Here is a 243793-nt window from a genome sequence, read left to right as displayed (position 1 = left end):
TTCTCCACATTCAGCTCTGAAAATTCCAAACGTTTTTTTGTTATACAGAGAATTATATATATGGCCCATCTTTGGACCAAAGTCTAGAACATTCCTACTGTAAATAAGTTCTTAATAAGTATATATTCAATAAAATGACGTGAGGTTTAAAAAAAGGGGCACAAATTGAATATCCATATTTTTGTTTTTCTCCACATAACACAAATGGTTTTATGCAATTCTGATGTGGTGATTTTACAAATCAGTAAACACATAGTGCAACACCTTTAAATTTTAATGAAAAAGTAGATAATCTACTTTAATTACAATTTCAAGAAAAAAGATGCATCTACACACTGACTTTACATATGTACAGAAAAACTGGACTTTGAAGCCCTAATGTTTCAAAAGTATTCATTTCCCTCCATACAAACGTAGTGTATTCTGCAACAGTACTACTGATTTTAAAAAAAAGAAAGTGAATACACTTTTCAGATGCAATGCTTTGTCTTTCATTTGTACAACTCACCAAGGTGGTTTTCGCTCTCAGCACCTTGGGTTCACCGGGATGTGATCCAAAGCAAACCAGCCTAGAAGTTTAAGGAGAAACCCCTTCTAGCAACCTAGTTACCTATTCTTTCCTCTCCTATGAAGAAGCTGTCCCCACCCGCATGATTCGGAACAGCGTGTTGATGTTGTTGCTTCGAATCGCATCCCGACAAGCAGTGATCACCTGGTTCTTTGGTTTTCCAACTGTAAGAGAAGAAACATCAAATCCATATGAGCCAAAAGATTATTAAAAGTGAAATTATGAATCAGAGGCTATCTATAAAAACAACATAAAACTAGGGTAGAAAAGAGTTATAGGTAAGTACAAATTTAACCAATTTATCTTACCATTCCCTAAAAAAGATACATACCCTTGTAAGGGACTTTATCACAAACACAAACCAAGCTTAGAAACTATCTCACACCTAGAAACCAAGAGTCAGTTTTAGAAATAATCTTTGCTAAGTGGATATGAGCTTTGATCCTTTTCTATAAAAGGAGGTCAAAGCACTGACCCAAAACAGCAGATTCCAAGTATAAATCTCTGGCTGATATTTCTGCTTCCTTTGGTTTATTCTGTTGTTCTTTTTGTAAATTTTAAGTTGGACACTTAACTCATTAATTTTCAGTCTTTTTTATTTTTTTCTAATAGGAGTATTTAAGGCTTTCCTCTTGAGTATATGTCACTAGGTTTTTCTTTAGAGGATGCAGCAAGATCTAAGAAAAGATGCTCAAAGTGTTCTTTCCCTCTGAAGTCTGCAGACTAAAGCCAAACAATAGGCTGACTGCAACTCAAGTGAACGGTGCTAACTTCAGTATGAAAGGCATCTTTATAGATACAAGCCCTGATACGAATTCTTGAAGCTACCACCATCTTCAATGGTTCTCACCCCAAAATTACAGACGAAATACAGTGCTACAAACAGAGACTTACCACGTAGACGACCTGCTCTTTGAATCGCTTGATTTACTGCTTTGAGGCTTCCCAACAGCTCTGTGTGATTGTTAGAGCGAATTTTATATCCATTGAGCAAGTCTTTATTAAGGTCATATAGTTCCATATAGCGATTCTTCATTGTTCTCCTGTGTACATCAAGAGAAATTTAACACCACTGTACCTCAGTATGGCAGGCTTAAATGAAAAGACCTGCAAACTTCTTAGACATTAAAAAAAGGAACAAACCAGATTTTTAGCTGTATTGTCATTAAAACAGGGTAACTGCTAAAGTCTGCTTTGAAAACATTGAGAATTTTCTATGAAATACTCTGCTTCTTCCAAATAAATGGAAGACAAGTGGCCTTCCTTGGTTATTGATCCATGGTTTGTTTGAACTTAGGAACCAAGAATTTTCATGCCCATGATATAAGGGGTGGGGAAAAGTGAGTAAGGTGATAGGCTATCTTCCAAGCTTCAGATTAATACTGACAGTTTCTTGTAAAGTTAAACATATACTTACTATACAACACAGCAATCACATTATGCCACATTTCACCCAAAAGAAATGAAAATATGTCTGCAAAAAACCTGTATGCAAACGTTTATAGCAGCTTTATTCTCAGTCACCAAAGTCTGGAAACAACCCAAATGTCAATTAATTGGTGAATGGATACACAAAGTATGGATATCCATACAATAGAATACTATTCAGCAATAATAAGGAATGAACTACTGATAACTTGCGACGATATGGATGAATCTCAAAGGCATTATGGTAAGTGAAAGAAGCCAGACCCAAAAGGCTATATATTTGTATGATTCCATTTATATGACATTTAGGAAAAGGTAAAACTATAGGAAGAGAAATTAGATCAGTGGCTGCCAGGGCCTGGAGGTTAGGAGAGGTACTTGATTCTGGTAGTATAAATTTCCCCAATTTTATTGAACTGTAAACCTAAAAAGGGTGAATTATCTACATGTATATTATAAATTATATATCACCTAACCTGGCTTTAAAAAATACAATGTATATTTGATAGTCTCTAAATGAAATATAAATAAATCAAGAAAAAAGGAATTTAGAGGTTGCTGGTCACCTCTCTCCAGTTTAGCACAGTCAAATGCCTAAAGCCAGCAACATCTCTTTCACTTAAAAAAAAAAAAAGCCAGAGAGAGAAAAAAAGGAGCTCTATAGATAAAGTTGGCAAAAAAAGCAAAAATCTTATATACCTCAGAGAAAACAACTGGAAGAAAATGAACTGGAAAGAGGTAAAACTATCTCAATTTACAAATAATACAGTGTATCTCTGGAAAAACTAAACTATAAGATAATTCAGTAAAGTAGTAGACTACAAAATCAACATAGAAAAATCAAGTGTTCATATAGACAAACAAAAAACCAGTTAGAAGATACAATGTGGAAGAGCGAGCCTATTTACAATTGCAAAAAGAAAATACCTACACCTAAACTTGACAAGTAATGTCTGATACCTACAAAACCATAAAACTCCTGAAACACATAAACATGCCTTGAACAAAATATAAAGACATACCACATTCTTAGTAAGACCGAACATCACTGTAACAATGTCAATTCTTCCTAAGTTAATAAATTTAATGTGATCCCAGTAAAACTACCTACTTTTTTCTGGAGCTAAAATAACTGATAAAGTTCACAGAACAAACAAGCATGAGTAGCCCGGAAAACCATGAAAAAGAAGAGCAAAAGGGTTGGGAGAGGGGCACCTAGCCATACCAGACATTAAAACACACAAAGCATTTTTAAGAAAAGAATCGCACTGTCAAATGAAGAGACAAGTCGGACGGATAGAGCAATATAGAAAATCCAGAAATAGACCCACTGCATATGGAAATACATTATATTATTATAAAGGCAGCATCTCAAATCAGTGGGAAAACAGGCTTTTAAAGTAGTATTACTGAAACAATGTGACAGTCACATAGAAAAAGATAAAACTGAATTTATAACTTACACTGAACACCAGGATAAACTCCAACTGTAACAGACTTAAATGTAAATATACAAAATACTAAAAGAGAATTTCTCTACAAATGGGAAGTAAGGAAACTTCTGTAACTAGAACTCAAAATGTAGAAGTACCAAGGAAAAGATGGATCAATCTGACTACATAAAAAATTTTAAAAGCTTTCATAAGCAAAACCAAAAATCTAAATAGGCTAAAGAAATAAACAATTTACAAGGAATTCCCTGGCGGTCCAGTGGTTAGGACTCCAAGCTTCCACTGCAGGGGGCACGGGTTGATCCTTGGTTGGGGAACTAAGATCCCTCATGCTGCCTGCTATGGCCAAAAAAAAAAGAAAGAATTTACACACCAAAAGAAACGCAAATAAGCCCTTAAAATAATGAAAAGATGCTCAATACTGCTCATAATAAATGAAAATTAAAACAACGAGACCATTTCTCACCCACTGAATTGGTAAGTATCCAAGAGTTTGCCAACATACTCCATTGACAAGACTAAGGGAAACAGGCACTCTCAGAGGAGAATGCAAAATGATTTGACAGCTATGGAGGGGAATTTGGCAAAATCTTGCAAAACTGTATACACATTTTATCATTTTCCCCAGCAATCCCATTTTAGAACTTTTCCCCAAAGATACCTGAGTAAAAATATGAAAAGATTTATGTAACGAAATTATTCACTGCAATATAATAGCAGAAGAGCAACCCAAATGTGGAGAACTAGCTGAATAAACATCCAGAGAATAGAGTACTGTGCAGCTGTAAAAACAAATGAGAAGTCTCTCTGTGTACTACTGTGGAATGAACTCCAAGATATATTTTTAAGTGTAAAAATTAAGGTGGAGGGCTTCCCTGGTGGCGCAGTGGTTGAGAGTCCGCCTGCCAATGCAGGGGACACGGGTTCGTGCCCCGGTCCGGGAAGATCCCACATGTCGCGGAGCGGCTGGGCCCGTGAGCCATGGCCGCTGAGCCTGCGCGTCTGGAGCCTGTGCACCACAACGGGAGAGGCCACAACAGTGAGAGGCCTGCGTACCAAAAAAAAAAAAAAAAAAAAACCAAGGTGGAGAAGAGTAATTTGCTATGATTTACTTACCATGTGAGGAGATGTGTGTATGTATATTTAAATTTTTGATTGGTTATTTATAGTGAAAGGGAGGAAACAGGATGGAGGTGACAGGAAAGAGAAGTTAGACTTTTCTGCACATGTTTTTTAGGGCCGACTTTGGACCCATATAAGGTTTTGTTTGTTTTGTGTGTTTTTTTTTGCGGTACGTGGGCCTCTCACTATTGTGGCCTCTCCCGTTGCGGAGCACAGGCTCCGGATGCGCAGGCTCAGCGGCCATGGCTTACAGGCCCAGCTGCTCCGCAGCATGTGGGATCTTCCTGGACTGGGGCACGAACCCGTGTCCCCTGCATCGGCAGGCGGGCTCTCAATCACGGCACCACCAGGGAAGCCCCCATATAAGGTTTTAATAAATATGTAATAAAATCAAACCAAAAAGGAAAAAATGTCAGTCCCCTAAGATTGACAGCAAAATGAACCAAATGAATCTAACTGTATATCACACTTGTAGTATGACCAAAAAAAGAGGAATTATTTCAAATGACTTTAAAATATAGTCATTTGACTAAAACTCCCTACTAGAACACACTCTAAAGACACAAAGAACTAGAAAAAAGTCTTACACCATTTTCGGCAGTCATATTGTTGACAGTAATGTTGGTACTATCCTTAAATGTTGTGTGTGTACCATAAGATAAAGCCAATAGTTATGTTGACAGTGGTTAGAGACATGATTTCCACTGTGAGAGAGAAGAGATACACCGTTAACATCAAAATTAAGAGCCTGTATTCATAAATTTGAATTGGAAATAGTATGAATTCATGATATATTTGCTCACTGAAAAAAATATATACATTACCTAGCTTTATCTGTGGAAAAGGTCTCAAATCAATATCCAACCCAGTAGCAATGAGCATCTCTAATGCTCAGACTGTGATCTCCATTTCCCACTATAAAGGACCAGGATTGAAGAAATAGCTGATTCCAGATTCAGAAGAGGATATATACCAGATAAGCCTAAAAAATCTTGTACAAGAAAACAAACTAATGAAACTAATAGGTCTGTCCAAAGGTATTGATAACTGCAGCCAACCTGAAAAGGCTTCTACTGGCCAAAGACAGGACAACTGAGCCACCATAAAGAATAACTGAAATGGCCTGAAGCACATTAAAAATGTTAATAGGATTTTAAAAATCTCATTGGTCAACTTAGAGATGCTAGGGAACCAACTCATTATTTTAAAGCTGAGAGTGTGTCATTCCAGTACAAACTGTACCTCAGGGAACCAAATAATTAATCCATGAGGGAATGTTACTCTTTATAGAAGTACTTCAGCCAATTTACAAAGAAAAAATAACAATTAAAATATCACTATTTTGCAAACCCCAGAAGAAATATTTCAGCAGTGATCATCAACAGCTGATAACATAATAAAAAGAGACAGCCAGACGTTACATGCATCCTCACAGAAGTACACAGCACCACTTATGAAGCATTCTTGCTAAAAAACTGAACCTGAATCTGATCAATCCTCTATATCTAACTACCATTTTCACAGAAATATAGGGGACAGAAGAATAATACTAAACATTACCACAGGATACAATCAACAAAATCCAAGGTGGGAAACTACAGAAGAAGGAGAGAGGAGAAAAAGTGAGCAAGCAAACGTATGGATTAAAAGAGATTTATCAACCAAATTCAATGCATGGTCTTTGGTCTTTGAATCTTGATTTGAACAAAACAAAACACCAAACACACACATACATTTGAGACAACTGCGGTAATTTTAAACACCGATTAGATATTTTGTGATATTAAGAAATTATTTTACATTTTTCTAAGTGTGATAATGGTATTGTGGTTATTGTTTTTTAAAGGTTCATTGAAATATCTGTGGCTAAAATTATATGATGTCTGGAATTTGCTTCAAAATAATACAGTACCTAGAAGAGGAAGAAGGTGAATGTGGAGATGAAACAAGATGAGCCCTTAGTTGATGACTACTGAAGCTAAGTAGCTGCTATAGAGGAAATCATTATATAATTCAATCTACTTTTGTGTTTGAAATCTTCAACAATATAACTTTCAGAAATCACTTACTTCTGAGCAAGACCATTTTAACTATCTGCTAATGATTCAGGCCTTTCAGAAAAAACAAGCAGCGCCTTAGGCGAACTCTTGCCTCTAAAATGCACACATAAACTTCACCTGTCATTGGTGAACTATTTTACTGAATCCACCTCAGTACATTTTATTGCCGAGATAAATTTTGCATCTTAGCAAGAAGCCAGACGTGCACAAATTTTTTAACTTTTTTTTTTTTTTTTTTTTTTGTGGTACGCAGGCCTCTCACTGTTGTGGCCTCTCCCATTGTGGAACACAGGCTCCGGACGCGCAGGCTCAGCGGCCATGGCTCACGGTCCCAGCCGCTCCGTGGCATGTGGGATCCTCCCGGACCGGGGCACGAACCCGTGTCCCCTGCATCGGCAGGCGGACTCTCAACCACTGCGCCACCAGGGAAGCCCCTGTTTTTAACTTTTTATTCTAAAATATAATACATATTCAGGGACTTCCCCAGTGATCCAGTGGTAAAGAATCTGCCTTCCAATGTAGGGGACATGGGTTTGATCCCTGGTCAGGTAACTAAGATGCCACATGCCACAGGGCAACTAAGCCCGCACACCACAACTACTGAACCCGTGCGTCTCAACTAGAGAGTCCGCATGCTGCAAACTACAGAGCCCACGTGCTCTGGAGCCCGCGCACCACAACTAGAGAGAAGCCCGAGCGCCACAATGAAAGATCCCGCATGCTTCAACGAAGATCCTGCGTGCCGCAACTAAGACCTGATGCAGCCAAAGTTTAAAAAAATTTAAAAATATATAAATAAATATATTTTAATACATTCAGAAAAACTCACAAAACAAATGCTTGTTAACTAGGTCAAGAAATAGGACATTGCCAACATTCAAGAAGCTTCCCAATGTGTTCTCTCTGAATAGAGTCCCCTCCTCCCCAAGGAGAATATACTATCTTAAATGATAATCTCTTCCCTGTATTTCTTTATATTTTTATCATCTATGTATGCTTCCCAAATGATATAGCTTAGTTATGTCTGTTTCCAAACTAAATAAATGAAAGCATTTTGTACATATTCTTTTGAGTCTTACTTGTTTCAATCTCCATTATGTTTGTAAGATTTGTCCATGTTGTTACATGTCATCCAGATATGTGCATTCTCATTGCATGTAGTATTCCACTGTACAGATATATAATTTATCAGTTATATTAGTATGGATTGTTTCCACTTTGGGGTTCGTATGAACGACGCCTTTATGAACATTCTTGAACTAATATCCTGGTTTATATGCACAAGTTTCTCGAGGTTATAAACCAGGAGAATTGCTGGGTCATAGGGTGTGCACAAGTTCAACTTTACTGATGATGCCAAGTTACCTTCCAAAGTCTCTGTACCTATTTACACTCCTACTAGTAGCATCTGAGAGATGTTACTCCATATCGCTGATGCTTTCAACCATGTACCTGTCCTAGCCATGGTAAATACTCACATGTCCCTCATCAGACGAGCATCCTCAGCTCGAACCAGCAAACTTCGGATCAGATTAGAATTATCAGCCATGTCAGCACTGAGCTTCTGATGCACTGAGTGATATTCATCCACCTGGAGACCATGAACAGCCAGGAATTAGAAAGACCTCACAGGGACTTCCCTGGCAGTCCAGTGACTAAGACTCTGAGCTTCCACTGCAGGAGCCATAGGTTTGAGCCCTGATCAGGGAACTAAGATCCCGCATGCCGCATGGTGGCCAAAAAAAAAAAAAACCAAAAAACCTCACAGGGCTTCCCTGGTGGTGCAGTGGTTGAGAGTTCACCTGCCGATGCAGGGGACACGGGTTCGTGCCCCGGTCTGGGAAGATCCCACATGCCGTGGAGCGGCCGGGCCCGTGAGCCATGGCCGCTGAGCTTGCGTGTCCGGAGGCTGTGCTCCGCAATGGGAGAGGCCACAACAGTGAGAGGCCCACGTATGGCCAAAAAAAAAAAAGCCTCACAAGCGTCTTGAAAGCTAGATAAATTGAAAAGACGCTATGTATTATATACCAAAGCCCTTTTATTTCTTTTTTATTTAATTAATTAATTAATTTTATTTTTGGCTGTGTTGGGTCTTCATTGCTGCACGCAGGCTTTCTCTAGTTGCGGCGAGCGGAGGCCACTCCTCGCTGCGGTGCATGGGCTTCTCATTGTGGTGGCTTCTCTTGCTGTGGAGCACGGGCTCTAAGCGGGCAGGCTTCAGTAGTTGTGGCACATGGGCTCAGTAGTTGTGGCTCGTGGCTCTAGAGCGCAGGCTCAGCAGTTGTGGCGCACGGGCTTAGTTGCTCCGCGGCATGTGGGATCTTCCCGGACCAGGGCTCGAACCCATGTCCCCTGCACTGGAAGGCGAATTCTTAACCACTGCGCCACCAGGGGAGCCCCGCCCTTTTCTTTCTGCCGTTCACTTGCCCCATCTTAACTATCTCCCGGGTTTCATCTCCTCCTGTGCTGCCCCCAACACTCAAAATGACATTCGATGTGAATCTTACCCACGTCTTAGCAGCGTGAGCCCAAGCAACACAAATATTAACATTTTAGAGATCTGGGGTAGGGATGTTGTTATAAGTGGGGACAAATCACAATCCTTTTCTTTTTTGATTTTGGGTTCTTGGAAAGCACTAAACCAAAAAGCAAAGTAGATACAACAGATAAGATGAAAGGCTAGCAAAGGAAAATGTTCATTTATTGTTTTTAAAGTGTCCCTCCAAACCAAACAGAAAGCAGCGTGCAAGAGCTAACCACTCACTTTTATAAAAGGTATCTTTTTAACTCATGAACTCTCCAATACTAGCTAAATTTTTATTTTAAGAATTTTCAAAAGTTCTTTAAAACATGACTATCATGTAACATATGTACATTTGTAGTAACACTAATTTAAAAGAAATATTTCAAACATTATTAGACCACAGTGTTCTCTCAAATGCACCCACCAGGTGCCCTCACCTTAACTAGCACCTTTCGTAATTCCTCGAAATAGACAGGGAAATCGGCTTCTACCTGAAGGTCCTCAATAGCAAAAAATGATGCCATCGACTGGATGATATCACCAGCCAAATCAATGTCATCAGTATTTATAGTGATCTATCCAGAGAAAAAAAGACAAGTTAGCATCCTTGGACATTAAAGACAAACTTGGCTGGAACTACCTGAAATTCCCCATATCTAGCACATTTATTGAACATAAATGTATATGTGGTGATAAATAAAGATAAGGTCTAGCCCTCAAGGAAATTACAAACCACATTAATTATTTCTAGCAGCAGGCAAAAAAAAAATCAATCCTCTTCCCTTATAAACTGAACAACAAGGTCATTCAGACAGGGAAAATGTTTTGTCCTCCTCTGTATTCCTAACCGTCCCAAATAAGGCAAGGAATGGGTGAAGGGAAGGGGGGAGAGAGGCAGAAAACCACTGTTCTAGATTATACGCCCGTGATAAGGCAAGGAATGGGTGAAGGGAAGGGGGGAGAGAGGCAGAAAACCACTGTTCTAGATTATACGCCCGTGTCAGAGATGATAACACTAACAGACTAGGCTGAAACACGTGGTTTTATGACCTTCAGATTGGTTTCACCTGCCTCACTTTACACTGAACGTTAAATGTTATGTGAGAAATCTGTGCCCGTGACAGTAAAAATTACCTCTCCACTAAGTTTTATTTTTATACACAGCTGGCCACCATTCCGTAAGGATGTGAAACACACTTGAAATGGAACATTCTGAATGTTAGTGTCCTCTGGTAACAGAAAGTTCTGGTTGAGCCACATAAAAACCTTAAAGATGAACAGGATGAAATGAATTTCCATTTTGAAAGTACAGTCATTATTAAGAGTTATCCTGCTTTCTAGTTTTACTCCTTGGAAAAACAAAACAAAACAAACAAACAAAAAACAAAGAATTGTACTTCACCCCCACCAAGAAAACACTATTCACACTCCTTTTCCCCACCCCATGCATGTTCTTAAGTAACGTTCATAATTATGTCTGGTCCCACAGCATGCGTAATTTTATAGCATGTTCTACTTAGACATAATCTTATATGCAATGTGGAAATGATTCAGGTATGAGGGTAATTCTGTTTACATGATAGCTCTTCTGTGGCTATATCCTGCTTAAAATCATTCCATTCCACTCTTTAAAAAATTTAAATGAAGTTTGCACACATACAGCACAAACACAGAGATACATCCACACTATAAGTAAATAATTAATTTTAATATAAATAATAATACTTTACAGTGGTTTGCAACACAGGTTCCACATAAGATCCACCTGTGAGGCCTTTTGGAAGGGGCCACCTGTAGAGTTTCCTGTTTCACAGGCCAGGAAGGGGCCTGAGAATCTATATGACTAAAAGCCTCACTGAGAATTCCAAAGTCCAGCCAATGTTAAAATCCACAGGTATTAGCCCTTTAAACTTTACAAAATGCTATTATTACCAATTATGTAATCCTCAGAGGCTCCCTTGTGAGGTAAGACTATCCTCACCTACAGATAAGAAAACTTGGGCTCAGACTGTTGAGGGGAATTCCATAAGATCGCTAAGAATTTACTAGTTAAGGTAGCACTTGAACCCCAAAAACGTTCCCGTTTCCAAGTCCCCACTCTCTTTCCATTCTGATGCACGCTCCTCTTGGAACACTAGATCCAACCACACTAAGACTATAAGAAAGAGAGGAATTGAAAACTGGGGAGAATTCACCTGTGACTAAGGATTGCTTAGGTAATAAATTATTAATAATTATTAATTATTACTAATAAATTATTCGAAATAAATATTTCTGAATTGATTATCAAAAATAAATATTTTTGAATAATTTTTCAAAATGGGAGAAGATATTTTAGCAACATTTTTGGTACAGGTTATAAACAATCCAACTCCAGGCTACATAACCCTTTCATGTCATATTTACTGCTACCAAATAACACATTCATGTAATTTCCCCCTTTCTACAAAAGAACATCCAAAGGATTCTAAAGTGCAAAAGTGTTGAAAGAGAAAAGCCAGATACTCACCCTCTGTGCCCGTTCTGCGATGATAAAGTTGACATAACTGAGCGGCTCACTGGCAGAGTCCGGGCTGGTCAGCGCATACATGGAGAAACGGGGGAGTTGTCTTGTCAACTCAAACACATGAAACTGGGTGCTGTGGCCAACCAATGGAACACAAGAGAACTGTTTATGTAGAATTTATTTCAAAGGGCAAGGCCCAGAAAATAAATGTAACGTCACTACCAGGTCATCAAGCTGACATTTAAGGGTTTCAATAAAGAAACTCCCCCTGCCCAAAAAAGACTTGAGGGTTAAAGTCCCATATGTAATGGTGTTTGGGGTTTAGTGACATCGTGAGTCTGTGGCCAAAAAGTTCATTCATAAGATGTTACGGAAAACCCCGAACGAACTTTTTGGCCAACACAATACACGCCTGCACCAAGGGTTTAAAACACTCTAAAAGGAACGTGACAAGGTTTTTATCTTCCAAAAATCTAGTGGTTTTCTTTCACTAGCTGAGGTTACATATGACTCTCATGTAAAGGTGCAACCTAACCTTGTAGTCTTAGTGGCCAAAACTAACTCATCCTTTAAATGTATTTTTGGAACTTTTGTGAATATGAGATCACCTGACTAAAACCAGAAATAACCATCTTAAACTTATATACTCGTTATTTTTTTTTTGAAAGATTTCAAATTAGAGAAATAAGAGGTCACAGGAAACCCTGCCTGGGTGGGAAGAACCATTAAACGGCTTCTCCGGCCCCACAGAATCCATGACATAATGGGAAATCTACACATTTTGCTCTCGAACTGCTCTCTGGAAATGAACTGTGACTTGCAAAGGGTCACCTGCTCCTGTAGCCCACGAAGGTTTTCAAGTGCAGATCCACAGGGACATCTTTGGGAGGTGTAATTGGGATGCGGATGGAGCTGGAAAGGTTGTGAATGCTGGGATGCACCACGTGGCTTTCGCCTAGAAAAATTCCCTCTGCAAAAATCAATACTGCTCGGATGATGGTGTCTGCAGGGAAGAGAGAAGACAGCAGTCCAAGAACCACTCCAAGATGGCACAGGTGCCAACACACCAGCTCCAAGTAACGACTTACCATTAGAAGTGGAAATGCACAACTCTGCATGGGCAGCCTGCGCCTCGCTCCCCAGATTGACGGAGAGGGCAGTGTGGAGCTTGGTGTTGGCCGGGATGATGCCCCGATGCCCATCAGCCTCATTCAGTGGACTGCTCAGTTCGGCCTGCAAAACGCCCCACCCACTTCCAGCTCAGTCACCGGAACAGTGAACTCATGTTAATTTTAAATAACATGGCTATTTAGCTTCAGAAGACAGATCCCCCATCATCTTATTCACCTGATTCTTTAGACTTCAGAGGACTCACCTCATTAGTGCTCTCACCCTAACCTGGCTTTTTCTCTGAAGGAAAATACTCTCATCCCTTCCTGTGGTTAGGGTCCAGTGTCCCCCAGCATGTCTTTTACATTTGTCTGCATTTCTTTTAGTAACTAAAGAAATTCACTTAGTATAGCAAATACAAATACAGTTATGCATCATGGGACGAATTAAAATCCTACTCCCCAGCTCATCCTCCAGCCAGTTTGGTACATACATGTACATATACACACATGCGCGCGCACGCGTGCACACACGCACGCGTGCACACACACGCACGCACACACAGAGCTTCTGCAGTTGTCAATTTTTATGTTATTTGTTGTTGAAAAAGATAAGTTACTCTATACATATTGTTCTCGCTTCCTTTCATTCAGTAATACCACAGATACCCTTCCATATCAGTCCCCATATATATACTTCATTCTTTTGGGCTGCTTAATATTCCCCAGCCCACAGTCCCTACTACTGATCAAAAGTTAAGTTGCTTCCAACTGTTCCCTGCTACAAATAGTGCTGCAGTAAATGTCTCTGAACACTCATGCAAATATTTCCATAGTTTAGCTGCCCAGCAGTGGAATTTCTAGGTTAAAGGATACACACCCTCTTCATTCTGACACTAGCAAAAAGGCAAACCATCTGGGCTTCCACCAGCGGGGAGGGGGAGCCCACACCGTGGCAGACGCTGAAACTCTTCTTTCACAGCTGCCAATCCTCCTGGTCATTCTCAACTTCTCAGACTCCCATGGGCCCTCCACATTAGGACCTACCTTGGCATTGTCCTCATAGTTACGGAGCTCCAGCAACAGGTTCTGCTTTTTCTGACTCAGCTCTCGGATCAGGTCCTGCTCTACGCTGGTGTCCATGAGGTTCCCTCTCATCTCCGCCGTGTCTGGCAGGTAGCCCCTGACTGACAAGAGGAAACAACACTCACCAGACTGAGGGATAAGCCCAGGTACAGCCAGGTCTACTTTTAAGTCATCAATTACCTGTTCTTAAAAGCTAAGTTTTCATTTCCCCAACTTAGGTGAACTTATTAGGATGAAAGGATATCAACACAAACACTTTATAGTGGAATTTCCCGGTATTCGGACCCAAATCAAAATCTGACTTTTCAAGGATTTTTCCTGTCCCGATTTACTTTCCCCATCCACCGAGCAGCAGATTAACTGTATGTGGCCATCCATCCGGTAATCTCCCTCCACCACACCAGCAACTGCAGAAGAAAAGTTGTCCTTAAAGATGACCTCCCCAGTTCGGTCACTTCGAGCATCGACCTAAAAATAAAACAAGAACTTGAAAAATAGCTTATGCTACAGTTTTTTTAAAATAACACAAAATTTTAAAGTTGAATCAGCTTTAAAGTCAGCTATGGTCTAGAAGTTTTCCAGAGTATTCCATGGGGCCCTGTGGCTTCTCAGGACGTACCTACGACCATCAGGGCCAAGGGGCCGCAATCAGCTGTTTTCTTTTTCTTATTAAGTAAAAGCTGTTTTACATACTGGCCTGCACGTAGTACTTCCTTTGAAGAAGTGGGTTGCCTGAGAGGCAGTACATTCAGAATATACAGGACAGTGCAAAAGTCCAAACTGCGTGGGTCTGAATTCCAGCTTTGCCACTGGGGGCTTTTTTTGCCTGTGGGATCTTGGACAAGTCTCTTAACCATTCTGTGCTTGGCCTCCTCATCTGGAGGTCAATAACTGATTGATCTGGAGATCAATAATAAGAACATGAGGAAAATAACTGTATCCACACCTCAGAGGTGTAATGAGGCCTAAAGGAATTAACACGTGGGAAGCACTCAGAACAGGGCCTGGCACATAGAGGCATACAAGACATGTTAGCTCTATATACAAATTTTATCTTTACTATATGTAAATGTATACAATATAGTTATAGCTAAAGTTTGAAAAATGCCAACCTAGCCCAATCTTCCACCATATAACCTTTTGTAATAGCCCTGTTTAAGAGTCCCTCTTCCGGGACTTGTCTGGTGGTCTCAATGCAGGGGGCCCGGGTTCGATCCCTGGTCAGGGAACTAAGATCCCACATGCCGCAACTAAGAGCCCGCATGCTGCAACTAAGATCTGGTGCAGCCAAATAAATAAATAAATATTTTTTAAAAAAAGAGTCCCTCTCCCACATACACTACTGAGACACCTCAGAGAGCCCTACTATCCTCTGAGTCTCCTCTTCCCAAGGGAGGCAAATAACCAACCCATCAGAAACAAAAGCATCTCAGAACGACAATGAAGGATAACCACTTAAAATGATGACTTTGTTCTAAGCAAGAACATATGCATTATATTAATAAAAGCCTAGCTACAGAAAATCTAATAGGGCAAGCATCTCAGTGACCACTATTTCTGTCTTTTCATAAACATCCTTCTGGGCAAAACTTTGCAATGAAAAACACTAATTTTAGGTCATAGCTTACTACTAGTTCCTACCCCATGTCTGAAGAATACCATGCTCTTAATAACAACATCAGTTAAGGCTGAAAATTATGGATGCTAAAGCCTGTAAGGTAATGAATGGCCCGTATTAACCAAAGCTCTTCGCACGGTAACAGAACGCTCGAACTCAGATTGAACTGAACTTGCTTCTTTCTCACTACTCCATGGCCTTCAGCATTGCATTTCCACAATATTTAGCAAACAAGAGGGTTCATTTGCTAACTAAGAAACAGGACTACGAATTTATATTTCTGTGGATTTTCTATTCTTTTGCTTTATCCAACATGAAGGTTTTGCCTTGGAAGAGAAGATGAGCCTCCAACTCAACAAATGACCTACTAAAGAAAAAGTCAGTTGACTAGTCGCAGTTAATTTAGTAATTTTGTACCTATATTCACCTGTTGGATCTGTATATTTTCCTTTCAATGCTATTTCTGTTAAGTGCAGATATCAACTTTTCTACTTATATAGTGAAGTGTATAGTTTTCTTATCTTTTTTATGCCCTACAACAGATTATATAATAGAAATTTCTTAAAATTTTGAAAGCATTTAACAAGAAAAACATCTAGGTCCAGAGTCAGATCTGAAGGTTACTTTTGATAACTTCTCAAGTCAAGTAGTTTCTAATTCTCGAATCAACCATAATAATTTATATGCCTCCAGAACAGGGTCCCCTTTATGGATTTTCCAGTTTCTTAATAAGCAACTACATGGTTTTCTTTTATCATTTTTAACATCCACTACCAAAGACAAAACCAAGTGGAGAAGTAGCAACCAACGTAACAGTTTTTTAGAATCTGTTTTTCACACAACACCAAAGGAAGGTTACAAGGCACTGGCCAAAAGTAAAGAAAAATCAAAGAAGATAGAATTAGCTGATCTCCTCCAGGCAATGGGCACTGACAGATGAAAGAGCTAGGGCAAATGGTATCCATGGAGATCTGACAGCTACTGAAGCAGTTGCTAACAAGATAATCCTGACTTGCCAAAAGACTGTAGAAAATTCTGATTTGAAGTTAAAAAAGGAGAGAAGCAAAAAAATTCTATTTTGAAGTTCTAGCTCAGAAAACAATATGCTAACATAATTCTTCCCATTAATTCTGTTTTTAGTCAGACTTGAAGATTTACTAGAAAAGAGCTATACACAGTTCACTATTAGCTTATTAAAAATCCTTTTTTTTTTTTTTTAACGTGCTTATGCTTAGGATCAACCTGATTAAATTGATTCTTATTCCTTCAAGGAAGAGATTTAGAAAGAACCTTCCTAGAGATTTTCCCCCAAATAGCGCTTATGAGACGGAAAGGACACTCACTCACTCTGCAGTGTTGATAACTAGAGCAAGAATAAAAATACATGGGAAGATTATAAAGTTACATTTGAAAGCACAGCCAAGGAACTCAAGTTTATATTCTCGTGTTACTGCTGAGTCATACAGCCAATGTATCTCAGACAATTATTACTTTAAATCATACTTGAACTCTGTTTAAACTTACCTTCCCATTGGACCAACCGGTTATCAGTTCACACACTCCATCAGAATTAAGGTCAAAAGCATGAATGCTCATGGCATGGTTTTTGGACTGAAAAGGAATTTCAACAATTAGTACATAAGTCTCTCAATAAGTATAAAATCCCTGAATCTCAGAGGCTTAATCATACTAACTTTAATTCTCCAGTATCGGGCTGTTTTGTCATAAACTCCAACTGTGCCATTGGAAAGGGCATAACCAAATCGACTGCCATACATGGGACAAAGAGAGGTGATTATCTGCAAAAAATAATGATAAACACACAGTTCATTAAGGCTCAATTTAGTGCAAAGTGTGGCTTTATAAAACTGCATGCCTTGGGGGCTTCCCTGGTGGCGCAGTGGTTGAGAGTCCGCCTGCCGATGCTGGGGACACGGGTTCGTGCCCCGGTCCGGGAAGATCCCACATGCCGCGGAGCGGCTGGGCCCGTGAGCCATGGCCGCTGAGCCTGTGTGTCCCGAGCCTGTGCTCCGCAACGGGAGAGGCCACAACAGTGAGAGGCCCCGCATACCGAAAACAAAAACAAAAACAAAAACTGTATGCCTTGCTATAAGTATGTTAAAATTAGATTTAAATGCACTTCCAAACCATTAGAGGGGAATGCATTCCCCTTCTCTATGAGCCGTGTCATCTATTTCAGAGTTGGATAATCAGAATTAAATAAACTCACAAAATTTACTGTTTTAGACTGAGCATATGTAGCAAGTTTCAACAAATTAGTATTTTTTAAATAATAAAATTAAGGAATTAAGGAGGGAATAAGCCACGTACACAAGATCTGGAATATGTACAATAGACGTTATACACACTAACTCAAAATGTTTTAATTATTCCAGTTTCCTTAACTTATGATACCCTACAGTCTAAATTTTAAAAGGACTTGTAAAATCCACAATTAAACATCTTTTAAGTGTATACTTTTCTATGACATAATTTATTGTTTGCTAGAGATGAAAGACATTTTTTAGAAGAAAACATAATCCTTTGAAAAGCAAAAACCCAGCACGTGGATTTCGGTACGTATCTAACAATATATATAATGTATATGTTATACTGAAATATTTATAGAATTATTAGAGGATTTAACATACTTAAGAGGATAAAATTTTAGATACTGAAAAAAATTATCCTTAAAAGTTAAAACCAAAGTTTAATGACATCTATGATCCTGCAGATCTACTTCCTAATTCTGACACTAATACAAGAGATATAAAGAAATAAATTGTGTAAAGCAGAGAATAGTTATGTAATTTCTTCTACACCTACAGCTTTTCTACAAAACCACCCACTTCACTTAACTGAATACAAAGTGCTGGGTAGGACTCCAGAATTATTTAGCTCAAGGCATTCTTTTGGCAGTGCTGTTTAACTGCCAAATAAATTATAATTTTGCTGATGTGTGAAAAGACATTTGAACTAGGAGCAAAATCAAACCAAGAGGACAGGAAAACAGCCCTGAAATGCACAATCTTATGAAGTCCACATTTTCGTAAATTTAGCCCCAGTTTCCCTCGGTCCCTTAGTCCTTCATTAGCTCACTAGTTTCTTCTTTTGCGGACTAGAGGATCAAGAGGCACCTCAAATCCCTTGCTCTATTTCATATTCTTCTGTCCTTTTCCAGGATTTAGGAAAGAGGTGTTTCAAAGAATGCACTCCCCTCACATCTAGTATTGACAATAAACAGATATCCAACAACACCTCAATGATTCCCTAAAAGAGAAAAGATTTACTACAAAAATTTTTTTAAACAAAAAAATTTTTTTTAATTTATTCATTTATTTTTGCCCGCGTTGGGTACTCATTGCTGCTCGCAGGTTTCTCTAGTTGCGGCGAGCGGGGGCTACTCTTCGTTGCGGTGCACAGGCTTCTCGTTGCGGTGGCTTCTCTTGTTGCGGAGCACGGACTCTAGGCACACGGGCTTCAGTAGTTTTGGCACGTGGGCTCAGTAGTTGTGGCTTGTGGCTCTAGAGCGCAGGCTCAGCAGTTGTGGCGCACGGGCTTAGTTGCTCCGCGGCATGTAGGATCTTCCCGGACCAGGGCTCGAACCCGTGTCCCCTGCATTGGCAGGCGGATTCTTATCCACTGCGCCACCAGGGAAGTCCCAATTTACTACAAATTTGAATGAAAGGGAAATGGTAATGCAGGACACAGCACCTACAGGCCAGTGATTCTCAAGTTGTTTTTTTAACAGGGTGGTGGCAACCCCCTTCAAGAATCTAATGAAAGCTAAGGATCTTCTCTCTAGAAAAGCACACATTAAACACATACACATAAACAAAACCGCCCCCATATGGACACACATCTTCAGACTGTTGCTTTTGGCACTCACTTCTCCCCTTCATTTTCCTCCACCCAAAGCAACTAGTTTACAACCATGATAACTAAGACTGCATAAAAAGTATAGTAAGTCGAAGTAAAAATCTATAATAAAGGTAAACCAGTTAAAACTGATTGATAACACTTTTATATATCAATATGCAGGTTTTGCTTTGTGGTCTCCCTTCTGTAGTCAGGGAAATAGAAGCCTGACGTCCCTAGACAGCTTTGTAAGTGGCGAGAAGCGAGGATGAGTAACCAAGGTGAGTTCTGAGGTGCCCTCAGAACTTGGTGCCCTCAAGCTTTTCTGATACAGATTCCCAAGCACCACCTGATTCAATTTTGCACAGTCCCATCATTTTGATCTCCAAGACTTCCTTCTGTTTTTTTTTTTCTGTCCATTTACAATGGTCACAGCCATTGCTCCTTTATCCCTTTCTCCTTCCTTAATTCAGAATATCCTAATTCTTTTTTCTGTTTCCATCTTGCCCAATCCTAGAAAACCAGCAGCAAATAAATATCCTAAGAATACCAAAACTACAAAGGATGAGAGTAATCTTCACTGTTTTAAAAAAAAAAAAAACTCTTTAAGAAACATCTCAGGTTCAATTACATGAGTAATTCTAATCACAAAGAAACTAGTCAAGTTCTCTAACATCTGATTTCTAAGTTTACCTATAGAAATGTGCCTAAGAAGTACTTAATTTGAATTAAGAGAAAAAGTATAAAAATCTCATTTACACACTTTATTCAATATTCAACCCCATTTAAGACACATGAGGAGGAGGAGGCACAAAGCTTCAAATCCTGACCATATGCCACTTAACAGCCATGAGCTTGTGAGAGAAACTTAACAGGGAAACTTAACATGTTCCCTCATCTGTAAAATGAGAACTAATAATACCTTCATAACAGGGTTGTTGTAGGATGAGTAAGTTCAGTGCCTGGCATATTTCAGGTGCACAATAAATGGTTGCTATTATTATCAGTAGCATGTATTAGCTCATTAAAAGAAATACCTTTATGTGCTCAATAATTTTTCTCTATTTAATCAGTCTTTTCAAGATATATCTTGATAAATGATATTTAAAATGCTTCTTTCTCTGTATTGCACAACTCTGTTTAATCCCCAGAGTTTTTACCCTAAAACTGTCTGGGCTGTGAGAAGATGTCCCAGCACTCTCCTTTAATGTTACATTTGACTATGCTAATCTGTCAAGGTTATCATAATTCTGATACCTTCTTACACTTCTTACCTCTGTTTCTGTCATTTCTGCCACAATCTCATCTTCTTTAAAAACTCGGATATCAAAATCCTCAGATCCAACAAGAAGCTAAAAGGAAAAAAATCATACATATTTAGCTCAGCGAGTGAACACAGCAAAATTTCCAAAACTAAAACAAAAAAATCGCATGATACTTCGTATGTTCCTACAGCCACCCAGGAGTTCCAACTTCCCAGCAATGTGATGCTCAGAAAGGCTCCTTCCATTGAGAAGGTTAAGATTCAGTCAGTGAAGAAAAAGTGGTTACTATAGATCCTCCCATGTGGGCTGCACCTCCTACCCAGAACAAGTTCTTTCACCAGGCACCTGAAAATGTGCTTGGTTTGGTGTCTGTCTGCCTGCAGGTGGAAGCCTTGTTTAAAAGCCAGAGCCCAGTATCCGTGGACAAGTGGAGGGTAAGTCAATGCCCAACACAGTACTTCACGGGCTGCTCAAGAAGTTAATTTCTAGAGAAACCATTAGAATAGTTTAAAAAGGCTAAGAGCCAATCTCTAAAACTTTCAGATTCCTGAAAAAGTTGGCTAAAACTGAGAACTAGGTACAATTTAAAAGCATTGGAATCAAGTTATAAGACTGTGAATGTGACTGCGATCCCATCAAATGTTCTGCCTTCTCTCCCTGTCAGGTGTCTTTGAAACATCGTGGTCTTGATCTCTGTATTAGACAAACACAAGTAAATTATTGTTGAAAAGAGAGGAGAAAGATGAATGAGGCCAGTTAGCTCATCATTTAGGCAACAGAGCACCAAAATCCCCTGTGAGAAGCTAACAGCTCTCTCAACACTAATGTCACCGTCATGGGAAAATGTCTGTACTCAGCTGAGAAGTATACACAAGTGAAGTATCTCCTCCCGCACATACCTCTTTCTTCCCATCACCATCAAAGTCACACAAGGCCAAGGAATGAACATTATCTCCAGTAACCTGAAAATAGAACCAAAATCATTACTATACCATCTTTTTTCACTTAATCCCAAACACAGGAGCTACATGAAAGAGAGGATGATACAAACCACTAATTTAAAACTCTAATTACTCATGTCCTTTTTTTTTTTTTTTTTTGTGGTATGCGGGTCTCTCACTGTTGTGGCCTCTCCCGCTGCGGAGCACAGGCTCCGGACGCGCAGGCTCAGCGGCCATGGCTCACGGGCCCAGCTACTCCACGGCATAGGGGATCTTCCCGGACCGGGGCACGAACCCATGTCCCCTGCATCGGCAGGCGGACTCTCAACCACTGCGCCACCAGGGAAGCCCTCATATCCTTTTTTAAAATGTACAGAATTATAAACATTGTTCTATTTTGTTTCTATTATTCATTACAGTTAGTGGTAAAAAACAAACAAGACATAAAGAATATTAAAAGTAAAAATGTTTAAGAGTACTAAAGAGAGTATTTCGTTCTTCATACCGTCCAAAAGAGATCATTTCCTTCATGATCGAAACCCTGCAGAGCACAATTTCCACCAATAATTGCAAGAGGAGAGGAAATGTCTCCCAATGTCCCCAGCACAATTGCATTGGCCCCATCTGCTACCTAAGAAGGGAAAAAAGACAGAAACTCTCAAACACAATGCTGCACGGGCACACTGGAGATAACATATGTCCCTTTTATTTAGATACTCAGAGTCGTCTGTCATCATTTCTGAGAAGCCACATGGTCTCCTGAGAGGCAGGCCAGGGCTGTCCACTGAGGACCGCGTCTGTGGCTTATGCGTGCTCATGCAAGGATGAGCACAGACCCAGGATAAACTCAGGCCCTTGGTCTCTCACACTAACCTGCTACGATAACCTACTACAAAATCCCAGGCTCTCTTGGACCACCAGGTTCTAAAGGCCAAATTCCCCAGAGAATCAAGACTTATGCCTTTAAACACCCAAACTTTTGTAACCTATTTTAACTATTTTAGATGGAAATCTTTTTAATACTTATTAATCAGTTCTCTTACTACTGCTCTTTTTAATTGTAAAGTAAATTGTAAAGTACTAAAAACTACAAACACCTATAGACCCACCATCCAGAAATAATAAGTGTCTTGACTTCTTGAATAAAGTACATAAGCACAATTTAATTTATTTTTGGAAGATTCGAGGACATCTTTGTAAACACTGTTTATTGTATAGGAAAATAGTCCTTACTTACATAATCTTTAAGTAGGAAAACTATAAAGAATAGATTGGCTATAAAAGAAAGGAAAGAATTCATAAGCCAAAACTACTAACTGGTCAATCAATCAAGTTAAAAGGTAAAAAAAATAAACTGGGAAAAATAACTGCAATACATAGGACAAAGAGTTAATATTTCTTGTTAGTAAGAGAGTTAATACAAAGTAAATAAATAAGAAATGGGTAAACACACCCCAAGCAAAACTAAATAAATAAAATAAACAGGAAATTCACAAGAGAAGAAATACAAATAGCCAACAAGTATGAAAAAATGTTCATTCTACAATACATCATTTTCCACTTTCCAGATTAGCAAAGATGAGACCTATTGTTCGTTAGGGTGTGATAAAACAAGCACTCTCATATTCTGAGGGGGAGGTGGGGAAACAGTAGTCTTTCCAGAGAGCAGTTTAGCAATATCTAACAAAAATTTCACTTAGAAAAGGTTTTTAACTCAGCAATTGTAAAGCTGAATTCTTGTGATCATTAATTTTATGTGTCAACTTGGCCAGGCCATGGTACCCAGATATTTGGTCAAACATTATTCTAGACATTTTTTAGATGAGATTAACATTTAAATCAGTAGACTCTGAGTAAAGCAGATTACCCTGTAGAATGTGGGTGAGCCTCATCCAATCAGTTGAAGGCCTAAATAGAAAAAAGATTGACCTGCCTTGAGGAAGGAAGGATCCTGCCACCAGACTGCCTTTGGACTTGAGCTTCAGCATCAGCTCTTTCCTCTGTCTCTATCCTGCTGGCATACCCTGCAAATTTTGGACTTGCCAGCCTCCACAAGTGCATGAGCCAATTCCTTAAAATAAATCCATCTCCACTCCCTCTCTCTCTATATATACACATCCTATTGGTTCTGTTTCTCTGAAGAATCCTAATACAGTCCTAAACTCAATTTCAGTCTTATACAAAAATACAACAGTATCTTTGTCACACTGAAATAGGCAAAGATTTCTTAGGACAGAAAGAGCACTAACCATTAAAGAAAAAATTGATCAGCAAGACTTCATCAAAATTGAAAACTTTTGCTCATCAGAAGATACCTACCTATTGGAATGAGCCACGTATTGAGAGAAAATATTTATTTTACATGAATCTGACAGAGAACTTGTACCCAGTATATCCAAAGACCATCTACGAATCAATAATACACCCAAACTACCAATAAAAATAGGCAAAAGACAGATGATTCACAAAAGAAGACATACCAATAAAAAAAAGCACAAGAAAAAGTGTTCTACATCACTGGTCACAAGGAAAATGCAAAATGAAACCACAGTAAGATACTGCTTCACACCTACTAAAATGACTCAAATTACAAAGACTGGCAACACCAAATGCTGACAAGAAATGTGGAGCAAATGGAACTCTCACACATTGCTGATGGAAGTGTAAAACGGTACAACTACTCCTAGGTATTCACCCAAGATGAACTAAAACATATGTCCACAAAAAGACTAGGACAAAAATGTTTACAGCAATTTTATCCATAATTGCCCCAACCTGGAAACAACCCGGATGTCCATGCCACATGTCCATCAACAGAACAATAAACAAATTGTGGCATATTCACACAATGGAATTACTATTCGGCAACAAGAAAGAACTGGTAGGGACTTCCCTGGTTGTCCAGTGGGTAAGATGCCATGCTCCCAATGCAGTGGGCCCGGGTTCGATCCCTGCTTGGGGAACTATAGCACACACGCATGTAGCAACTAAGAGTCAGCATGCCGCAACTAAGAGCCCACATGCTGCAACTAAGAGCCCGCATGCTACAACTAAGACCCGGCGCAGCCACAATAAATATTAAAAAAAAAAAAAGAACTACTGCTAAATGCAACAACAAGTATGATTCTCACAGACGTTAAGTGAAAGAAGCCAGACACCAAAGAGTACATTCTGTATGATTCCATTTGTATGAAGTTCAAGAACAGGGAAAACTAGTCTAAGGTGACAGAAATCAAAACAGTGAATATCTATAGGGAATAGGAATTGACTGGAATGGGGCACAGCAAAATTTTCTGAAGTGATGAAAATGTTCTACTGGGTTGGCCAAAAAGTTGTTCGTTCCGGTTTTTCCATAAGATGCTTCCATAACACCCCCGATATATTTTTATTGGGGGGTGTTGATTACAGGGATCAAAACTCATTGAACTGAACACTTAAGGTTTGTGTATCTCACTGTATGTACATTTTACCTCAATTAAAAAATACCAAAGGAAAAAAACTTCATTTCTAAGAACTTACCCTTAGGAAATAATCAGAGAAGTTGGCAAAGATATATGCTTATGAAATTATCAATTGTAATAGAGAAACTATGGAAATAACATAAATATGAAACAATATGGAAAGGGTTAAACAAATTCTGATATATTTTAACACAATGAAATACTATAGACCCAATAAGAATAAAGCATAGATATATAGTAACTTCAATATAAAGTTCGATACAGTACACATATTTCTGAATAAAAAGGCCACATATAATATCCAGGGAGTAGAAGCAACCCAAATGTCTATTAAATGATGAATGGATAAATAAAATGTTGTTTATACATACAATGGAAAATAACTCAGCCATAAAAAGAATGAAGTATGATACATGTAACAAAATGTCCAGAATAGGGCTTCCCTGGTGGTGCAGTGGTTAAGAATCCTCCTGCCAATGCAGGGGACACGGGTTTGAGCCCCGGTCCAGGAAGATCCCACATGCCGTGGAGCAACTAAACCCATGCGTCACAATTACTGAGCCTGCGCACCACAACTACTGAAGCCCACGCGCCTAGAGCCCATGCTCCGCAACAAGAGAAGCCACTGCAATGAGAAGCCCATGCACTGCAACGAAGAGTATCCCCCCTTCCCCGCAACTAGAGAAAAGCCTGCGCGCAGCAACGAAGACCCAACACAGCCAAAAATAAATAAATAAAATAAATAAATTTATAAAAGAAAATGTCCAGAATAGGCAAATCTATGGAGACAGAAAGTAGACTGGTGGTTGCTTAAGGATGAGAGGTTGGGGGAAAATGGGGAGGGACTCCTAATGGGTATGGGTTTTTTCTGGAATAATGAAAATGTTCTATAATTGATTGTGGTGTAGTTACACAACTCTCTGAATAAACCACTGAATTGTATACTTTAAATAGGTGAATTGTATGGTATATGAATTATATCTTAATAAAGCTATTACAGAAAAAAAGTAAAAGGCTACATATATATAGTGTGATCCCATTTTGTAAAAAAAAAAAAAAATCACTCACAAATACTTAGTAAAAAGTCGGGATAACTCAATTCAAGAGTTAAGTGCTATTTCCAAATGAAGAAACCATGCATAATTATTTTTATTTTGCTTCTATATCTTTTCTATAATAAATTTGGATTATCTGAGTATTAAAGTTGCAGTAGCCTGTAGATGGCAGGCTACAGTAAGTGCTCCTCCTAGAAACTACTATACTAAACTTTAATGCAAAGCCACCAGGAGTCCTGTTTGCTGGCTCCCTGGCTGTTGGCAGAACTCTCAATGGCAAATCTTGACAGATGGTAGTAGCACAGATATACCTCCTGAGAGATAAACTGGAGTGTCAAAAAGTGGTTACCAACCATGACCAAATAAATGTCAAGTACACAAAGGAGATGTAAATGGCAAAATCCGCATGTTTTTTTAACTACAACAACCACATAAAAATCCAAAATAAATGTCTGATCTCTTTTAATCATAAAAAAGAAAAAGTGGACACTAATGGGTAACGGAAGTTTTATGGTTATAAAGGGGTATACTTGCCTCTCTGTAGAACAAATCTGAATTATTGTAGACATCATAAGCCAGAAGATTAGTCTGTGTCCCCACTAAAAGAGCATCATAGCCAAGTTCAGGGTTCAATACTCCTGCAGTCAGGCAGCTGACTGCCTGGTTAATGTTGAGAAGTGAAACATCAGACTCCAGGGGGCTCTGGAAGACCCTGGATGCACTGAAATGCTGGCTCCGGGTATGAGGGTTGTGAATAAAAACCTAAAACAAAAACAGTTAATTACATCCCCTTAAAATACCAAAAATGTAAAATTAACATACATCTTTTTAAAAAAGACTCAGGTTATTAACAGATATCAACATTAACAAGAAGTGACTTTAATCATCTACAAAACTTAAAACGCCCATACACAGTTCTGTGCATGGCTGGCTTTCAGTCACTGCAAACTGTGGAAACCCAGTGGTTCTTAGCCTTATAAAGAACAAGGTAATAGCCAAGATCTAGTTGTTGCTTCCCAGGGCAGCTTATATACTACCCACCAGTAGAGTGTTAAAGCACTCTTACAAACCATCCTTTTCCTGGTCAACCTGTAGGAAGCTGCTACCAGCTACCATGTGATTGCTACACACGAAGATCAGAGAAAATAGAATAATAAACACTTCCTTTAGTATCTTCCATCCAAGCACCTAACTAGTTCACTTCCTAACCCTTAAAACTCGTAGGTAGTAGATTTTTCTTACAAACCTAAACTGAGTCACACAAAGCAAGCTTCTTGAAGGCTTTCATAGTCTATACTAGTAAGACAGAATTAAATAATTAGCTCAAAGGTAATGAATTTAGCAGTTTCAGCTGTCATAAACAATCATCTGAGTATCCCTACAAATCTTTAAATTTCCTTGGGCTTCTGTAAAAGGAGGTTTAGACTAACACATGCATTCTCAGATATTGCTCTCAAGACGCGTGGCTGGGTTTGGGGTGGGGGGGATCTTATACATTAGAATGGCTTGTAGCCTCCAAAGGGTCTCTATAAAAACTGATACACTGCACATCTGTGGTATTAAAATTTCATTAGGGAAATTTTAATTTTCTGAAAAAAGCTCCATGGGAGGCAATATGGAAAAAAAGAAAAGGATGAGAAACCGCACTAGAGATGCCTTAAGCCCCTTCTAGTTCTAAAATTTGCTAATGTTAAATGAGCATTTCACCCCTTGGTATAAACCTGTAACCAGGCGAGGCCAGTCTGGTTGCTCCACTCAAACGGCCAATACTCGAGAGACAAGCGTTGGTGGAAAAGGAAACTTTGCTTTACTCAAGAGGCCAGCAACCTGGGAAGATGGTGCACTAATGTCCTAAGACCACCTCCAAGTTGCCAGTTAGGAGACAAAGGTTTTAAAGGTAGTGTGAGGGAGGGATCCGCAGGGTGCATGAGCAGCTCGTGCACAATTCCTGGATTGGTTGGCCACAAGCTGAAGTTTCAAGCATCACCTATCTTCTGGCTTCAACCGGTCTGGGGTCTATGTGCTTGTGATCAGCAGTTTTCATCTGGTAGGAGTCTGCTCCCTGTAAAAACAGCTTAAGAATGTGTGTCAGACTTTTATAGCTTTCAGGGAACTGGGAGCTGGGAGCTCCCCGTGACGCTTTATGGCTGGTTTAGAGTCTAAATTGTTGCCAGTTTCCCAGCTCAACAGCTTGTTTCTCCATCTTCCCATTCCTAATAATTAACTCTTGAGCCAGCCTTCTGAGACTCAGGGCAGGCCTGGGAGACTAAAGCTTTTCTACAAACAAGAGGCAGGTAGAGGACGGGGAGGGGAGGGGTCTGTCCCAGGAAGGCCCCATAGGGTCCAGCTTGGTTACAATGCCTGCTTTTCTTTGATAATCCTCAATCCTGAGGAGGAACAGGTGTGGAACAAGAAAGGCAACAAAGTTTGGGATAGAGAAGTTAATTAGAAACTCAGCAGAGGAACTCAGTTTTAGGAGACTCGGTTTTAAATCCAAGCAGGATTAGTTTTAAATTATTATCTAAACAAGGTAACCTATTCGACAAAAAATAATTTTTAAAAGATTGGTTAGAAACATAGAGATAGTGTGTGTAGCTACTGAATACTGTGTTCATGTTCTCATTTGTGTAATACTTTACAACATGCTTTTATCAACATTACTGCATTTGGTCCTCACAACAACATTTGGTCCTCCTGATATACAGAGGAGGTCAGAAGGGTTAAGGCCCTTTCCCAAGGTCTCACCACTGATAAGTGACAGGGCTAAGATGCAAGCCTGGTGTCTGGCTCCAGTAATCTCTAGCCACATCTTCCTTCCTTTTATAACAGTTCTGAACAAAAGAATTCTTACAAAGTCTTCTAGTAATTAGACAGGCTGAGAAAGAACTGGAGGAAAAATAACCTGTGGACTTCATGTTCACTGTTATTGGGATGAAAAGAGTTTGGAGGTTGCTGTCATGAGCAAGAGTCCCAGGAGTCTGGTTTCTCCCTAGTTCCCCTCCTGCTGTTTGTTCTCTGCATACAGCAATCAGTGCCCTGGAGACTCACCTGTCCCTCAGGCTCAGTCACACAACAAACAGATCACTCCCAGTGCCTTCAGCCAAAGGACTGGCTGAAGTTCACATATCTGTTCTGGCTGAGGGGGTGTTGCTGACAATATAAATTCCAACTAGGCCCTCCAATTCCATGGTGAGAGGAAACCTGTCCCCCGATGAACTAATGTTCATCCTGCAAGAAACCCCTTTTTAAAACATCCTTGCTCAGGTTCAGAGACCAGATCCCAGTAAGTCAGCCCCCCATTCACAACAGAGTCCCACTGAAAATGACAAAATCCTGTTTTTAGAGACACGGAGCCCGACAGTCAAGGAGGGCTTTAGCCTTACCTGCAATGTTTGTTTTTAAAGGAAAATATATTTGTGTATTATTTGGATCATAAAATAGTACCAATTTTTTCTTTAAGTCTAAAGATAAAAGATCAGGTCAGAACTTCAGATTTGTTTTTGAAGTTCTGAATGTAAAGTGTCCAATTACACAGGACACAGGAACTTCTCTCTCTCTCCCTTTTTTTCCCCCCATCTTCAGAAAGAGACTTAGAGTCAAGCGTCCCTGCCTCCCACTCCAGGTCACATTCTAATGAAAGTGCTTCCATAGAAGCCTCTGCCTGATCTTCCCGCTTCCACTCCTATACTCCCCTCCCTGCAGCTCTGTTGCAGCACCAGCCAGTAATCCTTTATCTAAAACATAAACCGAATCCCATCACGTACTTTATTAAAACCAAGGTCTTTACGGTGGCCTACAAGGCCCTATATGATCCAGCTGCTGGCTACCCCACTGCTTCCCTCAATCCATTCCAGCCCCAGCAACTTTCTTGTGTTTCTGGAACACACCAAGTATATCTCTACCTCAGAGCCTTTGTACTTGCTGATACACTTACTCCCCCTATCTGCAGGGCTGGTTTCCTCATTTGCTTCAAACCTCTGATCCACAGTTATCAGGGGCCTATCTGATCACCCTGTCTAAAATAGCAATCTCCCATCACCCCCAACCCCTTACTCTGTTTTTCTCCCATGGAGACAGTGTGTGTGTTTCTGTTAACTATCTGGCTTCCCCTCTCAAAGTAACCTCCAAGGGGATGAGACTTGTCTGTCACCTTCACCCTTGTAACTGCACAGCTAAGAACAGTGCCCAGCACATAGCAAGCCCTCAATAAATCAGGGGCTGAGCTAATATCAATGGGATCTTTTCAACCCACTTATGTGGCTGCTGTGCACCTACAGCAGAACCAATATGAATTCTTGGTATTTGTCAGTGCCTACTAACATCATTACGTACGAGGCTCTATGCTAAGTGCTTTCCTCCGTCACACAACTTAATGAAACTGAATCACTACTTTTTCCTTATGTACCCCAAGGCATGGCATATGAGAAAACACACAACATAGGTGGCAGTGTCTCGAAAACTGTAAATCACTATATAAATGTTAGCTTATTAAATCCACACTGGGTCAGAGAACATGCACTCTAATCTCATTTCTACCGCTTTCCAGTTGAACAGCCTCAAACATTGCTTTGAACCTCTCTGAACCATTATTTCTAATCAGTAAAGTGGGAGTAATAAGAAGAAAATAACAGCTAACAGTTAGTGACCACTGCCTATATGCCAAGCGCAGGACATGTATCAGTAGTAACTTACTTAATCCTCTTAGCAACCCTATGCGGTAGATACTAAGTACCTTGCTCAAGGTCATGAACTTAGTAGGTACCGGAGCCACAATCTACGACACCTGTGCTATATGGCAGCGGTTGGCAATTTAGCAAGGATACTGAGATGATTAACGTAATAAGGCTTTGCACCTGTTAGAAGTTATTACGCGTGGCGTCATAGTATTCCACGGTTTGGGGGCATGCCTCCGTCAACACACAGTTTCTTGATTTGCCTTGTCTGCTGTCCTTCTGGACTATAAGCTTTCTGAAAGTCAGGACTCCAACTTTATCTCTGAATCCCCAAGATCTAGCACGAAGGAGGTGTCCAGTAAGTCTGGTGAATGCTGAATGACCATATCTTTTTCATCTCTGTGATTCCCACACCTTGCCCAGCACCCGGCACATAGTAAGCCCCCAAAAGGTACTTAGTAAATAAATTATAGGGAGAGACGTGACTGTACGTGGATAAAGACCGAAAGTGCAATTTTAATCACTTAAATTAAGCGTCTTTGTGATTCCCCCCCCCCGCCCCCCGTAAAGTTGTTGGCTCTGAGAGGCAGTCTGAGATAGCAGGAGTTCCAGAGCGAAGGGCAGACGCCCTGGGCTCTAATCTGGGGTCTGCCATTACTGCTAACCCTAAGCCATTCCCCCTCTGGGGTCTTCTCTTCCGTAAGCTCCCTGTCTGTAGAGAGACACCAACATTGTCCGAGTCTAAGTGCCTGAAGACAAGTTAACTGCTCAGAAAAGCCGTTCTGCGTGATTATTCATGTGTGCGCAGGATGGAGAGCTACGGAGGTTGCCGGGCAACCCTGGCTGGGGGAGGAGCCTGAGAATGAGGAGCTGGACTGCAGGGACCTAGCGGGCAGAGGTCGTGGGGACTCCAGGGGCCCGGGCCCCGTGCGGGTGGGAACTTGGGGGAGCGGTTACCTTGCCTGCTTGGGTAGCGGCCGCCAGGCACGGGTGAGTCCCGTCGTAGCGCCCTACGGCCACCATGCGGGGGCTGATTTTGTGGCGCAGTTTCAGGGTGAACACAGGCAGCAGCATGATGGCGACAGCTCAGGAGAAGAGGGCTAGTGGTCCGATACCGGTGCAGCGAAGCCGGCCTCACCCGCGGCGGCGAAGAAAGCGGGGACCAGGCCGGGCGGGAAACTGAGCGAGACTGAGCTGGACCCCCGGCCACCGGCTTTTTCTGCGGTTGCGCAGGCCCGCCCACCTAGTTCTGCGGCTGCGCGGTCGGGCCTCAGGCGCGGCTGAGGCTGAAGCTGGGTCTCGGTGGTGGAGTCGTGTCTTTTCGCAGCTGTAACTTATCCGCGTTGGATTCGACTCAACTAACAGGTCTGCAGTGGTGGTATCTGAGCCAGCGCACACCTGGGGCTTCTTCTAGCACTACAACCAAGCTGCTGCACCGTTGCAGACTACGCGCACGTCAACCACACTCCAAAGGGTCATTAATTAAAGAAACATGCCTTGAATGACTACTCTTCCCCTTAGTTTAGCTGTTATGTTGATGCCCACAGTAGTTACTAAATATATAGACTCTTTAAAAAAAAGTTTTAAACTCTCACCTTTAAATGGTCCATGCTCCTTTGTAAGATGCTCTATAAATTTTAAATGCGAACACGAAAAATTGAAAAGTCATTAAACTTCTCGACATTCATTCAGATAATTTACGAGGGTTCACTATGTGTCAGGCACTGTTCTAGACAACAGAGGTATGGTAGTTAACATGAGACAAACCTCTGCCCTCCTGGAGCTGACCTCCATTTCGGGGGAGACAAACACTAACTGAGAAATACATGTGGGAGGTCTTTTGGTAGCAAGTGGTAAGGAGGGAAGAGGGATAGAAGTTTGGAGGTAGTGCAGTTTTAAATAAGGTGGTGGGTAAGAGACCTCACTGAGAAAGTCACGTCCAGGCAAGAACTTGAAAGAAGTAAGGGAGTCAGTTTTGAGGAAGAGGGTTCCAGCAGAGGAAATTCAGGTGCAAAGGTACCGAGGGCTCGCTCTGGCTGCCTTCTGGAAATAAACGGTTAGGGATGAGGGACGAGATGAATGGGAAGCAACAGAGGAGACTGAGAAGGAAGCCAAGTGAAGACAGTGTTGCCAGGAGTGTCAGATGCTGTAGGTGGGTTTTGAAAGATGGGTTCTAGAATATTCTTGATATTTGCATTTTGTAATTACAGCCGTACAAATGAGCATCTTTTTTCAAGCGTACTGGGGGTGGTCTGTGACTAGTTGTATTCTCTTCTGGAGATAATGTCAAAAGACTAAATTTGGGCTTCCCTGGTGGCGCAGTGGTTAAGAATCCGCCTGCCAATGCAGGAGACACAGGTTCGAGCCCTGGTCCGGGAAGATCCCACATGCCACGGAGCAACTAAGCCCGTGCACCACAACTATTGAGCCTGTGCTCTAGAGCCTGCAAGCCACAACTACTGAAGCCCACGTGCCACAACTACTGAAGCCCGCGTGCCACAACTACTGAAGCCCGCATGCCTGGAGCCTGTGCTCCACAACAAGAGAGGCCACCGCACTGAGAGGCCCGCGCGCCACAGCAAGGAGTGGCCCCCACCCACTGCAACTGGAGAGAGCCCGCACACAGCAATGAAGACCCAATGCAGCCAAAAATAAAATAAATAAATTCAATAAGTAAATTTATAAAAGACTAAATTTGAGGGCCTCGATGGAATGTAAGGCCTGAGCCAATAGCCCGATAAACCCCGTCTGATAGGCCCTGCCTCTGACTTCTCCCAGCTCCTTTCTGCCCCAGTGTCTCTGCTTCACTGCCTAGACCCCACAGTCCTGTAGCACTTACCCAACCAGCCCTGTAATGGAAATTGCCCTGGGTCTGTCCTCCTGCCTTTTACCATTAGAACTTTGTGAGGTACCCCTCCCCTCAGCCCCTAGACTCTGCCTCCAGGGAGGCATCAGCTCACTGAATCCACTCCATTTTGCTAATAGCTGATCACAAGGCTGACAGGCCACCCCTCCCAGGAACAGCTTATAAGGAATAAATCTCTAATAAAGGTCATCTCACAGTCTTCATTTTTCTGACAAACATGTATTGAAGGTCTCTGTGTGCTAGTCAGTGTTCAAGTAGTTAGGGACACCATGGTATACAAGGAAGACGTAATCTGTGCCCTCATGGAATTTACGTCTAAGAGTGCATTCATTTGCTAATACACCACCATAACAAAATACCACAAACTGGGTAGCTTAAACACAGAAATTTATGCAATCACAGTTGTAGAGGCTGGAAGTCCAAGATCAAGATGCCGAAACAATTGATTTCTCCTGAAACCTCTCTCCTTGGCTTGCTGCCTCGTCCCATGGTTGTCCCTCTGTGCATGCACCCTTCTCTGTGTGTCCAAATTTCCTCTTCTGGTAAGGACACCAGTCTGATTGGATCAGGGCCTGCCCTAAGGGCCTCATTTTAGCGTAATCACCTCTTTAAAGGTCCTAACTCCAGATAGGCGCGTTCTGAGTACTGGGTGTTAGGACTTCAACAAATGAATTTGGATGGAGGGGTACACAATTCAGCCTGTATCGAGGGGACAGGGAGAAACAGACACTGAACAGGAAAGCAAATAAGATCACTTTCTCTGATAAGGCTGATGTGCTGAGGCTCAGAAAAGGCTTTTCAGAGGAAGTGACATTTGAACCAAGAGCTTTATGACAAGAAAGTGTCAGCCATTAGAAGATATGAGGGAAGGGCATTCCAGACAGAGGGAACAGCAAGAGCAAAGGCCCAGGCTGGGCATGTTTGAAGATCAGGAAGAAGACAAGGTGGCGGGAGCCTAGCGAGTGAGAAAGAGAGGCCAGGAGGGGCCACAACACACAGGACTATAAGCCACACCAAGGAGCTTGGGTTTTAGTCTCTAGCAGGCAGACAAGTCCATGGCCTGCTGGATATCCACGTAAGGCTGGTCTTGGCCTCCATCCACCCGGTGAAGCCTCGCTCACTCAGTGTACTGCCTTGGGGGCCTGCAACTTTGCTTTTGCTCTTCCCAACAGGACAGTACCAGCAGCAGTGGCAGCCATCACTGACATTTAATGAGCATTTTCTAGGTGCCATTCTGAGTACTTTATACGGATCATCTCTCTTAATCCTCCCTATGAGGCAGATACCACTGTTATCCCGTTCGACAGATGACAAAACCTTCCCAGAGTCACCTCCTCCCTTCATAACTCTTCACTGGTTCCCCATTTGCGGCCAAAGTAAGTTGAAGCCCTTTGACAGATTACACAAAGATCTCCAAGTTCTGACCACTGCTGGCCACTGCAGCCTCTGCATTTGCTGCCTCCTGCCTCAAGCCCAGTCCCTTCTCAGCTGCTTTCTTAGCCTCTCTGCCTTTGCTCACACTAGCCCTCTGCCTGGAATGTCCTCACCCTCACCTCATAGGTTGGACAGCACCACTCCAGGGAGTCATGTCTGACGGTCTCTCTTACAGCAGCTACCACACTTGGGAGGTAGCCTCCCTTCCTCTCTGTGCTTTCATGGGTCCCCCAGCAGTCATATCATTCGCCATATTGGGGGTATTTGAGTCTTTGCATCACAACCCTAATTAGGAACAGCAATGGATTCCCCAGAAGGGTAGAGAATCCCTATCCTCCCTGCCAAGCGCTGATCAGGGCAGGGACTTGGAGGCCTTCCAACCATGGCCAGGAGAGGCTGGCCTAACAGTCTTCTCTACCTCTCACCACCCACTAGGAATCACTGGCTTTTCAGAGGGGACACATCTTCACATCAGGGAGATCTGAGCCTCCTGAGAACCCAAGACTTGGAGGGGAGGAGCTTGTGGGCTCCAGGTTGGCAGCATTCCATAGCAGGTGAGCCCACAAGCCTTGAGAACCTGCAGACCTGGCTTTAAATTCCTCCTCGGTCAATCACTAGTTGAGACTGGGGCCCATCATTTAGTCCTCACGCCCACACGTATTGAGTGCCTTCTCTGTGCCGGGCACTGGACACACTAACTCACTGAATCCTCGCAGCCACCCTGTGAGGGAGATTCTGTCATCATCCCATTGTACAAGAGAGGAAACTGAGTCACGGGCCGTTTTATAACCTCAGTCCAAGGTCACACAGCTGGGAAGTGGCAGAACCAGGAGGGCTCGCCCAGGTGGTCTGGGCTCCAGAGCCTGAGCCGCTAACCACTGCACGTCCTGTCTCCTTCAGTCAACACCCCAAGCACCAGTGTCTCTTCTAGAAAAGAGAAAGATTAATAGCACTACTTCTGGGGAATGTTGCTGTGAGAATTAGACCAACGAATATAAATAAACGACTTGAGGCAACGCCTGGCACTTAATAAGGGACCCCATAAATGGTTATTATCGTCGTTATTATCAGGTTATTATTATTACCTATAGCTGAAAAGGCTGCTTTTGACTTGTTAGGGCTGCTATTGTAATAAAGTTGGTGTCTTTTTTCTTTTCTTTCTTCTTTTTTTTTTTTTTTAGCAGGTAGCTTTGTTCCAAATATCCTCTCAGCACTGGGGTTAGAAAAGCCAACCTCACTAGTCAAGGTCTGGTGGACCTAGTTGAGACCAAGAATTCAGATCCTGACTTACAGGGGCCATGCCTGCCACCTGCCTCTATCTCTGTGTCCTCACCTCGCCTATACAAAGCACCCACACTAGAGGGTGTGCAGGTGTAAAGAACGGAGGCTCTCACACATTAGGACTCAGGATTAAAGGCCTAGACAGAAGCGGGGTGAGAGGGCCCCCAGGACCTGTGGCCTCCACTAGTCTAGTCACAGGGTTGACGTCTGGGAAGTGGACTGGGGCAGGGGAGCAGCTGGAGAAGAATTTTTGCCTTTACCTTTACGCACTGTGGTGTTGGCTGTTTTTATAGTGAGTTTGGTTTACTTTTGTAATTAACACATAAGCACAACTTGAAAATAAAGGAGTGTGAGGGTGGGGACTGTCTGTGAACTTCAGAGATCCACAGCCTCTCCCCACCCATTGCCCCAGAACCTGCCGATAAGGGACCCCAGCTTTAAGTTTCCCCAAACTTAAAGCGAGTGACCATTAGGCCATGGAGGGGCAGGGGCTGGGGACCACTGGGCAGAGCAGACGGCACAGAGCCTGGCTCTGTGAGAACGGTTCACAAGTAGCCCTCCCGGACGCTCCATCCTTCAATCTTTCATCACATGACTCCCTGGTAACTCTGGGATGCGTCTGCTGGGGGCCGTGAAGGTGAAGCCGTTCATGTTGGTCTCTTCTGTCAGCCCATTTCACACATGTGAAATGAGGAGTAGAAGACTCATCACATGCAAAGCCACTTCACAGCATGTCACTTATACAAAACAGGAACAGCTAACCTCTGGTCAGCAGACAGGGAAAAGCTAAATAGTAATAATAGGAGCTAACATCTGCTGGACGCTTACTATGTGTCAGACTCTAAATTATTTACTTGTATTTTTATCTCACTTAATCCTCATAATAACTCTATGAGAGAGGTAATATTATTATCCCCATTTTACAGTTTGCACAGACTAATTTCAACTCCAATTTTCCTCTACTCCCCACCTTATTCCACCCCAACCTGCACATTTCACTGAACTGGTAGGAAATGCCATCCATCAGTGTTAGGTACCCCCCCATCACCCACTTTACCACACCCCAACCTCAGAGACCCATCAGAACTAGGGAGGCCTACTGATGCCAGAAAATGGGGGGAGGGGTCTCCGACCCCCAGTCTCCTGTGGTTGCTGCCGATATCCTTGTCCAAGGTCTCAGTGGTTTCTTGTTATGGGGGGTTCTCTGATACTTCCATAGGACTTGAAACGTCTTGGAGAGGCCAAAAATCCCAGCGCCCAGGGTCCCATATCCCTCGAAGCATCATTGCCTTCTTCTTGGGGCTCTTGCCACATCCCCAGGTGAGGCCGGGGTCCACAATGGTGCTCAGATGCTTGTAGCTTAAGTCTGTGAATAACCTCAGGAAGAGATGCTGAAAGTCAGACTAAGTGAGAAACACATATTAAAATGGAACATTTTCATCAAAATTCATCAGCTGTCCACTTAAAATAAGTAATTTTATGGTATGTGAATTATGCCTCTAGGAAGTAGATTTTTTTTTTTACGTTTTGAAATCAAAATATAAGATCATGTCACTCCCTTACATAAAATCCTCCAACGGCTTCCCATTAAAAGTTGAACAAAATCCAAACTTTTAACTTGGCCTACAGAACTCTGGCGTCTGTGAATCATCCCAACACACCTCATGGGCTTTTTTTTTTTTTTTTTTTTTTTTAGCGGTACGCGGGCCTCTCACTGTTGTGGCCTCTCCCGCTGCGGAGCACAGGCTCCGGACGCGCAGGCTCAGCGGCCATGGCTCACGGGCCCAGCCGCTCCGCGGCATGTGGGATCTTCCCGGACCGGGGCACGAACCCGTGTCCCCTGCATCGGCAGGCGGACTCTCAACCACTGTGCCACCAGGGAAGCCCCCTCATGGGCTTTTGCACTTACAGTTCCCTCTGCCTGGAACGCTCAGCCCCCAGAGCTTGTCAAGCCTGGCTCCTATGTGTCAATCAGATCTCAGCTCAAAGCTCCCCTCCTCAGAGAGACCTGCCCAGTGCCCCAGCCCTCGCTTGCTCCATCTCTCTCACTCTCACATCATTCTGCTTTATTTTCTTCAAAGTGTTTCTCTCTTTCTGAGATGATCTTCTTTATTTATTTCTTTACTTGTTTTTTTTGTCTCTCCACACTAGAATTCAAGTGTCTTGCCCACTTTTGGTAGGGGAGCCCAGTACCTCCCGACCCCCACCTCAAGAGAAAGAAAGAGAAATCAGGCAGATGGAGGTCAGTGTATTACTTTTTCCTTTGTGAGAAGTGATAATGGAGGGAATTCCCTGGTGGCACAGTGGTTAAGAATCCGCCTGCCAATGCGGGGGACACAGGTTCAATCCCTGGTCCGGGAGTATCCCACAGGCCGCGGAGCAACTAAGCCCGAGTGCCACAACTACTGAGCCTGAGCTCTAGAGCCCTCGAGCCACAACTACTGAGCCTGCGTGCCACAACTACTGAAGCCTGCGCACCTAGAGCCCATGCTCCACAACAAAGAGTAGCCCCCACTCGCCGCAATTAGAGAAAGCCCATGCGCAGCAATGAAGACCCAACACAGCCAAAAATAAATAAATAAATTTATTAAGAAAAAAAAAAGAAATGATAATGGAGAATGTGACTTCTATTTGCCAGAAAATAGGCTTCCTAATCCTGAACACCAGAATCAGGAGATTTGTTCATCACTGGAAAACTACAGGCCAAGTCCTGGGAGGCAAGCCTCTTTCACCACCCTTGGGGGAATAGGCAGGCCAGCTCCCGGGGGGCGGCTGAGCTGCACACCCCAGGAGACAGGGCAGAGCAGCAGGAACAAAAGACACCAGGACTGTCATGCAATGTTCTTGCTGCCTCCGCAAAGGATACTCCAGCCTAACGTCGTCCAAGTGTCTTCAACAGTTCCTGGCACATGATGGATAATATTTGGTGAATGAATGATGTCAATACAAATATGTCAACATTCACGTCTTAAATAACTCACTTGTCAGGACTTACTAAACCACCTTACAGTTCCTTCCACCCGGAATGCTCAGCCCCCAAAGCATTTCAAGCCTGACTCCCATGTGTCAATCAGATCTCAGCTCAATGCTTCCCTCCTCAGAGAGGCCTGCCCGGAGCCCCCATCTCTTTCTCTCATGACCCTGGTCCACTCTGTAGGACCGGCCGACATAACTTCAACCCACTGAAAATTTCAAAGCAGATTGTATGGTTTTGTATTACTGGGAATTGAGAAGTGACGCCTCTTCCTTTTTCTTATTTTGTGCCATGACACCCACAAGACCATGCTTGACATTCTGGGCATTATCTGAGCACGATTCATGATTCTGGGTGAGCCAGAGGCTCCTGAAGCGAAGAAGGGAAGCCATGAGGGAATGATTACCATTTGCACACATATGGGGACCAGAGTTATTATTTTGTAGAGAAACAACAATAAAGCAATGCTTTAATGCATCACATTCTCAGTTATTCAAAGACTTAGTAAGTTACATTTAAAGACCCTTTAAGAAAGTAAAGAAAAAAAAAAAAGAAAGTAAAGATTTTTGTCTAGCAGGATTCAAATATTATAACAGCCTTGTCAAACAATTCGCTCAAAGAAACAGATTTTGATTAATTTTTGTTGATGTTCTTCTAATACTCTCTGGCTTTAAGCATAAGCTCCTGATTTTGAAATCCTTATGTAACTTACATGAGTTGTGATTTTTTTTTTTAATCTGCTAATCTACTCTCCTTAATCTTTTTGTTGTTGTGATTGATGAAAAACTACTCCCACTCTCATCTCCACCTGCCAAGCCCATGGTGGTAAATGGTATTGATTGATGGGGAGGCGTGACCAGAGGTGAGCTGACAGTGACAAGTCAGCTCTGCCAGGGCAACGAAGACCCAAGAGTCTTCAAGTTACTTTGAAATTAGAGGAGGCCACACAGGATGCAGGAAGCCCAGAATCCAAGGAGCAGAGGAAGCGGCCCAGACCACCCCCAGGGTTCAGATCAAAGCTGATAGCTGGAGTCTGTCACAGTTTCCAAGGAGTGTGCTCTTCATAGCCTCCTGGAGCCATACATGGGTGTGGGCATGGGTGTGGGCACTGGACGCTGGCTAAGGCTTGTCTCAGCTTTCATAACCACCTATTTGGGCAGGAAGACAACCTCTGGGGCAACTGGTCTGGAAAGTTTGAGTTTTTCTACCTTCTTAGGAGCTCCTGTAGCTGAAAGCAGTGTGCAGCCTTGCAGATCTGAGCATTCTTTTTTTAAATATTTATTTATTTATTTGGCTGCGTCAGGTCTTAGCTGCGGCAGGTGGGATCTTTCCTTGTGGCGCGCAGCCTTCTCTCTAGTTGTGGTGCGCGGGCTCCAGAGTGTGCGCGGGCTAGTAGTTGCAGCACGCAGGCTTAGTTGCCCCACGGCAAGTGGGATCCTAGTTCCCCGACCAGGGATCAAACCCGCGTCCCCTGCGTTGGCAGGTGGATTCTGAACCACTGGACCACCAGGGAAGACCCCATATCTGAGCATTCTATCTTCAGGGAGCAGAGCAAGCTGAAGGGAACTCCAAGTTCCATTTTTACAATCATGGCATTTCCCAGTAGGAAGAGGCCAGAGAGATTGCCAGCCCGGGCTTCTAACTAAGGCAAGAATCACCATCCAGCTCCTATTTGAATACTTCCCGTGATTGAAGGGCTTATGACTCACATGGAAGCCATTACATTTGAACACGTTTCTCAGAAATCTCTTACTTATATTGGGTCATGTATCCGTCTCTCTATAGAAATAGACAGATTGACCTCATCACTATACCCATGTGGGACCCTCAGGTGTTTGAAGATTTATCATCTTCCCTCCATGGCTTCTTTATGCTGAACACCCCCAGGTGGATCCTTCAAGGGTCTGGGAGTTTGGGGGGGATGAAATTCCTAGTTCCTTTACCTACCTGGACACACTTAACCATTACTTCTTCCTTAAGGAGGCTGCTTTGACAGGAACTTTAAAGCAGATGTGACATATTGTGAACCCTCTCCTCCTACACACACAGACGTCCTTTCCCTCCACGTGCCTCAAGCTCCCAGGGACAAGGCCAAGGTGATGACAGCAGTACCACACAGAGAACAGGGGTGTCAGGCAGCCGTGAAATTCTCCAACAGCAACACCAGGAAATAAAGATCAGGGCTATTTTTTTGAAAAACAGACAAAAGCAAATGACCAGAGTGCTAAGGCTTGATGGGTCCCTGCAAGACACAGAAGACATGCTCAGCTGGGATGGTGAGAAACTGAATGACGGTGTGGGCAGGACTTGGGAAACCAACACGGGAAAAGGAGGCACCTGTTATGGGCTGAATTGTATCCTCCCTGCCCCACCAAAAAAGGTATGTTGGATTTCTAACCCCCAGTGCCTCAGAATGTGACCTTATTTGGAGCTGGGGTCTTTGCATAGATCATCAAATTAAAAGAGGTCATTAGGGGCTTCCCTGGTGTCGCAGTGGTTGAGAGTCCGCCTGCCGATGCAGGGGACGCGGGTTTGTGCCCCGGTCCGGGAAGATCCCACATGCTGCGGAGCGGCTGGGCCCGTGAGCCATGGCCGCTGAGCCTGCGCGTCCGGAGCCTGTTCTCCACAACGGTAGAGGCCACAACAGTGAGAGGCCCGCGTACCGCAAAAAAAAAAAAAAGAGGTCATTAGGATATCATAATACAGTATGACTAGTGTCCTAGGAAGAGGGGGAAATCTGGACACAGACACATCCAGAGAGACGCCATGTGAAGGTGAAGGCAGAGATCAGGATGATGCTTCTACAAACCAAGAGGCACCAAAACTGGGCAGCAAACCACCAGAAACTAGGAGAGAAGCAGGGAACAGATGCCTCTCTCAGACCTCAGAAGGAACCAACCCCGCCAACACCTCAGTCCCAGACTTCTAGCGTCCAGAACTATGAGACAATATGTTTCAGTTGTTTAAGCCCCCCAGTTTGTGGTACTTTGTTACGGCAGCCCTGGAAAATGAATACACCACCTCTAGGCCTAAAGACACAAGGGAAGGAAACTACGTCTCAGGAGCCCAGTTGAGGGTGCGCCTGGCAGGAGCTGTATTCATAGAGATGGCAATGCCATCAGGGAGCCAAGCAATAAAGAGCCCCACTGCTCTCGCCCCATCCACCAAGTCTCCTGCAGCGCCTAAGCCAGTGGAAGCCCTCGGGTAAGGGCGGTGGGAGATACACATGGAGAATCCACCTACCGGGGGGCGTTGTCCACACTTCTCTTGGGACCTATCTATGTGGGATCCTCAGCTCATAGAGCAGGAAGGGAACTCAGGGGTACCTAATCCAACGCTTTTATTTGACCCCCAAGGAAACCAAGTCCCAAAGAGGGGTGTAGCAATGCTGCCAATTAAATGCAAAGACTAAAATTCAACCCTCTGGATTCTGAGTCATGCAGTCCTTCTGAATATCAGGGCTGCTTTTGGTTTTATTGCTGTTGTCTTGTCCTTTGACTCGCATACCCTAACCTCTTTAGCACAATGTCTTTTTTAAAATGCTTATTTCTGATTTGAATATGTAATACTTTGATATCATAACAAATTAAAATCTATCAAAGCATATGCAGAAAGACGTGGACAAATTGGAATCCTTGCGCACTGCTGATGGAAATGTAAAGTGATGTAGCCACTATGGAAAACAGTTTGATGATTCCTCAAAAAATTAATCATAGAATTACCATATGATCCAGCAATTCCTCCCCTAGGTATATATCCAAAAGGTTTGAAAACAGGTACTTAAACATGAATGTTCATGTTTAATAGCAGCATTATTCACAATAGCCGAAAGTGGCAACAACCCAAGTGTCTACCAATAGATGAATGCATAACTAAGATGTGATAAGTATGGCTATATGCGATAATATACGTCTGAACATTATTCGGCCATAAAAAAGAATGAAGTACCGAAACGTGCTACAACATGGAGGAACCCTGAAGACATTATGCTAAGTGAAATAAGCCAGACCCAAAAAGACAAATATTATATGATTCCATTTACATAAGGTACTAGAAAAGACAGATTCATAAAGAAAGTATAATAGAATAAAGGTTACCAGGGGCTGGAGGGGAGGAAAGAATGAGGAGTTAGTGTTTATTTATTTATTTTTTAAATTAACACTTTTGCTCTTTATTTTTTTAATTTTATTTTCTTTATTATTTATTTATTTATTTTGGCTGCACCAGGTCTTAGTTGTGGCACATGGGATCTTTAGTTGCAGCATGCGGGCTTCTTAGTTGCTACACGCGGACTCTTAGTTGCAGCATGCATGTGTGATCTAGTTCCCCAACCAGGGATCGAACTCAGACCCCCTGCATTGGGAGCACAGAGTCTTAACTGCTGGACCACCAGGGAAGTCCCGGGGAGTTAAGAGTTTAATGGGTATAGTTTCTCTTTGGAATGATGAAAAAGCTCTTAAAAAGTGGTGAGAATTACATAGCACCGTGAATGTGCTTAATGCTACTGAATTGTATGCTAAAAATGATAACATTTATGTTATGTATATTTTACCATAATAAAAAATATATATATTTTTTAAAAATGTCATACAATAAAAGGAAGTCCCCCTCCCACCCCCCATCCTCGCCACCAAAATCCACTCCCTGGAGACCTCCCTGAGACCAATTTCCTGGGGCTCCTGAAGAGGGTCTGTGACTACATAGGTAAGTCCTCTCTTCCTATGTATACCCCTCTCCCTAGCTTTTGTTTTCTCCATAAATGGTAGCATACTAGACTCAGGGTTTTATATTTTGCTCTTTGCACTTAACAATATGCTTTGGAGAGCATCCTCATTTTCCTTTTAAGACCACAGAGGGTATTCCTGTGCAAGTCCTTTTACACAGAAAGTGTTCACATAACATTTGAAGAGGACAACATTTGCGTTTTAATAAGGCACAATGTCTTCACTCCAGAGAATGAATTAGGAATGAGAGAATTTGAGAAACCTGCTGAGCATATAATGAGAGGTGAGGATATAGTCTTTTCAGTTCAGCTTAACAAATATTTATGGGGAATTCCCTGATGGTCCAGTAGTTAGGACTCCACGCTTTCACTGCCAAGGGCCTGGGTTCAAACCCTGATCGGGGAACTAAGGTCCTGCATGCCACGCAGCGCAGCCAAAAAAACCTTCCCCCCGCAAAAAAACAAACAAACAAAAAACCCCACAAATATTTGTGGAGGCCACACCAGGAAAAAGGTCCTTTATGAGATGCTGGTATAATAATAGTCAACAGCTATGAAACTCCTAACACGTGGCAGCTTCTGTCCTACACACATTAACTTATCTAATCCTCAACCTTATGATGTAGGTGCTATTATCAATGATTTCCATCTTTCAGGTCAGTACTCCCAGGCATGAAGAGGTAAGTGACTTGCCTAAGATCACATAGCTAATGAAAGACAGAACTGGGACTGCACCCACAGAGTGGGCTCTAGGGCCCTTGTTCTTGTTCACTGCGGCCCGCTGCCCTGCTGCCTCTCAGGCACTCAAACATTTATGGAATTTCTCGCCAGGCCCTGGGCTTCCTCCCCAGAGAGATATAATGATGCCTTTGACGAAAGCCCCAAGCTCAGAGAGTTAATTGAAACAGGGGCACAGTTCACCCTAATGCAAAACAGAGAACTAATCGGTGTTAAAAGAGAAGAACCTATGGAATGTTCTGGAAGTTAGAGGGGGGATGATGAGGAACCTCGAAATGCCCCATGAAGGAAGTGGTGTCTGGCTATGAAAGGAAGCAATGTTTATGGAGCAGCTGTCCCACACCAGATGCTTGATACGCTGAGTGCTTCCAACAACCTTACTATCACCCGCATTTCATAGGTGAAAAAACCTGAGGCTCCCAGAGATGCTTTAAAGGGGTGAAGGGACTTCCCTGGCTGTCCAGTGGTTAAGACTCCGCGATTCCAATGCAGGGGGCACAGGTTCAATCCCTGGTGGGGGAACTAAGATCCCACATGCCGTGCAGTGCAGCCAAATAATTTAAATAAATAAATACTTAGAGGAGCTGACTGTTTGGGGATTTTCTTCCAAGGTGATAAATATTATTTTTGAAACAGTGGGGGTGAAGCCAGGATCCTCTCCCAGGCTGGTCTCTGGGGTGGGGTCTGGCCACCAGCCTGGCAGGGTGTTCCCGATGCCACTGACATCAGCCCTCCTCTGTAGGGCTATGTGGGATCTTGAGTCAGCTTGGTGTGAATCACAGCCAATTAACAAGCCAAAAGCAATTTGAAGATGACATTGCCCGAACGAAGGGCTGGTTCCCACAGTGCAGAGACGGTCTGGGGGGAGGCTGCGGTGATGACAATGCAGGAACAGGGTAGGGTTTCCTAGTCAGAGCAGCCTTGAGCCAGGAGGCTCAGCTTCCAGGCTGTTCCCCAAATTTTCTTCTATGGCCCCAGAGGTAGCCACAATCTAAGGCAGAGTCGTCCAAACTTCAGTCTTCCGTGAATACTCCCCCCAAATTTTGCCATAACTGCATTCTGCCTGTGCTATAATTTACTTAGTCTTTCCATTACATTGATTCAGTTAAAAATTACTCATCCTGGGACTTCCTTGGTGGCGCAGGAAGTCTTATCCAGGCTCCGCGCCCCCAGTGCAGGGGGCCCAGGTTCGATCCCTGGTCAGGGAACTAGATGCCACATGCATGCTGCAACTGAGAGTTCACATGTCACAACTAAGAAGACTGCGTGTCGCGACTAAGGAGCCGGTGAGCCGAAACTAAGAAGCCCACCTGCCACAACTAAGACCCGGTGCACAGTGGTAGCCAAGAGCTGCTTGTCCGCTCTGCATGGCTAGGTCTGGAACAAGGAGGCTCAGACTGCAGCTTCCTGGTCTCCTGTGCTTGAGCTCTGGTTCCAGGGCCAGTGCTGCCAACCTTTGCCTAGATCCTGAGGGGCACAGAACCGTCGCGGTCTGCCCGGCGTGGTGTGTCTTGGTGTTTTTTTTCAGCATTGTGCAGCCCAACTGGATCTGACCCTCCAGGTGACAATGACACACACATAGCCCTAGCAGTTCGCAAGTTGGGAGAGGGGTATAGGTTTAAATGCAGGTGGTTTGAAGGAGAGATGTTTAATAAAGGCTTTGATTTAATCTTGAAAATAAAAGACCCGGAGCAACCTAATTAATTAATTATTCATCCTAAGCACAAACCTTGTGCAATTACAAATTCCATGTGTTCGTTGCATTTCTTTCTAATACGCATTAATGTCAATTAAAACTACTAAAACAACGACGTTTTTCAGCACACCATCTTAAAGCCTCTCCCTTTCGGGAACCCCAGGCTAGAGCACCACTCTCCCTGGTGAGCAGAGGATTCACTAACCCCACTCCTCCTCTTGCTCCATGACCTTGAGCAAGTCCCTGTGATTTCTCTGGGCCTCTGTTTCCCCATCTCCAGGTTCCTAATAGCTCTTACATCATGAGGTGGTGAAATGCACGGATTCAAGCCCGGGTTAGAATTCCTGCCTTCCCTTTCTTGGCAGTGTGACTCCAGGCAAGTCACTAAACTCACCTCTGGCTCAGTTGCACCATCTGTGAAATGGGGACTACTGCACAGGGCTGTTGAGGGACCTTCTCTAAGGACCCTACTCTGACCACCTTATTGTATATGCCACGTGTCCCCTGCCCCCAGCAACTCCTGATCCCTCTTATTCTTCTCTACTTGTCCTTTTCTCCATAGCAGTTATTACCTCCGAACAAACTGTAGGATCGATTGATTGATTACGTTTATTCGCACGTGGGATCTTAGTTCCCCGACCGGGAATCCAACCCATGCCCCCTGCAGTGGAAGGGCAGGGTCTTAACCACCGGACTGCCAGGGAAGTCCCATGTTTATTTTCCTCCTGCTTTTCCCTGAGAATGTAAATTCCCTGAGAGATGGAATATTCATCAGTTTTGTTCACTGATATATCCCAAGCACCTAGACATGCACGTGCTTTTTAAATTTGGGGAGCTATTATGATTATCCTGCAGTTTGCATGTCACCATCCATGACAGAGCACACCTGTTTCCTCACTGCCCTCCCACACAGCATACTTCACATTTTGGGATCCCTGCCAATCAGATAGTTTTTTTTTTAAAAAAATGTTATCTGGTTGTAGTTTGAATTTGCATTTCTATTAGTATAAGTGTAGATGAGTATCTTAGCATTTGCTCCAAGAGTCATTTGTATTATTTTTTCTATATTTGTACGAATGGTCTAAGTTTTCTCACACAGATCCAGCCCTCCCCCAGGGAAACCCAGGCTGAGCCCTCTTTGGACCCCTCAGAGGACTGAAAAGAAGAGAACCCATATCTTCTGGTACGTCCAGATCACAGTCATGCTCAATGACTCAAGTCTCCTTTTGGGTTTTCTAGCTGTAAACCAAGGGTGATAATTTACCACGGGTACCAGGAAGGTGACTCAGCCCAGGCCGAGGGCAGCCCCCAGCTCTCCAACCAGCAGGCTGCAGGTGCCTGTCCCACTGGCAGGCCTGTCCTCGGACTCTGCAGCACTCCTGCCGCTTACCCCAAGAAACAGAACTTCTTAGTCCTTCTGGGTTTCTATTTTCTCCCCACGTCTTTAGAAAGCTGTGGTGGGAACAGAACACTGCATTCAAAGGAGGCCCTGAATTGCCCTTTTGTGCTGCATCAATTCCAGGAACCAGCTCAGTATTCTCTGAAAGAGAAAAGACTTGGACAGAAGCTGGCATCCTAAGAACCCTGGAGGCCAGGTCATCATTAATGAGCCACTGGCATCTTTGCCTCCTTAATATGCAAACAGAGCTTCTGCTCCTCGAGCTCCCACCCAACCCAGCTCTGTGCAGATGTTGATTTTAGAGGGGGATTGTTTTCCCTCCAGCATTTGCAAGGAGAGTTCCACAGACCAGGGCTTTTTCTACCTGGGGACGTGGCTGAGGGTGGTTATTTCCAGGTGTCAGTCATTATCTTGACCATGCACACATGGTGGACAAAGCCCGGGGTTCCGAACAGATAGACAGGGGTTCAAATCCTTGCTCTGCCCCTTCCTGGCTGGATGACCTTGGCGGATGACCTCTCTGAGCAAGTGTGTTTTCATCCCCATATGCATCTACAATATAGTACCTACTTAGCAGGTGAGATGCTGGTGTCTTGGTTCGAAGAAAAGATGCAGAAAGGGTGTTTGGAGATCACAGAAGAGGTATTCATTGGCCAGGCTTTCCTCGAAGGAGATGAGACCAAGGGAGTAACCACTGAGTTCTGGAACGATACAATCAAATCCTATTTTTTGGGGGGCTGAAACTCATCAACTTCTTATAACCCTATTATTCTCAAGGTAAAAAAAAAAAAAAAAAAATCCTTGCCCTGCCTCCTAAGACCCATGTAAGCTGGACCCTGTACCCTCCTAACCACCAATCCACCACTTGGCCTTGGGCTTTGAGGTCCCAGAAGTGTGGGCCTCAATTCAGGTCTAGGAAAATTTAGAGCACCCTCACCCCTCCTCCAGCCTCCTGATCCTGGAAGCTCCCTCGACCTGGAATATTGCCCCACTCTTGTCTCCACTCTGGCTAACCCTTGCTCAACACTCAGCTTTCAACTGAAGCATCACTCATTTGGGATCAGGGGTGGGGTTCCTGAAACCCAGAGTGGATTATTGGCTCCTTAGACCCCCTGCAATTTCCATCTTGTAACGTGCACTGCATACGTCATTTCTGACTCTCCGTTTTCCTTGCTGGGCTGCAAGTTCCGCGAGGCTGCATTCCTAGAGCCGACACTGTGACTCCCTGTGACTGGACCCACTGAGTCTCTGGGCAAGGAGAGAAAGGGAACGGAAGGGAGGGAAGGAAAGGACAGGCTGGTGGGGAAGACAGGGAGGTACTGGGGGTTCCCTGGAATCCCACAGCATTGCTATCTGGGGAAGGCCTGGAGATGGGGCGGGTGGATACACAACTTGGTGGCACGTTAAGGAACAGTCCCATTCTGAACTTTGGTGGGTATTTCACCCTTGGAAGCTTCAAAGTCATTTTCAAACCCTAATTACCCCACACATTAGAGCCCCAGGGAGCCACCAAACTTGGCCTCAATCCTCCCATTTGCAAATTAGAAAAACTGAGCCTCACAGTTCAAAGCTTGCCTGGAGCCAAAAAGGAAATCAGCCTAAAAGGTGGCTCATTCCTCAGGAAACCACTGGGTGGAGCAAGAACCGGAAGCAGAGACTACTAGGGGCCTCAGTTTGCTTCCCTGGGTGAGGAGACACCCCGCACTCTACAATTCCTTAATTCGCTACTGTGGCTTTACTTAGCTCAGGGGCCGCCGAGAGGCAGCACTCAGGCAGGTCACATTCGGCCCTCAAACGTGTTGTGAAGATCTCAGTGATTTTTATTTTTTTAAAAATAATTATTTATTTATTTATTTGGCTGCGTTGGGTCTTTGAGGGACGTGGGATCTTCATTGCCACGTGGGGGATCTTTTTTTTCTTTTATTTATCTTATTTATTTTTGGCTGTGTTGGGTCTTAGTTGCGGCAGGCGGCATCTTCACTGAGGCATGTGGGATCTTTCATTGTGGCGCGCGGGCATCTCTCTAGGCGTGTGGGTTTTCTCTTCTCTAGTTGTGGCGCGCAGGCTCCAGGGTGCATGGGCTCTGTGTTTTGCAGCACACAGGCTCTAGTTGAGGCGGGTGAGCTCAGTATTTGTGGTGCACGGGCTTAGTTGCCCCGGGGCATGTTAGTTCCCTGACCAGGAATCGAACCCGCGTCCCCTGCATTGCAAGGAGGATTCTTGGACCACCAGGGAAGTCCCGTGCGGGATCTTTAGTTGCAGCATGCAGGCTCTTCCTTGCAGCATGCATGCAGGATCTAATTCCCTGACCAGGGATCAAACCCAGGCCCCCTGCATTGGGAGCACAGAGTCTTAACCACTGGACCATCAGGGAAGTCCCCTCAATGTTTTTTAAAGATAAAAGATTTTTTAATAAAAATCTAGATCTGAGAGTTCTCTTGAAAAATCAAAAGGTCTTGCAATACTGGCCAGGATTCCATTTTCACATGTGCAAGGCTGGCTAGAGCTGAGCAGTGACTGCCTCCTTTACACAGGGGGGTGTGTTCACCAATTTGCCACAGTCCCCACTGCTCCGTCTTGTCTCCCATCTGGCTCACTTCTCTCAATCATGAAACCTGCTGAACCCTGTAGGCATTCGAATCACAGTTCTTGAAGTATCTCCTCCCCTTTAGTCACTACCTGCTAGCTACACTGGCCTTCTCTGGTTTTCTCAAAAAAGTCAAGCTCTTTTCAGTCACAGGGTCTTTGCATAACCTGTTCTCTCTGCCTGGAACACACTTCCCTCCACCAGTCTCAGCTGAAGGTTACCTCCTCTGTCTGAATTGGGTTCCCCTTAATGGAGCTGTGATTATCTCTCATATCACATATGACAACTTATAATTATTCATGTGTGTGCTTATTTATTTGTCTCTGTCGCCCCTACTAAAATAGAAACCCAAGGAGGGCAAGGATTGCTTGGTGTTATTGATTGCTGCATTTGCAGCATGCAGCCCAGAACCTGGCCCATCTTATGAATTTGGTAAATATTTGTGGTATGAATGCATGAACGAATGCTGGAATGCATGAGTGGGACTCTGCCAGCTCCATGAGCATCCGTTCAATGACAAGGGGCCAATCCTCCCTGTCTTCCGGCAGGGTTAGTAAGAGGATAGCATTTTTCCAGCCTCCCTGTGGGATTCACTCAAGCCCATGTTGGGCAGGCCCATGTGTTCCCTTTTTCCAGAAGCTCTGGGATGGAAGGTGAGTGAAAGCACTTAGGGGCATTTGCATTCAAACCCGGGTACATTTGTCAGGCAAGTACAGAGGACGAAAGTGATCAAAGGGATGACGAGATGACAGAGCTTCAAAACGAGGCTTCTTCCAGATAGAGAAAAGGAGACTTAAATTAAATCTATAAAATCCCAACTGGATGCAAAGGGAGGGATGATGGACACCCAACCTCAACTGTTAGAAGAAGGAGAGGTTCCACCTTGAAGTTTAAAAGAGTTTAAGGCAAAGAAAAGCCACACACACACCCCAACCTATTTTGCTCAGAAGGACCTTATGATGTTTCCTACCCCAAGGCAGAGGTAGGATGGGCCAAGAATAAAAACAGGTTTAAGAAGGCTTCAAATTGCTTCAAATCTGTCAATAGGTGACAGATCTGAGGCTAGGTTGGAGGCCCTCTTACAACCGTGTGGTCGATGTTTGGCCAATGTTGAATGAATGGGATGGCATGAATGTCACAGCATCATTCCTCTCCTGCAAGTGCCCACTAGACCCTGATCAAAGCAAGAGTACTGGGCGAAAGGGATTCAAGTGATCACATATTTGATGCTTCTAGTATCTCCAAGCTGTACCTGACTCATGTGGAAAAAGTTCATCTCCCAAGCTTGGGCGTCAGCCACTCCAAGAGAGAGAGCCACAGGGAAAGCTTCAGGGAGAGGATTGTGATGATGAAGTAGGTTTGACATTTCGTGCTGGATTCACGGAGAGGGGTCTCTAAAAAGGACAAAGGGATGAAGTGTCAGGAACAGGAATCACCAGGATCTGGTCAATAATCTGCTCCTGAAGTCTCAAATCCCAAGCGGAAGAGCTCCTCATCCTGGGCCACCCCTCAGCTTCTCCTGGCCTCCTGCGGCAGCTCTCCCCTCTAAACCCCAGTAAAACCAGAAAGATGAGCCAGAGGACGAATGTGGGACTTGCAGGTGAAAGCTAGGGGCGCTGGAGAAGGCTGCTTTGAGAAGAGACAGCCAGTTTCTGCTCACCACAAAAAGGACTTTACTGAAGACTAATGCTCCCCCCCAAAAGGGGATAGAACTTCTCCAAAGGTAATGAGCTCCCTGTCACTGGAGGAGTACAAGGGAGACCCCAGAGGCTATTTTCATGGCACTTGTAGATGGGATTCCAGCATCAAGTACTGACAAGGTTCTTTAACGGGTGGTCTTGGATGGCCTTCAGAGGGAAGGTATTCAGACTCCCTGACATTGTATGCAAAATTTTTTCTGGGTGAGCATCTTTTTTTCCCTAGGGAAAGTGTTGATAACTTTCTTCAGCTTCTCAAAAGTGTTTATGACTTAAAAAAATTTAAAAACACTAAGAACTGATGAGGTCACCATTTCCCAAACCTGGCTGCACACCAGAACATCTGAGGAGTTAAAAAAAAAAAATAGACCCTCCCCAGACCCCACTCCAAGCCCACTGAATCAGAATCCCTAAATATTTGTTTTTTTAAAAAAAGCTTTCTCTGGATAATTCTGATACCCTCAACCAGGGACTGGTCTGAAGTCTCTAGAAAATAGTAACCAAAAGTCTTAGTGAATTTTAAGGGACTCTGCACTCCTGAAGCTTTAGAATTCTGAGACAGAGGTCACAAAATAGGCCTATGGGCTGCTCTGGCCTATGGATGTGTTTGTACACAAATGATGAGGAGAGTATTTTAAAACAATAAACAAACAACTTTGATTCCTGTTTAAAAATTGCGATATTTCACAAGGTACACAAAATCCAGTTTTCCATTTCTCCTAAAAAATTAGAACAGATGGCAAAATTTGACCCTCATTCCCAAATCCCAATATTCAACTGGAGCTTAGACACTTAGCCACAGCCCCCAGAACTGTCTATTACTAGAATCAGTTGACTTTGCTCTCATGCATTAACTACCTAGCTCCCAAAGTCACTTCAGTTTGAGACCCCTATTTGAGGTTTCCCCAGAAAACCACCAGCTTGGGAGATCCTGCGGTGATTCCCCAATTGAGACAGGGGCCGTCTGCTCCAGGCTGAGCTGGGGCCTGAGGGGCCTCAGGTCCACACTTTCCCCAGCCCCCTGCCTTCCACCCTGCTGACATCTAGGAGTTGTCCTGTCACTCCAGCGCTGGGGCCAAGGACTTCAAAGCCAAACAAGATGCAAGTTGAATTGGCACTAATCCTCTTCAGTCTTGACCTCTTTTCTTCTGCCAAGCAGAACCTTCCTGCCTCTGCTGGCTTCCTATTAAAATTAACAAGCGTTGCAGGCAGGCATCAAAGGCAGGGTTGTGCCTTTAATATTCCAGGCAGGCCCAGGCTGTGATCCCAGCCCCTCCCCATCTTGCTCTCTTCCAACTGAACTGGGGAAAATGGTTCCGCTGGGAGTGCCAGAATCATCCTCGTCTGTTTGATATTTGCACCAAGGAAAATTCCAGGGCCAGCAGAACATCTTCACAGCAATTTTCTTCAAAGTGCCCGGCAAAGACTGGCCAATTATTCTTAAGAGGCACCCTTAGAAAAGTGTGTTATTATCCCCATTGTATTAGCAGGGAAACTGAGACCAAACGGCTTGTCCAAGGCCATACAGAGAAAGAGGGAGACGGAATTAGAGCAGTGGCAGCGTAAGTCTATGTCCATCTAAGGCTCACTCAGACCTGCATCTGGCCCAGGAATTCAAGCACACCTAGGCGCTCCTGCCCAGCTGGATTGTCACGGCCATGCCTCCCGGTTCTCACGCTGGGTTTCCCAGATCCAAACTTCACAAAGACAGCAGTAACCCCACAGGTGCTGAGGGGAGGTAACAAGCTCTGTCATCAACCCCTTACAGTGCAGGAAATGACTGCAGTGGATAACTGTTCTCCTCTATACAGCCCTCAAACTGTCGTCCTTGTTTTTTCTCCCTAACATTAATTGGGGATGAGCCGATTATTTTCAGAGAACTATGTATTTATCCTGGAGAAACCAACAAATTCAATAACTAGTGCACTACGGTTCTGAGTTGTTAGTGAAATCCCTGCCAGGTGTGTGGGGGGGGGCTCTGTGGGTTGAGCCTTGGTTCCTCTATCTAAGGGGCCTGTTCAAACAGAAGTCCCCAGACGCCAAGGATTTTGGAACTGGAGAAAACATTGATCTGGCGAGCCCAGAACACACTGCAGGGGCTGCAGGGCCTGGGCTGCTGAATTGGCTCCCACATCTTTGGAAGAAAAGCACAGCTAAAAGTGCCTGAGGACAATTAACAATCAGGAAAGTTTCTCCTAAATGTGGCTTTGATCCCAATGCTGTAGACATTTACAGACTGCTTTGGTGCTGGCTGAGGGGTTACTCCTTTAGAAATCTTAGAGACAGGCATCTTCTAAACAGCTGTCTCTTTACCTGCACCCGGAACAGACCACCAGCTCTGACACCTCGTCGCTGTTTCGGGGAAACTGTGGCCCAGGGCAGGGAAGTGAACTTGTGAGTGAGCAATCCCAGTGAGTGAGTTTACAGGACTCAGTTGCCCTGACTCCCGGGCTGGGCTTCTTGCCCCAGGAGAGAGAAAAGAAGAAACAAGAGAAAAAGTGAGATGTGCAAAGGTAAAGGGGGAATGAGAGAAAAGGAGGAAAGAGGAGGAGAAAGAAGAAAGGCAAGCAGAGGAGGCAGAGGGAGAGATGGGCACAGAGGCAGCCGCATTTATTTCACCATCTGAGCACACACGTCTATGATGCTCACCAATGGTTTCTCCTCCGGTGTCTCAGCTCCCCAATTACACAATTCTTCTTTGTACCCTTGGGTAAGGCAGGTGGCACCGTGTAAGGCCCTCGCCGGTTGCTTAACCCAAGCAGGTGGTTCTGCGAATGGCCTCACTCCACAGTCACCTAAGAGGTTTCGAAGGCCCTGGGAAGTTTCCTTCCTCAATTCATCACATGGCCCAGATGATTCGCACTGTGGATGGACTGGTGGCCGGGACACTTCCCCTCTGGGGCCTCAGGCTCCCAATCTGTAAATGGGGTTGGCACTGAGACAAGGTCTGCACCACATTATTGCCCTTACAGCTCTGGCACTCTAGAATTATGTTAATTCCAGGAATTCTTCTGTTTCCCTCCTTCTTTTTCAAGAATTCTCCAGAAACATTACAGAGCAAATCCAGAACGCCTTGCTAGGAATCAATTTCAACCTGAAGGAAGGGTTTCTAAACAAAGGGGATAAAGTGCAGCAGCCTGAAATGAGCTTTGCCGACTGGGCCCCAGTGGGCTTGCGGAGGACTTAAGGCTGAAGATGCAGCCCCCTCGACTCTCACCTCCTGCCCCCCGACACCTTGAGTGGTTTTCCTGGGTTTACACCGGATGTTCATCTTTATCAACCAAGGTCACTTTGAGCCTCCAACAGGGGAATTATTAAAAACCAGCAATGTGGGAAGACAGAGACTTGCCACATGTCTGAGAAAATAATATACAGACTGATGCCAAAGTGGGACTGCTTAGCGCTACGTCCTACCGAACGATGGAGGAATGCAGCATTTTAGGAAGAAGAGTGGACCACGTAGAGAAGACGTGAGGGACCAAAAGTCTTATGATAGTAGCTCAACCTTGGTAGTAATTAGGGAAATGCAAATCAACAGCCAAGGACATGCCACTTCACATCTGTCACACCGGCGAAAATGAAGGCTGGCGGTACCAAGTATTAACAAGGCCGTGGAGAACTGGGCACCTGAGTACATTGGTCATGGGAGTGTAAACCCCTGTGGTGAGCAATTTGGAAAGATCTAGTAAAGCAGAACAAGCATGTCCCCTTCAATCCAGCAAGTCTACTCCTAGGTATACCCCCTACAGAAACCCTGGCACATGTCACACACAGAAACACTATATGTGGATATTCACGGCAGCAGTGCTTATAACAATGAAAAAGTGGAAAGAAACACCTACATGCCCATCCACTGGATAAATTGCAAAGTAGTCACAATAATATAAAGCAGTTAAAATCATAAAACGCTGAGCCAAAAAAGCAAAAAAAAAAAAAACACATTGTAAGAGGCTACAAAGAGAATGATGCCATTTTATAAACGGTTTATAAACCTGTAAAACAAGGGTGTGTAATTTTTATAGATACATATGTAATAAAACTAGAAGAACATGCATGGGCATGATAAACACTTCATGAAATTGGTTCCCGGATTTGGTGATGGAGTAAGAATGGGGTTTGGAAAGCTAACACGGAGGGTTTCCACTCTGATTATTTTGTTCCTTTAACGATTGAAATGAACAGGACAATGTTAATATCTGATAACACTGGAAGGTTCTGTATTTAATTTTCTATTCTCATCTGTTTTTGAAATCATCCCGAGTTTAAAAAATAATTTTAAAAAGAGAAAACACCACTATGGAGAACAATATGGAGGTTCCTTAAAAACTAAAAATAGAACTACCGTATGATCCAGCAATCCCACTCCTGGGCATATACCCAGAGAAAACCATAATTCAAAAAGATAGGGCTTCCCTAGTGGTGCAGTGGTTGAGAGTCTGCCTGCCGATGCAGGGAACACGGGTTTGTGCCCCGGTCCAGGAAGATCCCACATGCCGCGGAGCGGCTGGGCCCGTGAGCCATGGCCGCTGAGCCTGCGCGCCCAGAGCCTGTGCTCCACAACAGGAGAGGCCACAACAGTGAGAGGCCCGCGTACCACAAAAAAAAAAAAAAAAAAGATATATGCACCCCTATGTTCATTGCAGCACTATTTACAATAGCCAACACATGGAAGCAACCTAAATGTCCATCAGCAGACAAATAAAGAAGATGAAGTATACATATATAATGGAATATTACTCAGTCATAAAAAAGAAATAATGCCATTTGCAGCTACATGGATGGGCCTAGAGATTATCATACTAAGTGAAGTAAGTCAGATAGAGAAAAATAAATATCATACGATATGACATATGCAGAATCTTAAAAAAATGTTGATACTAATGAACTTATTTACAAAACAGAAACAGACTCACAGACTTCAAAAACAAACTTATGCTTACCAAAGGGGAAACACTGGTGGGGAGGGATAAATTAGGAGTTTGGGATTAACATATACATACTACTATTTATAAAACAGATAATCAATAAGGACCTACTGTATAGCAAAGGGAACTCTACTCAGTATTCTGTAATAACCTATATGGGAAAAGAATCTGAAAAATAATGGATATATATATATAACTGAATCACTTTGCTGTACACCTGCAACTAACACAACACTGTAAATCAACTATAATATAAATTTTTTTAATGTTATTTAGATTCACATGTAATAGGTTTATTATTGTTATTTTAAAGAATTAATAAATAAATGTTTTGAGAAAGAAGAAAGCACACTGGGCCTGAGTTCCAATTGGGATTCCAGGGGCAGATCTGGAAGTTCCCACTGTTCCCGTGGGCAAGGCCCCTAACCTGGAAGGCATGGCTTGTGTTCAGTGGTTTTTCCAACTGGTCCTAGCAGCAGCAAACCATGCTCCCCCCAGCCCCCAGATAAAATCATTATAAGAGGGATTGAGGGGGTGGGTTTCATAAGACAAAACAGTTTTTAGAAAGAGGAGCTGCCCTATTTAAATAGGGGGAGGGGAGAGGGATGGGACCTAGCATCCCATCCACAGAAGCCCCTGCAACACACCTCTGTGAAGCCCTGGGGCTCTGAGCCTGCACAGTGCAAAAACCTCCAGTCCAGCCCCAATATTCCATGAGGAACCCAGAGGTTACCTAGACGGGGAGAAATGAAGGGCTGAGACTAGGGTGAGGCAAGGGAGGCACCTCAGGGCCAACGTTTAGGGAGATACTCACTCTCAGGGCCGTTCAAAGGCCGCCCTGCATTTGTGTGTCCTCACAGAAACCCTGCTTGCTTTCTCCTTTCTGATAGCTATGGACATGCTCACCACCCCTCCTGGAAAGCACGCTTGTGAGAACCAGGCCCTGTGTCTGGCTCTCTTACTCCATCCAGAGGGCTAACCCAAAGCCAGGCACACAGTAGGCCCCAAATATGTTTGCTGAGTAATTGATTAAGGAGGGGAGGGAGGGAGGGATGGAGGGAGGAAGGAAGGAAAGAAGAAAGGGGGAGGGGGAAGGGAGGAAAGGAGGGAGGGAAGGAGAAAGGAATGAGAGGATGAAATAAGGAAGGATGGACGACCCGAGCCTCCTGCCCCCTCTCCAAAGCCACACCACGCAGCTTGTAGGATCTTAGCTCCCCAACCCGGGATCGAACCCCGGGCCCTCAGCAGTAAAAGTGCAGAGTCCTAACCACTGGCCCACCAGGGTATTCCCCAGCAGCATTTTTTTTTTTTTCTTTTTTTTCGGTACGCGGACCTCTCACTGTTGTGGCCCCTCCCGTTGCGGAGCACAGGCTCCGGACGGGCAGGCCCAGCCGCTCCGCGGCATGTGGGATCCTCCCGGACCAGGGCACGAATCCACGTCCCCTGCGTCGGCAGGGGGACTCTCAACCGCTGCACCACCAGGGAAGTCCAAAGCAGCATTTTTATAATAAAGAAAATGCGGTATAAAGGGCCCAGGGAAAGAGCAGATGCAAGAAAGCCAGTTAGGAAATGAGTCCTGAATCTTCACGGGAGGTGACGGTGGCTCGAACTAGGTGACAGAGATGGAGGCAGACAAGACGTTAGTGTGCTTGGAGGCGATGCCCGGAGCAGAAGCTCATCTGGGGAGTCTGAGATGCTGTCTGACGTCTACGCGGAGATGTTGAGTATCAGTCAGAAACATGAGCCTGGAGTTCAAAAGAGAGGCCCAGGTTGGGGGTGTAAATGGGGAGCCTCCAGCACATAGGTGGTATTTAAAGCCATGACCCTGATAATTTTTTATGTCTTATAAATAAAAGAGCTGAAGCAAACGTGACCAAGTTGACATCTGTTAATTCCAGGTGGTAGATAACGTGGTGTTTGTAATACTGTTCTTTGTACTTTTTAGTATGTTTGAACTTTTGTAATAAAATTAATGAATAAACAGTAGAGAAAGCCACAAGGTTCCCAATGGCTGAACAGTCCTGCCTTAGAACTCAAGAGTGGGTGCGGGCAGTGAGTCAAGGAGCCGGGTTCAAATCACCCCACCACGAACCTAAGCTGGGTGACCAGGGCTTAACCCTGTCTCTCTGGGCCTCTGTGTCCCCATTTGGACAAGAAGTTGGCCCATGACTTCTCAGGGTTCTTCCAGCACTGACCATCTTGATTCAAGCTGGTGTCCCCTGGGACCCTGGCCTGCTTTGATTTTGTCCACCCATATCTTATGCCTAGTCCTACAGAGGAAGCCCAAAATACCCTATAAGTGGGCCTTGTAGGTGGAAGGTCAACTCTGACTCCAAACAGATGCAAACTGCAGCAAGGGACGTCAGAAAGGAAGGGCAGTGCTCCATGGTCCCCAGGCCCTGGGACCCGAAAGCAACTAGGCTGAGCTTAAAAGCTGGGAACCCAGAGACTAAAACTCTTGACGATATTTACTGCTGATGAACGCATCCCACTCAGGACCCTGGGACCAGTTGTAGAATAGTCTATGAGCCTGAAACATACAAATGGGTGAGTGGCTGAACCAATCTGTCAGCTGTATTAAGCACAGATAATAATAATATTAAGAGCGAAATAATATTATTTATGTGTCAGATTCTGAACTAAGTGCTGAATATGCATTCTCTCATTTAACCCTCACCATGACAGTGCCATGGGGTTATCATTTCATGAGCCACACTTTGCAGATGAGGAAACTGGGGCTCAGAAGGGTTAAGCAACTTGCCCCCAATCAGGCAGCAGAACCGGGATCAGGACCCAGGCAGCATGATTCCAGATCTCCAGCTCTAGACTGCTCTTGGTGAGCGACAAGATCCTCTAAATCTCTTCAACAAGAGCTGGAGAAGACAGCCTACACGGAACTCTATTGAGTCATTTATTCATCGTCAGCTCATCAATATTTATTGAGCACCCACTGTGTGGCAGCCCTCAGAGTGCCTGGCCACACGGCTGCTGAGATGAAGAAGCACAGCCTCTGTTTGTGAGAAGCCTGTGGTGTAGAGAGAGGCCAACTTATAAACCAGCGTTATAAAAACCAATGGTTCCAGGCTGCTCCTGGGGAGACACCTATGTCCAGAGGGGCCCTGTATGGGGAAGGGTGGTGACCCAAGCACAAAACGTGGACCAGGGTGTGGAGTGACAGCACAGGACCTTTCTCTGCCGTCATCGTGGCTGAACCTCCATTCCCAGGCCATGAGTCCCAGAACTTCTGGCAGAAACTGCTGGACGTAGGAACGGCAGGTGTCTAGCTTTGACCTTTGTGGGAGGGGGAGCAGATGACAACGCAATCATTTAGGTTAAGAGGTGGAGCGTTAGCTGCTCCTCTGGAACAGCCATTTCATTGTTCTGAGAAAAACCACCTGACTTTTCGTATGGAGAGGCCGTAAGTGGAGAAGGAGATATTTAGGGCTCAGTGGCTCAGAGGAGCTACAACTGCTGTGTGGCCACAGAAAAGCTGCTCAAGCAGGACTGCTGCTTTGCAGAGGAGCTCTTACCCCAGAGCCCCTGGGGAGAGTGGGAGGAGCCCCAGCAATGGGATTTCAGAGATCCACAAATCGCTTGAACTTGCGGCAGGAAAACGTCATGTATTTGTGCATTTGTTTCCTAGGTAGAGCTTTCATCAGATTTTCAACTGGACAGCCCGGGTGCAGTCAACATGGACTCTGCCACCTGATGCTACACATGGTTGCTTCAATCCACACAGCCCAGAAACGGAAAAAGCTCGGGGATTGGATTTTGATACTATCATTCAGTTGAGGCCTTAAGCAACACCGCAGTGTCAGCCATCCAAGGAAGAAGCAACTTCTGGCTCAGAGAGTGAGCAGGGAGGAGAGACGGCTTAGATAAGGGGGAAGGGAAATCCTTTCCTTTCTCTGGGCTCACTTAGTTGGGCCAGACCTTCCAAGGCATTCATATCTGCTACAGGGCACACTCAAGGGTGGAGGGCAAGGGGGAAGAAGCTGGACCTTCCAAGAGATGGGCTGGGACTGGGCTGTAAATGATAGCATGGGAAGGCAGATCCAGCCTTTGGGCTTTGAGAAGAGCCCTGCCAGGTCATGGGTTTCCTGGGCTGAGATATCCTCCAGCCCTTCTGTACCATTAGCTGTTTTATGTTTTTTTTGGTTTTTTTTAATAAATTTGTTTAATTTATTTATTTTTGGCTGCGTTGGGTCTTTGTTGCTGCATGCGGGCTTTCTCTAGTTGTGGCGAGCGGGGGCTACTCTTTGTTGTGGTGTGCGGGCTTCTCATTGCAGTGGCTTTTCTTGTTGGGGAGCACGGGCCCTAGACGCAAGGGCTTCAGTAGTGGTGGCATGAGGGCTCAGTAGTTGTGGCGCACAGGCTCTAGAGTGCAGGCTCAGTAGTTGTGGCGCACGAGCTTCATTGCTCTGCGGCACGTGGGATCTTCCCGGACCAGGGCTTGAAACCGTGTCCCCTGCATCGGCAGGCGGATTCTTAACCACTGTGCCACCAGGAAAGCCCCCCGGCTAAAATATTTTAAAGTTATAAATCAGATAAACAAATAAAATACTCTCTACCCTCCTACCTTAACATTGCAACCTAGAATGCAGAGGTGCCTGGCGATCTGCCCCATGGCCCCAGCCCCCAATCTGCGGCCCCCCTCCCTTCTCTCCCCACCCCTAGCTCCTTCCTTCACACACCCCTGTGGGCACCAGCCCACACATCCAAACTCTGTCTGTACCCCCAGCAAACAGCCACCCGCGGCCACCTCTCAGGCCTAGAGAGACGCACACTGGCTGCACACCTGTCCTTGGGAGCCTGGGAAAGAGGACTGAGCAAATCCTTAGAAGCAAGCAGGCTTGGGAAAACAGAAGATTCCAGCATCCAGGGTGCTCCACATGTGGTCTAGAAAGAGAGGTTACAGGCTCTGAGTGGGCACCTGCCCCTGACTTTTGGGGGTCTTCTAAAGCCAGGGCACAGAATAGGGGCCCCCGCCTGCACACGGTAAAGGGCTTTCATAGTGAACCAGGGGAGTCAGATGAGACCCCGGGCCAGGACAGGAGCAGCCCCTGTGAAGGAGGGAACAGAAATGGCAGATAACAGTATGTGTAGGAGTTGGAGAGGGGACACAGGTAGCTCCCAATCTGCACGATGCGACTGCAATTTGAGCCTAAGCCTGGCTCCCTGACACCTCAGCAGGTGGCAGGTACAGCCACCTGCACCCTTTGTGAAAAGCCACCTAAATGACTGTACTGCTTGTCCTCTCCTCTGCCCTCCTCTGCCGACACCCAGCCCATGGCTGGGCTGTGTGCACAGCGTCTAGCCCCAGGGAGAGGCGAGGCGAGCCCAGGTCTACACCCACACAGCCATAAAAAGGAGCCTCTGGTGACGGCTCACTCAGCCTCACTTCACCAGCTGTGATAGCACCACAGCCTCTCAGACAACTGGACCATGGACCCTGGGAAATGCACCTGCATGTCTGGTGAGTAAGGATGCCCACCCTGGGATGCTGTGACCTCTCGCCAGCTTCCCACAGGGAGCCTGCAGGACTGCGATTAATGCTTCTCTTCTTCCAATTAGAAGCACCAATGGGGTTTGTGTCAGACTGGCCACCTCTGCGGCGGCTCCCGCTCTCTGTTGGATACCAGCTTGATTTGCTAGAATTAATAACCTGGCTTAGGAATGACTGTGGTGGGACCTAGCGGCAAGCCTCTGGGAGCAGCCACCAGGGCGGGGGAAGAGCTCTGGCCCAGACCAACCTGCTTCTGGTCCATCGCTCCCATCCACTCCTGACACTTATTATTTCCAAGCCTGTTTCTTCATCTGAAAAATAGGGTTACTTATCCCCAGCTGCCCACCTCCTAGGGTTGCCGTGAAAGGGTTAAAATCATAAAGCATTTGCAGACGTCAGGGGAGTTATTAGAAGCATATGCGGACCTCCAAGTCTGAAACTGCTTAATTCCATGGAAGCATGTTGGCCAGGAGAAGTGAGTCAGGGTTCAGAGCCATCTTGGTTTTTATGACCTTGGGAAACGGCATCAAGAAGTCTCACAAGCCTCCCTGGTTCCTAACAGGACACGTCTGTCCCCAAAATTTGCCAAAAAGACAGACGCTTCCAGCATCTTGAAACTCAAAACAAGAAGTGGGTGATTTTCTTTTTTTAAATATAGATGGTCTTATGATATGGAGACAAGTGGTAGCTGTGACTCTCACTTCGGGCTTGTTTATATCCTTTGCCCTTCCTCCTCCACATTCAGGATCTCCATGTTGCCTGATACCTTAAAGTTTTCGACAGTCCCCAGGGGACCTTGGGCTTGGCCTAACTCAGTGGTTCTCAAACCTGATTGTACATCAGAATCATCTGGGTTGCTTTTTTTTTCTTCTATTTTTTGGCCACACTGAGCAGCACATAGGATCTTAGTTCCTTGACCAGGGATCCAATCCATGCCCCCTGAAGTGGAAGCGAGAAGTCTTAACCACTGGACCACCAGGGAAGTCCCTGGGTTGCTTTTTAAAGAATACTGATTCCCTTTCTCCACCCAGACCTATGAATTATAATATCTCAAAGGCTGGCCCTAGGAATCTGCATTTTAATAAGTACCCCCCCAGGGATTCTGATGTAGTCCCCCCCAGTTTCTGTCCATGGACTGTGACTGGGAACCAGCATCTTCAACCTCCTGTCCATCCACTGACCAAGGGCAGCCCAGACCCCCGGCCGCCTAGATGGCCTGTGGCGCGCCTGTGTGCCCGCTCCACCTCGATGCTCATGCTTGTGGCTCTGTCCTTTCTCCTAGGAGGAACCTGCAGCTGCGGAGACAACTGCAAATGCAAAACCTGCAGCTGTAAAACATGTCAAAAAAGTGAGTCTGGTGACCAGGGCCATGCACTGCTGGCGGGGAGCTGGGAGTCCGTTTCTGTCATCCTCAACCCTCCAGCCACGGTGGGATTGAGGGGGTCCTGGATGCCTTTACCCATTTGGGAGGGATCTGAAATGAAAGCTGAGTCCCGCGGGCTGCAGCTGACCTGGGGGTGAGGGCATCCTCAGTGTTTCAGGGGTTTGGATAAGAAGAGGGCCGAGGGGAGGTTCCAGCCTGCCCGGTAGTGAAGGGAATGGCCTGGCGTCAGGAGCCCTTGGCTCTGCCACTGTCCAACGGCGGTGGGCCAACCCCTTCCCCTCCCTGGCCTCTGATGGACTCTGGTGACCCCTGAGGTCCCTTCCAGCTCTAACATCCCACCACTTCCTGTCCCAGGGTTTTTGCTCATGTGGATCGGAACCTGTGTGTAGCATGCTCTTGTTTTTCTACTTCCTTCTAAGTGGTGAAGGGGGAAGTGGTCAGATAAGAGTGTTGACCCAAAGCTGATCTGTCCATCTCCTGCCCCTTCCAGGCTGCTGTCCTTGCTGCCCCCCGGGCTGCGCCAAGTGTGCCAAGGGCTGCATCTGCAAAGGGGCTTCGGACAAGTGCAGCTGCTGCCACTGAAATGCATCCATCGTGCTGGGGACAAGGCCTGGGAAGCATCTGTACAGTGCATTAGTCGAGGAGTTGGAATGACTGTACAATAGGTTGTGCTTTTTATATATTTGCCCAGGTCAGGTGGTGGTGACATTCATATAAAGTGCTTGGAGCAATAAAGTTTTCACTCGTGGTTGTCTGGTGGCTCAGAGCAATGTTTTACCCTAGCCCAGCAGGATCAAGAAGGGCTGGTCCCATGAAGATACAGGAGGCGCCAGCCTGTACCCATTCTGCAGATGGCTGCTAACCCCGAGGTCCTACCGCTCTGCCTGAGGGTTTTCTCGTGCAGCACGAGCTTGCCTGACGCATGCACAGGGCAGGCCGCCCCTGGGAACAGCCCTTAACAGATGACAAACAGGAGTTAGTGAATTCATAACATCAGCATCTTTACCCTTACAATGGGACAAATCTGAGTCATGTTCTACACCGTCCTCCAGGATCCTCAGCAGCAATGAACTCCGATAGCCCACAGACGTAAACATACTCCGTATTGGCTTCCTTCCTTCTCTGCCTCACTTCTCCATCCTCTTTCCAGGGCTTCCTGGGATCCCCACGCAAAGAAACTACTTGTACAGGGTCTGCTTTCGGGGTAACCTAATCTTTTTGTTTTTTAAGTAAGGTTTTATTTCTTTATTTTTAATTTATTTTTTGGCTGCATTGGGTCTTCATTGCTGCGCACGGGCTTTCTCTAGTTGCAGCGAGCGGGGGCTACTCTTCGTTGCGGTGCACAGCCTTCTCGTTGCGGTGGCTTCTCAGCATGGGCTCTAGGCACATGGGCTTCAGTCTACACGGCAGGCTCAGTAGTTGTGGTGCACGGGCTTAGTTGCTCTGCAGCACGTGGGATCTTCCCAGACCAGGGCTTGAACCTGTGTCCCCTGAATTGGTTGGGAGATTCTTTTATTTATTTATTTATTTTTGGCTGTGTTGGGTCTTCGTTGCTGCATGCGGGCTTTCTCAAGTTGAGGCGAGCGGGGACTACTCTTCATTGTGGTGCGCGGGCTTCTCACTGCGGTGGCTTCTCTTGTTGTGGAGCACAGGCTCTAGGCGCGTGGGCTTCAGTAGTTTTGGCACACAGGCTCAGTAGTTGTGGCTCGTGGGTTCTACAGTGCAGGCTCAGTAGTTGTAGTGCACAGGCTTAGTTGCTCCTCAGCATGTGGGATCTTCCCGGACCAGGGCGCGAACCCGTGTCCCCTGCGTTGGCAGGCGGATTCTTAAGTTAAGCGCTGTGCCACCAGGGAAGCCCCCCCCCAAAAAAACAAACCTATTTTTAAATAGGTCTCCATACACAATATACAAAACATAAAAGATACAAAGAGAGTAAGACTCCTTCCCACATTTGCGCCCCAGTCCCCCCCTCCCCAAGTCAACTGTCACCACTTACTGGTGTGCCCTCCCAGGGATATTCTCTGGTTGCACAAGCGCCGATGATACACAGCATCTGTCCCACCCCGAAACACACACTATTTACCTTGAAAACTTGGCAAGTGTTTTCTCTCATACAGTAAACTCTCTGCCAGGTCCTTTTTTCCATTTAAGAGAAAAGAATAGGTAGACGGAAAAAATTAAGAGCTTAAACAACCAAAAAATAAGGGGACAAAAGAAAAAATAGATGAAACAAAAGGGTTAAAGAAAATATGGGAGACAAAGAGAAAACTCCACACACAACTCTGCCATGGTGGCGCTGCCCAAGGCAGCTGAGGCTGTGACTACATCTTTTGGTCTTTTTCCGACCCGCCAAGCCTAGCACTGTGCCTGGGACCCCTCAGAGCAGGGCTCATAAACACCCCTAAAAATTCACTGACAGCTATAAACCTTCCTCTCCCTAAAAATACCCGTATGAACAACCTCAGTCAATCTTACATATGATCTCAGGGAATTCACAGGCTGTCCCAAAGCCATCTCTGGAACCCCCAGAAGACCCTGATTAAGAACCTAAGGTCCGTGTGATCTGTTACTTAAAAGAATAAAGTAGTCTAATAATAGATTAAAATACTGAGCACTTAAGACCTGCCAGGCACTGGGTCCAGCACTGCCTGCACATTACTTCATTTGATTGTCACAACACGACCTCACGAGGTCAGTACCGTTATCAACCCCATTTTACAGATGAGGAAACCAAGGCACGCAGAGGTTAAATGACTTGCCCAAGGCCACTCATCTAGTTTTGTAGCACTGAGATCTGAACCCAGGTCCAACAGACTCCAAAGCCATGCCCTGAGAGTGCAGAAACAACTTCCAGGATGGAAGGCGGTCAAGGCTGAAGTCCCTGAGGCTGGCCCTGGTGAGGAGGCGGAGACGCAGCCCACACTCACCCACACCACCACCCTCAGCAGAGAGGGAGGTAAACTCAAGCTCTGGGAGATTGTCCATTCATGCTGCCAAGGGCCTGACACCAGGACCCAGAAGAGGCCAGGAGCAGCCTTCTCCAGCCCCGGCCTAGGTCAAGGTGACCCAGAAGCAGGAGCGGGTGAGAATGGAGCCTTCTCCAAGGGTGCCCTGTGGGGCTGGGCTCAGTGGGCCAAACAAGGAGCAGGACTTACTGTGTGCTTCCTGGCACTGGGCACTTCCATAATCCACACTGTCACCTCTCTGTTTGGAAATCATCTGCGGCCTCCCTGGGAGGGTTTCCCCCTCCGTCCATGAATTGTGCTTTCGATGCAGCACCACAGCGCAATGGAAAGGGCTCGGCCTTGGGAGTCAGATGCTCTACCCTCCCTGGCTGCATGACTTTGACCAAATCACTTACCTCTTGAGGCTCAGTTTCCACATCTGCAAAGTGTCCCTCCCTCATGGGGAAAAACCATAGCATAGGGTCTATGCCCATAGCAGGTGCTCCGTAAACAGGGACTCATAGGGCTACAGCCTTTCTTAGGCTTCTGTTTATGAATCTCCGAGAAGGCCCCTGCCAAGGCCTTCTCTGTGACTGCAGAGCTCTGACGCCCCTTGGGAAGGACACAATGCTGGTAATGACACCTTCCGGGGGGCAGAGAGGTCCCCTGTGTCTCCAACAAGCAGGCTGGCCACTCTCTGTGCAACCTCAGCCCCGGTGCACACAGGACTGCCGTCTCATCTCACCCAAATGCTTCACCTGAAGAATCTCTTTTATTTCTACCACATCTTGAAGGGAGAATCAGCCCTCAGCGTCTCACTTTAATAATAATAATAATAATAATAATAATAATACCAACAACTAATATTTATTGAGTGCTGAACACTTCACAAGTGCCAAGCGCTGGGCTAAGCAGTTTCTGAACATCATCTCATGGACCCTGCACCATCAGGACCACTTTAGAGCTGGACAGTCAGGGCCCTGCTATGGACCCCCTGCCTTAGAGGGTCTGTCTCTGGTCCCCCTCCCCACAGGTGAGGAGTCTGAGGGTCCAAGGAGACACATCCACCTGGAACTCTCATACCTGTCCCTCCCCCACTGTCCCCATCCCCCCAACTAGACAAGGCTTTGGGTACCTGGGACCAATTCCAGAGTCTGTGTGGGCCTCCTCCCCAGGTTGGTCCTGCCTGAGGGTAGACCATGCCATCAGTCTGTGTACTCCTAGGGCTGAGGGATGGCCAAGGGGCAGCTGTATTCAAGGATGGGAGATGTGTGGATAGGGACCGAGCGCTTGCACTTTGATGTTTACAGTGTGGAACGGAGGCAGGGGTGGGAAGAGAAGAGATGAACTACAGGACAATCCTCCACCTTTGCTTTTGCCCCAAGCCCAGCAAGTGTTCGGGGGAGGCCTCCACTAACAACCCTGGAGAGGAATCCTGTTATGACCCCACTTTACAGATGACAAAGCCGAGGCTCAAGAGATTCATGGTTTGCTCAGAGTTATAAGGCTAATAAGGGGCAGACCCAGGACCTGAATTTAGGGCTGCATGACATAGAGGCTGTGCTCAGGCCTATACTAGATGGATGGGGCCGAGAGAAGGCTGCAGGTAATCCTGCCCCACACTCAGGCATAAGAGGTCCCTGTCCTGGGCCTTGTGCTTTAGAGAGCCTACATATCCAAACACTCAAAACACAAATTTATTAAAGAATACCTGGGGGCCTCTGTCACTCACGAGCTAGTACTTATTTGGCACAGTGTGATCAATGAACCCTAAACCCTGGTCTTTTCTTGTGTCTAACACTGTTCCCTAAGAAAATACTCCTCCAGCTCTTGTCCTATGTCCTCAAATCAACAAAAAGTGAGTCAAAGACCTTAACAGATGCCTCACTAAAGAAGATATACAGACGCCAAAGAAGCATATGAAAAGATGCTCCACATCATATGTCTTCAGGGAAATGCAAATTAAACCAACAAGGAGATACCACTACACACCCATTAGAATGGCCAAAATCCAGAAGACTGACAACACCAAATGCTGGCGAGGACGTGGAGCAACAGGAACTCTCATCTATTGCTGGTGGGATGCAAAATGGTCCAGCCACTCTGGAAGATAGTTTGGCAGTTTTTACAAAACTAAACATCCTCTTATATAATCCAGCAATTGTGCTCCTTTGTATTTACCCAAAGGAGTTGAAACCTTATGTCCACGCAAAAGCCAGTACATGAATGTTTTATAGCTGCTTTGTTCATAATTGTCAAAATCGAAAAGTAACCAAGATGTCCTCCAGTAGATGAATGGATAAACTGTGGGACACCCACAGTGTGAATGGAATATTATTCAACATTAAAAATAAATGAGCGATCAAGCCATGAAAAGACATGGAGGAGATAAATGCATATCACTAAGAGAAAGAAGCCAATACGAAAAGGCTACATACTGTATAATTCCAACTAGATGACATTCTAGAAAAGGCAAAACTATGGAGACATTAAAAAAATCAGTGGTTGCCAGGGGTTGGTGGAGGGAGGGATGAATAGGCAGAGCACAGAGGATTCTTAAGGCAGTGAAACTACTCTGTATGATACTCTGATGGTGACTGTATGTCACTAAACATTTATCCAAACCCATAGAATGTACAACACCAAGACTGAACCCTAATGTAAACTATCGCCTTCAGGTGATTATGATGTGTCGATGCAAATTCACCAGTTTTAGCAAATGCACACTCTGGTGAGGGATGTTGATAATCAGGGAGCCTATGCATGTGTGGGGGCAGAGAGCACATGGCAAATCTCTATACTTTTCTTTCAGTTTTGCTCTGAACCTAAAATTGCTCTAAAAAATAAAGCCTACTTTAAAAAAGTAACTGTATGCCAAGAGAGTTTATGGATGGTCCCAATGCCAATGTCAGAGACGGAAACTGCTTTCAAAGTGCAGGATGGGGACTTCCCTGGTGGTGCAGTGGTTAGGAATCCACCTGCCAATGCAGGGGACACAGCTTCAAGCCCTGGTCCGGAAAGATCCCACATGCCGCGGAGCAACTAAGCCCGTGTGCCACAACGACTGAGCCTGTGCTCTAGAGCCGGCGAGACACAACTACTGAGCCCACATACCACAACACCTGAAGCCCACATGCCTAGAGCCTGTGCTCTGAAACAAAGAGAAGCCTCTGCAATGAGAGGCCCGTGCACCGCAACAAAGAGTAGCCCTCGCTCACCGCAACTGGAGAAGGCCTGCGCACAGCAACGAGGACCCAACGCAGTCAAAAATAAAAATAAATTAATTAAAACAAACAACAAAAGAGTGCAGGGTGGGTCTGAGTGGAAGACATGAAAGGACAAATTAACTCATAAATCTTTCTCCTCAAAAAGCATGAATGCAGTAGATTCTCATGTCATAAAATATCATTTCCCATTAGTGTGACACATGAATTGCTCTTAGTTTTCCTTGTGTTCTAAATTGTGTTTCCAGAACATTCATGAGTTTATGCTATTTGTAGAAGTTTCACAAGGCAACTGACGAATACTGACGAATATTTCACAAGGCAACTGACGAACATTTCATACTACTCTTAAATTTATATATCTACACATATTTATAAATTGTCAGATACACATTGAACTCTAGAACTATGAACAATTTTATAAAAATTCTTATTAAAATTTCATTAACTCTTTATACAATTAAATAATATAGGACAGTGAAGCTAGATGGAAAAAACTAGATGTCCTTGGTAGCCTCCTTCAGCAAGTTGGACCATTTCTGGTCCTCTTGGAACAAGGGGAGAATAACCTCATTTGCCTAAGCAACTGTGCAGCTGAAAGCAATTTGATACATCATGTAAGGATGATTAAGCCCTTCATGCTCTGTCTGTAGATTGATTATGATACTTGAAATAAACAGTTCTTATGATGTTATGAATAAATAAATACTCTTTACTGGAGAACTAAGGGTGAATGGATCCACAGAGAACGATATGTAACTGGATGTCACTGAAATTGAGCTACTTGAAGGAGAAAGGAGGTAAGAAGGAAACTCTCTTCTGAGACATGCTCAGAATCAGGATACAGGCTACATTTAGTTTGCTTCATATTTGGACTACCATTTTCTTACAGGGCTTCTGTTTTTCCTAGCATTTCTAATTGCCAGGAAATTTCTCTCCTGCTATTTGGTAAATGATCTAATATCCATTACCTTCTTTCCTGATCGTCTGACTGTCATTCTCGGTTCCCTTTACATTGCTCTCCTGGGTTGGATTCACTGCTACTTGGATACCCTGTCATCCTCTATCTTGCACTTCTATTTGCTGGAGTACATCCTCAAGCAATCTTTTACCAAAAGGATGAATTAGGGGAAACTTTCAGAATCCCTAAATGTTGGAAAACACCTTAATTTTTCTCTCATGCCTGACTGATAATTTGGCTGGATGTTACATTTTAAGTTCAATATCATTTTCTCTTAGCCCTTTTGAAGGTATTGCTCCATTGTTTTCCAACATTCAGTGTTGCGGCTATGAACACTAACATGACCTTTATTTCTCACTGTTAAGTCTGTTTTTGAGAAATTTCTCAGTCTTTTTGCAATACTTTTATTGATCTTTAAAAATGTTGTCAATCATATTTTTAATATATAAGAACTCCTTCTCTGAATGTTCATCATAATACCCAGGTTTTATTTTTGCTGAATGGAGACATTTCCTGAATCTCCCTGGTGAGTTAAAGGTTTTTTGCTTTCATTATTAAGTTTTCTGATGGTTTCTTGAGCTATTTCTGCTTCTTAGAGCTGAAAGCAGGCTCTGTGCATGCGAGTTAGACTTGTTGACTGGCGGACTTGCTTCTAGCGTGCCCAGGTAGGCAGCTGACAGCAAGTTTCTGCCTGTGCAACTAAGCACGTGCGCCACAACTGAGCCTGAGCTCTAGAGCCCACGTGCCACAACTACTGAAGCCCACAGGCCTAGAGCCCGTGCTCCACAACAAGAGAAGCCACCACAATGAGAAGCCTACACACCACAACCGAGTCCCCACTCGCCACAACAAAAGAAAGGCTGGGTGCAGCAATGAAGACCGAAAGCAGCCAAAAATAAATAAATAAAATAAATTTTTTTAAAAATCCAAGACAATCAAAGGACATTTCAGGTGTGCAGGGAGCTTTGCTAAAGCACAGAATCAAGAAGAGAGGAAGGAATCGCCTCTTTCAGCCTCGGCCTTCTGGGACCTCAGAGTCCGCTAGGGAGACTGTCAGACTAACTTGTCTCCTCTCCTACAGGGTAGAAAGTATCTAGACAAACCCCCACAGAAGTTCCAAAGGGGGCAATTACATCTGGCTGTAGGCAAGACTGAAGACTTCCTGAAGGAGGTGGCCTCGAAGGATTTTAAACAGGTAGAAATTGTGGGCAGGAAATTCCAAAAAGAGGCAACAGCAGAAGCAGAAGCATGCAGGCAGGAGATCTTGGGGCATATTTCTGGGTTAGCATGGATTACATTTGGTTGCTAGGGGAGGTGGGGGCCAGACAATGAAGAGATTGGAAAAGTAGGCTAAGGGGAACCGTCATCCATCATTTGTAAGTTCCAGATCCTAGATTTCTGAACAGAGAAGTGTTCATTGAGCACTGTTTATTGAGCACATATTACGTGTTAGGCAATCAGCTTGACGAACCTCACTTAATGTGCTGGAGAGGGTGTGGAGAACAGGAAACCCTCTTACACCATTGGTGGAAATGTAAATTGGTGCAGCCACTATGGGAAACAGTATGGAGGTTCCTCAAAAAACTAGAAACAGAGTTGCCATATGATCCAGCAACCCCACTCCTGGGCATATACCCAGACAACACCATACTTCAAAAAGACACATGCACACCTCTGTTCATAGCAGCACTATTTACAGTAGCCAAGACATGGAAACATCCTAAACGTCCATCAACAGACAAATGGATAAAACAGATGTGGTGTGTGTATATACATATATATATATATATATATATGCATATATACACATACAGACAATGGAAACAATGGGATATTACTCAACCATTACAAAGAATGAAATAATGCCATTTGCAGCAACATGTATGGACCTAGAGATTATCATACTAAGCAAAGTCAGAAAGAGAAATACAAATACCATATCACTTATAATGTGGTATCTAAAATACAACACAAATGAACATATCTACGAAACAAAAACAGACTCACAAATATAGAGAACGGACTTGTGGTTGCCAAGGGGGAAGGAGGGTAAGGGAGAGAAGGATTGGGAGTTTGAGATTAGCAGAGGCAAACTATTACATACAGGATGGACAAAACACAAGGTCTTACTGTAGAGCACAGGGAACAATATTCAGTATCCTGTGACAAACCATAATGGAAAAGAATATATATATGTATAACTGAGTCTCTTTGCTGTACAGCAGAAATTTAAACAATATTGCAAATCAACTATACTTTAATGTTTTTAAAATCTCATTGAATGCTCACCATAACCCAAGAGGTAAGGAGTGTTATTATCCCCATTGAACAGCTGAGGGGAACTAGGGAGATTCACACTCAGGTCTGTCTGACACCAAAGCCAGTCGCTCTGAACAACTGCAGTCTTCACTCACTGCAGTTCGAAGATTCGGGAAGTGGTGTCAGGGTGCTCTGGGTTATGTGGGCAGTGCAGAAACCCCCTTGTGCTTCTCCTGCGGGAGCCCAGCAGACACCCAAGAGCGGCCCCTGCAGTTCAGGAGCCCCGGCTAAAGGGGACCCTTCCCCCATCGTAGCGCCCTCCCTCTGAGCCACACAGGAGCAGCCAGAGCCCCGAACAAGAACTTCCGCGATAGGGTGGCCCTTGAATCCCAACCCACCAAGCCTCAAGATCAGCTCAGCCTGAGCCTCTAACTCTCTCAGGGTTTAATAGCTACTCGCCCAGGCCCCCCACCGAGAGGGGATGGCAGGCCCCCTCTGTCCTTACTCTACTGAGGAGGTTCAGCCTCTAGGGAACACTCCGAGTTACAATCCGCAGAGCCAGGCGTACACACTGAGCACCAAGATATTGGCACATATGCTGGGGTCACCCCGGCCACCTTATGAAACCTGAAAGCGTGGAGACAGCCCTTCCTCACCTCCTTCCTCCAACACCCCCATCCCATCAACAACCAAAGAGAAGCGCAGACTTTCCTTGTGGCGTTTCGACCCCACACAAAGGTGCCATTGCTCAGCTAGGGAGGACGCAGGAGGGGAGAGGAGACAGAACCAGCAGCCGGGTTGGCTTTGAGCACTCGGGGTCAGCCTGGTGTAGGGCAGTATTTCCCCAACTGCAGTCCTTTGAGAACCACCTGCACTATTTTAGTCATCACATACCGCCTGGTCTATTATTACACTTAAAGTCATCTGAAAAGGAAATCTTGTATCGCTATTATAGACGAGAAATTGCATCGTGTGCCATAAACAGGGGTAACCATGGAGACAGAGAAGAAATGAAGCAAAGTTATGCCATTTCTAGCCAGGCTCTGTAGCAGGCTGAGGCTCCCTCCGCATCCCCTCCCTGACTCCTTACCCTCTCTCTCTGTTCAAAAGAGGAACAGGGCAAGTGTGGGACGAGCACTGAAGACATCCTAGCACTAAATTGCATCTCCTTGAGGTAATTAGGAAGACTGATGGAGAACTGAAAGGGGAATAACCTTGTGTTTATGTGTGTCCAGGTTGTTTTATAAATTCATCTCACTTGGGGAAGCTGGACCACTGGAATTAGACTTGGAGTCAAGAAATGGGGTTCAAGTTCTGGCTTCACTACATCCTTGCTGTGTGACTTTGGAAAAGACCCTTGCTGTCACTGGGTCTCCTCATCTGTTAAAACAGGGCAGATGGAAAAAAAAAATAAGAAGGCAGATGGTACCCATGGCATGGGTTATTGGGAGGAGTGTCAACCACTGCTCAAACCCTGAGGCGAGTGGGGCAAGGATAAGACAGGGACGGGAAGGGCACTTTGCCAAATCGAAGGTAAGACCCCAGGTGCATCAATAATCTGGTGGCAATTGGGAAGCTAATGTCACAAAAGGCTAGAATTGGGTCCTCAGAACCTAGTTATTGCAGCTCACGACAGCCCCAGGCTCAGAGATGTGGTCCCCTGGAGATGAGAACTGGGCCCCTGACACTGTAGGGGTGGGACCTGGTCCAGGCTAGGGTTGGCTTAGAGTGAAGGGTCCATCTCCACTGGGAGGTCTAAGTCAGGGCTTTGATGGCCTCCTGCCGCTCTCAGGTGTGGAAAACCACTTGTATCGTTGGACAGGTTGGGTTGGCTCAGGGCACTGCACATCATAGAGGGCCTATAAGGGGCATTTTCAGGGGCCTCAGACATGCCTTGTGGGTAAAGAGGCAGGATGACTTTCTTTGTTGCAGACCTGAAGATTCTGCAATTCCACAAAGTTTGCTTGGGATATCAAAACGTAGTTGGAAAAAGAAAAAAAAAAAAACCGTAGTTGGCTATTCACGAGCCTGGCACATAATAGGCGCTTAAAAACTGGAACTCATGGCAAATTGAATTACACATATCAGGGCAGGCTAAATAGCATTGTGCTTAGATTCAAGTCCTAGCTCTGCCTCCAGGGCAAATCACCTACGCTTATACCACTGCCTCTTCCCCTGCTTCGGCTACTCCTGTGAATAACACTGCTCATTCAACAATGATTCTACTAATAAGTCTCCAGATCTCTCCAAGAAATGACTTTATTTGCAGATAAGCAAGTTTGTAAACTCGTTTGGTACACTACCGTTTACCCAGGCTTCTAAACTATTGCCCAATTTTCAGTCCCAGGATAATAAATTGGGAAAGTCTTTGTAAGAGCAACGCCAACTGTCTTAATCCTGCACTGAACCAGTTTCAGCCAGGGGTGGGACTTGCTGGACTCCTTGCTTTCTTCTGAGATCACCTGGGGATTTTCCATCCATTAGTTGGTGTGACCCTGAATGATCTCCACCCCTCAACATACCTGATCCTGCCTCTTGGCCCCAATCTAATTAAAAAGATAAGCATCTCCATGAGCTCCCTTCTCCCAGGAAGCACTGCGATTGGCTGCAGGGCCCAGGGTGAGGATTGATGTTTGTGACCTAGCTGGTCCAACCACACCTGGAACCCATGTTAATCACAGGCAGCTGCAATTCAAGAAGCACAGAACTGAGGCCAACACTGAAGCTGGGTGTCAGGTAGGAGCTGTAGGGATCCCAGGCTCCTGCAGAGTCCTCCCCTGACCTCCTGAGTCTCAGACTTAGTTGCATGGTTGGTAAGAGCCAACATGGTTAGGACCCTGCTCTGAGAGCTTTCCAAGTGCCATCGATTTAAGCCCTTGACAAACCTCCCATTTTACCCTGGAGCACCCCAAGACACGAAATGCTAGCAACTTGCTAGTAACTTGTCACATTACTAGTAAGTGGCAGAGTCAGACTGTGAACGTGAGACAGGCTGGGACCTGGGACCCTTTGCTGCAGTGCTTGCAACTGAACAAACCTCTCCTCCAGCAACAAAATACAAAGAAACTATAGGGGACTAAAAATAACTGCGTGCATGCACAGTTGGGGCAAATTATGAACAAGATACAAAGAGACCAAAAACCCACACAGCACCAGCAAAGGGGTGGGCAGACCACCTAAGCCACCCCTTGGGCCAACCCCCGGACCCACCCCTACCCTCACCCTATATAAGGAACCAGCTCACCCCCCTTCAGGGAGCAAGCAAGGGAACCCCCCTCCTGCTGCAGCAGGAGCCCCAATAAAGCCTTGCCTGGGGACTTCCCTGGTGGTGCAGTGGTTAGGAATCTACCTGCCAATGCAGCAGGTTTTTTCCTGAATGGAGTCATTTCCTGAATCTCCCTGATGAGTTAAAGGTTTTTTACTTTTATTATTAAGTTTTCTGATAGTTTCTTGAGCTACTTCTGCTTCTTTGAGCTGAAAGCAGGCTCTGTGCATGCGAGTTAGACTTGTTGGTTGGCGGACTTGCTTCTAGCGTGCCCAGGTAGGCAGCTGACAGCAAGTTCTTGCCTGTGCCTCAGCGTCAAAACGAGAAGGGCCCTCTTCTGTCCCTCACGTGGGAGCTTGGCCCCTGTTAGACTGGTTACTTCATTTCTTTGGAGAATATCGCACGGTCTCAGCCTGGGGGGAAATGGTGGACCCAAACAAGTAGAAGTGAAGGAAGCCATGTACTACAGCCTCTTCTCCCATCAGTCACCACCCTGGTTCCTGCACCTTCTTCCTCTTCTTCTCTCCCACTTTGACTCCCCAGCTAAAACAGAACAAAACACCCTCCCCTACCCCGTAGGCTTCTCTACTTCTTGATCTCAGCTGTGGCTTCCTCTGATCCCATTTACCCATAAAAGTGATTCGACCCCTTCCGGTATTCCAGAAAAATGTTAAAATCTGATTCATTGATCCAAGGCACCCTCCCCCACACCAATTCTCTGCTGTTTGGCGTTTTTCTCTCTATCTGTCTTTCTTTAGTTTCTTTCCATGGATTTTCAGGAGGAAGGACAGGTCAACGCACATGCTCAGCCTTCTATCCTGATCCAAACATCTGGGCTCGGCTTTTTATTGGTATTATTTGAATGTCTGCAACAACCCTGCAGGATACGGATTATTATCTTCATTCTACAGGTGAAGAAACTAGACTCAGAGAAGTTAAGGACATTTCCCCTCACTCAGGCAGGACCAGCTGAGAGGGAAGCTTGAAGACCATAAGGGAAAATGAGCTGGGGAAAAGGCCGAAGTGAAAAGGGAGCAGACTGGTTACACGTGGCCCTCAATGGGTAACACTTGAGCAGTGCAAGGAAACCACCAAGGAAAGCGATTTTAGGTCAAGAAAAAGAAGAGCTTTCTCATGGCAGAGTCATGTGGAGTAGGAAAGCACTGTGTCAGCAGGCTGACACATCATGGATTGTGCTCCTGTGTTGCCTAAGGGACAATGGAGACCTCAGAGAGGCTGTGACAGACGGTGCACCTGCTCAGGCCACACTCCAACTTGGATGGGGACCAGAAGAGGCTTTGGTGGGAAAGGAATGGAGCCCAGGTCCCAGGGTGGGGAGGGAAGTTCCTCAGGTGGACTGCAGGGGGCGCTCCAGACCCAGAGGCAAGGGCGGCCTGGGTAATCCCTGAGACCCAGGGAATTGTACCTGGGGGTGGGAGCGGGGAGGCGGGTTTGAATATCTGTTCCCACCTCAGTCTGGCTGGGTTTGGAGCCCAAAAGATCCCAGGAAGGGACTAGAACTCTCAGACACCGCCGCCGGAGGATAAATCGGGACAAGTTCTCCAAGGGCCGATTAGGCCTTAGGTGGAAAAGGCCTTAACAAGGTGCAAACCACCCAGATTCACAGGGCATAAGGCTTTTAAAATAATTTGGCATGTACGTCAAACACTAAAATCGTTCCCATTTGTCCCAGTAGTTTCACTTCTGGAAATCTATTCTAAGGCGTTCACCACAAATTAAGAGGGGAAAAAAAAAAAAAGCCTCACTCACTCACAAAAAGGTTCATTTTCACTATTTACAATTGTGAACAACTGGAAATAACTTTAAGTCCATGAAGCTGCTCAACTAAGCCATGGTCTGTGCACACAACAGGTTATGATACAACCATGAAAAATGCAAAAACACAGTAAATGATTATGGTAAGAATCTTAAACAGATATTAGACTACAAATTCATTATGCAGGAATTTTTTTTGAAAAAAGAAGCCAGGGCTTCCCTGGTGGCGCAGTGGTTGAGAGTCCGCCTGCCGATGCAGGGGACGCGGGTTCGTGCCCCGGTCTGGGAAGATCCCACATGCCGCGGAGCGGCTGGGCCCGTGAGCCATGGCCGCTGAGCCTGCGCGTCCGGAGCCTGTGCTCCGTGACAGGAGAGGCCACAGCAGTGAGAGGCTCGCGTACCGCAAAAAAAAAAAAAGGAAGAATAGAAAAGAAAAAAGAAGCCATACAAAATATGGAAATGAAATATATTAAAATGTCAACAGTGGCTGTGGTCAGATGGTAGATAAAGATAATTCTTTACTTTTCCTTCTTTCTATTTTTCTGAATTTTCCAAATTTTACTGAAGTAGCATTTTTAAAAGTAAATAAATACTGTCTGAAAAGGAAAAAATGTGTGTACTTTGAGCCAGAAATTCTACTTCAAGGCATGTAGGGTCCTAATGAAATAATTATGAATGGACACAAACAAAAGATACCAAGATGTTTATCACAGCACGGAGTATAATAGTGAAGATTTGGAAACAACAAAAATGTTTCAAAGTTGGGGATTGGTTAAATAGATTGTGGAATGAATCTACTAAAATAAAATTGTTGACGTCAAACTACTTTCATGGACAGATGTTCATAACTACAGAGAAGCAAGGGAAAAGTCATTTGTAAAGCAGTGTTTACTTTAGGCTTCTATTTTTATATTTGAAAGGATTACATATGTATTTTTTTAATTTTTGAAAATTTTCTACAATAAACAAAAAAGGGAAAAGAAGGGAAAGGGAGCTAGATCCAGGTGTCTTTTAATCTGAGGCACAGATGGCTTGATTTGTACAATTTATTTTTGAAGACAGAGGAAGGGCAGAGTATTTGAAATTGAAGCTCTCTTAGAAAATTTGGGCCAAGTGTCTGCAATAGACATTAGCTAGATGGGGGCCTCCCACCCCCTCCAAGCCCAGCCTCATCATCCACCTTCCCTGGCAGGTGCTCTCAATTGCTTGCGCATATGTCAGTCCCCAAATATCTCCATCAAGGAGGCAGGGCTAGCCCTGACTATCCACATTTGATGGAGGATGAACCAGAGGTCCGATACAAGTTTGTGATAAGGCAGGGGTTGGAAAGCAGGCTTTCTGATTCCCCTGGCTCCCTTCCCTACATGTTTCAGCTGCTAACACTCATCTCACAGTTTTATAGGGTAAACGTAAAGCAGGGATTCTCAACCTCGGCACTATTGACATTTGGAGCCGGGCACTCCTTGGTTGTGGGAGGTTCTCCTATGCATTGTGGGATCTTTAGCAGCATGCCTGGCCTCTACCCATTAGATGCCAGTGGAATAGCTGCTTCTCCCCACCCGGATAGGTTGTGACCACCAAAAATGTTTCTGGACATTGCCAAATGTCCCCTGGGAGGCAAAATCGTCCACAGGTTAGAAACACTGAAGTAAGATGAGATGTGAAATAGAATGTCCCCAGGGTCATTCCTTGGATTAGGCGATGCCACTTGTCCCCAGACCGGGGCAGGACGGGGAGGGGGTCCAATAAGACAGGAAGAGAGGGGAGACTGGTTTGTGTAAAAAGGCATAGGTGCTACTACTCTACACAGTGCTCATCTTACTGTGTGTTGACTTTTTATTAAACGGCTCCTTACCCACACGGTGCGTTCTTGGAGAAGACGGACACTGTCCTACTCAGCTTTGTGTCTGCTGTTCCTAGAACAATGTCTGCATTAAGGCAGAGCTCAATAAATATTTGTGGTATGAAGTGAACGAATTCACCACCACATGACTCACTAGGCAAAGCAGGATGCTGGGGACCATAGGATAACTTCATTAATACATATTTAATTCCACCTGAGTCTTTTCCTGACCCAGCCTTCAACAGTGTCCCACAAAAACAGAGCCCAAAGTCGGGCTCTCTTGGTTCTCACATTGATTCATTCACTCAACAATCAAAGGACAGGGCTTCCCTGGTGGCACAGAGGTTAAGAATCGGCCTGCCAATGCAGGGCACACGGGTTCAAGCCCTCATCTGGGAAGATCCCACATGCCGTGGAGCAACTAAGCCCGTGCGCCACAACTGAGCCTGAGCTCTAGAGCCCACGTGCCACAACTACTGAAGCCCGCAGGCCCAGAGCCCATGCTCCACAACAAGAGAAGCCACCGCAGTGAGAAGCCTGCACACCACAACGGAGTCCCCGCTCGCCACAACTAGAGAAAGGCTGCACGCAGCAATGACGACCCAAAGCAGCCAAAAATAATTAAATAAAATAAATTAAAAAAATAATCCAAAGCAGTCAAAGGACATTTCAGGTGTGCAGGGAGCTTTGCTAAAGCACAGAATCAAGAAGAGAGGAAGGAATCGCCTCTTTCAGCCTCGGCCTTCTGGGACCTCAGAGTCCGCTAGGGAGACTGTCAGACTAACTTGTCTCCTCTCCTACAGGGTAGAAAGTATCTAGACAAACCCCCATAGAAGTTCCAAAGGGGGCAATTACATCTGGCTGTAGGCAAGACTGAAGACTTCCTGAAGGAGGTGGCCTCGAAGGATTTTAAACAGGTAGAAATTGTGGGCAGGAAATTCCAAAAAGAGGCAACAGCAGAAGCAGAAGCATGCAGGCAGGAGAGCTTGGGGCATATTTCTGGGTTAGCATGGATTACATTTGGTTGCTAGGGGAGGTGGGGGCCAGACAATGAAGAGATTGGAAAAGTAGGCTAAGGGGAACCAGCATCCATCATTTGCAAGTTCCAGATCCTAGAAGATTTCTGAACAGAGAAGTGTTCACTGAGCACTGTTTATTGAGCACATATTACGTGTTAGGCAATCAGCTTGACGAACCTCAGTTAATGTGCTGGAGAGGGTGTGGAGAACGGGAAACCCTCTTACACCGCAGGTGGAAATGTAAATTGGTGCAGCCACTATGGGAAACAGTATGGAGGTTCCTCAAAAAACTAGAAACAGAGTTGCCATATGATCCAGCAACCCCACTCCTGGGCATTTACCCAGACAACATCATACTTCAAAAAGACACATGCACACCTATGTTCACAGCAGCACTATTTACAGTAGCCAAGACGTGGAAACATCCTAAATGTCCATCAACAGATAAACTAATAAAACAGATGTGGTATATATATATATATATATACCGCAGGAGGGGAGAGGAGACAGAACCAGCAGGCGGGTTGGCTTTGAGCACTCGGGGTCAGCCTGGTGTAGGGCAGTATTTCCCCAACTGCAGTCCTTTGAGAACCACCTGCACTATTTTAGTCATCACATATCGCCTGGTCTATTATTACACTTAAAGTCATCTGAAAAGGAAACCTTGTATCGCTATTATAGACGAGAAATTGCATCGTGTGCCATAAACAGGGGTAACCATGGAGACAGAGAAGAAATGAAGCAAAGTTAAGCCATTTCTAGCCAGGCTCTGTAGCAGGCTGAGGCTCCCTCCGCATCCCCTCCCTGACTCCTTACCCTCTCTCTCACTTCAAATGAGGAACAGGGCAAGTGTGGGACGAGCACTGAAGACATCCTAGCACTAAATTGCATCTCCTTGAGGTAATTAGGAAGACTGATGGAGAACTGAAAGGGGAATAACCTTGTGTTTATATGTGTCCAGGTTGTTTTATAAATTCATCTCACTTTGGGAAGCTGGACCACTGGAATTAGACTTGGAGTCAAGAAACGGGGTTCAAGTTCTGGCTTCACTACATCCTTGCTGTGTGAGTTTGGAAAAGACCCTTGCTGTCACTGGGTCTCCTCATCTGTTAAAACAGGGCAGATGGAATAAAATAATAATAATAAGGCAGATGGTACCCATGGTATGGGTTATTGGGAGGAGTGTCAACCACTGCTCAAACCATGAGGCGAGTGGGGCAAGGATAAGACAGGGAGGGGAAGGGCACTTTGCCAAATCAAAGGTAAGACCCCAGGTGCATCAATAATCTGGTGGCAATTGGGAAGCTAATGTCACAAAAGGCTAGAATTGGGTCCCCAGAACCTAGTTATTGCAGCTCACGACTGCCCCAGGCTCAGAGATGTGGTCCCCTGGAGATGAGAACTGGGCCCCTGACATTGTAGGGGTGGGACCTGGTCCAGGCTAGGGTTGGCTTAGAGTGGAGAGTCCATCTCCACTGGGAGGTCTAAGTCAGGGCTTTGATGGCCTCCTGCTGCTCTCAGGTGTGGAAAACCACTTGTATTGTTGGACAGGCTGGGCTGACTCAGGGCACTGCACATCATAGAGGGCCCATATGGGGCATTTCAGGGGCCTCAGACCTGCCTTGTGGGTAAAGAGGCAGGATGACACTCTTTGTTGCAGACCTGAAGATTCTGCAATTCCACAAAGTTTGCTTGGGATATCAAAACATACTTGGCAGAAAAAAAAAGAAAAAAAAAAACCGTAGTTGGCTATTCACGAGCCTGGCACATAATAGGCGCTTAAAAAGTGGAACTCATGGCAAATTGAATTAAAGATACCGGGGCAGGCTGAAGAGCATTGTGCTTAGATTCAAGTCCTGGCTCTGCCTCCAGGGCAAATCACCTACTCTCCCCAGCCTCGGTTTCCTCATCTACAAAATGGGTTAACAATGCCTACCACAGGGTTATTGCAAAGAGTCAGTGATATAATATGTGGAGTGTTTAGCTCCACATGGTGCTCAATATGGTGCCTCAATATGCATAGTAATCACCCAGCAAGTGGTGGACGTTATCCATATTAGCCGCTAGTAGTCATCTGGTCAACCTATGTGAAAACTGAAGAGACACTTTCGTGGGTTCAGAAAGCTAGTTATTGGAAGAGCTGGAACTAGGAACCATGGGGCTCTTAGACCAGTGCCTCTTCCCCTGCTTCGGCTGCTCCTGTGAATAACATTGCTCATTCAACAATGATTCTACTAATAAGTCTCCAGATCTCTCCAAGAAATGACTTTATTTGCAGATAAGCAAGTTTGTAAACTCGTTTGGTACACTACCGTTTACCCAGGCTTCTAAACTATTGCCCAATTTTCAGTCCCAGGATAATAAATTGGGAAAGTCTTTGTAAGAGCAACACCAACAGTCTTAATCCTGCACTGAACCAGTTTCAGCCAGGGGTGGGACTTGCTGGACTCCTTGCTTTTTTCTGAGATCACCTGGGGATTTTCCATCCGTTAGTTGGTGTGACCCTGAATGATCTCCACCCTTCAACATACCTGATCCTGCCTCTTGGCCCCAATCTAATTAAAAAGATAAGCATCTCCATGAGCTCCCTTCTCCCAGGAAGCACTGCGATTGGCTGCAGGGCCCAGGGTGAGGATTGATGTTTGTGACCTAGCTGGTCCAAGCCGACACCTGGAACCCATGTTAATCACAGGCAGCTGCAATTCAAGAAGCACAGAACTGAGGCCAACACTGAAGCTGGGTGTCAGGTAGGAGCTGTAGGGATCCCAGGCTCCTGCAGAGTCCTCCCCTGACCTCCTGAGCCTCAGACTTAGTTGCATGGTTGGTAAGAGCCAACATGGTTAGGACCCTGCTCTGAGAGCTTTCCAAGTGCCATCGATTTAAGCCCTTGACAAACCTCCCATTTTACCCTGGAGCACCCCAAGACACGAAATGCTAGCAACTTGCTAGTAACTTGTCACATTACTAGTAAGTGGCAGAGTCAGACTGTGAACGTGAGACAGGCTGGGACCTGGGACCCTTTGCTGCAGTGCTTGCAACTGAACAAACCTCTCCTCCAGCAACAAAATACAAAGAAACTATAGGGGACTAAAAATAACTGCGTGCATGCACAGTTGGGGCAAATTATGAACAAGATACAAAGAGACCAAAAACCCACACAGCACCAGCAAAGGGGTGGGCAGACCACCTAAGCCACCCCTTGGGCCGACCCCCGGACCCACCCCTACCCTCACCCTATATAAGGAACCAGCTCACCCCCTTCAGGGAGCAAGCAAGGGAACCCCCCTCCTGCTGCAGCAGGAGCCCCAATAAAGCCTTGCCTGGAGACTTCCCTGGTGGTGCAGTGGTTAGGAATCCACCTGCCAATGCAGGGGACTCAGGTTCAAGCCCTGGTCCGGGAAGATCCCACATGCCGCGGAGCAACTAAGCCCGTGTGCCACGAATACTGAGCCTGTGCTCTCGAGCCCGCGAGGCACAACTACCACAACACTTGAAGCCCACGTGCCTAGAGCCTGTGCTCTGAAACAAAGAGAAGCCTCTGCAATGAGAGGCCCGCGCACCGCAACAAAGAGTAGCCCTCGCTCACCGCAACTGGTGAAGGCCTATGCGCAGCAACGAGGACCCAAAGCAGTCAAAAATAAAAATAAGTTAAAACAAACAAAAAAAAAGTGCAGGGTGGGTCTGAGTGGAAGAGATGAAAGGACAAATTAACTCATAAATCTTTCTCCTCAAAAAGCATGAATGCAGTAGATTCTCATGTCATAAAGTATCATTTCCCATTAGTGTGACACATGAATTGCTCTTAGTTTTCCTTGTGTTCTAAATTGTGTTTCCAGAACATTCATGAGTTTATGCTATTTGTAGACGTTTCACAAGGCAACTGAGGAATATTTTGTAATATTAAACATTTCATACTACTCTTAAATTTATATATCTACACATATTTATAAATTGTCAGTTAGATACACATTGAACTCTAGAACTATGAACAATTTTATAAAAATTCTTATTAAAATTTCATTAACTCTTCATAAAATTAAATAATATAGGACACTGAAGCTAGATGGAAAAAACTAGATGACCTTGGTAGCCTCCTTCAGCAAGTTGGACCATTTCTGGTCCTCTTGGAACAAGGGGAGAATAACCTCATTTGCCTAAGCAACTGTGCAGCTGAAAGCAATTTGATACATCATGTAAGGATGATTAAGCCCTTCATGCTCTGTCTGTAGACTGATTATGACACTTGAAATAAACAGTTCTTATGATATGAATAAATAAATACTCTTTACTGGAGAACTAAGGGTGAATGGATCCACAGAGAACGATATATAACTCGATGTCACTGAAATTGAGCTACTTCAAGGAGGAAGGAGATAAGAAGGATACTCTCTTCTGAGACATGCTCAGAATCAGGATACAGGCTACATTTAGTTTGCTTCATATTTGGACTATCATTTTCTTACAGGGCTTCTGTTATTCCTGGCATTTCTAATTGCCAGGAAATTTCTCACCTGCTATTTGGTAAATGATCTAATATCCATTACCTTCTTTCCTGATCGTCTGTCTGTCATTCTCGGTTCCCTTTACATTGCTCTCCTGGGTTGGATTCACTGCTTCTTGGATACCCTGTCATCCTCTATCTTGGACTTTTATTTGCTGGAGTACATCCTCAAGCAATCTTTTACCAAAAGGATGAATTAGGGGAAACTTTCAGAATCCCTAAATGTTGGAAAACACCTTAATTTTTCTCTCATGCCTGACTGATAATTTGGCTGGATGTTACATTTTAAGTTCAATATCATTTTCTCTTAGCCCTTTTGAAGGTATTGCTCCATTGTTTTCCAACATTCAGTGTTGCGGCTATGAACACTAACATGACCTTTATTTCTCACTGTAAGTCTGTTTTTGAGAAATTTCTCAGTCTTTTTGCAATACTTTTATTGATCTTTAAAAATGTTGTCAATCATATTTTTAATATATAAGAACTCCTTCTCTGAATGTTCATCATAATACCCAGGTTTTATTTTTGCTGAATGGAGACATTTCCTGAATCTCCCTGGTGAGTTAAAGGTTTTTTACTTTTATTATTAAGTTTTCTGATAGTTTCTTGAGCTATTTCTGCTTCTTTGAGCTGAAAGCAGGCTCTGTGCATGCGAGTTAGACTTGTTGGCTGGCGGACTTGCTTCTAGCATGCCCAGGTAGGCAGCTGACAGCAAGTTTCTGCCTGTGCAACTAAGCACGTGCGCCACAACTGAGCCTGAGCTCTAGAGCCCACGTGCCACAACTACTGAAGCCCACAGGCCCAGAGCCCGTGCTCCACAACAAGAGAAGCCACCGCAATGAGAAGCCTACACACCACAACGGAGTCCCCACTCGCCACAAGAGAAAGGCTGCGTGCAGCAATGAAGACCGAAAGCAGCCAAAAATAAATAAATAAAATTAATTTTTTTAAAAATCCAAGACAATCAAAGGACATTTCAGGTGTGCAGGGAGCTTTGCTAAAGCACAGAATCAAGAAGAGAGGAAGGAATCGCCTCTTTCAGCCTCGGCCTTCTGGGACCTCAGAGTCCGCTAGGGAGACTGTCAGACTAACTTGTCTCCTCTCCTGCAGGGTAGAAAGTATCTAGACAAACCCCCATAGAAGTTCCAAAGAGGGCAATTACATCTGGCTGTAGGCAAGACTGAAGACTTCCTGAAGGAGGTGGCCTCGAAGGATTTTAAACAGGTAGAAATTGTGGGCAGGAAATTCCAAAAAGAGGCAACAGCAGAAGCAGAAGCATGGAGACAGGAGAGCTTGGGGCATATTTCTGGGTTAGCATGGATTACATTTGGTTGCTAGGGGAGGTGGGGGCCAGACAATGAAGAGATTGGAAAAGTAGGCTAAGGGGAACCAGCATCCATCATTTGCAAGTTCCAGATCCTAGATTTCTGAACAGAGAAGTGGTCACTGAACACTGTTTATTGAGCACATATTACGTGTCAGCAATCAGCTTGACGAACCTCAGTTAATGTGCTGGAGAGGGTGTGGAGAACGGGAAACCCTCTTACACCGTTGGTGGAAATGTAAACTGGTGCAGCCACTACGGAAAACAGTATGGAGGTTCCTCAAAAAACTAGAAACAGAGCTGCCATATGATCCAGCAACCCCACTCCTGGGCATTTACCCAGACAACATCATACTTCAAAAAGACACATGCACACCTCTGTTCATAGCAGCACTATTTACAGTAGCCAAGACATGGAAACATCCTAAATGTCCATCAACAGACAAATGGATAAAACAGATGTGGTGTATATATATATATATATGTATATATATATATATAAATATACAAAGGGATATTACTCAGCCATAGTAAAGAATTAAATAATGCAATTTGCAGCAACATGTATGGACCTAGAGATTATCATACTAAGCAAAGTCAGAAAGAGAAATACAAATACCATATCACTTATATGTGGTATCTAAAATACAACACAAATGAACATATCTACGAAACAAAAACAGACTCACAAATATAGAGAACGGACTTGTGGTTGCCAAGGGGGAAGGAGGGTAAGGGAGAGAAGGATTGGGAGTTTGAGATTAGCAGAGGCAAACTATTACATACAGGATGGACAAAACACAAGGTCTTACTGTAGAGCACAGGGAACAATATTCAGTATCCTGTGACAAACCATAATGGAAAAGAATATATATATGTATAACTGAGTCACTTTGCTGTACAGCAGAAATTTAAACAATATTGCAAATCAACTATACTTTAATAAAATGTTTTTAAAAATCTCATTGAATGCTCACCATAACCCAAGAGGTAAGGAGTGTTATTATCCCCATTGAACAGCTGAGGGGAACTAGGGAGATTCACACTCAGGTCTGTCTGACAGCAAAGCCAGTCGCTCCTAACAACTGCAGTATTCACTCACTGCAGTTCGAAGATTCGGGAAGTAGTTTCACGGTGGTTTGGGTTATGTGGGCAGTGCAGAAACCCCCTTGTGCTTCTCCTGCGGGAGCCCAGCAGACACCCAAGAGCGGCCCCTGCAGTTCAGGAGCCCCGGCTAAAGGGGACCCTTCCCCCATCGTAGCGCCCTCCCTCTGAGCCACACAGGAGCAGCCAGAGCCCCGAACAAGAACTTCCGCGATAGGGTGGCCCTTGAATCCCAACCCACCAAGCCTCAAGATCAGCTCAGCCTGAGCCTCTAACTCTCAGGGTTTAATAGCTACTCGCCCAGGCCCCCCACCGAGAGGGGATGGCAGGCCCCCTCTGTCCTTACTCTACTGAGGAGGTTCAGCCTCTAGGGAACACTCCGAGTTACAATCCGCAGAGCCAGGCGTACACACTGAGCACCAAGATATTGGCACATATGCTGGGGTCACCCTGGCCACCTTATGAAACCTGAAAGCGTGGAGACAGCCCTTCCTCACCTCCTTCCTCCAACACCCCCATCCCATCAACAACCAAAGAGAAGCGCAGACTTTCCTTGTGGCGTTTCGACCCCACACAAAGGTGCCATTGCTCAGCTAGGGAGGACGCAGGAGGGGAGAGGAGACAGAACCAGCAGCCGGGTTGGCTTTGAGCACTTGGGGTCAGCCTGGTGTAGGGCAGTATTTCCCCAACTGCAGTCCTTTGAGAACCACCTGCACTATTTTAGTCATCACATACCGCCTGGTCTATTATTACACTTAAAGTCATCTGAAAAGGAAATCTTGTATCGCTATTATAGACGAGAAATTGCATCGTGTGCCATAAACAGGGGTAACCATGGAGACAGAGAAGAAATGAAGCAAAGTTATGCCATTTCTAGCCAGGCTCTGTAGCAGGCTGAGGCTCCCTCCGCATCCCCTCCCTGACTCCTTACCCTCTCTCTCTGTTCAAAAGAGGAACAGGGCAAGTGTGGGACGAGCACTGAAGACATCCTAGCACTAAATTGCATCTCCTTGAGGTAATTAGGAAGACTGATGGAGAACTGAAAGGGGAATAACCTTGTGTTTATGTGTGTCCAGGTTGTTTTATAAATTCATCTCACTTGGGGAAGCTGGACCACTGGAATTAGACTTGGAGTCAAGAAATGGGGTTCAAGTTCTGGCTTCACTACATCCTTGCTGTGTGACTTTGGAAAAGACCCTTGCTGTCACTGGGTCTCCTCATCTGTTAAAACAGGGCAGATGGAAAAAAAAAATAAGAAGGCAGATGGTACCCATGGCATGGGTTATTGGGAGGAGTGTCAACCACTGCTCAAACCCTGAGGCGAGTGGGGCAAGGATAAGACAGGGACGGGAAGGGCACTTTGCCAAATCGAAGGTAAGACCCCAGGTGCATCAATAATCTGGTGGCAATTGGGAAGCTAATGTCACAAAAGGCTAGAATTGGGTCCCCAGAACCTAGTTATTGCAGCTCACGACTGCCCCAGGCTCAGAGATGTGGTCCCCTGGAGATGAGAACTGGGCCCCTGACATTGTAGGGGTGGGACCTGGTCCAGGCTAGGGTTGGCTTAGAGTGAAGGGTCCATCTCCACTGGGAGGTCTAAGTCAGAGCTTTGATGGCCTCCTGCCGCTCTCAGGTGTGGAAAACCACTTGTATCGTTGGACAGGCTGGGCTGGCTCAGGGCACTGCACATCATAGAGGGCCCATATGGGGCATTTCAGGGGCCTCAGACCTGCCTTGTGGGTAAAGAGGCAGGATGACTTTCTTTGTTGCAGACCTGAAGATTCTGCAATTCCACAAAGTTTGCTTGGGATATCAAAACATACTTGGCAGAAAAAAAAAGAAAAAAAAACCATAGTTGGCTATTCACAAGTCTGGCACTTAATAGGCGCTTAAAAACTGGAACTCATGGCAAATTGAATTAAAGATATCAGGGCAGGCTGAAGAGCATTGTGCTTAGATTCAAGTCCTGGCTCTGCCTCCAGGGCAAATCACCTACTCTCCCCAGCCTCAGTTTCCTCATCTACAAAATGGGTTAACAATGCCTACCACAGGGTTATTGGAAAGAGTCAGTGATATAATATGTGGAGTGTTTAGCTCCACATGGTGCTCAATATGGTGCCTCAATATGCATAGTAATCACCCAGCAAGTGGTGGACGTTATCCATATTAGCCGCTAGTAGTCATCTGGTCAACCTATGTGAAAACTGAAGAGACACTTTCGTGGGTTCAGAAAGCTAGTTATTGGAAGAGCTGGAACTAGGAACCATGGGGCTCTTAGACCAGTGCCTCTTCCCCTGCTTCGGCTGCTCCTGTGAATAACATTGCTCATTCAACAATGATTCTACTAATAAGTCTCCATATCTCTCCAAGAAATGACTTTATTTGCAGATAAGCAAGTTTGTAAACTCGTTTGGTACACTACCGTTTACCCAGGCTTCTAAACTATTGCCCAATTTTCAGTCCCAGGATAATAAATTGGGAAAGTCTTTGTACGAGCAATGCCAACAGTCTTAATCCTGCACTGAACCAGTTTCAGCCAGGGGTGGGACTTGCTGGACTCCTTGCTTTTTTCTGAGATCACCTGGGGAGTTTCCATCCGTTAGTTGGTGTGACCCTGAATGATCTCCACCCTTCAACATACCTGATCCTGCCTCCTGGCCCCAATCTAATTAAAAAGATAAGCATCTCCATGAGCTCCCTTCTCCCAGGAAGCACTGCGATTGGCTGCAGGGCCCAGGGTGAGGATTGATGTTTGTGACCTAGCTGGTCCAAGCCGACACCTGGAACCCATGTTAATCACAGGCAGCTGCAATTCAAGAAGCACAGAACTGAGGCCAACACTGAAGCTGGGTGTCAGGTAGGAGCTGTAGGGATCCCAGGCTCCTGCAGAGTCCTCCCCTGACCTCCTGAGTCTCAGACTTAGTTGCATGGTTGGTAAGAGCCAACATGGTTAGGACCCTGCTCTGAGAGCTTTCCAAGTGCCATCGATTTAAGCCCTTGACAAACCTCCCATTTTACCCTGGAGCACCCCAAGACACGAAATGCTAGCAACTTGCTAGTAACTTGTCACATTACTAGTAAGTGGCAGAGTCAGACTGTGAACGTGAGACAGGCTGGGACCTGGGACCCTTTGCTGCAGTGCTTGCAACTGAACAATCCTCTCCTCCAGCAACAAAATACAAAGAAACTATAGGGGACTAAAAATAACTGCGTGCATGCACAGTTGGGGCAAATTATGAACAAGATACAAAGAGACCAAAAACCCACACAGCACCAGCAAAGGGGTGGGCAGACCACCTAAGCCACCCCTTGGGCCGACCCCCGGACCCACCCCTACCCTCACCCTATATAAGGAACCAGCTCATCCCCCTTCAGGGAGTGAGCAAGGGAACCCCCCTCCTGCTGCAGCAGGAGCCCCAGTAAAGCCTTGCCTGGGGACTTCCCTGGTGGTGCAGTGGTTAGGAATCCACCTGCCAATGCAGCAAGTTTTTTCCTGCATGGAGTCATTTCCTGAATCTCCCTGATGAGTTAAAGGTTTTTTACTTTTATTATTAAGTTTTCTGATAGTTTCTTGAGCTATTTCTGCTTCTTTGAGCTGAAAGCAGGCTCTGTGCATGCGAGTTAGACTTCTTGGCTGGCGGACTTGCTTCTAGCGTGCCCAGGTAGGCAGCTGACAGCAAGTTCTTGCCTGTGCCTCAGCGTCAAAACAAGAAGGGCCCTCTTCTGTCCCTCACGTGGGAGCTTGGCCCCTGTTAGACTGGTTACTTCATTTCTTTGGAGAATATCGCACGGTCTCAGCCTGGGGGGAAATGGTGGACCCAAACAAGTAGAAGTGAAGGAAGCCATGTGGCAGTACTACAGCCTCTTCTCCCATCAGTCACCACCCTGGTTCCTGCACCTCCTTCCTCTTCTTCTCTCCCACTTTGACTCCCCAGCTAAAACAGAACAAAACACCCACCCCTACCCCGTAGGCTTCTCTACTTCTTGATCTCAGCTGTGGCTTCCTCTGATCCCATTTACCCATAAAAGTGATTCGACCCCTTCCGGTATTCCAGAAAAATGTTAAAATCTGATTCATTGATCCAAGGCATCCTCCCCCACACCAATTCTCTGCTGTTCTCGTTTTTCTCTCTATCTGTCTTTCTTTAGTTTCTTTCCATGGATTTTCAGGAGGAAGGACAGGTCAACGCACATGCTCAGCCTTCTTTCCTGAACCAAACATCTGGGCTCGGCTTTTTATTGGTATTATTTGAATGTCTGCAACAACCCTGCAGGATACGGATTATTATCTTCATTCTACAGGTGAAGAAACTAGACTCAGAGACGTTAAGGACATTTCCCCTCACTCAGGCAGGACCAGCTGAGAGGGAAGCTTGAAGACCATAAGGGAAAATGAGCTGGGGAAAAGGCCGAAGTGAAAAGGGAGCAGACTGGTTACACGTGGCCCTCAATGGGTAACACTTGAGCAGTGCAAGGAAACCACCAAGGAAAGCGATTTTAGGTCAAGAGACAGAAGAGCTTTCACATGGCAGAGCCATGTGGAGTAGGAAAGCACTGTGTCAGCAGGCTGACACATCATGGATTGTGCTCCTGTGTTGCCTAAGGGACAATGGAGACCTCAGAGAGGCTGTGACAGACGGTGCACCTGCTCAGGCCACACTCCAACTTGGATGGGGACCAGAAGAGGCTTTGGTGGGAAAGGAATGGAGCCCAGGTCCCAGGGTGGGGAGGGAAGTTCCTCAGGTGGACTGCAGGGGGCGCTCCAGACCCAGAGGCAAGGGCGGCCTGGGTAATCCCTGAGACCCAGGGAATTGTACGTGGGGGTGGGAGCGGGGAGGAGTGTTTGAATATCTGTTCCCACCTCAGTTTGGCTGGGTTTGGAGCCCAAAAGATCCCAGGAAGGGACTAGAACTCTCAGACACCGCCGCCGGAGGATAAATCGGGACAAGTTCTCCAAGGGCCGATTAGGCCTTAGGTGGAAAAGGCCTTAACAAGGTGCAAACCACCCAGATTCACAGGGCATAAGGCTTTTAAAATAATTTGGCATGTACGTCAAACACTAAAATCGTTCCCATTTGTCCCAGTAGTTTCACTTCTGGAAATCTATTCTAAGGAGTTCACCACAAATTCAGAGGGAAAAAAAAAAAAAGCCTCACTCACTCACAAAAAGGTTCATTTTCACTATTTACAATTGTGAACAACTGGAAATAACTTTAAGTCCATGAAGCTGCTCAACTAAGCCATCGTCTGTGCACACAACAGGATATGATACGACCATGAAAAATGCAAAAACACAGGAAATGATTATGGTAACAATCTTAAATAAATATTAGACTACAAATTCATTACGCAGCAATTTTTTTTGAAAAAAGAAGCCAGGGCTTCCCTGGTGGCACAGTGGTTGAGAGTCCGCCTGCCGATGCAGGGGACATGGGTTCGTTCCCCGGTCTGGGCGGATGCCACATGCCGCGGAGCGGCTGGGCCCGTGAGCCATGGCCGCTGAGCCTGCGCGTCCGGAGCCTGTGCTCCGTGACAGGAGAGGCCACAGCAGTGAGAGGCCCGCGTACCGCAAAAAAAAAAAAAGGAAGAATAGAAAAGAAAAAAGAAGCCATACAAAATATGGAAATGAAATATATTAAAATGTCAACAGTGGTTGTGGTCAGATGGTAGATAAAGATAATTCTTTACTTTTCCTTCTTTCTATTTTTCTGAATTTTCCAAATTTTACTGAAGTAGCATTTTTAAAAGTAAATAAATACTGTCTGAAAAGGAAAAAATGTGTGTACTTTGAGCCAGAAATTCTACTTCAAGGCATGTAGTGTCCTAATGAAATAATTATGAATGGACACAAACAAAAGATACCAAGATGTTTATCACAGCACGGAGTATAATAGTGAAGATTTGGAAACAACAAAAATGTTTCAAAGTTGGGGATTGGTTAAATAGATTGTGGAATGAATCTACTAAAATAAAATTGTTGACGTCAAACTACTTTCATGGACAGATGTTCATAACTACAGAGAAGCAAGGGAAAAGTCATTTGTAAAGCAGTGTTTACTTTAGGCTTCTATTTTTATATTTGAAAGGATTACATATGTATTTTTTTAATTTTTGAAAATTTTCTACAATAAACAAAAAAGGGAAAAGAAGGGAAAGGGAGCTAGATCCAGGTGTCTTTTAATCTGAGGCACAGATGGCCTGATTTGTACAATTTATTTTTGAAGATGGGAAGGGCAGAGTATTTGAAATTGAAATTGTCTTAGAAAATTTGGGCCAAGTGTCTGCAATAGACATTAGCTAGATGGGGGCCTCCCACCCCCTCCAAGCCCAGCCTCATCATCCACCTTCCCTGGCAGGTGCTCTCAATTGCTTGCGCATATTTCAGCCCCCAAATATCTCCATCAAGGAGGCAGGGCTAGCCCTGACTATCCACATTTGATGGAGGATGAACCAGAGGTCCGATACAAGTTTGTGATAAGGCAGGGGTTGGAAAGCAGGCTTTCTGATTCCCCTGGCTCCCTTCCCTACATGTTTCAGCTGCTAACACTCATCTCACAGTTTTATAGGGTAAACGTAAAGCAGGGATTCTCAACCTCGGCACTATTGACATTTGGAGCCGGGCACTCCTTGGTTGTGGGAGGTTCTCCTATGCATTGTGGGATCTTTAGCAGCATGCCTGGCCTCTACCCATTAGATGCCAGTGGAATAGCTGCTTCTCCCCACCCGGATAGGTTGTGACCACCAAAAATGTTTCTGGACATTGCCAAATGTCCCCTGGGAGGCAAAATCGTCCACAGGTTAGAAACACTGAAGTAAGATGAGATGTGAAATAGAATGTCCCCAGGGTCATTCCTTGGATTAGGCGATGCCACTTGTCCCCAGACCGGGGCAGGACGGGGAGGGGGTCCAATAAGACAGGAAGAGAGGGGAGACTGGTTTGTGTAAAAAGGCATAGGTGCTACTACTCTACACAGTGCTCATCTTACTGTGTGTTGACTTTTTATTAAACGGCTCCTTACCCACACGGTGCGTTCTTGGAGAAGACGGACACTGTCCTACTCAGCTTTGTGTCTGCTGTTCCTAGCACAATGTCTGCATTAAGGCAGAGCTCAATAAACATTTGTGGTATGAAGTGAACGAATTCACCACCACATGACTCACTAGGCAAAGCAGGATGCTGGGGACCATAGGATAACTTCATTAATACATATTTAATTCCACCTGTGTCTTTTCCTGACCCAGCCTTCAACAGTGTCCCACAAAAACGGAGCCCAAAGTCGGGCTCTCTTGGTTCTCACATTGTTTCATTCACTCAACAATCAAAGGACAGGGCTTCCCTGGTGGCACAGAGGTTAAGAATCAGCCTGCCAATGCAGGGGACACGGGTTCGAGCCCTCATCTGGGAAGATCCCACATGCTGTGGAGCAACTAAGCCCGTGCGCCACAACTGAGCCTGAGCTCTAGAGCCCACGTGCCACAACTACTGAAGCCCACAGGCCTAGAGCCCGTGCTCCACAACAAGAGAAGCCACCGCAATGAGAAGCCTACACACCACAATGGAGTCCCCACTCGCCACAACAAGACAAAGGCTGTGTGCAGCAATGAAGACCCAAAGCAGCCAAAAATAAATAAATAAAATAAATTTTTAAAAAAATCCAAGACAATCAAAGGACATTTCAGGTGTGCAGGGAGCTTTGCTAAAGCACAGAATCAAGAAGAGAGGAAGGAATCGCCTCTTTCAGCCTCGGCCTTCTGGGACCTCAGAGTCCGCTAGGGAGACTGTCAGACTAACTTGTCTCCTCTCCTACAGGGTAGAAAGTATCTAGACAAACCCCCATAGAAGTTCCAAAGAGGGCCATTACATCTGGCTGTAGGCAAGACTGAAGACTTCCTGAAGGAGGTGGCCTCGAAGGATTTTAAACAGGTAGAAATTGTGGGCAGGAAATTCCAAAAAGAGGCAACAGCAGAAGCAGAAGCATGCAGGCAGGAGAGCTTGGGGCATATTTCTGGGTTAGCATGGATTACATTTGGTTGCTAGGGGAGGTGGGGGCCAGACAATGAAGAGATTGGAAAAGTAGGCTAAGGGGAACCGGCATCCATCATTTGCAAGTTCCAGATCCTAGATTTCTGAACAGAGAAGTGGTCACTGAGCACTGTTTATTGAGCACATATTACGTGTTAGGCAATCAGCTTGACGAACCTCAGTTAATGTGCTGGAGAGGGTGTGGAGAACGGGAAACCCTCTTACACCGTTGGTGGAAATGTAAATTGGTGCAGCCACTACGGAAAACAGTATGGAGGTTCCTCAAAAAACTAGAAACAGAGCTGCCATATGATCCAGCAACCCCACTCCTGGGCATTTACCCAGACAACACCATACTTCAAAAAGACACATGCACACCTATGTTCACAGCAGCACTATTTACAGTAGCCAAGACATGGAAACATCCTAAATGTCCATCAACAGACAAATGGATAAAACAGATGTGGTATATATATATACATATATATGCATATATACACATACAGACAATGGAAACAATGGGATATTACTCAACCATTACAAAGAATGAAATAATGCCATTTGCAGCAACATGTATGGACCTAGAGATTATCATACTAAACAAAGTCAGAAAGAGAAATACAAATACCATATCACTTATATGTGGTATCTAAAATACAACACAAATGAACATATCTACGAAACAAAAACAGACTCACAAATATAGAGAACGGACTTGTGGTTGCCAAGGGGGAAGGAGGGTAAGGGAGAGAAGGATTGGGAGTTTGAGATTAGCAGAGGCAAACTATTACATACAGGATGGACAAAACACAAGGTCTTACTGTAGAGCACAGGGAACAATATTCAGTATCCTGTGACAAACCATAATGGAAAAGAATATATATATGTATAACTGAGTCACTTTGCTGTACAGCAGAAATTTAAACAATATTGCAAATCAACTATACTTTAATAAAATGTTTTTAAAAATCTCATTGAATGCTCACCATAACCCAAGAGGTAAGGAGTGTTATTATCCCCATTGAACAGCTGAGGGGAACTAGGGAGATTCACACTCAGATCTGTCTGACAGCAAAGCCAGTCGCTCCTAACAACTGCAGTATTCACTCACTGCAGTTCGAAGATTCGGGAAGTAGTGTCAGGGTGGTCTGGGTTATGTGGGCAGTGCAGAAACACCTTGTGCTTCTGCTGCGGGAGCCCAGCAGACACCCAACAGCGGCCCCTGCAGTTCAGGAGCCCCGGCTAAAGGGGACCCTTCCCCCATCGTAGCGCCCTCCCTCTGAGCCACACAGGAGCAGCCAGAGCCCCGAACAAGAACTTCCGCGATAGGGTGGCCCTTGAATCCCAACCCACCAAGCCTCAAGATCAGCTCAGCCTGAGCCTCTAACTCTCTCAGGGTTTAATAGCTACTCGCCCAGGCCCCCCACCGAGAGGGGATGGCAGGCCCCCTCTGTCCTTACTCTACTGAGGAGGTTCAGCCTCTAGGGAACACTCCGAGTTACAATCCGCAGAGCCAGGCGTACACACTGAGCACCAAGATATTGGCACATATGCTGGGGTCACCCCGGCCACCTTATGAAACCTGAAAGCGTGGAGACAGCCCTTCCTCACCTCCTTCCTCCAACACCCCCATCCCATCAACAACCAAAGAGAAGCACAGACTTTCCTTGTGGCGTTTCGACCCCACACAAAGGTGCCATTGCTCAGCTAGGGAGGACGCAGGAGGGGAGAGGAGACAGAACCAGCAGCCGGGTTGGCTTTGAGCACTTGGGGTCAGCCTGGTGTAGGGCAGTATTTCCCCAACTGCAGTCCTTTGAGAACCACCTGCACTATTTTAGTCATCACATACCGCCTGGTCTATTATTACACTTAAAGTCATCTGAAAAGGAAATCTTGTATCGCTATTATAGACGAGAAATTGCATCGTGTGCCATAAACAGGGGTAACCATGGAGACAGAGAAGAAATGAAGCAAAGTTATGCCATTTCTAGCCAGGCTCTGTAGCAGGCTGAGGCTCCCTCCGCATCCCCTCCCTGACTCCTTACCCTCTCTCTCTGTTCAAAAGAGGAACAGGGCAAGTGTGGGACGAGCACTGAAGACATCCTAGCACTAAATTGCATCTCCTTGAGGTAATTAGGAAGACTGATGGAGAACTGAAAGGGGAATAACCTTGTGTTTATGTGTGTCCAGGTTGTTTTATAAATTCATCTCACTTGGGGAAGCTGGACCACTGGAATTAGACTTGGAGTCAAGAAATGGGGTTCAAGTTCTGGCTTCACTACATCCTTGCTGTGTGACTTTGGAAAAGACCCTTGCTGTCACTGGGTCTCCTCATCTGTTAAAACAGGGCAGATGGAAAAAAAAAATAAGAAGGCAGATGGTACCCATGGCATGGGTTATTGGGAGGAGTGTCAACCACTGCTCAAACCCTGAGGCGAGTGGGGCAAGGATAAGACAGGGACGGGAAGGGCACTTTGCCAAATCGAAGGTAAGACCGAGGTGCATCAATAATCTGGTGGCAATTGGGAAGCTAATGTCACAAAAGGCTAGAATTGGGTCCCCAGAACCTAGTTATTGCAGCTCACGACTGCCCCAGGCTCAGAGATGTGGTCCCCTGGAGATGAGAACTGGGCCCCTGACATTGTAGGGGTGGGACCTGGTCCAGGCTAGGGTTGGCTTAGAGTGGAGAGTCCATCTCCACTGGGAGGTCTAAGTCAGAGCTTTGATGGCCTCCTGCCGCTCTCAGGTGTGGAAAACCACTTGTATCGTTGGACAGGGTGGGTTGACTCAGGGAACTACACATCATGGAGGGCCTATAAGGGGCATTTTCAGGGGCCTCAGACATGCCTTGTGGGTAAAGAGGCAGGATGACTTTCTTTGTTGCAGACCTGAAGATTCTGCAATTCTACAAAGTTTGCTTGGGATATCAAAACGTAGTTGGCAAAAAGAAAAAAAAAAACCGTAGTTGGCTATTCACAAGCCTGGCACATAATAGGCGCTTAAAAAGTGGAACTCATGGCAAATTGAATTAAAGATATCAGGGCAGGCTGAAGAGCATTGTGCTTAGATTCAAGTCCTGGCTCTGCCTCCAGGGCAAATCACCTACTCTCCCCAGCCTCAGTTTCCTCATCTACAAAATGGGTTAACAATGCCTACCACAGGGTTATTGGAAAGAGTCAGTGATATAATATGTGGAGTGTTTAGCTCCACATGGTGCTCAATATGGTGCCTCAATATGCATAGTAATCACCCAGCAAGTGGTGGACGTTATCCATATTAGCCGCTAGTAGTCATCTGGTCAACCTATGTGAAAACTGAAGAGACACTTTCGTGGGTTCAGAAAGCTAGTTATTGGAAGAGCTGGAACTAGGAACCATGGGGTTCTTAGACCAGTGCCTCTTCCCCTGCTTCGGCTGTTCCTGTGAATAACATTGCTCATTCAACAATGATTCTACTAATAAGTCTCCATATCTCTCCAAGAAATGACTTTATTTGCAGATAAGCAAGTTTGTAAACTCGTTTGGTACACTACCGTTTACCCAGGCTTCTAAACTATTGCCCAATTTTCAGTCCCAGGATAATAAATTGGGAAAGTCTTTGTAAGAGCAACGCCAACAGTCTTAATCCTGCACTGAACCAGTTTCAGCCAGGAGTGGGACTTGCTGGACTCCTTGCTTTCTTCTGAGATCACCTGGGGATTTTCCATCCATTAGTTGGTGTGACCCTGAATGATCTCCACCCCTCAACATACCTGATCCTGCCTCCTGGCCCCAATCTAATTAAAAAGATAAGCATCTCCATGAGCTCCCTTCTCCCAGGAAGCACTGTGATTGGCTGCAGGGCCCAGGGTGAGGATTGATGTTTGTGACCCAGCTGGTCCAAGCCACACCTGGAACCCATGTTAATCACAGGCAGCTGCAATTCAAGAAGCACAGAACTGAGGCCAACACTGAAGCTGGGTGTCAGGTAGGAGCTGTAGGGATCCCAGGCTCCTGCAGAGTCCTCCCCTGACCTCCTGAGTCTCAGACTTAGTTGCATGGTTGGTAAGAGCCAACATGGTTAGGACCCTGCTCTGAGAGCTTTCCAAGTGCCATCGATTTAAGCCCTTGACAAACCTCCCATTTTACCCTGGAGCACCCCAAGACACGAAATGCTAGCAACTTGCTAGTAACTTGTCACATTACTAGTAAGTGGCAGAGTCAGACTGTGAACGTGAGACAGGCTGGGACCTGGGACCCTTTGCTGCAGTGCTTGCAACTGAACAAACCTCCTCCAGCAACAAAATACAAAGAAACTATAGGGGACTAAAAATAACTGCGTGCATGCACAGTTGGGGCAAATTATGAACAAGATACAAAGAGACCAAAAACCCACACAGCACCAGCAAAGGGGTGGGCAGACCACCTAAGCCACCCCTTGGGCCGACCCCCGGACCCACCCCTACCCTCACCTTATATAAGGAACCAGCTCACCCCCCTTCAGGGAGCGAGCAAGGGAACCCCCCTCCTGCTGCAGCAGGAGCCCCAATAAAGTCTTTCCTGGGGACTTCCCTGGTGGCGCAGTGGATGAGACTCCATGCTCCCAATGCAGGGGTCACAGGTTCGATCCCTGGTCAGGGAACTAGATCCCACATCAGGGAACTAGATCCCACATGCATGCCGCAACTAGGAGTTCTCATGCCACAACTAAGGAGAGCCCTCGAGCCACAACTAAGACCCGGTGCAACCAAATAAATAAATATTAAAAAATAAAAATAAAAGCCTTGCCTGAATTTCTTGTCTGGCCTCTTATCAATTTCTATTGATTAAGGAGGCCAGGAATCCTGGTCGGTAACAAAGGCAACAACTTGACTTCAGAGCCATTCACTCATTCATTCATTCACTAAATATCTCCTGAATGTCTCCCATGTACAGGACACTGTTCCAGACACTTCATATGTCAGTGAACAAAAGAAATGATTCCTTATCGTATCACGGTGCTTAAATTCTAGCAGGGGGCGACAGCTCATAAGGTTTCCAAATAAGTAATTTACTTCATTAGAAGGTGTTAAATGCTATGAAAAAAGAAAAGATAGAGCAAAGTATGAGGGATCAGGAGTCCTGTGGGTTTGAGGTATGTGTTGCAATTTTAAACAGGGTGATCATGGTGGGCTTCATGGAGACAGCAAGATTTGAGCAACAGTGTAGAATAAAGAAAGAAGGGAATGAGCCATGTGGATACCTGGGGAAGAAGCATCACTGGCGGAGGGAGCATAAAATCAGTTTACATTGTGAGAATTAACAAGGGGTCAGAGGGAAATAAAGGTGGGGATGATGGGGAACCCTCTGGAGTGACACATCTACATGAAATGCTTTTCAGAGGTCACAGAAGCTGAGAACTGAAGGATGAGGGGCCTGGCCATGTGAAGAATTGGGGGGAGGGTGTCTCCTAAGGATGTTGCGGTTTTCAGATCTCAATATCCTGGCCACCCTTAGGTGTGGGGTGATGTAGAGAAACAGAACAGTGGGAGATATACATATACACAGAGAGAGAGAGAGAGATGTTAGGAATCGACTTACATCATTACGGAGGCTGAGAAGTCCCACAATTAGTCACATGCAAGCTGGAGGCCCAGGAAAACCGGTGGTGTAATTCAACCTGAGTCTGGAAGCCTGGGAACAGAGGAGCCGATGGTGTAAATCCCAGTCCAAGTCCAAAGGCCGGAAAGCCAGGAGTCGGAGGGCAGGAGAAGATGGATCTCTGAGCTCAGGCAGAGCGCGAATTGACCCTTCCTCTGCCTTTTTGTTCTACTCGCACCCTCAGTAGATTGGATGACGTCCACCCACGATGGTAAGGGTGATCTTCTTTACTCAGTCTTCTGATTCAAATGCTTATCTCTTTTGGAAATATCCTCACAGACGTGCTCAGAAGTAATGTTTAATCAGCTATCTGGGCATCCCTGAGCCTGGTCAGGTTGACACAAAAAATTACCCATCACGGTGGGTGGGGGGCGGAGATTGTTCTCCCAGCTCGAGTCTAAATCCCGAGGAAATCTGAGAGCCCCGAAGGAAAATGGCCGGGAGGCAGCTTTAGCTGAGTGTGTTGGTATACACATCTCACCTGGTACTGAAAGCCTGCGATAGTGAGGCCTTGAGTGGGGTCAAGGCTAGGGCCTAGGCCAGGCAAGTCTGAGGCTGGAGTGCCCTCAGGCAAAACAAAAACAAACAAGCAAGAAATAAACAGTAGTGCTAGAGATGGTGAGCTCTGCGATCTGAAATTGCATGAAGCCACTGTTGAGAACCAACCCGGGCTTCACGTTAAATACCTTGGGATATAAGATTATATCGTCTCCTCTTTGGACTCTTCTTTCTTCCTTTTTTCCCTTCCTTCAACTTTACTGAAGCTTAAGACTTGTGGGGCAACACGTAGCAAGCTTGCAAAAGCCTGGAGAAAGCTAGCTCAATCCCTTATTGCAGGCCACTTGGAAGCTAATATTTTGGGGTGGGGAGTTTCCAACCAACATTCTAAACTGCTTTGTCCAGCTCAGATTTGGAAGAGGCTCAGCTTTGCATGTGGGAGGTTCGGAGCAAGGTCCACTCTCTCCTAGCGAGTTTCAGTCTCCCCCACTCAGCAGAACCAAAGCCTGGGGACTCACCAGACCCGCCTTCCTTGGGGAGCAGCCTCGGGACCACCTCCAAAGAGGGAGGGCTGCAAATCCTACACAGGTATTGACTCTTTAATCAAGAGAAATTGACAAGAGGCCAGATGAGAAATTCAGGCAAGCTTTTACTGGGGCTTGTGCTGTAGCACAAGGGAGTGAAAACGAGAAACAGCTGCCCCTGCTCCCTCTCCAAGGAGGGTGGGCTGGTTCCTTAAATGGGGTGAGGGTAGGGGCCGTTTGGTGGGTTGGGCCGGAGGGGTGGCTTAGGTGGTCCGCCCACTCCCAGGGTGGTGCTGTGTGCAGAGATCATGCGCAGTACCCTGATTTTACTCTCGGCACTTCAGAAATGGCGGTCGGTTTGTGGCCCTTTTAAAGCATCCTGCTGTTCACAATTGCCCCGACTGCGCATGCGAGGTTATTTTTCGTCTCTCAGTTTCTTTTTTTTTTTTTATTTTTTGGCCACGCAGTGCGGCATGTGGGATCTTAGTTCCCCGACCAGGGATCGATCCTGTGCCTCCTGCACTGGAAGTGCAGGGTCTTAACCACTGGACAGCCAGGGAAGTCCCTCTTATAGTTTCTTTGTAAATGAAGAGACGTTTGTCCAGGTTCAAGTGCAAGCACTCTGGTAGGGAGTCCCAGGTCCCAGACTATCTCAGTATCTCTTTTAAAAAAGTGGAAATTGGGTGTGAGAGGTGATAAGATCCCTTTGGGAGGGCTTGTGGAGGAACTTCCATTCTTGGCAAGGCAATAGGTGTTCCAACCAAATGCCACATGCTAACCTCTCCCACCTTCACCTTTCAAATATTTTATTGCAGGAGTCCTGGGATAATTTTTTTTTTCACTGTCTCTAGATGAGCCTTGCCCCTGTGAAGCCCAATACAACCATGAGAAAGGTACTTGCACTACAAGCAGGAAAAGTGAAGCTTCCCCATGGGGGTCGCCATGTGACTGCCCCGTCTGAAATGCCATTAGCAATCCTTTCTCCTGCTTCTTTAACCCTTGACCAATTGTCTAATGCTGTCCTTTGTTCCTCTGTTTCCTAGGGACTAAGTGTCTTGATTTGCTGAGTGAGGACACAGACTTATTAGCAAAGGACATGAACTGTTCTGTGTCCGGCTTCTGCGGCTGCCGGCCACATCACTTCAATCTCTGCCTCTGTGGTCACGTTGTCTCCTCCTCTTCTATTCTCTGTGGACTTCTAAGGATGCTCATCGCTGGATTTAGGGCCTATCTGGATAATCCAGGATGATCTCACCTTAAGATCCTTAATTTAATTACATCTGCCAAGTCCCCTTTTCCAAATAAGGTGATAGTCGCAGATCCCAGGATTTGACATGGATAGCTCTTGAGGGGCCGTTTTTCAGCCTACCACAAGTACAAGGGAGTCAGAAACCCAACAGAAGGAACAGATGAAAGGAGATCCGCTTCCCTTTGAATCTGAGATGCAGCCACCTGGCACCGCTACCCTTCCTCCGTCCCCAAACTCCCACTAGTCACCCCAGACCTGCCCTCTAGGCCTCCCAGAGCAGGCCTCTCCCGAAGCCAGTTTGCGAGGGCCCTTCCGGCGGTGTTCTCTCCCCATGAGACACACAGGGAACGGAGTGCTAAAGCAGCATGGTGGCTCAGCAGCCCACTTGGATGAGGAATCCTAGAATAAGGGATAAGGCGGGTGGAAGGGATAAGAGGCAGGGAAGGGCTGGGGAATAACAAAGCCTTTTTCTCTCCCTCCGCTTTCAGAGGCGGGAAGTGTGCACTGTCTGCGGGTAGGCATTTGCGGCGGTACACACTGGCAGGCAGGCGGGCGGGGCAGTGTCCCCCCCTGCACACGGTGGGAAGTGCGTGGCTGCGCGCACCCGGCTGTGCGCGAGGCAGCGGGGGTGGGGGGCAGCGCCCGAACGTGCACACGGCGGGGGAGGGGGGAACGGCTGCCGCAGTGCGCGCTTCCGCCCAAGCTGGTGCTCCCGGGCGAAGAGGAGGCGCGCGCGCCTGGAGCGCTGTGCCTACGCTCCCCCGCCTGGGGCTATAAAAGCCTAGCCACCTGCTGCCGCTAGTGCGTCCAATTGCCCGAGAAGCCAACTCAACCTCCTCCGGCGGCAGCTCCTCTTGACATGGATCCTGAGACCTGCCCCTGCCCTACTGGTGAGCCCCCGCCCCCATCCTGCGGCACAGCGCGCCCCTTTACTTGCAAAGAACCCCGTGCCCTACGCCTTTGCTCAAGGACATTTGGGGAAAGGGAGTCACTTCCCCCAAGGGGCCTGGCCCCACCCCAAGTTTTGCCACTTTAACCCTTCCTGTGGTACCTCCCTCTCTAGGCGGCTCCTGCACCTGCGCTGACTCCTGCAAGTGTGAGGGATGCAAATGCACCTCCTGCAAGAAGAGTGAGTGTGGGGACCCCTCTGCCCTTCCCCTCCCTGCTATGCTCCCCAGAGCACAAGGCCTGTCCACGCAATACAGAGCGACCCCTAGGCCCCCTGTTACATTGCTTTGACGTAACAGAACCACGCGGGAGGCCTTAAGACTCAGTTGCAGGGGCCCCTCCCTCAGTGATTGTTACCTTAGGCCCTACGGTGGCAAGATGTTTTTGTAAATTCCCGGAAGATTCTAATGGGCAGTTGGGATTGAGAACTGCTGTCCTGGTCCAATTCCTCCCCTCAAAACCTCCAGTGCCTGGGGAGCCATTAGTGAGGCTGGGGGTTAGCTCTGGAGTTGGGGTCCCCTGGGCTCTCTCAGGCCTTTGTGGATCCCCTCGATTTTACCTCCCCTGAATCTCCCCAAAGCAGTTGAACACGCAGGGGGAGAAGGAGGTGGGGGGAAGGCGCCCTTCTTCTTTGCGTGTTAGACTAGGTGTGGAGCACCCCCACCCCAACCCCTGGCCATGAATCTCCTGGACTCCCTACACCTGTACCATCTCTGCTCCTGCAGCTTTATCCTTCAAGGCCATTTACCCTGGATGTTTTCTCCTCCAGGCTTACAACTCCCCAGCGTGGGCCTAATACCCCCATCCCGGGGAGTCCTGTGCTCACAGAAGGGGCTGTGGGCTAGTTACTAGGTACCCCTCTCCCAGGGTAGCCCAGAGCATAGCTGACACAACAGAGATGCTGAGTCAACCCAGGTGTGAGACTAGGAAGGGGGCAGTGACCTCTGGCATCCCTCCTTTTCCCCCCTCCCTCTTGATGGGGACAGATGGGGGAGGCGAGGCCATCAGACTGGGTGCCCCTATTTTATCTGCAGGCTGCTGCTCCTGCTGCCCCGCAGAGTGTGAGAAATGCGCCAAGGATTGTGTGTGTAAAGGCGGAGAGGGCGCCGAAGCTGAGGAGAAATGCAGCTGCTGCCAGTGAGGACGTGCCCCGTGCGAAACGTGTGTAAATAGTGCTGGGTGGCCCAGCGCCACCTGTCCCCGTGGTGAGGCTCGGCAGCGTGGCCCCTTCCCCTGCTAGCCACTGGCAAGTGACAATAAATCCTATGAATGACATAAAGCAAGGACTGGTCTCTTCTTAAAGGGGCAGGACATGGAGGGTAGAAGGAGCCTCATCTGAGGGGACAGCTCAGTTGAAATATAAAATCCTGAGATTGGCCACTGGTCTTTCTGGGACTCGGATGGAACTTCGGGGGCTGAGGACATCCTCCCGCACCTTCATATGCCACTTGACCCTCTTGCCAAGTCAAGCTTAACTCTGGGGAAAGAGGGGAGACCAGACCCATATGGGTCTGTCTCTTTCTCCTGCCTCTCAGCCTCACTCTCTGCATCTGTACAATGGGGTTGGGGGAAGTTAAAACCAGCCCCCAGCCCCAAAGGCCTGCAGTTTCTGAAATTTTCTAGCTGCTCCTGCAAAGCTGCCTGTTTTCAGGGTCATTAGAGGAGAGGCCAGGAGGCCTGGGGCCTGTCTTGGGAAACCGTTCAGCTGCGTTTCCAAGGTCACCGCCCTGAGCAGCCTGTCTCCCCGAACAGATCGTTCAGCTCCTTTTCAAACCTTCTCATTTGGTAGTTTGTGTCCAGCTCCTTCCCTCTTCAAGGGGAAGTAGGGTAATGAGTGCTTCAATCCACAGTAGTTGTGGTACAGTCCTTGATAAAAGGGAACACGCAGATTCTACCTGGGTTGAATGGAAAAGAAAAATAGAATTCTGGCAGAGAAAAGTTTCCCAGTTAAGAGAACACAGTGCTGCAAACATGTCAGTTTTCCTCCAAGTTGCTTTATCAGGACAGTCCATTCAAAAGCCCACCAGGATTTTGTTTTTTAACCCAACAGGCTGAGTTTCAAAAAACAGTGCCAGAAAAGCCAAGCCAGTGTTGGAAAGGAACAACAAAAAAGGCTTGTTCTAACCGCATACCAGTTCTTGTTCTAAAGCTCTAGGAAGTGGTGTCGGCTCAGGAATAGATCAGTTGCACAGAGAGGACACTTCAAAAATAGACCCCAGTGCAGCTGCAAGTAAGAGACATGAAATCATCAGCGAAAGGATACACTAGTTAGTGAAAAGTGCTGAAACAATGGGCTACCCCTTTGCATATCAGATAAAAAATAATTTCCAATTGACTTAAACACCCAGGAGCAAAATCAAAGCTGTAAGAGAATTTGGAAGAGGAAAATAGGAGAATGCTTATTACTTTGGGGTAGAGATACCTCTTTTAACTAAGACACCAAAAAGATTGATAAATGTGAGATTATCTTGTACAAAGTTCTCTTAAGTACATTATCTTACGTGATCCTTACAACTCTAGAAGAATGGTATGATTAGTAAACCCATTTTACAGATGGGGCAATAGGGCTTAGGGTAATCTGCATGCAGTCTACTGAAAGATAAACTGAGGCATATTAAAATGTTTTAAGAGTTGATTTGAGCAAATATCTATTCAAATCGGGCAGCATCCACTGTAGCGGATAGAAAGGAACTCAGAGGAGCTGCACAGAATGAAAGACTTTTATAGCTAGAAGGGAACAAGGAAGTCATAACAGGCAAAAAAGCAGGTTGGTTATTGCAGTTACTTTCCTTCAAGGGATGGCAGGGGCCTCTCAGGCAGATTACCTAACTAGTGCTGATCAGGTGATTCCTGATTGGTTAAAGATTTCTGGGCAGGCCGAAGTCCCTGGTGACATGGGGCTTAGCATAAGCAACTCCATTTTGAGCCTGCTGTCTTGTGCTTAACAGGCAACAAAGCTAGAATGTGGTAGAGCCAGGATTTGAACCCAGGCTGTCTGACTAAAGTCTAGGCTCTTAAACCTAACCACGCTTGTCTTCTCTGTTTGTTTCTGGCTTGCCTTCTGTTACAAAAAGCATCAAAACAAAGCTAAATTACCTCACACCCATTAGGATAGTGTCTGTCCCTTTGGGCTGCTGTAACAAAATACCAGAGATTGGGCAGCTTATAAACAACAGAAATTTATTTCTCACAGTTTGAGAGACTAGACATCTGAGTTTAGGGTGCCAGCATGGTTGGGTGAAGCCCCTTTTCTGGGTCAGAGACTTCTCATTGCATCCTCACATGGTGGAAAGGACTAGGGGCTCTGTGGGGTTTCTTTTATAAAAGCACTAATCCCATTCATGAGAGCTCTACCCTCATGACCCAAGCACCTCTCAAAGGCCCCAAAGGACACAAATATTCAGACCGTAGCAGATGACCAGTATCAGGAAGACAAAAATAACAAAAAAAAAAGCGTTGGCAAGGATGTGGAGAAATTGGAACTTTTGTGCACTATTGGAGGAAATGTAAAATGGTGGTTCCTCCAAACATTAAAAGTAGAATTACCTTATGATCCAGCAATTCCACTCCTGGGTATATACCCAAAAGAATTGAAAGCAGGGTCTTGAAGAGAAACTTGGAGGGTATTTTAGCAGTAGTTACTCAAATTTAAAACATACATACCTTCAACCCAGGAAGTTCACTGTCCCATCGTTGGTATCAGCAGAAGCCTCAAAACAAGCTAAATATCCTTCAGGAGTGAAGTATAAAAATGGTCATAATGAACAGCTGATAAAAACACACCTGCAATGGAAAGACCACCGCATCTTACCATTCAGTGGGGGAAAAAACCCAAGGTATATATATAGTATAATGCTAATCACATTAAAAGGGAAATTTATATATGTGTGTATGTGTGTGTGTATGTGTGTGTGTGTGTGTGTGTGTGTGTATGGGCAAGGGTGTCTTTGATGAACGTGTGCATGATGGTGGTGACAGAGGTGCTCAGGGCGTCGTGATTTGGAAGGAGATCTTGCAGAGGTAGGCTAGTTCATCACCTCCACAATGTTGATGATCTTCTCACAATAAATATATCTATTCTTTCTATCCCACCATCTAATGCCAGAATCCACCAGCCTCTGTTCCTATTGCCATGGTGACAGGAAACTATCTCCCAAGGCAGTCCCTTCCAGTCGTCACCAGCTCTAATTGCAAGAAAGGCCTTTCCCACCCAGAGCAGAATCTTTGTTCCTGGTACTACCCTTGGGACCACAGAGCACAAGTCTATTCTCTTCTTTTCAGCATGGCATAAACATGTAGTCGTGGCATCAGAAAGTCCTGGGTTCAAATCCCCACACTGCCACTTACAGCTGTGTGACCCTGAACAGGCCATGTAGCTCTTCAGTGCCTCATCTGTAAAACTGAGATACTAACAGCATCTGCCTTGTAGGGCTGTGCCGAGGTCTAAGTGAAATAAACTCAGAACGTCCTGATGCCTAGTACGTGCTCAATATTACGCCCCATGACTACTACGGCAGATGAGAGATAATTGCAAACATGTTGACTCCTTCCATCAAGACCTGGGGTCTTCATCCTTTCCCCTCGAATCTGGGCAGGCTCTGTGGCTTCTTGACCAATCAAAAGTGGTGAAAGTGACCTGTGCTAGTTTCAGGGCCCAGGGCTTAAGAGACACAACTACCACTCCTGTCTCTTGGGACTCTCACCCTTGGCGCCCTGCGCCAAATGTAATTACCCTGAGGCCACCATGCCGAAGAGGCCACAGGAGGGAGCTCTGGTCTTTAGTTCCAGCTGAGCTCAGCCATCCAGCCACGCCTGCTAGGGTGCCAGACACGTGAGTGAAACTGTCTTAGATCCTCCAGACCAGCCCATCCACCAACTGAATGCCACCAAGTGACCTCAGACAGTGATACATGAAACAAAAGAATCACCCAAATGAGTGCTTCTCAAATTCCTGACCCACAAAACCAGGAGCGACAATAAACTGGTTGTTGTTTAAACTGCAGTTTTGGGTGATTTGTTGCACGGCTACAGGAGCAACCACTGTCCACATATCCGAAGGTAACTGTTTTCTTGCAGATTGAGCCTGCCCACCCCTCTCAGTTGTTGCTCACATGATGGGGTTTTGAGTCTTAGGACTATTGTGATCAACTGTCTTCTGGACTGTTGAAGCCCAATAATGAACACAGCCCTCAGGGTGGTCTGCCCAGCTGTGCCAGTTAAGAATCTATCCAGAATGATTTAAACAAAAAAGGAAATTTTGGACTCACAGTGGCTTCAGGCTTGGCTGGCTCCAGGTGCTCCAATGATATTGTCAGGCTCCATTTCCTTTACAATAAAGTTATTCTCAGGCTCTTTCTCATGGAGACAAAGGCTCTAGAAACTCAGCTTCACACGCTTTCAGGTTGAAGTCTAGATGGAAAGAGTATCTGTCATTCTCCTAGCATTTCCAGGAGGAGTTCCATTGATTCTCTCTGGTTCATGGCTAGGTGACCCACTCAGAGCCAATCACTATGTCCAGGAAGATGGAATTTCCTGGGAGCCCACGAATGGGGCCTACTCCATCCATCCACCTTAGTCCACGTGGATTAGGAGTAGGGAAGAGTGGTTCTACAAAGGAAACCTAAGGCTACTGTCACAGGGTAAGGATGAATGGATGACTCAGCAGCAGAACTAAAAATACCCCCATTAGCAGTTAAAAAGAGACGAAAAGTCACCTCCCTCATTCTGGATGGCATACTTCTATTAATGCAGACTAGGGCCACATCATTGCCTCATACTGATAGCTCACACCACACTGTAGAGGGGTGTTTTTCCTCATCTTATGCTGCTTGGCTTCATTTTCCTCACTTCCTACCACATGAGGACTGCAGGCGTTAGAAAGGCCTCACTCTCCACCTCTGTCCCGCAAGGCTTACATGGGTACAGAGATAAGCAAACCTGGGCCTGGGCTGCCCTTCACCTTTGCCGATTGGTCCTCCCTCTCCTCTCAGAGTCAAAATGACTTAAGGGAGACAGCTTAGACCTGAAAACAAATTTTACTGCCAACACAGATGGCCCAAACCCAGGGCTTGATTCAATACTTTACAGGGCAAAATTAAGCGTTATTGTCTCCTCAGTGAGTTGGACTGTTTCCCCTGAGTGGACAAGGGACCATCTGGTTTATAAGAAACCAGGAATTTTGCATACAGTGTGGGTGCGTATGTAACAACAGCAAAATCTGCCCACCATCCAAAGAGCAGCCCTCCCATGCTCTCAGTCCACGGGGCTGCCAGACACAGCGAGATTTCTGAGACCTTGGCTCTAACATCAGAGCGTGTTTGCATGTGACCCTCAAATTCTAGTACAATCTGATCATTTGACAAATGAGTAAACTGATGCTCAGGGGAGCCCTGGCCCATAACAGCCCCAAGGTCGCTCAGCAAGTGAGTGGCAGAGTGACCATTAGAATTTAGTCCTTCTGACAGTTCAACTCTCCTGCCCTGCTTGGAGTCTCTGAGTGACCACATGACCACACAGATCCCAGAGTGGTGAAAAACAAGTTTTTTACTTTCATTTTGTAATCGGCCCTAATGCCGGGAGGCAGGGCTGGGAAGGGAGGACACATCAGAGGATTTACCCCTATTAATTGATTCGACAAATATTTATTAAGCGCCAACTGTAAACTTGGCCCTGGGAGGAGGGCTGGAAGCACATTTCAGGGGCAGTGAGCGCTCTTGGTGTTTTCAGTGGCAGGTAGCTATGGAGGGACAAAGGTCGCAAAATCACACACTTTCCTATGTATTACAGACATGGGCAGTGCCAGGAAGGAAAGGACAAGCTGTTTACCAGCACATTCCACAGGCATCCTGACCTAGCACAGGGGTCAGGACGGGCTCCCAGGAGAAAGTGACGTCTGAGCTGAGCTGTGAAGGCATTTCCACAGGACTTTACAGTAAATGCTGTGAGGACGGCCTGTCCTCCGCCCACCCCCTCACTAAACTCCCTACTGCAGCAACCAGCATTCCCTAAACCTGCCACCAACCTTCCAGTAACCTGCTCATCTGATGACACACTCTGGACAATCCCAGGATAACGATCTAAGATCCATTTCACAGCAGCCAGACATGTGCCAGCAGGGAAGCAGGATGTACCTCCCCAGAAAGGAATTTGGACCGCACTTCTACTCTTCTCTGCATCCACTGGGGAAGAAAGTTCTTGTGAGGTTTTCCCTTCCAAATGTTCCATGGGAATGCCAACTTTCCACCCGGCTGCTTCTTCCACGGGCTGGAATGCAACTCCTTCCTCTTCCCCTGCCTGGCGAAGACTTTCTCACCCTCAGGCCCAAGGCAAGGGCCCACCTGACTGGCCCACCTCCTCTCAGGCTGGACTGGGTCTCCCCTCTGTTCCCCCTGCCTCCATCCTAGCCATGACCCTGGTATTACTTTTCCCCACGCACCCATGAGGCTGCCCCAATGACTATGAGTTTCCTGGGTACAAGGCTTATAGGCTTCTTGATCTTTATTCTCCCCTGTGGGTGATGTCTACCCTTAGAGTGACTTCAGCATCTGCTGGGCCCACTGATTCTAACCAGGCTCTGCCACTCACTAGCTCTGTGACCTCGGGCAAGTTACTTTACTTCTCTGGGCCTCCATACTCTAAAATGGGAATGATGACTAGTCCTTACCTCACAGGGTTGTTAGAGGATTAAATGAGAGCTCGCACATAACACGCTTACACTTTCCCTATCGCATGCTAAAGCACTCGATATACAGCATATGTCATCAATAACCAGCCCACGGGTTTAATATGATGCTACACAATTTTTAAGCCCTGACGGGTGCAAAGAGTTTTTTTTTTTAATCTGTCCTGACTTCCCACCGGTTTTCCCCCGGAGCAGGATCCGCAAGACCCACTCTCTTAACTACTCAGGTTCAAGCACAGGGTACCGGACGCGGTGGGGAGGGTTGGGGTGGGGCGTGCTGGGGTAGGGGGAAGGCGGTGGCGGGAACTGCGCACACAGCGAAGGGCAGGGGTCAGGGTGCTCCGCGCACAGCTCAGCACAGCCCTGCATGCGGGGTCCGCGCTCTGCACCCGGCCCTCCCTCGCCGAGGCGCACCTAGGGCGGCTACTGAGAACTGGTGCCGGGTGGTCCGTGTGCACAGCTCGGGGCGCCGCGCGGGCCGCCAGTGACTCAGCGCGGGGCGTGTGCAGGCGGCGCCCGCCCCGGAGGGCTTTTGCACTCGCCCCGGCTCCTTCCGGCTATAAAGGCAGCCCACAGCGCCCTCCGCTCCAGCACGCCCCCTCGACTTCCTTGCCATACTTCGTGACGCAGTCTCCGGACCCCAGCCTCCGCTTCGTCTCGCCATGGATCCCAACTGCTCCTGCACCGCGGGTAAGGATATCTGGTTCGGGATTGGGTGTCAATTGTAGAACTAGAGAAGCAATTTCTGACTCGTCACTCACTTTCCGGGCACAAATTGCCCCTTTCGAAAGCGTTTTGGTGGCCTCTGTTCTAAGTTAAACTAGGAGGTTCCGTTTGACGGATAAGGAGATCAGAGTTCGTGGCTTGCCCAGGTTCCCACGAGTTGGTTGTGGAACTGGGACTCAAACTCGGGCTCCTAGCACCCATGCCCGCGTTCGAGTCTCCGGGAACCGTTTTTATGTCGGCCGTTCTCTTTGCAGGCGGATCCTGCGCGTGTCCCGGCTCCTGCAAATGCAAAGACTGCAAATGCACCTCCTGCAAGAAGAGTAAGTGGAATTTTCTCTACATCTACCCCTAACGAGCCCACCCCTCCGCCAGGCCCGCCCCTCACGCCTCCAGCCCTCTACACCACGCAGGGAATTTAAATAGGGCAGTAGGTACCCCTTCCCTAGGGACGGTGGCGCCTCCACTGGAGAGGACGGGAAGCCTCATGAATCCTCTGTTCCAAGCGCTCATCTCTGCCGCCTCCTTCCCTTCCCCAGGCTGCTGCTCCTGCTGCCCTCCGGGCTGCGCCAAGTGTGCCCAGGGCTGCATCTGCAAAGGGACCTCAGACAAGTGCAGCTGCTGTGCCTGATGTCGCGGAGAGCCTGCCCCGGGTGTAAATAGAGCAACCAGGACAAACCTACATTCCTCTTTTTTTTTTTGTCCTATAAAATACAAGAATGATAATAAAAGTGGTTGGCTTTATTCTGGCTGTTTTCCTTAACTTGACCAGAGCTGGGGTGAGGGACTGGACTAGCAGTACACAGACTTGGTTTCTGGACCAAAATGTTAGCCCTTAACAAACCCAGTGCCTTGTTCAAGCCACATTACCCCACTGGGCTTCATCTTTTGTAAAATGGAAGAGCCTTAGGCCAGATGCTATAAGGACACTGGGCACATACAGGCTCCCCTCTGTTTTCAAGTCAAGGGTTGGTGGCACAGAAACTTCTCAATCCAGAATCCTCATTCTCCATGGTTTCCCTGTTCAACTGCAGTTCCTCGCTGGATTTTAGTCTTCAGTGACTAAAGGGGTGGAAAACTCCCTCACCTGCTTGAATCTAAATGGGGGGTCTAAAAAATCCCTGTGGTGAACAAACAGATTTCATTTCCCATCCGTTGCAGACCTAAACCTTGGTAAAAAACAGAAACAAAAAAATATATAAAAATGCCACAGAACAATACAAAGCCCATGTTTTCAGATTCCACACACGTAATTTCAGTCAATATATGAAAAACAAACAAAATCAGAGATTTAAAAACGTCGCACACGTGTTCATCGAAGGTGTCCATTGAGCACCGTTGCAATCTGTCCTTCCAAAATCCAGCCCTTGGCTACTTGAAAGCCGCAAAATAACTAGGGCTGTGGAGGGAATTACACAGTCATTTCCCATGAAGAGGGCATGTGCCTGAGAATTGGTTCCAGATGGACTATTTCGCGTCTGCCCATGCTGGGTGATGGCAGATTCTGCAGTCTGGAGGGTATGGTGGTGTTTATTAGGCAGGAGTGAGGTGCCCTGTGACTTGTAACTAATGCCAGCAGTTAGTCCCCCTGGCTGTTTGTGGAGGGAATGGCTATTTGATGTAAAATAAAAGAGAAAGACAAGTCAGGTGGCCCAAGAGTCAAGACCATGCTTGCCCACAGGTGCCCTGTGTGAAGAGGGGGTTTCAGAAACCAGCCTGTGCTGAGTGCATGGGCGTCTCAGTTCACAGCCTGTTTTGCCACAGGTGGTATGGCCTGGGCATGTTACTCAACATCTGAGTCTCTATTTTCCCAATTGTGAAAAAGAGATGATATCTCTATGTGGGGATTAAATGATAGTGTCCTGGCTTAATAAACAGTGGCCGTTATGATCATTATGTCCACACTGACATTCATGAAGAGAGAATCCTTTTAGCTCCCAACAAGCTCTTGGGGAAAAGCTCACTGGTTTAGAAGCATTATTCTGGGTTGGAGGTTAAGGATGGGATTGGAAATTTGCTGATCCGGTGCCAAAGGGAGTATGGATGACCTCCAAAGAGACCCCCAGGACAAGATGCTGCCACAGCATTTGGACAGACTCAGAAGTCATTCCCATGCTTCATGTCGTTTGATCTGCACAGGAACCAGTGAGAGAGTGAATGTGCAGGGGCTGGAGTGATTGTGCTGATTCCAGAGAGGTTAAGCAACCTGCCCAAGGTCACACAGCTCAGAGGGCAGAGGTCTGAACCCACACTACAGCTGACCTCACGCCCTGGCCACAGCTGGCAGATAATGATGTCACTGAATGCTAAATCCTGCCTCTCACTATTCAGAGTTAGAAGGACCTCTCGAAATGGACAGATTGTGCTCCTGGCTTGACACATGGAAAACTGAATTCCAGAGAGGTCACAGAACTATACAGACTGCCTGCTCAGTGCTCTTCCCATTGCTGCCCCTGTGCCAGCTTTCAACATCCTCATCTGTCATATGAAGTCCTGGTGTAAGATCGTGGGTGAGGGCATGATGCTGCAGTCCGCCTGCATGAGTGCCAATCTCACCTGCATCACTTACAGCCACAGGACATAATCTCTCTGTGGCTCAGTCTCCTCCACTTTTTGTTTTGTTTTGTTTTTGTTTGTTTGTTTTTTTGCGGTACGCGGGCCTCTCGCTGCTGCGGCCTCTCTCGCCGCGGAGCACAGGCTCCGGATGCGCAGGCTCAGCGGCCATGGCTCACGGGCCCAGCCGTTCCGCAGCATGTGGGATCCTCCCGGACCGGGGCACGAACCCGTGTCCCCTGCATCGGCAGGCAGACTCCCAACCACTGCGCCACCAGGGAAGCCCGGTCTCCCCCACTTTTAAAGGGGCAAAATAAAAGCATATGATTCAGAAGATTAAAGAACTAGTTCATGTAAAGAATTTAGTATGGTGCTTGGCACGTGGTGAGTGGCTACAATGTTAGCCATTTATTATTATTGTTAACATAGGGCGTATTTATTTACCTCTAGACACAGAAGCAGTGGTGGTGTGCCTGGCTGTGTGTCCTATGTTGTCCTCATCAACTGAACAGCACTGGGGATTTATAACCCTGAGCAAAACAGTCTGTGCCCTTTGCTACCACTTGCACCAGTATTTTACTTAACATTTTTCCTTTAATGACTTATATGTTTTAAAATATATTTGTATTAGCATTCTCCAGAGAAACAGAACCAGCAGGATGTAGGTAGGTAGGTAGATAGAGAGATAGATAAAGAGAGTGAGAGATTTATTTTAAGAAATTGGCTCATGCAACTGTGGAAGCTGGCACAACTGAAGTTTATAGGGCTAGCCAGCAGCCTGGAAATTCCAGTAGGAGTTGATGTTGGTTGCAATCTTGAGTCTAAAGGCCGTCTGGAGGCCCAATTCCCTCCTCTTCAAGAGACCTCAGTTTTTCTCTAAGGCCTTCACTGACTGGATGAGGCCTTCCACATTATGAAGGGTAATCTGCTTTTCTCAAAGTCTACTGATTTAAATGTTAATCACATCTGAAAAATATCTTCACAGCAACATCAGGCTAGCGTGTGACCAAGGATTGGGTATGACAGCTAAAACACGTGGGTACATAAAACTAACCGTCATAGACCACCACTTATCAAACTAGCACCCACACAACTTCGTAAACCGCGCTTAATCTCCCAACAAAGACAATAACAAGGTCATACTTCTGCCTAACGTGACACAACTATCCTACCTACAACTGAAAATGTATAACACCATCCCCAGAGGAGGATGCAAAGTCCTTGGGTGATGGTCACTTTTGTACTTGATATCACGTAACAAATACTGTGATGTTAACAACACGTAAACACTACAATGTAAAGTCAATACCTTCTATGTTATATGAGAAGGGGATAAAAGAGGGAAGAAAACAAAGATATTTGCCATATATATATAAACATATTCATAACAAAATAATGAAGAAGTACTCCTAACAATTACAGTTGTCATTTCTGTTTCTGGAACTGGTCATGTGGTTATAGCTGACATTTATAAACATCTTCTTACACTACCTATTCTGTATCCCCTTTGCTCCCTGCAAGCATCTCAGTTGGTCATGGTTCTTTACGATGCTGGGGTGACCCAAACCTTCATTTTTGAAGGGTCTGAGCCTTTATCAGTCCTGCCTTGATTGGGTTGTTATAGTAGTTTTTCACTGACTTTAATCACAGAGCAGGGTAGTACTAAGAGATGCCCTAAGGGATCTTCTCTATTCCATAGGCTTTTTTACAGCCATTGCAGAGTCTTAACCAATAAGCCTAGAGTAGTTGCTACTTCTTGCAACTAGCTCCGAGCAGCATAATATCATCAGTGTACTGGACCAGTATGATGTCTTGCAGAAGGAAAAGGCAATCTAGGTCCTTGAAAACAAAATCATGATATGGGCCTGGAGAGTTGATAAGCTTGAGGCTTCTCTCTGTTTAAAAGATTTCAAGCAGTACACTGATGTTGAAGATACATCAAAGGAAAACTTTGGGCCAAAGGAAAACTTTATCTTTGACCTTCTTCCCTTGGGAAGCTGACTGGATTCAGACCCGGTGGCACTACTTCCCAGCTCTGTGACCCTGCGCAAGTTATTTAACATCCTTGTGACTTACCTTTCCCACCAGCCAAATGGGCTCATAAATAACAGTATTCCTCTTTTTGAGTCTTTGTGAGGGTTGAAAGATAAACAATTAACCAGGTGGGACACACACACAATGCTGTCTAATGGTCAGTAATATTGAAAGGGAAACAATTATTTTTCTTGATATGCAGATGCCAGATCTGCCTATCACCTAAAATGACCCCTCCCCTGGGGGCATCCCACTTTCTGAACAACTTCCCTGGAGTGAGGTGGGCTGGCTAGGCTGTGGAGAGTCTCTGGAGAGTTTTGTGCAAAGGATCCAGACATATGTGCCCATACATCCTTTCAAACTTAGAGAGTGGAGGAAAGATGGAGCAGACAGAGGCCAGCGTCCGCCTTGAAACTGAGACAGAAAAATAGGGCCTAAGTCCCTCTGGGCACAGGGAAAGGAAAAGTACTGGGAGGCAAACGTCACATCCGCAGCTGGGACGCTGCACACAACTCCCTCGGCTCTTTCCACCGCCTGTGAGCTCATGCCGGGGGGAGCCGGGAGGGAGAGGGGGAGGAGGGCCGGGCGCGGCGCACACGGGTTCCGGAAAAGACGAACTTGAGCACCAAGGCAATGGGGCCTGGGGTGGCAAAGAGAGGGGGGACTGGGTTCCTGGAAGATCCCGGAACAAAGGTGACTGCCTACCTTGGGAAATTTGGGAAGGGGCGGGCAGGGAAGCTGGGAAACCGAGAACCGCCCAGCACACCGTCCCTCCGCGAGTTCTAGCGCCAAAGGGGCGGCCGCAGCGCTGCACACCGACCCAATCTTTGCTCACGGAACTCTGCGCTCGGCCCGCCAGGCTGCGCACAGCCGGAACGGGGGCTGCCGGCTGCACAGGCGCAGATCCGCGCGCCGCGTGCAAGGCGAGGCGGGGCCTCTGCGCCCGGGCCGCCTCCTCTGGGCATAAACTGAACCCGCCGGCTGCTAGGTTCCAACACGCTCCCAACCGGCCCAAGACCCTCTTCTTCGCCACTTGCTTTGGACCCCCGGCCTCACCTCGCCTCCAAATGGACCCCAACTGCTCCTGCCCCACTGGTGAGGAACCCCTGGCTCTGGAACTTAGGATGCCCCTTCCCCAATACCAAGAAGCATCCCTGGGTTTGGAGGAGGGAGGAACATTTTGAGCTTGAGCTGAAGTAGGCGTCTGTAGTTAACCCGGCAAGTGCTTTCTCCCTGGACAAGCGCCTTCATCCCCCATTAAAGTGTTTCCATCCAACTGGGGCTTCCATTTCAGAGGCGAGAGGCCTGAGGCTCAGGGCTGTTCTGCGCCACATCATGCAGGTGTCAGGGGGCTTCTGGGTCGGCCGCAGTGCTCTGTCCAGGCCTCTGCATTCCCTGTGCCGGGTGCGAGGGGACATTGCCTGTTATGGGCTCAGACAAAAGGTCCTGGCCACCAGACCCAGGCATCCTGAATGGGCTCTGGAGCCTGGGACCATACCTGTGGGGTAAATACAAGACAGTACACAGCCCTTTGCATAGAAGGGCAGAGAAGGAGGGGTGAGACTTCTGTCTGTTCTATGCTGGACAGGAGTCCCTAGCACTGGGCCCTGCACCCAGGAAGAGGTTGCAGGGAGGGATTACTGACCATCTGCTGTACCTCCTGCATCCCCCTCCCTGCTCACTGCTGGCTTTTCCCTTCCCGGCAGGCGGCTCCTGCGGCTGCGCTGGCTCCTGCACCTGCAAAGCCTGCAGATGCACCTCCTGCAAGAAGAGTGAGTGTAGGGCTTTCTCTGGGAACCTGGGGGCTGCAGCTACGGTGAGGGAGGGAACCCAGAGCGGGCTCTGAGTGTATGGCTCTGGCGGGGGGGTTGGTCTTCCTTTGCCCTTCGGCACCTGTCACTGCTGCTTCTGACTTTCTGCCTGTCCTGGGCTTAGTTGGGGCAGGGCAGCCACTTCATAGTGGAAGCCAAGCCCCAAGGTCCTCCCAACTGTCTTGGAACAGAGCATGTTTTTCTGTACTCGGGGTCCTTTGGATCTGAGGGCTTGTGGCAGGGCTGCTGGTGGGCAAGGAGGAGCCTGGGAAAGTCATCGCTGACATCTGCTTTCGCCCCTCTCTCCCCAGGCTGCTGCTCCTGCTGCCCTGTGGGCTGCGCCAAGTGTGCCCAGGGCTGCGTCTGCAAAGGGGCCTCGGACAAGTGCAGCTGCTGTGCCTGATGTCACGGAGAGCCTGCCCCGGGTGTAAATGGAGGAACACGGGCCGACCTGCGTTTTTATACTGCTCTGACTTGATTGCTACATTCCCTTTCCTATGAAATATGTAAGTGGTAATAAAAGTTGTTGACACTATTCCGACTCGCCTTTCTTTTCTGTGCATTGGGAATAAGGGCTTTTGTGCCATCCAGGGCTGGTGTAGGAGACTGGGTGAGAAGTGCAGAGACTTGGGTACTGGAACAAAATGTGAGTCCCTAGCAAACTGAGTGCCTAAGACAAGACACTCCCTCACTGGGTTCATCTGCGTAACACGGAACAGCATTAGACCAGATGCTCTAAGGGTGTCGAGCAGATACAAGGTCCCCTCCATTCTCATGTCAAGGGTTGGTGACATGGCAAGGGTTGGTGGCTTCTCAATGCCTCATTTCCCATCCTCTGATTTCCCTGGCTAACTTCACTTCCTCATAGATTTTAGGCTTGATAGACTCTAAAGAAGTTGGAATCACACCTCCAGTTACCTGGAAGTCTCAAACTCCCTGCACTGAAAGACGTGTGAATTTTCTAGCTGTGGTTTTTATTTTCCAACTTCACAAACCTAAACTGTGGTAAAATAAAATTAAGTGAACTACTAAGAAAAATTTAAAAGGATACAAAACCCAATTTTTGATTCAATAAATTTGAATAAATATATGAAGAACAGAGTAATACAGGAAAAATTTAAAAAGTAAAAACATGTTTGTTCACTTGAAACTAACACAATACTGTAAATCAGCTATACTTCAATTATTAAAAAAACCCACGTGTTCATCAAAGGAGTATGTTGAACGCTGAAAACACTTTCAAACACCCCACTATGTGGACACCCCACTATGTGGACCACCCACACCTGGAGTAGCTCTTCCCCCCCATCCCCACAGGGAACATGTGTCTTGGCTGGCCCAGTGCCAGTGACAGGACACCTGCTACCCCTGAGAGCTCCCTGCGGTGAGTTGGCTCTGAATCTTTGGAAGTTCCTTAAGGTCAGGCTGAACTCTACCTTCAAAATCCAGCCCTTGGTTACTTGAAACCAGCAAACTGACTAGGAATTTGCAGGTAATACCCAGCCATTTCCCAACAAGAGGCAGGTACCTGGAAACTGGTTCCAGATGGAGGACTTCACGTCTGCCTGTGCAGGGTAGCGTCAAATTCTGCATTTACAAAGTTGTGGTGGTATTTATTAGGAAGGAGTGAGGCGCTCAGTGACTTGTAAATAATGGCAATAGCTAGTCCTCCTGACAACTTTTGGATGGATTTCCTGTTTGATGTAAAGTCAAAGAGAACGAGGAGTCACGTGGCCCAAGTGTCAGGCCCACACTCACCCACAGGTGTCCTGTGTGCAGAGGGGATTTCAGGAGCCAGCCTGTGCTGGGTGCATGGGTGCTGGTGTCAGGCAGTCTTGGTTCACAGACCACAGTGGCACTTACCAGCCGCATATCCTAAATGAGTCGCTCAACCTCTCTAAGTCTCCATTTCCTATAAAAAGGAGATTATATCCCTATGTGGTATTGAGAGTGGCCTAGCTCCTCACTAGGGCTTAATAAACAGTGTCTATTATGATGCTTCTGTTCACAGTGACTTTACTGGGACAGAATCTTGTTTAATTCCAACAAGCTCTTGGGGAAAGGCTCATGGTTTTGCAAGCATTACTCCAGGCTGGAGGTTAAAGTTTGATTGCAAATTTACTGATCCACTGGCAGGGGGAGTGTGGATGCCCTGCAATAGCCCCCCTAGGATAAGATGCTGCCACACCATTTGGAGAAACACAAAATCAATGCCCACCCTTCATATCACTTGATCTACAATGAACCAGTAACAGAGTGAACCTGCAGGGGCTGGAATGATTGTGCCAGCTACCCAGTTTAAGCAACCTGCCTAAGGGCACACAGATCATATCCAGAGGTCTGAACCTATAGCAAGGCTGTCTCACCTCCTTGCCAAAGGTCGCTGATTATGAGGTCACTGAATGCTGAGTCCTGCCTATCATTATTCACAGCTGGAAGGGTCCTCTGAGACAGTCTAGCTGTGCTTCTGGCGGCAGAGATGGGAGACTGAAGTCCAGAGAGGTCACAGAGCTGTGCAGAGGGATCTGACTGCCTGCTCAGTGCTCTCCCCACTGCTGAACACTGAAAGGGAAATAACCACTTTTCATGCTTTGTTATTTAATGCCAGGTCTGCCCATCACTTACAATGATCCCTTCCATGGGGTGGGATCTCATGCTTTGGGAACCTCCATCCCGGAGCAGGGTGGACTGGCTAGGATCAGGAAAACCCCTGGCAAGTTCAGGCCAGGAGCATAGGGACAAATGTGCCCATCCATCCATTCAGTAGTGGAGAACAGAAGGAAGGATGGGAGGCAGAGGCCTGAGTTGGCCGTGGTGCTCTTTCGGAGAAACGTTAGAGAAACGCTGCCTAAGGACCATCGTGGGGACCAGGACAGGAAATGGTGGGGGAAGAGGGAGTCGGAGGATTGGTGGTGAAGGTCACATCCACCACCAGTCTCTGCACACAACTCCCAGGATCCTGCCACGCCTGGGATGTGAGCGCGAGACTAGGGTTGCACACGGGCTCCGGAAAGGGTGAACCTGAAGACAACAGCGCGGGGGCCGGGGGTGGGGAAGACAGCGAGACGCAGAGGCTGGGTTGCTGGAAAATCCGGGAACAAGGTGGCTGCCGCCCTCGGGAAAATCGGGAGGGGCGGACAGGGAGGCTAGGACACCGCGTACTTCCTGGCAAACAGTCCCTACACGCGAGCAGGCACCAAACTCGGCTCTGCCGTGCGCAGAGCGGACCCATGCGCACTGGGAGAATCCTGCGCTCGGCCCCGAGTGTTGCTCACAGCCCGGCCCCGGGCGCTGCGGGCGGGCGGCGCAGACACGGGGAGGGTGCAAGGAGTGGGTGGGACCTCTGCGCCCGGGCCGCCTCCTCTGGGAACAAACACTGCAAGCAGGCTCCTAGGCTCGACACGCCTTCCACCAGATCAGGTGCCTCTTGCCCGCTTGCTTTCGATCCCCGGCCTCACGTCGCCTCCAAATGGACCCCAGCTGTTCCTGCGCCACTGGTAACGAACCCCTGGCTCTGGGCCTTGGATGCCCGCTTCTCAGGCACAGGACAGAGTGGCCCTGGGGTTACATGAGGAAGAATTTTGAATTTGAGCACAAGTGGACGCCCACGGTTCACCCAGTGCTTTCTTCCTAGCCAGGGCAGCGACAGGATATTTTCAATCTATTTTTTTTTCTTTTTCTTCGCCGTACCACTCGGCTTATCGGAGCTTAGTTCCCTGACCAGGGATTCAACCCAGACACTAGGAAGTGAGAGCGCTGACTCCAAACCACTAGACCGACAAAGATTTCCAGCCTCTATTTTTGAGAGTAAAGAGGCTCAAGACGGTCTTTCTTTAGGTCACTAAGCAGGTCAGGTGATTCTTAGACCGTGACCCAGCGTTTGGAGGAGGCCTCGGAGCTGCCAGGAATTGATGGGAGGAGGGGACGCTGCCTCTTTAGGGTTCAGGCCATGGGCCCCGGCCCCCGGCCCCAGTCGGCCTGGGCTGCGTCTGGAGCCCGGGACCTTCCCTGTGGAGTCCCATCAGGAGGGGACCTACTCTCCTTGGACCAGAAGAGAGGAGCTGGGGCTTCTCTATCCGCCCGAGTGGACACGAGCTCCCAGGGCTGGGTCCTGACAGAGGAGGAGGGCTCAGGGAGGCATTGCTGACCGTCTGCTGTAGCTCCTGCATCCCTGGCCCTGCTCACTGCTGGCCTTTCCCTTCCCGGCAGGCGGCTCCTGCGGCTGCGCTGGCTCCTGAACCTGCAAAGCCTGCAGATGCGCCTCCTGCAAGAAGAGTGAGTGTGCGGGGCCTTCTCTGGGAATGCGGGGTCTGGGCTGAGTGCGAGGAGGGGGCCCAGAGCTCAGCAGGCAGGCAGGAGCAGGACAGTGACCAGACTTCCCGGCACCCCCCTCACCAGGAAGGGATTCACAGTCAGAGCTGGAATCACCTTCGGCATGACCGAGACCCAGGCGCGCACTAGAGAACAGGGAGACTGAGGCCCAGACGGGCCACCGACAAACAACCTCAGACCTGTCACTAGAACTAGTCCTCCTGCCTCCTGAGTCCCGCTTCCGAATCCTCTCAGGGACTGAAGCACTTTAGGGACAGGAACCAGTGGCCGTGCGTGGCTTCTCGGACCTGGTGCAGCCCCTCCCTGTCGAAGCAGCCCAGAGCTTCCCTATCCCGAGCGGGAGCTGCTCTGTGCGGGCTTTGCCTCCACTTTGATCCTGAGGACTTGGCTCACATCACTGGTGGTGCTGGGGGCTGGCTTTCTCCTGTCCCCAGAGGCCCTGCTCACTGTCTCTCCAAGGCGCTGTGCCCTGTCCTGGGCACAGATGGGCCGGGCAACCTGAACCTAGTGTCTGAGAGCAATTACCTCAGGACAGAGGACACCATCGTAAACTCAGGGTCTGGGCCCGAGGGCGGCTGGGGCCAGGCCTGCTGCTGGGAAGGGTGGTTCCGGACAACGCGTGGTCCGACCGCACGCTGCCCTTGCCTCCCCAGGCTGCTGCTCCTGCTGCCCCGTGGGCTGCGCCAAGTGTGCCCAGGGCTGCGTCTGCAAAGGGGCCTCGGACAAGTGCAGCTGCTGTGCCTGATGTCGCGGAGAGCCTGCCCCGGGTGTCCACAGAGCAACCAGGACAAACCTGCATTTTACCGTTTTTCATACGACCGGACCTGACGCTACATTCCTTTTTCTATGAAATCTGTGACTTGTAATAAAAGCTGTTGACTTTATTCTGGCTCTGTCTTCCTTGGTGTGTCTTGGACAAAGAGACTCCGTGCCCATCAGGGCTGGCGTGGGGAACTGGACTGGACGTGCAGAGACCTCGGCTCTGGACCAAAGAGTACCCCCCCACACACACCCCACACCCCCAAAACACACACACTGAGCGTCTTAGCCGCTTAGGTTAATTTGAGCTTCCGTTTCTCAGCTCCAAAGGATACCCTCGCCAGATGACATAGGGCATTGGACACACAGAGGACACACTCCCTCTATTCCCCTTAGGAGGACGGATTGCAGAGAAAGTTGCCCATTTCTCATTTTCCTTCTCTGGGGGCCCCTGCCAAACTCAGCGCTCGGTGATGAGAGCCTAGAAAAGTACCCAGAGGGGATGGAATCCCACACCCCTCTCGTGTGACTTCTGCACGGGGCTTGCGTCTAAAACACCCTGGAAAGACCTCTTTGTATTTTCTGCCACAGTTTTCACCCTGGTCAGGAAAACGGATCGCGAAGAAAACACGTCAAAGGACACGATATGTGACACCCAGTTTTCCCTTCAACACGTAAAACCACCTTCACACGTGGAGGAGCAATTCTGGAAACTGGACGCTCTCATATGCTGCACGTACGTTGAAAGTGTGCCCGAGTCCTGGGAACACTTCACAGATGCCCCACTGTGTGGACCACACACGCCTGGAGCAGCTCTGCCCCCTGCCTCCCCACAGGGAACCTCAGTCTTGGCTTGCCCAGGGCTACGGACAGGACACTCGCCACCCGTGACAGCTCCCTGCAGGGGCTTGGCTCTGAATCTTCGCAAGTACCTCCCTAGGTCAGGCTGACATCTTCCCTTCCCTCAAAAACCAGCCCGTGGCTCCCTGACACCCCGAAAGAAAGTGATTTGGATTTGGTGGGAATTTCCCGGCTGTTTCCCTGAGACCTGGTTTCAGAAGAAGGACTTCACGTGTTCCTCTGCAGAGTGATGGTGGTGCTGCAGTGCGTGGCGGGGGGGGGGGGGGGCCTGGTGGGGTTTATTAGCAACAAGTGTGTGCTGAGGGAACGGGTAGTCTATTTCAGGTGTTGGGCCCCCTGGCGGTCTGGGGAGGGAACTCCTATTTGATGGGCACTCCGAGAGAAAGAGGAGACACGTGGCTCAGAAGTCAGGACCAAGATGGGCCACAGGTGCCCCGAGTGCACAGGGCATTTCGGGAGCCGGCCCGTGCTGCGTGCGTGGGCGTCGGCGTCAGGCACTCAGGTTCACAGCCACCGTGCCACTTCCTGACCTGGCAAGTCACTGATAAACTCTCTGAGATTTCATCTCCTCCTTTCGATACAAAAGATTAATGTCAATGAGGGGGAATAAGCGAGATAGTGGCCTGGCTCCCAGCTCGGGCTTCCCCCACGGTGTCCCGTACGATCGCTCTCTCCACACTGACATCTGTGCACAGAGAATCCTTGAGCTCCCGACAAGCTCCTGGAGAAAGGCTCCCTGGTTTGCAAGCAAGCTCATGGTGAGGGCAGAGATGGATAGGAACCTTGCTTATCCAGTGCCAGAGGGCGTGGGGATGTCCTCCAGCAAGCCCCGTGGAACGAGTCACCGCCACAGCGTTCGGACAGACTCGGTGAACCTGCATGGTCTGGAGTGATGGTGCCAGTTCCAGAGAGGTTAAGCAACTTACCCAAGGGCACACAGCCTATACTCAGAGGACTAAACCTACACTGCAGCTGTCTCACCTCCCGGCCACACGGTGCCGGTTATGACATCACTGGAGGCTGAGTCCGGCCTCTCCTTTTTCAGGGCTGCAGGGTCTTCGGAGACAGTCCAGCTGTGCTCCTGGCTGCAGAGGTGGGAGGCCGAAGCCCAGAGAGGTCACAGAGCTGTGCGGAGGGTTCTGGCTGCCGGCTCAGGGCTCTCCCACTGCTGCCTCTGTGCCAGGTGTTCAGTGTTCTCACCCTTCGTGGGATGACATGGTGTCCGGTTGGGCGCGGGGCTGCAGTCAGCCTGCAGGAGGGCCAGTCCCATCTGTGCCACGTACAGCCATGGGACATAACCTCTCTGTGGCTCCGTCTGCTCTGCTCTAAAGGGAAAATAATAGTGTCTGGCTCTCGGGATTAAAGAACTGAATACATGCCAAGAAGGTCAGAATATACTGGGCACTCAGTGAGCAATCGATCACATCACCCATTCATTTATTTATCTATTGATTTATTTGTTATCATCAGCCTAGGAGACACTGTTCTCCTTCCAGACACGCAAGCGAGGACGGTGTGTTTCGCTCTGTGCTCTGGGCCGTCCCCATCGACCCTGTGAGCGTGGGACCAGTACCCCCGAGAGGGTTATCCTGCCTTCACGCAAAGAGCCGTCGACACTACAGATAGAAAGCCGTGAGGAGCACAGTCGGTGTCCTCCTCACAGACACAGAAGGGTCCTGCCACTTCTGCTGTCACCTGCATCAGGATTTCCTTACCAGTTTCTTTTCAGTGATTTTCTGAAATACGTTATACCAAAAGAAACCTCTCGAACGCTACTGAAGGAGAGAGTCAGAAGGTAGCCACAAAATCATAAATACATTCCTACTGTGTCACCTCGGTCGCCCCCAGGATTGAGCTGGACATGGTAGAGACGGGCCGAGGACACAGCTCTGGGCCAAAGGGGAGCTTGCTCACTGACTCCCTCTTTCAGCTGCGAAGCGACAAAAACACAGAAGCAGGGCACCACTCCCCAGCCCTGTGTGCCTGCCTCAGTAGCCTCCCTGTACTGTAGGGACTTTGGACTTTGGGAAGCGGGCTCCTGACTGCTGTCTCCCTTCCCGGTTGGTGTGACAACTCAAAGAGCAAAAGTGACTAACAAGGCTTGGCATGGACTCCATGGTGAGTAACTGTCAGGACTACTCAAAGGGAACTCTATCCACTTGTCTCGCTTTGTTATTTACCGCCAGGTCTGCCTATCACCTACAATGATGCCGCCCCTGGGGAAGCATCCCATGATGAGGGAACCTCCACCCTGGCGTGGGGGTGGACCGGCTACAGTGAGGAGCGCCCCTGGAAAGTTCAGGCAAAGAAGCCCCCGGACAAATGAGCCAGGATCCCTCCAGGAAAGGAAAACACAAGTGACGCCTCGCGGCTGAAGGCAATGTTCACCGCGCTGCGGTTACAGGAGGCGGTACCGGAAAAACGCTTCCGAAGGACCGTGGTGGGGACCGGGGCTGGCAACGCCCGGGGACACATGGGGTCGGCGAAACGGTGGTGAGGGTCACATCCGCCTGCGCTCTCTGACACCGCTCCCCGGCTCCAGCCAAGCCAGGGACACGAGCGGGAGGCGGGGGCTGTTCTCAGGCTGCAGGAAACGGCGACCCGGAGGCCGGCGGCGCGGGGCCTGGGGCCTGGGGCCTGGGGCGGGGAAGACCGGAGGACGCGGGAGCCGGATTCCTGCACAAGCCGCCAACACGGTGGCTGCTCCCGTCGGGCACATTGGGAAGGGGCGGCCAGGGGGCTGGGACACCGCTTACCGCACGGCACCCGGTTCCTCCGCTCCAGCCGGCACCGACGTGGAATCGTGCGCTCGGCCCCGCCTGTTGCTCACAGCCCGGCCCAGGGCGCTGCGGGCGGCACGGGCGGCGCGGGCGGCGCGGGCGCGGAGCCGCGGGGCGGGTGCAAGGCGGGGGCGGGGCCTCTGCGCCCGGGCCGCCTCCTCGGCCTATAACTGAGCCCCCGGGCTCCTCGCTCCCACACGGCCCCCACCGGACCCGTGAAGCGGCTTCGCCCCTTGCTTTGGACCTCGGGCCTCACTCCTCCTCCAGATGGACCCCAAGTGCTCCTGCCCCACTGGTAAGGGAGCCCTGCCTTTGAGCCTTAGGATGCCCCCTTCCCAGGCACAGGACGAGAAGGGAGGGCTTTGAGTTTGAGCTCAGGAGGACTCCTGTCACGGGTCCAGGGCTTTCTTGGTAGCCAGGCTCCTGAGGGCACGTCAGTCTCCCTTTGCCTCTCCGTTGACACTGAGGGCACGGAGGCTCCAGGCTGTCCTTCTTGAGGTCACCCGGCAGGTCAGGGGATTGCTAGACCGGGACCCAGCGTTTGGAGGCGGTCTCGGACCTGCCACGATTTGATGGGAGGAGGGGACGCTGCCTCTTTAGGGTTCAGGCCATGGGCCCCGGCCCCCGGCCCCCGGCCCCAGTCGGCCTGGGCTGCGTCTGGAGCCCGGGACCTTCCCTGTGGAGTCCCATCAGGAGGGGACTTACTCTCCTTGGACCAGAAGAGAGGAGCTGGGGCTTCTCTATCCGCCCGAGTGGACACGAGCTCCCAGGGCTGGGTCCTGACAGAGGAGGAGGGCTCAGGGAGGCATTGCTGACCGTCTGCTGTGGCTCCTGCATCCCCGTCCCTGCTCACTGCTGGCCTCCTTTCCCTTCCCGGCAGGCGGCTCCTGCGGCTGCGCTGGATCCTGCACCTGCACCTGCAAAGCCTGCAGATGCGCCTCCTGCAAGAAGAGTGAGTGTGCGGGGCCTTCTCTGGGAATGCGGGGTCTGGGCTGAGTGCGAGGAGGGGGCCCAGAGCTCAGCAGGCAGGCAGGAGCAGGACAGTGACCAGACTTCCCGGCACCCCCCTCACCAGGAAGGGATTCACAGTCAGAGCTGGAATCACCTTCGGCATGACCGAGACCCAGGCGCGCACTAGAGACCAGGGAGACTGAGGCCCAGACGGGCCACCGACAAACAACCTCAGACCTGTCACTAGAACTAGTCCTCCTGCCTCCTGAGTCCCGCTTCCGAATCCTCTCAGGGACTGAAGCACTTTAGGGACAGGAACCAGTGGCCGTGCGTGGCTTCTCGGACCTGGTGCAGCCCCTCCCTGTCGAAGCAGCCCAGAGCTTCCCTATCCCGAGCGGGAGCTGCTCTGTGCGGGCTTTGCCTCCACTTTGATCCTGAGGACTTGGCTCACATCACTGGTGGTGCTGGGGGCTGGCTTTCTCCTGTCCCCGGAGGCCCTGCTCACTGTCTCTCCAAGGCGCTGTGCCCTGTCCTGGGCACAGATGGGCCGGGCAACCTGAACCTAGTGTCTGAGAGCAATTACCTCAGGACAGAGGACACCATCGTAAACTCAGGGTCTGGGCCCGAGGGCGGCTGGGGCCAGGCCTGCTGCTGGGAAGGGTGGTTCCGGACAACGCGTGGTCCGACCGCACGCTGCCCTTGCCTCCCCAGGCTGCTGCTCCTGCTGCCCCGTGGGCTGCGCCAAGTGTGCCCAGGGCTGCGCCAAGTGTGCCCAGGGCTGCGTCTGCAAAGGGGCCTCGGACAAGTGCAGCTGCTGTGCCTGATGTCGCGGAGAGCCTGCCCCGGGTGTCCACAGAGCAACCAGGACAAACCTGCATTTTACCGTTTTTCATACGACCGGACCTGACGCTACATTCCTTTTTCTATGAAATCTGTGACTTGTAATAAAAGCTGTTGACTTTATTCTGGCTCTGTCTTCCTTGGTGTGTCTTGGACAAAGAGACTCCGTGCCCATCAGGGCTGGCGTGGGGAACTGGACTGGACGTGCAGAGACCTCGGCTCTGGACCAAAGAGTACCCCCCCACACACACCCCACACCCCCAAAACACACACACTGAGCGTCTTAGCCGCTTAGGTTAATTTGAGCTTCCGTTTCTCAGCTCCAAAGGATACCCTCGCCAGATGACATAGGGCATTGGACACACAGAGGACACACTCCCTCTATTCCCCTTAGGAGGACGGATTGCAGAGAAAGTTGCCCATTTCTCATTTTCCTTCTCTGGGGGCCCCTGCCAAACTCAGCGCTCGGTGATGAGAGCCTAGAAAAGTACCCAGAGGGGATGGAATCCCACACCCCTCTCGTGTGACTTCTGCACGGGGCTTGCGTCTAAAACACCCTGGAAAGACCTCTTTGTATTTTCTGCCACAGTTTTCACCCTGGTCAGGAAAACGGATCGCGAAGAAAACACGTCAAAGGACACGATATGTGACACCCAGTTTTCCCTTCAACACGTAAAACCACCTTCACACGTGGAGGAGCAATTCTGGAAACTGGACGCTCTCATATGCTGCACGTACGTTGAAAGTGTGCCCGAGTCCTGGGAACACTTCACAGATGCCCCACTGTGTGGACCACACACGCCTGGAGCAGCTCTGCCCCCTGCCTCCCCACAGGGAACCTCAGTCTTGGCTTGCCCAGGGCTACGGACAGGACACTCGCCACCCGTGACAGCTCCCTGCAGGGGCTTGGCTCTGAATCTTCGCAAGTACCTCCCTAGGTCAGGCTGACATCTTCCCTTCCCTCAAAAACCAGCCCGTGGCTCCCTGACACCCCGAAAGAAAGTGATTTGGATTTGGTGGGAATTTCCCGGCTGTTTCCCTGAGACCTGGTTTCAGAAGAAGGACTTCACGTGTTCCTCTGCAGAGTGATGGTGGTGGTGCAGTGCGTGGCGGGGGGGGGGGGGGGGGGGCCTGGTGGGGTTTATTAGCAACAAGTGTGTGCTGAGGGAACGGGTAGTCTATTTCAGGTGTTGGGCCCCCTGGCGGTCTGGGGAGGGAACTCCTATTTGATGGGCACTCCGAGAGAAAGAGGAGACACGTGGCTCAGAAGTCAGGACCAAGATGGGCCACAGGTGCCCCGAGTGCACAGGGCATTTCGGGAGCCGGCCCGTGCTGCGTGCGTGGGCGTCGGCGTCAGGCACTCAGGTTCACAGCCACCGTGCCACTTCCTGACCTGGCAAGTCACTGATAAACTCTCTGAGATTTCATCTCCTCCTTTCGATACAAAAGATTAATGTCAATGAGGGGGAATAAGCGAGATAGTGGCCTGGCTCCCAGCTCGGGCTTCCCCCACGGTGTCCCGTACGATCGCTCTCTCCACACTGACATCTGTGCACAGAGAATCCTTGAGCTCCCGACAAGCTCCTGGAGAAAGGCTCCCTGGTTTGCAAGCAAGCTCGTGGTGAGGGCAGAGATGGATAGGAACCTTGCTTATCCAGTGCCAGAGGGCGTGGGGATGTCCTCCAGCAAGCCCCGTGGAACGAGTCACCGCCACAGCGTTCGGACAGACTCGGTGAACCTGCATGGTCTGGAGTGATGGTGCCAGTTCCAGAGAGGTTAAGCAACTTACCCAAGGGCACACAGCCTATACTCAGAGGACTAAACCTACACTGCAGCTGTCTCACCTCCCGGCCACACGGTGCCGGTTATGACATCACTGGAGGCTGAGTCCGGCCTCTCCTTTTTCAGGGCTGCAGGGTCTTCGGAGACAGTCCAGCTGTGCTCCTGGCTGCAGAGGTGGGAGGCCGAAGCCCAGAGAGGTCACAGAGCTGTGCGGAGGGTTCTGGCTGCCGGCTCAGGGCTCTCCCACTGCTGCCTCTGTGCCAGGTGTTCAGTGTTCTCACCCTTCGTGGGATGACATGGTGTCCGGTTGGGCGCGGGGCTGCAGTCAGCCTGCAGGAGGGCCAGTCCCATCTGTGCCACGTACAGCCATGGGACATAACCTCTCTGTGGCTCCGTCTGCTCTGCTCTAAAGGGAAAATAATAGTGTCTGGCTCTCGGGATTAAAGAACTGAATACATGCCAAGAAGGTCAGAATATACTGGGCACTCAGTGAGCAATCGATCACATCACCCATTCATTTATTTATCTATTGATTTATTTGTTATCATCAGCCTAGGAGACACTGTTCTCCTTCCAGACACGCAAGCGAGGACGGTGTGTTTCGCTCTGTGCTCTGGGCCGTCCCCATCGACCCTGTGAGCGTGGGACCAGTACCCCCGAGAGGGTTATCCTGCCTTCACGCAAAGAGCCGTCGACACTACAGATAGAAAGCCGTGAGGAGCACAGTCGGTGTCCTCCTCACAGACACAGAAGGGTCCTGCCACTTCTGCTGTCACCTGCATCAGGATTTCCTTACCATTTTCTTTTCAGTGATTTTCTGAAATACGTTATACCAAAAGAAACCTCTCGAACGCTACTGAAGGAGAGAGTCAGAAGGTAGCCACAAAATCATAAATACATTCCTACTGTGTCACCTTGGTCGCCCCCAGGATTGAGCTGGACATGGTAGAGACGGGCCGAGGACACAGCTCTGGGCCAAAGGGGAGCTTGCTCACTGACTCCCTCTTTCAGCTGCGAAGCGACAAAAACACAGAAGCAGGGCACCACTCCCCAGCCCTGTGTGCCTGCCTCAGTAGCCTCCCTGTACTGTAGGGACTTTGGACTTTGGGAAGCGGGCTCCTGACTGCTGTCTCCCTTCCCGGTTGGTGTGACAACTCAAAGAGCAAAAGTGACTAACAAGGCTTGGCATGGACTCCATGGTGAGTAACTGTCAGGACTACTCCAAGGGAACTCTATCCACTTGTCTCGCTTTGTTATTTACCGCCAGGTCTGCCTATCACCTACAATGATGCCGCCCCTGGGGAAGCATCCCATGATGAGGGAACCTCCACCCTGGCGTGGGGGTGGACCGGCTACAGTGAGGAGCGCCCCTGGAAAGTTCAGGCAAAGAAGCCCCCGGACAAATGAGCCAGGATCCCTCCAGGAAAGGAAAACACAAGTGACGCCTCGCGGCTGAAGGCAATGTTCACCGCGCTGCGGTTACAGGAGGCGGTACCGGAAAAACGCTTCCGAAGGACCGTGGTGGGGACCGGGGCTGGCAACGCCCGGGGACACATGGGGTCGGCGAAACGGTGGTGAGGGTCACATCCGCCTGCGCTCTCTGACACCGCTCCCCGGCTCCAGCCAAGCCAGGGACACGAGCGGGAGGCGGGGGCTGTTCTCAGGCTGCAGGAAACGGCGACCCGGAGGCCGGAGGCCGGCGGCGCGGGGCCTGGGGCCTGGGGCCTGGGGCGGGGAAGACCGGAGGACGCGGGAGCCGGATTCCTGCACAAGCCGCCAACACGGTGGCTGCTCCCGTCGGGCACATTGGGAAGGGGCGGCCAGGGGGCTGGGACACCGCTTACCGCACGGCACCCGGTTCCTCCGCTCCAGCCGGCACCGACGTGGAATCGTGCGCTCGGCCCCGCCTGTTGCTCACAGCCCGGCCCAGGGCGCTGCGGGCGGCACGGGCGGCGCGGGCGGCGCGGGCGCGGAGCCGCGGGGCGGGTGCAAGGCGGGGGCGGGGCCTCTGCGCCCGGGCCGCCTCCTCGGCCTATAACTGAGCCCCCGGGCTCCTCGCTCCCACACGGCCCCCACCGGACCCGTGAAGCGGCTTCGCCCCTTGCTTTGGACCTCGGGCCTCACTCCTCCTCCAGATGGACCCCAAGTGCTCCTGCCCCACTGGTAAGGGAGCCCTGCCTTTGAGCCTTAGGATGCCCCCTTCCCAGGCACAGGACGAGAAGGGAGGGCTTTGAGTTTGAGCTCAGGAGGACTCCTGTCACGGGTCCAGGGCTTTCTTGGTAGCCAGGCTCCTGAGGGCACGTCAGTCTCCCTTTGCCTCTCCGTTGACACTGAGGGCACGGAGGCTCCAGGCTGTCCTTCTTGAGGTCACCCGGCAGGTCAGGGGATTGCTAGACCGGGACCCAGCGTTTGGAGGCGGTCTCGGACCTGCCACGATTTGATGGGAGGAGGGGACGCTGCCTCTTTAGGGTTCAGGCCATGGGCCCCGGCCCCCGGCCCCCGGCCCCAGTCGGCCTGGGCTGCGTCTGGAGCCCGGGACCTTCCCTGTGGAGTCCCATCCGGAGGGGACTTACTCTCCTTGGACCAGAAGAGAGGAGCTGGGGCTTCTCTATCCGCCCGAGTGGACACGAGCTCCCAGGGCTGGGTCCTGACAGAGGAGGAGGGCTCAGGGAGGCATTGCTGACCGTCTGCTGTGGCTCCTGCATCCCCGTCCCTGCTCACTGCTGGCCTCCTTTCCCTTCCCGGCAGGCGGCTCCTGCGGCTGCGCTGGATCCTGCACCTGCACCTGCAAAGCCTGCAGATGCGCCTCCTGCAAGAAGAGTGAGTGTGCGGGGCCTTCTCTGGGAATGCGGGGTCTGGGCTGAGTGCGAGGAGGGGGCCCAGAGCTCAGCAGGCAGGCAGGAGCAGGACAGTGACCAGACTTCCCGGCACCCCCCTCACCAGGAAGGGATTCACAGTCAGAGCTGGAATCACCTTCGGCATGACCGAGACCCAGGCGCGCACTAGAGAACAGGGAGACTGAGGCCCAGACGGGCCACCGACAAACAACCTCAGACCTGTCACTAGAACTAGTCCTCCTGCCTCCTGAGTCCCGCTTCCGAATCCTCTCAGGGACTGAAGCACTTTAGGGACAGGAACCAGTGGCCGTGCGTGGCTTCTCGGACCTGGTGCAGCCCCTCCCTGTCGAAGCAGCCCAGAGCTTCCCTATCCCGAGCGGGAGCTGCTCTGTGCGGGCTTTGCCTCCACTTTGATCCTGAGGACTTGGCTCACATCACTGGTGGTGCTGGGGGCTGGCTTTCTCCTGTCCCCAGAGGCCCTGCTCACTGTCTCTCCAAGGCGCTGTGCCCTGTCCTGGGCACAGATGGGCCGGGCAACCTGAACCTAGTGTCTGAGAGCAATTACCTCAGGACAGAGGACACCATCGTAAACTCAGGGTCTGGGCCCGAGGGCGGCTGGGGCCAGGCCTGCTGCTGGGAAGGGTGGTTCCGGACAACGCGTGGTCCGACCGCACGCTGCCCTTGCCTCCCCAGGCTGCTGCTCCTGCTGCCCCGTGGGCTGCGCCAAGTGTGCCCAGGGCTGCGCCAAGTGTGCCCAGGGCTGCGTCTGCAAAGGGGCCTCGGACAAGTGCAGCTGCTGTGCCTGATGTCGCGGAGAGCCTGCCCCGGGTGTCCACAGAGCAACCAGGACAAACCTGCATTTTACCGTTTTTCATACGACCGGACCTGACGCTACATTCCTTTTTCTATGAAATCTGTGACTTGTAATAAAAGCTCTTGACTTTATTCTGGCTCTGTCTTCCTTGGTGTGTCTTGGACAAAGAGACTCCGTGCCCATCAGGGCTGGCGTGGGGAACTGGACTGGACGTGCAGAGACCTCGGCTCTGGACCAAAGAGTACCCCCCCACACACACCCCACACCCCCAAAACACACACACTGAGCGTCTTAGCCGCTTAGGTTAATTTGAGCTTCCGTTTCTCAGCTCCAAAGGATACCCTCGCCAGATGACATAGGGCATTGGACACACAGAGGACACACTCCCTCTATTCCCCTTAGGAGGACGGATTGCAGAGAAAGTTGCCCATTTCTCATTTTCCTTCTCTGGGGGCCCCTGCCAAACTCAGCGCTCGGTGATGAGAGCCTAGAAAAGTACCCAGAGGGGATGGAATCCCACACCCCTCTCGTGTGACTTCTGCACGGGGCTTGCGTCTAAAACACCCTGGAAAGACCTCTTTGTATTTTCTGCCACAGTTTTCACCCTGGTCAGGAAAACGGATCGCGAAGAAAACACGTCAAAGGACACGATATGTGACACCCAGTTTTCCCTTCAACACGTAAAACCACCTTCACACGTGGAGGAGCAATTCTGGAAACTGGACGCTCTCATATGCTGCACGTACGTTGAAAGTGTGCCCGAGTCCTGGGAACACTTCACAGATGCCCCACTGTGTGGACCACACACGCCTGGAGCAGCTCTGCCCCCTGCCTCCCCACAGGGAACCTCAGTCTTGGCTTGCCCAGGGCTACGGACAGGACACTCGCCACCCGTGACAGCTCCCTGCAGGGGCTTGGCTCTGAATCTTCGCAAGTACCTCCCTAGGTCAGGCTGACATCTTCCCTTCCCTCAAAAACCAGCCCGTGGCTCCCTGACACCCCGAAAGAAAGTGATTTGGATTTGGTGGGAATTTCCCGGCTGTTTCCCTGAGACCTGGTTTCAGAAGAAGGACTTCACGTGTTCCTCTGCAGAGTGATGGTGGTGCTGCAGTGCGTGGCGGGGGGGGGGGGGGGGGGGGCCTGGTGGGGTTTATTAGCAACAAGTGTGTGCTGAGGGAACGGGTAGTCTATTTCAGGTGTTGGGCCCCCTGGCGGTCTGGGGAGGGAACTCCTATTTGATGGGCACTCCGAGAGAAAGAGGAGACACGTGGCTCAGAAGTCAGGACCAAGATGGGCCACAGGTGCCCCGAGTGCACAGGGCATTTCGGGAGCCGGCCCGTGCTGCGTGCGTGGGCGTCGGCGTCAGGCACTCAGGTTCACAGCCACCGTGCCACTTCCTGACCTGGCAAGTCACTGATAAACTCTCTGAGATTTCATTTCCTCCTTTCGATACAAAAGATTAATGTCAATGAGGGGGAATAAGCGAGATAGTGGCCTGGCTCCCAGCTCGGGCTTCCCCCACGGTGTCCCGTACGATCGCTCTCTCCACACTGACATCTGTGCACAGAGAATCCTTGAGCTCCCGACAAGCTCCTGGAGAAAGGCTCCCTGGTTTGCAAGCAAGCTCATGGTGAGGGCAGAGATGGATAGGAACCTTGCTTATCCAGTGCCAGAGGGCGTGGGGATGTCCTCCAACAAGCCCCGTGGAACGAGTCACCGCCACAGCGTTTGGACAGACTCGGTGAACCTGCACGGTCTGGAGTGATGGTGCCAGTTCCAGAGAGGTTAAGCAACCTACCCAAGGGCACACAGCCTATACTCAGAGGACTAAACCTACACTGCAGCTGTCTCACCTCCCGGCCACACGGTGCCGGTTATGACATCACTGGAGGCTGAGTCCGGCCTCTCCTTTTTCAGGGCTGCAGGGTCTTCGGAGACAGTCCAGCTGTGCTCCTGGCTGCAGAGGTGGGAGGCCGAAGCCCAGAGAGGTCACAGAGCTGTGCGGAGGGTTCTGGCTGCCGGCTCAGGGCTCTCCCACTGCTGCCTCTGTGCCAGGTGTTCAGTGTTCTCACCCTTCGTGGGATGACATGGTGTCCGGTTGGGCGCGGGGCTGCAGTCAGCCTGCAGGAGGGCCAGTCCCATCTGTGCCACGTACAGCCATGGGACATAACCTCTCTGTGGCTCCGTCTGCTCTGCTCTAAAGGGAAAATAATAGTGTCTGGCTCTCGGGATTAAAGAACTGAATACATGCCAAGAAGGTCAGAATATACTGGGCACTCAGTGAGCAATCGATCACATCACCCATTCATTTATTTATCTATTGATTTATTTGTTATCATCAGCCTAGGAGACACTGTTCTCCTTCCAGACACGCAAGCAAGGACGGTGTGTTTCGCTCTGTGCTCTGGGCCGTCCCCATCGACCCTGTGAGCGTGGGACCAGTACCCCCGAGAGGGTTATCCTGCCTTCACGCAAAGAGAGCCGTCGACACTACAGATAGAAAGCCGTGAGGAGCACAGTCGGTGTCCTCCTCACAGACACAGAAGGGTCCTGCCACTTCTGCTGTCACCTGCATCAGGATTTCCTTACCATTTTCTTTTCAGTGATTTTCTGAAATACGTTATACCAAAAGAAACCTCTCGAACGCTACTGAAGGAGAGAGTCAGAAGGTAGCCACAAAATCATAAATACATTCCTACTGTGTCACCTTGGTCGCCCCCAGGATTGAGCTGGACATGGTAGAGACGGGCCGAGGACACAGCTCTGGGCCAAAGGGGAGCTTGCTCACTGACTCCCTCTTTCAGCTGCGAAGCGACAAAAACACAGAAGCAGGGCACCACTCCCCAGCCCTGTGTGCCTGCCTCAGTAGCCTCCCTGTACTGTAGGGACTTTGGACTTTGGGAAGCGGGCTCCTGACTGCTGTCTCCCTTCCCGGTTGGTGTGACAACTCAAAGAGCAAAAGTGACTAACAAGGCTTGGCATGGACTCCATGGTGAGTAACTGTCAGGACTACTCCAAGGGAACTCTATCCACTTGTCTCGCTTTGTTATTTACCGCCAGGTCTGCCTATCACCTACAATGATGCCGCCCCTGGGGAAGCATCCCATGATGAGGGAACCTCCACCCTGGCGTGGGGGTGGACCGGCTACAGTGAGGAGCGCCCCTGGAAAGTTCAGGCAAAGAAGCCCCCGGACAAATGAGCCAGGATCCCTCCAGGAAAGGAAAACACAAGTGACGCCTCGCGGCTGAAGGCAATGTTCACCGCGCTGCGGTTACAGGAGGCGGTACCGGAAAAACGCTTCCGAAGGACCGTGGTGGGGACCGGGGCTGGCAACGCCCGGGGACACATGGGGTCGGCGAAACGGTGGTGAGGGTCACATCCGCCTGCGCTCTCTGACACCGCTCCCCGGCTCCAGCCAAGCCAGGGACACGAGCGGGAGGCGGGGGCTGTTCTCAGGCTGCAGGAAACGGCGACCCGGAGGCCGGAGGCCGGCGGCGCGGGGCCTGGGGCGGGGAAGACCGGAGGACGCGGGAGCCGGATTCCTGCACAAGCCGCCAACACGGTGGCTGCTCCCGTCGGGCACATTGGGAAGGGGCGGCCAGGGGGCTGGGACACCGCTTACCGCACGGCACCCGGTTCCTCCGCTCCAGCCGGCACCGACGTGGAATCGTGCGCTCGGCCCCGCCTGTTGCTCACAGCCCGGCCCAGGGCGCTGCGGGCGGCACGGGCGGCGCGGGCGGCGCGGGCGCGGAGCCGCGGGGCGGGTGCAAGGCGGGGGCGGGGCCTCTGCGCCCGGGCCGCCTCCTCGGCCTATAACTGAGCCCCCGGGCTCCTCGCTCCCACACGGCCCCCACCGGACCCGTGAAGCGGCTTCGCCCCTTGCTTTGGACCTCGGGCCTCACTCCTCCTCCAGATGGACCCCAAGTGCTCCTGCCCCACTGGTAAGGGAGCCCTGCCTTTGAGCCTTAGGATGCCCCCTTCCCAGGCACAGGACGAGAAGGGAGGGCTTTGAGTTTGAGCTCAGGAGGACTCCTGTCACGGGTCCAGGGCTTTCTTGGTAGCCAGGCTCCTGAGGGCACGTCAGTCTCCCTTTGCCTCTCCGTTGACACTGAGGGCACGGAGGCTCCAGGCTGTCCTTCTTGAGGTCACCCGGCAGGTCAGGGGATTGCTAGACCGGGACCCAGCGTTTGGAGGCGGTCTCGGACCTGCCACGATTTGATGGGAGGAGGGGACGCTGCCTCTTTAGGGTTCAGGCCATGGGCCCCGGCCCCCGGCCCCCGGCCCCAGTCGGCCTGGGCTGCGTCTGGAGCCCGGGACCTTCCCTGTGGAGTCCCATCCGGAGGGGACTTACTCTCCTTGGACCAGAAGAGAGGAGCTGGGGCTTCTCTATCCGCCCGAGTGGACACGAGCTCCCAGGGCTGGGTCCTGACAGAGGAGGAGGGCTCAGGGAGGCATTGCTGACCGTCTGCTGTGGCTCCTGCATCCCCGTCCCTGCTCACTGCTGGCCTCCTTTCCCTTCCCGGCAGGCGGCTCCTGCGGCTGCGCTGGATCCTGCACCTGCACCTGCAAAGCCTGCAGATGCGCCTCCTGCAAGAAGAGTGAGTGTGCGGGGCCTTCTCTGGGAATGCGGGGTCTGGGCTGAGTGCGAGGAGGGGGCCCAGAGCTCAGCAGGCAGGCAGGAGCAGGACAGTGACCAGACTTCCCGGCACCCCCCTCACCAGGAAGGGATTCACAGTCAGAGCTGGAATCACCTTCGGCATGACCGAGACCCAGGCGCGCACTAGAGAACAGGGAGACTGAGGCCCAGACGGGCCACCGACAAACAACCTCAGACCTGTCACTAGAACTAGTCCTCCTGCCTCCTGAGTCCCGCTTCCGAATCCTCTCAGGGACTGAAGCACTTTAGGGACAGGAACCAGTGGCCGTGCGTGGCTTCTCGGACCTGGTGCAGCCCCTCCCTGTCGAAGCAGCCCAGAGCTTCCCTATCCCGAGCGGGAGCTGCTCTGTGCGGGCTTTGCCTCCACTTTGATCCTGAGGACTTGGCTCACATCACTGGTGGTGCTGGGGGCTGGCTTTCTCCTGTCCCCAGAGGCCCTGCTCACTGTCTCTCCAAGGCGCTGTGCCCTGTCCTGGGCACAGATGGGCCGGGCAACCTGAACCTAGTGTCTGAGAGCAATTACCTCAGGACAGAGGACACCATCGTAAACTCAGGGTCTGGGCCCGAGGGCGGCTGGGGCCAGGCCTGCTGCTGGGAAGGGTGGTTCCGGACAACGCGTGGTCCGACCGCACGCTGCCCTTGCCTCCCCAGGCTGCTGCTCCTGCTGCCCCGTGGGCTGCGCCAAGTGTGCCCAGGGCTGCGCCAAGTGTGCCCAGGGCTGCGTCTGCAAAGGGGCCTCGGACAAGTGCAGCTGCTGTGCCTGATGTCGCGGAGAGCCTGCCCCGGGTGTCCACAGAGCAACCAGGACAAACCTGCATTTTACCGTTTTTCATACGACCGGACCTGACGCTACATTCCTTTTTCTATGAAATCTGTGACTTGTAATAAAAGCTCTTGACTTTATTCTGGCTCTGTCTTCCTTGGTGTGTCTTGGACAAAGAGACTCCGTGCCCATCAGGGCTGGCGTGGGGAACTGGACTGGACGTGCAGAGACCTCGGCTCTGGACCAAAGAGTACCCCCCCACACACACCCCACACCCCCAAAACACACACACTGAGCGTCTTAGCCGCTTAGGTTAATTTGAGCTTCCGTTTCTCAGCTCCAAAGGATACCCTCGCCAGATGACATAGGGCATTGGACACACAGAGGACACACTCCCTCTATTCCCCTTAGGAGGACGGATTGCAGAGAAAGTTGCCCATTTCTCATTTTCCTTCTCTGGGGGCCCCTGCCAAACTCAGCGCTCGGTGATGAGAGCCTAGAAAAGTACCCAGAGGGGATGGAATCCCACACCCCTCTCGTGTGACTTCTGCACGGGGCTTGCGTCTAAAACACCCTGGAAAGACCTCTTTGTATTTTCTGCCACAGTTTTCACCCTGGTCAGGAAAACGGATCGCGAAGAAAACACGTCAAAGGACACGATATGTGACACCCAGTTTTCCCTTCAACACGTAAAACCACCTTCACACGTGGAGGAGCAATTCTGGAAACTGGACGCTCTCATATGCTGCACGTACGTTGAAAGTGTGCCCGAGTCCTGGGAACACTTCACAGATGCCCCACTGTGTGGACCACACACGCCTGGAGCAGCTCTGCCCCCTGCCTCCCCACAGGGAACCTCAGTCTTGGCTTGCCCAGGGCTACGGACAGGACACTCGCCACCCGTGACAGCTCCCTGCAGGGGCTTGGCTCTGAATCTTCGCAAGTACCTCCCTAGGTCAGGCTGACATCTTCCCTTCCCTCAAAAACCAGCCCGTGGCTCCCTGACACCCCGAAAGAAAGTGATTTGGATTTGGTGGGAATTTCCCGGCTGTTTCCCTGAGACCTGGTTTCAGAAGAAGGACTTCACGTGTTCCTCTGCAGAGTGATGGTGGTGCTGCAGTGCGTGGCGGGGGGGGGGGGGGGGGGGCCTGGTGGGGTTTATTAGCAACAAGTGTGTGCTGAGGGAACGGGTAGTCTATTTCAGGTGTTGGGCCCCCTGGCGGTCTGGGGAGGGAACTCCTATTTGATGGGCACTCCGAGAGAAAGAGGAGACACGTGGCTCAGAAGTCAGGACCAAGATGGGCCACAGGTGCCCCGAGTGCACAGGGCATTTCGGGAGCCGGCCCGTGCTGCGTGCGTGGGCGTCGGCGTCAGGCACTCAGGTTCACAGCCACCGTGCCACTTCCTGACCTGGCAAGTCACTGATAAACTCTCTGAGATTTCATTTCCTCCTTTCGATACAAAAGATTAATGTCAATGAGGGGGAATAAGCGAGATAGTGGCCTGGCTCCCAGCTCGGGCTTCCCCCACGGTGTCCCGTACGATCGCTCTCTCCACACTGACATCTGTGCACAGAGAATCCTTGAGCTCCCGACAAGCTCCTGGAGAAAGGCTCCCTGGTTTGCAAGCAAGCTCATGGTGAGGGCAGAGATGGATAGGAACCTTGCTTATCCAGTGCCAGAGGGCGTGGGGATGTCCTCCAACAAGCCCCGTGGAACGAGTCACCGCCACAGCGTTTGGACAGACTCGGTGAACCTGCACGGTCTGGAGTGATGGTGCCAGTTCCAGAGAGGTTAAGCAACCTACCCAAGGGCACACAGCCTATACTCAGAGGACTAAACCTACACTGCAGCTGTCTCACCTCCCGGCCACACGGTGCCGGTTATGACATCACTGGAGGCTGAGTCCGGCCTCTCCTTTTTCAGGGCTGCAGGGTCTTCGGAGACAGTCCAGCTGTGCTCCTGGCTGCAGAGGTGGGAGGCCGAAGCCCAGAGAGGTCACAGAGCTGTGCGGAGGGTTCTGGCTGCCGGCTCAGGGCTCTCCCACTGCTGCCTCTGTGCCAGGTGTTCAGTGTTCTCACCCTTCGTGGGATGACATGGTGTCCGGTTGGGCGCGGGGCTGCAGTCAGCCTGCAGGAGGGCCAGTCCCATCTGTGCCACGTACAGCCATGGGACATAACCTCTCTGTGGCTCCGTCTGCTCTGCTCTAAAGGGAAAATAATAGTGTCTGGCTCTCGGGATTAAAGAACTGAATACATGCCAAGAAGGTCAGAATATACTGGGCACTCAGTGAGCAATCGATCACATCACCCATTCATTTATTTATCTATTGATTTATTTGTTATCATCAGCCTAGGAGACACTGTTCTCCTTCCAGACACGCAAGCAAGGACGGTGTGTTTCGCTCTGTGCTCTGGGCCGTCCCCATCGACCCTGTGAGCGTGGGACCAGTACCCCCGAGAGGGTTATCCTGCCTTCACGCAAAGAGAGCCGTCGACACTACAGATAGAAAGCCGTGAGGAGCACAGTCGGTGTCCTCCTCACAGACACAGAAGGGTCCTGCCACTTCTGCTGTCACCTGCATCAGGATTTCCTTACCATTTTCTTTTCAGTGATTTTCTGAAATACGTTATACCAAAAGAAACCTCTCGAACGCTACTGAAGGAGAGAGTCAGAAGGTAGCCACAAAATCATAAATACATTCCTACTGTGTCACCTTGGTCGCCCCCAGGATTGAGCTGGACATGGTAGAGACGGGCCGAGGACACAGCTCTGGGCCAAAGGGGAGCTTGCTCACTGACTCCCTCTTTCAGCTGCGAAGCGACAAAAACACAGAAGCAGGGCACCACTCCCCAGCCCTGTGTGCCTGCCTCAGTAGCCTCCCTGTACTGTAGGGACTTTGGACTTTGGGAAGCGGGCTCCTGACTGCTGTCTCCCTTCCCGGTTGGTGTGACAACTCAAAGAGCAAAAGTGACTAACAAGGCTTGGCATGGACTCCATGGTGAGTAACTGTCAGGACTACTCCAAGGGAACTCTATCCACTTGTCTCGCTTTGTTATTTACCGCCAGGTCTGCCTATCACCTACAATGATGCCGCCCCTGGGGAAGCATCCCATGATGAGGGAACCTCCACCCTGGCGTGGGGGTGGACCGGCTACAGTGAGGAGCGCCCCTGGAAAGTTCAGGCAAAGAAGCCCCCGGACAAATGAGCCAGGATCCCTCCAGGAAAGGAAAACACAAGTGACGCCTCGCGGCTGAAGGCAATGTTCACCGCGCTGCGGTTACAGGAGGCGGTACCGGAAAAACGCTTCCGAAGGACCGTGGTGGGGACCGGGGCTGGCAACGCCCGGGGACACATGGGGTCGGCGAAACGGTGGTGAGGGTCACATCCGCCTGCGCTCTCTGACACCGCTCCCCGGCTCCAGCCAAGCCAGGGACACGAGCGGGAGGCGGGGGCTGTTCTCAGGCTGCAGGAAACGGCGACCCGGAGGCCGGAGGCCGGCGGCGCGGGGCCTGGGGCGGGGAAGACCGGAGGACGCGGGAGCCGGATTCCTGCACAAGCCGCCAACACGGTGGCTGCTCCCGTCGGGCACATTGGGAAGGGGCGGCCAGGGGGCTGGGACACCGCTTACCGCACGGCACCCGGTTCCTCCGCTCCAGCCGGCACCGACGTGGAATCGTGCGCTCGGCCCCGCCTGTTGCTCACAGCCCGGCCCAGGGCGCTGCGGGCGGCACGGGCGGCGCGGGCGGCGCGGGCGCGGAGCCGCGGGGCGGGTGCAAGGCGGGGGCGGGGCCTCTGCGCCCGGGCCGCCTCCTCGGCCTATAACTGAGCCCCCGGGCTCCTCGCTCCCACACGGCCCCCACCGGACCCGTGAAGCGGCTTCGCCCCTTGCTTTGGACCTCGGGCCTCACTCCTCCTCCAGATGGACCCCAAGTGCTCCTGCCCCACTGGTAAGGGAGCCCTGCCTTTGAGCCTTAGGATGCCCCCTTCCCAGGCACAGGACGAGAAGGGAGGGCTTTGAGTTTGAGCTCAGGAGGACTCCTGTCACGGGTCCAGGGCTTTCTTGGTAGCCAGGCTCCTGAGGGCACGTCAGTCTCCCTTTGCCTCTCCGTTGACACTGAGGGCACGGAGGCTCCAGGCTGTCCTTCTTGAGGTCACCCGGCAGGTCAGGGGATTGCTAGACCGGGACCCAGCGTTTGGAGGCGGTCTCGGACCTGCCACGATTTGATGGGAGGAGGGGACGCTGCCTCTTTAGGGTTCAGGCCATGGGCCCCGGCCCCCGGCCCCCGGCCCCAGTCGGCCTGGGCTGCGTCTGGAGCCCGGGACCTTCCCTGTGGAGTCCCATCCGGAGGGGACTTACTCTCCTTGGACCAGAAGAGAGGAGCTGGGGCTTCTCTATCCGCCCGAGTGGACACGAGCTCCCAGGGCTGGGTCCTGACAGAGGAGGAGGGCTCAGGGAGGCATTGCTGACCGTCTGCTGTGGCTCCTGCATCCCCGTCCCTGCTCACTGCTGGCCTCCTTTCCCTTCCCGGCAGGCGGCTCCTGCGGCTGCGCTGGATCCTGCACCTGCACCTGCAAAGCCTGCAGATGCGCCTCCTGCAAGAAGAGTGAGTGTGCGGGGCCTTCTCTGGGAATGCGGGGTCTGGGCTGAGTGCGAGGAGGGGGCCCAGAGCTCAGCAGGCAGGCAGGAGCAGGACAGTGACCAGACTTCCCGGCACCCCCCTCACCAGGAAGGGATTCACAGTCAGAGCTGGAATCACCTTCGGCATGACCGAGACCCAGGCGCGCACTAGAGAACAGGGAGACTGAGGCCCAGACGGGCCACCGACAAACAACCTCAGACCTGTCACTAGAACTAGTCCTCCTGCCTCCTGAGTCCCGCTTCCGAATCCTCTCAGGGACTGAAGCACTTTAGGGACAGGAACCAGTGGCCGTGCGTGGCTTCTCGGACCTGGTGCAGCCCCTCCCTGTCGAAGCAGCCCAGAGCTTCCCTATCCCGAGCGGGAGCTGCTCTGTGCGGGCTTTGCCTCCACTTTGATCCTGAGGACTTGGCTCACATCACTGGTGGTGCTGGGGGCTGGCTTTCTCCTGTCCCCAGAGGCCCTGCTCACTGTCTCTCCAAGGCGCTGTGCCCTGTCCTGGGCACAGATGGGCCGGGCAACCTGAACCTAGTGTCTGAGAGCAATTACCTCAGGACAGAGGACACCATCGTAAACTCAGGGTCTGGGCCCGAGGGCGGCTGGGGCCAGGCCTGCTGCTGGGAAGGGTGGTTCCGGACAACGCGTGGTCCGACCGCACGCTGCCCTTGCCTCCCCAGGCTGCTGCTCCTGCTGCCCCGTGGGCTGCGCCAAGTGTGCCCAGGGCTGCGCCAAGTGTGCCCAGGGCTGCGTCTGCAAAGGGGCCTCGGACAAGTGCAGCTGCTGTGCCTGATGTCGCGGAGAGCCTGCCCCGGGTGTCCACAGAGCAACCAGGACAAACCTGCATTTTACCGTTTTTCATACGACCGGACCTGACGCTACATTCCTTTTTCTATGAAATCTGTGACTTGTAATAAAAGCTCTTGACTTTATTCTGGCTCTGTCTTCCTTGGTGTGTCTTGGACAAAGAGACTCCGTGCCCATCAGGGCTGGCGTGGGGAACTGGACTGGACGTGCAGAGACCTCGGCTCTGGACCAAAGAGTACCCCCCCACACACACCCCACACCCCCAAAACACACACACTGAGCGTCTTAGCCGCTTAGGTTAATTTGAGCTTCCGTTTCTCAGCTCCAAAGGATACCCTCGCCAGATGACATAGGGCATTGGACACACAGAGGACACACTCCCTCTATTCCCCTTAGGAGGACGGATTGCAGAGAAAGTTGCCCATTTCTCATTTTCCTTCTCTGGGGGCCCCTGCCAAACTCAGCGCTCGGTGATGAGAGCCTAGAAAAGTACCCAGAGGGGATGGAATCCCACACCCCTCTCGTGTGACTTCTGCACGGGGCTTGCGTCTAAAACACCCTGGAAAGACCTCTTTGTATTTTCTGCCACAGTTTTCACCCTGGTCAGGAAAACGGATCGCGAAGAAAACACGTCAAAGGACACGATATGTGACACCCAGTTTTCCCTTCAACACGTAAAACCACCTTCACACGTGGAGGAGCAATTCTGGAAACTGGACGCTCTCATATGCTGCACGTACGTTGAAAGTGTGCCCGAGTCCTGGGAACACTTCACAGATGCCCCACTGTGTGGACCACACACGCCTGGAGCAGCTCTGCCCCCTGCCTCCCCACAGGGAACCTCAGTCTTGGCTTGCCCAGGGCTACGGACAGGACACTCGCCACCCGTGACAGCTCCCTGCAGGGGCTTGGCTCTGAATCTTCGCAAGTACCTCCCTAGGTCAGGCTGACATCTTCCCTTCCCTCAAAAACCAGCCCGTGGCTCCCTGACACCCCGAAAGAAAGTGATTTGGATTTGGTGGGAATTTCCCGGCTGTTTCCCTGAGACCTGGTTTCAGAAGAAGGACTTCACGTGTTCCTCTGCAGAGTGATGGTGGTGCTGCAGTGCGTGGCGGGGGGGGGGGGGGGGGGGTGGCCTGGTGGGGTTTATTAGCAACAAGTGTGTGCTGAGGGAACGGGTAGTCTATTTCAGGTGTTGGGCCCCCTGGCGGTCTGGGGAGGGAACTCCTATTTGATGGGCACTCCGAGAGAAAGAGGAGACACGTGGCTCAGAAGTCAGGACCAAGATGGGCCACAGGTGCCCCGAGTGCACAGGGCATTTCGGGAGCCGGCCCGTGCTGCGTGCGTGGGCGTCGGCGTCAGGCACTCAGGTTCACAGCCACCGTGCCACTTCCTGACCTGGCAAGTCACTGATAAACTCTCTGAGATTTCATTTCCTCCTTTCGATACAAAAGATTAATGTCAATGAGGGGGAATAAGCGAGATAGTGGCCTGGCTCCCAGCTCGGGCTTCCCCCACGGTGTCCCGTACGATCGCTCTCTCCACACTGACATCTGTGCACAGAGAATCCTTGAGCTCCCGACAAGCTCCTGGAGAAAGGCTCCCTGGTTTGCAAGCAAGCTCATGGTGAGGGCAGAGATGGATAGGAACCTTGCTTATCCAGTGCCAGAGGGCGTGGGGATGTCCTCCAACAAGCCCCGTGGAACGAGTCACCGCCACAGCGTTTGGACAGACTCGGTGAACCTGCACGGTCTGGAGTGATGGTGCCAGTTCCAGAGAGGTTAAGCAACCTACCCAAGGGCACACAGCCTATACTCAGAGGACTAAACCTACACTGCAGCTGTCTCACCTCCCGGCCACACGGTGCCGGTTATGACATCACTGGAGGCTGAGTCCGGCCTCTCCTTTTTCAGGGCTGCAGGGTCTTCGGAGACAGTCCAGCTGTGCTCCTGGCTGCAGAGGTGGGAGGCCGAAGCCCAGAGAGGTCACAGAGCTGTGCGGAGGGTTCTGGCTGCCGGCTCAGGGCTCTCCCACTGCTGCCTCTGTGCCAGGTGTTCAGTGTTCTCACCCTTCGTGGGATGACATGGTGTCCGGTTGGGCGCGGGGCTGCAGTCAGCCTGCAGGAGGGCCAGTCCCATCTGTGCCACGTACAGCCATGGGACATAACCTCTCTGTGGCTCCGTCTGCTCTGCTCTAAAGGGAAAATAATAGTGTCTGGCTCTCGGGATTAAAGAACTGAATACATGCCAAGAAGGTCAGAATATACTGGGCACTCAGTGAGCAATCGATCACATCACCCATTCATTTATTTATCTATTGATTTATTTGTTATCATCAGCCTAGGAGACACTGTTCTCCTTCCAGACACGCAAGCAAGGACGGTGTGTTTCGCTCTGTGCTCTGGGCCGTCCCCATCGACCCTGTGAGCGTGGGACCAGTACCCCCGAGAGGGTTATCCTGCCTTCACGCAAAGAGAGCCGTCGACACTACAGATAGAAAGCCGTGAGGAGCACAGTCGGTGTCCTCCTCACAGACACAGAAGGGTCCTGCCACTTCTGCTGTCACCTGCATCAGGATTTCCTTACCAGTTTCTTTTCAGTGATTTTCTGAAATACGTTATACCAAAAGAAACCTCTCGAACGCTACTGAAGGAGAGAGTCAGAAGGTAGCCACAAAATCATAAATACATTCCTACTGTGTCACCTTGGTCGCCCCCAGGATTGAGCTGGACATGGTAGAGACGGGCCGAGGACACAGCTCTGGGCCAAAGGGGAGCTTGCTCACTGACTCCCTCTTTCAGCTGCGAAGCGACAAAAACACAGAAGCAGGGCACCACTCCCCAGCCCTGTGTGCCTGCCTCAGTAGCCTCCCTGTACTGTAGGGACTTTGGACTTTGGGAAGCGGGCTCCTGACTGCTGTCTCCCTTCCCGGTTGGTGTGACAACTCAAAGAGCAAAAGTGACTAACAAGGCTTGGCATGGACTCCATGGTGAGTAACTGTCAGGACTACTCCAAGGGAACTCTATCCACTTGTCTCGCTTTGTTATTTACCGCCAGGTCTGCCTATCACCTACAATGATGCCGCCCCTGGGGAAGCATCCCATGATGAGGGAACCTCCACCCTGGCGTGGGGGTGGACCGGCTACAGTGAGGAGCGCCCCTGGAAAGTTCAGGCAAAGAAGCCCCCGGACAAATGAGCCAGGATCCCTCCAGGAAAGGAAAACACAAGTGACGCCTCGCGGCTGAAGGCAATGTTCACCGCGCTGCGGTTACAGGAGGCGGTACCGGAAAAACGCTTCCGAAGGACCGTGGTGGGGACCGGGGCTGGCAACGCCCGGGGACACATGGGGTCGGCGAAACGGTGGTGAGGGTCACATCCGCCTGCGCTCTCTGACACCGCTCCCCGGCTCCAGCCAAGCCAGGGACACGAGCGGGAGGCGGGGGCTGTTCTCAGGCTGCAGGAAACGGCGACCCGGAGGCCGGAGGCCGGCGGCGCGGGGCCTGGGGCCTGGGGCCTGGGGCGGGGAAGACCGGAGGACGCGGGAGCCGGATTCCTGCACTAGCCGCCAACACGGTGGCTGCTCCCGTCGGGCACATTGGGAAGGGGCGGCCAGGGGGCTGGGACACCGCTTACCGCACGGCACCCGGTTCCTCCGCTCCAGCCGGCACCGACGTGGAATCGTGCGCTCGGCCCCGCCTGTTGCTCACAGCCCGGCCCAGGGCGCTGCGGGCGGCACGGGCGGCGCGGGCGGCGCGGGCGCGGAGCCGCGGGGCGGGTGCAAGGCGGGGGCGGGGCCTCTGCGCCCGGGCCGCCTCCTCGGCCTATAACTGAGCCCCCGGGCTCCTCGCTCCCACACGGCCCCCACCGGACCCGTGAAGCGGCTTCGCCCCTTGCTTTGGACCTCGGGCCTCACTCCTCCTCCAGATGGACCCCAAGTGCTCCTGCCCCACTGGTAAGGGAGCCCTGCCTTTGAGCCTTAGGATGCCCCCTTCCCAGGCACAGGACGAGAAGGGAGGGCTTTGAGTTTGAGCTCAGGAGGACTCCTGTCACGGGTCCAGGGCTTTCTTGGTAGCCAGGCTCCTGAGGGCACGTCAGTCTCCCTTTGCCTCTCCGTTGACACTGAGGGCACGGAGGCTCCAGGCTGTCCTTCTTGAGGTCACCCGGCAGGTCAGGGGATTGCTAGACCGGGACCCAGCGTTTGGAGGCGGTCTCGGACCTGCCACGATTTGATGGGAGGAGGGGACGCTGCCTCTTTAGGGTTCAGGCCATGGGCCCCGGCCCCCGGCCCCCGGCCCCAGTCGGCCTGGGCTGCGTCTGGAGCCCGGGACCTTCCCTGTGGAGTCCCATCCGGAGGGGACTTACTCTCCTTGGACCAGAAGAGAGGAGCTGGGGCTTCTCTATCCGCCCGAGTGGACACGAGCTCCCAGGGCTGGGTCCTGACAGAGGAGGAGGGCTCAGGGAGGCATTGCTGACCGTCTGCTGTGGCTCCTGCATCCCCGTCCCTGCTCACTGCTGGCCTCCTTTCCCTTCCCGGCAGGCGGCTCCTGCGGCTGCGCTGGATCCTGCACCTGCACCTGCAAAGCCTGCAGATGCGCCTCCTGCAAGAAGAGTGAGTGTGCGGGGCCTTCTCTGGGAATGCGGGGTCTGGGCTGAGTGCGAGGAGGGGGCCCAGAGCTCAGCAGGCAGGCAGGAGCAGGACAGTGACCAGACTTCCCGGCACCCCCCTCACCAGGAAGGGATTCACAGTCAGAGCTGGAATCACCTTCGGCATGACCGAGACCCAGGCGCGCACTAGAGAACAGGGAGACTGAGGCCCAGACGGGCCACCGACAAACAACCTCAGACCTGTCACTAGAACTAGTCCTCCTGCCTCCTGAGTCCCGCTTCCGAATCCTCTCAGGGACTGAAGCACTTTAGGGACAGGAACCAGTGGCCGTGCGTGGCTTCTCGGACCTGGTGCAGCCCCTCCCTGTCGAAGCAGCCCAGAGCTTCCCTATCCCGAGCGGGAGCTGCTCTGTGCGGGCTTTGCCTCCACTTTGATCCTGAGGACTTGGCTCACATCACTGGTGGTGCTGGGGGCTGGCTTTCTCCTGTCCCCAGAGGCCCTGCTCACTGTCTCTCCAAGGCGCTGTGCCCTGTCCTGGGCACAGATGGGCCGGGCAACCTGAACCTAGTGTCTGAGAGCAATTACCTCAGGACAGAGGACACCATCGTAAACTCAGGGTCTGGGCCCGAGGGCGGCTGGGGCCAGGCCTGCTGCTGGGAAGGGTGGTTCCGGACAACGCGTGGTCCGACCGCACGCTGCCCTTGCCTCCCCAGGCTGCTGCTCCTGCTGCCCCGTGGGCTGCGCCAAGTGTGCCCAGGGCTGCGCCAAGTGTGCCCAGGGCTGCGTCTGCAAAGGGGCCTCGGACAAGTGCAGCTGCTGTGCCTGATGTCGCGGAGAGCCTGCCCCGGGTGTCCACAGAGCAACCAGGACAAACCTGCATTTTACCGTTTTTCATACGACCGGACCTGACGCTACATTCCTTTTTCTATGAAATCTGTGACTTGTAATAAAAGCTCTTGACTTTATTCTGGCTCTGTCTTCCTTGGTGTGTCTTGGACAAAGAGACTCCGTGCCCATCAGGGCTGGCGTGGGGAACTGGACTGGACGTGCAGAGACCTCGGCTCTGGACCAAAGAGTACCCCCCCACACACACCCCACACCCCCAAAACACACACACTGAGCGTCTTAGCCGCTTAGGTTAATTTGAGCTTCCGTTTCTCAGCTCCAAAGGATACCCTCGCCAGATGACATAGGGCATTGGACACACAGAGGACACACTCCCTCTATTCCCCTTAGGAGGACGGATTGCAGAGAAAGTTGCCCATTTCTCATTTTCCTTCTCTGGGGGCCCCTGCCAAACTCAGCGCTCGGTGATGAGAGCCTAGAAAAGTACCCAGAGGGGATGGAATCCCACACCCCTCTCGTGTGACTTCTGCACGGGGCTTGCGTCTAAAACACCCTGGAAAGACCTCTTTGTATTTTCTGCCACAGTTTTCACCCTGGTCAGGAAAACGGATCGCGAAGAAAACACGTCAAAGGACACGATATGTGACACCCAGTTTTCCCTTCAACACGTAAAACCACCTTCACACGTGGAGGAGCAATTCTGGAAACTGGACGCTCTCATATGCTGCACGTACGTTGAAAGTGTGCCCGAGTCCTGGGAACACTTCACAGATGCCCCACTGTGTGGACCACACACGCCTGGAGCAGCTCTGCCCCCTGCCTCCCCACAGGGAACCTCAGTCTTGGCTTGCCCAGGGCTACGGACAGGACACTCGCCACCCGTGACAGCTCCCTGCAGGGGCTTGGCTCTGAATCTTCGCAAGTACCTCCCTAGGTCAGGCTGACATCTTCCCTTCCCTCAAAAACCAGCCCGTGGCTCCCTGACACCCCGAAAGAAAGTGATTTGGATTTGGTGGGAATTTCCCGGCTGTTTCCCTGAGACCTGGTTTCAGAAGAAGGACTTCACGTGTTCCTCTGCAGAGTGATGGTGGTGCTGCAGTGCGTGGCGGGGGGGGGGGGGGGGGGGGGGGGGGCCTGGTGGGGTTTATTAGCAACAAGTGTGTGCTGAGGGAACGGGTAGTCTATTTCAGGTGTTGGGCCCCCTGGCGGTCTGGGGAGGGAACTCCTATTTGATGGGCACTCCGAGAGAAAGAGGAGACACGTGGCTCAGAAGTCAGGACCAAGATGGGCCACAGGTGCCCCGAGTGCACAGGGCATTTCGGGAGCCGGCCCGTGCTGCGTGCGTGGGCGTCGGCGTCAGGCACTCAGGTTCACAGCCACCGTGCCACTTCCTGACCTGGCAAGTCACTGATAAACTCTCTGAGATTTCATTTCCTCCTTTCGATACAAAAGATTAATGTCAATGAGGGGGAATAAGCGAGATAGTGGCCTGGCTCCCAGCTCGGGCTTCCCCCACGGTGTCCCGTACGATCGCTCTCTCCACACTGACATCTGTGCACAGAGAATCCTTGAGCTCCCGACAAGCTCCTGGAGAAAGGCTCCCTGGTTTGCAAGCAAGCTCATGGTGAGGGCAGAGATGGATAGGAACCTTGCTTATCCAGTGCCAGAGGGCGTGGGGATGTCCTCCAACAAGCCCCGTGGAACGAGTCACCGCCACAGCGTTTGGACAGACTCGGTGAACCTGCACGGTCTGGAGTGATGGTGCCAGTTCCAGAGAGGTTAAGCAACCTACCCAAGGGCACACAGCCTATACTCAGAGGACTAAACCTACACTGCAGCTGTCTCACCTCCCGGCCACACGGTGCCGGTTATGACATCACTGGAGGCTGAGTCCGGCCTCTCCTTTTTCAGGGCTGCAGGGTCTTCGGAGACAGTCCAGCTGTGCTCCTGGCTGCAGAGGTGGGAGGCCGAAGCCCAGAGAGGTCACAGAGCTGTGCGGAGGGTTCTGGCTGCCGGCTCAGGGCTCTCCCACTGCTGCCTCTGTGCCAGGTGTTCAGTGTTCTCACCCTTCGTGGGATGACATGGTGTCCGGTTGGGCGCGGGGCTGCAGTCAGCCTGCAGGAGGGCCAGTCCCATCTGTGCCACGTACAGCCATGGGACATAACCTCTCTGTGGCTCCGTCTGCTCTGCTCTAAAGGGAAAATAATAGTGTCTGGCTCTCGGGATTAAAGAACTGAATACATGCCAAGAAGGTCAGAATATACTGGGCACTCAGTGAGCAATCGATCACATCACCCATTCATTTATTTATCTATTGATTTATTTGTTATCATCAGCCTAGGAGACACTGTTCTCCTTCCAGACACGCAAGCAAGGACGGTGTGTTTCGCTCTGTGCTCTGGGCCGTCCCCATCGACCCTGTGAGCGTGGGACCAGTACCCCCGAGAGGGTTATCCTGCCTTCACGCAAAGAGAGCCGTCGACACTACAGATAGAAAGCCGTGAGGAGCACAGTCGGTGTCCTCCTCACAGACACAGAAGGGTCCTGCCACTTCTGCTGTCACCTGCATCAGGATTTCCTTACCATTTTCTTTTCAGTGATTTTCTGAAATACGTTATACCAAAAGAAACCTCTCGAACGCTACTGAAGGAGAGAGTCAGAAGGTAGCCACAAAATCATAAATACATTCCTACTGTGTCACCTCGGTCGCCCCCAGGATTGAGCTGGACATGGTAGAGACGGGCCGAGGACACAGCTCTGGGCCAAAGGGGAGCTTGCTCACTGACTCCCTCTTTCAGCTGCGAAGTGACAAAAACACAGAAGCAGGGCACCACTCCCCAGCCCTGTGTGCCTGCCTCAGTAGCCTCCCTGTACTGTAGGGACTTTGGACTTTGGGAAGCGGGCTCCTGACTGCTGTCTCCCTTCCCGGTTGGTGTGACAACTCAAAGAGCAAAAGTGACTAACAAGGCTTGGCATGGACTCCATGGTGAGTAACTGTCAGGACTACTCCAAGGGAACTCTATCCACTTGTCTCGCTTTGTTATTTACCGCCAGGTCTGCCTATCACCTACAATGATGCCGCCCCTGGGGAAGCATCCCATGATGAGGGAACCTCCACCCTGGCGTGGGGGTGGACCGGCTACAGTGAGGAGCGCCCCTGGAAAGTTCAGGCAAAGAAGCCCCCGGACAAATGAGCCAGGATCCCTCCAGGAAAGGAAAACACAAGTGACGCCTCGCGGCTGAAGGCAATGTTCACCGCGCTGCGGTTACAGGAGGCGGTACCGGAAAAACGCTTCCGAAGGACCGTGGTGGGGACCGGGGCTGGCAACGCCCGGGGACACATGGGGTCGGCGAAACGGTGGTGAGGGTCACATCCGCCTGCGCTCTCTGACACCGCTCCCCGGCTCCAGCCAAGCCAGGGACACGAGCGGGAGGCGGGGGCTGTTCTCAGGCTGCAGGAAACGGCGACCCGGAGGCCGGAGGCCGGCGGCGCGGGGCCTGGGGCGGGGAAGACCGGAGGACGCGGGAGCCGGATTCCTGCACAAGCCGCCAACACGGTGGCTGCTCCCGTCGGGCACATTGGGAAGGGGCGGCCAGGGGGCTGGGACACCGCTTACCGCACGGCACCCGGTTCCTCCGCTCCAGCCGGCACCGACGTGGAATCGTGCGCTCGGCCCCGCCTGTTGCTCACAGCCCGGCCCAGGGCGCTGCGGGCGGCACGGGCGGCGCGGGCGGCGCGGGCGCGGAGCCGCGGGGCGGGTGCAAGGCGGGGGCGGGGCCTCTGCGCCCGGGCCGCCTCCTCGGCCTATAACTGAGCCCCCGGGCTCCTCGCTCCCACACGGCCCCCACCGGACCCGTGAAGCGGCTTCGCCCCTTGCTTTGGACCTCGGGCCTCACTCCTCCTCCAGATGGACCCCAAGTGCTCCTGCCCCACTGGTAAGGGAGCCCTGCCTTTGAGCCTTAGGATGCCCCCTTCCCAGGCACAGGACGAGAAGGGAGGGCTTTGAGTTTGAGCTCAGGAGGACTCCTGTCACGGGTCCAGGGCTTTCTTGGTAGCCAGGCTCCTGAGGGCACGTCAGTCTCCCTTTGCCTCTCCGTTGACACTGAGGGCACGGAGGCTCCAGGCTGTCCTTCTTGAGGTCACCCGGCAGGTCAGGGGATTGCTAGACCGGGACCCAGCGTTTGGAGGCGGTCTCGGACCTGCCACGATTTGATGGGAGGAGGGGACGCTGCCTCTTTAGGGTTCAGGCCATGGGCCCCGGCCCCCGGCCCCCGGCCCCAGTCGGCCTGGGCTGCGTCTGGAGCCCGGGACCTTCCCTGTGGAGTCCCATCCGGAGGGGACTTACTCTCCTTGGACCAGAAGAGAGGAGCTGGGGCTTCTCTATCCGCCCGAGTGGACACGAGCTCCCAGGGCTGGGTCCTGACAGAGGAGGAGGGCTCAGGGAGGCATTGCTGACCGTCTGCTGTGGCTCCTGCATCCCCGTCCCTGCTCACTGCTGGCCTCCTTTCCCTTCCCGGCAGGCGGCTCCTGCGGCTGCGCTGGATCCTGCACCTGCACCTGCAAAGCCTGCAGATGCGCCTCCTGCAAGAAGAGTGAGTGTGCGGGGCCTTCTCTGGGAATGCGGGGTCTGGGCTGAGTGCGAGGAGGGGGCCCAGAGCTCAGCAGGCAGGCAGGAGCAGGACAGTGACCAGACTTCCCGGCACCCCCCTCACCAGGAAGGGATTCACAGTCAGAGCTGGAATCACCTTCGGCATGACCGAGACCCAGGCGCGCACTAGAGAACAGGGAGACTGAGGCCCAGACGGGCCACCGACAAACAACCTCAGACCTGTCACTAGAACTAGTCCTCCTGCCTCCTGAGTCCCGCTTCCGAATCCTCTCAGGGACTGAAGCACTTTAGGGACAGGAACCAGTGGCCGTGCGTGGCTTCTCGGACCTGGTGCAGCCCCTCCCTGTCGAAGCAGCCCAGAGCTTCCCTATCCCGAGCGGGAGCTGCTCTGTGCGGGCTTTGCCTCCACTTTGATCCTGAGGACTTGGCTCACATCACTGGTGGTGCTGGGGGCTGGCTTTCTCCTGTCCCCAGAGGCCCTGCTCACTGTCTCTCCAAGGCGCTGTGCCCTGTCCTGGGCACAGATGGGCCGGGCAACCTGAACCTAGTGTCTGAGAGCAATTACCTCAGGACAGAGGACACCATCGTAAACTCAGGGTCTGGGCCCGAGGGCGGCTGGGGCCAGGCCTGCTGCTGGGAAGGGTGGTTCCGGACAACGCGTGGTCCGACCGCACGCTGCCCTTGCCTCCCCAGGCTGCTGCTCCTGCTGCCCCGTGGGCTGCGCCAAGTGTGCCCAGGGCTGCGCCAAGTGTGCCCAGGGCTGCGTCTGCAAAGGGGCCTCGGACAAGTGCAGCTGCTGTGCCTGATGTCGCGGAGAGCCTGCCCCGGGTGTCCACAGAGCAACCAGGACAAACCTGCATTTTACCGTTTTTCATACGACCGGACCTGACGCTACATTCCTTTTTCTATGAAATCTGTGACTTGTAATAAAAGCTCTTGACTTTATTCTGGCTCTGTCTTCCTTGGTGTGTCTTGGACAAAGAGACTCCGTGCCCATCAGGGCTGGCGTGGGGAACTGGACTGGACGTGCAGAGACCTCGGCTCTGGACCAAAGAGTACCCCCCCACACACACCCCACACCCCCAAAACACACACACTGAGCGTCTTAGCCGCTTAGGTTAATTTGAGCTTCCGTTTCTCAGCTCCAAAGGATACCCTCGCCAGATGACATAGGGCATTGGACACACAGAGGACACACTCCCTCTATTCCCCTTAGGAGGACGGATTGCAGAGAAAGTTGCCCATTTCTCATTTTCCTTCTCTGGGGGCCCCTGCCAAACTCAGCGCTCGGTGATGAGAGCCTAGAAAAGTACCCAGAGGGGATGGAATCCCACACCCCTCTCGTGTGACTTCTGCACGGGGCTTGCGTCTAAAACACCCTGGAAAGACCTCTTTGTATTTTCTGCCACAGTTTTCACCCTGGTCAGGAAAACGGATCGCGAAGAAAACACGTCAAAGGACACGATATGTGACACCCAGTTTTCCCTTCAACACGTAAAACCACCTTCACACGTGGAGGAGCAATTCTGGAAACTGGACGCTCTCATATGCTGCACGTACGTTGAAAGTGTGCCCGAGTCCTGGGAACACTTCACAGATGCCCCACTGTGTGGACCACACACGCCTGGAGCAGCTCTGCCCCCTGCCTCCCCACAGGGAACCTCAGTCTTGGCTTGCCCAGGGCTACGGACAGGACACTCGCCACCCGTGACAGCTCCCTGCAGGGGCTTGGCTCTGAATCTTCGCAAGTACCTCCCTAGGTCAGGCTGACATCTTCCCTTCCCTCAAAAACCAGCCCGTGGCTCCCTGACACCCCGAAAGAAAGTGATTTGGATTTGGTGGGAATTTCCCGGCTGTTTCCCTGAGACCTGGTTTCAGAAGAAGGACTTCACGTGTTCCTCTGCAGAGTGATGGTGGTGCTGCAGTGCGTGGCGGGGGGGGGGGGGGGGGGTGGCCTGGTGGGGTTTATTAGCAACAAGTGTGTGCTGAGGGAACGGGTAGTCTATTTCAGGTGTTGGGCCCCCTGGCGGTCTGGGGAGGGAACTCCTATTTGATGGGCACTCCGAGAGAAAGAGGAGACACGTGGCTCAGAAGTCAGGACCAAGATGGGCCACAGGTGCCCCGAGTGCACAGGGCATTTCGGGAGCCGGCCCGTGCTGCGTGCGTGGGCGTCGGCGTCAGGCACTCAGGTTCACAGCCACCGTGCCACTTCCTGACCTGGCAAGTCACTGATAAACTCTCTGAGATTTCATTTCCTCCTTTCGATACAAAAGATTAATGTCAATGAGGGGGAATAAGCGAGATAGTGGCCTGGCTCCCAGCTCGGGCTTCCCCCACGGTGTCCCGTACGATCGCTCTCTCCACACTGACATCTGTGCACAGAGAATCCTTGAGCTCCCGACAAGCTCCTGGAGAAAGGCTCCCTGGTTTGCAAGCAAGCTCATGGTGAGGGCAGAGATGGATAGGAACCTTGCTTATCCAGTGCCAGAGGGCGTGGGGATGTCCTCCAACAAGCCCCGTGGAACGAGTCACCGCCACAGCGTTTGGACAGACTCGGTGAACCTGCACGGTCTGGAGTGATGGTGCCAGTTCCAGAGAGGTTAAGCAACCTACCCAAGGGCACACAGCCTATACTCAGAGGACTAAACCTACACTGCAGCTGTCTCACCTCCCGGCCACACGGTGCCGGTTATGACATCACTGGAGGCTGAGTCCGGCCTCTCCTTTTTCAGGGCTGCAGGGTCTTCGGAGACAGTCCAGCTGTGCTCCTGGCTGCAGAGGTGGGAGGCCGAAGCCCAGAGAGGTCACAGAGCTGTGCGGAGGGTTCTGGCTGCCGGCTCAGGGCTCTCCCACTGCTGCCTCTGTGCCAGGTGTTCAGTGTTCTCACCCTTCGTGGGATGACATGGTGTCCGGTTGGGCGCGGGGCTGCAGTCAGCCTGCAGGAGGGCCAGTCCCATCTGTGCCACGTACAGCCATGGGACATAACCTCTCTGTGGCTCCGTCTGCTCTGCTCTAAAGGGAAAATAATAGTGTCTGGCTCTCGGGATTAAAGAACTGAATACATGCCAAGAAGGTCAGAATATACTGGGCACTCAGTGAGCAATCGATCACATCACCCATTCATTTATTTATCTATTGATTTATTTGTTATCATCAGCCTAGGAGACACTGTTCTCCTTCCAGACACGCAAGCAAGGACGGTGTGTTTCGCTCTGTGCTCTGGGCCGTCCCCATCGACCCTGTGAGCGTGGGACCAGTACCCCCGAGAGGGTTATCCTGCCTTCACGCAAAGAGAGCCGTCGACACTACAGATAGAAAGCCGTGAGGAGCACAGTCGGTGTCCTCCTCACAGACACAGAAGGGTCCTGCCACTTCTGCTGTCACCTGCATCAGGATTTCCTTACCATTTTCTTTTCAGTGATTTTCTGAAATACGTTATACCAAAAGAAACCTCTCGAACGCTACTGAAGGAGAGAGTCAGAAGGTAGCCACAAAATCATAAATACATTCCTACTGTGTCACCTTGGTCGCCCCCAGGATTGAGCTGGACATGGTAGAGACGGGCCGAGGACACAGCTCTGGGCCAAAGGGGAGCTTGCTCACTGACTCCCTCTTTCAGCTGCGAAGCGACAAAAACACAGAAGCAGGGCACCACTCCCCAGCCCTGTGTGCCTGCCTCAGTAGCCTCCCTGTACTGTAGGGACTTTGGACTTTGGGAAGCGGGCTCCTGACTGCTGTCTCCCTTCCCGGTTGGTGTGACAACTCAAAGAGCAAAAGTGACTAACAAGGCTTGGCATGGACTCCATGGTGAGTAACTGTCAGGACTACTCCAAGGGAACTCTATCCACTTGTCTCGCTTTGTTATTTACCGCCAGGTCTGCCTATCACCTACAATGATGCCGCCCCTGGGGAAGCATCCCATGATGAGGGAACCTCCACCCTGGCGTGGGGGTGGACCGGCTACAGTGAGGAGCGCCCCTGGAAAGTTCAGGCAAAGAAGCCCCCGGACAAATGAGCCAGGATCCCTCCAGGAAAGGAAAACACAAGTGACGCCTCGCGGCTGAAGGCAATGTTCACCGCGCTGCGGTTACAGGAGGCGGTACCGGAAAAACGCTTCCGAAGGACCGTGGTGGGGACCGGGGCTGGCAACGCCCGGGGACACATGGGGTCGGCGAAACGGTGGTGAGGGTCACATCCGCCTGCGCTCTCTGACACCGCTCCCCGGCTCCAGCCAAGCCAGGGACACGAGCGGGAGGCGGGGGCTGTTCTCAGGCTGCAGGAAACGGCGACCCGGAGGCCGGAGGCCGGCGGCGCGGGGCCTGGGGCCTGGGGCCTGGGGCGGGGAAGACCGGAGGACGCGGGAGCCGGATTCCTGCACAAGCCGCCAACACGGTGGCTGCTCCCGTCGGGCACATTGGGAAGGGGCGGCCAGGGGGCTGGGACACCGCTTACCGCACGGCACCCGGTTCCTCCGCTCCAGCCGGCACCGACGTGGAATCGTGCGCTCGGCCCCGCCTGTTGCTCACAGCCCGGCCCAGGGCGCTGCGGGCGGCACGGGCGGCGCGGGCGGCGCGGGCGCGGAGCCGCGGGGCGGGTGCAAGGCGGGGGCGGGGCCTCTGCGCCCGGGCCGCCTCCTCGGCCTATAACTGAGCCCCCGGGCTCCTCGCTCCCACACGGCCCCCACCGGACCCGTGAAGCGGCTTCGCCCCTTGCTTTGGACCTCGGGCCTCACTCCTCCTCCAGATGGACCCCAAGTGCTCCTGCCCCACTGGTAAGGGAGCCCTGCCTTTGAGCCTTAGGATGCCCCCTTCCCAGGCACAGGACGAGAAGGGAGGGCTTTGAGTTTGAGCTCAGGAGGACTCCTGTCACGGGTCCAGGGCTTTCTTGGTAGCCAGGCTCCTGAGGGCACGTCAGTCTCCCTTTGCCTCTCCGTTGACACTGAGGGCACGGAGGCTCCAGGCTGTCCTTCTTGAGGTCACCCGGCAGGTCAGGGGATTGCTAGACCGGGACCCAGCGTTTGGAGGCGGTCTCGGACCTGCCACGATTTGATGGGAGGAGGGGACGCTGCCTCTTTAGGGTTCAGGCCATGGGCCCCGGCCCCCGGCCCCCGGCCCCAGTCGGCCTGGGCTGCGTCTGGAGCCCGGGACCTTCCCTGTGGAGTCCCATCCGGAGGGGACTTACTCTCCTTGGACCAGAAGAGAGGAGCTGGGGCTTCTCTATCCGCCCGAGTGGACACGAGCTCCCAGGGCTGGGTCCTGACAGAGGAGGAGGGCTCAGGGAGGCATTGCTGACCGTCTGCTGTGGCTCCTGCATCCCCGTCCCTGCTCACTGCTGGCCTCCTTTCCCTTCCCGGCAGGCGGCTCCTGCGGCTGCGCTGGATCCTGCACCTGCACCTGCAAAGCCTGCAGATGCGCCTCCTGCAAGAAGAGTGAGTGTGCGGGGCCTTCTCTGGGAATGCGGGGTCTGGGCTGAGTGCGAGGAGGGGGCCCAGAGCTCAGCAGGCAGGCAGGAGCAGGACAGTGACCAGACTTCCCGGCACCCCCCTCACCAGGAAGGGATTCACAGTCAGAGCTGGAATCACCTTCGGCATGACCGAGACCCAGGCGCGCACTAGAGAACAGGGAGACTGAGGCCCAGACGGGCCACCGACAAACAACCTCAGACCTGTCACTAGAACTAGTCCTCCTGCCTCCTGAGTCCCGCTTCCGAATCCTCTCAGGGACTGAAGCACTTTAGGGACAGGAACCAGTGGCCGTGCGTGGCTTCTCGGACCTGGTGCAGCCCCTCCCTGTCGAAGCAGCCCAGAGCTTCCCTATCCCGAGCGGGAGCTGCTCTGTGCGGGCTTTGCCTCCACTTTGATCCTGAGGACTTGGCTCACATCACTGGTGGTGCTGGGGGCTGGCTTTCTCCTGTCCCCAGAGGCCCTGCTCACTGTCTCTCCAAGGCGCTGTGCCCTGTCCTGGGCACAGATGGGCCGGGCAACCTGAACCTAGTGTCTGAGAGCAATTACCTCAGGACAGAGGACACCATCGTAAACTCAGGGTCTGGGCCCGAGGGCGGCTGGGGCCAGGCCTGCTGCTGGGAAGGGTGGTTCCGGACAACGCGTGGTCCGACCGCACGCTGCCCTTGCCTCCCCAGGCTGCTGCTCCTGCTGCCCCGTGGGCTGCGCCAAGTGTGCCCAGGGCTGCGCCAAGTGTGCCCAGGGCTGCGTCTGCAAAGGGGCCTCGGACAAGTGCAGCTGCTGTGCCTGATGTCGCGGAGAGCCTGCCCCGGGTGTCCACAGAGCAACCAGGACAAACCTGCATTTTACCGTTTTTCATACGACCGGACCTGACGCTACATTCCTTTTTCTATGAAATCTGTGACTTGTAATAAAAGCTCTTGACTTTATTCTGGCTCTGTCTTCCTTGGTGTGTCTTGGACAAAGAGACTCCGTGCCCATCAGGGCTGGCGTGGGGAACTGGACTGGACGTGCAGAGACCTCGGCTCTGGACCAAAGAGTACCCCCCCACACACACCCCACACCCCCAAAACACACACACTGAGCGTCTTAGCCGCTTAGGTTAATTTGAGCTTCCGTTTCTCAGCTCCAAAGGATACCCTCGCCAGATGACATAGGGCATTGGACACACAGAGGACACACTCCCTCTATTCCCCTTAGGAGGACGGATTGCAGAGAAAGTTGCCCATTTCTCATTTTCCTTCTCTGGGGGCCCCTGCCAAACTCAGCGCTCGGTGATGAGAGCCTAGAAAAGTACCCAGAGGGGATGGAATCCCACACCCCTCTCGTGTGACTTCTGCACGGGGCTTGCGTCTAAAACACCCTGGAAAGACCTCTTTGTATTTTCTGCCACAGTTTTCACCCTGGTCAGGAAAACGGATCGCGAAGAAAACACGTCAAAGGACACGATATGTGACACCCAGTTTTCCCTTCAACACGTAAAACCACCTTCACACGTGGAGGAGCAATTCTGGAAACTGGACGCTCTCATATGCTGCACGTACGTTGAAAGTGTGCCCGAGTCCTGGGAACACTTCACAGATGCCCCACTGTGTGGACCACACACGCCTGGAGCAGCTCTGCCCCCTGCCTCCCCACAGGGAACCTCAGTCTTGGCTTGCCCAGGGCTACGGACAGGACACTCGCCACCCGTGACAGCTCCCTGCAGGGGCTTGGCTCTGAATCTTCGCAAGTACCTCCCTAGGTCAGGCTGACATCTTCCCTTCCCTCAAAAACCAGCCCGTGGCTCCCTGACACCCCGAAAGAAAGTGATTTGGATTTGGTGGGAATTTCCCGGCTGTTTCCCTGAGACCTGGTTTCAGAAGAAGGACTTCACGTGTTCCTCTGCAGAGTGATGGTGGTGCTGCAGTGCGTGGCGGGGGGGGGGGGGGGGGGGGTGGCCTGGTGGGGTTTATTAGCAACAAGTGTGTGCTGAGGGAACGGGTAGTCTATTTCAGGTGTTGGGCCCCCTGGCGGTCTGGGGAGGGAACTCCTATTTGATGGGCACTCCGAGAGAAAGAGGAGACACGTGGCTCAGAAGTCAGGACCAAGATGGGCCACAGGTGCCCCGAGTGCACAGGGCATTTCGGGAGCCGGCCCGTGCTGCGTGCGTGGGCGTCGGCGTCAGGCACTCAGGTTCACAGCCACCGTGCCACTTCCTGACCTGGCAAGTCACTGATAAACTCTCTGAGATTTCATTTCCTCCTTTCGATACAAAAGATTAATGTCAATGAGGGGGAATAAGCGAGATAGTGGCCTGGCTCCCAGCTCGGGCTTCCCCCACGGTGTCCCGTACGATCGCTCTCTCCACACTGACATCTGTGCACAGAGAATCCTTGAGCTCCCGACAAGCTCCTGGAGAAAGGCTCCCTGGTTTGCAAGCAAGCTCATGGTGAGGGCAGAGATGGATAGGAACCTTGCTTATCCAGTGCCAGAGGGCGTGGGGATGTCCTCCAACAAGCCCCGTGGAACGAGTCACCGCCACAGCGTTTGGACAGACTCGGTGAACCTGCACGGTCTGGAGTGATGGTGCCAGTTCCAGAGAGGTTAAGCAACCTACCCAAGGGCACACAGCCTATACTCAGAGGACTAAACCTACACTGCAGCTGTCTCACCTCCCGGCCACACGGTGCCGGTTATGACATCACTGGAGGCTGAGTCCGGCCTCTCCTTTTTCAGGGCTGCAGGGTCTTCGGAGACAGTCCAGCTGTGCTCCTGGCTGCAGAGGTGGGAGGCCGAAGCCCAGAGAGGTCACAGAGCTGTGCGGAGGGTTCTGGCTGCCGGCTCAGGGCTCTCCCACTGCTGCCTCTGTGCCAGGTGTTCAGTGTTCTCACCCTTCGTGGGATGACATGGTGTCCGGTTGGGCGCGGGGCTGCAGTCAGCCTGCAGGAGGGCCAGTCCCATCTGTGCCACGTACAGCCATGGGACATAACCTCTCTGTGGCTCCGTCTGCTCTGCTCTAAAGGGAAAATAATAGTGTCTGGCTCTCGGGATTAAAGAACTGAATACATGCCAAGAAGGTCAGAATATACTGGGCACTCAGTGAGCAATCGATCACATCACCCATTCATTTATTTATCTATTGATTTATTTGTTATCATCAGCCTAGGAGACACTGTTCTCCTTCCAGACACGCAAGCAAGGACGGTGTGTTTCGCTCTGTGCTCTGGGCCGTCCCCATCGACCCTGTGAGCGTGGGACCAGTACCCCCGAGAGGGTTATCCTGCCTTCACGCAAAGAGAGCCGTCGACACTACAGATAGAAAGCCGTGAGGAGCACAGTCGGTGTCCTCCTCACAGACACAGAAGGGTCCTGCCACTTCTGCTGTCACCTGCATCAGGATTTCCTTACCAGTTTCTTTTCAGTGATTTTCTGAAATACGTTATACCAAAAGAAACCTCTCGAACGCTACTGAAGGAGAGAGTCAGAAGGTAGCCACAAAATCATAAATACATTCCTACTGTGTCACCTTGGTCGCCCCCAGGATTGAGCTGGACATGGTAGAGACGGGCCGAGGACACAGCTCTGGGCCAAAGGGGAGCTTGCTCACTGACTCCCTCTTTCAGCTGCGAAGCGACAAAAACACAGAAGCAGGGCACCACTCCCCAGCCCTGTGTGCCTGCCTCAGTAGCCTCCCTGTACTGTAGGGACTTTGGACTTTGGGAAGCGGGCTCCTGACTGCTGTCTCCCTTCCCGGTTGGTGTGACAACTCAAAGAGCAAAAGTGACTAACAAGGCTTGGCATGGACTCCATGGTGAGTAACTGTCAGGACTACTCAAAGGGAACTCTATCCACTTGTCTCGCTTTGTTATTTACCGCCAGGTCTGCCTATCACCTACAATGATGCCGCCCCTGGGGAAGCATCCCATGATGAGGGAACCTCCACCCTGGCGTGGGGGTGGACCGGCTACAGTGAGGAGCGCCCCTGGAAAGTTCAGGCAAAGAAGCCCCCGGACAAATGAGCCAGGATCCCTCCAGGAAAGGAAAACACAAGTGACGCCTCGCGGCTGAAGGCAATGTTCACCGCGCTGCGGTTACAGGAGGCGGTACCGGAAAAACGCTTCCGAAGGACCGTGGTGGGGACCGGGGCTGGCAACGCCCGGGGACACATGGGGTCGGCGAAACGGTGGTGAGGGTCACATCCGCCTGCGCTCTCTGACACCGCTCCCCGGCTCCAGCCAAGCCAGGGACACGAGCGGGAGGCGGGGGCTGTTCTCAGGCTGCAGGAAACGGCGACCCGGAGGCCGGAGGCCGGCGGCGCGGGGCCTGGGGCCTGGGGCCTGGGGCGGGGAAGACCGGAGGACGCGGGAGCCGGATTCCTGCACAAGCCGCCAACACGGTGGCTGCTCCCGTCGGGCACATTGGGAAGGGGCGGCCAGGGGGCTGGGACACCGCTTACCGCACGGCACCCGGTTCCTCCGCTCCAGCCGGCACCGACGTGGAATCGTGCGCTCGGCCCCGCCTGTTGCTCACAGCCCGGCCCAGGGCGCTGCGGGCGGCACGGGCGGCGCGGGCGGCGCGGGCGCGGAGCCGCGGGGCGGGTGCAAGGCGGGGGCGGGGCCTCTGCGCCCGGGCCGCCTCCTCGGCCTATAACTGAGCCCCCGGGCTCCTCGCTCCCACACGGCCCCCACCGGACCCGTGAAGCGGCTTCGCCCCTTGCTTTGGACCTCGGGCCTCACTCCTCCTCCAGATGGACCCCAAGTGCTCCTGCCCCACTGGTAAGGGAGCCCTGCCTTTGAGCCTTAGGATGCCCCCTTCCCAGGCACAGGACGAGAAGGGAGGGCTTTGAGTTTGAGCTCAGGAGGACTCCTGTCACGGGTCCAGGGCTTTCTTGGTAGCCAGGCTCCTGAGGGCACGTCAGTCTCCCTTTGCCTCTCCGTTGACACTGAGGGCACGGAGGCTCCAGGCTGTCCTTCTTGAGGTCACCCGGCAGGTCAGGGGATTGCTAGACCGGGACCCAGCGTTTGGAGGCGGTCTCGGACCTGCCACGATTTGATGGGAGGAGGGGACGCTGCCTCTTTAGGGTTCAGGCCATGGGCCCCGGCCCCCGGCCCCCGGCCCCAGTCGGCCTGGGCTGCGTCTGGAGCCCGGGACCTTCCCTGTGGAGTCCCATCCGGAGGGGACTTACTCTCCTTGGACCAGAAGAGAGGAGCTGGGGCTTCTCTATCCGCCCGAGTGGACACGAGCTCCCAGGGCTGGGTCCTGACAGAGGAGGAGGGCTCAGGGAGGCATTGCTGACCGTCTGCTGTGGCTCCTGCATCCCCGTCCCTGCTCACTGCTGGCCTCCTTTCCCTTCCCGGCAGGCGGCTCCTGCGGCTGCGCTGGATCCTGCACCTGCACCTGCAAAGCCTGCAGATGCGCCTCCTGCAAGAAGAGTGAGTGTGCGGGGCCTTCTCTGGGAATGCGGGGTCTGGGCTGAGTGCGAGGAGGGGGCCCAGAGCTCAGCAGGCAGGCAGGAGCAGGACAGTGACCAGACTTCCCGGCACCCCCCTCACCAGGAAGGGATTCACAGTCAGAGCTGGAATCACCTTCGGCATGACCGAGACCCAGGCGCGCACTAGAGAACAGGGAGACTGAGGCCCAGACGGGCCACCGACAAACAACCTCAGACCTGTCACTAGAACTAGTCCTCCTGCCTCCTGAGTCCCGCTTCCGAATCCTCTCAGGGACTGAAGCACTTTAGGGACAGGAACCAGTGGCCGTGCGTGGCTTCTCGGACCTGGTGCAGCCCCTCCCTGTCGAAGCAGCCCAGAGCTTCCCTATCCCGAGCGGGAGCTGCTCTGTGCGGGCTTTGCCTCCACTTTGATCCTGAGGACTTGGCTCACATCACTGGTGGTGCTGGGGGCTGGCTTTCTCCTGTCCCCAGAGGCCCTGCTCACTGTCTCTCCAAGGCGCTGTGCCCTGTCCTGGGCACAGATGGGCCGGGCAACCTGAACCTAGTGTCTGAGAGCAATTACCTCAGGACAGAGGACACCATCGTAAACTCAGGGTCTGGGCCCGAGGGCGGCTGGGGCCAGGCCTGCTGCTGGGAAGGGTGGTTCCGGACAACGCGTGGTCCGACCGCACGCTGCCCTTGCCTCCCCAGGCTGCTGCTCCTGCTGCCCCGTGGGCTGCGCCAAGTGTGCCCAGGGCTGCGCCAAGTGTGCCCAGGGCTGCGTCTGCAAAGGGGCCTCGGACAAGTGCAGCTGCTGTGCCTGATGTCGCGGAGAGCCTGCCCCGGGTGTCCACAGAGCAACCAGGACAAACCTGCATTTTACCGTTTTTCATACGACCGGACCTGACGCTACATTCCTTTTTCTATGAAATCTGTGACTTGTAATAAAAGCTCTTGACTTTATTCTGGCTCTGTCTTCCTTGGTGTGTCTTGGACAAAGAGACTCCGTGCCCATCAGGGCTGGCGTGGGGAACTGGACTGGACGTGCAGAGACCTCGGCTCTGGACCAAAGAGTACCCCCCCACACACACCCCACACCCCCAAAACACACACACTGAGCGTCTTAGCCGCTTAGGTTAATTTGAGCTTCCGTTTCTCAGCTCCAAAGGATACCCTCGCCAGATGACATAGGGCATTGGACACACAGAGGACACACTCCCTCTATTCCCCTTAGGAGGACGGATTGCAGAGAAAGTTGCCCATTTCTCATTTTCCTTCTCTGGGGGCCCCTGCCAAACTCAGCGCTCGGTGATGAGAGCCTAGAAAAGTACCCAGAGGGGATGGAATCCCACACCCCTCTCGTGTGACTTCTGCACGGGGCTTGCGTCTAAAACACCCTGGAAAGACCTCTTTGTATTTTCTGCCACAGTTTTCACCCTGGTCAGGAAAACGGATCGCGAAGAAAACACGTCAAAGGACACGATATGTGACACCCAGTTTTCCCTTCAACACGTAAAACCACCTTCACACGTGGAGGAGCAATTCTGGAAACTGGACGCTCTCATATGCTGCACGTACGTTGAAAGTGTGCCCGAGTCCTGGGAACACTTCACAGATGCCCCACTGTGTGGACCACACACGCCTGGAGCAGCTCTGCCCCCTGCCTCCCCACAGGGAACCTCAGTCTTGGCTTGCCCAGGGCTACGGACAGGACACTCGCCACCCGTGACAGCTCCCTGCAGGGGCTTGGCTCTGAATCTTCGCAAGTACCTCCCTAGGTCAGGCTGACATCTTCCCTTCCCTCAAAAACCAGCCCGTGGCTCCCTGACACCCCGAAAGAAAGTGATTTGGATTTGGTGGGAATTTCCCGGCTGTTTCCCTGAGACCTGGTTTCAGAAGAAGGACTTCACGTGTTCCTCTGCAGAGTGATGGTGGTGCTGCAGTGCGTGGCGGGGGGGGGGGGGGGTGGCCTGGTGGGGTTTATTAGCAACAAGTGTGTGCTGAGGGAACGGGTAGTCTATTTCAGGTGTTGGGCCCCCTGGCGGTCTGGGGAGGGAACTCCTATTTGATGGGCACTCCGAGAGAAAGAGGAGACACGTGGCTCAGAAGTCAGGACCAAGATGGGCCACAGGTGCCCCGAGTGCACAGGGCATTTCGGGAGCCGGCCCGTGCTGCGTGCGTGGGCGTCGGCGTCAGGCACTCAGGTTCACAGCCACCGTGCCACTTCCTGACCTGGCAAGTCACTGATAAACTCTCTGAGATTTCATTTCCTCCTTTCGATACAAAAGATTAATGTCAATGAGGGGGAATAAGCGAGATAGTGGCCTGGCTCCCAGCTCGGGCTTCCCCCACGGTGTCCCGTACGATCGCTCTCTCCACACTGACATCTGTGCACAGAGAATCCTTGAGCTCCCGACAAGCTCCTGGAGAAAGGCTCCCTGGTTTGCAAGCAAGCTCATGGTGAGGGCAGAGATGGATAGGAACCTTGCTTATCCAGTGCCAGAGGGCGTGGGGATGTCCTCCAACAAGCCCCGTGGAACGAGTCACCGCCACAGCGTTTGGACAGACTCGGTGAACCTGCACGGTCTGGAGTGATGGTGCCAGTTCCAGAGAGGTTAAGCAACCTACCCAAGGGCACACAGCCTATACTCAGAGGACTAAACCTACACTGCAGCTGTCTCACCTCCCGGCCACACGGTGCCGGTTATGACATCACTGGAGGCTGAGTCCGGCCTCTCCTTTTTCAGGGCTGCAGGGTCTTCGGAGACAGTCCAGCTGTGCTCCTGGCTGCAGAGGTGGGAGGCCGAAGCCCAGAGAGGTCACAGAGCTGTGCGGAGGGTTCTGGCTGCCGGCTCAGGGCTCTCCCACTGCTGCCTCTGTGCCAGGTGTTCAGTGTTCTCACCCTTCGTGGGATGACATGGTGTCCGGTTGGGCGCGGGGCTGCAGTCAGCCTGCAGGAGGGCCAGTCCCATCTGTGCCACGTACAGCCATGGGACATAACCTCTCTGTGGCTCCGTCTGCTCTGCTCTAAAGGGAAAATAATAGTGTCTGGCTCTCGGGATTAAAGAACTGAATACATGCCAAGAAGGTCAGAATATACTGGGCACTCAGTGAGCAATCGATCACATCACCCATTCATTTATTTATCTATTGATTTATTTGTTATCATCAGCCTAGGAGACACTGTTCTCCTTCCAGACACGCAAGCAAGGACGGTGTGTTTCGCTCTGTGCTCTGGGCCGTCCCCATCGACCCTGTGAGCGTGGGACCAGTACCCCCGAGAGGGTTATCCTGCCTTCACGCAAAGAGAGCCGTCGACACTACAGATAGAAAGCCGTGAGGAGCACAGTCGGTGTCCTCCTCACAGACACAGAAGGGTCCTGCCACTTCTGCTGTCACCTGCATCAGGATTTCCTTACCATTTTCTTTTCAGTGATTTTCTGAAATACGTTATACCAAAAGAAACCTCTCGAACGCTACTGAAGGAGAGAGTCAGAAGGTAGCCACAAAATCATAAATACATTCCTACTGTGTCACCTTGGTCGCCCCCAGGATTGAGCTGGACATGGTAGAGACGGGCCGAGGACACAGCTCTGGGCCAAAGGGGAGCTTGCTCACTGACTCCCTCTTTCAGCTGCGAAGCGACAAAAACACAGAAGCAGGGCACCACTCCCCAGCCCTGTGTGCCTGCCTCAGTAGCCTCCCTGTACTGTAGGGACTTTGGACTTTGGGAAGCGGGCTCCTGACTGCTGTCTCCCTTCCCGGTTGGTGTGACAACTCAAAGAGCAAAAGTGACTAACAAGGCTTGGCATGGACTCCATGGTGAGTAACTGTCAGGACTACTCCAAGGGAACTCTATCCACTTGTCTCGCTTTGTTATTTACCGCCAGGTCTGCCTATCACCTACAACGATGCCGCCCCTGGGGAAGCATCCCATGATGAGGGAACCTCCACCCTGGCGTGGGGGTGGACCGGCTACAGTGAGGAGCGCCCCTGGAAAGTTCAGGCAAAGAAGCCCCCGGACAAATGAGCCAGGATCCCTCCAGGAAAGGAAAACACAAGTGACGCCTCGCGGCTGAAGGCAATGTTCACCGCGCTGCGGTTACAGGAGGCGGTACCGGAAAAACGCTTCCGAAGGACCGTGGTGGGGACCGGGGCTGGCAACGCCCGGGGACACATGGGGTCGGCGAAACGGTGGTGAGGGTCACATCCGCCTGCGCTCTCTGACACCGCTCCCCGGCTCCAGCCAAGCCAGGGACACGAGCGGGAGGCGGGGGCTGTTCTCAGGCTGCAGGAAACGGCGACCCGGAGGCCGGAGGCCGGCGGCGCGGGGCCTGGGGCCTGGGGCCTGGGGCGGGGAAGACCGGAGGACGCGGGAGCCGGATTCCTGCACTAGCCGCCAACACGGTGGCTGCTCCCGTCGGGCACATTGGGAAGGGGCGGCCAGGGGGCTGGGACACCGCTTACCGCACGGCACCCGGTTCCTCCGCTCCAGCCGGCACCGACGTGGAATCGTGCGCTCGGCCCCGCCTGTTGCTCACAGCCCGGCCCAGGGCGCTGCGGGCGGCACGGGCGGCGCGGGCGGCGCGGGCGCGGAGCCGCGGGGCGGGTGCAAGGCGGGGGCGGGGCCTCTGCGCCCGGGCCGCCTCCTCGGCCTATAACTGAGCCCCCGGGCTCCTCGCTCCCACACGGCCCCCACCGGACCCGTGAAGCGGCTTCGCCCCTTGCTTTGGACCTCGGGCCTCACTCCTCCTCCAGATGGACCCCAAGTGCTCCTGCCCCACTGGTAAGGGAGCCCTGCCTTTGAGCCTTAGGATGCCCCCTTCCCAGGCACAGGACGAGAAGGGAGGGCTTTGAGTTTGAGCTCAGGAGGACTCCTGTCACGGGTCCAGGGCTTTCTTGGTAGCCAGGCTCCTGAGGGCACGTCAGTCTCCCTTTGCCTCTCCGTTGACACTGAGGGCACGGAGGCTCCAGGCTGTCCTTCTTGAGGTCACCCGGCAGGTCAGGGGATTGCTAGACCGGGACCCAGCGTTTGGAGGCGGTCTCGGACCTGCCACGATTTGATGGGAGGAGGGGACGCTGCCTCTTTAGGGTTCAGGCCATGGGCCCCGGCCCCCGGCCCCCGGCCCCAGTCGGCCTGGGCTGCGTCTGGAGCCCGGGACCTTCCCTGTGGAGTCCCATCCGGAGGGGACTTACTCTCCTTGGACCAGAAGAGAGGAGCTGGGGCTTCTCTATCCGCCCGAGTGGACACGAGCTCCCAGGGCTGGGTCCTGACAGAGGAGGAGGGCTCAGGGAGGCATTGCTGACCGTCTGCTGTGGCTCCTGCATCCCCGTCCCTGCTCACTGCTGGCCTCCTTTCCCTTCCCGGCAGGCGGCTCCTGCGGCTGCGCTGGATCCTGCACCTGCACCTGCAAAGCCTGCAGATGCGCCTCCTGCAAGAAGAGTGAGTGTGCGGGGCCTTCTCTGGGAATGCGGGGTCTGGGCTGAGTGCGAGGAGGGGGCCCAGAGCTCAGCAGGCAGGCAGGAGCAGGACAGTGACCAGACTTCCCGGCACCCCCCTCACCAGGAAGGGATTCACAGTCAGAGCTGGAATCACCTTCGGCATGACCGAGACCCAGGCGCGCACTAGAGAACAGGGAGACTGAGGCCCAGACGGGCCACCGACAAACAACCTCAGACCTGTCACTAGAACTAGTCCTCCTGCCTCCTGAGTCCCGCTTCCGAATCCTCTCAGGGACTGAAGCACTTTAGGGACAGGAACCAGTGGCCGTGCGTGGCTTCTCGGACCTGGTGCAGCCCCTCCCTGTCGAAGCAGCCCAGAGCTTCCCTATCCCGAGCGGGAGCTGCTCTGTGCGGGCTTTGCCTCCACTTTGATCCTGAGGACTTGGCTCACATCACTGGTGGTGCTGGGGGCTGGCTTTCTCCTGTCCCCAGAGGCCCTGCTCACTGTCTCTCCAAGGCGCTGTGCCCTGTCCTGGGCACAGATGGGCCGGGCAACCTGAACCTAGTGTCTGAGAGCAATTACCTCAGGACAGAGGACACCATCGTAAACTCAGGGTCTGGGCCCGAGGGCGGCTGGGGCCAGGCCTGCTGCTGGGAAGGGTGGTTCCGGACAACGCGTGGTCCGACCGCACGCTGCCCTTGCCTCCCCAGGCTGCTGCTCCTGCTGCCCCGTGGGCTGCGCCAAGTGTGCCCAGGGCTGCGCCAAGTGTGCCCAGGGCTGCGTCTGCAAAGGGGCCTCGGACAAGTGCAGCTGCTGTGCCTGATGTCGCGGAGAGCCTGCCCCGGGTGTCCACAGAGCAACCAGGACAAACCTGCATTTTACCGTTTTTCATACGACCGGACCTGACGCTACATTCCTTTTTCTATGAAATCTGTGACTTGTAATAAAAGCTCTTGACTTTATTCTGGCTCTGTCTTCCTTGGTGTGTCTTGGACAAAGAGACTCCGTGCCCATCAGGGCTGGCGTGGGGAACTGGACTGGACGTGCAGAGACCTCGGCTCTGGACCAAAGAGTACCCCCCCACACACACCCCACACCCCCAAAACACACACACTGAGCGTCTTAGCCGCTTAGGTTAATTTGAGCTTCCGTTTCTCAGCTCCAAAGGATACCCTCGCCAGATGACATAGGGCATTGGACACACAGAGGACACACTCCCTCTATTCCCCTTAGGAGGACGGATTGCAGAGAAAGTTGCCCATTTCTCATTTTCCTTCTCTGGGGGCCCCTGCCAAACTCAGCGCTCGGTGATGAGAGCCTAGAAAAGTACCCAGAGGGGATGGAATCCCACACCCCTCTCGTGTGACTTCTGCACGGGGCTTGCGTCTAAAACACCCTGGAAAGACCTCTTTGTATTTTCTGCCACAGTTTTCACCCTGGTCAGGAAAACGGATCGCGAAGAAAACACGTCAAAGGACACGATATGTGACACCCAGTTTTCCCTTCAACACGTAAAACCACCTTCACACGTGGAGGAGCAATTCTGGAAACTGGACGCTCTCATATGCTGCACGTACGTTGAAAGTGTGCCCGAGTCCTGGGAACACTTCACAGATGCCCCACTGTGTGGACCACACACGCCTGGAGCAGCTCTGCCCCCTGCCTCCCCACAGGGAACCTCAGTCTTGGCTTGCCCAGGGCTACGGACAGGACACTCGCCACCCGTGACAGCTCCCTGCAGGGGCTTGGCTCTGAATCTTCGCAAGTACCTCCCTAGGTCAGGCTGACATCTTCCCTTCCCTCAAAAACCAGCCCGTGGCTCCCTGACACCCCGAAAGAAAGTGATTTGGATTTGGTGGGAATTTCCCGGCTGTTTCCCTGAGACCTGGTTTCAGAAGAAGGACTTCACGTGTTCCTCTGCAGAGTGATGGTGGTGCTGCAGTGCGTGGCGGGGGGGGGGGGGGGTGGTGGCCTGGTGGGGTTTATTAGCAACAAGTGTGTGCTGAGGGAACGGGTAGTCTATTTCAGGTGTTGGGCCCCCTGGCGGTCTGGGGAGGGAACTCCTATTTGATGGGCACTCCGAGAGAAAGAGGAGACACGTGGCTCAGAAGTCAGGACCAAGATGGGCCACAGGTGCCCCGAGTGCACAGGGCATTTCGGGAGCCGGCCCGTGCTGCGTGCGTGGGCGTCGGCGTCAGGCACTCAGGTTCACAGCCACCGTGCCACTTCCTGACCTGGCAAGTCACTGATAAACTCTCTGAGATTTCATTTCCTCCTTTCGATACAAAAGATTAATGTCAATGAGGGGGAATAAGCGAGATAGTGGCCTGGCTCCCAGCTCGGGCTTCCCCCACGGTGTCCCGTACGATCGCTCTCTCCACACTGACATCTGTGCACAGAGAATCCTTGAGCTCCCGACAAGCTCCTGGAGAAAGGCTCCCTGGTTTGCAAGCAAGCTCATGGTGAGGGCAGAGATGGATAGGAACCTTGCTTATCCAGTGCCAGAGGGCGTGGGGATGTCCTCCAACAAGCCCCGTGGAACGAGTCACCGCCACAGCGTTTGGACAGACTCGGTGAACCTGCACGGTCTGGAGTGATGGTGCCAGTTCCAGAGAGGTTAAGCAACCTACCCAAGGGCACACAGCCTATACTCAGAGGACTAAACCTACACTGCAGCTGTCTCACCTCCCGGCCACACGGTGCCGGTTATGACATCACTGGAGGCTGAGTCCGGCCTCTCCTTTTTCAGGGCTGCAGGGTCTTCGGAGACAGTCCAGCTGTGCTCCTGGCTGCAGAGGTGGGAGGCCGAAGCCCAGAGAGGTCACAGAGCTGTGCGGAGGGTTCTGGCTGCCGGCTCAGGGCTCTCCCACTGCTGCCTCTGTGCCAGGTGTTCAGTGTTCTCACCCTTCGTGGGATGACATGGTGTCCGGTTGGGCGCGGGGCTGCAGTCAGCCTGCAGGAGGGCCAGTCCCATCTGTGCCACGTACAGCCATGGGACATAACCTCTCTGTGGCTCCGTCTGCTCTGCTCTAAAGGGAAAATAATAGTGTCTGGCTCTCGGGATTAAAGAACTGAATACATGCCAAGAAGGTCAGAATATACTGGGCACTCAGTGAGCAATCGATCACATCACCCATTCATTTATTTATCTATTGATTTATTTGTTATCATCAGCCTAGGAGACACTGTTCTCCTTCCAGACACGCAAGCAAGGACGGTGTGTTTCGCTCTGTGCTCTGGGCCGTCCCCATCGACCCTGTGAGCGTGGGACCAGTACCCCCGAGAGGGTTATCCTGCCTTCACGCAAAGAGAGCCGTCGACACTACAGATAGAAAGCCGTGAGGAGCACAGTCGGTGTCCTCCTCACAGACACAGAAGGGTCCTGCCACTTCTGCTGTCACCTGCATCAGGATTTCCTTACCATTTTCTTTTCAGTGATTTTCTGAAATACGTTATACCAAAAGAAACCTCTCGAACGCTACTGAAGGAGAGAGTCAGAAGGTAGCCACAAAATCATAAATACATTCCTACTGTGTCACCTTGGTCGCCCCCAGGATTGAGCTGGACATGGTAGAGACGGGCCGAGGACACAGCTCTGGGCCAAAGGGGAGCTTGCTCACTGACTCCCTCTTTCAGCTGCGAAGCGACAAAAACACAGAAGCAGGGCACCACTCCCCAGCCCTGTGTGCCTGCCTCAGTAGCCTCCCTGTACTGTAGGGACTTTGGACTTTGGGAAGCGGGCTCCTGACTGCTGTCTCCCTTCCCGGTTGGTGTGACAACTCAAAGAGCAAAAGTGACTAACAAGGCTTGGCATGGACTCCATGGTGAGTAACTGTCAGGACTACTCCAAGGGAACTCTATCCACTTGTCTCGCTTTGTTATTTACCGCCAGGTCTGCCTATCACCTACAACGATGCCGCCCCTGGGGAAGCATCCCATGATGAGGGAACCTCCACCCTGGCGTGGGGGTGGACCGGCTACAGTGAGGAGCGCCCCTGGAAAGTTCAGGCAAAGAAGCCCCCGGACAAATGAGCCAGGATCCCTCCAGGAAAGGAAAACACAAGTGACGCCTCGCGGCTGAAGGCAATGTTCACCGCGCTGCGGTTACAGGAGGCGGTACCGGAAAAACGCTTCCGAAGGACCGTGGTGGGGACCGGGGCTGGCAACGCCCGGGGACACATGGGGTCGGCGAAACGGTGGTGAGGGTCACATCCGCCTGCGCTCTCTGACACCGCTCCCCGGCTCCAGCCAAGCCAGGGACACGAGCGGGAGGCGGGGGCTGTTCTCAGGCTGCAGGAAACGGCGACCCGGAGGCCGGAGGCCGGCGGCGCGGGGCCTGGGGCGGGGAAGACCGGAGGACGCGGGAGCCGGATTCCTGCACAAGCCGCCAACACGGTGGCTGCTCCCGTCGGGCACATTGGGAAGGGGCGGCCAGGGGGCTGGGACACCGCTTACCGCACGGCACCCGGTTCCTCCGCTCCAGCCGGCACCGACGTGGAATCGTGCGCTCGGCCCCGCCTGTTGCTCACAGCCCGGCCCAGGGCGCTGCGGGCGGCACGGGCGGCGCGGGCGGCGCGGGCGCGGAGCCGCGGGGCGGGTGCAAGGCGGGGGCGGGGCCTCTGCGCCCGGGCCGCCTCCTCGGCCTATAACTGAGCCCCCGGGCTCCTCGCTCCCACACGGCCCCCACCGGACCCGTGAAGCGGCTTCGCCCCTTGCTTTGGACCTCGGGCCTCACTCCTCCTCCAGATGGACCCCAAGTGCTCCTGCCCCACTGGTAAGGGAGCCCTGCCTTTGAGCCTTAGGATGCCCCCTTCCCAGGCACAGGACGAGAAGGGAGGGCTTTGAGTTTGAGCTCAGGAGGACTCCTGTCACGGGTCCAGGGCTTTCTTGGTAGCCAGGCTCCTGAGGGCACGTCAGTCTCCCTTTGCCTCTCCGTTGACACTGAGGGCACGGAGGCTCCAGGCTGTCCTTCTTGAGGTCACCCGGCAGGTCAGGGGATTGCTAGACCGGGACCCAGCGTTTGGAGGCGGTCTCGGACCTGCCACGATTTGATGGGAGGAGGGGACGCTGCCTCTTTAGGGTTCAGGCCATGGGCCCCGGCCCCCGGCCCCCGGCCCCAGTCGGCCTGGGCTGCGTCTGGAGCCCGGGACCTTCCCTGTGGAGTCCCATCCGGAGGGGACTTACTCTCCTTGGACCAGAAGAGAGGAGCTGGGGCTTCTCTATCCGCCCGAGTGGACACGAGCTCCCAGGGCTGGGTCCTGACAGAGGAGGAGGGCTCAGGGAGGCATTGCTGACCGTCTGCTGTGGCTCCTGCATCCCCGTCCCTGCTCACTGCTGGCCTCCTTTCCCTTCCCGGCAGGCGGCTCCTGCGGCTGCGCTGGATCCTGCACCTGCACCTGCAAAGCCTGCAGATGCGCCTCCTGCAAGAAGAGTGAGTGTGCGGGGCCTTCTCTGGGAATGCGGGGTCTGGGCTGAGTGCGAGGAGGGGGCCCAGAGCTCAGCAGGCAGGCAGGAGCAGGACAGTGACCAGACTTCCCGGCACCCCCCTCACCAGGAAGGGATTCACAGTCAGAGCTGGAATCACCTTCGGCATGACCGAGACCCAGGCGCGCACTAGAGAACAGGGAGACTGAGGCCCAGACGGGCCACCGACAAACAACCTCAGACCTGTCACTAGAACTAGTCCTCCTGCCTCCTGAGTCCCGCTTCCGAATCCTCTCAGGGACTGAAGCACTTTAGGGACAGGAACCAGTGGCCGTGCGTGGCTTCTCGGACCTGGTGCAGCCCCTCCCTGTCGAAGCAGCCCAGAGCTTCCCTATCCCGAGCGGGAGCTGCTCTGTGCGGGCTTTGCCTCCACTTTGATCCTGAGGACTTGGCTCACATCACTGGTGGTGCTGGGGGCTGGCTTTCTCCTGTCCCCAGAGGCCCTGCTCACTGTCTCTCCAAGGCGCTGTGCCCTGTCCTGGGCACAGATGGGCCGGGCAACCTGAACCTAGTGTCTGAGAGCAATTACCTCAGGACAGAGGACACCATCGTAAACTCAGGGTCTGGGCCCGAGGGCGGCTGGGGCCAGGCCTGCTGCTGGGAAGGGTGGTTCCGGACAACGCGTGGTCCGACCGCACGCTGCCCTTGCCTCCCCAGGCTGCTGCTCCTGCTGCCCCGTGGGCTGCGCCAAGTGTGCCCAGGGCTGCGCCAAGTGTGCCCAGGGCTGCGTCTGCAAAGGGGCCTCGGACAAGTGCAGCTGCTGTGCCTGATGTCGCGGAGAGCCTGCCCCGGGTGTCCACAGAGCAACCAGGACAAACCTGCATTTTACCGTTTTTCATACGACCGGACCTGACGCTACATTCCTTTTTCTATGAAATCTGTGACTTGTAATAAAAGCTCTTGACTTTATTCTGGCTCTGTCTTCCTTGGTGTGTCTTGGACAAAGAGACTCCGTGCCCATCAGGGCTGGCGTGGGGAACTGGACTGGACGTGCAGAGACCTCGGCTCTGGACCAAAGAGTACCCCCCCACACACACCCCACACCCCCAAAACACACACACTGAGCGTCTTAGCCGCTTAGGTTAATTTGAGCTTCCGTTTCTCAGCTCCAAAGGATACCCTCGCCAGATGACATAGGGCATTGGACACACAGAGGACACACTCCCTCTATTCCCCTTAGGAGGACGGATTGCAGAGAAAGTTGCCCATTTCTCATTTTCCTTCTCTGGGGGCCCCTGCCAAACTCAGCGCTCGGTGATGAGAGCCTAGAAAAGTACCCAGAGGGGATGGAATCCCACACCCCTCTCGTGTGACTTCTGCACGGGGCTTGCGTCTAAAACACCCTGGAAAGACCTCTTTGTATTTTCTGCCACAGTTTTCACCCTGGTCAGGAAAACGGATCGCGAAGAAAACACGTCAAAGGACACGATATGTGACACCCAGTTTTCCCTTCAACACGTAAAACCACCTTCACACGTGGAGGAGCAATTCTGGAAACTGGACGCTCTCATATGCTGCACGTACGTTGAAAGTGTGCCCGAGTCCTGGGAACACTTCACAGATGCCCCACTGTGTGGACCACACACGCCTGGAGCAGCTCTGCCCCCTGCCTCCCCACAGGGAACCTCAGTCTTGGCTTGCCCAGGGCTACGGACAGGACACTCGCCACCCGTGACAGCTCCCTGCAGGGGCTTGGCTCTGAATCTTCGCAAGTACCTCCCTAGGTCAGGCTGACATCTTCCCTTCCCTCAAAAACCAGCCCGTGGCTCCCTGACACCCCGAAAGAAAGTGATTTGGATTTGGTGGGAATTTCCCGGCTGTTTCCCTGAGACCTGGTTTCAGAAGAAGGACTTCACGTGTTCCTCTGCAGAGTGATGGTGGTGCTGCAGTGCGTGGCGGGGGGGGGGGGGGGGTGGTGGCCTGGTGGGGTTTATTAGCAACAAGTGTGTGCTGAGGGAACGGGTAGTCTATTTCAGGTGTTGGGCCCCCTGGCGGTCTGGGGAGGGAACTCCTATTTGATGGGCACTCCGAGAGAAAGAGGAGACACGTGGCTCAGAAGTCAGGACCAAGATGGGCCACAGGTGCCCCGAGTGCACAGGGCATTTCGGGAGCCGGCCCGTGCTGCGTGCGTGGGCGTCGGCGTCAGGCACTCAGGTTCACAGCCACCGTGCCACTTCCTGACCTGGCAAGTCACTGATAAACTCTCTGAGATTTCATTTCCTCCTTTCGATACAAAAGATTAATGTCAATGAGGGGGAATAAGCGAGATAGTGGCCTGGCTCCCAGCTCGGGCTTCCCCCACGGTGTCCCGTACGATCGCTCTCTCCACACTGACATCTGTGCACAGAGAATCCTTGAGCTCCCGACAAGCTCCTGGAGAAAGGCTCCCTGGTTTGCAAGCAAGCTCATGGTGAGGGCAGAGATGGATAGGAACCTTGCTTATCCAGTGCCAGAGGGCGTGGGGATGTCCTCCAACAAGCCCCGTGGAACGAGTCACCGCCACAGCGTTTGGACAGACTCGGTGAACCTGCACGGTCTGGAGTGATGGTGCCAGTTCCAGAGAGGTTAAGCAACCTACCCAAGGGCACACAGCCTATACTCAGAGGACTAAACCTACACTGCAGCTGTCTCACCTCCCGGCCACACGGTGCCGGTTATGACATCACTGGAGGCTGAGTCCGGCCTCTCCTTTTTCAGGGCTGCAGGGTCTTCGGAGACAGTCCAGCTGTGCTCCTGGCTGCAGAGGTGGGAGGCCGAAGCCCAGAGAGGTCACAGAGCTGTGCGGAGGGTTCTGGCTGCCGGCTCAGGGCTCTCCCACTGCTGCCTCTGTGCCAGGTGTTCAGTGTTCTCACCCTTCGTGGGATGACATGGTGTCCGGTTGGGCGCGGGGCTGCAGTCAGCCTGCAGGAGGGCCAGTCCCATCTGTGCCACGTACAGCCATGGGACATAACCTCTCTGTGGCTCCGTCTGCTCTGCTCTAAAGGGAAAATAATAGTGTCTGGCTCTCGGGATTAAAGAACTGAATACATGCCAAGAAGGTCAGAATATACTGGGCACTCAGTGAGCAATCGATCACATCACCCATTCATTTATTTATCTATTGATTTATTTGTTATCATCAGCCTAGGAGACACTGTTCTCCTTCCAGACACGCAAGCAAGGACGGTGTGTTTCGCTCTGTGCTCTGGGCCGTCCCCATCGACCCTGTGAGCGTGGGACCAGTACCCCCGAGAGGGTTATCCTGCCTTCACGCAAAGAGAGCCGTCGACACTACAGATAGAAAGCCGTGAGGAGCACAGTCGGTGTCCTCCTCACAGACACAGAAGGGTCCTGCCACTTCTGCTGTCACCTGCATCAGGATTTCCTTACCATTTTCTTTTCAGTGATTTTCTGAAATACGTTATACCAAAAGAAACCTCTCGAACGCTACTGAAGGAGAGAGTCAGAAGGTAGCCACAAAATCATAAATACATTCCTACTGTGTCACCTTGGTCGCCCCCAGGATTGAGCTGGACATGGTAGAGACGGGCCGAGGACACAGCTCTGGGCCAAAGGGGAGCTTGCTCACTGACTCCCTCTTTCAGCTGCGAAGCGACAAAAACACAGAAGCAGGGCACCACTCCCCAGCCCTGTGTGCCTGCCTCAGTAGCCTCCCTGTACTGTAGGGACTTTGGACTTTGGGAAGCGGGCTCCTGACTGCTGTCTCCCTTCCCGGTTGGTGTGACAACTCAAAGAGCAAAAGTGACTAACAAGGCTTGGCATGGACTCCATGGTGAGTAACTGTCAGGACTACTCAAAGGGAACTCTATCCACTTGTCTCGCTTTGTTATTTACCGCCAGGTCTGCCTATCACCTACAATGATGCCGCCCCTGGGGAAGCATCCCATGATGAGGGAACCTCCACCCTGGCGTGGGGGTGGACCGGCTACAGTGAGGAGCGCCCCTGGAAAGTTCAGGCAAAGAAGCCCCCGGACAAATGAGCCAGGATCCCTCCAGGAAAGGAAAACACAAGTGACGCCTCGCGGCTGAAGGCAATGTTCACCGCGCTGCGGTTACAGGAGGCGGTACCGGAAAAACGCTTCCGAAGGACCGTGGTGGGGACCGGGGCTGGCAACGCCCGGGGACACATGGGGTCGGCGAAACGGTGGTGAGGGTCACATCCGCCTGCGCTCTCTGACACCGCTCCCCGGCTCCAGCCAAGCCAGGGACACGAGCGGGAGGCGGGGGCTGTTCTCAGGCTGCAGGAAACGGCGACCCGGAGGCCGGAGGCCGGCGGCGCGGGGCCTGGGGCGGGGAAGACCGGAGGACGCGGGAGCCGGATTCCTGCACAAGCCGCCAACACGGTGGCTGCTCCCGTCGGGCACATTGGGAAGGGGCGGCCAGGGGGCTGGGACACCGCTTACCGCACGGCACCCGGTTCCTCCGCTCCAGCCGGCACCGACGTGGAATCGTGCGCTCGGCCCCGCCTGTTGCTCACAGCCCGGCCCAGGGCGCTGCGGGCGGCACGGGCGGCGCGGGCGGCGCGGGCGCGGAGCCGCGGGGCGGGTGCAAGGCGGGGGCGGGGCCTCTGCGCCCGGGCCGCCTCCTCGGCCTATAACTGAGCCCCCGGGCTCCTCGCTCCCACACGGCCCCCACCGGACCCGTGAAGCGGCTTCGCCCCTTGCTTTGGACCTCGGGCCTCACTCCTCCTCCAGATGGACCCCAAGTGCTCCTGCCCCACTGGTAAGGGAGCCCTGCCTTTGAGCCTTAGGATGCCCCCTTCCCAGGCACAGGACGAGAAGGGAGGGCTTTGAGTTTGAGCTCAGGAGGACTCCTGTCACGGGTCCAGGGCTTTCTTGGTAGCCAGGCTCCTGAGGGCACGTCAGTCTCCCTTTGCCTCTCCGTTGACACTGAGGGCACGGAGGCTCCAGGCTGTCCTTCTTGAGGTCACCCGGCAGGTCAGGGGATTGCTAGACCGGGACCCAGCGTTTGGAGGCGGTCTCGGACCTGCCACGATTTGATGGGAGGAGGGGACGCTGCCTCTTTAGGGTTCAGGCCATGGGCCCCGGCCCCCGGCCCCCGGCCCCAGTCGGCCTGGGCTGCGTCTGGAGCCCGGGACCTTCCCTGTGGAGTCCCATCCGGAGGGGACTTACTCTCCTTGGACCAGAAGAGAGGAGCTGGGGCTTCTCTATCCGCCCGAGTGGACACGAGCTCCCAGGGCTGGGTCCTGACAGAGGAGGAGGGCTCAGGGAGGCATTGCTGACCGTCTGCTGTGGCTCCTGCATCCCCGTCCCTGCTCACTGCTGGCCTCCTTTCCCTTCCCGGCAGGCGGCTCCTGCGGCTGCGCTGGATCCTGCACCTGCACCTGCAAAGCCTGCAGATGCGCCTCCTGCAAGAAGAGTGAGTGTGCGGGGCCTTCTCTGGGAATGCGGGGTCTGGGCTGAGTGCGAGGAGGGGGCCCAGAGCTCAGCAGGCAGGCAGGAGCAGGACAGTGACCAGACTTCCCGGCACCCCCCTCACCAGGAAGGGATTCACAGTCAGAGCTGGAATCACCTTCGGCATGACCGAGACCCAGGCGCGCACTAGAGAACAGGGAGACTGAGGCCCAGACGGGCCACCGACAAACAACCTCAGACCTGTCACTAGAACTAGTCCTCCTGCCTCCTGAGTCCCGCTTCCGAATCCTCTCAGGGACTGAAGCACTTTAGGGACAGGAACCAGTGGCCGTGCGTGGCTTCTCGGACCTGGTGCAGCCCCTCCCTGTCGAAGCAGCCCAGAGCTTCCCTATCCCGAGCGGGAGCTGCTCTGTGCGGGCTTTGCCTCCACTTTGATCCTGAGGACTTGGCTCACATCACTGGTGGTGCTGGGGGCTGGCTTTCTCCTGTCCCCAGAGGCCCTGCTCACTGTCTCTCCAAGGCGCTGTGCCCTGTCCTGGGCACAGATGGGCCGGGCAACCTGAACCTAGTGTCTGAGAGCAATTACCTCAGGACAGAGGACACCATCGTAAACTCAGGGTCTGGGCCCGAGGGCGGCTGGGGCCAGGCCTGCTGCTGGGAAGGGTGGTTCCGGACAACGCGTGGTCCGACCGCACGCTGCCCTTGCCTCCCCAGGCTGCTGCTCCTGCTGCCCCGTGGGCTGCGCCAAGTGTGCCCAGGGCTGCGCCAAGTGTGCCCAGGGCTGCGTCTGCAAAGGGGCCTCGGACAAGTGCAGCTGCTGTGCCTGATGTCGCGGAGAGCCTGCCCCGGGTGTCCACAGAGCAACCAGGACAAACCTGCATTTTACCGTTTTTCATACGACCGGACCTGACGCTACATTCCTTTTTCTATGAAATCTGTGACTTGTAATAAAAGCTCTTGACTTTATTCTGGCTCTGTCTTCCTTGGTGTGTCTTGGACAAAGAGACTCCGTGCCCATCAGGGCTGGCGTGGGGAACTGGACTGGACGTGCAGAGACCTCGGCTCTGGACCAAAGAGTACCCCCCCACACACACCCCACACCCCCAAAACACACACACTGAGCGTCTTAGCCGCTTAGGTTAATTTGAGCTTCCGTTTCTCAGCTCCAAAGGATACCCTCGCCAGATGACATAGGGCATTGGACACACAGAGGACACACTCCCTCTATTCCCCTTAGGAGGACGGATTGCAGAGAAAGTTGCCCATTTCTCATTTTCCTTCTCTGGGGGCCCCTGCCAAACTCAGCGCTCGGTGATGAGAGCCTAGAAAAGTACCCAGAGGGGATGGAATCCCACACCCCTCTCGTGTGACTTCTGCACGGGGCTTGCGTCTAAAACACCCTGGAAAGACCTCTTTGTATTTTCTGCCACAGTTTTCACCCTGGTCAGGAAAACGGATCGCGAAGAAAACACGTCAAAGGACACGATATGTGACACCCAGTTTTCCCTTCAACACGTAAAACCACCTTCACACGTGGAGGAGCAATTCTGGAAACTGGACGCTCTCATATGCTGCACGTACGTTGAAAGTGTGCCCGAGTCCTGGGAACACTTCACAGATGCCCCACTGTGTGGACCACACACGCCTGGAGCAGCTCTGCCCCCTGCCTCCCCACAGGGAACCTCAGTCTTGGCTTGCCCAGGGCTACGGACAGGACACTCGCCACCCGTGACAGCTCCCTGCAGGGGCTTGGCTCTGAATCTTCGCAAGTACCTCCCTAGGTCAGGCTGACATCTTCCCTTCCCTCAAAAACCAGCCCGTGGCTCCCTGACACCCCGAAAGAAAGTGATTTGGATTTGGTGGGAATTTCCCGGCTGTTTCCCTGAGACCTGGTTTCAGAAGAAGGACTTCACGTGTTCCTCTGCAGAGTGATGGTGGTGCTGCAGTGCGTGGCGGGGGGGGGGGGGGGGGGTGGTGGCCTGGTGGGGTTTATTAGCAACAAGTGTGTGCTGAGGGAACGGGTAGTCTATTTCAGGTGTTGGGCCCCCTGGCGGTCTGGGGAGGGAACTCCTATTTGATGGGCACTCCGAGAGAAAGAGGAGACACGTGGCTCAGAAGTCAGGACCAAGATGGGCCACAGGTGCCCCGAGTGCACAGGGCATTTCGGGAGCCGGCCCGTGCTGCGTGCGTGGGCGTCGGCGTCAGGCACTCAGGTTCACAGCCACCGTGCCACTTCCTGACCTGGCAAGTCACTGATAAACTCTCTGAGATTTCATTTCCTCCTTTCGATACAAAAGATTAATGTCAATGAGGGGGAATAAGCGAGATAGTGGCCTGGCTCCCAGCTCGGGCTTCCCCCACGGTGTCCCGTACGATCGCTCTCTCCACACTGACATCTGTGCACAGAGAATCCTTGAGCTCCCGACAAGCTCCTGGAGAAAGGCTCCCTGGTTTGCAAGCAAGCTCATGGTGAGGGCAGAGATGGATAGGAACCTTGCTTATCCAGTGCCAGAGGGCGTGGGGATGTCCTCCAACAAGCCCCGTGGAACGAGTCACCGCCACAGCGTTTGGACAGACTCGGTGAACCTGCACGGTCTGGAGTGATGGTGCCAGTTCCAGAGAGGTTAAGCAACCTACCCAAGGGCACACAGCCTATACTCAGAGGACTAAACCTACACTGCAGCTGTCTCACCTCCCGGCCACACGGTGCCGGTTATGACATCACTGGAGGCTGAGTCCGGCCTCTCCTTTTTCAGGGCTGCAGGGTCTTCGGAGACAGTCCAGCTGTGCTCCTGGCTGCAGAGGTGGGAGGCCGAAGCCCAGAGAGGTCACAGAGCTGTGCGGAGGGTTCTGGCTGCCGGCTCAGGGCTCTCCCACTGCTGCCTCTGTGCCAGGTGTTCAGTGTTCTCACCCTTCGTGGGATGACATGGTGTCCGGTTGGGCGCGGGGCTGCAGTCAGCCTGCAGGAGGGCCAGTCCCATCTGTGCCACGTACAGCCATGGGACATAACCTCTCTGTGGCTCCGTCTGCTCTGCTCTAAAGGGAAAATAATAGTGTCTGGCTCTCGGGATTAAAGAACTGAATACATGCCAAGAAGGTCAGAATATACTGGGCACTCAGTGAGCAATCGATCACATCACCCATTCATTTATTTATCTATTGATTTATTTGTTATCATCAGCCTAGGAGACACTGTTCTCCTTCCAGACACGCAAGCAAGGACGGTGTGTTTCGCTCTGTGCTCTGGGCCGTCCCCATCGACCCTGTGAGCGTGGGACCAGTACCCCCGAGAGGGTTATCCTGCCTTCACGCAAAGAGAGCCGTCGACACTACAGATAGAAAGCCGTGAGGAGCACAGTCGGTGTCCTCCTCACAGACACAGAAGGGTCCTGCCACTTCTGCTGTCACCTGCATCAGGATTTCCTTACCATTTTCTTTTCAGTGATTTTCTGAAATACGTTATACCAAAAGAAACCTCTCGAACGCTACTGAAGGAGAGAGTCAGAAGGTAGCCACAAAATCATAAATACATTCCTACTGTGTCACCTTGGTCGCCCCCAGGATTGAGCTGGACATGGTAGAGACGGGCCGAGGACACAGCTCTGGGCCAAAGGGGAGCTTGCTCACTGACTCCCTCTTTCAGCTGCGAAGCGACAAAAACACAGAAGCAGGGCACCACTCCCCAGCCCTGTGTGCCTGCCTCAGTAGCCTCCCTGTACTGTAGGGACTTTGGACTTTGGGAAGCGGGCTCCTGACTGCTGTCTCCCTTCCCGGTTGGTGTGACAACTCAAAGAGCAAAAGTGACTAACAAGGCTTGGCATGGACTCCATGGTGAGTAACTGTCAGGACTACTCAAAGGGAACTCTATCCACTTGTCTCGCTTTGTTATTTACCGCCAGGTCTGCCTATCACCTACAATGATGCCGCCCCTGGGGAAGCATCCCATGATGAGGGAACCTCCACCCTGGCGTGGGGGTGGACCGGCTACAGTGAGGAGCGCCCCTGGAAAGTTCAGGCAAAGAAGCCCCCGGACAAATGAGCCAGGATCCCTCCAGGAAAGGAAAACACAAGTGACGCCTCGCGGCTGAAGGCAATGTTCACCGCGCTGCGGTTACAGGAGGCGGTACCGGAAAAACGCTTCCGAAGGACCGTGGTGGGGACCGGGGCTGGCAACGCCCGGGGACACATGGGGTCGGCGAAACGGTGGTGAGGGTCACATCCGCCTGCGCTCTCTGACACCGCTCCCCGGCTCCAGCCAAGCCAGGGACACGAGCGGGAGGCGGGGGCTGTTCTCAGGCTGCAGGAAACGGCGACCCGGAGGCCGGAGGCCGGCGGCGCGGGGCCTGGGGCGGGGAAGACCGGAGGACGCGGGAGCCGGATTCCTGCACAAGCCGCCAACACGGTGGCTGCTCCCGTCGGGCACATTGGGAAGGGGCGGCCAGGGGGCTGGGACACCGCTTACCGCACGGCACCCGGTTCCTCCGCTCCAGCCGGCACCGACGTGGAATCGTGCGCTCGGCCCCGCCTGTTGCTCACAGCCCGGCCCAGGGCGCTGCGGGCGGCACGGGCGGCGCGGGCGGCGCGGGCGCGGAGCCGCGGGGCGGGTGCAAGGCGGGGGCGGGGCCTCTGCGCCCGGGCCGCCTCCTCGGCCTATAACTGAGCCCCCGGGCTCCTCGCTCCCACACGGCCCCCACCGGACCCGTGAAGCGGCTTCGCCCCTTGCTTTGGACCTCGGGCCTCACTCCTCCTCCAGATGGACCCCAAGTGCTCCTGCCCCACTGGTAAGGGAGCCCTGCCTTTGAGCCTTAGGATGCCCCCTTCCCAGGCACAGGACGAGAAGGGAGGGCTTTGAGTTTGAGCTCAGGAGGACTCCTGTCACGGGTCCAGGGCTTTCTTGGTAGCCAGGCTCCTGAGGGCACGTCAGTCTCCCTTTGCCTCTCCGTTGACACTGAGGGCACGGAGGCTCCAGGCTGTCCTTCTTGAGGTCACCCGGCAGGTCAGGGGATTGCTAGACCGGGACCCAGCGTTTGGAGGCGGTCTCGGACCTGCCACGATTTGATGGGAGGAGGGGACGCTGCCTCTTTAGGGTTCAGGCCATGGGCCCCGGCCCCCGGCCCCCGGCCCCAGTCGGCCTGGGCTGCGTCTGGAGCCCGGGACCTTCCCTGTGGAGTCCCATCCGGAGGGGACTTACTCTCCTTGGACCAGAAGAGAGGAGCTGGGGCTTCTCTATCCGCCCGAGTGGACACGAGCTCCCAGGGCTGGGTCCTGACAGAGGAGGAGGGCTCAGGGAGGCATTGCTGACCGTCTGCTGTGGCTCCTGCATCCCCGTCCCTGCTCACTGCTGGCCTCCTTTCCCTTCCCGGCAGGCGGCTCCTGCGGCTGCGCTGGATCCTGCACCTGCACCTGCAAAGCCTGCAGATGCGCCTCCTGCAAGAAGAGTGAGTGTGCGGGGCCTTCTCTGGGAATGCGGGGTCTGGGCTGAGTGCGAGGAGGGGGCCCAGAGCTCAGCAGGCAGGCAGGAGCAGGACAGTGACCAGACTTCCCGGCACCCCCCTCACCAGGAAGGGATTCACAGTCAGAGCTGGAATCACCTTCGGCATGACCGAGACCCAGGCGCGCACTAGAGAACAGGGAGACTGAGGCCCAGACGGGCCACCGACAAACAACCTCAGACCTGTCACTAGAACTAGTCCTCCTGCCTCCTGAGTCCCGCTTCCGAATCCTCTCAGGGACTGAAGCACTTTAGGGACAGGAACCAGTGGCCGTGCGTGGCTTCTCGGACCTGGTGCAGCCCCTCCCTGTCGAAGCAGCCCAGAGCTTCCCTATCCCGAGCGGGAGCTGCTCTGTGCGGGCTTTGCCTCCACTTTGATCCTGAGGACTTGGCTCACATCACTGGTGGTGCTGGGGGCTGGCTTTCTCCTGTCCCCAGAGGCCCTGCTCACTGTCTCTCCAAGGCGCTGTGCCCTGTCCTGGGCACAGATGGGCCGGGCAACCTGAACCTAGTGTCTGAGAGCAATTACCTCAGGACAGAGGACACCATCGTAAACTCAGGGTCTGGGCCCGAGGGCGGCTGGGGCCAGGCCTGCTGCTGGGAAGGGTGGTTCCGGACAACGCGTGGTCCGACCGCACGCTGCCCTTGCCTCCCCAGGCTGCTGCTCCTGCTGCCCCGTGGGCTGCGCCAAGTGTGCCCAGGGCTGCGCCAAGTGTGCCCAGGGCTGCGTCTGCAAAGGGGCCTCGGACAAGTGCAGCTGCTGTGCCTGATGTCGCGGAGAGCCTGCCCCGGGTGTCCACAGAGCAACCAGGACAAACCTGCATTTTACCGTTTTTCATACGACCGGACCTGACGCTACATTCCTTTTTCTATGAAATCTGTGACTTGTAATAAAAGCTCTTGACTTTATTCTGGCTCTGTCTTCCTTGGTGTGTCTTGGACAAAGAGACTCCGTGCCCATCAGGGCTGGCGTGGGGAACTGGACTGGACGTGCAGAGACCTCGGCTCTGGACCAAAGAGTACCCCCCCACACACACCCCACACCCCCAAAACACACACACTGAGCGTCTTAGCCGCTTAGGTTAATTTGAGCTTCCGTTTCTCAGCTCCAAAGGATACCCTCGCCAGATGACATAGGGCATTGGACACACAGAGGACACACTCCCTCTATTCCCCTTAGGAGGACGGATTGCAGAGAAAGTTGCCCATTTCTCATTTTCCTTCTCTGGGGGCCCCTGCCAAACTCAGCGCTCGGTGATGAGAGCCTAGAAAAGTACCCAGAGGGGATGGAATCCCACACCCCTCTCGTGTGACTTCTGCACGGGGCTTGCGTCTAAAACACCCTGGAAAGACCTCTTTGTATTTTCTGCCACAGTTTTCACCCTGGTCAGGAAAACGGATCGCGAAGAAAACACGTCAAAGGACACGATATGTGACACCCAGTTTTCCCTTCAACACGTAAAACCACCTTCACACGTGGAGGAGCAATTCTGGAAACTGGACGCTCTCATATGCTGCACGTACGTTGAAAGTGTGCCCGAGTCCTGGGAACACTTCACAGATGCCCCACTGTGTGGACCACACACGCCTGGAGCAGCTCTGCCCCCTGCCTCCCCACAGGGAACCTCAGTCTTGGCTTGCCCAGGGCTACGGACAGGACACTCGCCACCCGTGACAGCTCCCTGCAGGGGCTTGGCTCTGAATCTTCGCAAGTACCTCCCTAGGTCAGGCTGACATCTTCCCTTCCCTCAAAAACCAGCCCGTGGCTCCCTGACACCCCGAAAGAAAGTGATTTGGATTTGGTGGGAATTTCCCGGCTGTTTCCCTGAGACCTGGTTTCAGAAGAAGGACTTCACGTGTTCCTCTGCAGAGTGATGGTGGTGCTGCAGTGCGTGGCGGGGGGGGGGGGGGGGGGGGTGGCCTGGTGGGGTTTATTAGCAACAAGTGTGTGCTGAGGGAACGGGTAGTCTATTTCAGGTGTTGGGCCCCCTGGCGGTCTGGGGAGGGAACTCCTATTTGATGGGCACTCCGAGAGAAAGAGGAGACACGTGGCTCAGAAGTCAGGACCAAGATGGGCCACAGGTGCCCCGAGTGCACAGGGCATTTCGGGAGCCGGCCCGTGCTGCGTGCGTGGGCGTCGGCGTCAGGCACTCAGGTTCACAGCCACCGTGCCACTTCCTGACCTGGCAAGTCACTGATAAACTCTCTGAGATTTCATTTCCTCCTTTCGATACAAAAGATTAATGTCAATGAGGGGGAATAAGCGAGATAGTGGCCTGGCTCCCAGCTCGGGCTTCCCCCACGGTGTCCCGTACGATCGCTCTCTCCACACTGACATCTGTGCACAGAGAATCCTTGAGCTCCCGACAAGCTCCTGGAGAAAGGCTCCCTGGTTTGCAAGCAAGCTCATGGTGAGGGCAGAGATGGATAGGAACCTTGCTTATCCAGTGCCAGAGGGCGTGGGGATGTCCTCCAACAAGCCCCGTGGAACGAGTCACCGCCACAGCGTTTGGACAGACTCGGTGAACCTGCACGGTCTGGAGTGATGGTGCCAGTTCCAGAGAGGTTAAGCAACCTACCCAAGGGCACACAGCCTATACTCAGAGGACTAAACCTACACTGCAGCTGTCTCACCTCCCGGCCACACGGTGCCGGTTATGACATCACTGGAGGCTGAGTCCGGCCTCTCCTTTTTCAGGGCTGCAGGGTCTTCGGAGACAGTCCAGCTGTGCTCCTGGCTGCAGAGGTGGGAGGCCGAAGCCCAGAGAGGTCACAGAGCTGTGCGGAGGGTTCTGGCTGCCGGCTCAGGGCTCTCCCACTGCTGCCTCTGTGCCAGGTGTTCAGTGTTCTCACCCTTCGTGGGATGACATGGTGTCCGGTTGGGCGCGGGGCTGCAGTCAGCCTGCAGGAGGGCCAGTCCCATCTGTGCCACGTACAGCCATGGGACATAACCTCTCTGTGGCTCCGTCTGCTCTGCTCTAAAGGGAAAATAATAGTGTCTGGCTCTCGGGATTAAAGAACTGAATACATGCCAAGAAGGTCAGAATATACTGGGCACTCAGTGAGCAATCGATCACATCACCCATTCATTTATTTATCTATTGATTTATTTGTTATCATCAGCCTAGGAGACACTGTTCTCCTTCCAGACACGCAAGCAAGGACGGTGTGTTTCGCTCTGTGCTCTGGGCCGTCCCCATCGACCCTGTGAGCGTGGGACCAGTACCCCCGAGAGGGTTATCCTGCCTTCACGCAAAGAGAGCCGTCGACACTACAGATAGAAAGCCGTGAGGAGCACAGTCGGTGTCCTCCTCACAGACACAGAAGGGTCCTGCCACTTCTGCTGTCACCTGCATCAGGATTTCCTTACCATTTTCTTTTCAGTGATTTTCTGAAATACGTTATACCAAAAGAAACCTCTCGAACGCTACTGAAGGAGAGAGTCAGAAGGTAGCCACAAAATCATAAATACATTCCTACTGTGTCACCTTGGTCGCCCCCAGGATTGAGCTGGACATGGTAGAGACGGGCCGAGGACACAGCTCTGGGCCAAAGGGGAGCTTGCTCACTGACTCCCTCTTTCAGCTGCGAAGCGACAAAAACACAGAAGCAGGGCACCACTCCCCAGCCCTGTGTGCCTGCCTCAGTAGCCTCCCTGTACTGTAGGGACTTTGGACTTTGGGAAGCGGGCTCCTGACTGCTGTCTCCCTTCCCGGTTGGTGTGACAACTCAAAGAGCAAAAGTGACTAACAAGGCTTGGCATGGACTCCATGGTGAGTAACTGTCAGGACTACTCCAAGGGAACTCTATCCACTTGTCTCGCTTTGTTATTTACCGCCAGGTCTGCCTATCACCTACAATGATGCCGCCCCTGGGGAAGCATCCCATGATGAGGGAACCTCCACCCTGGCGTGGGGGTGGACCGGCTACAGTGAGGAGCGCCCCTGGAAAGTTCAGGCAAAGAAGCCCCCGGACAAATGAGCCAGGATCCCTCCAGGAAAGGAAAACACAAGTGACGCCTCGCGGCTGAAGGCAATGTTCACCGCGCTGCGGTTACAGGAGGCGGTACCGGAAAAACGCTTCCGAAGGACCGTGGTGGGGACCGGGGCTGGCAACGCCCGGGGACACATGGGGTCGGCGAAACGGTGGTGAGGGTCACATCCGCCTGCGCTCTCTGACACCGCTCCCCGGCTCCAGCCAAGCCAGGGACACGAGCGGGAGGCGGGGGCTGTTCTCAGGCTGCAGGAAACGGCGACCCGGAGGCCGGAGGCCGGCGGCGCGGGGCCTGGGGCCTGGGGCCTGGGGCGGGGAAGACCGGAGGACGCGGGAGCCGGATTCCTGCACAAGCCGCCAACACGGTGGCTGCTCCCGTCGGGCACATTGGGAAGGGGCGGCCAGGGGGCTGGGACACCGCTTACCGCACGGCACCCGGTTCCTCCGCTCCAGCCGGCACCGACGTGGAATCGTGCGCTCGGCCCCGCCTGTTGCTCACAGCCCGGCCCAGGGCGCTGCGGGCGGCACGGGCGGCGCGGGCGGCGCGGGCGCGGAGCCGCGGGGCGGGTGCAAGGCGGGGGCGGGGCCTCTGCGCCCGGGCCGCCTCCTCGGCCTATAACTGAGCCCCCGGGCTCCTCGCTCCCACACGGCCCCCACCGGACCCGTGAAGCGGCTTCGCCCCTTGCTTTGGACCTCGGGCCTCACTCCTCCTCCAGATGGACCCCAAGTGCTCCTGCCCCACTGGTAAGGGAGCCCTGCCTTTGAGCCTTAGGATGCCCCCTTCCCAGGCACAGGACGAGAAGGGAGGGCTTTGAGTTTGAGCTCAGGAGGACTCCTGTCACGGGTCCAGGGCTTTCTTGGTAGCCAGGCTCCTGAGGGCACGTCAGTCTCCCTTTGCCTCTCCGTTGACACTGAGGGCACGGAGGCTCCAGGCTGTCCTTCTTGAGGTCACCCGGCAGGTCAGGGGATTGCTAGACCGGGACCCAGCGTTTGGAGGCGGTCTCGGACCTGCCACGATTTGATGGGAGGAGGGGACGCTGCCTCTTTAGGGTTCAGGCCATGGGCCCCGGCCCCCGGCCCCCGGCCCCAGTCGGCCTGGGCTGCGTCTGGAGCCCGGGACCTTCCCTGTGGAGTCCCATCCGGAGGGGACTTACTCTCCTTGGACCAGAAGAGAGGAGCTGGGGCTTCTCTATCCGCCCGAGTGGACACGAGCTCCCAGGGCTGGGTCCTGACAGAGGAGGAGGGCTCAGGGAGGCATTGCTGACCGTCTGCTGTGGCTCCTGCATCCCCGTCCCTGCTCACTGCTGGCCTCCTTTCCCTTCCCGGCAGGCGGCTCCTGCGGCTGCGCTGGATCCTGCACCTGCACCTGCAAAGCCTGCAGATGCGCCTCCTGCAAGAAGAGTGAGTGTGCGGGGCCTTCTCTGGGAATGCGGGGTCTGGGCTGAGTGCGAGGAGGGGGCCCAGAGCTCAGCAGGCAGGCAGGAGCAGGACAGTGACCAGACTTCCCGGCACCCCCCTCACCAGGAAGGGATTCACAGTCAGAGCTGGAATCACCTTCGGCATGACCGAGACCCAGGCGCGCACTAGAGAACAGGGAGACTGAGGCCCAGACGGGCCACCGACAAACAACCTCAGACCTGTCACTAGAACTAGTCCTCCTGCCTCCTGAGTCCCGCTTCCGAATCCTCTCAGGGACTGAAGCACTTTAGGGACAGGAACCAGTGGCCGTGCGTGGCTTCTCGGACCTGGTGCAGCCCCTCCCTGTCGAAGCAGCCCAGAGCTTCCCTATCCCGAGCGGGAGCTGCTCTGTGCGGGCTTTGCCTCCACTTTGATCCTGAGGACTTGGCTCACATCACTGGTGGTGCTGGGGGCTGGCTTTCTCCTGTCCCCAGAGGCCCTGCTCACTGTCTCTCCAAGGCGCTGTGCCCTGTCCTGGGCACAGATGGGCCGGGCAACCTGAACCTAGTGTCTGAGAGCAATTACCTCAGGACAGAGGACACCATCGTAAACTCAGGGTCTGGGCCCGAGGGCGGCTGGGGCCAGGCCTGCTGCTGGGAAGGGTGGTTCCGGACAACGCGTGGTCCGACCGCACGCTGCCCTTGCCTCCCCAGGCTGCTGCTCCTGCTGCCCCGTGGGCTGCGCCAAGTGTGCCCAGGGCTGCGCCAAGTGTGCCCAGGGCTGCGTCTGCAAAGGGGCCTCGGACAAGTGCAGCTGCTGTGCCTGATGTCGCGGAGAGCCTGCCCCGGGTGTCCACAGAGCAACCAGGACAAACCTGCATTTTACCGTTTTTCATACGACCGGACCTGACGCTACATTCCTTTTTCTATGAAATCTGTGACTTGTAATAAAAGCTCTTGACTTTATTCTGGCTCTGTCTTCCTTGGTGTGTCTTGGACAAAGAGACTCCGTGCCCATCAGGGCTGGCGTGGGGAACTGGACTGGACGTGCAGAGACCTCGGCTCTGGACCAAAGAGTACCCCCCCACACACACCCCACACCCCCAAAACACACACACTGAGCGTCTTAGCCGCTTAGGTTAATTTGAGCTTCCGTTTCTCAGCTCCAAAGGATACCCTCGCCAGATGACATAGGGCATTGGACACACAGAGGACACACTCCCTCTATTCCCCTTAGGAGGACGGATTGCAGAGAAAGTTGCCCATTTCTCATTTTCCTTCTCTGGGGGCCCCTGCCAAACTCAGCGCTCGGTGATGAGAGCCTAGAAAAGTACCCAGAGGGGATGGAATCCCACACCCCTCTCGTGTGACTTCTGCACGGGGCTTGCGTCTAAAACACCCTGGAAAGACCTCTTTGTATTTTCTGCCACAGTTTTCACCCTGGTCAGGAAAACGGATCGCGAAGAAAACACGTCAAAGGACACGATATGTGACACCCAGTTTTCCCTTCAACACGTAAAACCACCTTCACACGTGGAGGAGCAATTCTGGAAACTGGACGCTCTCATATGCTGCACGTACGTTGAAAGTGTGCCCGAGTCCTGGGAACACTTCACAGATGCCCCACTGTGTGGACCACACACGCCTGGAGCAGCTCTGCCCCCTGCCTCCCCACAGGGAACCTCAGTCTTGGCTTGCCCAGGGCTACGGACAGGACACTCGCCACCCGTGACAGCTCCCTGCAGGGGCTTGGCTCTGAATCTTCGCAAGTACCTCCCTAGGTCAGGCTGACATCTTCCCTTCCCTCAAAAACCAGCCCGTGGCTCCCTGACACCCCGAAAGAAAGTGATTTGGATTTGGTGGGAATTTCCCGGCTGTTTCCCTGAGACCTGGTTTCAGAAGAAGGACTTCACGTGTTCCTCTGCAGAGTGATGGTGGTGCTGCAGTGCGTGGCGGGGGGGGGGGGGGGGGTGGTGGCCTGGTGGGGTTTATTAGCAACAAGTGTGTGCTGAGGGAACGGGTAGTCTATTTCAGGTGTTGGGCCCCCTGGCGGTCTGGGGAGGGAACTCCTATTTGATGGGCACTCCGAGAGAAAGAGGAGACACGTGGCTCAGAAGTCAGGACCAAGATGGGCCACAGGTGCCCCGAGTGCACAGGGCATTTCGGGAGCCGGCCCGTGCTGCGTGCGTGGGCGTCGGCGTCAGGCACTCAGGTTCACAGCCACCGTGCCACTTCCTGACCTGGCAAGTCACTGATAAACTCTCTGAGATTTCATTTCCTCCTTTCGATACAAAAGATTAATGTCAATGAGGGGGAATAAGCGAGATAGTGGCCTGGCTCCCAGCTCGGGCTTCCCCCACGGTGTCCCGTACGATCGCTCTCTCCACACTGACATCTGTGCACAGAGAATCCTTGAGCTCCCGACAAGCTCCTGGAGAAAGGCTCCCTGGTTTGCAAGCAAGCTCATGGTGAGGGCAGAGATGGATAGGAACCTTGCTTATCCAGTGCCAGAGGGCGTGGGGATGTCCTCCAACAAGCCCCGTGGAACGAGTCACCGCCACAGCGTTTGGACAGACTCGGTGAACCTGCACGGTCTGGAGTGATGGTGCCAGTTCCAGAGAGGTTAAGCAACCTACCCAAGGGCACACAGCCTATACTCAGAGGACTAAACCTACACTGCAGCTGTCTCACCTCCCGGCCACACGGTGCCGGTTATGACATCACTGGAGGCTGAGTCCGGCCTCTCCTTTTTCAGGGCTGCAGGGTCTTCGGAGACAGTCCAGCTGTGCTCCTGGCTGCAGAGGTGGGAGGCCGAAGCCCAGAGAGGTCACAGAGCTGTGCGGAGGGTTCTGGCTGCCGGCTCAGGGCTCTCCCACTGCTGCCTCTGTGCCAGGTGTTCAGTGTTCTCACCCTTCGTGGGATGACATGGTGTCCGGTTGGGCGCGGGGCTGCAGTCAGCCTGCAGGAGGGCCAGTCCCATCTGTGCCACGTACAGCCATGGGACATAACCTCTCTGTGGCTCCGTCTGCTCTGCTCTAAAGGGAAAATAATAGTGTCTGGCTCTCGGGATTAAAGAACTGAATACATGCCAAGAAGGTCAGAATATACTGGGCACTCAGTGAGCAATCGATCACATCACCCATTCATTTATTTATCTATTGATTTATTTGTTATCATCAGCCTAGGAGACACTGTTCTCCTTCCAGACACGCAAGCAAGGACGGTGTGTTTCGCTCTGTGCTCTGGGCCGTCCCCATCGACCCTGTGAGCGTGGGACCAGTACCCCCGAGAGGGTTATCCTGCCTTCACGCAAAGAGAGCCGTCGACACTACAGATAGAAAGCCGTGAGGAGCACAGTCGGTGTCCTCCTCACAGACACAGAAGGGTCCTGCCACTTCTGCTGTCACCTGCATCAGGATTTCCTTACCAGTTTCTTTTCAGTGATTTTCTGAAATACGTTATACCAAAAGAAACCTCTCGAACGCTACTGAAGGAGAGAGTCAGAAGGTAGCCACAAAATCATAAATACATTCCTACTGTGTCACCTTGGTCGCCCCCAGGATTGAGCTGGACATGGTAGAGACGGGCCGAGGACACAGCTCTGGGCCAAAGGGGAGCTTGCTCACTGACTCCCTCTTTCAGCTGCGAAGCGACAAAAACACAGAAGCAGGGCACCACTCCCCAGCCCTGTGTGCCTGCCTCAGTAGCCTCCCTGTACTGTAGGGACTTTGGACTTTGGGAAGCGGGCTCCTGACTGCTGTCTCCCTTCCCGGTTGGTGTGACAACTCAAAGAGCAAAAGTGACTAACAAGGCTTGGCATGGACTCCATGGTGAGTAACTGTCAGGACTACTCCAAGGGAACTCTATCCACTTGTCTCGCTTTGTTATTTACCGCCAGGTCTGCCTATCACCTACAATGATGCCGCCCCTGGGGAAGCATCCCATGATGAGGGAACCTCCACCCTGGCGTGGGGGTGGACCGGCTACAGTGAGGAGCGCCCCTGGAAAGTTCAGGCAAAGAAGCCCCCGGACAAATGAGCCAGGATCCCTCCAGGAAAGGAAAACACAAGTGACGCCTCGCGGCTGAAGGCAATGTTCACCGCGCTGCGGTTACAGGAGGCGGTACCGGAAAAACGCTTCCGAAGGACCGTGGTGGGGACCGGGGCTGGCAACGCCCGGGGACACATGGGGTCGGCGAAACGGTGGTGAGGGTCACATCCGCCTGCGCTCTCTGACACCGCTCCCCGGCTCCAGCCAAGCCAGGGACACGAGCGGGAGGCGGGGGCTGTTCTCAGGCTGCAGGAAACGGCGACCCGGAGGCCGGAGGCCGGCGGCGCGGGGCCTGGGGCGGGGAAGACCGGAGGACGCGGGAGCCGGATTCCTGCACAAGCCGCCAACACGGTGGCTGCTCCCGTCGGGCACATTGGGAAGGGGCGGCCAGGGGGCTGGGACACCGCTTACCGCACGGCACCCGGTTCCTCCGCTCCAGCCGGCACCGACGTGGAATCGTGCGCTCGGCCCCGCCTGTTGCTCACAGCCCGGCCCAGGGCGCTGCGGGCGGCACGGGCGGCGCGGGCGGCGCGGGCGCGGAGCCGCGGGGCGGGTGCAAGGCGGGGGCGGGGCCTCTGCGCCCGGGCCGCCTCCTCGGCCTATAACTGAGCCCCCGGGCTCCTCGCTCCCACACGGCCCCCACCGGACCCGTGAAGCGGCTTCGCCCCTTGCTTTGGACCTCGGGCCTCACTCCTCCTCCAGATGGACCCCAAGTGCTCCTGCCCCACTGGTAAGGGAGCCCTGCCTTTGAGCCTTAGGATGCCCCCTTCCCAGGCACAGGACGAGAAGGGAGGGCTTTGAGTTTGAGCTCAGGAGGACTCCTGTCACGGGTCCAGGGCTTTCTTGGTAGCCAGGCTCCTGAGGGCACGTCAGTCTCCCTTTGCCTCTCCGTTGACACTGAGGGCACGGAGGCTCCAGGCTGTCCTTCTTGAGGTCACCCGGCAGGTCAGGGGATTGCTAGACCGGGACCCAGCGTTTGGAGGCGGTCTCGGACCTGCCACGATTTGATGGGAGGAGGGGACGCTGCCTCTTTAGGGTTCAGGCCATGGGCCCCGGCCCCCGGCCCCCGGCCCCAGTCGGCCTGGGCTGCGTCTGGAGCCCGGGACCTTCCCTGTGGAGTCCCATCCGGAGGGGACTTACTCTCCTTGGACCAGAAGAGAGGAGCTGGGGCTTCTCTATCCGCCCGAGTGGACACGAGCTCCCAGGGCTGGGTCCTGACAGAGGAGGAGGGCTCAGGGAGGCATTGCTGACCGTCTGCTGTGGCTCCTGCATCCCCGTCCCTGCTCACTGCTGGCCTCCTTTCCCTTCCCGGCAGGCGGCTCCTGCGGCTGCGCTGGATCCTGCACCTGCACCTGCAAAGCCTGCAGATGCGCCTCCTGCAAGAAGAGTGAGTGTGCGGGGCCTTCTCTGGGAATGCGGGGTCTGGGCTGAGTGCGAGGAGGGGGCCCAGAGCTCAGCAGGCAGGCAGGAGCAGGACAGTGACCAGACTTCCCGGCACCCCCCTCACCAGGAAGGGATTCACAGTCAGAGCTGGAATCACCTTCGGCATGACCGAGACCCAGGCGCGCACTAGAGAACAGGGAGACTGAGGCCCAGACGGGCCACCGACAAACAACCTCAGACCTGTCACTAGAACTAGTCCTCCTGCCTCCTGAGTCCCGCTTCCGAATCCTCTCAGGGACTGAAGCACTTTAGGGACAGGAACCAGTGGCCGTGCGTGGCTTCTCGGACCTGGTGCAGCCCCTCCCTGTCGAAGCAGCCCAGAGCTTCCCTATCCCGAGCGGGAGCTGCTCTGTGCGGGCTTTGCCTCCACTTTGATCCTGAGGACTTGGCTCACATCACTGGTGGTGCTGGGGGCTGGCTTTCTCCTGTCCCCAGAGGCCCTGCTCACTGTCTCTCCAAGGCGCTGTGCCCTGTCCTGGGCACAGATGGGCCGGGCAACCTGAACCTAGTGTCTGAGAGCAATTACCTCAGGACAGAGGACACCATCGTAAACTCAGGGTCTGGGCCCGAGGGCGGCTGGGGCCAGGCCTGCTGCTGGGAAGGGTGGTTCCGGACAACGCGTGGTCCGACCGCACGCTGCCCTTGCCTCCCCAGGCTGCTGCTCCTGCTGCCCCGTGGGCTGCGCCAAGTGTGCCCAGGGCTGCGCCAAGTGTGCCCAGGGCTGCGTCTGCAAAGGGGCCTCGGACAAGTGCAGCTGCTGTGCCTGATGTCGCGGAGAGCCTGCCCCGGGTGTCCACAGAGCAACCAGGACAAACCTGCATTTTACCGTTTTTCATACGACCGGACCTGACGCTACATTCCTTTTTCTATGAAATCTGTGACTTGTAATAAAAGCTCTTGACTTTATTCTGGCTCTGTCTTCCTTGGTGTGTCTTGGACAAAGAGACTCCGTGCCCATCAGGGCTGGCGTGGGGAACTGGACTGGACGTGCAGAGACCTCGGCTCTGGACCAAAGAGTACCCCCCCACACACACCCCACACCCCCAAAACACACACACTGAGCGTCTTAGCCGCTTAGGTTAATTTGAGCTTCCGTTTCTCAGCTCCAAAGGATACCCTCGCCAGATGACATAGGGCATTGGACACACAGAGGACACACTCCCTCTATTCCCCTTAGGAGGACGGATTGCAGAGAAAGTTGCCCATTTCTCATTTTCCTTCTCTGGGGGCCCCTGCCAAACTCAGCGCTCGGTGATGAGAGCCTAGAAAAGTACCCAGAGGGGATGGAATCCCACACCCCTCTCGTGTGACTTCTGCACGGGGCTTGCGTCTAAAACACCCTGGAAAGACCTCTTTGTATTTTCTGCCACAGTTTTCACCCTGGTCAGGAAAACGGATCGCGAAGAAAACACGTCAAAGGACACGATATGTGACACCCAGTTTTCCCTTCAACACGTAAAACCACCTTCACACGTGGAGGAGCAATTCTGGAAACTGGACGCTCTCATATGCTGCACGTACGTTGAAAGTGTGCCCGAGTCCTGGGAACACTTCACAGATGCCCCACTGTGTGGACCACACACGCCTGGAGCAGCTCTGCCCCCTGCCTCCCCACAGGGAACCTCAGTCTTGGCTTGCCCAGGGCTACGGACAGGACACTCGCCACCCGTGACAGCTCCCTGCAGGGGCTTGGCTCTGAATCTTCGCAAGTACCTCCCTAGGTCAGGCTGACATCTTCCCTTCCCTCAAAAACCAGCCCGTGGCTCCCTGACACCCCGAAAGAAAGTGATTTGGATTTGGTGGGAATTTCCCGGCTGTTTCCCTGAGACCTGGTTTCAGAAGAAGGACTTCACGTGTTCCTCTGCAGAGTGATGGTGGTGCTGCAGTGCGTGGCGGGGGGGGGGGGGGGGGGGTGGCCTGGTGGGGTTTATTAGCAACAAGTGTGTGCTGAGGGAACGGGTAGTCTATTTCAGGTGTTGGGCCCCCTGGCGGTCTGGGGAGGGAACTCCTATTTGATGGGCACTCCGAGAGAAAGAGGAGACACGTGGCTCAGAAGTCAGGACCAAGATGGGCCACAGGTGCCCCGAGTGCACAGGGCATTTCGGGAGCCGGCCCGTGCTGCGTGCGTGGGCGTCGGCGTCAGGCACTCAGGTTCACAGCCACCGTGCCACTTCCTGACCTGGCAAGTCACTGATAAACTCTCTGAGATTTCATTTCCTCCTTTCGATACAAAAGATTAATGTCAATGAGGGGGAATAAGCGAGATAGTGGCCTGGCTCCCAGCTCGGGCTTCCCCCACGGTGTCCCGTACGATCGCTCTCTCCACACTGACATCTGTGCACAGAGAATCCTTGAGCTCCCGACAAGCTCCTGGAGAAAGGCTCCCTGGTTTGCAAGCAAGCTCATGGTGAGGGCAGAGATGGATAGGAACCTTGCTTATCCAGTGCCAGAGGGCGTGGGGATGTCCTCCAACAAGCCCCGTGGAACGAGTCACCGCCACAGCGTTTGGACAGACTCGGTGAACCTGCACGGTCTGGAGTGATGGTGCCAGTTCCAGAGAGGTTAAGCAACCTACCCAAGGGCACACAGCCTATACTCAGAGGACTAAACCTACACTGCAGCTGTCTCACCTCCCGGCCACACGGTGCCGGTTATGACATCACTGGAGGCTGAGTCCGGCCTCTCCTTTTTCAGGGCTGCAGGGTCTTCGGAGACAGTCCAGCTGTGCTCCTGGCTGCAGAGGTGGGAGGCCGAAGCCCAGAGAGGTCACAGAGCTGTGCGGAGGGTTCTGGCTGCCGGCTCAGGGCTCTCCCACTGCTGCCTCTGTGCCAGGTGTTCAGTGTTCTCACCCTTCGTGGGATGACATGGTGTCCGGTTGGGCGCGGGGCTGCAGTCAGCCTGCAGGAGGGCCAGTCCCATCTGTGCCACGTACAGCCATGGGACATAACCTCTCTGTGGCTCCGTCTGCTCTGCTCTAAAGGGAAAATAATAGTGTCTGGCTCTCGGGATTAAAGAACTGAATACATGCCAAGAAGGTCAGAATATACTGGGCACTCAGTGAGCAATCGATCACATCACCCATTCATTTATTTATCTATTGATTTATTTGTTATCATCAGCCTAGGAGACACTGTTCTCCTTCCAGACACGCAAGCAAGGACGGTGTGTTTCGCTCTGTGCTCTGGGCCGTCCCCATCGACCCTGTGAGCGTGGGACCAGTACCCCCGAGAGGGTTATCCTGCCTTCACGCAAAGAGAGCCGTCGACACTACAGATAGAAAGCCGTGAGGAGCACAGTCGGTGTCCTCCTCACAGACACAGAAGGGTCCTGCCACTTCTGCTGTCACCTGCATCAGGATTTCCTTACCAGTTTCTTTTCAGTGATTTTCTGAAATACGTTATACCAAAAGAAACCTCTCGAACGCTACTGAAGGAGAGAGTCAGAAGGTAGCCACAAAATCATAAATACATTCCTACTGTGTCACCTTGGTCGCCCCCAGGATTGAGCTGGACATGGTAGAGACGGGCCGAGGACACAGCTCTGGGCCAAAGGGGAGCTTGCTCACTGACTCCCTCTTTCAGCTGCGAAGCGACAAAAACACAGAAGCAGGGCACCACTCCCCAGCCCTGTGTGCCTGCCTCAGTAGCCTCCCTGTACTGTAGGGACTTTGGACTTTGGGAAGCGGGCTCCTGACTGCTGTCTCCCTTCCCGGTTGGTGTGACAACTCAAAGAGCAAAAGTGACTAACAAGGCTTGGCATGGACTCCATGGTGAGTAACTGTCAGGACTACTCCAAGGGAACTCTATCCACTTGTCTCGCTTTGTTATTTACCGCCAGGTCTGCCTATCACCTACAATGATGCCGCCCCTGGGGAAGCATCCCATGATGAGGGAACCTCCACCCTGGCGTGGGGGTGGACCGGCTACAGTGAGGAGCGCCCCTGGAAAGTTCAGGCAAAGAAGCCCCCGGACAAATGAGCCAGGATCCCTCCAGGAAAGGAAAACACAAGTGACGCCTCGCGGCTGAAGGCAATGTTCACCGCGCTGCGGTTACAGGAGGCGGTACCGGAAAAACGCTTCCGAAGGACCGTGGTGGGGACCGGGGCTGGCAACGCCCGGGGACACATGGGGTCGGCGAAACGGTGGTGAGGGTCACATCCGCCTGCGCTCTCTGACACCGCTCCCCGGCTCCAGCCAAGCCAGGGACACGAGCGGGAGGCGGGGGCTGTTCTCAGGCTGCAGGAAACGGCGACCCGGAGGCCGGAGGCCGGCGGCGCGGGGCCTGGGGCGGGGAAGACCGGAGGACGCGGGAGCCGGATTCCTGCACAAGCCGCCAACACGGTGGCTGCTCCCGTCGGGCACATTGGGAAGGGGCGGCCAGGGGGCTGGGACACCGCTTACCGCACGGCACCCGGTTCCTCCGCTCCAGCCGGCACCGACGTGGAATCGTGCGCTCGGCCCCGCCTGTTGCTCACAGCCCGGCCCAGGGCGCTGCGGGCGGCACGGGCGGCGCGGGCGGCGCGGGCGCGGAGCCGCGGGGCGGGTGCAAGGCGGGGGCGGGGCCTCTGCGCCCGGGCCGCCTCCTCGGCCTATAACTGAGCCCCCGGGCTCCTCGCTCCCACACGGCCCCCACCGGACCCGTGAAGCGGCTTCGCCCCTTGGTTTGGACCTCGGGCCTCACTCCTCCTCCAGATGGACCCCAAGTGCTCCTGCCCCACTGGTAAGGGAGCCCTGCCTTTGAGCCTTAGGATGCCCCCTTCCCAGGCACAGGACGAGAAGGGAGGGCTTTGAGTTTGAGCTCAGGAGGACTCCTGTCACGGGTCCAGGGCTTTCTTGGTAGCCAGGCTCCTGAGGGCACGTCAGTCTCCCTTTGCCTCTCCGTTGACACTGAGGGCACGGAGGCTCCAGGCTGTCCTTCTTGAGGTCACCCGGCAGGTCAGGGGATTGCTAGACCGGGACCCAGCGTTTGGAGGCGGTCTCGGACCTGCCACGATTTGATGGGAGGAGGGGACGCTGCCTCTTTAGGGTTCAGGCCATGGGCCCCGGCCCCCGGCCCCCGGCCCCAGTCGGCCTGGGCTGCGTCTGGAGCCCGGGACCTTCCCTGTGGAGTCCCATCCGGAGGGGACTTACTCTCCTTGGACCAGAAGAGAGGAGCTGGGGCTTCTCTATCCGCCCGAGTGGACACGAGCTCCCAGGGCTGGGTCCTGACAGAGGAGGAGGGCTCAGGGAGGCATTGCTGACCGTCTGCTGTGGCTCCTGCATCCCCGTCCCTGCTCACTGCTGGCCTCCTTTCCCTTCCCGGCAGGCGGCTCCTGCGGCTGCGCTGGATCCTGCACCTGCACCTGCAAAGCCTGCAGATGCGCCTCCTGCAAGAAGAGTGAGTGTGCGGGGCCTTCTCTGGGAATGCGGGGTCTGGGCTGAGTGCGAGGAGGGGGCCCAGAGCTCAGCAGGCAGGCAGGAGCAGGACAGTGACCAGACTTCCCGGCACCCCCCTCACCAGGAAGGGATTCACAGTCAGAGCTGGAATCACCTTCGGCATGACCGAGACCCAGGCGCGCACTAGAGAACAGGGAGACTGAGGCCCAGACGGGCCACCGACAAACAACCTCAGACCTGTCACTAGAACTAGTCCTCCTGCCTCCTGAGTCCCGCTTCCGAATCCTCTCAGGGACTGAAGCACTTTAGGGACAGGAACCAGTGGCCGTGCGTGGCTTCTCGGACCTGGTGCAGCCCCTCCCTGTCGAAGCAGCCCAGAGCTTCCCTATCCCGAGCGGGAGCTGCTCTGTGCGGGCTTTGCCTCCACTTTGATCCTGAGGACTTGGCTCACATCACTGGTGGTGCTGGGGGCTGGCTTTCTCCTGTCCCCAGAGGCCCTGCTCACTGTCTCTCCAAGGCGCTGTGCCCTGTCCTGGGCACAGATGGGCCGGGCAACCTGAACCTAGTGTCTGAGAGCAATTACCTCAGGACAGAGGACACCATCGTAAACTCAGGGTCTGGGCCCGAGGGCGGCTGGGGCCAGGCCTGCTGCTGGGAAGGGTGGTTCCGGACAACGCGTGGTCCGACCGCACGCTGCCCTTGCCTCCCCAGGCTGCTGCTCCTGCTGCCCCGTGGGCTGCGCCAAGTGTGCCCAGGGCTGCGCCAAGTGTGCCCAGGGCTGCGTCTGCAAAGGGGCCTCGGACAAGTGCAGCTGCTGTGCCTGATGTCGCGGAGAGCCTGCCCCGGGTGTCCACAGAGCAACCAGGACAAACCTGCATTTTACCGTTTTTCATACGACCGGACCTGACGCTACATTCCTTTTTCTATGAAATCTGTGACTTGTAATAAAAGCTCTTGACTTTATTCTGGCTCTGTCTTCCTTGGTGTGTCTTGGACAAAGAGACTCCGTGCCCATCAGGGCTGGCGTGGGGAACTGGACTGGACGTGCAGAGACCTCGGCTCTGGACCAAAGAGTACCCCCCCACACACACCCCACACCCCCAAAACACACACACTGAGCGTCTTAGCCGCTTAGGTTAATTTGAGCTTCCGTTTCTCAGCTCCAAAGGATACCCTCGCCAGATGACATAGGGCATTGGACACACAGAGGACACACTCCCTCTATTCCCCTTAGGAGGACGGATTGCAGAGAAAGTTGCCCATTTCTCATTTTCCTTCTCTGGGGGCCCCTGCCAAACTCAGCGCTCGGTGATGAGAGCCTAGAAAAGTACCCAGAGGGGATGGAATCCCACACCCCTCTCGTGTGACTTCTGCACGGGGCTTGCGTCTAAAACACCCTGGAAAGACCTCTTTGTATTTTCTGCCACAGTTTTCACCCTGGTCAGGAAAACGGATCGCGAAGAAAACACGTCAAAGGACACGATATGTGACACCCAGTTTTCCCTTCAACACGTAAAACCACCTTCACACGTGGAGGAGCAATTCTGGAAACTGGACGCTCTCATATGCTGCACGTACGTTGAAAGTGTGCCCGAGTCCTGGGAACACTTCACAGATGCCCCACTGTGTGGACCACACACGCCTGGAGCAGCTCTGCCCCCTGCCTCCCCACAGGGAACCTCAGTCTTGGCTTGCCCAGGGCTACGGACAGGACACTCGCCACCCGTGACAGCTCCCTGCAGGGGCTTGGCTCTGAATCTTCGCAAGTACCTCCCTAGGTCAGGCTGACATCTTCCCTTCCCTCAAAAACCAGCCCGTGGCTCCCTGACACCCCGAAAGAAAGTGATTTGGATTTGGTGGGAATTTCCCGGCTGTTTCCCTGAGACCTGGTTTCAGAAGAAGGACTTCACGTGTTCCTCTGCAGAGTGATGGTGGTGCTGCAGTGCGTGGCGGGGGGGGGGGGGGGGGGGGGGTGGCCTGGTGGGGTTTATTAGCAACAAGTGTGTGCTGAGGGAACGGGTAGTCTATTTCAGGTGTTGGGCCCCCTGGCGGTCTGGGGAGGGAACTCCTATTTGATGGGCACTCCGAGAGAAAGAGGAGACACGTGGCTCAGAAGTCAGGACCAAGATGGGCCACAGGTGCCCCGAGTGCACAGGGCATTTCGGGAGCCGGCCCGTGCTGCGTGCGTGGGCGTCGGCGTCAGGCACTCAGGTTCACAGCCACCGTGCCACTTCCTGACCTGGCAAGTCACTGATAAACTCTCTGAGATTTCATTTCCTCCTTTCGATACAAAAGATTAATGTCAATGAGGGGGAATAAGCGAGATAGTGGCCTGGCTCCCAGCTCGGGCTTCCCCCACGGTGTCCCGTACGATCGCTCTCTCCACACTGACATCTGTGCACAGAGAATCCTTGAGCTCCCGACAAGCTCCTGGAGAAAGGCTCCCTGGTTTGCAAGCAAGCTCATGGTGAGGGCAGAGATGGATAGGAACCTTGCTTATCCAGTGCCAGAGGGCGTGGGGATGTCCTCCAACAAGCCCCGTGGAACGAGTCACCGCCACAGCGTTTGGACAGACTCGGTGAACCTGCACGGTCTGGAGTGATGGTGCCAGTTCCAGAGAGGTTAAGCAACCTACCCAAGGGCACACAGCCTATACTCAGAGGACTAAACCTACACTGCAGCTGTCTCACCTCCCGGCCACACGGTGCCGGTTATGACATCACTGGAGGCTGAGTCCGGCCTCTCCTTTTTCAGGGCTGCAGGGTCTTCGGAGACAGTCCAGCTGTGCTCCTGGCTGCAGAGGTGGGAGGCCGAAGCCCAGAGAGGTCACAGAGCTGTGCGGAGGGTTCTGGCTGCCGGCTCAGGGCTCTCCCACTGCTGCCTCTGTGCCAGGTGTTCAGTGTTCTCACCCTTCGTGGGATGACATGGTGTCCGGTTGGGCGCGGGGCTGCAGTCAGCCTGCAGGAGGGCCAGTCCCATCTGTGCCACGTACAGCCATGGGACATAACCTCTCTGTGGCTCCGTCTGCTCTGCTCTAAAGGGAAAATAATAGTGTCTGGCTCTCGGGATTAAAGAACTGAATACATGCCAAGAAGGTCAGAATATACTGGGCACTCAGTGAGCAATCGATCACATCACCCATTCATTTATTTATCTATTGATTTATTTGTTATCATCAGCCTAGGAGACACTGTTCTCCTTCCAGACACGCAAGCAAGGACGGTGTGTTTCGCTCTGTGCTCTGGGCCGTCCCCATCGACCCTGTGAGCGTGGGACCAGTACCCCCGAGAGGGTTATCCTGCCTTCACGCAAAGAGAGCCGTCGACACTACAGATAGAAAGCCGTGAGGAGCACAGTCGGTGTCCTCCTCACAGACACAGAAGGGTCCTGCCACTTCTGCTGTCACCTGCATCAGGATTTCCTTACCAGTTTCTTTTCAGTGATTTTCTGAAATACGTTATACCAAAAGAAACCTCTCGAACGCTACTGAAGGAGAGAGTCAGAAGGTAGCCACAAAATCATAAATACATTCCTACTGTGTCACCTTGGTCGCCCCCAGGATTGAGCTGGACATGGTAGAGACGGGCCGAGGACACAGCTCTGGGCCAAAGGGGAGCTTGCTCACTGACTCCCTCTTTCAGCTGCGAAGCGACAAAAACACAGAAGCAGGGCACCACTCCCCAGCCCTGTGTGCCTGCCTCAGTAGCCTCCCTGTACTGTAGGGACTTTGGACTTTGGGAAGCGGGCTCCTGACTGCTGTCTCCCTTCCCGGTTGGTGTGACAACTCAAAGAGCAAAAGTGACTAACAAGGCTTGGCATGGACTCCATGGTGAGTAACTGTCAGGACTACTCCAAGGGAACTCTATCCACTTGTCTCGCTTTGTTATTTACCGCCAGGTCTGCCTATCACCTACAATGATGCCGCCCCTGGGGAAGCATCCCATGATGAGGGAACCTCCACCCTGGCGTGGGGGTGGACCGGCTACAGTGAGGAGCGCCCCTGGAAAGTTCAGGCAAAGAAGCCCCCGGACAAATGAGCCAGGATCCCTCCAGGAAAGGAAAACACAAGTGACGCCTCGCGGCTGAAGGCAATGTTCACCGCGCTGCGGTTACAGGAGGCGGTACCGGAAAAACGCTTCCGAAGGACCGTGGTGGGGACCGGGGCTGGCAACGCCCGGGGACACATGGGGTCGGCGAAACGGTGGTGAGGGTCACATCCGCCTGCGCTCTCTGACACCGCTCCCCGGCTCCAGCCAAGCCAGGGACACGAGCGGGAGGCGGGGGCTGTTCTCAGGCTGCAGGAAACGGCGACCCGGAGGCCGGAGGCCGGCGGCGCGGGGCCTGGGGCGGGGAAGACCGGAGGACGCGGGAGCCGGATTCCTGCACAAGCCGCCAACACGGTGGCTGCTCCCGTCGGGCACATTGGGAAGGGGCGGCCAGGGGGCTGGGACACCGCTTACCGCACGGCACCCGGTTCCTCCGCTCCAGCCGGCACCGACGTGGAATCGTGCGCTCGGCCCCGCCTGTTGCTCACAGCCCGGCCCAGGGCGCTGCGGGCGGCACGGGCGGCGCGGGCGGCGCGGGCGCGGAGCCGCGGGGCGGGTGCAAGGCGGGGGCGGGGCCTCTGCGCCCGGGCCGCCTCCTCGGCCTATAACTGAGCCCCCGGGCTCCTCGCTCCCACACGGCCCCCACCGGACCCGTGAAGCGGCTTCGCCCCTTGCTTTGGACCTCGGGCCTCACTCCTCCTCCAGATGGACCCCAAGTGCTCCTGCCCCACTGGTAAGGGAGCCCTGCCTTTGAGCCTTAGGATGCCCCCTTCCCAGGCACAGGACGAGAAGGGAGGGCTTTGAGTTTGAGCTCAGGAGGACTCCTGTCACGGGTCCAGGGCTTTCTTGGTAGCCAGGCTCCTGAGGGCACGTCAGTCTCCCTTTGCCTCTCCGTTGACACTGAGGGCACGGAGGCTCCAGGCTGTCCTTCTTGAGGTCACCCGGCAGGTCAGGGGATTGCTAGACCGGGACCCAGCGTTTGGAGGCGGTCTCGGACCTGCCACGATTTGATGGGAGGAGGGGACGCTGCCTCTTTAGGGTTCAGGCCATGGGCCCCGGCCCCCGGCCCCCGGCCCCAGTCGGCCTGGGCTGCGTCTGGAGCCCGGGACCTTCCCTGTGGAGTCCCATCCGGAGGGGACTTACTCTCCTTGGACCAGAAGAGAGGAGCTGGGGCTTCTCTATCCGCCCGAGTGGACACGAGCTCCCAGGGCTGGGTCCTGACAGAGGAGGAGGGCTCAGGGAGGCATTGCTGACCGTCTGCTGTGGCTCCTGCATCCCCGTCCCTGCTCACTGCTGGCCTCCTTTCCCTTCCCGGCAGGCGGCTCCTGCGGCTGCGCTGGATCCTGCACCTGCACCTGCAAAGCCTGCAGATGCGCCTCCTGCAAGAAGAGTGAGTGTGCGGGGCCTTCTCTGGGAATGCGGGGTCTGGGCTGAGTGCGAGGAGGGGGCCCAGAGCTCAGCAGGCAGGCAGGAGCAGGACAGTGACCAGACTTCCCGGCACCCCCCTCACCAGGAAGGGATTCACAGTCAGAGCTGGAATCACCTTCGGCATGACCGAGACCCAGGCGCGCACTAGAGAACAGGGAGACTGAGGCCCAGACGGGCCACCGACAAACAACCTCAGACCTGTCACTAGAACTAGTCCTCCTGCCTCCTGAGTCCCGCTTCCGAATCCTCTCAGGGACTGAAGCACTTTAGGGACAGGAACCAGTGGCCGTGCGTGGCTTCTCGGACCTGGTGCAGCCCCTCCCTGTCGAAGCAGCCCAGAGCTTCCCTATCCCGAGCGGGAGCTGCTCTGTGCGGGCTTTGCCTCCACTTTGATCCTGAGGACTTGGCTCACATCACTGGTGGTGCTGGGGGCTGGCTTTCTCCTGTCCCCAGAGGCCCTGCTCACTGTCTCTCCAAGGCGCTGTGCCCTGTCCTGGGCACAGATGGGCCGGGCAACCTGAACCTAGTGTCTGAGAGCAATTACCTCAGGACAGAGGACACCATCGTAAACTCAGGGTCTGGGCCCGAGGGCGGCTGGGGCCAGGCCTGCTGCTGGGAAGGGTGGTTCCGGACAACGCGTGGTCCGACCGCACGCTGCCCTTGCCTCCCCAGGCTGCTGCTCCTGCTGCCCCGTGGGCTGCGCCAAGTGTGCCCAGGGCTGCGCCAAGTGTGCCCAGGGCTGCGTCTGCAAAGGGGCCTCGGACAAGTGCAGCTGCTGTGCCTGATGTCGCGGAGAGCCTGCCCCGGGTGTCCACAGAGCAACCAGGACAAACCTGCATTTTACCGTTTTTCATACGACCGGACCTGACGCTACATTCCTTTTTCTATGAAATCTGTGACTTGTAATAAAAGCTCTTGACTTTATTCTGGCTCTGTCTTCCTTGGTGTGTCTTGGACAAAGAGACTCCGTGCCCATCAGGGCTGGCGTGGGGAACTGGACTGGACGTGCAGAGACCTCGGCTCTGGACCAAAGAGTACCCCCCCACACACACCCCACACCCCCAAAACACACACACTGAGCGTCTTAGCCGCTTAGGTTAATTTGAGCTTCCGTTTCTCAGCTCCAAAGGATACCCTCGCCAGATGACATAGGGCATTGGACACACAGAGGACACACTCCCTCTATTCCCCTTAGGAGGACGGATTGCAGAGAAAGTTGCCCATTTCTCATTTTCCTTCTCTGGGGGCCCCTGCCAAACTCAGCGCTCGGTGATGAGAGCCTAGAAAAGTACCCAGAGGGGATGGAATCCCACACCCCTCTCGTGTGACTTCTGCACGGGGCTTGCGTCTAAAACACCCTGGAAAGACCTCTTTGTATTTTCTGCCACAGTTTTCACCCTGGTCAGGAAAACGGATCGCGAAGAAAACACGTCAAAGGACACGATATGTGACACCCAGTTTTCCCTTCAACACGTAAAACCACCTTCACACGTGGAGGAGCAATTCTGGAAACTGGACGCTCTCATATGCTGCACGTACGTTGAAAGTGTGCCCGAGTCCTGGGAACACTTCACAGATGCCCCACTGTGTGGACCACACACGCCTGGAGCAGCTCTGCCCCCTGCCTCCCCACAGGGAACCTCAGTCTTGGCTTGCCCAGGGCTACGGACAGGACACTCGCCACCCGTGACAGCTCCCTGCAGGGGCTTGGCTCTGAATCTTCGCAAGTACCTCCCTAGGTCAGGCTGACATCTTCCCTTCCCTCAAAAACCAGCCCGTGGCTCCCTGACACCCCGAAAGAAAGTGATTTGGATTTGGTGGGAATTTCCCGGCTGTTTCCCTGAGACCTGGTTTCAGAAGAAGGACTTCACGTGTTCCTCTGCAGAGTGATGGTGGTGCTGCAGTGCGTGGCGGGGGGGGGGGGGGGGGGGGGCCTGGTGGGGTTTATTAGCAACAAGTGTGTGCTGAGGGAACGGGTAGTCTATTTCAGGTGTTGGGCCCCCTGGCGGTCTGGGGAGGGAACTCCTATTTGATGGGCACTCCGAGAGAAAGAGGAGACACGTGGCTCAGAAGTCAGGACCAAGATGGGCCACAGGTGCCCCGAGTGCACAGGGCATTTCGGGAGCCGGCCCGTGCTGCGTGCGTGGGCGTCGGCGTCAGGCACTCAGGTTCACAGCCACCGTGCCACTTCCTGACCTGGCAAGTCACTGATAAACTCTCTGAGATTTCATTTCCTCCTTTCGATACAAAAGATTAATGTCAATGAGGGGGAATAAGCGAGATAGTGGCCTGGCTCCCAGCTCGGGCTTCCCCCACGGTGTCCCGTACGATCGCTCTCTCCACACTGACATCTGTGCACAGAGAATCCTTGAGCTCCCGACAAGCTCCTGGAGAAAGGCTCCCTGGTTTGCAAGCAAGCTCATGGTGAGGGCAGAGATGGATAGGAACCTTGCTTATCCAGTGCCAGAGGGCGTGGGGATGTCCTCCAACAAGCCCCGTGGAACGAGTCACCGCCACAGCGTTTGGACAGACTCGGTGAACCTGCACGGTCTGGAGTGATGGTGCCAGTTCCAGAGAGGTTAAGCAACCTACCCAAGGGCACACAGCCTATACTCAGAGGACTAAACCTACACTGCAGCTGTCTCACCTCCCGGCCACACGGTGCCGGTTATGACATCACTGGAGGCTGAGTCCGGCCTCTCCTTTTTCAGGGCTGCAGGGTCTTCGGAGACAGTCCAGCTGTGCTCCTGGCTGCAGAGGTGGGAGGCCGAAGCCCAGAGAGGTCACAGAGCTGTGCGGAGGGTTCTGGCTGCCGGCTCAGGGCTCTCCCACTGCTGCCTCTGTGCCAGGTGTTCAGTGTTCTCACCCTTCGTGGGATGACATGGTGTCCGGTTGGGCGCGGGGCTGCAGTCAGCCTGCAGGAGGGCCAGTCCCATCTGTGCCACGTACAGCCATGGGACATAACCTCTCTGTGGCTCCGTCTGCTCTGCTCTAAAGGGAAAATAATAGTGTCTGGCTCTCGGGATTAAAGAACTGAATACATGCCAAGAAGGTCAGAATATACTGGGCACTCAGTGAGCAATCGATCACATCACCCATTCATTTATTTATCTATTGATTTATTTGTTATCATCAGCCTAGGAGACACTGTTCTCCTTCCAGACACGCAAGCAAGGACGGTGTGTTTCGCTCTGTGCTCTGGGCCGTCCCCATCGACCCTGTGAGCGTGGGACCAGTACCCCCGAGAGGGTTATCCTGCCTTCACGCAAAGAGAGCCGTCGACACTACAGATAGAAAGCCGTGAGGAGCACAGTCGGTGTCCTCCTCACAGACACAGAAGGGTCCTGCCACTTCTGCTGTCACCTGCATCAGGATTTCCTTACCATTTTCTTTTCAGTGATTTTCTGAAATACGTTATACCAAAAGAAACCTCTCGAACGCTACTGAAGGAGAGAGTCAGAAGGTAGCCACAAAATCATAAATACATTCCTACTGTGTCACCTTGGTCGCCCCCAGGATTGAGCTGGACATGGTAGAGACGGGCCGAGGACACAGCTCTGGGCCAAAGGGGAGCTTGCTCACTGACTCCCTCTTTCAGCTGCGAAGCGACAAAAACACAGAAGCAGGGCACCACTCCCCAGCCCTGTGTGCCTGCCTCAGTAGCCTCCCTGTACTGTAGGGACTTTGGACTTTGGGAAGCGGGCTCCTGACTGCTGTCTCCCTTCCCGGTTGGTGTGACAACTCAAAGAGCAAAAGTGACTAACAAGGCTTGGCATGGACTCCATGGTGAGTAACTGTCAGGACTACTCCAAGGGAACTCTATCCACTTGTCTCGCTTTGTTATTTACCGCCAGGTCTGCCTATCACCTACAATGATGCCGCCCCTGGGGAAGCATCCCATGATGAGGGAACCTCCACCCTGGCGTGGGGGTGGACCGGCTACAGTGAGGAGCGCCCCTGGAAAGTTCAGGCAAAGAAGCCCCCGGACAAATGAGCCAGGATCCCTCCAGGAAAGGAAAACACAAGTGACGCCTCGCGGCTGAAGGCAATGTTCACCGCGCTGCGGTTACAGGAGGCGGTACCGGAAAAACGCTTCCGAAGGACCGTGGTGGGGACCGGGGCTGGCAACGCCCGGGGACACATGGGGTCGGCGAAACGGTGGTGAGGGTCACATCCGCCTGCGCTCTCTGACACCGCTCCCCGGCTCCAGCCAAGCCAGGGACACGAGCGGGAGGCGGGGGCTGTTCTCAGGCTGCAGGAAACGGCGACCCGGAGGCCGGAGGCCGGCGGCGCGGGGCCTGGGGCCTGGGGCCTGGGGCGGGGAAGACCGGAGGACGCGGGAGCCGGATTCCTGCACAAGCCGCCAACACGGTGGCTGCTCCCGTCGGGCACATTGGGAAGGGGCGGCCAGGGGGCTGGGACACCGCTTACCGCACGGCACCCGGTTCCTCCGCTCCAGCCGGCACCGACGTGGAATCGTGCGCTCGGCCCCGCCTGTTGCTCACAGCCCGGCCCAGGGCGCTGCGGGCGGCACGGGCGGCGCGGGCGGCGCGGGCGCGGAGCCGCGGGGCGGGTGCAAGGCGGGGGCGGGGCCTCTGCGCCCGGGCCGCCTCCTCGGCCTATAACTGAGCCCCCGGGCTCCTCGCTCCCACACGGCCCCCACCGGACCCGTGAAGCGGCTTCGCCCCTTGCTTTGGACCTCGGGCCTCACTCCTCCTCCAGATGGACCCCAAGTGCTCCTGCCCCACTGGTAAGGGAGCCCTGCCTTTGAGCCTTAGGATGCCCCCTTCCCAGGCACAGGACGAGAAGGGAGGGCTTTGAGTTTGAGCTCAGGAGGACTCCTGTCACGGGTCCAGGGCTTTCTTGGTAGCCAGGCTCCTGAGGGCACGTCAGTCTCCCTTTGCCTCTCCGTTGACACTGAGGGCACGGAGGCTCCAGGCTGTCCTTCTTGAGGTCACCCGGCAGGTCAGGGGATTGCTAGACCGGGACCCAGCGTTTGGAGGCGGTCTCGGACCTGCCACGATTTGATGGGAGGAGGGGACGCTGCCTCTTTAGGGTTCAGGCCATGGGCCCCGGCCCCCGGCCCCCGGCCCCAGTCGGCCTGGGCTGCGTCTGGAGCCCGGGACCTTCCCTGTGGAGTCCCATCCGGAGGGGACTTACTCTCCTTGGACCAGAAGAGAGGAGCTGGGGCTTCTCTATCCGCCCGAGTGGACACGAGCTCCCAGGGCTGGGTCCTGACAGAGGAGGAGGGCTCAGGGAGGCATTGCTGACCGTCTGCTGTGGCTCCTGCATCCCCGTCCCTGCTCACTGCTGGCCTCCTTTCCCTTCCCGGCAGGCGGCTCCTGCGGCTGCGCTGGATCCTGCACCTGCACCTGCAAAGCCTGCAGATGCGCCTCCTGCAAGAAGAGTGAGTGTGCGGGGCCTTCTCTGGGAATGCGGGGTCTGGGCTGAGTGCGAGGAGGGGGCCCAGAGCTCAGCAGGCAGGCAGGAGCAGGACAGTGACCAGACTTCCCGGCACCCCCCTCACCAGGAAGGGATTCACAGTCAGAGCTGGAATCACCTTCGGCATGACCGAGACCCAGGCGCGCACTAGAGAACAGGGAGACTGAGGCCCAGACGGGCCACCGACAAACAACCTCAGACCTGTCACTAGAACTAGTCCTCCTGCCTCCTGAGTCCCGCTTCCGAATCCTCTCAGGGACTGAAGCACTTTAGGGACAGGAACCAGTGGCCGTGCGTGGCTTCTCGGACCTGGTGCAGCCCCTCCCTGTCGAAGCAGCCCAGAGCTTCCCTATCCCGAGCGGGAGCTGCTCTGTGCGGGCTTTGCCTCCACTTTGATCCTGAGGACTTGGCTCACATCACTGGTGGTGCTGGGGGCTGGCTTTCTCCTGTCCCCAGAGGCCCTGCTCACTGTCTCTCCAAGGCGCTGTGCCCTGTCCTGGGCACAGATGGGCCGGGCAACCTGAACCTAGTGTCTGAGAGCAATTACCTCAGGACAGAGGACACCATCGTAAACTCAGGGTCTGGGCCCGAGGGCGGCTGGGGCCAGGCCTGCTGCTGGGAAGGGTGGTTCCGGACAACGCGTGGTCCGACCGCACGCTGCCCTTGCCTCCCCAGGCTGCTGCTCCTGCTGCCCCGTGGGCTGCGCCAAGTGTGCCCAGGGCTGCGCCAAGTGTGCCCAGGGCTGCGTCTGCAAAGGGGCCTCGGACAAGTGCAGCTGCTGTGCCTGATGTCGCGGAGAGCCTGCCCCGGGTGTCCACAGAGCAACCAGGACAAACCTGCATTTTACCGTTTTTCATACGACCGGACCTGACGCTACATTCCTTTTTCTATGAAATCTGTGACTTGTAATAAAAGCTCTTGACTTTATTCTGGCTCTGTCTTCCTTGGTGTGTCTTGGACAAAGAGACTCCGTGCCCATCAGGGCTGGCGTGGGGAACTGGACTGGACGTGCAGAGACCTCGGCTCTGGACCAAAGAGTACCCCCCCACACACACCCCACACCCCCAAAACACACACACTGAGCGTCTTAGCCGCTTAGGTTAATTTGAGCTTCCGTTTCTCAGCTCCAAAGGATACCCTCGCCAGATGACATAGGGCATTGGACACACAGAGGACACACTCCCTCTATTCCCCTTAGGAGGACGGATTGCAGAGAAAGTTGCCCATTTCTCATTTTCCTTCTCTGGGGGCCCCTGCCAAACTCAGCGCTCGGTGATGAGAGCCTAGAAAAGTACCCAGAGGGGATGGAATCCCACACCCCTCTCGTGTGACTTCTGCACGGGGCTTGCGTCTAAAACACCCTGGAAAGACCTCTTTGTATTTTCTGCCACAGTTTTCACCCTGGTCAGGAAAACGGATCGCGAAGAAAACACGTCAAAGGACACGATATGTGACACCCAGTTTTCCCTTCAACACGTAAAACCACCTTCACACGTGGAGGAGCAATTCTGGAAACTGGACGCTCTCATATGCTGCACGTACGTTGAAAGTGTGCCCGAGTCCTGGGAACACTTCACAGATGCCCCACTGTGTGGACCACACACGCCTGGAGCAGCTCTGCCCCCTGCCTCCCCACAGGGAACCTCAGTCTTGGCTTGCCCAGGGCTACGGACAGGACACTCGCCACCCGTGACAGCTCCCTGCAGGGGCTTGGCTCTGAATCTTCGCAAGTACCTCCCTAGGTCAGGCTGACATCTTCCCTTCCCTCAAAAACCAGCCCGTGGCTCCCTGACACCCCGAAAGAAAGTGATTTGGATTTGGTGGGAATTTCCCGGCTGTTTCCCTGAGACCTGGTTTCAGAAGAAGGACTTCACGTGTTCCTCTGCAGAGTGATGGTGGTGCTGCAGTGCGTGGCGGGGGGGGGGGGGGGGGGTGGCCTGGTGGGGTTTATTAGCAACAAGTGTGTGCTGAGGGAACGGGTAGTCTATTTCAGGTGTTGGGCCCCCTGGCGGTCTGGGGAGGGAACTCCTATTTGATGGGCACTCCGAGAGAAAGAGGAGACACGTGGCTCAGAAGTCAGGACCAAGATGGGCCACAGGTGCCCCGAGTGCACAGGGCATTTCGGGAGCCGGCCCGTGCTGCGTGCGTGGGCGTCGGCGTCAGGCACTCAGGTTCACAGCCACCGTGCCACTTCCTGACCTGGCAAGTCACTGATAAACTCTCTGAGATTTCATTTCCTCCTTTCGATACAAAAGATTAATGTCAATGAGGGGGAATAAGCGAGATAGTGGCCTGGCTCCCAGCTCGGGCTTCCCCCACGGTGTCCCGTACGATCGCTCTCTCCACACTGACATCTGTGCACAGAGAATCCTTGAGCTCCCGACAAGCTCCTGGAGAAAGGCTCCCTGGTTTGCAAGCAAGCTCATGGTGAGGGCAGAGATGGATAGGAACCTTGCTTATCCAGTGCCAGAGGGCGTGGGGATGTCCTCCAACAAGCCCCGTGGAACGAGTCACCGCCACAGCGTTTGGACAGACTCGGTGAACCTGCACGGTCTGGAGTGATGGTGCCAGTTCCAGAGAGGTTAAGCAACCTACCCAAGGGCACACAGCCTATACTCAGAGGACTAAACCTACACTGCAGCTGTCTCACCTCCCGGCCACACGGTGCCGGTTATGACATCACTGGAGGCTGAGTCCGGCCTCTCCTTTTTCAGGGCTGCAGGGTCTTCGGAGACAGTCCAGCTGTGCTCCTGGCTGCAGAGGTGGGAGGCCGAAGCCCAGAGAGGTCACAGAGCTGTGCGGAGGGTTCTGGCTGCCGGCTCAGGGCTCTCCCACTGCTGCCTCTGTGCCAGGTGTTCAGTGTTCTCACCCTTCGTGGGATGACATGGTGTCCGGTTGGGCGCGGGGCTGCAGTCAGCCTGCAGGAGGGCCAGTCCCATCTGTGCCACGTACAGCCATGGGACATAACCTCTCTGTGGCTCCGTCTGCTCTGCTCTAAAGGGAAAATAATAGTGTCTGGCTCTCGGGATTAAAGAACTGAATACATGCCAAGAAGGTCAGAATATACTGGGCACTCAGTGAGCAATCGATCACATCACCCATTCATTTATTTATCTATTGATTTATTTGTTATCATCAGCCTAGGAGACACTGTTCTCCTTCCAGACACGCAAGCAAGGACGGTGTGTTTCGCTCTGTGCTCTGGGCCGTCCCCATCGACCCTGTGAGCGTGGGACCAGTACCCCCGAGAGGGTTATCCTGCCTTCACGCAAAGAGAGCCGTCGACACTACAGATAGAAAGCCGTGAGGAGCACAGTCGGTGTCCTCCTCACAGACACAGAAGGGTCCTGCCACTTCTGCTGTCACCTGCATCAGGATTTCCTTACCATTTTCTTTTCAGTGATTTTCTGAAATACGTTATACCAAAAGAAACCTCTCGAACGCTACTGAAGGAGAGAGTCAGAAGGTAGCCACAAAATCATAAATACATTCCTACTGTGTCACCTTGGTCGCCCCCAGGATTGAGCTGGACATGGTAGAGACGGGCCGAGGACACAGCTCTGGGCCAAAGGGGAGCTTGCTCACTGACTCCCTCTTTCAGCTGCGAAGCGACAAAAACACAGAAGCAGGGCACCACTCCCCAGCCCTGTGTGCCTGCCTCAGTAGCCTCCCTGTACTGTAGGGACTTTGGACTTTGGGAAGCGGGCTCCTGACTGCTGTCTCCCTTCCCGGTTGGTGTGACAACTCAAAGAGCAAAAGTGACTAACAAGGCTTGGCATGGACTCCATGGTGAGTAACTGTCAGGACTACTCCAAGGGAACTCTATCCACTTGTCTCGCTTTGTTATTTACCGCCAGGTCTGCCTATCACCTACAATGATGCCGCCCCTGGGGAAGCATCCCATGATGAGGGAACCTCCACCCTGGCGTGGGGGTGGACCGGCTACAGTGAGGAGCGCCCCTGGAAAGTTCAGGCAAAGAAGCCCCCGGACAAATGAGCCAGGATCCCTCCAGGAAAGGAAAACACAAGTGACGCCTCGCGGCTGAAGGCAATGTTCACCGCGCTGCGGTTACAGGAGGCGGTACCGGAAAAACGCTTCCGAAGGACCGTGGTGGGGACCGGGGCTGGCAACGCCCGGGGACACATGGGGTCGGCGAAACGGTGGTGAGGGTCACATCCGCCTGCGCTCTCTGACACCGCTCCCCGGCTCCAGCCAAGCCAGGGACACGAGCGGGAGGCGGGGGCTGTTCTCAGGCTGCAGGAAACGGCGACCCGGAGGCCGGAGGCCGGCGGCGCGGGGCCTGGGGCGGGGAAGACCGGAGGACGCGGGAGCCGGATTCCTGCACAAGCCGCCAACACGGTGGCTGCTCCCGTCGGGCACATTGGGAAGGGGCGGCCAGGGGGCTGGGACACCGCTTACCGCACGGCACCCGGTTCCTCCGCTCCAGCCGGCACCGACGTGGAATCGTGCGCTCGGCCCCGCCTGTTGCTCACAGCCCGGCCCAGGGCGCTGCGGGCGGCACGGGCGGCGCGGGCGGCGCGGGCGCGGAGCCGCGGGGCGGGTGCAAGGCGGGGGCGGGGCCTCTGCGCCCGGGCCGCCTCCTCGGCCTATAACTGAGCCCCCGGGCTCCTCGCTCCCACACGGCCCCCACCGGACCCGTGAAGCGGCTTCGCCCCTTGCTTTGGACCTCGGGCCTCACTCCTCCTCCAGATGGACCCCAAGTGCTCCTGCCCCACTGGTAAGGGAGCCCTGCCTTTGAGCCTTAGGATGCCCCCTTCCCAGGCACAGGACGAGAAGGGAGGGCTTTGAGTTTGAGCTCAGGAGGACTCCTGTCACGGGTCCAGGGCTTTCTTGGTAGCCAGGCTCCTGAGGGCACGTCAGTCTCCCTTTGCCTCTCCGTTGACACTGAGGGCACGGAGGCTCCAGGCTGTCCTTCTTGAGGTCACCCGGCAGGTCAGGGGATTGCTAGACCGGGACCCAGCGTTTGGAGGCGGTCTCGGACCTGCCACGATTTGATGGGAGGAGGGGACGCTGCCTCTTTAGGGTTCAGGCCATGGGCCCCGGCCCCCGGCCCCCGGCCCCAGTCGGCCTGGGCTGCGTCTGGAGCCCGGGACCTTCCCTGTGGAGTCCCATCCGGAGGGGACTTACTCTCCTTGGACCAGAAGAGAGGAGCTGGGGCTTCTCTATCCGCCCGAGTGGACACGAGCTCCCAGGGCTGGGTCCTGACAGAGGAGGAGGGCTCAGGGAGGCATTGCTGACCGTCTGCTGTGGCTCCTGCATCCCCGTCCCTGCTCACTGCTGGCCTCCTTTCCCTTCCCGGCAGGCGGCTCCTGCGGCTGCGCTGGATCCTGCACCTGCACCTGCAAAGCCTGCAGATGCGCCTCCTGCAAGAAGAGTGAGTGTGCGGGGCCTTCTCTGGGAATGCGGGGTCTGGGCTGAGTGCGAGGAGGGGGCCCAGAGCTCAGCAGGCAGGCAGGAGCAGGACAGTGACCAGACTTCCCGGCACCCCCCTCACCAGGAAGGGATTCACAGTCAGAGCTGGAATCACCTTCGGCATGACCGAGACCCAGGCGCGCACTAGAGAACAGGGAGACTGAGGCCCAGACGGGCCACCGACAAACAACCTCAGACCTGTCACTAGAACTAGTCCTCCTGCCTCCTGAGTCCCGCTTCCGAATCCTCTCAGGGACTGAAGCACTTTAGGGACAGGAACCAGTGGCCGTGCGTGGCTTCTCGGACCTGGTGCAGCCCCTCCCTGTCGAAGCAGCCCAGAGCTTCCCTATCCCGAGCGGGAGCTGCTCTGTGCGGGCTTTGCCTCCACTTTGATCCTGAGGACTTGGCTCACATCACTGGTGGTGCTGGGGGCTGGCTTTCTCCTGTCCCCAGAGGCCCTGCTCACTGTCTCTCCAAGGCGCTGTGCCCTGTCCTGGGCACAGATGGGCCGGGCAACCTGAACCTAGTGTCTGAGAGCAATTACCTCAGGACAGAGGACACCATCGTAAACTCAGGGTCTGGGCCCGAGGGCGGCTGGGGCCAGGCCTGCTGCTGGGAAGGGTGGTTCCGGACAACGCGTGGTCCGACCGCACGCTGCCCTTGCCTCCCCAGGCTGCTGCTCCTGCTGCCCCGTGGGCTGCGCCAAGTGTGCCCAGGGCTGCGCCAAGTGTGCCCAGGGCTGCGTCTGCAAAGGGGCCTCGGACAAGTGCAGCTGCTGTGCCTGATGTCGCGGAGAGCCTGCCCCGGGTGTCCACAGAGCAACCAGGACAAACCTGCATTTTACCGTTTTTCATACGACCGGACCTGACGCTACATTCCTTTTTCTATGAAATCTGTGACTTGTAATAAAAGCTCTTGACTTTATTCTGGCTCTGTCTTCCTTGGTGTGTCTTGGACAAAGAGACTCCGTGCCCATCAGGGCTGGCGTGGGGAACTGGACTGGACGTGCAGAGACCTCGGCTCTGGACCAAAGAGTACCCCCCCACACACACCCCACACCCCCAAAACACACACACTGAGCGTCTTAGCCGCTTAGGTTAATTTGAGCTTCCGTTTCTCAGCTCCAAAGGATACCCTCGCCAGATGACATAGGGCATTGGACACACAGAGGACACACTCCCTCTATTCCCCTTAGGAGGACGGATTGCAGAGAAAGTTGCCCATTTCTCATTTTCCTTCTCTGGGGGCCCCTGCCAAACTCAGCGCTCGGTGATGAGAGCCTAGAAAAGTACCCAGAGGGGATGGAATCCCACACCCCTCTCGTGTGACTTCTGCACGGGGCTTGCGTCTAAAACACCCTGGAAAGACCTCTTTGTATTTTCTGCCACAGTTTTCACCCTGGTCAGGAAAACGGATCGCGAAGAAAACACGTCAAAGGACACGATATGTGACACCCAGTTTTCCCTTCAACACGTAAAACCACCTTCACACGTGGAGGAGCAATTCTGGAAACTGGACGCTCTCATATGCTGCACGTACGTTGAAAGTGTGCCCGAGTCCTGGGAACACTTCACAGATGCCCCACTGTGTGGACCACACACGCCTGGAGCAGCTCTGCCCCCTGCCTCCCCACAGGGAACCTCAGTCTTGGCTTGCCCAGGGCTACGGACAGGACACTCGCCACCCGTGACAGCTCCCTGCAGGGGCTTGGCTCTGAATCTTCGCAAGTACCTCCCTAGGTCAGGCTGACATCTTCCCTTCCCTCAAAAACCAGCCCGTGGCTCCCTGACACCCCGAAAGAAAGTGATTTGGATTTGGTGGGAATTTCCCGGCTGTTTCCCTGAGACCTGGTTTCAGAAGAAGGACTTCACGTGTTCCTCTGCAGAGTGATGGTGGTGCTGCAGTGCGTGGCGGGGGGGGGGGGGGGGGGTGGCCTGGTGGGGTTTATTAGCAACAAGTGTGTGCTGAGGGAACGGGTAGTCTATTTCAGGTGTTGGGCCCCCTGGCGGTCTGGGGAGGGAACTCCTATTTGATGGGCACTCCGAGAGAAAGAGGAGACACGTGGCTCAGAAGTCAGGACCAAGATGGGCCACAGGTGCCCCGAGTGCACAGGGCATTTCGGGAGCCGGCCCGTGCTGCGTGCGTGGGCGTCGGCGTCAGGCACTCAGGTTCACAGCCACCGTGCCACTTCCTGACCTGGCAAGTCACTGATAAACTCTCTGAGATTTCATTTCCTCCTTTCGATACAAAAGATTAATGTCAATGAGGGGGAATAAGCGAGATAGTGGCCTGGCTCCCAGCTCGGGCTTCCCCCACGGTGTCCCGTACGATCGCTCTCTCCACACTGACATCTGTGCACAGAGAATCCTTGAGCTCCCGACAAGCTCCTGGAGAAAGGCTCCCTGGTTTGCAAGCAAGCTCATGGTGAGGGCAGAGATGGATAGGAACCTTGCTTATCCAGTGCCAGAGGGCGTGGGGATGTCCTCCAACAAGCCCCGTGGAACGAGTCACCGCCACAGCGTTTGGACAGACTCGGTGAACCTGCACGGTCTGGAGTGATGGTGCCAGTTCCAGAGAGGTTAAGCAACCTACCCAAGGGCACACAGCCTATACTCAGAGGACTAAACCTACACTGCAGCTGTCTCACCTCCCGGCCACACGGTGCCGGTTATGACATCACTGGAGGCTGAGTCCGGCCTCTCCTTTTTCAGGGCTGCAGGGTCTTCGGAGACAGTCCAGCTGTGCTCCTGGCTGCAGAGGTGGGAGGCCGAAGCCCAGAGAGGTCACAGAGCTGTGCGGAGGGTTCTGGCTGCCGGCTCAGGGCTCTCCCACTGCTGCCTCTGTGCCAGGTGTTCAGTGTTCTCACCCTTCGTGGGATGACATGGTGTCCGGTTGGGCGCGGGGCTGCAGTCAGCCTGCAGGAGGGCCAGTCCCATCTGTGCCACGTACAGCCATGGGACATAACCTCTCTGTGGCTCCGTCTGCTCTGCTCTAAAGGGAAAATAATAGTGTCTGGCTCTCGGGATTAAAGAACTGAATACATGCCAAGAAGGTCAGAATATACTGGGCACTCAGTGAGCAATCGATCACATCACCCATTCATTTATTTATCTATTGATTTATTTGTTATCATCAGCCTAGGAGACACTGTTCTCCTTCCAGACACGCAAGCAAGGACGGTGTGTTTCGCTCTGTGCTCTGGGCCGTCCCCATCGACCCTGTGAGCGTGGGACCAGTACCCCCGAGAGGGTTATCCTGCCTTCACGCAAAGAGAGCCGTCGACACTACAGATAGAAAGCCGTGAGGAGCACAGTCGGTGTCCTCCTCACAGACACAGAAGGGTCCTGCCACTTCTGCTGTCACCTGCATCAGGATTTCCTTACCATTTTCTTTTCAGTGATTTTCTGAAATACGTTATACCAAAAGAAACCTCTCGAACGCTACTGAAGGAGAGAGTCAGAAGGTAGCCACAAAATCATAAATACATTCCTACTGTGTCACCTTGGTCGCCCCCAGGATTGAGCTGGACATGGTAGAGACGGGCCGAGGACACAGCTCTGGGCCAAAGGGGAGCTTGCTCACTGACTCCCTCTTTCAGCTGCGAAGCGACAAAAACACAGAAGCAGGGCACCACTCCCCAGCCCTGTGTGCCTGCCTCAGTAGCCTCCCTGTACTGTAGGGACTTTGGACTTTGGGAAGCGGGCTCCTGACTGCTGTCTCCCTTCCCGGTTGGTGTGACAACTCAAAGAGCAAAAGTGACTAACAAGGCTTGGCATGGACTCCATGGTGAGTAACTGTCAGGACTACTCCAAGGGAACTCTATCCACTTGTCTCGCTTTGTTATTTACCGCCAGGTCTGCCTATCACCTACAATGATGCCGCCCCTGGGGAAGCATCCCATGATGAGGGAACCTCCACCCTGGCGTGGGGGTGGACCGGCTACAGTGAGGAGCGCCCCTGGAAAGTTCAGGCAAAGAAGCCCCCGGACAAATGAGCCAGGATCCCTCCAGGAAAGGAAAACACAAGTGACGCCTCGCGGCTGAAGGCAATGTTCACCGCGCTGCGGTTACAGGAGGCGGTACCGGAAAAACGCTTCCGAAGGACCGTGGTGGGGACCGGGGCTGGCAACGCCCGGGGACACATGGGGTCGGCGAAACGGTGGTGAGGGTCACATCCGCCTGCGCTCTCTGACACCGCTCCCCGGCTCCAGCCAAGCCAGGGACACGAGCGGGAGGCGGGGGCTGTTCTCAGGCTGCAGGAAACGGCGACCCGGAGGCCGGAGGCCGGCGGCGCGGGGCCTGGGGCCTGGGGCCTGGGGCGGGGAAGACCGGAGGACGCGGGAGCCGGATTCCTGCACAAGCCGCCAACACGGTGGCTGCTCCCGTCGGGCACATTGGGAAGGGGCGGCCAGGGGGCTGGGACACCGCTTACCGCACGGCACCCGGTTCCTCCGCTCCAGCCGGCACCGACGTGGAATCGTGCGCTCGGCCCCGCCTGTTGCTCACAGCCCGGCCCAGGGCGCTGCGGGCGGCACGGGCGGCGCGGGCGGCGCGGGCGCGGAGCCGCGGGGCGGGTGCAAGGCGGGGGCGGGGCCTCTGCGCCCGGGCCGCCTCCTCGGCCTATAACTGAGCCCCCGGGCTCCTCGCTCCCACACGGCCCCCACCGGACCCGTGAAGCGGCTTCGCCCCTTGCTTTGGACCTCGGGCCTCACTCCTCCTCCAGATGGACCCCAAGTGCTCCTGCCCCACTGGTAAGGGAGCCCTGCCTTTGAGCCTTAGGATGCCCCCTTCCCAGGCACAGGACGAGAAGGGAGGGCTTTGAGTTTGAGCTCAGGAGGACTCCTGTCACGGGTCCAGGGCTTTCTTGGTAGCCAGGCTCCTGAGGGCACGTCAGTCTCCCTTTGCCTCTCCGTTGACACTGAGGGCACGGAGGCTCCAGGCTGTCCTTCTTGAGGTCACCCGGCAGGTCAGGGGATTGCTAGACCGGGACCCAGCGTTTGGAGGCGGTCTCGGACCTGCCACGATTTGATGGGAGGAGGGGACGCTGCCTCTTTAGGGTTCAGGCCATGGGCCCCGGCCCCCGGCCCCCGGCCCCAGTCGGCCTGGGCTGCGTCTGGAGCCCGGGACCTTCCCTGTGGAGTCCCATCCGGAGGGGACTTACTCTCCTTGGACCAGAAGAGAGGAGCTGGGGCTTCTCTATCCGCCCGAGTGGACACGAGCTCCCAGGGCTGGGTCCTGACAGAGGAGGAGGGCTCAGGGAGGCATTGCTGACCGTCTGCTGTGGCTCCTGCATCCCCGTCCCTGCTCACTGCTGGCCTCCTTTCCCTTCCCGGCAGGCGGCTCCTGCGGCTGCGCTGGATCCTGCACCTGCACCTGCAAAGCCTGCAGATGCGCCTCCTGCAAGAAGAGTGAGTGTGCGGGGCCTTCTCTGGGAATGCGGGGTCTGGGCTGAGTGCGAGGAGGGGGCCCAGAGCTCAGCAGGCAGGCAGGAGCAGGACAGTGACCAGACTTCCCGGCACCCCCCTCACCAGGAAGGGATTCACAGTCAGAGCTGGAATCACCTTCGGCATGACCGAGACCCAGGCGCGCACTAGAGAACAGGGAGACTGAGGCCCAGACGGGCCACCGACAAACAACCTCAGACCTGTCACTAGAACTAGTCCTCCTGCCTCCTGAGTCCCGCTTCCGAATCCTCTCAGGGACTGAAGCACTTTAGGGACAGGAACCAGTGGCCGTGCGTGGCTTCTCGGACCTGGTGCAGCCCCTCCCTGTCGAAGCAGCCCAGAGCTTCCCTATCCCGAGCGGGAGCTGCTCTGTGCGGGCTTTGCCTCCACTTTGATCCTGAGGACTTGGCTCACATCACTGGTGGTGCTGGGGGCTGGCTTTCTCCTGTCCCCAGAGGCCCTGCTCACTGTCTCTCCAAGGCGCTGTGCCCTGTCCTGGGCACAGATGGGCCGGGCAACCTGAACCTAGTGTCTGAGAGCAATTACCTCAGGACAGAGGACACCATCGTAAACTCAGGGTCTGGGCCCGAGGGCGGCTGGGGCCAGGCCTGCTGCTGGGAAGGGTGGTTCCGGACAACGCGTGGTCCGACCGCACGCTGCCCTTGCCTCCCCAGGCTGCTGCTCCTGCTGCCCCGTGGGCTGCGCCAAGTGTGCCCAGGGCTGCGCCAAGTGTGCCCAGGGCTGCGTCTGCAAAGGGGCCTCGGACAAGTGCAGCTGCTGTGCCTGATGTCGCGGAGAGCCTGCCCCGGGTGTCCACAGAGCAACCAGGACAAACCTGCATTTTACCGTTTTTCATACGACCGGACCTGACGCTACATTCCTTTTTCTATGAAATCTGTGACTTGTAATAAAAGCTCTTGACTTTATTCTGGCTCTGTCTTCCTTGGTGTGTCTTGGACAAAGAGACTCCGTGCCCATCAGGGCTGGCGTGGGGAACTGGACTGGACGTGCAGAGACCTCGGCTCTGGACCAAAGAGTACCCCCCCACACACACCCCACACCCCCAAAACACACACACTGAGCGTCTTAGCCGCTTAGGTTAATTTGAGCTTCCGTTTCTCAGCTCCAAAGGATACCCTCGCCAGATGACATAGGGCATTGGACACACAGAGGACACACTCCCTCTATTCCCCTTAGGAGGACGGATTGCAGAGAAAGTTGCCCATTTCTCATTTTCCTTCTCTGGGGGCCCCTGCCAAACTCAGCGCTCGGTGATGAGAGCCTAGAAAAGTACCCAGAGGGGATGGAATCCCACACCCCTCTCGTGTGACTTCTGCACGGGGCTTGCGTCTAAAACACCCTGGAAAGACCTCTTTGTATTTTCTGCCACAGTTTTCACCCTGGTCAGGAAAACGGATCGCGAAGAAAACACGTCAAAGGACACGATATGTGACACCCAGTTTTCCCTTCAACACGTAAAACCACCTTCACACGTGGAGGAGCAATTCTGGAAACTGGACGCTCTCATATGCTGCACGTACGTTGAAAGTGTGCCCGAGTCCTGGGAACACTTCACAGATGCCCCACTGTGTGGACCACACACGCCTGGAGCAGCTCTGCCCCCTGCCTCCCCACAGGGAACCTCAGTCTTGGCTTGCCCAGGGCTACGGACAGGACACTCGCCACCCGTGACAGCTCCCTGCAGGGGCTTGGCTCTGAATCTTCGCAAGTACCTCCCTAGGTCAGGCTGACATCTTCCCTTCCCTCAAAAACCAGCCCGTGGCTCCCTGACACCCCGAAAGAAAGTGATTTGGATTTGGTGGGAATTTCCCGGCTGTTTCCCTGAGACCTGGTTTCAGAAGAAGGACTTCACGTGTTCCTCTGCAGAGTGATGGTGGTGCTGCAGTGCGTGGCGGGGGGGGGGGGGGGGGGGTGGCCTGGTGGGGTTTATTAGCAACAAGTGTGTGCTGAGGGAACGGGTAGTCTATTTCAGGTGTTGGGCCCCCTGGCGGTCTGGGGAGGGAACTCCTATTTGATGGGCACTCCGAGAGAAAGAGGAGACACGTGGCTCAGAAGTCAGGACCAAGATGGGCCACAGGTGCCCCGAGTGCACAGGGCATTTCGGGAGCCGGCCCGTGCTGCGTGCGTGGGCGTCGGCGTCAGGCACTCAGGTTCACAGCCACCGTGCCACTTCCTGACCTGGCAAGTCACTGATAAACTCTCTGAGATTTCATTTCCTCCTTTCGATACAAAAGATTAATGTCAATGAGGGGGAATAAGCGAGATAGTGGCCTGGCTCCCAGCTCGGGCTTCCCCCACGGTGTCCCGTACGATCGCTCTCTCCACACTGACATCTGTGCACAGAGAATCCTTGAGCTCCCGACAAGCTCCTGGAGAAAGGCTCCCTGGTTTGCAAGCAAGCTCATGGTGAGGGCAGAGATGGATAGGAACCTTGCTTATCCAGTGCCAGAGGGCGTGGGGATGTCCTCCAACAAGCCCCGTGGAACGAGTCACCGCCACAGCGTTTGGACAGACTCGGTGAACCTGCACGGTCTGGAGTGATGGTGCCAGTTCCAGAGAGGTTAAGCAACCTACCCAAGGGCACACAGCCTATACTCAGAGGACTAAACCTACACTGCAGCTGTCTCACCTCCCGGCCACACGGTGCCGGTTATGACATCACTGGAGGCTGAGTCCGGCCTCTCCTTTTTCAGGGCTGCAGGGTCTTCGGAGACAGTCCAGCTGTGCTCCTGGCTGCAGAGGTGGGAGGCCGAAGCCCAGAGAGGTCACAGAGCTGTGCGGAGGGTTCTGGCTGCCGGCTCAGGGCTCTCCCACTGCTGCCTCTGTGCCAGGTGTTCAGTGTTCTCACCCTTCGTGGGATGACATGGTGTCCGGTTGGGCGCGGGGCTGCAGTCAGCCTGCAGGAGGGCCAGTCCCATCTGTGCCACGTACAGCCATGGGACATAACCTCTCTGTGGCTCCGTCTGCTCTGCTCTAAAGGGAAAATAATAGTGTCTGGCTCTCGGGATTAAAGAACTGAATACATGCCAAGAAGGTCAGAATATACTGGGCACTCAGTGAGCAATCGATCACATCACCCATTCATTTATTTATCTATTGATTTATTTGTTATCATCAGCCTAGGAGACACTGTTCTCCTTCCAGACACGCAAGCAAGGACGGTGTGTTTCGCTCTGTGCTCTGGGCCGTCCCCATCGACCCTGTGAGCGTGGGACCAGTACCCCCGAGAGGGTTATCCTGCCTTCACGCAAAGAGAGCCGTCGACACTACAGATAGAAAGCCGTGAGGAGCACAGTCGGTGTCCTCCTCACAGACACAGAAGGGTCCTGCCACTTCTGCTGTCACCTGCATCAGGATTTCCTTACCAGTTTCTTTTCAGTGATTTTCTGAAATACGTTATACCAAAAGAAACCTCTCGAACGCTACTGAAGGAGAGAGTCAGAAGGTAGCCACAAAATCATAAATACATTCCTACTGTGTCACCTTGGTCGCCCCCAGGATTGAGCTGGACATGGTAGAGACGGGCCGAGGACACAGCTCTGGGCCAAAGGGGAGCTTGCTCACTGACTCCCTCTTTCAGCTGCGAAGCGACAAAAACACAGAAGCAGGGCACCACTCCCCAGCCCTGTGTGCCTGCCTCAGTAGCCTCCCTGTACTGTAGGGACTTTGGACTTTGGGAAGCGGGCTCCTGACTGCTGTCTCCCTTCCCGGTTGGTGTGACAACTCAAAGAGCAAAAGTGACTAACAAGGCTTGGCATGGACTCCATGGTGAGTAACTGTCAGGACTACTCCAAGGGAACTCTATCCACTTGTCTCGCTTTGTTATTTACCGCCAGGTCTGCCTATCACCTACAACGATGCCGCCCCTGGGGAAGCATCCCATGATGAGGGAACCTCCACCCTGGCGTGGGGGTGGACCGGCTACAGTGAGGAGCGCCCCTGGAAAGTTCAGGCAAAGAAGCCCCCGGACAAATGAGCCAGGATCCCTCCAGGAAAGGAAAACACAAGTGACGCCTCGCGGCTGAAGGCAATGTTCACCGCGCTGCGGTTACAGGAGGCGGTACCGGAAAAACGCTTCCGAAGGACCGTGGTGGGGACCGGGGCTGGCAACGCCCGGGGACACATGGGGTCGGCGAAACGGTGGTGAGGGTCACATCCGCCTGCGCTCTCTGACACCGCTCCCCGGCTCCAGCCAAGCCAGGGACACGAGCGGGAGGCGGGGGCTGTTCTCAGGCTGCAGGAAACGGCGACCCGGAGGCCGGAGGCCGGCGGCGCGGGGCCTGGGGCCTGGGGCCTGGGGCGGGGAAGACCGGAGGACGCGGGAGCCGGATTCCTGCACTAGCCGCCAACACGGTGGCTGCTCCCGTCGGGCACATTGGGAAGGGGCGGCCAGGGGGCTGGGACACCGCTTACCGCACGGCACCCGGTTCCTCCGCTCCAGCCGGCACCGACGTGGAATCGTGCGCTCGGCCCCGCCTGTTGCTCACAGCCCGGCCCAGGGCGCTGCGGGCGGCACGGGCGGCGCGGGCGGCGCGGGCGCGGAGCCGCGGGGCGGGTGCAAGGCGGGGGCGGGGCCTCTGCGCCCGGGCCGCCTCCTCGGCCTATAACTGAGCCCCCGGGCTCCTCGCTCCCACACGGCCCCCACCGGACCCGTGAAGCGGCTTCGCCCCTTGCTTTGGACCTCGGGCCTCACTCCTCCTCCAGATGGACCCCAAGTGCTCCTGCCCCACTGGTAAGGGAGCCCTGCCTTTGAGCCTTAGGATGCCCCCTTCCCAGGCACAGGACGAGAAGGGAGGGCTTTGAGTTTGAGCTCAGGAGGACTCCTGTCACGGGTCCAGGGCTTTCTTGGTAGCCAGGCTCCTGAGGGCACGTCAGTCTCCCTTTGCCTCTCCGTTGACACTGAGGGCACGGAGGCTCCAGGCTGTCCTTCTTGAGGTCACCCGGCAGGTCAGGGGATTGCTAGACCGGGACCCAGCGTTTGGAGGCGGTCTCGGACCTGCCACGATTTGATGGGAGGAGGGGACGCTGCCTCTTTAGGGTTCAGGCCATGGGCCCCGGCCCCCGGCCCCCGGCCCCAGTCGGCCTGGGCTGCGTCTGGAGCCCGGGACCTTCCCTGTGGAGTCCCATCCGGAGGGGACTTACTCTCCTTGGACCAGAAGAGAGGAGCTGGGGCTTCTCTATCCGCCCGAGTGGACACGAGCTCCCAGGGCTGGGTCCTGACAGAGGAGGAGGGCTCAGGGAGGCATTGCTGACCGTCTGCTGTGGCTCCTGCATCCCCGTCCCTGCTCACTGCTGGCCTCCTTTCCCTTCCCGGCAGGCGGCTCCTGCGGCTGCGCTGGATCCTGCACCTGCACCTGCAAAGCCTGCAGATGCGCCTCCTGCAAGAAGAGTGAGTGTGCGGGGCCTTCTCTGGGAATGCGGGGTCTGGGCTGAGTGCGAGGAGGGGGCCCAGAGCTCAGCAGGCAGGCAGGAGCAGGACAGTGACCAGACTTCCCGGCACCCCCCTCACCAGGAAGGGATTCACAGTCAGAGCTGGAATCACCTTCGGCATGACCGAGACCCAGGCGCGCACTAGAGAACAGGGAGACTGAGGCCCAGACGGGCCACCGACAAACAACCTCAGACCTGTCACTAGAACTAGTCCTCCTGCCTCCTGAGTCCCGCTTCCGAATCCTCTCAGGGACTGAAGCACTTTAGGGACAGGAACCAGTGGCCGTGCGTGGCTTCTCGGACCTGGTGCAGCCCCTCCCTGTCGAAGCAGCCCAGAGCTTCCCTATCCCGAGCGGGAGCTGCTCTGTGCGGGCTTTGCCTCCACTTTGATCCTGAGGACTTGGCTCACATCACTGGTGGTGCTGGGGGCTGGCTTTCTCCTGTCCCCAGAGGCCCTGCTCACTGTCTCTCCAAGGCGCTGTGCCCTGTCCTGGGCACAGATGGGCCGGGCAACCTGAACCTAGTGTCTGAGAGCAATTACCTCAGGACAGAGGACACCATCGTAAACTCAGGGTCTGGGCCCGAGGGCGGCTGGGGCCAGGCCTGCTGCTGGGAAGGGTGGTTCCGGACAACGCGTGGTCCGACCGCACGCTGCCCTTGCCTCCCCAGGCTGCTGCTCCTGCTGCCCCGTGGGCTGCGCCAAGTGTGCCCAGGGCTGCGCCAAGTGTGCCCAGGGCTGCGTCTGCAAAGGGGCCTCGGACAAGTGCAGCTGCTGTGCCTGATGTCGCGGAGAGCCTGCCCCGGGTGTCCACAGAGCAACCAGGACAAACCTGCATTTTACCGTTTTTCATACGACCGGACCTGACGCTACATTCCTTTTTCTATGAAATCTGTGACTTGTAATAAAAGCTCTTGACTTTATTCTGGCTCTGTCTTCCTTGGTGTGTCTTGGACAAAGAGACTCCGTGCCCATCAGGGCTGGCGTGGGGAACTGGACTGGACGTGCAGAGACCTCGGCTCTGGACCAAAGAGTACCCCCCCACACACACCCCACACCCCCAAAACACACACACTGAGCGTCTTAGCCGCTTAGGTTAATTTGAGCTTCCGTTTCTCAGCTCCAAAGGATACCCTCGCCAGATGACATAGGGCATTGGACACACAGAGGACACACTCCCTCTATTCCCCTTAGGAGGACGGATTGCAGAGAAAGTTGCCCATTTCTCATTTTCCTTCTCTGGGGGCCCCTGCCAAACTCAGCGCTCGGTGATGAGAGCCTAGAAAAGTACCCAGAGGGGATGGAATCCCACACCCCTCTCGTGTGACTTCTGCACGGGGCTTGCGTCTAAAACACCCTGGAAAGACCTCTTTGTATTTTCTGCCACAGTTTTCACCCTGGTCAGGAAAACGGATCGCGAAGAAAACACGTCAAAGGACACGATATGTGACACCCAGTTTTCCCTTCAACACGTAAAACCACCTTCACACGTGGAGGAGCAATTCTGGAAACTGGACGCTCTCATATGCTGCACGTACGTTGAAAGTGTGCCCGAGTCCTGGGAACACTTCACAGATGCCCCACTGTGTGGACCACACACGCCTGGAGCAGCTCTGCCCCCTGCCTCCCCACAGGGAACCTCAGTCTTGGCTTGCCCAGGGCTACGGACAGGACACTCGCCACCCGTGACAGCTCCCTGCAGGGGCTTGGCTCTGAATCTTCGCAAGTACCTCCCTAGGTCAGGCTGACATCTTCCCTTCCCTCAAAAACCAGCCCGTGGCTCCCTGACACCCCGAAAGAAAGTGATTTGGATTTGGTGGGAATTTCCCGGCTGTTTCCCTGAGACCTGGTTTCAGAAGAAGGACTTCACGTGTTCCTCTGCAGAGTGATGGTGGTGCTGCAGTGCGTGGCGGGGGGGGGGGGGGGGGGGCCTGGTGGGGTTTATTAGCAACAAGTGTGTGCTGAGGGAACGGGTAGTCTATTTCAGGTGTTGGGCCCCCTGGCGGTCTGGGGAGGGAACTCCTATTTGATGGGCACTCCGAGAGAAAGAGGAGACACGTGGCTCAGAAGTCAGGACCAAGATGGGCCACAGGTGCCCCAAGTGCACAGGGCATTTCGGGAGCCGGCCCGTGCTGCGTGCGTGGGCGTCGGCGTCAGGCACTCAGGTTCACAGCCACCGTGCCACTTCCTGACCTGGCAAGTCACTGATAAACTCTCTGAGATTTCATTTCCTCCTTTCGATACAAAAGATTAATGTCAATGAGGGGGAATAAGCGAGATAGTGGCCTGGCTCCCAGCTCGGGCTTCCCCCACGGTGTCCCGTACGATCGCTCTCTCCACACTGACATCTGTGCACAGAGAATCCTTGAGCTCCCGACAAGCTCCTGGAGAAAGGCTCCCTGGTTTGCAAGCAAGCTCATGGTGAGGGCAGAGATGGATAGGAACCTTGCTTATCCAGTGCCAGAGGGCGTGGGGATGTCCTCCAACAAGCCCCGTGGAACGAGTCACCGCCACAGCGTTTGGACAGACTCGGTGAACCTGCACGGTCTGGAGTGATGGTGCCAGTTCCAGAGAGGTTAAGCAACCTACCCAAGGGCACACAGCCTATACTCAGAGGACTAAACCTACACTGCAGCTGTCTCACCTCCCGGCCACACGGTGCCGGTTATGACATCACTGGAGGCTGAGTCCGGCCTCTCCTTTTTCAGGGCTGCAGGGTCTTCGGAGACAGTCCAGCTGTGCTCCTGGCTGCAGAGGTGGGAGGCCGAAGCCCAGAGAGGTCACAGAGCTGTGCGGAGGGTTCTGGCTGCCGGCTCAGGGCTCTCCCACTGCTGCCTCTGTGCCAGGTGTTCAGTGTTCTCACCCTTCGTGGGATGACATGGTGTCCGGTTGGGCGCGGGGCTGCAGTCAGCCTGCAGGAGGGCCAGTCCCATCTGTGCCACGTACAGCCATGGGACATAACCTCTCTGTGGCTCCGTCTGCTCTGCTCTAAAGGGAAAATAATAGTGTCTGGCTCTCGGGATTAAAGAACTGAATACATGCCAAGAAGGTCAGAATATACTGGGCACTCAGTGAGCAATCGATCACATCACCCATTCATTTATTTATCTATTGATTTATTTGTTATCATCAGCCTAGGAGACACTGTTCTCCTTCCAGACACGCAAGCAAGGACGGTGTGTTTCGCTCTGTGCTCTGGGCCGTCCCCATCGACCCTGTGAGCGTGGGACCAGTACCCCCGAGAGGGTTATCCTGCCTTCACGCAAAGAGAGCCGTCGACACTACAGATAGAAAGCCGTGAGGAGCACAGTCGGTGTCCTCCTCACAGACACAGAAGGGTCCTGCCACTTCTGCTGTCACCTGCATCAGGATTTCCTTACCATTTTCTTTTCAGTGATTTTCTGAAATACGTTATACCAAAAGAAACCTCTCGAACGCTACTGAAGGAGAGAGTCAGAAGGTAGCCACAAAATCATAAATACATTCCTACTGTGTCACCTTGGTCGCCCCCAGGATTGAGCTGGACATGGTAGAGACGGGCCGAGGACACAGCTCTGGGCCAAAGGGGAGCTTGCTCACTGACTCCCTCTTTCAGCTGCGAAGCGACAAAAACACAGAAGCAGGGCACCACTCCCCAGCCCTGTGTGCCTGCCTCAGTAGCCTCCCTGTACTGTAGGGACTTTGGACTTTGGGAAGCGGGCTCCTGACTGCTGTCTCCCTTCCCGGTTGGTGTGACAACTCAAAGAGCAAAAGTGACTAACAAGGCTTGGCATGGACTCCATGGTGAGTAACTGTCAGGACTACTCAAAGGGAACTCTATCCACTTGTCTCGCTTTGTTATTTACCGCCAGGTCTGCCTATCACCTACAATGATGCCGCCCCTGGGGAAGCATCCCATGATGAGGGAACCTCCACCCTGGCGTGGGGGTGGACCGGCTACAGTGAGGAGCGCCCCTGGAAAGTTCAGGCAAAGAAGCCCCCGGACAAATGAGCCAGGATCCCTCCAGGAAAGGAAAACACAAGTGACGCCTCGCGGCTGAAGGCAATGTTCACCGCGCTGCGGTTACAGGAGGCGGTACCGGAAAAACGCTTCCGAAGGACCGTGGTGGGGACCGGGGCTGGCAACGCCCGGGGACACATGGGGTCGGCGAAACGGTGGTGAGGGTCACATCCGCCTGCGCTCTCTGACACCGCTCCCCGGCTCCAGCCAAGCCAGGGACACGAGCGGGAGGCGGGGGCTGTTCTCAGGCTGCAGGAAACGGCGACCCGGAGGCCGGAGGCCGGCGGCGCGGGGCCTGGGGCGGGGAAGACCGGAGGACGCGGGAGCCGGATTCCTGCACAAGCCGCCAACACGGTGGCTGCTCCCGTCGGGCACATTGGGAAGGGGCGGCCAGGGGGCTGGGACACCGCTTACCGCACGGCACCCGGTTCCTCCGCTCCAGCCGGCACCGACGTGGAATCGTGCGCTCGGCCCCGCCTGTTGCTCACAGCCCGGCCCAGGGCGCTGCGGGCGGCACGGGCGGCGCGGGCGGCGCGGGCGCGGAGCCGCGGGGCGGGTGCAAGGCGGGGGCGGGGCCTCTGCGCCCGGGCCGCCTCCTCGGCCTATAACTGAGCCCCCGGGCTCCTCGCTCCCACACGGCCCCCACCGGACCCGTGAAGCGGCTTCGCCCCTTGCTTTGGACCTCGGGCCTCACTCCTCCTCCAGATGGACCCCAAGTGCTCCTGCCCCACTGGTAAGGGAGCCCTGCCTTTGAGCCTTAGGATGCCCCCTTCCCAGGCACAGGACGAGAAGGGAGGGCTTTGAGTTTGAGCTCAGGAGGACTCCTGTCACGGGTCCAGGGCTTTCTTGGTAGCCAGGCTCCTGAGGGCACGTCAGTCTCCCTTTGCCTCTCCGTTGACACTGAGGGCACGGAGGCTCCAGGCTGTCCTTCTTGAGGTCACCCGGCAGGTCAGGGGATTGCTAGACCGGGACCCAGCGTTTGGAGGCGGTCTCGGACCTGCCACGATTTGATGGGAGGAGGGGACGCTGCCTCTTTAGGGTTCAGGCCATGGGCCCCGGCCCCCGGCCCCCGGCCCCAGTCGGCCTGGGCTGCGTCTGGAGCCCGGGACCTTCCCTGTGGAGTCCCATCCGGAGGGGACTTACTCTCCTTGGACCAGAAGAGAGGAGCTGGGGCTTCTCTATCCGCCCGAGTGGACACGAGCTCCCAGGGCTGGGTCCTGACAGAGGAGGAGGGCTCAGGGAGGCATTGCTGACCGTCTGCTGTGGCTCCTGCATCCCCGTCCCTGCTCACTGCTGGCCTCCTTTCCCTTCCCGGCAGGCGGCTCCTGCGGCTGCGCTGGATCCTGCACCTGCACCTGCAAAGCCTGCAGATGCGCCTCCTGCAAGAAGAGTGAGTGTGCGGGGCCTTCTCTGGGAATGCGGGGTCTGGGCTGAGTGCGAGGAGGGGGCCCAGAGCTCAGCAGGCAGGCAGGAGCAGGACAGTGACCAGACTTCCCGGCACCCCCCTCACCAGGAAGGGATTCACAGTCAGAGCTGGAATCACCTTCGGCATGACCGAGACCCAGGCGCGCACTAGAGAACAGGGAGACTGAGGCCCAGACGGGCCACCGACAAACAACCTCAGACCTGTCACTAGAACTAGTCCTCCTGCCTCCTGAGTCCCGCTTCCGAATCCTCTCAGGGACTGAAGCACTTTAGGGACAGGAACCAGTGGCCGTGCGTGGCTTCTCGGACCTGGTGCAGCCCCTCCCTGTCGAAGCAGCCCAGAGCTTCCCTATCCCGAGCGGGAGCTGCTCTGTGCGGGCTTTGCCTCCACTTTGATCCTGAGGACTTGGCTCACATCACTGGTGGTGCTGGGGGCTGGCTTTCTCCTGTCCCCAGAGGCCCTGCTCACTGTCTCTCCAAGGCGCTGTGCCCTGTCCTGGGCACAGATGGGCCGGGCAACCTGAACCTAGTGTCTGAGAGCAATTACCTCAGGACAGAGGACACCATCGTAAACTCAGGGTCTGGGCCCGAGGGCGGCTGGGGCCAGGCCTGCTGCTGGGAAGGGTGGTTCCGGACAACGCGTGGTCCGACCGCACGCTGCCCTTGCCTCCCCAGGCTGCTGCTCCTGCTGCCCCGTGGGCTGCGCCAAGTGTGCCCAGGGCTGCGCCAAGTGTGCCCAGGGCTGCGTCTGCAAAGGGGCCTCGGACAAGTGCAGCTGCTGTGCCTGATGTCGCGGAGAGCCTGCCCCGGGTGTCCACAGAGCAACCAGGACAAACCTGCATTTTACCGTTTTTCATACGACCGGACCTGACGCTACATTCCTTTTTCTATGAAATCTGTGACTTGTAATAAAAGCTCTTGACTTTATTCTGGCTCTGTCTTCCTTGGTGTGTCTTGGACAAAGAGACTCCGTGCCCATCAGGGCTGGCGTGGGGAACTGGACTGGACGTGCAGAGACCTCGGCTCTGGACCAAAGAGTACCCCCCCACACACACCCCACACCCCCAAAACACACACACTGAGCGTCTTAGCCGCTTAGGTTAATTTGAGCTTCCGTTTCTCAGCTCCAAAGGATACCCTCGCCAGATGACATAGGGCATTGGACACACAGAGGACACACTCCCTCTATTCCCCTTAGGAGGACGGATTGCAGAGAAAGTTGCCCATTTCTCATTTTCCTTCTCTGGGGGCCCCTGCCAAACTCAGCGCTCGGTGATGAGAGCCTAGAAAAGTACCCAGAGGGGATGGAATCCCACACCCCTCTCGTGTGACTTCTGCACGGGGCTTGCGTCTAAAACACCCTGGAAAGACCTCTTTGTATTTTCTGCCACAGTTTTCACCCTGGTCAGGAAAACGGATCGCGAAGAAAACACGTCAAAGGACACGATATGTGACACCCAGTTTTCCCTTCAACACGTAAAACCACCTTCACACGTGGAGGAGCAATTCTGGAAACTGGACGCTCTCATATGCTGCACGTACGTTGAAAGTGTGCCCGAGTCCTGGGAACACTTCACAGATGCCCCACTGTGTGGACCACACACGCCTGGAGCAGCTCTGCCCCCTGCCTCCCCACAGGGAACCTCAGTCTTGGCTTGCCCAGGGCTACGGACAGGACACTCGCCACCCGTGACAGCTCCCTGCAGGGGCTTGGCTCTGAATCTTCGCAAGTACCTCCCTAGGTCAGGCTGACATCTTCCCTTCCCTCAAAAACCAGCCCGTGGCTCCCTGACACCCCGAAAGAAAGTGATTTGGATTTGGTGGGAATTTCCCGGCTGTTTCCCTGAGACCTGGTTTCAGAAGAAGGACTTCACGTGTTCCTCTGCAGAGTGATGGTGGTGCTGCAGTGCGTGGCGGGGGGGGGGGGGGGTGGTGGCCTGGTGGGGTTTATTAGCAACAAGTGTGTGCTGAGGGAACGGGTAGTCTATTTCAGGTGTTGGGCCCCCTGGCGGTCTGGGGAGGGAACTCCTATTTGATGGGCACTCCGAGAGAAAGAGGAGACACGTGGCTCAGAAGTCAGGACCAAGATGGGCCACAGGTGCCCCGAGTGCACAGGGCATTTCGGGAGCCGGCCCGTGCTGCGTGCGTGGGCGTCGGCGTCAGGCACTCAGGTTCACAGCCACCGTGCCACTTCCTGACCTGGCAAGTCACTGATAAACTCTCTGAGATTTCATTTCCTCCTTTCGATACAAAAGATTAATGTCAATGAGGGGGAATAAGCGAGATAGTGGCCTGGCTCCCAGCTCGGGCTTCCCCCACGGTGTCCCGTACGATCGCTCTCTCCACACTGACATCTGTGCACAGAGAATCCTTGAGCTCCCGACAAGCTCCTGGAGAAAGGCTCCCTGGTTTGCAAGCAAGCTCATGGTGAGGGCAGAGATGGATAGGAACCTTGCTTATCCAGTGCCAGAGGGCGTGGGGATGTCCTCCAACAAGCCCCGTGGAACGAGTCACCGCCACAGCGTTTGGACAGACTCGGTGAACCTGCACGGTCTGGAGTGATGGTGCCAGTTCCAGAGAGGTTAAGCAACCTACCCAAGGGCACACAGCCTATACTCAGAGGACTAAACCTACACTGCAGCTGTCTCACCTCCCGGCCACACGGTGCCGGTTATGACATCACTGGAGGCTGAGTCCGGCCTCTCCTTTTTCAGGGCTGCAGGGTCTTCGGAGACAGTCCAGCTGTGCTCCTGGCTGCAGAGGTGGGAGGCCGAAGCCCAGAGAGGTCACAGAGCTGTGCGGAGGGTTCTGGCTGCCGGCTCAGGGCTCTCCCACTGCTGCCTCTGTGCCAGGTGTTCAGTGTTCTCACCCTTCGTGGGATGACATGGTGTCCGGTTGGGCGCGGGGCTGCAGTCAGCCTGCAGGAGGGCCAGTCCCATCTGTGCCACGTACAGCCATGGGACATAACCTCTCTGTGGCTCCGTCTGCTCTGCTCTAAAGGGAAAATAATAGTGTCTGGCTCTCGGGATTAAAGAACTGAATACATGCCAAGAAGGTCAGAATATACTGGGCACTCAGTGAGCAATCGATCACATCACCCATTCATTTATTTATCTATTGATTTATTTGTTATCATCAGCCTAGGAGACACTGTTCTCCTTCCAGACACGCAAGCAAGGACGGTGTGTTTCGCTCTGTGCTCTGGGCCGTCCCCATCGACCCTGTGAGCGTGGGACCAGTACCCCCGAGAGGGTTATCCTGCCTTCACGCAAAGAGAGCCGTCGACACTACAGATAGAAAGCCGTGAGGAGCACAGTCGGTGTCCTCCTCACAGACACAGAAGGGTCCTGCCACTTCTGCTGTCACCTGCATCAGGATTTCCTTACCATTTTCTTTTCAGTGATTTTCTGAAATACGTTATACCAAAAGAAACCTCTCGAACGCTACTGAAGGAGAGAGTCAGAAGGTAGCCACAAAATCATAAATACATTCCTACTGTGTCACCTTGGTCGCCCCCAGGATTGAGCTGGACATGGTAGAGACGGGCCGAGGACACAGCTCTGGGCCAAAGGGGAGCTTGCTCACTGACTCCCTCTTTCAGCTGCGAAGCGACAAAAACACAGAAGCAGGGCACCACTCCCCAGCCCTGTGTGCCTGCCTCAGTAGCCTCCCTGTACTGTAGGGACTTTGGACTTTGGGAAGCGGGCTCCTGACTGCTGTCTCCCTTCCCGGTTGGTGTGACAACTCAAAGAGCAAAAGTGACTAACAAGGCTTGGCATGGACTCCATGGTGAGTAACTGTCAGGACTACTCAAAGGGAACTCTATCCACTTGTCTCGCTTTGTTATTTACCGCCAGGTCTGCCTATCACCTACAATGATGCCGCCCCTGGGGAAGCATCCCATGATGAGGGAACCTCCACCCTGGCGTGGGGGTGGACCGGCTACAGTGAGGAGCGCCCCTGGAAAGTTCAGGCAAAGAAGCCCCCGGACAAATGAGCCAGGATCCCTCCAGGAAAGGAAAACACAAGTGACGCCTCGCGGCTGAAGGCAATGTTCACCGCGCTGCGGTTACAGGAGGCGGTACCGGAAAAACGCTTCCGAAGGACCGTGGTGGGGACCGGGGCTGGCAACGCCCGGGGACACATGGGGTCGGCGAAACGGTGGTGAGGGTCACATCCGCCTGCGCTCTCTGACACCGCTCCCCGGCTCCAGCCAAGCCAGGGACACGAGCGGGAGGCGGGGGCTGTTCTCAGGCTGCAGGAAACGGCGACCCGGAGGCCGGAGGCCGGCGGCGCGGGGCCTGGGGCGGGGAAGACCGGAGGACGCGGGAGCCGGATTCCTGCACAAGCCGCCAACACGGTGGCTGCTCCCGTCGGGCACATTGGGAAGGGGCGGCCAGGGGGCTGGGACACCGCTTACCGCACGGCACCCGGTTCCTCCGCTCCAGCCGGCACCGACGTGGAATCGTGCGCTCGGCCCCGCCTGTTGCTCACAGCCCGGCCCAGGGCGCTGCGGGCGGCACGGGCGGCGCGGGCGGCGCGGGCGCGGAGCCGCGGGGCGGGTGCAAGGCGGGGGCGGGGCCTCTGCGCCCGGGCCGCCTCCTCGGCCTATAACTGAGCCCCCGGGCTCCTCGCTCCCACACGGCCCCCACCGGACCCGTGAAGCGGCTTCGCCCCTTGCTTTGGACCTCGGGCCTCACTCCTCCTCCAGATGGACCCCAAGTGCTCCTGCCCCACTGGTAAGGGAGCCCTGCCTTTGAGCCTTAGGATGCCCCCTTCCCAGGCACAGGACGAGAAGGGAGGGCTTTGAGTTTGAGCTCAGGAGGACTCCTGTCACGGGTCCAGGGCTTTCTTGGTAGCCAGGCTCCTGAGGGCACGTCAGTCTCCCTTTGCCTCTCCGTTGACACTGAGGGCACGGAGGCTCCAGGCTGTCCTTCTTGAGGTCACCCGGCAGGTCAGGGGATTGCTAGACCGGGACCCAGCGTTTGGAGGCGGTCTCGGACCTGCCACGATTTGATGGGAGGAGGGGACGCTGCCTCTTTAGGGTTCAGGCCATGGGCCCCGGCCCCCGGCCCCCGGCCCCAGTCGGCCTGGGCTGCGTCTGGAGCCCGGGACCTTCCCTGTGGAGTCCCATCCGGAGGGGACTTACTCTCCTTGGACCAGAAGAGAGGAGCTGGGGCTTCTCTATCCGCCCGAGTGGACACGAGCTCCCAGGGCTGGGTCCTGACAGAGGAGGAGGGCTCAGGGAGGCATTGCTGACCGTCTGCTGTGGCTCCTGCATCCCCGTCCCTGCTCACTGCTGGCCTCCTTTCCCTTCCCGGCAGGCGGCTCCTGCGGCTGCGCTGGATCCTGCACCTGCACCTGCAAAGCCTGCAGATGCGCCTCCTGCAAGAAGAGTGAGTGTGCGGGGCCTTCTCTGGGAATGCGGGGTCTGGGCTGAGTGCGAGGAGGGGGCCCAGAGCTCAGCAGGCAGGCAGGAGCAGGACAGTGACCAGACTTC

General features: G+C 53.1%; 3 protein-coding genes and 2 long non-coding RNA genes across 12 annotated transcripts; 3 read left to right on the top strand and 2 right to left on the bottom strand.

Moving 5' to 3' along the window:
* Window positions 1-256: 256 nt before the first annotated feature.
* BBS2 (Bardet-Biedl syndrome 2) lies at window positions 257-31961 on the bottom strand. Of its 5 annotated transcripts, none has more exons than XM_067719833.1 (17): window positions 31683-31960; window positions 26583-26814; window positions 22042-22163; window positions 21495-21557; window positions 20605-20682; window positions 17167-17271; window positions 16997-17083; window positions 14187-14322; window positions 13816-13955; window positions 12748-12892; window positions 12491-12662; window positions 11663-11726; window positions 10288-10419; window positions 9591-9728; window positions 8108-8220; window positions 1463-1611; window positions 257-732 (listed from the first exon to the last, which is right to left on the bottom strand). In XM_067719833.1, the coding sequence occupies exons 1-17, from the start codon at window positions 31797-31799 to the stop codon at window positions 626-628; spliced, it is 2100 nt and encodes a 699-aa protein (XP_067575934.1). In that variant the 5' UTR covers window positions 31800-31960; the 3' UTR covers window positions 257-625. The 5 variants fall into 5 exon arrangements, with proteins under 5 accessions (XP_067575934.1, XP_067575933.1, XP_067575936.1 ...); XM_067719832.1 differs by having other exon boundaries at window positions 11663-11792; window positions 31683-31959; XM_067719835.1 differs by lacking the exon at window positions 10288-10419 and having other exon boundaries at window positions 11663-11792; window positions 31683-31961.
* A 2000-nt stretch (window positions 31962-33961) lies between these two features.
* On the bottom strand, window positions 33962-118853 carry LOC137215586 (uncharacterized). Of its 4 annotated transcripts, none has more exons than XR_010939332.1 (7): window positions 118713-118853; window positions 110284-110425; window positions 108680-108799; window positions 101738-106911; window positions 51676-51817; window positions 48407-48537; window positions 33962-37709 (listed from the first exon to the last, which is right to left on the bottom strand). It is a non-coding gene; the product is annotated as an uncharacterized lncRNA (long non-coding RNA). The 4 variants fall into 4 exon arrangements; XR_010939333.1 differs by having other exon boundaries at window positions 33962-37683; XR_010939335.1 differs by lacking the exon at window positions 51676-51817 and having other exon boundaries at window positions 106791-106911.
* Window positions 113229-114164, top strand: LOC137215584 (metallothionein-2). Its single transcript, XM_067720999.1, has 3 exons — window positions 113229-113387; window positions 113678-113743; window positions 113960-114164. The coding sequence occupies exons 1-3, from the start codon at window positions 113360-113362 to the stop codon at window positions 114049-114051; spliced, it is 186 nt and encodes a 61-aa protein (XP_067577100.1). The 5' UTR covers window positions 113229-113359; the 3' UTR covers window positions 114052-114164.
* On the top strand, window positions 118279-120353 carry LOC137215585 (uncharacterized). Its single transcript, XR_010939331.1, has 2 exons — window positions 118279-119102; window positions 120130-120353. It is a non-coding gene; the product is annotated as an uncharacterized lncRNA (long non-coding RNA).
* Window positions 120354-121140: 787 nt separating this feature from the next.
* On the top strand, window positions 121141-125034 carry LOC137214517 (uncharacterized). Its single transcript, XM_067718402.1, has 4 exons — window positions 121141-121202; window positions 122995-123315; window positions 124028-124093; window positions 124804-125034. The coding sequence occupies exons 1-4, from the start codon at window positions 121141-121143 to the stop codon at window positions 124976-124978; spliced, it is 624 nt and encodes a 207-aa protein (XP_067574503.1). The 3' UTR covers window positions 124979-125034.
* Window positions 125035-243793: the final 118759 nt, after the last annotated feature.

The sequence above is a fragment of the Pseudorca crassidens genome, chromosome 20, assembly GCF_039906515.1.
Source record: "Pseudorca crassidens isolate mPseCra1 chromosome 20, mPseCra1.hap1, whole genome shotgun sequence".
NCBI classification, from domain to species: Eukaryota; Metazoa; Chordata; class Mammalia; order Artiodactyla; family Delphinidae; genus Pseudorca; species Pseudorca crassidens.
The sequence above is the reverse complement of the archived record's forward strand: the minus strand, read 5'-3'. Positions and strand labels throughout refer to the sequence as shown.

What these genes read in the sequence shown, in the direction of transcription:
- BBS2 (XM_067719832.1), bottom strand. Translation starts at nt 31,799, where the DNA reads ATGCTGCTGCCTGTGTTCACCCTGAAACTGCGCCACAAAATCAGCCCC. An exon ending in CCGGTTGGTCCAATGGGAAG is followed by an intron (nt 14,323 to 16,996) that starts GTAAGTTTAAAC and finishes TTTTATTTTTAG; the next exon opens with GTCGATGCTCGAAGTGACCG. An exon ending in ACTATGAGGACAATGCCAAG is followed by an intron (nt 12,893 to 13,815) that starts GTAGGTCCTAAT and finishes GGCGTTTTGCAG; the next exon opens with GCCGAACTGAGCAGTCCACT.
- LOC137215584 (XM_067720999.1), top strand. Translation starts at nt 113,360, where the DNA reads ATGGATCCCAACTGCTCCTGCACCGCGG. An exon ending in CAACTGCTCCTGCACCGCGG is followed by an intron (nt 113,388 to 113,677) that starts GTAAGGATATCT and finishes TTCTCTTTGCAG; the next exon opens with GCGGATCCTGCGCGTGTCCC. An exon ending in ATGCACCTCCTGCAAGAAGA is followed by an intron (nt 113,744 to 113,959) that starts GTAAGTGGAATT and finishes TCCCTTCCCCAG; the next exon opens with GCTGCTGCTCCTGCTGCCCT.
- LOC137214517 (XM_067718402.1), top strand. Translation starts at nt 121,141, where the DNA reads ATGTGTCTTGGCTGGCCCAGTGCCAGTGACAGGACACCTGCTACCCCT. An exon ending in ACCCCTGAGAGCTCCCTGCG is followed by an intron (nt 121,203 to 122,994) that starts GTGAGTTGGCTC and finishes CCTGGCAAACAG; the next exon opens with TCCCTACACGCGAGCAGGCA. An exon ending in CAGCTGTTCCTGCGCCACTG is followed by an intron (nt 123,316 to 124,027) that starts GTAACGAACCCC and finishes CCTTCCCGGCAG; the next exon opens with GCGGCTCCTGCGGCTGCGCT.